The sequence below is a fragment of the Somniosus microcephalus genome, chromosome 13 (assembly GCF_052327205.1).
Source record: "Somniosus microcephalus isolate GS21.2 chromosome 13, FLI_Smic_1.0, whole genome shotgun sequence".
In the NCBI taxonomy this organism is placed as follows: Eukaryota; Metazoa; Chordata; class Chondrichthyes; order Squaliformes; family Somniosidae; genus Somniosus; species Somniosus microcephalus.
In genome coordinates, this window is record NC_140999.1 from 100,929,361 (window position 1) to 101,175,943 (window position 246,583).

The 246,583-nt window shown below is 47.7% G+C and overlaps 1 protein-coding gene across 1 annotated transcript; it reads right to left on the minus strand.

Annotated features, from left to right (window-relative positions):
* Positions 1 to 102,711: 102,711 nt before the first annotated feature.
* LOC147108498 (transcription factor AP-2-alpha-like) lies at positions 102,712 to 221,533 on the minus strand. Its single transcript, XM_086005146.1, has 7 exons — positions 221,331 to 221,533; positions 218,580 to 219,020; positions 216,753 to 216,804; positions 173,077 to 173,302; positions 122,576 to 122,694; positions 121,430 to 121,571; positions 102,712 to 106,312 (listed from the first exon to the last, which is right to left on the minus strand). Exons 1-7 carry the CDS (start codon positions 221,376 to 221,378, stop codon positions 106,021 to 106,023), a joined length of 1,320 nt encoding a protein of 439 aa, XP_085861272.1. The 5' UTR covers positions 221,379 to 221,533; the 3' UTR covers positions 102,712 to 106,020.
* Between the last annotated feature and the right edge of the window lie 25,050 nt (positions 221,534 to 246,583).

The window sequence follows — 246,583 nt, forward strand, 5'->3', positions numbered from 1 at the left end:
GCAGGTGCTATCCTCTGTTCCTGACATATAGTGCATGACTTTACCTTTGACTCAATTTCAGCATCCAAGTTAGGCCACCACGGGTAGCTCCTAGCCAGTCCTTTCATTCTAGTCATTCCTGGGTTCGATTGATGCAACTGTTCCATCAAAGTAGAGCATCCCCGCTCTGGGACTATGATGCGTGCTCCCCATAGCACACATCCATCTTGGATACTGAGCTCGTGCTGTCTCTGTCTGTACGGCGCGAACTCCCGTCCCTCACGGTGATCTGGCCAGCCTTTCAACACATACTGACGGACGCTTGACAGAACGGGGTCCTTGGCTGTCCAGACCTGGATTTGCACTGAAGTCATCAGGGGACTGATCTCCTGATCCAGCATCAGGACGTGCTCCTCAGGGGAAGTATTGCGAGGAGATTTTGAGAGGGGCAGGTGGCTGAGAGCATCCGCGTTCCCGTTTTCCTTGACGGCCCTGTACGTGATCACATATTCATAGGCTCTTAGTATTACTGCCCATCTCATTATTCTCTGTGATGCCATTTGAGGCACCGCTTTCATCTCATTCAGTAAGCTAATAAGAGGCTTGTGGTCAGTACTGATTACAAACTTCCTCCCATACATGTACTTATGGAATTTCTTTACTCCAAATATAATGGCCAACCCCTCTTTATCAAGCTGGGAATAGTTCTTTTCCGCAGCTGTGAGCATGGGTGAAACAAACCCGATGGGCCTTTCTGCTCCATCTGGCATGCGGTGGGCCTGGAGGTTCTGTGTAACCTGATCCACCAGGTGGTGCTGTGGCAATTGCTCTCCTGAATTAAGTCCTTAATGTCCTTTTTAGCCATCTCCATGGCTTGTGCTTTTTTAAATGCCGTCTCAAACGTTAATCCTTCTTCTGACAGCAAACTTTGCTGTATACTGTCATCATTAACTCTTCATACTAGTCTGTCCCTTAACATGACTGTGAGCGTATTTCCAAAATTACAGTCCTGTGCGAGCTTCCGAAGCTCCTCCACATACTCAGTAACACTTTCTTCCGGCCTCCTAATCCTCGAATTGAATTTCCATCTCTGTACTATTTCACTAGGTTTCGGATTGAAATGATTCTTTAGTAGACTCCTCAACATGTCAAAAGATTTTTCTCCTGGCTGCTCCGGGCTCAGCAGATTCCTCATCCGTGTATAGGTTTGCGCTCCCACACAACTCAGTAAAATGGCCCTTTTCCTTTCAGCCCTGTCCACCTCGATTGCCATAAAGAAATGGCCCAGTATTTCACAATACTCCTCCCAAGTCTGCGACTTGCTGTCAAAAGGTGCCACGGAGCCTACCGTTCCTGCCATCCTTGGAGTCCGGTCACTTCAGCCAAAAAATCAAACTCCATTTCGACTCCCCCGGCCTAGCCTCATGCTTTTCCGACTAGTTTGCTAACCAACCCGAGCACCTCTTCCGAATATTCCAAAACTTTTCCATCCTTTATTCTTGTCACCATATGTGGTATATTGAGCTGGCCATAGAGGGAGGCAGACACAGGTTAACTCCGTAACATGGTTTTATCAACACTTGCACATAAAAGCTTCTGCATTAGGCAGCAAAAACAAAGAGTACAAACATTACAGATCAGACTTAACTCAGGACAGCAATTGCCACAGCACCACCTGGTGGATCAGATTACACATAACCTCCCAGGTTACTACACTCAGTATGTTGGTGTTGGGTGCTTCTCAGTGTATTGGTTTTGTGTGTTTCTCAGTGTGTTGGTGTTGGGTATTTCGCGGTGTGTTGGTGTTGGCTGTTTCTCAGTGTGTTGGTGTTCGGTGTTTCTCTGTGTGTTAGTGTTGGCACTTTCTATTTATGTTGGATTTGAGTGTTTCTCAGTGTGTTGGTGTTGGGTGTTTCTCGGTATGTTAGTGCTGTGTGTCTCTCAGTGTGTTGCGGTTGGGTGTTTCGCAGTGTGTTGGTGTTGGCTGTTTCTCAGTGTGTTGGTGTTGGGTGTTTCTCGGTGTGTTGGTGTTGGCACTTTCTAATTATGTTGGAGTTGGGTGTTTCTCAGTGTGTTGATGTTGCGTGTTACTCAGAGTGTTGGTGCTGAGTGTTGCTCTGTGTGTTGCTGTTGCGTGTTTCTCGGTGTGCTGGTGTTGGATGTTTCTCAGTATGTAGGTTTTGGGTGTTTCTCTGTGTGTTGGTTTTGGGTTCTCCTCAGTATGTTGGTGTTGTGTGTTTCTCTGTATGTTGGTGTTGGTTGTTTCTCAGTGTGTTGTTGTTGGGCGTTTTTCGGTATGATGGTGTTGGGTGTTTCTCAGTGTGTTGGTGTTGGATGTTTCTCAGTTTGTTGGTTTTGAGAGTTTCTCAGTATCTTGGTGTTGGGTGTTTCTCAGTGTATTGGTTTTGTGTGTTTCTCTGTGTGTTGGTGTTGGGTGTTTTGCGGCGTGTTGCTGTTGGCTGTTTCTCAGTGTGTTGGTGTTGGGTGTTTCTCGGTGTGTTGGTGTTGGGTCTTTCTAATTATGTTGGAGTTGGGTGATTCTCAGTCAGTTGGTGCTGTGTGTTACTCAGTGTGTTGGTTTTGGGTTTTCCTCAGTATGTTGGTGTTGTGTGTTCCTCTGTATGTTGGTGTTGGCTGTTTCTCAGTGTGTTGGTGTTGGGTGTTTCTCGGTGTGTTGGTGTTGGCACTTTCTAATTATGTTGGAGTTGGGTGTTTCTCAGTGTGTTGATGTTGCCTGTTACTCAGAGTGTTGGTGCTGAGTGTTGCTCTGTGTGTTGCTGTTGCGTGTTTCTCGGTGTGCTGGGGTTGGATGTTTCTCGGTATGTTGGTTTTGGGTGATTCTCTGTGTGTTGGTTTTGGGTTTTCCTCAGTATGTTGGTGTTGGGTGTTTCTCTGTATGTTGGTGTTGGTTGTTTCTCAGTGTGTTGTTGTTGGGTGTTTTTCGGTATGATGGTGTTGGGTGTTTCTCAGTGTGTTGGTTTTGAGTGTTTCTTCGTATGTTGGTGTTGGGTGTTTCTCAGTGTGTTGGTGTTGGTTGTTTCTCGGTGTGTTGGTGTTGGGTGTTTTTCAGTATGATGGTGTTGGGTGTTTCTCAGTGTATTGGTTTTGTGTGTTTCTCAGTGTGTTAGTGTTGGGTGTTGCTCTGTGTGTTGGTGTTGGCTGTTTCTCAGTGTGTTGGTTTTGGGTGTTTCTCGGTGTGTTGTTGTTGGGTCATTCTAATTATGTTGGAGTTGGGTGTTTCTCAGTATGTTGGTGTTGTGTGTTACTCTGTGTGTTGGTTTTGGGTTTTCCTCAGTATGTTGGTGTTGGGTGTTTCTCTGTATGTTGGTGTTGGATGTTTCTCAGTATGTTGTTGTTGGGTGTTTTTCGGTATGATGGTGTTGGGTTTTTCTCAGTGTATTGGTGTTGGGTGTTTCTCATCTTGTTGGTTTTGAGTTTTTCTCAGTATGTTGGTGTTGGGTGTTTCTCAGTGTATTGGTTTTGTGTGTTTCTCAGTGTGTTGGTGTTGGGTGTTTCACTGTGTGTTGGTGTTGGCTGTTTCTCAGTGTGTTGGTGTTGGCACTTTATAATGATTTTGGAGTTGAATGTTTCTCAGTGTGTTGGTGTTGGGTGTTGCTCGGTATGTTAGTGCTATGTTTTTCTCAGAGGGTTGCTGTTGGGTGTTTCTCTGTGTGTTAGTGTTGGCACTTTCTAATTATGTTGGAGTTGAGTGTTTATTAGTGTGTTGGTGTTGCGTGTTACTCAGTGTGTTGGTGCTGAATGTTGCTCTGTGTGTTGCTGTTGTGTGTTGCTCGGTGTGCTGGTGTTGGGTGTTTCTCGGTATGTTGGTTTTGGGTGTTTCTCTGTGTGTTGGTTTTGGGTTTTCCTCATTGTGTTGGTGTTGGGTGTTTCTCTGTATGTTGGTGTTGGTTGTTTCTCAGTGTGTTGTTGTTGGGTGTTTTTCGGTGTGTTGGTGTTGGATGTTTCTCAGTTTGTTGGTTTTGAGTGTTTCTCAGTATGTTGGTGTTGGATGTTTCTCAGTTTGTTGGTTTTGAGTGTTTCTCAGTATGTTGGTGTTGGGTGTTTCTCAGTGTGGTGGTGTTGGGTGTTACTCTGTGTGTTGGTTTTGGGTTTTCCTCAGTATGCTGGTGTTGGGGGTTTCTCTGTATGTTGGTGTTGGTTGTTGGGTGTTGGTGTTGTTGTTGGGTGTTTTTCGGTATGATGGTGTTGGGTGTTTCTCAGTTTGCTGGTTTCGGGCGTTTCTCAGTGTGTTGTTGTTGGTTGTTTCTCAGAGTTTTGTGAGTTTCTCAGTTTGTTGTTGTTGGTTGTTTCTCAGTGTGTTGGTGCTGTGTGTTTCTCAGTGTGTTGCTGTTTGGTGTTTCGCGGTTTGTTGTTGTTGGGTGTGTCTCAGTTTGTTGGGACATTCTCAGTATGTTGGTGTTGGGTATTTCTCAGTGTGTTGGTGTTGGGTGTTTCTCGGTGTGTTGGTGTTGGGTCTTTCTAATTATGTTGGAGTTGGGTGTTTCTCAGTAGGTTGGTGTTGCGTGTTACTCCGTGTTTTGGTGCTGAGTGTTGCTCTGTGTGTTGCTGTTGCGTGTTGCTCGGTGTGCTGGTGTTGGGTTTTTCTCAGTATGTTGGTTATGTGTTTTACTCTGTGTGTTGGTTTTGGGTTTTCCTCAGTATGTTGGTGTGGGTTCTTCTCTGTATGTTGGTGTTGGATGTTTCTCAGAGTGTTGTTTTTGGGTGTTTTTTGGTATGATGGTGTTGGGTATTTCTCAATGTGTTGGTGTTGGGTGTTTCTCAGTTTGTTGGTTTTGAGTGTTTCTCAGTGTGGTATCTTGAGCTGGCCATAGATGGAGACAGACACAGGTTAACTCCGTAACATGGTATCATCAACACTTGCACATAAAAGCTTCTGCCATGAGGCAGCAAAAACAAAGAGTACAACCAGTACAGATCAGAATTAACTCAGGAGAGCAATTGCCACAGCACCACCTGGTGGATCAGGTTACACATAACCTCCCAGGTTACTACACTCAGTATGTTGGTGTTGGTTGTTTCTCAGTGTATTGGTTTTGTGTGTTTCTCAGTGTGTTTGTGTTGGGTGTTTCTCTGTGTGTTAGTGTTGGCACTTTCTAATTATGTTGGAGCTTAGTATTTCTCAGTGTGTTGGTGTTGGGTGTTTCTCGGTATGTTAGTGTTGTGTGTTTCTCAGTGTGTTGCGTTTGGCTGTTTCACGGTGTGTTGGTGTTGGCTGTTTCTCAGTGTGTTGGTGTTGGATGTTTCTCAGCTTGTTGCTTTTGAGTGTTTCTCAGTATGTTGGTGTTGGGTGTTTCTCAGTGCATTGGTTTTGTGTGTTTCTCTGTGTGTTGGTGTTGGGTGTTTCGTGGTGTGTTGGTGTTGGCTGTTTCTCAGTGAGTTGGTGTTGTGTTTGTCTCGGTGTGTTGGTGTTGGGTCTTTCTAATTGGTGCTGAGTTTTGATCTTGGTGTTGCTGTTGCGTGTTGCTCGGTGTGCTGGTGTTGGGTGTTTCATGGTGTGTTGGTGTTGGCTGTTTCTCAGTGTGTTGGTGTTGGCACTTTATAATGATGTTGGAGTTGAATGTTTCTCAGTGTGTTGGTGTTGGGTGTTTCATGGTGTGTTGGTGTTGGCTGTTTCTCAGTGTGTTGGTGTTGGCACTTTATAATGATGTTGGAGTTGAATGTTTCTCAGTGTGTTGGTGTTGGGTGTTGCTCGGTATGTTAGTGCTATGTTTTTCTCAGAGGGTTGCTGTTGGGTGTTTCTCTGTGTGTTAGTGTTGGCACTTTCTAATTATGTTGGAGTTGAGTGTTTCTCAGTGTGTTGGTGTTGCGTGTTACTCAGTGTGTTGGTGCTGAGTGTTGCTCTGGGTGTTGGTGTTGCGTCTTTCTAATTATGTTGGAGTTGGGTGTTTCTCAGTATGTTGGTGTTGGGTGTTACTCTGTGGTTGGTTTTGGGTTTTCCTCAGTATGTTGGTGTTGGGTGTTTCTCTGTATGTTGGTGTTGGATATTTCTCAGTGTGCTGTTGTTGGGTGTTTTTCGGTATGATATTGTTGGGTTTTTCTCAGTGTGTTGGTGATGGGTGTTTCTCATTTTGTTGGTTTTGAGTGTTTCTCAGTATGTTGGTGTTGGGTGTTTCTCAGTGTATTGGTTTTGTGTGTTTCTCAGTGTGTTGGTGTTGGGTGTTTCTCGGTGTTGGCTGTTTCTCAGTGTGTTGGTGTTGGGTGTTTCTCTGTGTGTTAGTGTTGGCACTTTCTAATTATGTTGGAGTTGAGTGTTTCTCAGTGTGTTGGTGTTGCATGTTACTCAGTGTGTTGGTGCTGAGTGTTGCTCTGTGTGTTGCTGTTGTGTGTTGCTCGGTGTGCTGGTGTTAGGTGTTTCTCGGTATGTTGGTTTTGGGTGTTTCTCTGTGTGTTGGTTTTGGGTTTTCCTCAGTATGTTGGTGTTGGGTGTTTCTCTGTATGTTGGTGTTGGTTGTTTCTCAGTGTGTTGTTGTTGGGTGTTTTTCGGTATGATGGTGTTGGGTGTTTCTCAGTGTGTTGGTGTTGGATGTTTCTCAGTTTGTTGGTTTTGAGTGTTTCTCAGTATGTTGGTGTTGGGTGTTTCTCAGTGTGTTGGTGTTGACTGTTTCTCAGTGTGCTTGTGTTGGGTGTTCCTCAGATTGTTGGTGTTGGGTGTTTCTCATTGTGTTGATGTTGGGTGTTTCTCATTGTGTTGGTGTTGAGTGTTACTCTGTGTGTTGGTTTTGGGTTTTCCTCAGTATGCTGGTGTTGGGGGTTTCTCTGTATGTTGGTGTTGGTTGTTGGGTGTTGGTATTGTTGTTGGGTGTTTTTCGGTATGATGGTGTTAGGTGTTTCTCAGTGTGTGGTTGGGTGTTTCTCAGAGTTTTGGGATTTTCTCAGTTTGTTGTTGTTGCTTCTTCCTCAGTGTGTTGGTGCTGTGTGTTTCTCAGTGTGTTGCTGTTCGGTGTTTCGCGGTGTGTTGGTTTTGGGTGTATCTCAGTTTGTTGGGAGATTCTCAGTTTGTTTGTTTTGTGTATTTATCAGTATGTTGGTGTTGGGTCTTTCTAATTATGTTGGAGTTGGATGTTTCTCAGTATGTTGGTGTTGCGTGTTACTCAGTGTTTTGGTGCTGAGTGTTGCTCTGTGTGTTGCTGTTGCATGTTCCTCGATGTTCTGGTGTTGGGTTTCTCTCAGTATGCTGGTGTTGGGTGTTTCTCAGTGTGCTGGTGTTGGGTGTTTCTCAGATTGTTAGTGTTGGGTGTTTCTCATTGTGTTGGTGTTGGGTGTTTCTCAGTGTGTTGGTGTTGCTTGTTTCTCAATGCATTTGTATTGTGTGTTTCTCAGTATGTTGCTGTTGGGTGTTTCTCAGTGTGTTAGTGCTATGTGTTTCTCAGTGTGTTGCTGTTGGGTGTTTTGTGGTGTGTTGGTGTTGGCTGTTTCATGATATGTTGGTGTTGGGTGTTACTCTGTTTGTTGGTTTTGGGTTTTCCTCAGTATGTTGGTGTTGGGGGTTTCTCTATATGTTGGTGTTGGTTGTTGGGTGTTGGTGTTGTTGTTTGGTGTTTTTCGGTATGATGCTGTTGGGTGTTTCTCAGTGTGTTGTAGTTGGGTGTTTCTCAGTTTGTTGGTTTTGGGCGTTTCTCAGTGTGTTGGTGTTGCTTCTTTCTCAATGTGTTTGTATTGTTTGTTTCTCAGTGTGTTGCTGTTGGTTGTTTCTCAGTGTGTTGTTGTTGGGTGTTTCTCAGTGTGTTGGTGCTGTGTGTTTCTCAGTGTGTTGCTGTTCAGTGTTTCGTGGTGTGTTGGTGTTGGGTGTTTCTCAGTTTGTTGGGAGATTCTCTGTTTTTTGGTGTTGGGTATTTCTCAGTGTGTTGGTGTTGGGTGTTTCTCGGTGTGTTGGTGTTGGGTCTTTCTAATTATGTAGGAGTTAAGTGTTTCTCAGTATGTTGGTGTTGCATGTTACTCAGTGTTTTGGTGCTGAGTGTTGCTCTGTGTGTTGCTGTTGCGTGTTGCTCTGTGTGCTGGTGTTGGGTTTTTCTCTGTATGTTGGTGTTGTGTGTTACTCTGTATGTTGGTGTTGGATGTTTCTCAGTGTGTTGTTGTTGGGTGTTTTTCGGTATGATGGTGTTGGGTGTTTCTCAGTGTGTTGGTGTTGGGTGTTTCTCAGTTTGTTGGTTTTGAGTGTTTCTCAGTGTGGTATCTTGAGCTGGCCATAGATGGAGACAGACACAGGTTAACTCCGTAACATGGTTTTATCAACACTTGCCCATAAAAGCTTCTGCCATGAGGCAGCAATAACAAAGAGTACAACCAGTACAGATCAGACTTAACTCAGGTGAGCAATTGCCACAGCACCACCTGGTGGATCAGGTTACACATAACCTCCCATGTTACTACACTCCTCCCCCCTTAAGATTGCCGTATGCAATTCTTAAACAATAACCCTTATTAGGTATTACTTTTTAACTAACCAGTATGCTCTAACCATGGTTGACCCCTGACTAATTTAACAGGTTTGTAAAAGTCTTTCTGGTTGCTTGCGAATCCATTGTGAACATCTTAATTCCACTTGTGGTGGATTCTCAGATTCATTCACACTTGAGGTTGGAGCAGTCTCTGATGTTGTTTTTACTCTGTCCCGCTGTGGCCTGGCAGTACCAGTGTCCACTGACACCTTATAAGCCGTGCTGGGTCCTGGAACAGCCTCCTCTACTGCCCTTTGTTCCATCTGAGGCAGTTCCCCCTGCTGCCGGCTGAAAAGCTGATCCACATGCCGATAAACCCCTCGACCATCCCCTAGTAACACGGAGTATGACACAGGTCCTGTAATGTCCTGCATTAGTCCTGGTATCCATTTAGGTCCATAACCGAAGTTCCAGATGTACACAGAGTCCCCTATGGCGAAATGGCGAGCTTTAGTATGTTTATCATGGCACACTTTTTAGTTTCTTTGTTTTGTCTCAACTTTGCTTTTGAGATCTGATGTATCAGGTCTAACGTGCACCGCAACTTTCTCCCCATCATCAACTCAGCCGGAGAAAGCCCCGTGGTAGCTTGGGGTGTTATACGATAACTAAACAAGCCTCTATTGAGCTTTGTCTCCAGGGTGTCACCTGAGCTCTTCCTCATGAGCTCCTTAAAGGCCTGCACGGCTCGCTCGGCTAATCTATTTGAGGCTGGGTGATATGGAGCCGAGGTGACATGTATGATTCCATTCCTTACAATGAATTTTTTGCTCCCTTCACTAACAAAGCACTGTGCATTGTCAGATAAAATCATTTCTGGAATACCATGCGTGCTGAAGCTGTTCCTGAGACAATTCAGTGTGGCATCAGTCGTTGCAGAGCTCACTGGATAAACGTGGATCCACTTTGAGTGAGCGTCAACCAGCACCAAAAATATTTTGCCCATAAAAGGTCCCGCATAATCTATGTGAATTCTCCTCCAGGGATTGCTGGGCCACTCCCAGGGATGGAGTGGTGCCCCGGCAGTTGCCTTCCTCTGTTCCTGACATATAGTGCATGACTTTACCTTTGACTCAGCTTCAGCATCCAAGTTAGGCCACCACAGGTAGCTCCTAGCCTGTCCTTTCATTCTAGTCATTCCTGGGTGCGATTGCTGTGACTGTTCCATCAAAGTAGAGCATCCCCGCTCTGAGACTATGATGCGTGCTCCCCATAGCTCACATCCATCTTGGACACTGAGCTCGTGCTGTCTCTGTCTGTACGGCGCGAACTCCGGTCCCTCATGGTGATCTGGCCAGCCTTTCAACACATACTCACGGACCCTTGACAGAACGGAGTCCTTGGCTGTCCAGCCCTGGATTTGCGCTGAAGTCATCAGGGGACTGATCTCCTGATCAAGCATCAGGACGTGCTCCTCAGGGGAAGTATTGCGAGGATATTTTGAGAGGGGCAGGCGGCTGAGAGCATCCGCGTTCCCGTTTTCCTTGCCGGCTCTGTACGTGATCACATATTCATAGGCTCTTAGTATTACTGCGCATCTCATTATTCTTTGTGATGCCATTTGAGGCACCGCTTTCATCTCACTCAGTAAGCTAATAAGAGGCTTGTGGTCGGTACTGATTACAAACTTCCTCCCATATATGTACTTATGGAATTTCTTTACTCCAAATATAATGGCCAACCCCTCTTTATCAAGCTGGGAATAGTCCTTTTCCGCAGCTGTGAGCGTGGGTGAAACAAACCCGATGGGCCTTTCCACTCCATCTGGCATGCGGTGGGCCTGGAGGTTATGTGTAACCTGATCCACCAGGTGGTGCTGTGGCAATTGCTCTCCTGAGTTAAGTCCTTAATGTCCTTGTTAGCCATCTCCAAGGCTTGTGCTTTTTTAAGTGCCGTCTCAAACGTTAATCCTTCTTCTGACAGCAACCTTTGCTGTATACTGTCATCGTTAACTCTGCATACTAGTCTGTCCCTTAACATGACTGTGAGCGTATTTCCAAAATTACAGTCCTGTGCGAGCTTCCGAAGCTCCTCCACATACTCAGTAATGCTTTCTTCCGGCCTCCTAATCCTCGAATTGAATTTCCATCTCTGTACTATTTCACTAGGTTTCGGATTGAAATGATTCTTTAGTAGACTCTTCAACTCGTCAAAATATTTTTCTCCTGGCCGCTCCGGGCTCAGCAGATTCCTCATCCGTGTATAGGTTTGCGCTCCCACACAACTCATTAAAATGGCCCTTTTCTTTTCAGCCCTGTCCACCTCGATTGCCATAAAGAAATGGATCAGTATTTCACAATACTCCTCCCAAGTCTGTGACTTGCTGTCAAAAGGTGCCACGGAGCCTACCGTTCCTGCCATCCTTGGAGTCCGGTCACTTCAGCTGAAAAATCAAACTCCGTTTCAGCTCCCGCGGCCTAGCCTCATGCTTTTCCGACCAGTTTGCTAACCAACCCGAGCACCTCTTCCGAATAGTCCAAAATTTTCCATCCTTTATTCTTTTCACCATATGTGGTATCTTGAGCTGGCCATAGATGGAGACAGACACAGGTTAACTCTGTAACATGGTTTTATCAACACTTGCACATAAAAGCTTTTGCACTAGGCAGCAAAAACAAAGAGTACAACCAGTACAGATCAGACTTAACTCAGGAGAGCAATTGCCACAGCACCACCTGGTGGATCAGGTTACACATAACCTCCCAGGTTACTACACTCAGTATGTTGGTGTTGGGTGTTTCTCAGTGTATTGATTTTGTGTTTTTCTCAGTGTGTTGGTGTTGGGTGTTTCTCGGTATGTTACTGCTGTGTGTTTCTCACTGTGTTGTGGTTGGGTGTTTCTCAGTGTGTTGGTGTTGCGTGTTACTCAGTGTGTTGGTGCTGAGTGTTGCTCTGTGTGGTGCTGGTGTTGGGTGTTTCTCGGTATGTTGGTTTTGGGTGTTTCTCTGTGTATTGGTTTTGGGTTTTCCTCAGTAAGTTGGTGTTGGGTGTTTCTCTGTATGTTGGCGTTGGTTGTTTCTCAGTGTGTTGTAGGGTGTTTTTTGGTATGTTGGTGTTGGCTGTCTCTCAGTGTGTTGGTGTTGGGTGTTTCTCAGTATGTTGGTGTTGGGTTTTTCTCAGTGTGTTGCTGTTGTGTGTTTCTCAGTGTGTTGGTGTTGACTGTTTCTCATTGTGTTTGAGTTGGGTGTTTCTCAGATTGTTGGTGTTATGTTTTTCTTGGTGTTTTGGTATTGGATGTTTCTCTGTGTGTCGGTGTTGTGTTTATCTCTGTGTTGATGTTGGGTGTTTCTCATTGTGTTGGCGTTGGGTGTTTCTCTGTCTGTTGGTGTTGGCTGTTTCTCTGTGTTTCTGTTGGCTCTTTCTCAGTGTGTTGATGTTGCGTGTTTCCCTGTGTGTTGGTATTGGCTGTGTCTCAGTTTGTATTCATTGTGTTTTTCTCAGTGTGTTGGTGTTGTGCATTTCTCGGTTTATTGGTGTTGGGTGTTTCTCAGTGTGTTTTTGTTGGGTGTTTCTCCGTGTTTGTGTTGGGTGTTTCTCAGTTTGTTGGTGTTGGGTGTTTCTCAGTCTGTTGGTGTTGGGTTTTCTTGCTGTGTTGGTGTTGGGTGTTTCTCAGTGTGTTGCTGTTGGGTGTTTCTCCAGTGTGTTGGTGTTGGGGGTTTCTCAGAGTTATGGGGGTTTCTCAGTTTGTTGGTGTTGGGTGTTTTGCGGTGTGTTGGTGCTGGCTGTTTCTCAGTATGTTGTTGTTGCGTGTTACTCTGTATGCTGGAGTTGTCTGTTTCTCAGTGTGTTGGTGTTGCGTGTTACTCAGTGTGTTGGTGCTGAGTGTTGCTCTGTGTGTTGCTGTTGCGTGTTGCTCGGTATGATGGTGTTGGGTGTTTCTCAGTATGTTGGTGTTGGGTGTTTCTCAGTTTGTTGGTTTTGGGCATTTCTCAGTGTGTTGATTTTGCTTGTTTCTCAATGCGTTTGTATTGTGTGTTTCTCAGTATGTTGGTGTTGGGTGATTCTCAGTGTGTTGGTGTTGAGTGTTTCTCAGTGCAATGGTATTGGCTCTTTCATTGTGTGATGCTATTGTGTGTTGCTGTTGTGTGTTTCTCAGTGTGTTGCTGTTGGTTGTTTCTCAGAGTGCTAGAGTTGGGTCTTTCTCAGTCTGTTGATGTTGCGTGATTTTCAGTGTGCTGGGAGTTTCTCAGTCTGTTGTTGGGTTATTCTAAATGTGTTGGTGTGTGCCTTTTCTCATTATTTTGGCATTGGCTGTTTCTCAGTGTGTTGGTGTTGGGTTTTTCTCTGTGTGTTGTAGTTGCATGTTTCTCTGTGTATTGGTGTTGTGTGTTTCTCGGTGTGTTGATGTTGTGTGTTTCTCGGTGCACTGGTGTTGGGTGTTTCTAATTAAGTTGATGTTGGATGTTTCTCAATGTGTTGTTGTTGGGTGTTTCTCAGTGAGTTGGTGTTGCGTGTTCCTCTGTGTGTTGGTGTTGTGTTTTCTTGGTGTTGTGGTATTGGGTGTTTATCTGTGTGTTGGTGTTGTGTGTATCTCTATGTGTTGATGTTGGGTGTTTCTAGGTATGTTGGTGTTGGTTGTTTCTCAGTGTGTTGGTGTTGACTGTTTCTCAGTGTGTTGGTGTTGGGTATTTCTCAGAATGTTGGTGTTGGGTGTTTCTCATTGTGTTGGTTTTGGGTTTTTCTCTGTCTGTTGGTGTTGGCTGTTTCTCAGTGTGTTGCTTTTGGCTTTTTCTCAGTGTGTTGTTGTTGCTTGATTCTCTGTGTGTTGGTATTGGCTGTGTCTCAGTGTGTTTTTGTTGTGTTTTTCTCAGTGTTGGTGTTGTGCGTTTCTCGGTTTGTTGATGTTGGGTGTTTCTCAATGTGTTGTTGGGTGTTTCTCCGTGTGCTGGTGTTGGGTATTTCTCAGTTTGTTGGTGTTGGGTTTTTCTCGGTGTATTGATGTTGGGTGTTTCTCTGTGTGTTGGTGTTGGGTGTTTCTCAGTAAGTTGCTGTTGGTTTTTTCTCAGTGCGTTGTTGTTGGGTGTTTCTCAGAGTTTTGGGAGGTTCTCAGTGTGTTGGTGCTGTGCGTTTTTAGGGTGTTGCTGTTCGGTGTTTCGCGGTGTGTTGGTGTTTTGTTTTTCTCAGTTTGTTGGGAGATTCTGAGTTTGTTGCTGTTGGGTGTTTCTCAGTGTGTTGGTGTTGGGTGTTTCTCGGCGTGTTGGTGTTGGGTCATTCTAATTATGTTGGACGTGGGTGTTTCTCAGTATTTTGGTGTTGCATGTTACTCAGTGTGTTGGTGCTGAGTGTTGCTCTGTGTGTTGCTGTTGCGTGTTGCTTGGTGTGCTGGTGTTGGGTTTTTCTCAGAATGTTTGTGCTGGGTGTTTCTCTGTATGTTGGTGTTGGTTGTTTCTCAGTGTGTTGTTGGGTGTTTTTCGGTATGATGTTGGGTGTTTCTCAGTTTGTTGGTTTTGAGTGTTTCTCAGTATGTTGGTGTTGGGTGTTTCTCAGTGTGTTGGTTTTGAGTGTTTCTCAGCATGCTGGTGTTGGGTGTTTCTCAGTGTATTGGTTTTGTGTGTTTCTCTGTGTTGGTGTTGGGTGTTTTGTGGTGTGTTGGTGTTGGGTGTTTCTCAGTGTGTTGGTGTTGGGTGTTTCTCAGTGTGTTAGTGCTGTGTGTATCTCAGTGTGTTGCTGTTAGGTGTTTCGCGGTGTGTTGGTGTTGGCACTTTCTAATTATGTTGGAGTTGCGTGTTTCTCAGTGTGTTGTTGTTGCATGTTACTCAGTGTGTTGGTGTTGTGCGTTACTCAGTGTGTTGGTGCTGAGTGTTGCTCTGTGTGTTGCTGTTGCATGTTGCTCGGTGTGCTGGTGTTAGGTGTTTCTCGGTATGTTGGTTTTGAGTGTTTCTCTGATTTTTGGTTGTGGGTTTTCCTCAGTATCTTGGTGTTGGATGTTTCTCAGTGTGTTGTTGGGTGTTTTTCGGTATGATGTAGTTGGGTGTTTCTCATTGTGTTGGTGTTGGGTGTTTCTCATGGTGTTGGGTGTTTCTCAGTGTGTTAGTGCTGCTTGTTTCTCAATGCTTTTGTATTGTGTGTTTCTCAGTGTGTTGCTGTTGGTTGTTTCTCAGTGTGTTGTTGGGTGTTTCTCAGAGTTTTGGGAGTTTCTCAGTTTGTTGGTGTTGGGTGTTTCTCCGTGTATTAGTGCTGTGTGTTTCTCAGTGTGTTGTTGGGTGTTTTCGGTATGTTGGTGTTGACTGTTTCTCATTGTGTTTGTGTTGGGTGTTTCTCAGATTGTTGGTGTTGTTTTTTTCTTGGTGTTTTGGTATTGGATGTTTCTCTGTGTTGGTGTTGTGTTTATCTCTGTGTTGATGTTGGTTGTTTCTCAGTATGTTGGTGTTGGTTGTTTCTCAGTGTGTTGGGTGTTTCTCATTTTGTTGGCGTTGGGTGTTTCTCTGTCTGTTGGTGTTGGCTGTTTCTCTGTGTTTCTGTTGGCTCTTTCTCAGTGTGTTGGTGTTGCGTGTTTCTCTGTGTGTTGGTATTGGCTGTGTCTCAGTGTGTATTCGTTGTGTTTTTCTCAGTGTGTTGGTGTTGTGCATTTCTCGGTATATTGGTGTTGGGTGTTTCTCAGTGTGTTGGTGTTGGGTGTTCCTCAGTGTGTTGGTGTTGGGTTTTCTCGCTGTGTTGGTGTTGGGTGTTTCTCCAGTGTGTTGGTGTTGGGGGTTTCTCAGAGTTATGTGGGTTTCTCAGTTTGTTGGTGCTGGCTGTTTCTCGGTATGTTGGTGTTCGGTGTTACTCTGTATGCTGGAGTTGTGTGTTTCTCAGTGTGTTGCGTGTTACTCAGTGTGTTGGTGCTGAGTGTTGCTCTGTGTGTTGCTGTTGCGTGTTGCTCGGTGTGCTGGTGTTGGGTGGTTCTCGGTATGTTGGTGTTGGTTGCTGGGTATTTTTTGGTATGATGGTGTTGGGTGTTTCTCAGTATGTTGGTGTTGGGTGTTTCGCAGTTTGTTGGTTTTGGCCGTTTCTCAGTGTATTGATTTTGCTTGTTTCTCAATGCATTTGTATTGTGTGTTTCTCAGTATGTTGGTGTTGGGTGATTCTCAGTGTGTTGGTGTTGAGTGTTTCTCAGTGCAATGGTATTGGCTCTTTCATTGTGTGATGCTGTTGTGTGTTACTCTGTGTGTTGCTGTTGGTTGCTGCTCAGAGTGCTAGAGTTGGGTCTTTCTCAGTCTGTTGATGTTGCGTGATTTTCAGTTTGCTGGGAGTTTCTCAGTCTGTTGTTGGGTTGTACTAAGTGTGTTGGTGTGTGGTTTTTCTCCTTATTTTGGTGTTGGTTGTTTCTCAGTGTGTTGGTGTTGGGTGTTTCTCTGTGTGTTGTAGTTGCGTGTTACTCTGTGTATTGGTGTTGTGTGTTTCTCGGTGTGTTGATGTGTGTTTCTCGATGCATTGGTGTTGGGTGCTTCTAATTAAGTTGATTTTGGATGTTTCTCAATGTGTTGCTGGGTGTTTCTCAGTGTGTTGGTGTTGAGTGTTCCTCTGTGTGTTGGTGTTGTGTTTTTCTTGGTGTTTTGGTATTGGGTGTTTATCTGTGTGTTAGTGCTGTGTGTATCTCTGTGTTGATGTTAGGTGTTTCTCGGTATGTTGGTGTTGGTTGTTTCTCAGTGTGTTGGTGTTGACTGTTTCTCAGTGTGTTTGTGTTGGGTGTTTCTCAGCTTGATGGTGTTGGGTGTTTCTCATTGTGTTGGTGTTGGGTGATTCTCTGTCTGCTGGTGTTGGCTGTTTCTCAGTGTGTTACTTTTGGCATTTTCTCAGTGTGTTGTTGCTTGTTTCTCTGTGTGTTGGTATTGGCTGTGTCTCTGTGTTTTCGTTGTGTTTTTCTCAGTGTGTTGGTGTTGTGCATTTCTCGGTTTGTTGATGTTGGGTGTTTCTCAATGTGTTGTTGGGTGTATCTCCGTGTGTTGGTGTTGGGTATTTCTCTGTTTGTTGGTGTTTGGTTTTTCTCGGTGTATTGATGTTGGGTGTTTCTCTGTGTGTTGGTGTTGGGTGTTTCTCAGTGTGATGCTGTTGGTTGTTTCTCAGTGTGATGCTGTTGGTTGTTTCTCAGTGCATTGTTGTTGGGTGTTTCTCAGAGTTTTGGGAGGTTCTCAGTGTGTTGGTGCTGTGCGTTTTTAGGGTGTTGCTGTTCGGTGTTTCGCGGTGTGTTGGTGTTTTGTTTTTCTCAGTTTGTTGGGAGATTCTGAGTTTGTTGCTGTTGGGTGTTTCTCAGTGTGTTGGTGTTGGGTGTTTCTCGGCGTGTTGGTGTTGGGTCATTCTAATTATGTTGGACGTGGGTGTTTCTCAGTATTTTGGTGTTGCATGTTACTCAGTGTGTTGGTGCTGAGTGTTGCTCTGTGTGTTGCTGTTGCGTGTTGCTTGGTGTGCTGGTGTTGGGTTTTTCTCAGAATGTTTGTGCTGGGTGTTTCTCTGTATGTTGGTGTTGGTTGTTTCTCAGTGTGTTGTTGGGTGTTTTTCGGTATGATGTTGGGTGTTTCTCAGTTTGTTGGTTTTGAGTGTTTCTCAGTATGTTGGTGTTGGGTGTTTCTCAGTGTGTTGGTTTTGAGTGTTTCTCAGCATGCTGGTGTTGGGTGTTTCTCAGTGTATTGGTTTTGTGTGTTTCTCTGTGTTGGTGTTGGGTGTTTTGTGTTGTGTTGGTGTTGGGTGTTTCTCTGTGTGTTAGTGTTGGCACTTTCTAATTATGTTGGAGTTGGGTGTTTCTCAGTGTGTTGGTGTTGGGTGTTTCTCAGTGTGTTAGTGCTGTGTGTATCTCAGTGTGTTGCTGTTAGGTGTTTCGCGGTGTGTTGGTGTTGGCACTTTCTAATTATGTTGGAGTTGCGTGTTTCTCAGTGTGTTGTTGTTGCATGTTACTCAGTGTGTTGGTGTTGTGCGTTACTCAGTGTGTTGGTGCTGAGTGTTGCTCTGTGTGTTGCTGTTGCGTGTTGCTCGGTGTGCTGGTGTTAGGTGTTTCTCGGTATGTTGGTTTTGAGTGTTTCTCTGATTTTTGGTTGTGGGTTTTCCTCAGTATCTTGGTGTTGGATGTTTCTCAGTGTGTTGTTGGGTGTTTTTCGGTATGATGTAGTTGGGTGTTTCTCATTGTGTTGGTGTTGGGTGTTTCTCATGGTGTTGGGTGTTTCTCAGTGTGTTAGTGCTGCTTGTTTCTCAATGCTTTTGTATTGTGTGTTTCTCAGTGTGTTGCTGTTGGTTGTTTCTCAGTGTGTTGTTGGGTGTTTCTCAGAGTTTTGGGAGTTTCTCAGTTTGTTGGTGTTGGGTGTTTCTCCGTGTATTAGTGCTGTGTGTTTCTCAGTGTGTTGTTGGGTGTTTTCGGTATGTTGGTGTTGACTGTTTCTCATTGTGTTTGTGTTGGGTGTTTCTCAGATTGTTGGTGTTGTTTTTTTCTTGGTGTTTTGGTATTGGATGTTTCTCTGTGTTGGTGTTGTGTTTATCTCTGTGTTGATGTTGGTTGTTTCTCAGTATGTTGGTGTTGGTTGTTTCTCAGTGTGTTGGGTGTTTCTCATTTTGTTGGCGTTGGGTGTTTCTCTGTCTGTTGGTGTTGGCTGTTTCTCTGTGTTTCTGTTGGCTCTTTCTCAGTGTGCTGGTGTTGCGTGTTTCTCTGTGTGTTGGTATTGGCTGTGTCTCAGTGTGTATTCGTTGTGTTTTTCTCAGTGTGTTGGTGTTGTGCATTTCTCGGTATATTGGTGTTGGGTGTTTCTCAGTGTGTTGGTGTTGGGTGTTCCTCAGTGTGTTGGTGTTGGGTTTTCTCGCTGTGTTGGTGTTGGGTGTTTCTCCAGTGTGTTGGTGTTGGGGGTTTCTCAGAGTTATGTGGGTTTCTCAGTTTGTTGGGTGATTCGCGGTGTGTTGGTGCTGGCTGTTTCTCGGTATGTTGGTGTTCGGTGTTACTCTGTATGCTGGAGTTGTGTGTTTCTCAGTGTGTTGCGTGTTACTCAGTGTGTTGGTGCTGAGTTTTGCTCTGTGTGTTGCTGTTGCGTGTTGCTCGGTGTGCTGGTGTTGGGTGGTTCTCGGTATGTTGGTGTTGGTTGCTGGGTATTTTTCGGTATGATGGTGTTGGGTGTTTCTCAGTATGTTGGTGTTGGGTGTTTCGCAGTTTGTTGGTTTTGGGCGTTTCTCAGTGTATTGATTTTGCTTGTTTCTCAATGCATTTGTATTGTGTGTTTCTCAGTATGTTGGTGTTGGGTGATTCTCAGTGTGTTGGTGTTGAGTGTTTCTCAGTGCAATGGTATTGGCTCTTTCATTGTGTGATGCTGTTGTGTGTTACTCTGTGTGTTGCTGTTGGTTGCTGCTCAGAGTGCTAGAGTTGGGTCTTTCTCAGTCTGTTGATGTTGCGTGATTTTCAGTGTGCTGGGAGTTTCTCAGTCTGTTGTTGGGTTGTACTAAGTGTGTTGGTGTGTGGTTTTTCTCCTTATTTTGGTGTTGGTTGTCTCTCAGTGTGTTGGTGTTGGGTGTTTCTCTGTGTGTTGTAGTTGCGTGTTACTCTGTGTATTGGTGTTGTGTGTTTCTCGATGCATTGGTGTTGGGTGCTTCTAATTAAGTTGATTTTGGATGTTTCTAATTAAGTTGCTTTTGGATGTTTCTCAATGTGTTGCTGGGTGTTTCTCAGTGTGTTGGTGTTGAGTGTTCCTCTGTGTGTTGGTGTTGTGTTTTTCTTGGTGTTTTGGTATTGGGTGTTTATCTGTGTGTTAGTGCTGTGTGTATCTCTGTGTTGATGTTAGGTGTTTCTCGGTATGTTGGTGTTGGTTGTTTCTCAGTGTGTTGGTGTTGACTGTTTCTCAGTGTGTTTGTGTTGGGTGTTTCTCAGCTTGATGGTGTTGGGTGTTTCTCATTGTGTTGGTGTTGGGTGATTCTCTGTCTGCTGGTGTTGGCTGTTTCTCAGTGTGTTACTTTTGGCATTTTCTCAGTGTGTTGTTGCTTGTTTCTCTGTGTGTTGGTATTGGCTGTGTCTCTGTGTTTTCGTTGTGTTTTTCTCAGTGTGTTGGTGTTGTGCATTTCTCGGTTTGTTGCTGTTGGGTGTTTCTCAATGTGTTGTTGGGTGTTTCTCCGTGTGTTGGTGTTGGGTATTTCTCTGTTTGTTGGTGTTTGGTTTTTCTCGGTGTATTGATGTTGGGTGTTTCTCTGTGTGTTGGTGTTGGGTGTTTCTCAGTGTGATGCTGTTGGTTGTTTCTCAGTGTGATGCTGTTGGTTGTTTCTCAGTGCATTGTTGTTGGGTGTTTCTCAGAGTTTTGGGAGGTTCTCAGTGTGTTGGTGCTATGTGTTTCTCAGTGTGTTGCTGTTCGGTGTTTCGCGGTGTGTTGGTGTTGGGTTATTCTCACTTTGTTGGGAGACTCTCAGTGTGTTGGTGTTGGGTGTTTCTCGGTGTGTTGGTGTTGGGTCATTCTAATTATGTTGGAGTTGGGTGTTTCTCAGTAAATTGGTTTTGCATGTTACTCAGAGTGTTGGTGCTGAGTGTTGCTCTGTGTGTTGCTGTTGCATGTTGCTTGGTGTGCTGGTATTGGGTTTTTCTCAATGTTGGTGCTGGGTGTTTCTCTGTATGTTGGTGTTGGATGTTTCTCAGTGTGTTGTTGGGTGTTTTTCAGTATGATGTTGGGTGTTTCTCAGTGTGTTGTTGTTGGGTGTTTTTCGGTATGATGTTGGGTGTTTTTCGGTATGATGTTGTTGGGTGTTTCTCAGTGTGTTGGTGTTGGGTGTTTCTCAGATTGTTGGTTTTGAGTGTTTCTCAGTATGCTGGTGTTGGGTGTTTCTCAGTGTATTGGTTTTGTGTGTTTCTCTGTGTGTGGGTGTTGGGTGTTTCTCGGTGTGTTGCTGTTGGGGGTTTTCGCGGTGTGTTGGTGTTGGCTGTTTCTCAGTGTGTTGGTGTTGGGTGCTTCTCGGTGTGTTGGTGTTGGCACTTTATAATTATTTTGGAGTTGCGTGTTTCTCAGTGTGTTGGTGTTGCGTGTTACTCAGTGTGTTGGTGCTGAGTGTTGCTCTGTGTGTTGCTGTTGCATGTTGCTCGGTGTGCTGGTGTTGGGTGTTTCTCTGTGTTTTGATTTTGGGTTTTCCTCAGTATCTTGGTGTTGGATGTTTCTCAGTGTGTTGTTGTTGGGTGTTTTTCGGGATGATGGTGTTGGGTGTTTCTGAGTGAGTTGGTGTTGGAAGTTTCTCAGTGTGTTGGTGTTGACTGTTTCTCAGTGTGTTGGTGTTGGGTGTTTCTCAGATTTTTGGTGTTGGGTGTTTCTCATTGTGTTGGTGTTGGGTGTTTCTCAGTGTGTTGGTGTTGCTTGTTTCTCAATGCGTTTGTATTGTGTGTTTCTCATTGTGTTGCTGTTGGTTGTTTCTCAGTGTTTTGTTGCTGGGTGTTTCTCTGTGTGTTGGTGCTGTGTGTTTCTCAGTGTGTAGCTGTTCGGTGTTTCACGGTGTGTTGGTGTTGGCTGTTTCTGAGAGTTTTGGGATTTTCTCAGTTTCTTGGTGTTGGGTGTTTCTCAGTGTGTTAGTGCTGTGTATCTCTCAGTGTGTTGCTGTTGGGTGTTTCGCGGTGTGTTGGTGTTGGCTGTTTATCGGTATGTTGGTGTTGGGGGTTACTCTGTATGCTGGAGTTGTGTGTTTCTCAGTGTGTTGGTGTTGCTTGTTACTCAGTATGTTGGTGCTGAGTGTTGCTCTGTGTGTTGCTGTTGCATGTTGCTCGGTGTGCTGGTGTTGTGTGTTTCTAGGTATGTTGGTTTTGGGTGTTTCTCTGTATGTTGGTGTTCGTTGTTGGGTGTTGCTGTTGTTTTTTTTTTGGTATGATGGTGTTGGGTGTTTCTCAGTGTGTTGATGTTGGGTGTTTCTCAGTTTGTTGGTGTTGGGTGATTCTCAGTGTGATGGTGTTGAATTTTTCTCAGTGCAATGGTATTGGCTCTTTCATTTTGTGATGCTGTTGTGTGTTGCTGTTGTGTGTTTCTCAGTATGTGTGCCTTTGGTTGTTTCTCAGTGTGCTAGAGTTGGGTCTTTCTCAGTCTGTTGTTGGGTTGTTCTAAGTGTGTTCATCTGTGATGTTTCTCTGTCTGTTGGTGTTGGCTGTTTCTCAGTGTGTTGCTTTTGGCTTTTTCTCAGTGTGCTGGTGTTGCTTGCTTGTCTGTGTGTTGGTATTGATTGTGTCTCAGTGTGTTTTCATTGTGTGTTTCGCAGTGTGTTGGTGTCGTGCGTTACTCGGTTTGTTGGTGTTGGGTGTTTCTCAGTGTGTTGTTGGGTGTTTCTCAGTTTGTTGGGAGATTCTCAGTGTGTTGGTGTTGGGTGTTTCTCGGTGTGTTGGTGTTGGGTCTTTCTAATTATAGAGTCATAGAGTCATAGAGTCATAGAGTTTTACAGCACAGAAAGAGGCCCTTCGGCCCATCGTGTCTGCACCGCCCATCCATCCCTGTCCAGTCTAATCCCATTTTCCAGCATTTGGTCCATAGCCTTGTATGCAATGGCATTTCAAGTGCTCATCCAAATGCTTCTTGAATGTTGTGAGGGTTCCTGCCTCTACCACCCTTTTAGGCATTGAGTTCCACATTCCAACCACCCTCTGGGTGAAAAAGTTCCTCCTCAAATCCCCTCTAAATCTCCTGCCCCTTACCCTGAATCTATGCCCCCTTGTTATTGACCCCCCTACTAAGGGGAAAAGTTCCTCTTTGTCTACCCTATCTATGCCCCTCATCATTTTGTACACCTCAATCAGGTCCCCCCTCAGCCTTCTTTGCTCCAAGGAAAACAACCCCAGCCTGTTTAGTCTTTCTTCATAGCTGAGGTGCTCCATCCCAGGTAACATCCTGGTGAATCTTCTCTGCACCCTCTCCAAAGCAATCACATCCTTCCTATAGTGAGGTGACCAGAACTGCACACAGTACTCCAGCTGTGGCCTCACCAGCGTTTTGTACAGTTCCATCATAACCTCCCTGCTCTTATATTCTATGCCTCAGCTAATGAAGGCAAGTATCCCATATGCCTTTTTAACCACCTTATCTACCTGTTCCGCTGCCTTCAGAGATCTATGTACATGTACACCAAGGTCCCTCTGACCCTCTGTACTTCCTAGGGTCCTACCACTCATTGTGTATTCCCTTGCCTTATTTGTCCGTCCAAAATGCATCACCTCGCACTTTTTCAGGGTTAAATTCCATTTGCCACTTTTCCGCCCAACTGACCAACCCGTCTATATCGTCCTGTAGCCTGAGGCTTTCCTCCTTGCAATTTACCACCCCACCAATTTTTGTGTCATCTGCAAACTTACTGATCATCCCTTTTACATTCTCATCCAAATCATTTATGTAGATCACAAACAACAAGGGACCCAGCACCGATCCCTGAGGTACCCCACTGGACACAGGCTTCCAGTCACAAAAGCAACCTTCGACCATCACCCTCTGCCTCCTGCCACTCAGCCAGTTTAGGATCCAACGCGCCAAGGCACCCTGGATCCCATGGGCTCTTACCTTCTTGACCAGTCTCCTATGCGGGACTTTGTCAAAAGCTTTACTGAAGTCCATGTAAACCACATCCACAGCATTTCCCTCATCCACCTCCCTAGTCACCCCCTCGAAAAATTCAATCAGATTTGTCAGACATGATTTACCCTTGACAAAGCCATGCTGACTATACCCGATTAATCCTTGCCTCTCCAAGTGGAGACTAATTTTGTCCCTCAGAATTTTTTCCAATAATTTCCCTACCACAGATGTTAGGCTCACTGGCCTGTAATTCCCTGGTTTATCCCTGCTACCCTTCTTGTATAATGGTACGACATTAGCTGTTCTCCAGTCCTCTGGTACATCCCCTGTGGCCAGAGAGGTTCTGAAAATTTGTGTCAGAGCCCCTGCAATCTCCTCCTTTGCCTCCCACAGCAGCCTGGGATACATCTCGTCCGGGCCTGGGGATTTATCCCCTTTTTGGCCTGCTGAAACTGCTAGCACCTCCTCCCTCTCGATGCTAATATGTTCAAGTATGTCACAGACCCCTTGCCCGATTTCTATGTCTGCATCGTCTTTCTCCATAGTGAACACAGATGCAAAAAATTCATTTAAAACCCCGCCTACATCATCTGGCTCTACACACAGATTGCCACTTTGGTCCCTAATGGGCCCTACCCTTTCCCTGGTTATCCTCTTGCCCTTAATATACTTATAAAACATCTTAGGATTTTCCTTTATTTTGCTCACCAGTGTTATTTCATGGCCCCTCCTCGCCCTCCTAATTTCTTTTTTAAGTATGCCCCTGCACTTTTTATACTCCTCTAGGGCTTCCTCCGTCTTTAGTCTTTTGTAACTGCCAAAAGCCCCCCTTTTATTTCTAATGCATTTTTGTATCTCCCTTGTCATCCAAGGTTCCCTTTGCTTGTTCGTCCCACCCTTGACCTTTACAGGAACATGTTGGCGCTGTACTCTCTCTATTTCCCTTCTGAAAGTCTCCCACTGTTTTGATGTGGATTTTCCTATCAGTAGCTGCTCCCAGTCCACTTTGGCCAGATCCTGCCTTATCATATTAAAATCGGCCTTCCCCCAATTTAGAACCCTTATTTCCGGGCCGTCTTTGTCTTTTTCCATGACCACCTTAAATTTCACCGAATTATGGTCACTGTCGCCAAAATGCTCTCCTACTGATACTTCCACCACTTGCCCGGCTACATTCCCCAGAATTAGGTCCAGTACCGCCCCCTCTCTTGTAGGACTTTCTACATGTTGGCTCAAAAAGCTCTCCTGGATGCACTTTAAGAATTCTGCACCCTCTAAGCCTTTCACACTCTGACTATCCCAATTTATATTGGGGAAGTTGAAATCCCCCACTATTATTACCCTATTATTTTCACACTTCTCTGAGATTTGCCTACATATCTGTTCCTCTATCTCCCCCTGACTGTTTGGGGGCCTATAGTACACTCCCAGCAAAGTGCTTGCCCCCTTTTTGTTTTTAAGTTCTACCCATATGGCCTCATTTGAGGAACCCGCTAATATATCATCCCTCCTTACAGCAGTAATTGACTCCTTAATTAATATTGCAACACCCCCTCCCCTTTTACACCCCCCTCTGTCTCGCCTGAAGATTCTATACCCTGGAATATTGAGCTGCCAGTCCTGACCCTCCCTCAACCATGTCTCCGTGATGGCAACAATATCATACTCCCATGTGTTCAACAACAACTTCAGTTCATCCACCTTATTTGCAAGACTCCTTGCATTAAAATAAATGCCTTCCAGCCCTGCCATATTCCCTTTTGCCTTCACATATTTGCTCTGCCTTCCCAGCTGACTTGTTTTTTCCTCTGTATTTGGCTGTAAATCACCCCCTACTATAGCTCCACTCTGTACCCCATCCCCCTGCCAAGTTAGTTTAAACCCCCCCCAGCAGTGCTAGCAAACATCCCCGCAAGGATATTGGTTCCCCTCTGGTTCAGGTGTAAACCGTCCGACTTGTACAAGTCCCACCTTTCCCAGAAGCAGACCCAGTGATCCAGGAAACTAAAGCCCTCCCTCCTGCACCATCCCTTTAGCCACGCATTCATCTGTTCTATCTTCCTATTTCTATACTCACTAGCACGTGGCACCGGGAGTAATCCAGAGATTACAACCTTTGAGGTCCTGCTCTTTAATCCTTCACCGAGCTCCCTAAATTCTTGCTGCAGGACCTCATCCCTCTTTTTACCTATGTCGTTGGTACCAATGTGGACCACGACCTCTGGCTGTTCACCCTCCCCCTCCAGAATGCCCTGCAGCCGCTCAGTGATATCCTTGCCCCTGGCACCAGGGAGGCAACAAACCATCCTGGATTCACGTCTACGGCCACAGAAATGCCTATCTGTTCCCCTTACTATAGAATCCCCTACCACTATTGCTCTCCCACTCTTTTTCCCCCCTTCCTGGGCAGCAGGAGCACCCCCAGTGCCAGGAAGTTGGCTGCTGCTGCCTTCCCCTGGTGAGTCATCCCCCTCAACAGTATCCAAAGCGGTATACTTGTTATGTTGGAGTTGGTTGTTTCTCAGTATGTTGGTGTTGCATGTTACACAGTGTGTTGGTGCTGAGTGTTACTCTGTGTGTTGCTGTTGCGTGTTGCTCAGTGTGCTGGTTTTGGGTTTTCCTCAGTATGTTGGTGTTGGGTGTATCTCTGTATGTTGGTGTTGTATGTTTCTCAGTTTGTTGTTGGGTGTTTTTTGGTATGATGGTGTTGGGTGTTTCTCACTGTGTTGGTGTTGTGTGTTTCTCAGTGTGTTGGGGTTGGGTGTTTCTGTGTGTATTAGTGTTGGCACTTTCTAATTATGTTGGATTTGGGTGTTTTTCAGTGTGTTGGTGTTGGGTGCTTCTCGATGGGTTAGTGATGTGTGTTTCTCAGTGTGTTGCTGTTGGGTGTTTCGTGGTGTGTTGGTGCTGGCTGTTTCTCTGTGTTGGTGTTGGGTTTTTCTCGGTGTGTTGGTGTTGGCACTTTCTAATTATGTTGGAGTTGGTTGTTTCTCAGTGTGTTGGTGTTACGTGTTACTCAGTGTGTTGGTGCTGAGAGTTGCTGTTGTGTGTTGCTCGGTGTGCGTGTGTTGCTCGGTGTGCTGGTGTTGGGTGTTTCTCGGTATGTTGGTTTTGGGTGTTTCTCTGTGTGATGGTTTTGGGTGTTTCTCAGTTTGTTGGTGTTGGGTGTTTCTAAGTGTGTTGCTGTTGTGTGTTTCTCAGTTTGTTGCTGTTGGTTGTTTCTCAGAGTGTTAGAGTTGGGTCTTTCTCAGTCTGTTGATGTTGGGTGTTTTTCAGTGTGTTGGGAGTTTCTCAGTCTGTTGTTGGGTGTTTCTCAGTGAGTTGGTGTACAGTGTTCTTCTGTGTGTTGGTGTTGTGTTTTTCTTGGTATGTTGGTGTTGGCTGTTTCTCAGTGTGCTGCTGTTGGCTTTTTCTCAGTGTGTTGGTGTTGTGTTTCTCAGTGTGTTGGTGTTGGGTACTTCTCAGTTTCTTGGTGTTGGGTTTTTCTTGGTGTGTTGTTGTTGGGTGTTTCTCAGTGTGTTGTTGTTGGGTGTTTCTCTGTGTTTTGGTGTTGTGTGTTTCTCAGTGTGTTGGTGCTGTGTGTTTCCCAGTGTGTTGCTGTTCGGTGTTTCGCGGTGTGTTGGTGTTGGGTGTTTCTCAGTTTTTTGGGAGATTCTCCGTTTTTGGTGTTGGGTGTTTCTCAGTGTGTTGGTATTGGGTGCTTTTTGGTGTGTTGGTGTTGAGTGTTTCTCTGTGTTGGTGTTTTGTGTTTCTCGTTCTGTTGGTATTTATGTTTCTCTGTATGTTTTTTTTTGTGTGTTTCTCAGGGTGTTGGTGTTGCGTGTTTCTCTGTGTGTTGGTGTAGTGTGTTTCTCAGTGTGTTGGTGTTGGGTGCTTCTCAGTGTGCTGCAGTTGTGTGTTTCTGAGTGTGTTGCTGTTGGCTGTTTCTCAGTTGTTGCTGTTGGATTCTTCTCAGTTTGTTGATGTTGGTTGTTTTTCAGTGTGTTGGTGTTGGGTGTTTCTCAGTGTGTTTTTGTTGAGTGTTTCTCAGTGTGTTGGGATTTTCTCAGTTTGTTGGTATTATGTGTTTCTCATTGTTTTGTTGTTGGGTGCTTCTCAGTGTGTTGGTGTTGGGTGATTCTAATTATGTTGGTGTCGAGTATTTCTCTGTGTGTTGGTGTTGCGTGTTTCTCGGTATGTTTGTGTTGGGTGTTTCTCAGTGTGTTCTTGCTGGGTGTTTCTTTGTATGTTGCTGCTGGGTGTTTCTCGGTATGTTGGTGTTGGGTTTTTCTCAGTGTGTTTGAGTTGGGTGTTTCTCAGTGTATTGAGTGTTTCACCATGTATAGATGTAGGCTGTTTCTCAGTGTGTTAGTGTTGGGTGTTTCTCAATGTGTTGGTGTTGGGTGTTTTTCAGTGTGTTGGTGTTGGTGTTTTTCAGTGTTTTCGTGTTGAGTATTTCTTAGTGTGTTGGTGTTGGGTGTTTCACAATGTGTCTGTATTGTATTATTCTCAGTATGTTGATTTTGGGTGTTTCTCAGTGTGTTGGTGCTGAGTGCTTCCCAGTGTTTTGGTGTTGAGTATTTCTTAGTGTGTTGGTATTGCTTGTTTCTCAGTGTAATGGTATTGGGTCTTTCTCAGTGTGTTGCTGTTGTGTTTTTCTCAGTTGGTGTTGGTTGTTTCTCAGATTGTTGCTGTTCGTTGTTTCTCAGTGTATTGCTGCTCCTTGTTTCTCAGTGTGTTGGTGTTGGGGGTTTCTAATTAAGTTGGTGTTTTGTGTTCCTCTGTGTGTTGGTGTTGGTTGTTTCTCAGTTTCTTGGTTTAGAGTGTTTCTCAGTGTTTTGTTGTTGGGTTGTTCTCAGTGTGTTGGTGCTAAATGTTTCTCTTGGTGTTGGGTTTTTCTCAGTGTGTTGGTTTTGGGTGTTTTTCAGTGTTGCTGTTGGATGTTTTGCGGTGTGTTGGTGTTGGGTGTTTCTCAGTTTATTGGGATTTTCTCAGTTTGTTGGTGTTGGGTGTTTCTCGGTGTTTTGGTGTTGGGTCTTTGTAATTATGCTGGAGTTGTGTGTTTCTCAGTGTGTTTTTTTTTGCGTGTTTCTCAGTGTGTTGGTGCTGAGTGTTGGTCTGTGTGTTGCTGTTGCGTGTTGCTCAGTGTGCTGGTGTTGGGTGTTGCTCGGTATGTTGGTGTTGGCTGTTATTCTGTGTGTTGGTTTGGGGTTTTTCTCAGTATGTTGGTGTTGTGTGTTTCTCTGTATGTTGTTGTTGGGTGTTTCTCTATGATCGTGTTGGGTGTTTCTCTGTTTGAAGGTTTTGGGTTTTTCTAAGTGTGTTGGTGTTGGGTGTTTCTCAGTGTGTTGTCTTTGGGTGGTTCTCAGTATTTTGGTGTTGCCTGTTTCTCAGTGTGTTGTTTTTGCGTGTTTCTCGGTGAGTTGGTGTTGGGTCTTTCTCAGTGTGTTCTTGTTGGGTGTTTCTCAGTTTGTTGGTGTTGAGTGTTTCTCAGCGTGTTGGTGTTGGGTGTTTCTCAGTGTGTTGGGTTTGGGTGTTTCTCGGTATGTTGGTGTTGGGTCTTTCTAATTATGTTGGAGTTGGTTGTTTCTCAGTATGTTGGTGTTGCATGTTACTCAGTGTGTTGGTGCTGAGTGTTACTCTGTGTTGCTGTTGCGTGTTGCTCAGTGTGCTGGTGTTGGGTTTTCCTCAGTATGTTGGTGTTGGGTGTTTCTCTGTATGTTGGTGTTGGTTGTTTCTCAGTGTGTTGTTGGGTGTTTTTCGGTATGATGTTGGGTGTTTCTCAGTTTGTTGGTTTTGAGTGTTTCTCAGTATGTTGGTGTTGGATGTTTCTCAGTGTGTTGGTTTTGAGTGTTTCTCAGCATGCTGGTGTTGGGTGTTTCTCAGTGTATTGGTTTTGTGTGTTTCTCTGTGTTGGTGTTGGGTGTTTTGTGTTGTGTTGGTGTTGGCTGCTTCTCAGTGTGTTGGTGTTGTGTGTTTCTCAGTTTGTTGCTGTTGGATACTTCTCAGTTTGCTGCTGTTGGATATTTCTCAGTGTTGTTGGGTGTTTCTCAGTGTTTTGGGTGTTTCTCTGTGTTGGGTGTTTCTCACTGTATTGGTGTTGTGTGTTTCTCTGTGTTGGGGTTGGGTGTTTCGCGGTGTGTTGGTGTTGGCTGTTTCTCAGTGTGTTGGTGTTGGGTGTTTCTCTGTGTGTTAGTGTTGGCACTTTCTAATTATGTTGGTGCTGTGTGTTTCTCAGTGTGTTGCTGTTCGATGTTTCGCGGTGTGCTGGTGTTGGGTGTTCCTCAGTTTTTTGGGAGATTCTCCGTTTTTGGTGTTGGGTGCTTCTCAGTGTGTTGGTATTGGGTGCTTTTCGGTGTGTTGGTGTTGGGTCTTTCTAATTATGTTGGAGTTGGGTGTTTCTCAGTGTGTTGGTGTTGCGTGTTACTGAGTGTGTTGGTGCTGAGTGTTGCTCTGTGTGTTGCTGTTGCGTGTTGCTCGGTGTGCTGGTGTTGGGTGTTTCTCTGTATGTTCGTGTTGGGTGTTTCTCTGTATGTTCAGGTTGGGTGTTTCTCTGTTTGTTGTTGGGTTTTTCTCAGTGTGTTGGTGTTGGGTGTTTCTAAGTGTGTTGGTGCTGGGTGTTTCTCTGACTGTTGGTGTTGTGTGTTTCTCAATCTGTTGGGGTTGGTCTTTCTCAGTGTGTTCTTGTTGGGTGTTTCTAAGTGTGTTGATACTGGGTGTTTCTCTGACTGTTGGTGTTGTGTGTTTCTCAGCGTGTTGGTGTTGTGTGTTTCTCAGTGTGCTGTTGTTGGGTGTTTCTCAGCGTGTTGGTACTGGGTGTTTCTCAGCGTGTTGGTGTTGGCTGTTTCTCAGCGTGTTGGTGTTGGGTGCTTCTAAGTGTGTTGTTGGGTTTCTCTCAGTGTGATGTTGGGTGTTTCTCAGTGTGTTGGTTTTGGGTGTTTCTCGGTGTGTTGGTGTTGAGTGATTCTAATTATGTTGGTGTTGTGTGTTTCTCAGTGTGTTGTTGGGTGTTTCACAGCGTGTTGGTGTTGGTTGTTTCTCAGCGTGTTGGTGTTGGCTGTTTCTCAGTGTGTTGGTGTTGGGTGTTTCTCAGTGTGTTGGTGTTGGGTGATTCTAATTATGTTGGTGTCGAGTATTTCTCTGTGTGTTGGTGTTGCGTGTTTCTCGGTATATTTGTGTTGGGTGTTTCTCAGTGTGTTCTTGCTGGGTGTTTCTCTGTATGTTGCTGTTGGGTGTTTCTCGGTATGTTGGTGTTGGGTTTTTCTCAGTGTGTTTGAGTTGGGTGTTTCTCAGTGTATTGAGTGTTTCACCGTGTATAGATGTAGGCTGTTTCTCAGTGTGTTAGTGTTAGGTGTTTCTCACTGTGTTGGTGTTGGGTTTATCTCAGTGTGTTGGTGTTGGGTGTTTTTCAGAGTGTTGCTGTTGGATGTTTTGCGGTGTGTTGGTGTTGGTTGTTTCTCAGTTTATTGGGATTTTCTCAGTTTGTTGGTGTTGGGTGTTTCTCGGTGTTTTGGTGTTGGGTCTTTGTAATTATGCTGGAGTTGTGTGTTTCTCAGAGTTTTTTTGCGTGTTTCTCAGTGTGTTGGTGCTGAGTGTTGCTCTGTGGGTTGCTGTTGCGTGTTTCTGAGTGTGTTGGTGTTGGGTGCTTCTCAGTTTGTTGCTGTTGGCTGTTTCACAGTGTGTTGGGGTAGAATGTTTTCTGAGAGTTGGTGCTGTGTGTTTCTCAGTGTGTTGTCTTTGGGTGATTCTCAGTATTTTGGTGTTGCCTGTTTCTCAGTGTGTTGTTTTTGCGTGTTTCTCGGTGAGTTGCTGTTGGGTCTTTCTCAGTGTGTTCTTGTTGGGTGTTTCTCAGTTTGTTGGTGTTGGGTGTTTCTCAGTGTGTTGTCTTTGGGTGTTTCTCAGTGTGTTGGTTTTCTGTGTTCCTCAGAGTGTTGTTGTTGTGTTTTTCTCTGTGTGTTGGTGAAGTGTGTTTCTCAGTGTGTTGGTGTTGGGTGCTTCTCAGTGTGTTGCTGTTGTGTGTTTCTGAGCGTGTTGCTGTATCTCAGTTGTTGCTGTTGGGTTTTTCTCAGTGTGTTGATGTTGGTTGATTTTCAGTGTGTTGGTGCTGGGTGTATCTCAGTGTGTTTGCTGTTGTGTGTTTCGTGGTGTGTTGGTGTTGGGTGTCTCTCAGTGTGTTGGGATTTTCTCAGTTTGTTGGTGTTGGGTTTTTCTACTGTGTTGGTGTTGGGTGTTTCCCAGACTGTTGGTTTTAGTTGTTTCTCAGTGTGTTGTTGTTGGGTGTTTCTCGGAGTGCTGTTGTTGGGTAATTCTAATTATGTTGGTGCTGAGTGTTTCTCAGTGTGTTGGTGTTGCGTGTTTCTCGGTATTTTGGTTTTGCGCGTTTCCCGGTGTGTTGGTGTTGGATACTTCTGAGTAAGTTGGTGTTTTGTTTTTCTCAGCCTGTTGGTGTTGGGTGTTTTTCAGTGTGTTGGTGCTGGGTGATTTTCAGTGTGTTGGTGTTGGGTGTTTATTAATGTGTTGGTGTTGGGTGTTTTTCAGTTTGTTGGTTTTGAGTGTTTCTCAGTATGTTGATGTTGTGTGTTTCTCAGTCTGTTTGTGTTGAGTGTTTCTCAATGTGATGGGATTGGGTCTTTCTCAGTGTGTTGCTCTTGTGTGTTTCTCAGTGTGTTGGTGTTGGGTGTTTTTCGGTATGATGGTTTTGGGTGTTTCTCAGTGTGTTGGTGTTGGGTCTTTTTCGATATGATGGTGTTGGCTGTTTCTCAGTGTGTTGGTGTTGGGTTTTTCTCAGTGTGTTGGTGTTGGGTGTTTCTCAGTGTGTTGGTGTTGGGTGTTTTTCAGTTTGTTGGTTTTGAGTGTTTCTCAGTGTGTTGGTGTTTGGTGTTTCTCAGTGTGTTGGTGCTGGGTTTTTCTCTGTATGTTCGTGTTGGGTGTTTTCTATTTGATGGTGTTGGGTTTTTCTCAGTATGTTGGTGTTGGGTGTTTCTCAGTGTGTTGTTGTTGGGTGTTTCTCAGTGTGTTGGGGTAGCATGTTTGTCTGAGTGTTGGAGTTGGTTGTTTCTCAGTAGGTTGGTGCTGCGTGTTACTCAGTGTGTTGGTGCTGAGTGTTGCTCTGTGCGTTGCTGTTGCGTATTGCTGGTGTTGGGTTTTTCTCAGTATGTTGGTGTTGTGTGTTACTCTGTTTGTTGGTTTTGGGTTTTCCTCAGTATGTTGGTGTTGGGTGTTTCTCTGTATGTTGATGTTGGATGTTTCTCAGTGTGTTGTTGTTGGGTGTTTTTCGGTATGATGGTTCTAGTGTCCGTGTGTTGATAAAGACACTGAAGACAGGAGTTGGTTCATAGGTATTTACTAAGCAAAGTCTGGGGGGGGGGGGGGGGTTCTAACGGATATGCACAATATACAGGCTTATATAGCCCGAGTGACAATTACCGGCATTACAGCACACCTGGGGCTCTTAAAGGCACATACACCACAATTCCTCCCCTTTTAGCTAACCAGTACATCGGCCTAGAAATTGAGTTGACGCCGCGCCAGGGCTTTAGCGCCGGAAATTTAGCGCTGGCGCTAATTCCCTTGCGCGCGCCAAAAATTCAGCAGCGCCGCGCCCAGATGGCTGCCGGCGCTACTGGTGGGCGTGAATGCCTCCCAATGGGCGCTGAGTGCCGCATTGCAGCGCTAATCCGGCGCTGCGGCACCCGATGCGGTGCGGCAGGCTGGGGAAGTGCAGGCCTCCTCCTCCCGTTAAGGAGGCGCTGCCTTCACCCGATCGCTGGCCGTATGATTTTTTCAAAAAGGAGCCCGGCACCTCGGACAAGTGCCGGGCTTGCAGGCCAGACGCATCTGTTCCGCGGGAGGGGGGTGTGGAGGAGTCCGGGGAGGGAGGTGCGGGCAGGCGGCCGGCGGGAAAGCGGCCGGCCGCCGCGCGACCTTAATGCGCCGGCGCTAACTTGTGTAAGACTCGGTTGCCAGAGTCTTAGTTGCGGCTGCCACGGGCGAGGCGGCCGCAACTGAATTTCGGCGTTCGGGCGCATTGCCACGGCAACCGGGACGCTGCGCACACCGATGACGTCATCGGTGCCGGCGCAGCGCAACCGGCTAACGCCGATGGCAGCGCCAAAGTGAATTTCAGAAACGGCGATCATTGCGGCGCTAGGCCCTCTAGCGCCGCAAAATGGGCGCTAACCCTACTGAATTTTCAGCCCATTATATTTTAAGTAATTATTAATTACATGTTGTAAGCAAAATAATATACATTTCTGTAGTTAATTAATTGTAAGTTATTCTCTCAGGAGGCTTCCTGATTCAGTCTGGATAATGCCTCGGGGGTGTAGTAGTTTCTGGTGGTGTAGTAGGTTCTTCTGGCAAGGCTGAATCAGCTTGAATGCCAGTGTTGAGTTCATCGGGTTCCAGTATCACCGGATCGGAGGTAGATATGGGTATCTCTACTTCATCGTTAGGTGTATAGAGTTGTGGTGTAGGTTGTCCCTTTTCAGATGACTTTATGATTTGGTCAGCATGGTGCCTTATTATGCTTTCTCCGATGTCCACGGTATACATCAGTGGTCCTAGTCGCGTGCAGATAGTTCCAGGCTGCCATTTCTCGGTATGGTAGTCCCGGGCCAAAACTTGTTGACCTATCTGGAAGGTTCTAGTTGGCCTTTCATTCATGCCTTGAAACTGCCGGTTCTCCACATCCCTTCTGATGTTGGGCTTGACCAAATCCAGCCGGCATCTTAGGTTTCTATTGAAGAACATCATGGCGGGAGTTTGGTTGGTAACCATATGTGTTGCATTCCTGTATGCGAATAAGAAGTTATCCACCTTGTGCTGAAGTTTTATGTCTTCATTACCCATGGCCTTTATGGCCTTCTTGAAGGTCTGGACAAACCTTTCAGCCAATCCATTGGTGGCGGGATGGTATGGGGCGGACGTGTAGTGCTTAACCCCATTGTTTTTTAAGAACTTTCTGAATTCTTCGGACACAAATTGCGGTCCATTATCAGAACATATCTGTTCTGGCAGCCCATTCCTGGCAAATATGGTCCTTAATACTGTGATGGTTTTTTCCGTGGTGGTGGAGGACATCTTTATTACCTCCAGCCACTTGGAGTGTGCATCAACCGCGATTAAGAACATTGAGTCCATAAATGGACCAGCAAAGTCGATGTACGCCCTTTGCCAGGGAGATGAGGGCCACTCCCATGGATGTAGAGGGGCTTGTGGTGGAGCATTTTGGACCTTCTGGCATCCTAGGCAGCTCCTAGTTTCTTCGATGTCTCCATCGATACTTGGCCACCATACAAACGCCCTAGCTAGGTTCTTCATTTTCACTCCACCCAGATGCCCCTCATGAAGCTCCTTTAGCACTTTATCCTGGAGTTTGGGTGGAATCACCACTCTGGATCCACACATCAAGGTTCCTCGGCACACTGACAGCTGTTCTCTTCTTTGCGAGAATGCTGGCAACAGTGGTTCACCATGTGCTGGCCATCCCTTCACTGTTAAATCGTAGACCCGTGAGAGAGTCGGGTCATTTCTCGTCTCCCTTTCAGTGGCAGAATTTGTCACTGGTAGACATTCCACTATGGTAGAGTGGAACATCTCTACTGGGTCTACTGTAGGTGCCTCTTCTACCATTGGCAATGGTAGGCGCAATAAACCGTCGGCATTCCCATGCTGTTTTGACCCTTTGTATTCTATGTTGTATTGGTGTGCCCCTAGAAAAAGGGACCACCTCTGTAGCCTTTGCGCTGCCATAATGGGAACACCTTTTTTAGGGTTGAATATGGAGATGAGGGGTTGTGGTTCAGTCAACAAGGTAAATTTTTGTCCGTGTAGGTAATGGTTGAATTTCTTCACTCCCCATACCAGGCTGAGTGCTTCCCTGTTGATTTGGGCATAGTTACGCTCAGCTGAGTTTAATGAGCGTGACGCAAAAGCTATCGGCCGTTCTCAGCCATCAGGGAATTTATGGGATAATACTGCTCCTATGCCGTAAGGGGCTGCATCGCACGCCAGTCTGATTGGCAGTGATGGGTTGTAATGAGCCAAAACTTCTTCGGATGTGATTAAGTCTTTGCATTTATGGAAGGCGCGTTTACAGTCTTCGTTCCATTTCCAAATCACTCCTGTTTGTAGAGGTTCATTAAGAGGGTGTAGAAGAGTTGATAAGTTCGGTAAAATTTATGATAGTAATTTATTAATCCCAGGATCAACCTTAATTGTGAAACATTTTCAGGTGCTGGGGCTTTTATAACCGCTTCAATTTTTTCAGGTGACTTATGCAACCCTTCATTATTAATTATGTGGCCACAATATGATATCTGATTTTGGAAAAATTCGCACTTGGGGCGATTCGCTCATAGGCCCCGTTCTTTCAGCCTAGTGAGCACCTGCTCCAAATTGGCAAGGTGCTCGTTGTCGTTTTCTCCCATTACAAGGATGTCGTCTAGGTAGCATTGAGTCCCCGGAATCCCTTGTCGGACTTGCTCCATAGCTCTTTGCCAGATAGCTGGAGCTGATGCTATTCCAAAAACCAGTCGATTGTACTGGTACAGGCCTTTGTGTGTGTTTATCGTGAGATACTTTTTAGAGACCTCCTCAACCTCCATCTGCAGATATGCCTGTGCCAAGTCAATTTTGGTGAAATGTTTCCCTCCGGATAGTGAGGTGAAAATATCTTCTATCCTCGGATGAGGATACTGTACTGTGTGAAGGACCGGGTTGACAGTCACCTTGAAGTCACCACAGATGCAAATTTTTCTCTGTTCTTCAGATTTATCTTTATTCAATGCTTTTTTCATGACTGGAACGATGGGTGTTGCCCATTCGCTCCAATCTATTTTGGATAATACGCCTGCTTTTTCCAAATTCTCCAGCTCTGCTTCGACTGCTGGACGTATTGTGTGTGGCACCGGTCTTGCCTTAAAAAATTTGGGAATTGCTGCATCTTCCACTTTTATTGAGGCGGTGATGCCTTTCAAGGTTCCTAGTTTCTCTTGAAACACTTCTTTGGGGTTGGCCAAGATGTCTTTTAATCATTCAGGTATGATGTCATCATTGTTTTTTTCCTTACTGGTCACCGTCAGTGCCTGAATGGAGTGCCAGTCTAAACGTATCTTCCTGATCCATTCACGTCCCAACAACGGTGGACCACCATCTTGTAGAATGTATAAATACAACTTTTGTATTTCTTTGCCATTGTATACAACAGGCACCCTTATTCTTCCTTTGGGGTATACTTTCTGCCCCGTATATGTTTTTAAGATAATGGATGTGTCTTTTAGAGGTATATGCGAAAATAGCCTCTCGTAATCCCGTCGATTTATTACGGTTAGAGCTGATCCTGTATCTAGCTCCATTTTAACTGGGGACCCTGCTATTGTGAGGGTAACCCAAATGGTTTGGTAATCATCTTTGGCAAGTACATTATGTAATTTGAGACAGCTTAGTCTCTTGTTTTCGAAGTCACTATCGCTCTTCTGGTCTTCAGAGCTACTGTCCGTCATCATTTGTACCTTCCTGTACTTTTCTTTATTGATTTTTTTTTTTCTGTCAGTGGATTTATTTTGTCCAGATCTGCATACCCGTGCAATGTGTCCAATCTTTCCGCATTGCCTGCATGCTTTGTCCTTGAACCAGCAGTCCCTCTGGTTATGGGTGGGTCTGCCGCAGCGATAACATCTTTCGAAACCCTGTGTCATTTCATGGGTGCCGAAGTCCTGTGTCTTTTGTTGTATCTCTGCAGCTCCTTTTGCTGCTGCTTCGTATGATACAGCCATACTGAAAGCTTTGTCCAATGTTAAATCTTTTTCAGAAAGCAGTCTTTTTTGTGTTCCTTCACATAAGAGACCACAAACGAATTTGTCTCGAAGATAATCTGATAGTCCTGCCCCGAATTGGCAGTACTTTGATAGCTTTCTTAATTCGGTTAGGTAATCAGCGTTACTTTCATTCTTGTGTTGATTTCTCTTGAAGAACTTGAATCGTTCCGCTATCAGCAGCGGTGTTGGGTTTAAGTGCTCCCGCAGGGTATCAACAATTTCTTTAAAATTCTTGTCCTTTGGTTTGGCTGGAGTGACAGCCCGTATGTCTTTGCGCCCATTAAGTTCAGAAGTACTGAAGCTTTTTTCTCATCTTCTATTCCATTTGCAGTGCAATATACTTCTACTCTTTCCACGTATGTGGTCCAAACCTCTATTTTGCTATCAAAAGCATCAATATTGCCAGACTTAGGCATTTCAGAAATGATATGGCACTTCCCGCGCTTTTTTTTCTTTTCTGTAGCAAAGATATGGCGCTTCCCGTGCTTTCCCACCGCTGCTGCCGATAACAACGCTGTTTACTGCGGTTTCCGTTCTCTTTTTTTTTTTTATTTACTGTTGGAGACTTGTTCCCGACGGAGGTCTAAACGCTGACCTGCTTGCCGCGCCGGCCGTCTCCCGAGTGCACCCTCCCAGTCCGTTATTGCTTGCCTCCGATTTCGCTGCCTCTCTCAGCTGTAGAACCAGCCGCTGGAGCCCCAGCCTGATGCCCTGGAAGGATTAGCACAGTACCTGCCACCAGCTTGGCCAGCTGGTGAAACCACAGCTTCTCTCACTTCCTTGAGTCTTCTGGACGCCCGAGGAATCGATGTCCTTGAGGTGCTGCCGAATTGCAGGTAAGTCCGTTTCCACTTCGTCGCCACTGTAGTGTCCGTGTGTTGATAAAGACACTGAAGACAGGAGTTGGTTCATAGGTATTTACTAAGCAACGTCTGGGGGGGGTTCTAACGGATATTCCCAATATACAGGCTTATATAGCCCGAGTGGCAATTACCGGCATTACAGCACACCTGGGGCTCTTAAAGGCACATGCACCACAATGCTGCTGGCTGTTTCTCAGCGTGTGGGTGCCGGGCGTGTGCTTCTCAGCGCGTGGGTGCCGGGCGTGTGCTTCTCAGCGCGTGGGTGCCGGGCGTGTGCTTCTCAGCGCGTGGGTGCCGGGCGTGTGCTTCTCAGCGCGTGGGTGCCGGGCGTGTGTTTCTCAGCGCGTGGGTGCCGGGCGTGTGTTTCTCAGCGCGCGGGTGCCGGGCGTGTGTTTCTCAGCGCGCGGGTGCCGGGCGTGTGTTTCTCAGCGCGCGGGTGCCGGGCGTGTGTTTCTCAGCGCGCGGGTGCCGGGCGTGTGTTTCTCAGCGCGCGGGTGCCGGGCGTGTGTTTCTCAGCGCGCGGGTGCCGGGCGTGTGTTTCTCAGCGCGCGGGTGCCGGGCGTGTGTTTCTCAGCGCGCGGGTGCCGGGCGTGTGTTTCTCAGCGCGCGGGTGCCGGGCGTGTGTTTCTCAGCGCGCGGGTGCCGGGCGTGTGTTTCTCAGCGCGCGGGTGCCGGGCGTGTGTTTCTCAGCGCGCGGGTGCCGGGCGTGTGTTTCTCAGCGCGCGGGTGCCGGGCGTGTGTTTCTCAGCGCGCGGGTGCCGGGCGTGTGTTTCTCAGCGCGCGGGTGCCGGGCGTGTGTTTCTCAGCGCGCGGGTGCCGGGCGTGTGTTTCTCAGCGCGCGGGTGCCGGGCGTGTGTTTCTCAGCGCGCGGGTGCCGGGCGTGTGTTTCTCAGCGCGCGGGTGCCGGGCGGGTGTTTCCCAGCGTGAGGGTGCGGGGTGTTTCCCAGCGTGCGGGTGCCGGGTGTTTCCCAGCGTGCGGGTGCGGGGTGCTTCCCAGCGTGCGGGTGCGGGGTGCTTCCCAGCGTGCGGGTGCGGGGTGTTTCCCAGCGTGCGGGTGCGGGGTGTTTCTCAGCGTGAGGGTGCGGGGTGTTTCTCAGCGTGCGGGTGCGGGGTGTTTCTCAGCGTGCGGGTGCGGGGTGTTTCTCAGCGTGCGGGTGCGGGGTGTTTCTCAGCGTGCGGGTGCGGGGTGTTTCTCAGCGTGCGGGTGCGGGGTGTTTCCCAGCGTGCGGGTGCGGGGTGTTTCCCAGCGTGCGGGTGCGGGGTGTTTCTCAGCGTGCGGCTGCGGGGTGCTTACCAGCCTGCGGCTGCTGGGTGCTTACCAGCCTGCGGCTGCTGGGTGCTTACCAGCCTGCGGCTGCTGGGTGCTTACCAGCCTGCGGCTGCTGGGTGCTTACCAGCCTGCGGCTGCTGGGTGCTTACCAGCCTGCGGCTGCTGGGTGCTTACCAGCCTGCGGCTGCTGGGTGCTTACCAGCCTGCGGCTGCTGGGTGCTTACCAGCATGTTGGTGTTGCTTGATTCGGTGTTGGTATTGGCTGTGTCTCTGTGTATTCATTGTGTTTTTCTCAGTGGGTTGGTGTTGTGCGTTTCTCGGTTTCTCTGTATTGTTGGGTGTTTCTCTATGTTGGTGTTGGATGTTTCTCAGTGTGTTGTTTTTTTTCGGTATGATGATTTTGGGTGTTTCTCAGTATGTTGGTGTTGGGTGTTTCTCAGTGTGTTGGTGCTGAGTGTTGCTCTGTGTTGCTGTTGCATTTTGCTCGGTGTGCTGGTGTTGGGTGTTTCTCGGTGTGTTGGTTTTGGGTGTTTGTCTGTTGGTTTTGCGTTTTCCTCAGTATGTTGGTTTTGGTTGTTTCTCAGTGTGTTGTTGGTGTTTTTTGGTATGATGGTGTTGGGTGTTTCTCAGTGTGTTGGTGTTGTGTGTTTCTCTGTGTTGGTGTTGAGTGTTTCTCAGTGTGTTGGTGTTGCTTGTTTCTCAATGCGTTTGTATTGTGTGTTTCTCAGTTTGTTGGTGTTGGGTGTTTCTCAGTGTGTTAGTGCTGTTTGTTTCTCAGAGTTGGTGTTGACTGTTTCTCAGAGAGTTGGTGTTGACTTTCTCATTGTGTTGGTGTTGGGTGTTTCTCTGTGTTGGTATTGTGTTTTTCTTGGTGTTTTGGTATTGGGTGTTTCTCAGTGTGTTGGTGTTGTGTTTATCTCTGTGTGCTGATGTTGGGTGTTTCTCGGTATGTTGCTGTTGGTTGTTTCTCAGTGTGTTGGTGTTGGGTGTTTCTCAGTGTGTTGGTGTTGTGTTTATCTCTGTGTGCTGATGTTGGGTGTTTCTCGGTATGTTGCTGTTGGTTGTTTCTCAGTGTGTTGGTGTTGGGTGTTTCTCAGTGTGTTGGTGTTGCTTGTTTCTCAATGTGTTTGTATTGTGTGTTTCTCAATTGGTTGCTGTTGGGTTTTTCTCAGTATGTTGGTGTTGTGTTACTGTGTGTTGGTTTTGGGTTTCCTCAATATGTTGGTGTTGGTTGTTTATCTGTATGTTGGTGTTGGATGTTTCTCAGTGTGCTGTTGAGTGTTTCTCAGTTTGTTGGCTTTGAGTGTTTCTCAGTATGTTGGTGTTGGGTGTTTCTCAGTGTATTGGTTTTGTGTGTTTCTCAGTGTGTTGGTGTTGGGTGTTTCGTGGTGTGTTGCTGTTGGCTGTTTCTCTGTGTTGATGTTTGGTGTTTCCCGGTGTGTTGGTGTTGGCACTTTCTAATTATGTTGGAGTTGAGTGTTTCTCAGTGTGTTGCTGTTGGGTGTTTCGCGGTGTGTTGGTGTTGGCTGTTTCTCTGTGTTGGTGTTGGGTGTTTCCCGGTGTGTTGGTGTTGGCACTTTCTAGTTATGTTGGAGTTGGGTGTTTCTCAGTGTGTTGGTGTTGCGTGTTACTCAGTGTGGTGGTGCTGAGTGTTGCTCTGTGTGTTAGTGCTGTGTGATTCTCAGTATCTTGCTGTTGCGTGTTTCTCGGTGTGCTGGTGTTGCGTGTTTCTCGGTGTGCTGGTGTTGCGTGTTGCTCGGTGTGCTGGTGTTGGATGTTTCTCGGTATGTTGGTTTTGGGAGTTTCTCTGTGTTGGTTTTGGGTTTTCCACAGTATGTTGGTGTTGGGTGTTTCTCTATGTTGGTGTTGGTTGTTTCTCAGTGTGTTGTTTGGTGTTTTTCAGTATGATGGTGTTGGGTGTTTCTCTGTGTTGGATGTTTCTCAGTTTCTTGGTTTTGAGTGTTTCTCAGTATGTTGCTGTTGTGTGTTTCTCAGAGAGTTGGTGTTGTGTGTTTCTCAGAGAGTTGGTGTTGACTTTATCATTTTGTTGGTGTTGGGTGTTTCGCTGTGTGTTGGTATTGTGTTTTTCTTGGTGTATTGATGTTGGGTGTTTCTCGGTAAGTTGCTGTTGGTTCTTTCTCTGTGTTGGTGTTGATTGTTTCTCAGTGTGTTTTTGTTGGCTCTTTCTCAGTGTGTTGGTGGTGGCTGTGTCTCTGTGTTTTCATTGTGTTTTTCTCAGTGTGATGGTGTTGTGCATTTCTCGGTTTCTTGGTGTTGGGTTTTTCTCTGTGTTTTTGTTAGGTGTTTCTCCGTGTGTTGGTGTTTTGTGTCTCTCAGTCTGTTGCTGTTGGGTGTTTCTCAGTGTGTTAGTGCTGTGTTTTACTCAGTGTGTTGCTGTTGTGTATTTTGCGGTGTGTTGGTGTTGGCTGTTTCTCGGTATGTTGGTATTGGCTGTGTCTCTGTTTTCGTTGTGTTTTTCCCTGTGTGTTGGTGTTGTGCGTTTCTCGGTTTCTTGGTGTTGGGTGTTTCTCAGTGTCTTAGTGCTGTGTGTTTCTCAGTGTGTTGGTGTTGGGTGTTTCGTGGTGTGTTGGTGTTGGGTGTTACTCTGTATGCTGGAGTTGTGTGTTTCTCAGTGTGTTGGTGCTGAGTGTTGCTGTGTGTGTTGCTGTTGCGTGTTGCTCGGTGTGCTGGTGTTGGGTATTTCTCGGTATGTTGGTATTGGTTGTTGGGTGTTGGTGTTGTTGTTGGGTGTTGGTGTTGGTGTTTGGTGTTTCTCAGTTTGTTGGTTTTGGGCGTTTCTCTGTGTTGGTTTTGCTTGTTTCTCAATGCGTTTGTATTGTGTGTTTCTCAGTATGTTGGTGTTGGTTGTTTCTCAGTATGTTGGTGTTGAGTGTTTCTCAGTGCAATGGTATTGGCCCTTTCATTGTGTGAAGCTTTTGTGTGTTGCTGTTTTGTGCTTCTCAGTGTGTTGCTGTTGGTTTTTTCTCAGTGCTAGAGTTGGGTCTTTCTCAGTCTGTTGATGTTGGGTGATTTTCAGTGTGCTGGGAGTTTCTCAGTCTGTTGGGTTGTTCTAAGCGTGTTGGTGTGTGGTGTTTCTCAGTATTTTGGCGTTGGTTGTTTCTCAGTGTGTTGGTGTTGGGTGTTTTTCTGTGTGTTGGTGTTGGGTGTTTCTCAGTGTGTTGGTGTTTTGTGTTCCTCTGTGTTGGTGTTTGTTGTTTCTCAGTTTGTTGGTTTTGAGTGTTTCTCAGTGTGTGGGTGTTGGGTGCTTCTCAGCGTGTTGTTGTTGGGTGTTTCTCAGCGTGTTGGTGCTGGGTGTTTCTCATTTTGTTGGTGTAGATTTTTTCTCTGTTGGGTGTTACTCTGTGTAGTTTTGTGTGTTTCTCAGTGTGTTGGTGTTGTGTATTTCTCAGTGTGTTGGTGTTGGTTGTTTCTCGGTGTGTTGCTGTAGGGTTGTTTCTCAGTGTGATGGTATTGGATCTTTCTCAGTGTGTTGCTATTGTGTGTTTCTCAATGTTTTGGTATTGAGTGTTTCTCTGTGTTGCTGTTGGGTGTTTCTCAGTCTGTTGGTGTTGGGTGTTTCTCTGTCTGTCGGTTTTGGCTGTTTCTCAGTGTGTTGCTGTTGGCTTTTTCTCTGTGTTGGTGTTGCTTGTTTCTCTGTGTTGGTATTGACTGTGTCTCAGTGTGGTTTCGTTGTGTTTTTCGCAGTTCTTATGTTTATTAATAAATTGACATTCTTATTATGAACACAGCTAGCTTTTGCTAGTTACTTTATTGAGCACATGTGGACTAGGTACAGTATCTGTAGAGGCTTCCATCTTGACTGCTGCCTTGTGGGTAGCCTAGTGCCTCATGGGTAATGTAGTCTTCATATATATACAGCTGGGTAGTGTAGTCTTATACATACAGCTATGTACAGCTCTACACAGCTCTACTGCTCCACCTAGTGTCCACTATATAATGACATGTTATTGATCATTACATCCCCCTTTCTTTGAGGTTTAACAAAATCAATATCAATCAACTTTCAAGAAAACAATAAAGATAATATCAGTAACACTTTTGTCAGTGCTCTATAAACATGAACATTTTCAAAACAGTCAACACATTTTCAAAGCTTTACATTGTACTCAAAGATTAAGTCTATCAGGCTTTTTTACTTCACATGTGGATCTTCTCAACACAGGTAAGTCTGATGTGTCTTCATGAGATTGTTCTGGTGGTGAATGACAAGATGCAGTTGCGGCATTTTCATCAATCTGCTCTTGTATAGATCGAGGTTTCCTAGCGATCTTTGCTTGGAGAGGGTTTCAGTGTTTCCTTCACTCTTCATGCCATAACTCTCAATGTAGTCAATGCACTCTCGAAAAACTGCTGGCAGCTGGATCCCATCATACAGCATAGTCCTCTCAGCAGCCTCGGCTAATGGAACACCAAAGGTTGGCCTGAGGGAAGAAGGAGTATCCACTGGAATTGCTTCCTGCTCTGGTGCAGGCTTCTTCTTTTTCTATTTCTCTTTCCACTGCTTAAGAACATCTGCTGCAGTTATATCTTTGGACTTTTTCTCCTTGTGTTTATCCTCTGTGCTTCTCTTCCTTTGGCTTCTCTTTGACCTTAAAGTCTTTTTCTTTCTTCTTGGAGAATCTAGGCTTTTTGAAGACATGGATACCCTTTGGCCTTTTCATCCTTGATGGGCTCTCTGCTTCATCACCTGAGTCATCTGGTCTGCTTATGGCACAGTTTATACGGTAGACTCTCTTGACCAGTTCTAAGCCTTCACAAGCTTTGTCACCTAGTATCGAATCAAGTCTTTCAGCCACAACAGAAAACATGAGATGATGCACTTTGTCTTTGACTGTCACTTTAAGTCTGCATACACCTAAGCTATCTATTTTCTGTCCATTATAGTCCTTCAGTAGTACTGACTTTTTCTGTATTTTGGGCTTTTCTTTCATATTGTTAATGTCACTCATACTGATTAAGTTTGCTTTTGCCCCAGTGTCTAGTTTCAAGGTAACTAATGCTCCATTTACCTGCAGTGGGATCATCTATTTGTCCTCTTTTACTGCATTAACTTTATGTTCAGCATTTTCCATTTCTGAGGGCTGCACATTTTCTGTATCCTTTTTGACACCATTCCTACAAAAAATGTCTCACTTAAATCAATGTCCTCAATTACATTAACTCGTTGCCCTTTTGTTGTTTTTTCTTTTGAGAAGCATTGTTTGGCAAAGTGATTCTTTCCATTACACTTCGTGCACATTTTTCCAAATGCTGGGCATTGTCTTAACTGGTGTTTGCAACCACAGCGTTTACAATTAAAAATTTCATCCTCCGATTGCTTTTCATTTCTGTTCTGCCCACGTTTCTTCCTTGTAGGACACAGCACCGACAGCAGCATTATCACTCATTACAATCACATCATTATTGATTTCACTTAAAGTCTTCACGTGCTTTCGAGCTAGCTCGCTGGCTTGGCATATTTTCACTGCATTTTCCAAATTTAGTTCGGTTTCTCTCAACAGATGTTCCCTGACTTTTTTTTATCATGAATACCAAACACAATCTGGTCACGAATCATGGATGCTTTGAGCTCAGAGAAATTACATGTCTGAGCTTTATAACTGATCTGAAACTGAAAGCAATCAAAAGTCTCATTTTGTTGCTGTGTCTGAGAACGGAAGATGTATCTTTCATACGTCTCATTCTTTTTGGGAGAGCAATGTGCATCAAATTTTTTTAGCACATCTTCTAATTTTTCTCTGTTCTCCTCTGGATTAAATACAAATGTATTAAATACCTCTATCGCCTGTGGGCCTGCAACCATAAGCAGCAACGCTATCTTTCTTGCGTCTGGCTTCGTACCGAATCCGATGGCTGCAATGTAGAGTCTGAATTGTTGTTAAAAATCTGACAATTGTAGTCGACATTTCCCTCGAGATTCAAATGCTCTGGTGGCTTCAAATTCTCCATGTCGCTTTTCACAATTTTCAGCAGATCTTCACCACCCTGGTACCATCTTATGTTCATTAATAAATAGACATTCTTATTATGAACACAGCTAGCTTTTGCTAGACACTTTTATTGTGGTACCAGGTGCATTATCTGTAGAGGCTTCCATCTTGACTGCTGCCTTGTGGGTAGCCTAGTGCCTCATGGGTAATGTAGTCTTAATATACATACAGCTGGGTAGTGTAGTATTATACATACAGCTATATACAGCTCTACACAGATCTACACAGATCTATGGCTCCACCTAGTGTCCACTATAGAATGACATGTTATTGATCATTACAGCAGTGTGTTGGTGTTGGGTGTTTCTCAGCGTGTTGGTTTTGGGTGTTTCTCAGTGTGTTGGTGTTGGGTGTTTCTCGGTGTGTTGCTGTTGGTTGTTTCTCGGTGTGTTGCTGTTGGTTGTTTCTCGGTGTGTTGTTGTTGGGTGTTTCTCAGAGTTTTGGGACTTTCTCAGTTTGTTGGTGTTGGGTGTTTCTCAGTGTTGTGGTGCTGTGTGTTTCTCAGTTTGTTGGTGTTGGGTGTTTCTCGGGGTGTTGGTGTTGGGTCTTTCTAATTATGTTGCAGTTGGTTGTTTCTCAGTATGTTGGTGATGTGTGTTTCTCAGTGTGTTGGTGTTGGTCTTTCTCTGTTCTTGTTGGGTGTTTCTTAGTGTGTTGATTCTGGATGTTTCTCTGACTGTTGGTGTTGTGTGTTTCTCTGTATGTTGCTGTTGGGTGTTTCTCGGTATGTTGATGTTGGGTTTTTCTCAGTGTTTGAGTTGGGTGTTTCTTTGTGTGTTGATGTTGTGTGTTTCTCTGTGTTTGTGCTGGGTGTTTCTCAGTGTATTGGGTGTTTCACAGAGTATAGATGTAGGCTGTTTCTCAGTGTGTTAGTGTTGGGTGTTTCTCACTGTGTTGGTGTTGGGTGTTTTTCAGTGTGTTGGTGTTGGGTGTTTCTCAGTGTGTTGGTTGTTTCTCTGTGTTGCTGTTCCTTTTTTCTCTGTGTTGGGGGTTTCTAATTATGTTGGCTTTGGGTGTTTCTCAGTGTGTTGGTGTTTTGTGTTCCTCTGTGTTGGTGTTTGTTGTTTCTCAGTTTGTTGGTTTTGAGTGTTTCTCGGTGTGTGGGTGTTGGGTGTTTCTCAGCGTGTTGTTGTTGGGTGTGTCTCAGCATGTTGGTGTCGGGTGTTTCTCTGTGTTGGTGCTGGGTGTTTCTCTATGTGTTGGTGCTGGGTGTTTCTCATTTTGTTGGTGTAGATTTTTTCTGTGTTGGTGTTGGGTGTTACTCTGTGTAGTTTTGTGTGTTTCTCAGTGTGTTGTTGTTGGTTGTTTCTCGGTGTGATGGTATTGGGTCTTTCTCTGTGTTGCTAGTGTGTGTTTCTCAATGTTTTGGTATTGGGTGTTTCTCTGTTGCTGTTGGTTGTTTCTCAGTTTGTTGCTGTTGGGTGTTTCTCAGTCTGTTGGTGTTGGGTGTTTTTCAGTGTGTTGGGTTTTTCTCAGTTTGTTGGTTTTGGGCTTTTCTCAGTGTGTTGCAGTTGGTTGATTCTCGGTGTGTTGTTGTTGGGTGTTTCTCATTGTATTGGTGTCGTGTGTTTCTCGGCGTTTTTGTGTTGGGTGTTTCTCTGTGTTCGAGTTGAGTGTTTCACAGTGGGTTGTTGGTGGTTGTTTCTCAGTGTCTGGTTGCTGGGTGTTTCTCAGTGCATTGGCATTGGGTATTTCTCGGTTAGTGTTGTGTGTTTCTCAGTGTGGTTGGTGTTTCTTGGTGTGTTGCTGTTGTTTTTTTCTCAGTGATAGTTTTGGGTTTTTCTCATTCTGCTGGGTGTTTCTCAGACTGTTGGGAGTTTCGCTGTGTGTTGTTGGGTGTTTCTCAGTCTGTTTGGTGGTTCTCGGTGTGTTGGTGTTGGGTGTTTCTCCGTGTTTTGTTTTTTCTCGGTGTTATTGTTGGGTTTTTCACAGTCTGTTTGTTGTTTCTCTGTGTGTTCGAGTTGGGTGTTTCTCTGTGTTGTTTGTCATTGTGTTGCTGTTGGGTTTTTCTCTGTTGGTGTTGTGTGATTCTCGGTGTGGTTGGTGTTTGGTGGTTCTCGGTATGTTAGTGTTAGATGTTTCACTGTGTTGGTGTTGGGTTTTTCTCTGTGTTGGTGTTGTGTGTTTCTCAGTTAGTTGGTGTTGTGTGATTCTCGGTGCGGTTGGTGTTCGGTGTTTCTCGGTATGTTGGTGTTAGGTGTTTCACTGTGTTGCTGTTGGGTTTTTCTCTGTGTTGGTGTTGCATGTTTCTCAGTGTTTTAGTGTTCGTTGTTTCTCACTGATACTGTTGGATGTTTATGTGTTTGTTGCTATTGGGTTTTTCTCAATTTGTTGGTGTTGGGTGTTTCTCTGAGTTGATGTTGGGTGTTGCTCAGTGTGTTGGGGTTGGGTTTTTCCTCTGTGTTGGTGTTGGGTGTTTCTAATTTTGTTGGTGTTGGGTGTTTCTCAGTGTGATGGTGTTGGTTGTTTCTCAGTGTGATGGGTTTGGGTCTTTCTCGGTGTGTTACTATTGTGTGTTTCTCAATGTTTTTGTATTGGGTGCTTCTCAGTTTGTTGGCATTGGGTGTTTCTCAGTGTTGCTGTTGGTTGTTTCTCAGTATGTTGCTGTTTAGTGTTTGTCAGTGTTTTGGTGTTGGCTTTTTTCTCAGTTTTTTTGGATTTGGGTGTTGCTCGGTGTGTTGTTGGGTGTTTCTCAGAGTGTTTGTGTTGGGTGTTTCTCAGTGTGTTCGAGTTGAGTGTTTCACAGTGGGTTGGTGTTGCATGTTTCTCAGTGTCTGGCTGTTGGGTGTTTCTCAGTGTGTTGCTGTTGGTTTTTACTCTGTTAGATTTGGGTTTTTCTCATTCTGTTGGGTCTTTCTCCGTGTGTTGGTTTTGGGTGTTTCCCAGACTGTTCGGTGTTTCGCGGTGTGTTGGTGTTGGGTGTTTCTCAGTGTGTTCAGTTTTTCTCGGTGTGTTGTTTTTGGGTTTTTCTCAGTCTGTTTTTTGTTTCTCGTTGTGTTCATGTTGGGTGTTTCTCAGTGTGTTGCATGTCTCTCAGTGTGTTGGTGTTGGGTGTTTCTTTGTGTTGGTGTTGCGTTTTTCTCAGTGTTTTTGATTTGGGTGTTGCTCGGTGTGTTGTTGTTGGCTGTTTCTCATTGTATTGGTGTTGTGTGTTTCTCGGTGCGTTTGTGTTGGGTGTTTCTCTGTGTACGAGTTGAGTGTTTCACAGTGGGTTGGTGTTGGGTGTTTCTCAGTGTCTGGCTGTTGGGTGTTTCTCAGTGCATTGGCTTTGGGTATTTCTCAGTGTTGGCGTTGTGTGTTTCTCTGTGTTTGATGTTTCTCGGTGTGTTGCTGTTGGTTTTTTCCTGTTAGTTTTGGGGTTTTCTCATTCTGTTGGGCCTTTCTCGGTGTGTTGGTGCTGGGTGTTTCTCAGTTTTTTTTGTTTTTTCTCGGTGTGTCATTGTTGGATTTTTCCCTGTCTGTTGTTTCTTGGTGTGTTCCTGTTGCGTGTTTCTCAGTGTGTTGTGTGTTACTCAGTGTGTTGCTGTTGGGTTTTTCTATGTGTGTTGGTGTTGCGTGTTCCTCAGTTTGTTGGTGTTGTGTGTTTCTCAGTGTGTTCGATGTTTCTCGATTTGTTGCTGTTGGTTTTTTCTCTGTGTTAGATTTGGGTTTTTCTCATTCTGTTGGGTCTTTCTCCATGTGTTGGTTTTGGGTCTTTCCCAGATTGTTGAGTGTTTCGCTGTGTGTTGGTGTTGGGTGATTCCCAGTGTTTTCAGTTTTTCTCAGTGTGTTGGTGTTGGATGTTTCTCAGTCTGTTTGGTGCTTCTCGGTGTGTTGGTGTTGGGTGTTTCTCAGATTGTTTGTTTTTTCTCGGTGTGTTGTTTTTGGTGTTTTCTCAGTCTGTTTTTTGTTACTCGGTGTTTCTCAGTGTGTTATGTGTTTCTCAGTGTGATGGTATTGGGTGTTTCTCAGTGTGATGTTATTGGCCCAGAAATTAGTGTCCCAATGCGCAAGTAAGCACCGTGTACTTACGCATGGGACCGGTGGAATTGCCGGTTTTCTGCATGCACAGCGCATGCGCGGGAAACCGGCATTTCCGATCCTCTGAACCAAGTGGTTCAGAGGTCGAATGCGTGCACACAGGAGGCTGCGTGTGCGCATTGAACATCTTTTTTTCCAGGTTTGCCTGTGGGCGTCCGGAGTTTTCATGAGTTTGACAGTTCTTACTGTCAAACTCATGAATGAATTTTTGCATTCTCCAATTGGTTGCCCAGTGCTCACGTGATCCCAGCTGACACATCGCACTAAGTATGCCACTGGGTCACGCAAGCACAGCGCACCAGGAGCTGAAACAGGCCACAGACAGGAAATCCACGCAGGCCCAGGCTTCAACTGCCGGCGGGCTAGGTAAGTGTAGGTCGGGTGCTTGCACCCGCGGGAAGGCCCCGACACGAATTTCTGGGCCATTGGATCTTTCTCAGTGAATTGCTATTGTGTATTTCTCAATGTGTTGGTATTGGGTGTTTCTCAGTGTGTTGGGTTTTTCTCAGTCTGTTGGTGTTGGGTGTATTTCAGTGTGTTGGGTGTTTCTCAGTCTGTTGTTGTGTTTTTCTCTGTGTTACTGTTGGGTGTTTCTCAGTATGTTTGTGTTGGTTGTTTCTCAGAATATTGAGTGTTTCACAGTGTGTTGTTTGTTTCACAGTGTGTTGGTGTTGGGTGTTTCTCAGTGTTTTGGTGCTGGTTGTTTCTCATTGTATTGGCGTAGGTTTTTTCTCAGTGTGTTGGTTTGGGCGTTTCTCTGTGTTGTTTCGGGTGTTTCTCAATGGGTTGGTGTTGGGTGTTTCTCAGTTGTTGGGTGTTTCTCGGTGTGTTGCTGTTGGGTGTTTCTCAGTATGATGGTGTTGGGTTATTCTCAGTGTGAAGGTATTGCATCTTTCTCAGTGTGTTGGTATTGGGTGTTTCTCGGTGTGTTGGTTTTCAGTTTTTCTCAGTTTGTTGCTGTTGGGTGTTTCTCTGTTGGTTTTTGGTGTATTTCAGTGTGTTGGGTGTTTCTCAGTCTGTTGTGTTTTTCTCAGTGTGTTGCTGCTGGGTGATTCTCTGTGTTGGTGTTGGCTGTTTCTCAGTGTTGATGTTTAGTGTTTCTCAGTTTTTTGGTGTTGGGCGCTTCTCGGTGTGTTGTTGTTTGGTGTTTCTCATTGTATTTGTGTTGGGTGTTTCTCAGTGTGTTGGTGTTGGGTGTTTCTCAGTTTTGTTGTTGGGTGTTGCTCGGTGTGTTGTTGGGTGTTTCTCATTGGTGTTTGGTGTTTCTCAATGTGTTTGTGTTGGGTGTTTCTCAGTCTGGTTGTTGGCTGTTTCTCAGTGCATTGGTGTTGGGTATTTCTCAGTATGTTGCTTTTCAGTGATTCTCAGTGTGTTGCTCTTTTGTGTTTCTCAGTTTTTTGGTGCTGGGTGTTTCTCGGTGTGTTGTTTGGTGTTTCTCATTGTATTGGTGTTGGGAGTTTCTCTGTGTTGGTGTTGGTTGTTTCTCAGATTATTGGGTGTTTCTCAGTGTGTTGTTTGTTTCACAGTGTGTAGTTGTTGGGTGTTTCTCAGTGTGCTGATGTTGGGTTTTTCTCAGTTTTTGTGCTGGGTGTTTCTCATTGTATTGGCGTAGGTCTTTTCTCAATGTGTTGGTTTTGGGCGTTTCTCTGTGTTGTTTCAGGTGTTTCTCAGTGTTTTGGTGTTCGCTGTTTCTCTGTGTTGTTGGGTGTTTCTCGGTGTGTTGCTGTTGGGTGTTTCTCTGTGATGGTGTTGGGTGTTTCTCAGTGTGTTGCTGTTGGGTGTTTCTCGGTGTGCTGGGTGTTTCTCGGTGTGCTGGGTGTTTCTCGGTGTGCTGGGTGTTTCTCGGTGTGCTGGGTGTTTCTCGGTGTGCTGGGTGTTTCTCGGTGTGCTGGGTGTTTCTCGGTGTGCTGGGTGTTTCTCGGTGTGCTGGGTGTTTCTCGGTGTGCTGGGTGTTTCTCGGTGTGCTGGGTGTTTCTCGGTGTGCTGGGTGTTTCTCGGTGTGCTGGGTGTTTCTCGGTGCGCTGGGTGTTTCTCGGTGCGCTGGGTGTTTCTCGGTGTGCTGGGTGTTTCTCGGTGTGCTGGGTGTTTCTCGGTGTGCTGGGTGTTTCTCAGTGTGCTGGGTGTTTCTCAGTGTATTGGTGGTGTGAGTTTCTCAGTGTGATGGTTTTGGGCATTTCTGTGTGTTGTTTCAGGTGTTTTTCAGTGTTTTGTTGTTCAGAGTTTCTCTGTTTTTGTTGGGTGTTTCTCGGTGTGATGGTGTTGGGTGTTTCTCAGCGTGAAGGTATTGGATCTTTCTCAGTGTGTTGCTGTTGTGTGCTTCTCATTGTGTTGGTATTGGGTGTTTCTCGGTTTATTGCTGTTGGTTGTTTCTCAGTGTGCTGATGTTGGGTGTTTCTCAGTGTGTTGGGTGTTTCTCAGTCTGTTGTTGATGTGTTTTTCTCAGTGTGTTGCTTTTGGGTGATTCTCTGTGTTGGTGTTAGCTGTTTTTCAGTGTGTTGCTCTTTAATGTTTCCATTTTATTGGTGTTGGGTATTTCTCAGTGTGTTGGTGTTGGGTGTTTCTCAGTTTTTTGTTGTTGGGTGTTGCTCTGTGTTTTACATAGAAATATAGAAGATAGGAGCAGGAGTAACCCATTGGCCCTTCGAGCCTGCTCCGCCATTCAATGAGATCATGGCAGATCATCCAAATTCAATACCCTGTCCCTGCCTTCTCCCCATATCCCTTGAGCCTTAAGAAATATATCCAACTCTTTCTTGAATATACTTAATGAACTGGCCTCCACCACCCTCTGTGGCAGAGAATTCCACAGGTTCACCACTCTCTGGGTGAAGAAATTCCTCCTCATTTCAGTCCTAAATGGCTTACCCCTTATCCTTATACTATGACCCCTGGTTCTGGACTCCCCAGCCATCAGAAACATCCTTCCTGCATCTAGTCTGTCCAGGCCTGACAGAATTTTATAGCTTTCGATGAGATCCCCTCTCAATCTTCTAAACTCCAGTGAGTATAAGCCCAATCGACACAATCTCTCCTCACACGTAATTCCTGCCATCCCAGGTATTAGCCTGGTGAATCTTCGCTGCACTCCTTCCATGGCAAGAACGTCCTTCCTCAGGTAAGGCGACCAAAACTGCACACAATACTCAAGGTGTGGTCTCACCAAGGCCCTGTACAACTGCAGCCAGACATCCTTGTTCTTGTACTCGAACCCTCTTGCTATGAAAGCCAGCATACCATTTGCCTTCTTAACCGCCTGCTGCACCTGCATGCTTACCTTCAGCGACTGGTGCACAAGAACACCCAGGTCTCATTGCACTTCCCCTTCTCCCAATCTATTGTCATTCAAATAATAATCTGCCTTCCTGTTTTTGCCACCAAAGTGGATAACCTCACATTTATCCACATTAGTGCATTTGCCATGTTTCTGCCCAATCACCCAACCTGTCCAAATCGTACTGGAGTTTCACTACATCCTCCTCACAGCATACCCTCCCACCCAACTTTGTGTCATCTGCAAATTTGGAGATATTACATCCAATTCCCTCATCCAGATCATTAATATATAGTGAATAGCTGGCGTCCTAGGACCGATCCTTGCGGTACCCCACTAGTCACTGCCTGCCACTCGGAAAACGACCCGTTTATTCCAACTCTTTGCTTTCTGTCCGCCAACCAATTCTCTATCCAAGTCAATACCTTCCTCCAGTCCCATGTGCCTTAATTTTGCACGCTAATCTCTTATGCGGGACCTTATCGAAAGCCTTCTGAAAGTCCAAATACACCACATCCACTGGTTCTCTCTTATCTATTTTACCAGTTTCATCCTCAAAAAACTCCAGATTAGTCAAGCATGATTTACCTTTTGTAAATCCATGTTGACTTTGTCTGATCCAGTCACTGCTTTCCAAGTGCTCTGCTATTACATCTTTCATAATGGACTCTAGCATTTTCCCACTACCGATGTCAAGCTTACCAGTCTATAATTCCCCGCATTTTCTCTACCACCCTTTTTGAATAGTGGGGTAACATTAGCTACCCGCCAATCCATGGGTACCGTTCCAGAGTCTATCGAGTTCTGGAAGATGACCAGCAATGCATCTACTATTTCCAGGGCCACTTCCTTAAGTGCCCTGGGATGTAGATTATCAGGCCCTGGGGATTTATCGGTCTTCAGTCCCATCAATTTTCCTAACACCATTTCCCTACAAATACTGATTTCTTTCAGTTCCACCCTTTCATCAGACCCTATGTTCCCCGGCATCTCTGGGAGGTTATTTGTGTCCTCTTTTGTGAAGACAGAACCAAAATATGTATTTAGTTGGTCGGCCAATTCTTTGTTCCCCATTATAAATTCCCCCGATTCGGACTGCAAGGGACCTACGCTTGACTTCACCAATCTTTTTCTCTTCACATATCTATAAAAGCTTTTACAGTCAGTTTTTATGTTCCCTGAAAGCTTACTCTCATATTCTATTTTCCCTTTCTTAATTAATCCCTTTGTCCTCCTTTGTTGAATCCTAAACTGCTCCCAATCCTCAGGATTATTGCTTTTGCTGGCCAATTTATATGTCGTCTCCTTGGACCTTATGCTCTCCCTAATTTCCCTTGTTAGCCACGGTTGGGTCACCTTTTTGGTTTTATTTTTATGCCAAACTGGGATGAACAAATTCTGTAGCTCATCCATTCGGTCTTCGAATGTTTGCCATTGCCTATCCACCGTCAACCCTTTGTGTGCCATTCCCCAGTTAATCCTACCCAACTTGCTCCTCAGACCATCGTAGTTTCCTTTATTTAAATTGAGGACCCTAGTCTCCGAGTCAACCAATTCATTCTCCATCTTAATGAAGAATTCGATCATATTATGATCGCTCCGACCCAAGGGGCCTCGTACAACAAGATTGCTAATTAATCCTTTCTCGTTACATAATGCCCAGTCTAAGATGGCCTGATCTCTGGTTGGTTCCTCGACATATTGGTCCAGGAAACCATCCCGTAAACACTCCAGGAATTCCTCCTCCACATTATTGTCACTAATTTGGTTGGCCCAATCAATATGTAGATTAAAGTCACCCATGATGACAGCTGTGCCCTTATTGCACGCTTCTTTAATTTCCCTTTTAATGCCATCCCCAACCTCCGCCTTACTGTTTGGAGGTCTATAAACCACTCCCACTAACATTTTTTTCCCCTTAGTATTTCTCAATTCTATCCATACAGATTCCACCTCATCAGAGCTAATATCCTTCATTACAATTGTGTTAATCCCTTCTTTAACCAGTAATGCTACCCCACCTCCCTTTCCTTTTTGCCTATCTTTCCTGAATATCGAATACCCCTGGATGTTGAGTTCCCAGTCCTGACCTTCCTTGAGCCACGTTTCCATAATCCCAACCAAATCGTATTTGTTTACTTCTATTTGTGCAGCCAATTCATCCACCTTATTACAAATGCTCCTCGCATTAAGACACAAAGCCTTCAGGCTTGTTTTTTTAATGCTCTTAGACCTATTAGAATTATTATTTACTGTGGCCATGTTTGATTTAAACTGTTGATTTCTCTGACTGCCACTTTTGTTTTTCTCCTTCCTATATTTTGCTTTTATCCTTGTTTCCCTTTCCTCTGTCTCCCTGCTCAGGTTCCCAACCCCCTGCCATTTTATTTAAACCCACCCGCACAGCACTAGCAAACACTCCCCCTAGGACATCGGTTCCAGCCCTGCCCAGGTGCAAACCGTCCAGTTTGAACTGGTGCCACCTCCCGCAGAACTGGTTCCAATGTCCCAGGAACTTGAATCCCTCCCCCTGGCACCATTCCTCTAGCCCCGTATTCAGCTGAAGTATCCTTCTATTTATACTCTGACTAGCACGTGGCACTGGTAGCAATCCTGAGATTACTACCTTTGAGGTCCTGTTTTTTAATTTATCTCCTAACTCCCTATATTCCGCTTTTAGGACCTCATCCCGCTTTTTACCTATATCGTTGGTGCCTATATGCACCACGACAACTGGCTGTTCACCCTCCCCTTCCAAGATGTTCTGTAGCCGCTCAGAGACATCCTTGACCCTTGCACCAGGGAGGCAACACACCATCCTGGAGTCTCGTTTGCGGCCGCAGAAACACCTATCTATTCCCCTTACAATTGAATCCCCTATTACTATGGCTCTACCCCTCTTTTTCCTCCCATTCTGTGCAGCAGAGCCACCCCTGGTGCCAGGAAGTTGGCTGCTGCTGCCTTCCTCTGATAAGCCATCCCCCCCAACAGTACTCAAAGTGGTGTATCTGTTGGAGAGGGGGATGGCCACAGGGGACCCCTGCACTACCTGCCTGCGCCTAGTACTCTGCCTGTTGGTCACCCGTTCCCTTTGTTCCTGTCCAACCTCTACCTGCGGTGTGTCCAACTCCGTAAATGTGCTATTCACAATGTCCTGAGCATCGTGAACACTCCAGTGTGTATCCAATCGCAGCTCCAGCGCCGCAATGCGGTCTGTCAGTAGCTGCAGCTGGATGCACTTCCTGCACATGTAGTTGTCAGGGACACAGGAAGTGTCCCTGAGTTCCCACATATCGCAGGAGGAGCAGATCACGAGGCCCGGCTGTCCTGCCATGACTTACCGTTTAATTAATTGAATTTAAATTAAATCAATCAATCCCACTAATTACACTACAGTTAACTGGTTTACCAACAGTCCCTGCTACACTAGAGAGACCTTAGAAACTATAAACCAGAGTTAAAGTTTAAAAAAAAGAAAGAAATACTCACCAACCAATCACTTACCTGCTTCCTGGTGACGTCACACTTTGATTACTTTTTACCTCTCTCCCCTGCTGTTGAATTAGTATGCTGCTCCTCACTCACTGCCGCCAATTTCAAACTGCCGCCGATGCTCAGTGTTCCCACGCTGGTCTGCTCTGGTCGGGCTGCTACTCACTCACTGCCGCTGATTTCAAACTGCCGCCGATGCTCAGTGTTCCCACGCAGGTCCGCTCTGGTCGGGCTGCTACTCACTCACTGCCGCCGATTTCAAACTGCCGCCGATGCTCAGTGTTCCCACGCAGGTCCGCTCTGGTCAGGCTGCTCCTCACTCACTGCTGCCAATTTCAAACTGCCGCCGATGCTCAGTGTTCCCACGCAGGTCCGCTCTGGTCGGGCTGCTACTCACTCACTGCCGCCGATTTCAAACTGCCGCCGATGCTCAGTGTTCCCACGCAGATCCGCTCTGGTTGTTGTTGGGTGTTTCACATTTTAATGGTGTTGGGTGTTTCGCAGTGTGTTGGTGTTCAGTATTTCTCAGTGTGTTGGTGTTGTGTGTTTCTCATTGTGTTCGGTGTGTCTCGGTGTGTTGCTGTTGTTTTTTTTTAAATGTGTGTTAGTGTTGGGTGTTTTTCAGTCTGTTGGGTGTTTCTCGTTGTTTTGGTGCTGGGTGTTTCTCAGTCTGTTTGTTTTTTCTCGTGTTGTTGGGTTTTTCTCAGTCTGTTTGTTGTTTCTCGTGTGTTCATGTTCAGTGTTTCTCAGTGTGTTGGGTGTTTCTCAGTGTGTTGGTGTTGGGTCTTTCTCAGTGTGTTGCTGTTGCATTTTTCTCCATCTGTTGGTGTTGGGTTTTTCTCAGTGTGCTGGTTTTGTATATTTCTCATTGTGTTGATTTTGGGTCTTTCTCAGTGTGTAGTTGTGTGTTTCTCAGTGTGTTGGTGTTCTGTGTTTCTCAGTGTTCTGGTGTTGACTTTTTCTCTGTTTTGCTGTAGGTTGTTTCTCGGTGTGTTGTTGTTGGATGTTTCTCAGTTTGTTGGTGTTGGGTGTTTCTCAGTGTGTTGGCTTTGGGTTTTTCTCAGTGTGTTTGTGTTGGTTTTTTCTCAGTGTGTTGGTGTTGGGTGTTTCTCAGTCTGTTGGGTGTTTCTCAGTGTCGCAGAGCTCGCATTTAAGTTGTGATCACTTGTTTATGCTGAACTGTGCCACTAGACAAGAACAGTTTCAGGAGTAATGCTGTTACAACTGAGGGAATGTATTTAAACAGAAATTCTTTAAGCTGAACATTTTAGTTTGGTGTTTCTAGATTATTATATCAGAAGCATGTATACGTATCAGAAGTGTAGTTCAACAAATGATCGCCATGTGAAACATAAGTTAGCCTTTAGAGACTGATGGAAAAACTGGGCCAGTGGTTGTGAGGCTTCACTTGCTGCAACACAGCCCTTGTTGTCTTGCAGTCTTTTAGCTCTCTGTCTGACTGACTCTCAAGTCTGTGAGGCCCGACATTGCCAGCAGCGCCTCCATTGCTCTGCCTTGATTTATTTCCAGCCTTCACGTTTTTTTTTTCCCCTACCCCCAGATTAAATTGACTCAGGTCAGGTTTGCTGCACTCTTCACATTTGCGTTACTTTATTGAGCAATATTGTAATTACAATATCGAGATGAGATTATTAATTAACAGGGAATATCACCCACACGAGGAAGGGGAGAGAGAGAGGGGGGATTGCAAAGGAGCGAATTGATTTATTTAGCGGATCCGGCTGCGAACATTCATAATGAGGAGATAATAATGCAGTCAGAGAGAGGCAGCATCTGCCTGGCACTGTCTCAGCAGGGTACCTGCCTCTGCTCTCACACCCCACACTGACATATGGGGCAGGACTGCCTCCATCGCACTGTCAACCTAAACTAGACTCAGCCTTAGGCAAAAGAACAGAGGCTATATGCAGCTAAAGGAAACAACTACAAACCTCACCTCCCCCTCCCGCCGCGGGCAGCACACATCAAACATGTCCCAAAAAGCGCGAAGCCGGTGTCAGAGAGAGGGAGCAGCGAGCGGGTTGGACAAAGAGTGGGAGGCAGAGAGCGGGTGCAGTGATCAGGGGCTGAGAGAAGGTGGCAGACAATGGGGGGGGGCAGAGATAGGGGACAGTGAGTGGGGGCAGCGATCAGCGGCTGAGAGCAGGTGGTAGAGAGTGGGGGAGCAGAGATGGGGCAGCGAGCGGGGGCAGCGAGTGGGGGCAGAGAGCGGGGGGGCAGAGAGCGGGGGGGCAGAGAGCGGGGGAGCAGAGAGCGGGGGGGCAGAGAGCGGGGGGGCAGAGAGTGGGGGGCAGAGAGCGGGGGGCAGAGAGCGGGGGGCAGAGAGCGGGGGGGCAGAGAGCGGGGGGCAGAGAGCGGGGGGCAGAGAGCGGGGGGCAGAGAGCGGGGGGCAGAGAGCGGGGGGCAGAGATTGGGGGGCAGAGAGCGGGGGGGGCAGCATGCCGATGGAACAAAGAGTGGGTGCAGAGAGGGGGGGACAGAGAGTGGGGGACAGAGAGTGGGGGGTGCAGAGAGTGGGGGCAGAGAGCAGGTAGTGGGGGCAGAGAGCAGAGAGTGGTGGCAGAGAGTGGGAATGAGGGGGGCAGAGAGTGGGGGTGCAGAGAGTGGGGGTAAAGACAGTGGGGGTAAAGAGAGTGGGGGTGCAGAGAGTGGGGACAGAGAGCAGGGGCAGAGGGCAGGGGAGCAGAGAGCAGGGCAGAGGGCAGAGGAGCAGAGAGTGGGGCAGAGAGCAGGGGCAGAGGGGTCAGAGAGTGGGGGCAGAGTGAGTGCAGGGAGCGGGGGCAGAGTGAGTGCAGGGAGCGGGGGCAGAGTGAGTGCAGGGAGCGGGGGCAGAGTGAGTGCAGGGAGCGGGGGCAGAGTGAGTGCAGGGAGCGGGGGCAGAGTGAGTGCAGGGAGCGGGGGCAGAGTGAGTGCAGGGAGCGGGGGCAGAGATGGGGCAGGGAGCGGGGGCAGAGATGGGGCAGAGAGTGGGGCAATGACTGGTGGCAGAGGGGTGCAGAGGGGGCAGAGAGTGGGGGCAGAGATGGGGCAGAGAGTGGGGCAATCAGTGGGGGCAGAGGGGGCAGAGGGTGGCAGAGATTGGGGGCAGCGGGAAGGCAGAGAGTGGGGGAGCAGAGAGTGGGGCCAGAGAGTGGGGGCAGAGAGTGGGGGCAGAGAGTGGGGGCAGAGAGTGGGGGCAGAGAGTGGGGGCAGAGAGGGTGGGAGGCAGAGTGTGCTGGCAGAGAGCAGAGGCAGAGAGAGGGGGAACAGAGAGTGGGGTAGTAGAGTATCAAAAAGACTTTGGGTGCTCAATAATGTCAGACACCCCCCACCCCCTCCTCCACCGGATTGAAATATTCTAATGATGCCCCATCCCCCCCAACCCCATTTCGGGCAGGAGTGCTGTCCGCCCATATCAAGACCCGTTCGGAAATCACATCAACCTGGTATAGGTGGCAAATAGGCCTGTAATAATTTGTTACATTTTCGACCCACTTTTGTTCACGTTGAAAAACAGGTCAGTTGCAGATGGGAATCACCCCCTATAGACAGATAATGCCACCATCCGAACTCTGTGTCCTGGATATTGTATTCAGAGTTGTAGTGTATGTACCCGTCTACCTTTAAGAGAACTATTGTATGTAACCGTTCACCTTTAAGAGAACTATTTTAGGTGTGGCACTACTTTGTTTGGCTTCTGTATACGGTAATACCGACGGTGACCACACCAGTATATAAGTGTTGTGCCAGGAGTTATTGGGCAGATTCGCCCTGACCTTCGAATAGTAAAGTCCTGTTTTAAGTTACTCTTGGAGTCTGTGTATTAATTAACTAAACAACCCACAGACTTTACAGTGGCGACGAGTCCAATCGTACCCTGCGGCAACAATAATTCCGAAGCAGTTAACGAGCGTCGAGAAGAGGCAACCGCCCTCGTCATTCTGCTGGGAGAAAATTCGAGTCTGCAGAGCTGGAAAGGAGGAAGAATTCAGAGACAAAGACTTCCATCAGCAACAGGCACTGACTGTCCCTTCTGCCACGGTGAGGAGTGAGCCGATCAGCATGAGAAGCAAGGCGGCCACGGTGACTGTGAGTAAGGGAAAAGTAAAAAGAATAACCGGAGGATAAGGGCGGTGCACTCGACCACGGTCGAGGGGGAAAGGAGCCGGACAGAAGTCGGGCCCAGAGGCGCTGAGACTGGGGCAGCGTGGAGCAAGGAAGCCGCGGTACAGACAGGCTGGGGACGCAACGGCGTCGTGAGACAGCTAGACCGCGACCGGCGAAAAAGGCAGGGCAGCGACCGAAGCCACGAAGCGCTGCGACCGGGAGTGTAGGCGCGGGAAGATATAAAAACTCAGCCGCAGCCAGGGAGGGAAGCACCGGACTGCGAGACGGCTGGGAGAGGCATTTGGGAGCCGAGCGAGCGGGAGAGGCAGAGCCGACCAAGGGAGACTGCGCGAGAGCCAGTCCAGTGGCTGAAACTGTTCTCCGTCAACGGGGTGTACCCAGCGCCGGTAGAGCCAAGGGAGCGGGAGAGGCAGAGCCGACCAAGGGAGACTGCGCGAGAGCCAGTCCAGCGGCTGAAACTGTTCTCCGTCAACGGGGTGTACCCAGCGCCGGTAGAGCTGAGAGAGCGGGAGAGAGACCGAGCCCGAGCAAGGGGAACTGAGCGAGAGCCAGCCCAGCGGCTGAATCTGTTCGCCGTCAACGGGGTGTACCCAGCACCGGTTGCCTTGCTGAGAAAAGGGAAAGCACTGAATCCGACGCGCAGGCTGTGAATCTGAAAGCCAGCGGCCGTCGCCTGTGGGGGAAAGTGTACCCCTCCCGCTGGGGAAGAAACGCGGGAAGCCGCCATTAGGCGGGGAAGAAGACAGAAGCGGGAAACCGCCATTGAAGTGGGCGGGGAGAGAAGATAAGCGCGGGAAACCGCCATTTTCGCGGGAAAACCGCCATCTTAGAAAAAAAAAAATAAGTTAAAGAAATAATTCGGGGTGTTATCAGAAAGAGAGGAAGATGCCTAAGCGTGGTAACATCAACGATTTTAATGCCGAGGTAGAAGACTGGGCCACGTACGTGGAACGCACCGAGATCTATTGTGTGGCCAATAAAATAGAAGAAGATGACAAAGCTATAACCTTGCTAAACTCGATGGGCGCGAAGACATACGGGCTCTTGAAGCATCTACTATCACCAGCTAAACTGGCGGATCAGACTTTCGATGATATTGTGGCTGTTCTGAAGGATCACTTGAACCCCACACCGTTGATGTTGGCGGAACGATTCAAATTCTATGCGAGAACGCAACGGAAAGACGAAAGCAACGCAGAATACTTGGTCGAACTGCGTAGACTAGCGAAATACTGCCAATTTGGAGGGAATCTGACAGAGGCATTGCGAGACAAGTTCGTGTGCGGGTTGGCAAAGGAAGGAACGCAAAAGCGACTACTCGAAGAGAACGACCTTACACTTGACAGGGCTGTCCTTATTGCAGCATCGCACGAAGCTGCAGTGAAGGGAACTGTGGAAATGCAGCTAAAGACAGCAGCACTAAGTGTGGATCAAATTACCTCGACAACAACAAAATGCTATCATTGTGGGAAGACAACACACGACCAGAACCAATGCTGGTTTAAGAACCAGGAATGTAGGAAATGTGGCAAACTGGGTCACATAGCTAAGGTATGCCGGTCAGGGAAGAAGACCAACAACCAAAGGACCAACAACCAAAGGAAGCCATCACAGGAAAAGTACAACAAGGTACACAAGGTGGCTGAGAAGAGTTCAGACGAACAGAATTCAGACTCAGACCCAAACGGCCAGGAGCTGGGTAGTCTGAGAATTCACAATGTGAGTAAGGAAGCTGACCTACAAACTATCTGGGTCATGCTAAAAATAGCTGGAATCCAAGTGAAAATGGAATTGGACACTGGATCAGCTCTATCAGTCATAAATCGAAGGGATTACCACCGGCTATTCTCACATATACCCTTAAGAGATACCAAGTTCGTATTGCAGACATACACGGGGCATAAACTATACCCCATGGGAAAGATAAGAGTCAAAGTGAGAGATGGGGTAAAGAACACCCAAGAATGAACTTATACGTACTACATGAGGGAGGACCACCACTTCTAGGATGGGAGTGGATCAAGAAAATAGACATGGAATGGCACTATCTAAAAGCCATAACGAGTGAGGACTCGGTGCAGACAATCAGCTCAGATTCTGAAACGGATGACGATAAGACCAACCCAAATATGAAAGACATGGCAGAACACGAAAGACAAGATGTACAAGAACTCATAAAAATATTAAAGGAAACCCAAGACAAATATGGGGCGGCAATGACCGAGATTCAACAACTTGAAGAACAGATTCAACTGGGAATCCGTTCAGTGGAAGAAAAGGGAACTGTAAGAAACACAGAGACTGTAAGAATGGCCTCTGAACATGAGCTAGAGAGCATCAAGGCGCAACTTCTCCGAGCGCTGGAAGCCAAAGTACAAGAGGAAAAGAAGGTGAAAGCATTGGAGGAAAAGGTGGATGAAATGGAGAAGACTCTGACCCACAGTGTTCCCGTGGAAGAGTTAACGGTCAGCCAACTCCTTCATATGCTGAAGGACAAGACTCTACAATGGGAACAATCTGAACACGAGCTTCAATCTTCAAAGGGAAGGAGTTCGGAGCTCTCAAAAGTTATGGAAATAGCTGAGGTTGCAACACAGATTTTACAGGGATGCCAAAAGTACGCTGAATCACGTCAATGTGAACAGCAGAATGTTGAAACAGCTGCTTCAGTAGAAGGATTGAATAGCCTGATCAATCAATCCCCGAGGGAAGGGGAAGTATTGAAATCACAAACGAGGTCATTAGTGAAGGATTTGCAGGAAACCCAGGAAGAGCGGGATGAATATGAACGCATGAAGAAGTCTCTTCAGGAAAGATGTCTAGGGAGGGAACAACAGTCGGCTAATGTCCAGTTGGGTACGGAAGAAGTAGCAGGCCCTCTCGCTAGACTAGCTCAGGACGACACCGAATATTACCATGACCTGTTGAGTGACACGGAATATTACGATGACTTGGTCTGCCCAGCTTGTGATGAAAACTCCCAAAGTGCAGAAATCAGGATGAAGCACTTAAAGTCTAAGGAGCAGAGGGAGATGGTGGTGCTACAGCTGGCAGCGGATAAGGGAGCCCCGAGAGTCTCCAAGAAGCAGAAAAGAAAAAGACGAAGCAGAAGACGATAACCATCTAAATCATTATCACTTCTATCAGATCATGCACGTGGGCCCTACGAAGGGGGCCAAATCAGTTGGAAAGTAGGAAAAATTACCAAGGCAGTCCAGCTGTTTGTAAAAGTCAGCACTGCTGGTTCAGCAGGACGGAAGTTCAAGCTGTTAAGCCAAGGGAAAGACTATTGGATGAGCCACGCTAGAAATGTGAACCGGCTACACCACAGAGATGTTGTTCGGACCGAGTCAAGACCAGAGACTGAATCTGTGAACTGTTCCCGCAGAGACTGAATCTGTGAACTGTTTCCCGCAGAGACTATATCTGTGAATTGTTTTACATGAAGTTGATTATATGTTATGTTTAATGGGGAATAAGTATGTTGTAAGCTAAAAAGGGAGGATTGTAGTGTATGTACCCGTCTACCTTTAAGAGAACTATTGTATGTAACCGTTCACCTTTAAGAGAACTATTTTAGGTGTGGCACTACTTTGTTTGGCTTCTGTATATGGTAATACCGACGGTGACCACACCAGTATATAAGTGTTGTGCTAGGAGTTATTGGGCAGATTCGCCCTGACCTTCGAATAGTAAAGTCCTGTTTTAAGTTACTCTTGGAGTCTGTGTATTAATTAACTAAACAACCCACAGACCTTACAAGAGTGGCCATCAGAGGTAAGCTTAATCCGTGAAATTAATGGAGAACTAGAATTCGCTGCAAGTTCATACGATATTTTCTGCTTTTCTAACCCATTGAATCAAAATGATTCTCATAGCCCCCAACTTTAAACGACAGCATAAACTGTGACATTCTCAACAACAAACGCTGCCTCGACTCCCAGCTCATACCAATGTTTGAAATTGATGGGCAGGGGAAGAGCATCCTGTCCATCAACCTGCCCCACACCATGATGCTTGGAGGAGCATGACCAGACACTTCCTACCCAGGAGCAAACCACCACCATCTCCCCCCACCCCATGGCCCCCTCCCACTCCACCCCATGTACCCCCCACTCCAGCCCAATGCCCCCCTACTCCACACCATGGCCCCACTCCCACACCACCCCATGGCCCCCTCCCACTCCCACTCCCACTCCACCCCATGGCCCCCCTACTCCACCCCACCCCATGGCCCCCTCCCACTCCACCCATGGCCCCCCTCCCACCCCACTGCCCCCTCCCACTCCACCCCTGGCCCCCCTCCCACCCCACGGCCCCCTCCCACTCCACCCCATGGCCCCCCTCCCACCCCACCCCATGGCCCCCCTCCCACCCCACCCCATGGCCCCCCTCCCACCCCACCCCATGGCCCCCCTCCCACCCCACCCCATGGCCCCCCTCCCACCCCACCCCATGGCCCCCCTCCCACCCCACCACATGGCCCCCCTCCCACCCCACCCCATGGCCCCCCTCCCACCCCACCCCATGGCCCCCCTCCCACCCCACCCCATGGCCCCCCTCCCACCCCACTGCCCCCTCCCACTCCACCCCTGGCCCCCCTCCCACCCCACGGCCCCCTCCCACTCCACCCCATGGCCCCCCTACTCCACCCCATGGCCCCCCTCCCACCCCACCCCATGGCCCCCCTCCCACCCCACCCCATGGCCCCCCTCCCACCCCATGGCCCCCCTACTCCACCCCATGGCCCCCTCCCACTCCACCCCATGGCCCCCCTCCCACCCCACCCCATGGCCCCCCTCCCACTCCACCCCATGGCCCCCCTCCCACCCCACCCCATGGCCCCCCTCCCACCCCACCCCATGGCCCCCCTCCCACCCCACCCCATGGCCCCCCTCCCACCCCACCCCATGGCCCCCCTCCCACCCCACCCCATGGCCCCCCTCCCACCCCACCCCATGGCCCCCCTCCCACCCCACCCCATGGCCCCCCTCCCACCCCAACCTATGGCCCCCATCCCACTCCACCCCATGGCCCCCCTACACCACCCCATGGCCCCCCCACTACATCCCATGGCCCCCCCCACTACACCCCATGGCCCCCTCCCACTCCACCCCATGGCCACCCTCCCACCACATCGCCCCCATCCCACTCCACCCCATGGCCCCCCTACTCCACCCCATGGCCCCCCTACTCCACCCCACCCCATAGCCCCTCTACTCCACCCCATGGCCCCCCTCCCACCCCATGGCCCCCCTCCCACCCCACCCCATGGCCCCCTCCCACTCCACCCATGGCCCCCCTCCCACCCCACAGCCCCCTCCCACTCCACCCCATGGCCCCCCTACTCCACCCCATGGCCCCCTCCTACCCCACCCCATGGCCCCCCTCCCACCCCACCCCATGGCCCCCCTCCCACTCCACCCCATGGCCCCCCTCCCACCACACCGCCCCCATCCCACTCCACCCCATGGCCCCCCTACTCCACCCCATGGCCCCCCTACTCCACCCCACCCCATAGCCCCTCTACTCCACCCCATGGCCCCCCTCCCACCCCACCCCATGGCCCCTCTACTCCACCCCACCCAATAGCCCCTCTACTCCACCCCATGGCCCCCCTCCCACACCACCCCATGGCCCCCCTCCCACTCCACCCCATGGCCCCCCTCCCACTCCACCCCATGGCCCCCCTCCCACTCCACCCCATGGCCCCCCTACTCCACCCCATGGCCCCCTCCCACCCCACCCCATGGCCCCCCTCCCACCCCACCCCATGGCCCCCCTCCCACCCCACCCCATGGCCCCCCTCCCACCCCACCCCATGGCCCCCCTCCCACCCCACCCCATGGCCCCCCTCCCACCCCACCCCATGGCCCCCCTCCCACCCCACCCCATGGCCCCCCTCCCACCACAGCCTATAGCCCCCATCCCACTCCACCCCATGGCCCCCCCACTACACCCCATGGCCCCCTCCCACTCCACCCCATGGCCCCCCTCCCACCCCACCCCATGGCCCCCTCCCACCCCACCCCATGGCCCCCCTCCCACCCCACCCCATGGCCCCCCTCCCACCCCACCCCATGGCCCCCCTCCCACCCCACCCCATGGCCCCCCTCCCACCCCACCCCATGGCCCCCCTCCCACCCCACCCCATGGCCCCCCTCCCACTCCACCCCATGGCCCCCCTCCCACTCCACCCCATGGCCCCCCTACTCCACCCCATGGCCCCCTCCCACCCCACCCCATGGCCCCCCTCCCACCCCACCCCATGGCCCCCCTCCCACTCCACCCCATGGCCCCCCTCCCACTCCACCCCATGGCCCCCCTCCCACCCCACCCCATGGCCCCCCTCCCACCCCACCCCATGGCCCCCCTCCCACCCCACCCCATGGCCCCCCTCCCACTCCACCCCATGGCCCCCCTCCCACCCCACCCCATGGCCCCCCTCCCACCCCACCCCATGGCACCCCTCCCACCCCACCCCATGGCCCCCCTCCCACTCCACCCCATGGCCCCCCTCCCACTCCACCCCATGGCCCCCTCCCACCCCACCCCATGGCCCCCCTCCCACTCCACCCCATGGCCCCCCTCCCACCCCACCCCATGGCCCCCCTCCCACCCCACCCCATGGCCCCCCTCCCACCCCACCCCATGGCCCCCCTCCCACTCCACCCCATGGCCCCCTCCCACTCCACCCCATGGCCCCCTCCCACCCCACCCCATGGCCCCCCTCCCACTCCACCCCATGGCCCCCCTCCCACCCCACCCCATGGCCCCCTCCCACCCCACCCCATGGCCCCCCTCCCACCCCACCCCATGGCCCCCCTCCCACCCCACCCCATGGCCCCCCTCCCACCCCACCCCATGGCCCCCCTCCCACCCCACCCCATGGCCCCCCTCCCACCCCCCCCCATGGCCCCCTCCCACTCCACCCCATGGCCCCCCTCCCACTCCACCCCATGGCCCCCCTACTCCACCCCATGGCCCCCTCCCACTCCACCCCATGGCCCCCCTCCCACCCCACCCCATGGCCCCCCTCCCACTCCACCCCATGGCCCCCCTCCCACCACACCGCCCCCATCCCACTCCACCCCATGGCCCCCCTACTCCACCCCATGGCCCCCCTCCCACCCCACCCCATGGCCCCCCTCCCACCCCACCCCATGGCCCCCCTCCCACCCCACCCCATGGCCCCCCTCCCACCCCACCCCATGGCCCCCCTCCCACCCCAACCTATAGCCCCCATCCCACTCCACCCCATGGCCCCCCCACTACACCCCATGGCCCCCCTCCCACTCCACCCCATGGCCCCCCTCCCACCACACCGCCCCCCTCCCACTCCACCCCATGGCCCCCCCACTACACCCCATGGCCCCCTCCCACTCCACCCCATGGCCCCCCTCCCACTCCACCCCATGGCCCCCCCACTACACCCCATGGCCCCCTCCCACTCCACCCCATGGCCCCCCTCCCACCACACCCCATGGCCCCCCTCCCACTCCACCCCATGGCCCCCCTCCCACCACACCGCCCCCATCCCACTCCACCCCATGGCCCCCCTCCCACCACACCGCCCCCATCCCACTCCACCCCATGGCCCCCCTCCCACCCCACCCCATGGCCCCCCTCCCACCACACCGCCCCCCCCCACTCCACCCCATGGCCCCCCTCCCACCACACCGCCCCCATCCCACTCCACAGCTAAGTAATCTTCTGGCAGAGGCAATAAAACCGAAACAAAACCCAGGGCCAAAAAGTGGGGATAGGGATATCTGTAAAATCCCCCTCAGGCGATTGAAACCAGTCCAGGAGATCACATGGATCCTGTGCTATCTACATAGACACCTTTTATATGATGCGATCTCTGCCGCAGTCAGGAAGCGATCCAGCTCCCTCTAGAAGGCAATGCAAAGAATCAGCACCCACCACACCAGCCAGCAACGCATTCCAGAGCCTCCCTGCTCTCTGGGAAAAGAAGGTCTGCCTAATATCCAGATCAACAGTGCTGAATGCTTCTTAATCCCTGACAGAATCACCATGACATCAACTGCACAAATAATCCCCTTTCTGGGCTCACTTGTAGTTGCGTTGCTTGTGAATACCACCCCCATGTGACAGAGGATTCCATTCTACACATTAACTCAGGGCTTGAGCCTTTGACTCAGTGACATCATTCCCACCATGGAGTGAGAAGGTGCCGGGTTTGAAGCCCACTCCAGACAGTCCCGACGAGTGGAGACTGGAGCTCCAGATCTCAATTGTGGGTTGACATCCAGTGGGATCCTTGTGTCCGGTGGGTGTGGGTGGTGCCCCCCAGACCCCGTCCTCATCGTATGGGTTGTGGGAGGCCATAAAACCCTCCCACTGCCCATGACTAACCACTCTATCGACTGGTATAAAGATGGTTACGACCATGGAAGGAGTGTTCGCAACACGGCTTGTCAGTTAATCAGCCTCTGAATCCTCCCACTACCTCACACTGTTCTCCAAGGGATGAACATGAAGATACAACCACAAAGATCCTGTAATCAGCATTTCAGTAGAACAAGGATTGTCAGAAAGACAGATGTTAGTTAAAGATAAAGCTGACACTGAGAGCTTGGCCCAGGGTTTGTTTAAATCTGATTTACATTTGAGTGTTACACATGCACGCCGATACCTATGTACAGAAACAACAACAACTTACATTTATATAGTGCTTTTAGCACAGTAAAACATCCCAAGGAACATTATCAGACAAAATTTGACATGAGCCACATAAGGAGATATTAGGAAAGTTGCCCAAAAGCTTGGTCAAAGAGGTAGATATTAAAGAGCAGACAGAGGTGGAGAGGTTTAGGGAGGGAATTCCATGGCGGCTTGAAGGAAGTGAGGAATGAACAAGAGGCCAGTGTTAGAAGAAGGTAGATGTCTCAGAGGTTGTAGGGTTGGAGGAGGTTACAGAGATAGGGAGGGGTGAGGCCATGGAGCGATTTGAAAACAAGAATGAGAAATTTATAATGGAGGTGTCGCTGGACCGAGAGACAATGTAGGTCAGCGAGCACAGGGGTTCTGGGTGACTGGGACTTGGTGTGAGTTAAGATACGGGCAGCAGAGCTTTGGATGAGGTGAAGTTTACGAAGGGTGTAAGGTGGGAGGCTGACCAGGAGAGCATTGGAATAGTCGAGTCTGGTGATGACAAAGGCAAGGATGAGAGTTCCAGCAGCAGATGAGCTGAGGCAGGGGTGGTGACGAGAAATTACTCAGGTGGAAGGAAGTCATCCTTTTGATGGAGAGGATATGGGAGCAGAAGCTCATCTCAGCTCAGGGTCAAATAGGAGGCCGAGGTTGAAAACAGTCTGGTTCAGCCGGAGATAGTGGCCATGCACATATCTATATACACACACACCCAACTGTAAAGAAATGCACGCACAAATTTGTACATATAGATGCAGAGAGAAACACGTCCAAACACTGACACACAATACCAGACATAGTACAACATATAAATTGCACTTAAATATTCAAAGACTCTCTCACACACACATACTGTTACAGATGCAGACACACACACACATATATACAAAGACTCGCACATATTCTGTCTTTGTGAAAGAATGACCAAATTATTCTTTGTTTCCCTCCAACAGTTTCCCAGCCGTTACACATCTTTTGTTCAAAGTCTGGTTATAAACCCTTATTCCGGACAGTGTGCGGTAGATTTTGACTTTGTACGATAGGGTAAAGCGAATCGCCAGCCCGCTTTACATCTCTCCACATTTTTATTTTGATTAACTGCAAGAATGTGGAGATGTAAAACAGGCTGCCGATTCACTTTACAACCATTTTACAGTATCGCACAAAGTCAAAATAACCACCCACCCCACCCTCGAGTTTAAATCGTGTGTATGGTTCTCTCCCTCACCCACCCACCTTTCCGCTTCTGTCCCTTACTCAGCGAGCTCCTGATGTCGCATGCATGTGCACTATTATTGCCAACAGACAGCTGCTGAAGGTTCTGGGGAATGCAGCATATGTTGTGCCTGAGGCAAATGGAGCTGCTTGTTTCACACTGCCAACAGGACAGAGCAGCTACTGATCCAGCCTCCACTTTCAAACAATCAGGACTTGGCACTTGGACGTCCATGCACTCAGTATCACTGTCTGCAGTTGGACAGCATATTTCTCACAATCTTTGAGTGAGTATAATTTGCTCAGGTGTTAGCAGTGGCTCAGTGAGTAGCACTCGAGTCCGAGTCAGAAGGTTTTTGGGGTCAAATCCCGCTCCAGACATGAGCAGAAATTCCTGGCGGACACTCCGATCCAGCGCAGTAAGAATGAAGACATTCTTGACCTCAGGACACCTCAAAACGCTTTACAGCCAATGAAGTTCTTTTGAAGTGGAGTCACTGCTGTAATGTGGGAAACGTGGCCGCCAATGTGAGGAAAGCAAGCTCCCACAAACAGCAATGAGATAATGACCAGATAATTTGCTTTAGTGATGTTGATTGAGGGGTAAATATTGGCCAGGACCCTGGAGAGAACTCCTCTGCTCCCTCCAATACTGGCCATCTGAGAGACAGACAGGCCCTTGAGCTATTCACACTCATTCGAGAGATGAAAGACATGTGAAGTGTGTAAGCTGTCCTGTGTAATGACACTCGTTACAGGGCCCACTGCAAACTGCTTACCTGTAAATGTGAAGTAACATAATACATAGAAATAAACAAGTGTAGCGATTCGTGTGCATCACCACTAAATAATCGAGTTCGACGAACTATAAATAAGTTGTTGATTTACAGGAACAGGTTAAATACAACAGGTAAGGTAGCAGGTAAGATGTCTGACTGTAGGAGCACCATGGTTTAGGTCTTTCCCCAGCGGGGACGCCACGAGGACTGACTAGAAGTTTCCGAGCTCAACTGCTAGCAGGCTCCGAGCTCAACTGCCAGCAGGTTCGGAGCTCAACTGCCAGCAGGTTCGGAGCTCAACTGTTGGAAGGTTCCAAGCTCTGATGTCATCACACAGAGTATAGGAGAGAAGCCTGAGTATAGTAATAGATACATACAGTAAGGTAAGTTAAAGGGAATTATGTATCTCAATGTAAGGGACAACCGGTGGTACCGCCACATAGGCCCCCCCAGAATTCGCTTTAACGAAAGTCCAAGGGTGAGATGGCCTGACGAGCTGGTGGTCACGGCGGTCATGCTGTCTCGACTTGGTAGGCGAGGTCTGAAGATGCTGCTCGTGAGCGGATCCTTACGCGCGTCATGGCGAATAAAACGTATCTGTCAGGCGAAGGAACATGGAAATGTGCGAAACAGCAGGCCTCGTCAGAGTGACGGGCAGGTCGGGCGGACGCGGGCGATGACTCTGTTGATGTTGGAACAAGTCCTTGTTCTGACGAAATCTGCAGGAACGCTGATGGGCGATCCAGAAGGACTTGACTGGCGAGGTCGGTGAACTCGCCGACAGGAGAGCGAAACTTTCAGGAGGCTGGAACACGCGGAACGGTGCGTGCCATAGTGCTACGACATTAACACAACAGAGGGTGAAGAGTTGCTGCATTGATCAGTGATCGGTGAGGCCAGCAACTTTCACGTGGCTGATCGCGGCTGCAGGATGCCCGTTGGACCCATCCTCGATGTGTGCAGCGACAGTGGAGGTTTGCGTTTGTTAAAGGGAAAACTGGAGAAAGGGCAGCAACGGTCCGGGTTGTTGTTGCTTTCAGGAGGGGTCAACTGTGGAAATATGATTTTGCCCTTACTAGTGCATGATGGGATACTTGTCATCTAAGGTATTTTTGTACCATTGCCTGTGGACTAAAACCAAGTCAGCAGCAACTAACGTAATCTTCTGACCTATTGCAATTAAGTTAATCACAACCTGCCAGAACAATACATTGCAGAACTATTGGGTAACCGCACTGCTAATGACATCTGGCCAAAGAATGAAAACAATTCTGTTAAAGGTCAATCTCGTTTCTCTTTATACATGATCATATTGAACTTGTGTTCTTCACTGTATAAATATGATAATCAGACATGAGTGAGCAAATCATTTTTTGGTAACAAGATTCAAACAAAACCTCCTGACAGAATATAATTAACTAACTTTGTCTGAAGACATTTCTGTCCTGCTGACCTTTTGATTGTCCTTGTTTAAACATCTTAATGTGTTTAAGATGATACAATACCATTACACGTGATCTATGGAACGCTTGCTTGTTTGAGTGTATAAATATGCTGCATTTGCTGATGTCCTTTAGAGATGTTGGCCTAGCCTTTGTCCAGGCAGCTCTCTCCTTGTATACACTTGTATGCAAGTAAAATAAAGCTTTGCTTATCTGACGGTACAGTTTGTTTCAGAGTCTTACTCGGAGTCGAGACTTCGACACAACTCTGCCTAGAGGGCGGCAACACTTGTAATTGTTGTAGATTTAGGAGAACACAGTCGGGAGGGCAGCACGCTTTTTGTTCACGCCGAATCGTGTAGTAGGTAACACAACCAGCAGGCTGAAGGGCTGGTGCGTCATTGGCAGAGAAGGAGTCGTCACTTTTCATGAGGGATAGGTCTTCATGGTTCGCGAGGAATGGGTCCTCGTGCGCGAGGAGTGCGTCCTTGTGTTTCATGGGGGTGAGTCCTCGTGGTATCCCCGCAGGGTGCGCTCTGATTTTGTGGGCCCGAACATGCTGTACCCCGCACTTGGAGAGATGTATACTTGCTGTTGCTTTGGACGTAGAGGCGAACGATCCGTGTGGCGGTAGGAAAGATGAGTAAGGGGACCGTAAGCAAGTGCGTGGTCGGTGCCGCATCGATGTTCTCGTCGAACGGGGCTTCTACCTTTATAAAGCACGAGGGAGACTGTGGCTCCCTGGATTGCGGTAGTGACAGCAAAATGGCTGGTGCTTCCATGGCGTGCTTCTTTTGTGAAAATTGCTCACAAAAAAACAGGGTCCGATTGAGTTTTGTCAGTGTCAAATGGGATCTGCTCCAGACTGCGCTTACCTTGCGAATACGTTCACAAAGACGGGGTCACCTTTGGTGGAATTGGTGTTAGGCGGTTGCTGTTCCATGGTTGTTCACCGGTCGTCTTGTGGGAAAACAAGGTTCAGGCGCTTTGCTACCGTGAAAATCGTTCACGGATACGGGTTCACCAATTGTAGTGTTGGAATTGATGAGCTCCTGTACTCACGTCGTTGGGTCACCAATGTAGTGATTCGTGTGCATCGCCACTAAATAATCGAGTTCGATTTCGACGAACTATAAATAAGTTGTTTATTTACAAGAACAGGTTAAATACAACAGGTAAGGTAGCAGGTAAGATGGCTGACTGTAGGAGCACCATGGTGTAGGTCTTTCCCCAGCGGGGACGCCATGAGGACTGACTAGAAGTTTCCAAGCTCAACTGCTAGCAGGTTCCGAGCTCAACTGCCAGCAGGTTTGGAGCTCGACTGCCAGCAGGTTCCGAGCCCTACTGTTGGAAGGTTCCAAGCTCTGACGTCATCACACAGAGTATAGCAGAGAAGCCCGAGTATAGTAATAGATACATACATAATTCCCTTTAACTTACCTTACTGTATCTCAAAGTAAGGGACAACTGGTGGTACCGCCACACAAGCATGAAAAGGCCATGCAACCCATCCAGTCCAGGTTGGTATTTAGCTTCCACATGAGTGAGTAGTGCTGATCACATTGAGACTATGGGACGAAATTTGATTTGTGGACGACCGGGGAGGGTGTAAGATTGGCGATGGGGGGAGTGCGTCGATGGGGGGAGTGCGTCGATGGGGGGAGTGCGTCGATGGGGGGAGTGCGTCGATGGGGGGAGTGCGTCGATGGGGGGCGTGCGTCGATGGGGGGCGAGCGCCGATGGGGGGAGTATCCGGTATGACCGTCAATCACTTCTGGACATAAGATCGTCTGGGGATATAGCACCTACCCCCGATTTTTCGAACTGGGATTCTGCTGCTACTACCATCTACCCTCCCACCAGCTTACCTGACTTCATTCCTGTGATCAGGAAGCGACGACAGCACAAGCGGAGCAGACGAGCAGGTGCATTAGTGAAGCTGAGGTGACGTGAACACCGCCTCCCCCCTTCCGAGTATTCTCCTGGCGAATGTGCAGTCACTGGACAATAAGCTGGATGAACTCAGGGGGAGGCTCAACGTCCAGCCAGACATAAGAACTGCAACGTCTTGATTTTCACTGAGACTTGGCTTGATCCATCAATACCGGCTTCGGCCATTCAACCAGAGGGATTCAACATTCACCGGCTAGACCGAACAAAGGACTCGGGGAAGAATCGAGGGGGTGCAGTACTTTTCATGATCAACAAGTCCTGGTGTTCCGATGTGGAACTACTTACATCTTCTTGTTCACCCGACCTCGAACACCTGATGATCAAATGCCGACCCTTCTACCTCCTGAGAGAGTTCTCATCCGTGATCATTACAGCGGTGTATATTCCACCACAGGCCGATGCAAATAGGGCACTAAACGAGCTGTATGGGACCATTAGCAGGCTTGAAACTTCCCATCCAGAGGCTGCATTCATCGTGGCTGGCGATTTCAACAAAGCCAATCTGAAGAAAGTACTGCCTAAGTACCATCAGCATATCACCTGCCCAAAGCGAGCCAAGAACACACTAGATCACGTTTACACTCCGTTCCAGGATGGATACAAGGCCCTCCTCCGCCCTCCCTTCGGCAAATCAGATCATGACTCCATCCTGCTGCTACCCACCTATAGGCAAAAACTGAAACAGGAAAAGCCTGTGATGAGATCTCTACAACGCTGGTCGGATCAATCAGACGCTATGTTACAAAACTGTTTTGATTCCACTGACTGGGATATGTTCCGGAATGCCTCGGACAATGACATCAACACATATACAGATTCAGTCATTAGTTTCATAAACAAGTGCGTAGGCGACGTTGTTCCGAGGATTGCTGTACGAACATTTCCCAACCAGAAACCATGGATAAATGGCGATATCCGTGCTATGTTAAAAGCACAGTCCATCGCATTCAATTCTGGGGACATGGATGAGTACAAAAATCAAGGTACGACCTCAGAAAAACCATCAAAAATGCAAAAAGACAATATACGGACAAAGTGGAGTCATACTATCATAGCTCAGATTTGCGAAAGATGTGGAGCAGATTACAATCTATTACGGACTACAAAGGGAAACCCAGCTGTGTCATGCCCAGTAATGCCTCTCTCCCGGGCGAGCTCAACACTTTTGACGCTCAGTTTGAGGCTAACAACAACTGGCCTGTTACAAGGGCGCATGCGGCTCAGGACGACTGGGTCTTCTCAATCTCCGTGGTTGACGTGAGTAAGACTTTTAAGAGAGTGAACACCCACAAAGCACCCGCTCCAGGTGGAATCCCTGGGCGTGTCCTTAGAGCATGCGCTGACCAGCCGTGTTTACGGATATATTCAACTATTCACTGTACCAGTCTGTAGTCCCCACCCGCTTCAAGATGACATTGTTTATTCCAATCCCCCAAAAAACAAAGTAACCTGTTTAAACGACTACCGCCGCATAGCACTCACTTCTGTCATCATGAAGTGCTTTGAGAGGCTGGTCAAAACCTATATCAATTCCTTACTACCTGACACACTGGACACACTCCAATTTGCCTACCGCCCAAACGGATCTAGGAATGATGCCATTGCCACTGTATTGCATACTGCCTCATCACACCTGGGTAAGAGGAACACCTATGTGAGAATGTTGTTCTTTGATTATAGTTCAGCATTCATTACCATTATCCCCGCCAAGCTTGTCAATAAGCTCAGTGAGCTAGGACTTAACAACTCCCTATGCAACTGGACCCTGAACTTCCTGACGGGCAGACCCCAGCTGGTGAAAATAGGCAGTAATACCTCCTCCACACTGGTCCTGAACACAGGAGCTCCGCAGGGTTGTGTGCTCAGCACCCTTCTGTACTCCCTGTTTACTCACGATTGCGTGGCCACGCACGACTCCAACTCCATCATCAAGTTTGCTGATGACACTACCGTTGTAGGCCTGATCACAGATGGCGATGAGACAGGCTACAGGGAGGAGGTAAGAGCCCTAGCAGAATGGTGCAAGTACAACAACCTCTCCCTTAACATCAGCAAAACAAAGGAGATGATCGTGGATTACAGGAAGCAGCAGGGGGTGGGATACAGCGAAGGGGCTGAGGTGGAGAGGGTTAGCAGCTTCAAATTCCTGGGTGTATTCATTACGGAGGACTTAACGCGGTCCAATCATATCGACGTCGTAATCAAGAAGGCATGCCAATGCCTGTTCTTCCTCAGGAGACTGAAGAAATTTGGAATGGCCCCTGAGATTCTCATCAACTTCTACCGGTGCACCATCGAGAGTATCCTGTCTGACTGTATCACTACCTGGTATGGCAACTGCACCGCCATAGACTGCAAGGCTCTACAGATGGTGGTGAAAGTTGCACAGCATACTATAGGAATTAAACTACCTGCTGTGCAGGATATCTACCCCGAGAGGTGCCGGGGGAAGGCCCTGAGAATCATCAAAGACGTGAGCCAACCCAGCCACAACCTCTTCACCCTGCTCCCATCCGGTAAGAGATATCGAAGCATACGGTCTCGTACCAGCAGGTTTTGAAACAGCTTCTACCCCCAGGCCATAAGACTCATGAACGAATAATTTATTATTACTTATTACTGTTGTTTTATTTATTATTACTGTATTTCTATTAGTTTTTTTTATCATTGCTATGCCATATTTATTCCAATGTTGGGAGGACTCGTAAAAACCAACAGTTCATTGTGCCGTACACACGTTTGCTGCATATATGACAAATAAAATTGAATTGAATGGAGTGTGTCGATGGACAGAGTTTCGATGGGGGGGGGAGCATGTCGATGGGGGGGAGGGGAGGGAGAAAGAGTGCCGGCAGGGGGGGGGGGGGGAGGGGGAGAGTGGATGCAGAGAATGTCGATGTGGTGAGGGTGCCGATGGGGTAGAGGGTTGATGCAGAGCGGGTCGAGGCAGAGCGGGTCGAGGCAGAGAGTGTCGAGGCAGAGAGTGTCGAGGCAGAGAGTGTCGAGGCAGAGTGTGTCGAGGCAGAGTGTGTCGAGGCAGAGAGTGTCGAGGCAGAGAGTGTCGAGGGGGCAGTGTGCCGATGGGGAGAGGGTTGATGGGGGAATGCAGATGGAGAGTGTCAGGGCGTGGCTGGTTCTGGACCCAAGTGCAGACAGACGAGGTGAGAAGCAGGTATGCAGTCTTAAATAAAAGTACTTTACTAGAATCACACAGGTAAACAGTTACAAACATAGGAGCTCAAGACAAGCTACCACTAGGCAAACGGCTTGTCAAGACTGAACAGAGGGAAGAAACCACAGAACTTAAATACAAGCAAAAACAGGTGAAACCAATAAACATGATAAAAGGCAGTTAAGTAATATACACAAGAGAAACTAGTAACAATTAGCAAAGGGAGAAAAACCAAGTGAAGGTGCCATCTAGGGGTTACTGAGGGAACTAACCGGCACCCTCACAGGACGCCCTCCCCTAGGAACGGCTCCTGACATTCCTCCTGGATGATCAGGGTGGCAACGGCAAAAATCCCTGATGAATTCAGGATCCAAAATGTCCCGAGCCGGAACCCAGGAACGCTCTTCAGGACCATAACCCTCCCAGTCGACCAGGTATTGAATGCTCCTCCTAACCCGGCGATTATCAAGGAGATGACGGACAGTGTAGGCTTGCTGACTGTCAATCATGCGGGGTGGGGGGGGGTGGAGGTCTGGAAGCAGGAACCAAGGGAATGGTAAGTACCGGCTTGAGGTGAGGGACGTGCAACGTGGGATGTATCTTCATCGACCGAGGAAGGAGGAGCCGGTAGGCCACAGGGTTTACTTTTTCCAAAATCCTAAAAGGTCCAATGAACCGGGGAGCCAACTTGCGGGACTCCACATGGAGCAGAAGATTCCGGGTAGACAGCCAGACCTTCTGTCCGGTCCGGAACCGAGGAGCTGGGCGGCGGTGTTGGTCAGCCTGCACTTTCTGCCGAGAAGAAGCGAGCTGCAAGGCTGATCGGACCCTCCTCCAGGTACGGCAGCAGTGTTGGATGAACCCCTGGGCAGCCGGGACTCCAACCTCCCTCTCCTGTTCAGGGAAGAGTGGCAGTTGGAAGCCATATTGACATTCGAAAGGTGAGAGGCCAGTGGAGGAGCTCTGAAGGGTATTGTGCGCGTACTCCGCCCAGACCAGATACTTGCTCCAGGTGGAAGGGTTGGAGGACACAAAGCTTCTTAGCACCCTCTCCAGATCTTGGTTGGTTCTCTCAGTCTGGCCGTTTGACTGAAGCGCCGAGGAGGGAACAAAAAGCATTCCAGAACCTGGATGAGAACTGGGGACCACGGTCAGAGACGACATCCAGGGGCAAGCCATGGGGGTGGAAGACATGCTGGACAACCAGCTGGGCAGTCTCTCTGGCAGAGGGAAGCTTAACAAGAGGGACAAAGTGAGCAGCCTTGTAAAAGCAATCGACCACAGCTAGGATGGTAGTGAATCCCTCAGATGGAGGTTGCCCGGTGATGAAATCCAGGGTGATTTGAGACCAGGGACGGCTGGGGATAGGCAAGGGATGCAGGAGACCAAGCGGATATTGTTTGGATGCCTTGTTGTAGGCACAGACGGGACAAGTGGAGACAAAGGCCCGGGTGTCGGCTTCAATAGAGGGCCACCAGAACCTCCTCTTAAGGAACTCGAGAGTCCGACGGATCCCAGGATGACCAGTCAATCGAGAAGAGTGCCCCCATTGAAGGAGCTGGGCGCGCACCTGACTGGGAACATAAAAGGCTATGAGGAGGGCCTCTCCAGAGTCAGCCTCCTGACATTGGGCCCCTCGCACCACAGTCTCAATCTCCCATGCGACAGGAGAAACGATGCAGGAACTGGGGATGATAGGTTCCGGGGTCCGGTCCTTTTCCGAGGGGTCAAACTGGTGAGAAAGGGCATCCAGTTTGAGGTTCTTAGACCCTGGGCGGTAAGACAGGAGAAAGTTGAACCGGTTAAAGAAGAGAGCCCACCTGGCCTGCAGAGGGTTGAGGTGCTTGGCGTCCTGGATATATGTCAGATTTTTATGGTCGGTCCAGATGACAAAAGGATGCTCTGCTCCCTCAACCAGTGTCTCCACTCCTCCAAGGCCAACTTAACTGCCAAGATCTCCCTGTTGCCGACATCGTAGTTACTCTCTGCTGGCTTCAGGCGATGGAAAAAGAAGGCACAGGGATGTAGCTTTTGGTCCTTAGGGGAGCGCTGTGACAGGACAGCCCCGACTCCAATATCCGAGGCATCCACCTCTACGATAAAGGGTAGGGTGGGGTCAGGGTGTACCAGAATGGGAGCAGAGGTGAAGCATTGTTTGAGCTCCTGGAAGGCCCATTCCGCTTCAGAAGACCAACTGAACCGTAAAGACGAGCCCTTGGTCAATGCGGAGAGGGAGGCGGCAAGGGAGCTGAAGTTGCGGATGAAGCGTCTGTAAAAGTTGGCGAATCCCAGGAACCGCTGAACCGACGTGGGGCGTGGCCAGTTCAAGACGGCTTGAACCTTGCTAGGATCCATCTGGATGCTTCCACAGGAGATGACATAGCCCAGGAAGGTGACCTTAGAGACATGGAATTCACATTTCTCGGATTTGACAAAGAGACAGTTCTCCAAGAGCCTCTGCAGCACCCGTCTGACATGTTGGAAATGTTGCTGGGGGGACTTTGAGAAGATGAGAATGTCATCCAAATAAACAAACACGAACTGATTCAGCAGATCCCAGAGCACGTCATTGACCAGAGCTTGGAAGACAGCAGGAGCGTTAGTGAGACCAAAGGGCATGATGAGGTATTCCCAGTGACCGCTAGGGGTGATAAAGGCAGTCTTCCATTCAGCCCCCTCCCTAATGCGGACCAGGTTGTATGCGTTGCGGAGGTCAAGTTTGGAGAAGATGGTAGCTCCCTGCAGCTGCTCAAACGCTGAAGACATCAAAGGGAGAGGATAGCGGTTCTTAATGGTAATTTTGTTAAGCTCCTGATAGTCTATGCAAGGCCTGAGACCACCATCCTCCTTCTTTACAAAAAAGAAGCCAGCACCTGCTGGGGAGGTGGAAGGGCGAATGAAACCTGTAGCGAGGGCTTCCTTGATGTATTCTTCCATGGAAACATTCTCAGGGCCATAGAGAGAGTAGAGCCGACCCCGAGGGGGGCTAGTGCCAGGCAGGAGATCAATGGCACAGTCGTAGGACCGGTGTGAGGGGAGTGTAGTGGACCGCCTCTTAATAAATACAGCATGGAGGTCCGAATATTCAGCGGGCACATGAGCAAGGTCCAGCTGATCAGCTGGCTTGGGAGAGGAAGGATGGGGCAGACTAGGGAAGACCTTAAGACAGTTGGCTAGACATGAAGGACCCCACTCTAGCATAGTCCCGGTAGTCCAGTCAATGTGAGGGTTGTGAAGAGAGAGCCACGGATGTCCAAGAGCGAGAGGGAGCTCAGGTGAATCGATAAGGTGAAACTGCAGCAACTCTTGATGTCTCTCCCCTACTTGGACATGTAATACTCTGGTGATATGATGAATACGCCCAGAACCAAGGGGCCTGCCGTTGAGGGCGGTGACTTGTAAAGGCTTGTCAAGGCAGGAGAAAGGAATTTTCAGGCGGTGCACAAGGGTGGCATCGATAAAGCAGCCAGTGGCTCCGGAGTCAACAAACGCCTGGAGGTTGTACTGTTGACCCTCCCAAAAGAGACAAGCGGGATGCAGGGTTTGGAAGACAGAAGTGGTAGGAGAAGGGATTTGATCTTTCAGTATTTTCCCAATCCTCCTGGCTTTTTCCTGAAGCTCAGGGCATGTGGCTCTGAGATGGCCAGACAGGCCACAGTAAAGGCAACGCCCCTCTCTCAATCTCCTCTGTCTCTCAAACTGGGAGAGCCGAGTTCTGCCGAGTTGCATAGGTTCCTCTTCAGTGCTAACAGGTGGACTCGGGGGTACTTGGAAACTCTTGGTCAGATTCGAAACACCGGAAGATCTCACCTCTGAGGAAGTAGTGAATCTCCTCTCTCTACCATGCTACCGGAGGCGGTTATCCACTCTGATGGCAAGGGAGATGAGCGTGTCAAGGTCCTCCGGAACCTCTCTGGATGCCAGTTCATCTTTGATAGATTCGGAAAGGCCATGAAGAAATGTGGAGAGAAGGGCCTCGGTGTTCCAGCGGCTTTCCGCAGTGAGTGTGCGGAACTCAATGGCGAAGTCGGCTACACTGCAGTTGCCCTGGCGGAGAGTCAAATGTCTCTTAGCTGGTTCCCGTCCACTCACAGGATGGTCAAAGACTTTGCTCATCTCTTCGGCGAAAAGGAGAATGTCTGAGCAGACAAAAGATTGTGCTCCCAGATAGCGGTAGCCCAGGCGAGAGCTTTTCCTGAGAGTAGTGATATGATGAACGCTACCTTAGAGTGGGGTGATAGGAACATGGAGGGTTGGAGTTCAAAAACTAGGGAGCACTGGGTCAAAAAGCCGCGACACTTGCCCGGATGACCGTCATAGCGCTCTGGCATGGGTAGGCGAGGCTCTCGGTGAGTCCGGAGGTCGGCAACCAGTGGGGTAGTACCCAAAGGAACTGACTGAGGAGGAACATCCTGAGCAGAAGCCACAGCAGCTGGGTGTTGAATGGTCTGAGTCCACGTATTTACCTTGTTTGAAATGCTTTGGAGAAGTTCCTCAAGGCGGGTAAGGAAAGCACCTTGATGGGAGAGAATAGAACGAAATTCCTCCATCACTGCTGGGTCCATACTGGCTCAGTCTTGCTGTCCGGGTGAGACTGGTTCTGGACCCAAGTGCAGACAGACGAGGCGAGAAGCAGGTATGCAGTCTTAAATAAAAGTACTTTACTAGAATCACACAGGTAAACAGTTACAACCATAGGAGCTCAAGACAAGCTACCACTAGGCAAACGGCTTGTCAAGACTGAGCACAGAGGGAAGAAGCCACAGAACTTAAATACAAGCAAAAACAGATGAAAACAATAATCCTGATAAAAGGCAGTTAAGTAATAAACACAGGAGAAATTAATAACAATTAGCAAAGGGGAAAAAAACAAGTGAAGGTGCCATCTAGGGGTAACTGAGGGAACTAACCAGTACCCCCACAGGGGAGTGTGTCGATGGGGTGTGTGTCGATGGGGAAAGTGCCAAAGTGGAGAGTGCAGATGGGGAGCGTGTTGATGGAGAAAGTGTCGATGGAAAGTGTGCCGATGGGGAGAGCGTCGATGGGGAGAGCGTCCATGGGGAGTGAGTTGAAGGGGAGAGTGTCGATAGGAAGTCTGCCGATGGGGGAGAGCGTCGACGGGGGAGAGAGTGGATGGGGAGAGGGGAGAGCATCGACGGGGGAGAGCGCTGACGGGGGAGAGCGCCGACGGGGGAGAGCGCCGACGGGGGAGAGTGTTGAAGGGCAGATTGCCGATGGGGAGAATGTCGATGGGGAGAATGTCGATGGGGGAGAGTTGAGGTGAAGATTTTCGATGGGGGGGTGGGGGGGGGGGGGAGTGCCGATTTGGGGGGGGTGGAGGGGAGTGCCGGGAGAGTGCCGATGGGGGGGGGGAAAGAGTGCCGATGGGGGGGGAAGAGTGCCGATGGGGGGGGGGGGAAGAGTGCCGATGGGGGGGGGGGAAAAAGTGCCGATGGGGGGGGAGAGTGCCGATTGAGGGGGGGGGAAAGAGTGCCGATGGGGGGGGTGGGGAGAGCGCCGATGGGGGGGGGGAGTCGACGTGGAGAGTGTCAACAGGGAGAGTGTCGACGGAGAGAGGGTCGACGGGGAGAGAGTCGACGGGGAGGGTGGTGTATGTGCCTTTAAGAGCCCCTGTGTACTGTAATGCCGGTAATGGCCACTCGGGCTATATAAGCCTGTATATTGTCTTGTAGCTGTTAGTTCACCTCCAGACTTTGTTCAGTAAACACCTGTAAACCAACTCCTGCATTCCGTGTCTTCATTAACACACGGATACAACAGTGGCGACGAATTGGAAACGGATTTACCTGCAATTCGGCAGCACCTCCAGGAGTTCGATTCCTCAGACGAAAGTCGAAAAAAAAAGCAAGAAAGGAAGAAAAAAACTGTGGTTTCACCAGCTAGCCGAGCTAGTGGCAGATACTGCAATAATCCTTCCTTGGCGGCGGGCTGGGGCTCCATCGGCTGGCTCTGCAGCGGGGCCGAGCAGCGAAGGCGGAGGCAAACAGAGACAGAGGGGGGGAGCACTCGGGAGACGGCCGGCGCTGCAAAGCAGGTCGGCGTTCGGACCAAGCAGAGGGAGGGGAAAGTCCCAGAGAGTCCGGCGGGAACGAGTCTCCACCTATTAAAATACCTGTGTAAAAAAAAACGCAGAGAACAGCGTTGTCAGCAGCGGCAGCGGCGGGAAAGTGCGGGAGGCACCATTTTTTTCTGCGGGGAAGAAAGGAAAGCACAGGAGGCGCCATTTTTTTTTCAGGATGCCTAAGACTGGCAATATTACTGCTTTCGATAGTAATGTGGAGAATTGGACCACATATGTGGAAAGAGTGGAGAAATATTGCACAGCGAATGAAATAAATGATAAAAAGGCATCGGTACTTCTAAATCTAAGGGGCGCAAGGACATACGGGCTGTTACGAAACTTAATCACTCCAGCCAAACCGATGGACAAGAATTTTAAGGAGATTGTTGATACCCTACACTGCCAATTCGGGACAGGACTGGCAGATTCTCTGCGAGACAAATTCGTCTGCGGTCTCCTAAGTGAAGGAACACAAAAAAAGCTACTTTCTGAGAAAGATTTGACACTGGACAAGGCTTTCAGTGTGGCTGTATCATACAAAGCAGCAGCAAGAGGAGCTGCAGAGATACAGCAAAAGCCACAGGACATCGGCACCCATGAAATGACACGGGGTTTCGAGAGATGTTATCGCTGCGGCAGATCCACCCATGACCAGAGGGACTGCTGGTTCAAGGACAAAGCATGCAGGCAATGCGGAAAGATGGGACACATTACACGTGTATGCCGATCTGGAAAAAAAAAATCCACTGACAGAAAAGAAAACAATAAGGAAAAGTACAGAAAGGTACAAATGATGACGGACAGTAGCTCCAAAGACCAGAAGAGCAATAGCGACTCCGGAAACAAGAGACTAAGCTCTCTCAAATTACATAATGTAATTGCCAAAGAAGTTTACCAGACCATTTGGGTTACCCTCACGATAGCGGGGTCCCCAGTTAAAATGGAGCTAGATACAGGATCAGCCCTAACCGTCATAAGTCGACGGGATTACTAGCGGCTATTTCCGCATATACCTTTGAAAGACACATCCATTATCTTGAAAACATATACGGGGCAGAAAGTATACCCAAAAGGGAAAATAAAGGTGCCTGTTGTATACAACGGCAAGGAAATACAGAAGTTGTATTTATACATTCTGTAAGATGGTGGTCCACCGTTGTTGGGACGTGAATGGATCAGGAAGATACATTTAGACTGGCACTCCATTCAGGCACTGACGGTGACCAGTAAGAAAAAAAATGATGATGATGTCATACCTGAACGATTAAAAGACATCTTGGCTAACGCCAAAGAAGTGTTTCAACAGGAACTAGGAACCTTGAAAGGCGTCACCGCCTCAATAAAAGTGGAAGATGCAGCAATTCCCAAGTTTTTTAAAGCAAGGCCGGTGCCATACGCAATTCGTCCAGCAGTCGAGGCAGAGCTGGAGAATTTGGAAAAAGCAGGCATGTTATCCAAGGAAGATTGGTGTGAGTGGGCAACACCCATCGTCCCGGTCATGAAGAAAACGTTGAATAATGATAAATCTGAAGAACAGAGAAAAATTTGCATCTGTGGGGACTTCAAGGTGACTGTAAACCCGGTCCTTCACACGGTACAGTATCTTCTTCCGAGGATAGAAAATATTTTTGCCTCACTATCCGGAGGGAAACGTTTCACCAAAATTGACTTGGCACAGGCATATCTACAGATGGAAGTTGAAGAGGCCTCTAAAAAGTATCTCACGATAAACACACACAAAGGCCTGTACCAGTACAATCGACTGGTTTTCGGAGTAGCATCAGCTCCAGCTATCTGGCAAAGAGCTATGGAGCAAATCCTCCAAGGGATTCCGGGGACTCAATGCTACCAAGACGACATCCTTGTAACAGGACAAAACGACAACGAGCACCTTGCCAATTTGGAGCAGGTGCTCACTAGGCTGAGAGAACGGGACCTACGAGCAAATCACCCGAAGTGCGAATTTTTCCAGAAACAAATATCATATTGTGGCCATATAATTAACGAGGAAGGGTTGCATAAGTCACCTGAAAAAATTGAGGCGGTCATAAAAGCCCCAGCACCTGAAACTGTCTCACAATTAAGGTCGTTCCTGGGATTGATAAATTACTATCATAAATTTTTAACGAACTTGTCAACTGTTCTGCACCCTCTTAACGAACTGTTACAAACGGGAGTAATTTGGAAATGGAGCGAAGACTGTAAACGTGCCTTCCATAAATGCAAAAGCTTGATCACGTCCAAGGAAGTTTTTGCTCATTACAACCCATCACTGCCAATCAGACTGGCGTGCGATGCATCCTCTTACGGCGTAGGAGCGGTATTCTTGCATAGATTCCCTGATGGCGCGGAGTGGCCAATAGCTTTTGCGTCACGCTCATTGAACTCAGCTGAGCGTAACTATGCCCAGATCGACAGGGAAGCACTCAACCTGGTATGGGGAGTGAAGAAATTCAACCATTACCTACACGGACAAAAATTTACCTTATTGACTGACCATCAACCCCTCGTCTCCATATTCAACCCGAAAAAGGGTGTTCCCATTATGACAGCGCAAAGGCTACAGAGGTGGTCCCTTTTCCTAGGGGCACACCAATATGACAGAATACAAAGGATCAAAACAGCATGGGAATGCCGATGGGTTATCGCGTCTACCGTTGCCAATGGTAGAAGAGGCGCCTACAGTGGACCCAGTGGAGATGTTCCATTCAACCATAGTGGAATGTCTACCAGTAACAAATTCTGCCATTGAAAAGGAAACGAGAAATGACCCGACTCTCTCACGAGTCTACGATTTAACGGTGAAGGGATGGCCAGCACATGGCGAACCACTGTTGCCAGCATTCTCGCAAAGAAGAGAACAGCTGTCAGTGTGCCGAGGAACCTTGATGTGTGGATCCAGAGTGGTGATTCCACCCAAACTCCAGGATAAAGTGCTAAAGGAGCTTCACGAGGGGCATCTGGGTGGAGTGAAAATGAAGAACCTAGCCAGAGCGTTTGTGTGGTGGCCAGATATCGATGGAGACATCGAAGAAATGACCAAGAGCTGCCTAGGATGCCAGAAGGTCCAAAACGCCCCACCACAAGCCCCTCTACATCCATGGGAGTGGCCCTCATCTCCATGGCAAAGGGTACACATTGACTTTGCTGGTCCATTTATGGACTCAATGTTCTTAATCGCGTTTGATGCACACTCCAAGTGGCCGGAGGTAATAAAGATGTCCTCCACCACCACGGAAAAAACCATCACAGTATTAAGGACCATATTTGCCAGGAATGGGCTGCCAGAACAGATATGTTCTGATAATGGACCGCAATTTGTGTCCGAAGAATTCAGAAAGTTCTTAAAAAACAATGGGGTTAAGCACTACACGTCCGCCCCATACCATCCCGCCACCAATGGATTGGCTGAAAGGTTTGTCCAGACCTTCAAGAAGGCCATAAAGGCCATGGGTAATGAAGACATAAAACTTCAGCACAAGGTGGATAACTTCTTATTCGCATACAGGAATGCAACACATATGGTTACCAACCAAACTCCCGCCATGATGTTCTTCAATAGAAACCTAAGATGCCGGCTGGATTTGGTCAAGCCCAACATCAGAAGGGACGTGGAGAACCGGCAATTTCAAGGCATGAATGAAAGGCCAACTAGAAACTTCCAGATAGGTCAACAAGTTTTGGCCCGGGACTACCGTACCGAGAAATGGCAGCCTGGAACTATTTGCAAATGACTAGGACCGCTGATGTATACCGTGGACATTGGAGAAAGCATAATAAGGCGCCATGCTGACCAGATCATAGAGTCATCCGAAAAGGGACAACCTACACCACAACTCTATATGCCTAATGATGAAGTAGAGATACCCATAGTATCTACCTCCGATCCGGTGATACTGGAACCAGATGAACCCGACACTGGCATTCAAGCCGAATCAGCCTTGCCAAAAGAACCTACTACACCACCATGGTGTTATCCGGACCGAGTCAGGAAGCCTCCAGAAAGACTGACTTATAATTGATTAACTGTAGCAAATGTGTAGATTATTGTTCTTGTAACATGTTAATTAATGATTACTTAAAATATTATGTACTGGTTGTCTAAAAAGGGAGGGATTGTGGTGTATGTGCCTTTAAGAGCCCCTGTGTACTGTAAAGCCGGTAATGCCCACTCGGGCTATATAAGCCTCTATATTGTCTTGTATCTGTTAGTTCACCTCCAGACTTTGTTCAGTAAACACCTGCAAACCAACTCCTGTATTCCATGTCTTCATTACCACACGGATACAACAGGGAGGGCGTCGACGGGGGAGGGCGTTGACAGGGGAGGGCGTCGACGGGGACATAGATAGGACAAGGAAGGAGGTTCTGCTGAGGGAGTTTGAGCAGCTAGGGGCCAAATTAAAAAGCAGAAACACAAGGGTAATAATCTCTGGATTATTACCTGAGCCACGAGCGAATTTGGCTAGGACAAGTAAAATTAGAGAGTTAAAGGCGTGGCTCAAAGACTGGTGTGGGAGAAATGGGTTTTGCTTCCTGGGACACTGGCACCAGTATTGGGGCAGGAGGGAGCTGTTCCGTTGGGACGGGCTTCACTTGGCCAGTGCTGGGACTAGAGCCCTGGTGGATCATATAACTAGGGCTGTAGAGACGGCTTTAAACTAACTAGTGGCGGGGGGAGGTTCCTAGAGAGCAAATAATAAAAATGACAACAGAGGTGGTCATAGACTTAGGTAGCAGTGGGGAAATTAAAAACCAGAGCGTGTCAGGAAGGGGCAGAAGGTATGGAGTAAAAGGTAAAGTAATAAAAAGGGCAAAAGCAGGAACTAAGTGTCACAAAACATATTTGAAAGTTCTCTATCTGAATGCACATAGCATTCGTAACAAAATAGACGAGTTAAATGGCACAAATAATTACATATGGGTATGATCTTGTGGCCATTACAGAAACATGGCTGCAGGGTGACAATGCCTGGGAATTAAACATACCAGGTTATTTAACGATCAGGAAAGACAGGCAGGAAGGAAGGGGAGGTGGGGTGGCTATGTTAATAAAGGAAGGAATCACTAATAGAGAGAAATGATATTGGGTCAAAAGATCAGGATAATGAAACAGTTTGGGTGGAGATAAGGAATAATAAGGGGAAAAAAACACTAGTGGGCATAGTCTATAGGCCTCCGAACAGTTGCAACTCTGTTGGACGGAGTATCAATCAGGAAATAGTTGAGGCTCGTAATAAGGGAACATCTATAATTATGGGGGATTTTAACTATCATATTAATTGGACAAATCAAATTAGGCAGGGCTGCCTTGAGGATGAGTTCATTGAATGTATTAGGGATGGGTTGCTTGAGCAGTATGTAACTGAACTGACCAGGGGGCAAGCAACCTTAGATCTGGTCCTGTGTAACGAGACAGGATTAATTAAAAATGTCCTAGTAAAGGATCCCCTTGGAATGAGTGACCATAACATGGTTGAATTCCATATTCAATTAGAGGGTGAGAAGGTTGGATCTCAAACAAGCGTGCTAAGCTTGAATAAAGGAGACTATGAAGGGATGAGAGCGGAACTGAGTAAAGTGGATTGGGAAAATAGATTAAAGGGTAAGACGATACATGATCAGTGGTGTACATTTAAAGGAGTTATTTTACAACTTCCAAAAAATATATATTCCACGGAGAAGAAAAGGGTGCAAAAGAAAAGACAGCCATCCATGGCTAAGTAAAGAAATTAAGGATAGTATTCAAATAAAAACAAGGGCATATAAGGTAGCCAAATCTAGTGGGAGGATTGGGAAAACTTTAAAAGACAGCAAAAAATAACAAAAAGATTAAGAAAGGGAAGATAGATTATGAAAGTAAATTAGCAAAAAATATAAAAAGAGATAATAAGAGTTTTTATAGTTATATAAAAAGAAAAAGGGTGGCTAAAGTAAATGTTGGTCCCTTAGAGGATGAGACCAGGAAATTAATGGTGGGAAATATGGAGATGGCAAAAACACTGAATGAATATTTTATATCAGTCTTTACAGTAGAAGGCACTAAGAATATCCCAACACTGGACAAACAGGGGGCTATAGGGGGGGGGGGAGGAGCTAAACACGATCAAAATCACTAAGGAAGTGGTACTCGGTAAAATAATGGGACTCAAGGCGAATAAATCACCTGGACCTGATGGCTTACATCCTACGGTCTTGAGGGAAATGGCGGTAGGGATTGTGGATGTGTGGTAAACCACTGTTTGTATTCCAATGTGTACATGCCTGGACATGCCTCGGCTGACTCCTCCCACAAGTCCTAGTATAAAGGTGACTGCTCCCCAGCCCTTTGTATTTCTGGACCGGTCGACCACTCGAGGCAGACCTTCATTCTTTTGTTAATAAAAGCCTTTAGTTACTCTCTTAACTCTCAGTCTTTTATGAGTAATTGATAGCACATCAATTTTATTAACAAAATTTTTTATAATGGAGAAGATCCTCACACCAGCATGCCTGGACTTAGATCATCGGGAGGCGGACTCATCCACCAAGTTTGCTCACTGGCTTAAGTGTTTCGAATAATTCCTGACCGCCTCCGCAGCAATCAAATCGGACGAGGACAAACTGGATGTCCTGACCTCCAAAGTGAACCACCGAGTGTACTCGGTCATCCAAGACGCGACCTCGTACGCGGACGCTATCAAGCTCCTAAAGGACCAGTACACGCGCCCAGTGAACGAAGTGTACGCCAGGCACCTTCTGGGGAGTCGTAAACAACAACCTGGGGAATCGACCGTGGAATACCTTCAGGCACTGTCTGTGCTTGGCCGGGCCTGTGGTTGTAAGGATGTAAAGGCCGCCGTGTACACAGAGGAACTTATCCGGGATGCTTTTGTAGCGGGCCACAGATCCAATTACACCCGACAGCGACTGTTGGAGCAGAGTGACCTCGACCTCAACAAGGCCTCTGAACTCGCACTGTTATTGGATGCAGCCTACCGGGGCATGGATGCCTACTCCTCTGCACCGTGGACGCCGCAGGGAATGACAGCCTGGGGCACGGTAGGACCGCCTCATAGCGCCGTGCCACCCCAGCCACGGCCCAACTACCGCTGCAGTGTCCCAAGGCCAGACAGCAGTGCCCCAAGGCCAGAAATGCTACTTCTGTGGCCAGGCAAAACACCCCAGAGCGCGCTGCACGGCGAAAAACGCGATCTGCTCGGGCTGCGGGAAGAAGGGACACTACGCTAACATCTGCAGGGCCAAAGCCACACCGAACCCCAGCAGCGCCGCGTGTGGGCCATGCGGGCCGCCATCTTGGGTCTCCCCGGCCATGTGCGAACCACCGGTACAGCAGCCATTTTGGACACCTCCAGCCACATGGGGATCATGGACGCCGCCATCTTGGACGACAGCCAGAACGCAGCAGGCCCCCAACACCACCTCATCTGATACCCGCAGCGACACACCGACCCCTACGCTGGCATCCGTTACACTGGACCAAGCGAGACCGCACCAGCTGGCCAGTTCCACAATGGACATTAAGGTAAATGGCCACGATACAATCTGCCTTTTTGACTCTGGGAGCACGGAGAGCTTCATCCACCTCGACACGGTGCGGCGTTGCTCTCTCCCAGTCCTGCCTGCGCACCAGCGGATTTCGATGGCCTCCGAGTCCCAGTCGGCGGACATCGGCGGCTACTGCATAGTGACACTCGTAGTAGACGGGACCGTGTACGATCATTTTAAACTTCTGGTCCTGCCTGACCTCTGCGCTGCCGTCCTGCTGGGGTTAGATTTTCAGTGCCACCTTAAAAGTGTTACGATGGCGTACAGTGGACCTCTACCCCCACTCACAGTCCGCAGCCAGCAGCTTCCAAATTGCCCGCCGCGCACCAGGTGCAACCTCTCCAGACTCAGAGTCACCCCCCCCCCACTGTTTGCTAACCTCACCCCCGACTGTAAGCCCATCGCCACAAAGAGCAGGCGATACAGTGCCGGGGACAGGGTTTTCATTAAAACTGAAGTGGAGCGGCTCCTGAAGGAAGGGATTATTGAGGGCAGCACCAGCCCCTGGCGAGCCCAGGTTATGGTCGTTAAGACCGGCGAGAAGCAGCGCCTGGTCATCGACTACAGCCAGACAATAAATCGCTACACCCTGCTGGACGCCTACCCACTCCCCCGCATAGCTGATATGGTCAACCAGATCGCGCAGTACCGCGTCTTCTTGACCATTGACCTGAAATCAGCGTACCACCAGCTCCTTATCTGCCCTGAGGACCACCAGTATACCGCCTTTGAGGCAAACGGCCGCCTCTATCACTTCCTTAGGGTTCCCTTTGGCTTCACCAACGGGGTCTCTGTCTTCCAAAGGGAGATGGACCGGATGGTAGATCAAAATGCGTTGCAGGCCACTTTCCCATATCTGGACAATGTGACCATCTGCGGCCGTGACCTGCAGGACCATGACGCAAACCTCGAAAAATTCCTCCGCACCGCCCAGCTCCTGAACCTGACATATAACAAGGAGAAGTGCATATTCCGCACAAACCGCCTCGCCATCCTTGGCTGTGTTGTGGAACACGGAGTCATCGGCTCCGACCCCGACCGGATGCGTCCCCTTATGGAACTCCCACTGCCTCAAGGCCCTGAAGAGGTGCCTAGGGTTTTTCTCCTATTATGCCCAGTGGGTCCCCTACTATGCGGACAAGGCCCATCCGCTGATCAAGTCCACCTCTTTTCCCTTGACGGCAGAGGCCCGCTTAGCCTTCCACCGTATCAAGGAAGACATTGCCAAAGCCACCATGCACGCAGTGGACGAATCCATCCCCTTCCAGGTGGAAAGCGACGCGTCCGACTTTGCCCTGGCCGCTACCCTCAATCAGGCGGGGAGACCCGTGGCCTTCTTTTCACGAACCCTCCAAGGCCCGGAGACCAGACACTCCGCTGTTGAGAAGGAGGCCCAGGCGATTGTGGAGGCTGTGCGTCATTGGAGGCACTACCTGGCCGGAAAACGATTTACCCTGCTCACTGACCAACGTTCAGTTGCTTTCATGTTTAACAACAAGCAGAGGGGCAAAATCAAAAATGACAAGATCTTGAGGTGGAGAATCGAACTTTCCACCTACAATTACGAGATCTTGTACCGGCCCGGGAAGCTCAATGAACCCCCGGATGCGCTATCGCGTGGCACCTGCGCCAGCGCGCAGATCGATAGACTGCGGGCCCTCCACAATGACCTATGCCACCCGGGGGTCACCAGGTTCTTCCACTTCATCAAGGCCCGCAACCTGCCTTACTCTATTGAGGAGGTCAGGACCATGACCAGGAACTGCCAAGTCTGCGCTGAGTGCAAACCGCACTTTTATAGACCAGACAGGGCCCACCTGATAAAAGCCACTCGCCCCTTCGAGCGCCTGAGCGTTGATTTTAAAGGGCCTCTCCCCTCCTCCGACCGCAATGTGTACTTCCTCAATATTATTGATGAGTACTCCCGTTTCCCGTTCGCCATCCCCTGCCCGGACATGACCAGTGCCACGGTCATTAAATGTCTGAACGACCTCTTCACCCTGTTCGGTTTCCCCAGCTATATCCATAGCGACCGGGGCTCATCGTTTATGAGCGACGAACTCCGTCAGTACCTGCTAACTAGGGGTATTGCCACAAGCAGGACCACCAGTTACAACCCCCGGGGGAACGGACAGGTGGAAAGAGAAAATGCGACAGTTTGGAAGGCCGCCCTACTAGCCTTAAAGTCTAGGGGCCTTCCAACCTCCCGCTGGCAGGATGTGCTCCCCGATGCGCTCCACTCTATTCGGTCACTGCTCTGCACTGCCACTAATGCCAACCCTCATGAGAAAATGTTTGTCTTCCCAAGGAAGTCCACATCGGGGACATCGCTACCGCCATGGCTGACGTCCCCAGGGCCGGTCCTACTGAGAAGGCACGTGAGGACCCATAAAACGGACCCCCTGGTCGAGAGGGTCGACCTCCTCCACGCCAACCCCCAGTATGCTTACATTGCATACCCGGACGGGCGGGAGGACACAGTCTCCATAAGAGACCTTGCACCCTCGGGGGCCGCAGTAACCCACTACTCACTACGACCCCCCCCCCACGATCCGATATCCAGCCCCAGCAGACGGCAGGCCTGGGCCCCGCGACCCGCTCGACATCTACGAGGACGACACGCCTGTGCCACAGCCCACGCAGGACTCGACGCCGGAAGCTCCACTACCCCTGCCGTCGCCACGCCGATCACAGCGGCAGACAAGACCTCCGGAGAGACTCCAATACATTAAACTTTAATATACTTCACCCCGCCGGACTCAATTTTAAACAAGGGGTGAATGTGGTAAACCACTGTTTGTATTCCAATGTGTACATGCCTGGACATGCCTCGGCTGACTCCTCCCACAAGTCCTAGTATAAAGGTGACTGCTCCCCAGCCCTTTGTATTTCTGGACCGGTCGACCACTCGAGGCAGACTTTCATTCTTTTGTTAATAAAAGCCTTTAGTTACTCTCTTAACTCTCAGTCTTTTATGAGTAATTGATAGCGCATCAGGATGCATTGGTAATAATTTTCCAAAACTCCCTGGACTCGGCAAAGGTCCCGGCAGACTGGAAAACTGCTAATGTAACACCCTTATTTAAAAAGAGCAGTAGACAGAAGACTGGAAACTATGGACCGGTTAGCCTAACATCTGTGGTAGGTAAAATTTTGGAGTCCATTATTAAGGAGACAGTAACAGGACATTTGGATAATCATAATTTAATAGGACAAAGTCAGCATGGTTTTATGAAGGGGAAGTCATGTTTGACAAATTTGCTGGAGTTCTTTGAGGAAGTAACATATAGGGTGGATAAAGGGGAACCAGTGGACGTAGTGTATTTAGACTTCCAAAAGGCATTTGACAAGGTGCCACACAAAAGATTATTGCTTAAGATAGAAAATCATGGGATTGGGGGTAATATTCTGGCACGGATAGAGGATTGGCTATCTAACAGAAGGCAGAGAGTTGGGATAAATGGTTCATTCTCAGATTGGCAATCAGTAACAAGTGGTGTTCCGTAGGGGTCAGTGCTGGGTCCCCAACTCTTTACAATCTATATTAATGATTTGTAGGAGGGGATCGAGTGTAACATATCAAAGTTTGCAGATGATACTAAGATGGGAGGGAAAGTAGTGAGTGAGGAGGACATAAAAAACCTGCAAGGGGACATAGACAGGCTAAGTAAGTGGGCAGAGATTTGGCAGATGGAAAACAATACTGGAAAGTGTGAGGTTATGCATTTTGGCAGGAAAAATCGTAGAGCAAGTTATTATCTTAATGGCAAGAAACTGGAAAGTACTGAAGTACAAAGCGATCTGGGGTGCCTGGTGCACGAAACTCAAAATGTTAGTATGCAGGTGCAGCATGTGATTAAGAAGGCCAATGGAATGTTGGCTTTCATTGCTAGGGGGATAGAATATAAAAATAGGGAGGTATTGCTTCAGTTGTACAAGGTATTGGTGAGACCGCACCTGGAATACTGCGTACAGTTTGTGTCCATACTTAAGGACGTACTTGCTCTCGAGTCAGTACAAAGATGGTTCACTCGGTTAATCCCGGGGATGAGGGGATGGACATATGAGGAGAGGTTGAGTAGATTGGGACTCTACTCATTGGAGTTCAGAAGAATGAGAGGCGATATTATTGAAACATATAAGATTGTGAAGGGGGTGGATGCGGGGAGGATTTTCCCGATGATGGGTGAGACTAGAAATAAGGGGCATAGTCTTAGAATAAGGTGCTGCTCTTTCAAAACTGAGATGAGGAGGAACTACTTCACTCAGAGGGTGGTAGGTCCATGGAATATGCTGCCCCAAAAAGCTGTAGAAGCTACATCATTACATAAATTTAAAACAGAAAAAGACAGTTTCCGAGAAGTAAAGGGAATTAAGAGTTACGGGGAGCGGGCAGGAATTAGGACATGAGCCTAGGTTTGGATCGGTCATGGCCCTGTGGGTAGCGGAGTGGGCCCAGGGGCCGTGTAGCCTGATCCTGCTCCTATTTTGTGTGTCAAATTCTGTTAGATTCAGGAGATGGCCCTGTGATAGTAGATTGGCGGTTAGGATCAGATCAGCCATGATCTTATTGAATGGCGGAGCAGGCTCGAGGGGTCGATTGGCCTGCTCCTGCTCCTATTTCTTATGTTCTTATGTAATGGGGAGGGTGCTGACGGGGGAGGGTGCCGACGGGGGAGACTGCCGACGGGGAGGGTGTCAATGGGGAGAGTGTCGATGGGGATAGAGATGCACTTACTCACAGCTTGTGGAAAATATCAGGGCATAAGGGAGAATTTCTACCCAAAATTCACAAAAATATGCCCTGAATTCAGAAATTTGAATGACAACCAAATACTCCCATACCTACTTGGGGAACAGAGAAATTGTGTAACCTTAGCGGCACACTATGTTACAGCTTGCCATAAACAGAGGGACAACCTTTAAATCTAAGAAACGAATATATACAAATTATATGAATGTATATTTATACACTCAGGGATATATCTGTTTATACACTGTATGGATAAATCTGCGTTTGTGTGTTCAACCATGAATGTTTTTTGATGCTTTGGCAACATAAGATGTACCTTGTCATGCCAATAAAGCGATTTGAATTGAATTGAATTGAAATTGAGTCGATGGGGAGAGGGTCGACGGGGAGAGGGGAGGGTTGACGGGGGGGGGAGGGTCGACGGGGGGGGGGGGAGGCGGGTCGACGGGGGGGCGGGTCGACGGGGGGGCGGGTCAACAGGGGGGGGGAGGGTCGACGGGGGGGGAGTCGACGGGGCGGGGGAGGGTCGAGCCAATGGGGGGAGAGTTCGGATGGGCGAGTGCAGATGGGCGGTTTTGCCGATGAAGGGAGAATGCCGATGCAGGGAATGTGCTGACGGGTTCAGAGTGTTGATGGCAGGTGTGGGGGCGGGTGGAGTGACGATCTGGGTGCTAGAACCTCCAATCTGCATATTAAAATGAGCAGTGATTGCAGGTTCATGAACGGAAGTGTAGTCGGAGTATTGTGTAGTGAGGCCGGAGGTGGTAAGCAGAGAGTAAGAGAGCAGAAATCTTACCTTGGCAATTCTGGTGAGGTCATTGGACTTTTTGGGACATTGCAGCCATGGCCTGGGAGCTAATCTGCTGGCATTGTCCTCCTCTGTGAACTTCTCCCATTGGTGACACAGTTGATTCTGGGGGGAGATAAAAGAGGATTTTCCTTTTCCTGTCCACCACCTGGAACAGGGCCTCCAACACAGCATCAGAGAACCTGGGAGCTCGATCTGAAGGTCTAGCAGCAGTTTCTTCACAAGTGTTTCCTTCAGTGTTACCTTTATATTTTAAGGTCACAGTTCAAGCAGCGCATGTCAAATTCATTGCCTTGTTAAAGGAATATACCAATACATGGTCACTGAGACTGTCAACGTGAAATGCTGATGGTCCGCATGTATGGGAACTTCTGCTTCACAAAAAGGGTCATCAATTTGCATTTATATAGCAACTTTAAGGTAATAAAGCATCCCAAGGCAATTCACACCAGTGTAACCAGACAAAAATTGACACCGAGCCCAAGAAAGAGACATTAGGATGGGTGACAAAAAGTTTGGTTTTAAAGGAGAGAGAGGTAGAGAGGTGGAGAGCTTTAGGGAGGGAATTCTGGAGCTTAGGTTCTAGACAGCTGAAGGCATGGTTGCCAATGGTAGGGCAAAGGAAGTGAGGGATGCACATGGGGGCAGAATTGGATGACCGCAGAGATCTTGGAGGGTTGTAGGGCTGGAGGAAGTTACAGAAGTAGGGAGGGGTGAAGCCATGGAGAGACTTGAATAAAAGGATGAGAACTTTAAAGAGGCTTTTAAAATTTTAAAAGCTCCCGCTTCTGTGCGCCAACAAGGTGATGAGCCCAGCCTCAGAGGGGCCTGTAACAGTGTGGCATTTCACCATTTGCCACAACAGCCTTCCTGTAACCTCTGAGTGAGATTGCCATTTTAGTGCTGATCTGGCACAGCCTTTTACTCTATGAAGTGCAACAGCCAGTAAAGGCTGGATTAAGATTGCTCAATAGACCTTGACTATATAGAGCACACCTCACCCTGAGAAAGTGGGCCTTCTAATTTTCTATTAATCTAGAGATTGTACTGAAATCCAATTTTTAAAAATGTCACTTCAATATTGTTCACAGAGTGGGTGTAAGACTTGGAAAGGGACCACGACACAATTACATAGAAGTACATAGAATGTACAGCACAGGAACAGGCCAGTCGGCCCAATTGGACTATGCCAGTGTTTATGCACCACACAAGCCTCCTCCTCCCACTCTATCAACATATCCTTCTATTACTTTCTGCCTCATGTTTATCTAGCTTCCTATTAAATGCATCTATACTATTTGCTTCAACTGCTCCCTGTGGTAACGAGTTCCACATTCCCACCACTCTCTGGGTAAAGAGGTTTCTCCTGAATTCACTATTGGATTTATTAATGCCTATCTTACATTTATGGCCCCTAGTTTGTCTCCCCCAAAATATCTTCTCTACGTCTACCCTATCAATCCATTTCATAAAGACCTCTATCAGGTCACCCCTCCGCCTTTACTTTTCTAGAGAAAAGAGCCCCAGTCTGTTCAGCCTTTTAGTGAGTGATGTCATTTCCACACAGGAGGTCATTCCCAGACCACCAGCCCAGGCTTCCTTCTGATCTGGTTGTGGGTTTGCCTCCCACCAAGTTTTGCAAATTAATTACATCCGAAGAGTTAAGTAGCTCCCATACCATCTGGCCACCTTATGAGGGGGGTTGGGGATGCGGAGGAGGGAACTCTGCACTAGTTCAGTGAATGTAAACAGGGCCACTGGTTCACAGGGACTTGAAACGCCAAATCCTATTTTTATTTACAGGGGATTCGGAACCTTACCAGCTCAGAAGGTCCTATTTTCCAGCCATGGTCTGGGTTGAGCCAGCTGGTCTCAGGCAGAACAGCAGCAGCAGACCATAACTAGCCTCCATGCCCCTTGGGTTAAGGAGAGAAAAGTTGGACAGCATTCCTACTCCTGATCTTTATCCAGAAACTCCTGCCGGAAAACGGGTGCGGATGTCGAGTGATGACCGGATCAGCCTTCCACAGTCAAATTGACATGCTGTCTTAGGTTGACACATGATCAACTGAAGTACTGGAGACACAGATACAACTGGTGGGGGGAAATGAGAGGGTTATAATCCTCCATTTTGTTGACATTAGGTTACATCCCCCTATGCCCTCAGTTTCTAATCCTTTGTGACAGAGGGCAGTTGGGACTCATGGAACTGAAGCCCCAGCACCCCCCAGAGTCAGCAGCTTCAGGAGTGGAGAGGAGGGGCTGGGAAGATTATTTCAACCCCCCAAACCAAATAGACTGGCCTCAATTATCATGTTTCTAGTGTGGTAGAGCAGTGTTTGGTAGTGGTAGTCAATGAGTATTATGCTTCAGCCCATCAGGTTCAAGTATTTCAGATCCTGATACACTGTTTTAATTCTTCCCCCACTGCCCCCACCCCCAATTTTCTCCCCTTCTGCCCTGAAGCTCATCCCCTGCCTGGTTAGAGCTCCACCTTACCCAACTGGCCATTATTAAGATGGAAATCCGAGGAAGTCCCAATCAAACTGTACAGAGCTCTGCTGAGACTGCACCTCAAATATTGGGTTCAGTTCTGGTCACCGAGGCACAAGGGAGACATGCAAGTGCTGGAGACAAAGCAGAGAGGAGCCGTGAAGCTGATCGTCAAGAGTTATGAGGAAAGATGGGAGACTTGGGCTTTTGAGCCTGGAAAGGAGACGTCTGAGGGGTAATCTAGAGATGTAGGAGATAGTGAACGGAATGGAAAAAGTTAATCCAGACTAGTACTTTAAATTAAGTTGCAAGAGTACATAAGAACAAGAGAAAAGGAGGAGACCAGTCAACGCTTGGAGCCTGTTCTGCCATTCCATAGGATCATGGCTGATCTGTACCTCAACTCCATTTACTTTGCTCTATATTTCTTTACACCCTTACCCAACAAAAATCTATCTCAGTCTTGAAAATTTCACTTGACCCAGCATCCATAACCTTTTGGGAGTTTCAGATTTCCACTACCCTTTGTGAAAAAATGCTTCCTGATTTCACCCCTGAATGGCCTAGCTGTAATTCTAAGATTATGTCCTTGTTCTTGATTCCCCCACTAGAGGAAATAGTTTCTCTGCATCTACCCAATCAAATCCTTTAATCATCTTAAGACCTCGATCAGATCACCCCTCAATCTCCTATACTCAAGGGAATACAAGCCAAGTTTTTGCAATGTGTCCTCATAATGTAAGCCTTTAAATCCCAGTATCAGAGACACAGCTTCAAACTAATAAAGGTAAATTTCGGGGTTTTAACCAGCAATTCTTCACACAAAGAGAGCAACACTTGCAATGGACTCGTGGATGGAGAAGGGGAGGCACATTCTCTGGAAGCATTTTAGAAACAATTGGATGTTTGCAGTGGGCTGACTGTATGGTCTTGCTGGATGGATCAATTAAGTTGGGCTTAATGGCCTTCCTCATCATGTGAGACTAGAAAGTGTGCGTCAGCAGGCTCCTCACTCATACGAGGCCAAAGCCAATCCTGTTCTCATCTTGGGGGTGGGGGTCATTTTAACTCTCCCTGCTGGGTGGGAACCGGAGGGCTGGGCAGTTAGCATTGCCCGGGGTTAATTACCCGCCAGAAACTCATTGTTACGAATTTGAATCTGCTCTTCTGAGCAGACGGCAAGGACGTCCAGGGCTAAAGAGGCCAAAGGATTAACTTTCCTTGGGGGCCAGGTGGAGCACTGAGGATAGCTTAGAGCTGCCTTGCTGCAGACCAACAACTAAATATTGCTTAGACCGAAGCCATTGTCTTCAGTCCCCACCACAAACTCCATTCCCTAGCCACTGACTCCATCCCGCTCCCTGGCAACTGACTGAGGCTGAACCACACTGTTCACAACATTGGTGTCATATTTGACCCCAAGGTGAGCTTCCGACCACATATCCATGCCATCACCAAGACCGCCTATTTCCACCTCTGGAACGTCGCCATCTTCTGCTGTCTCAGCTCATCTGCTGCGGAGACCCTCATCCATGCCTGTTACCTCTAGACTTGACTATTCCAACACACTCCTGGCTGGCCTCCCACATTCTACCCTACATAAACTTGAGGTGATCCAAAACTCTGCGGCCCGTGTCCTAACTCGCACCAAGTCCCATTCACCCCTCACCCCTGTGCTTGCTGACCTACATTGGCTCCCGGTTAAGCAATGTCTCAATTTTAAAATTCTCATCCTTGTTTTCAAATCCCACCATGGCCTCGCCCCTTCCTATCTCTAATCTCCTCCAGCCCCACCACACCCCCCCCCCTCCCGAGATACCTGCACTCCTCTAAATCTGACCTCTCGAACATCCCCAATTTTATTCGCTCCACCATTGGTGGCCATGCCTTCAGCTGCCTAGGCCCAAAGCTCTGGAATTCCCTCCCTAAACCTCTCCGCCTCCCTTTCCTCCTTCAAAACGCTCATTAAAACCTACCTCTGACCAAGCATTTGGTCACTTGCCCTAATATCTCCTTATGGAGCTCAGTGTCAAATTCTGTTTTATAACGCTCCCGTGATGGGGCATGTTACTACGTTAGACGCTTTATAAATACAAGTTGTTGTTGACCGCACCCCCCCACCCACCCCACCTCCCCGAAGGCAAGACCCTCAGGAGTCCTCGTGTCAGCGGGGCCGCGCGATTTTTCAGCGTCAAGTTGGCTGGCGAGAGGCCCGGGAGTTAAGATAGCCTGGGCCTCAATTCTCGGTCAGCAGCTTAAGGCCGAGATTTTCCTTACCTCGGCGGGTCCAGGGTGGACGATGTCAGTGGCAGGTCCCGACCCGCTACTGGCTCCATCGCACTCTGGAAAATGATTTTCCATTGATAGAGCTTGTTAAGCCTGCCCAGCACGTTTCCCAGTCCAATTAGAGGAAGCGGGTCTGGTGACATCATTTGTGATGCGTCATCAGCCAGTTTCCTTAAAGGGACCATGGCCAACTTTATTTTGACATTTGTGCTGTCAGTGTTCTACAGCATAGAATTGCTGCAAACATTAACAATCACTGCTCAGAGGTGCAGGGTTGCACCCAGGCTCTCCCATGACTCCTCTATATGCTTATGCAGGGAGGTCCTCTTCTCTTCCGATGACCGGAAGAGACCTCCCAAACAGACCAACGCAGCCTGGTTGCACATTGCAGAGGAAGCCACAAACGGATGTGGTCAGGAGGATTTGGGCACAGACCTTTCAATGATCTCATTAGATCACGAAACATTAGTACAAATCCACACTCACTCATCCTGCTGTGCCTCTCATCACATCCCCATCAATCTGCCTTCCCTACCCTACTTGTGCACATCCTTACTCACACCAACCAACTTACCTTGCACGTCCACCCATCCCCCTCTATCTATCTATATTATCACATCCCCATCTCACTAGCCAGCCGTCACACTCACCCTCATCCTAGTGCAATCATACCAACTAAACACAAAAGGGTAGCCACTTGGCTCTTTTATCCAAAGTTCATGTAAAGTTTCTGTTAATGTGCTGTCAAACATTGAAACGTTTACTTTCAATGCTTTCTGTCCTTGGACAGATTTGTGTGCCCCTTTGAAAGTGGCTTAGTGAGTTGCAGTGAATGGTAACTGTACCCCAGCAATGGTGGTGAGTGTGAAAGGAATGACTTGGTCATTGTAGGGATGCTTTATGATGTTGGTGTGGGGTGGTGCCAACCTGGCGCATCATGTGGAAGCCAAGGTGTACAGCGTCAAGTGAAGTAAATCTGGCCATGGTGAGGCCATCCCTGGCCTCCCGGGCAGCAATGTGGTCGGATGCTAATGCCCTGTGTCCTGTGCAGCATCAGGTGATTGTGGAGAAGGTTGGTGTTGTTGTTGGTGCTGCTGGTGTTGGGGCTCATCGTGGTCGGATTCTGAGGACCAAGGTGAGACAGTATAAAGGGCACCCATGTTGATGAAATAGATGACAGAAGCATTCTGCCAATGGTGAGAGTGCTTTTTCCAATGAGTGGATGGAAAGTGGGAAGTGGAAAGCCTGCAGAATCTGTGCTGGAAATGAACTGAGAAACAGCTTGTGGCTGAGAAAAGTGATGATCTGTCAGGTGGGAAATTTTACAGTACATTTGAAGCTGTCAAGTAATCAGCTAGAGCAATGGCCATTCAACTCCTGCCTCAGGTTGACAGCCGTGGTTTAATTGGGTTGCCTGCCGGTCAGGTCTGCTCAGCGCTGACAGGCCCGACATTGGGAAAGGCGCGCTGCGATGGGTTGACAGCGGGGTCCCAACTCGCTGACAAAAAAAAAATCCGATTTCCCACCCGACCCGCCATCAATCCTGCCCGCTGACCCCCAGAAAATTCTGGGCCTTAGTATCCATCTCGCCTCACTACCCACCTAAACAAACAGAGATCAGCTAACTCAACACAGGCCCAGTGATCCAACCTGGGCCCCCATGGTCTGGACGGCTGAACTGCTCAATCCTTAAATCAACCCAATTCCCAGCTTCACTTTATTCCTAAAGGACAAACCAGACAGGATTAAATTCAGAATATCTTTTTTATTTTTTCTCAACTGACATTATATTACAGGACAGAAAGACACTGAATCCAAATCGTTTCAGGAACTGCACCTAAACATCCGTTCGCTTAAAATTCACAGACGGAAGAGATTTTTTTTTTTTAAAAACTCTCTCGCTTCATTTACAAAAAGAAAATACCGTATGACTCACACCGAGAATAATTAATTATTGCTTTTTCCAGAGAGTTGGGTGAGTGTTGAAGAAGAACACAGTTTTCAACTCACTGCCAGGCACTCTGCACCTCCGACACATTTAAATACCCTGTTTTACATTTCTTGTCATTATAATTGTGCAGGAATGAATAAGGAATTATATCCTAGCTTACCCATTACCAGGAAAATACTTCTCTAAAAAAAAAATCAGAAAACGGGAAGACTAAACCCTATTTACAAGAGGTAAACAAATTTTTAAAAAAGGTTTTCAGGTTGCACCATATTTACATTACCCATTAAATTACACATAAATAAATATGTACATGCAGAACACTGATTCCCTTATTACCCTATTTACCCTGTGGAGGAAACTTTCCCGCAGTTTGGAGAGGAACAAGTCGTTGGTTGCCTGTAGACCACGCACACCACTTTTCAAGTAGATTTGTAACTGGCCAAAGCCTCCGAACCGTGACAGGTTAACCGGCAGGGTCAAGGCGAGAGGGAAAGGCCGAGTTGTGACATGCAGCCTTTCAGTGAAAAGGTCACAGGTCAGTCGCTGTCATGTTCAGTGCCGGTGCGACAGCGGCTGACCTGCGACCCCCGGTCGCAGGCCACGATCGCGGGTGCTCTTCCGCCCTAGGGTCGGTCTGACCAGTTGATCAGTCTTAAAAGAAAAATTATAGTCACCGTGTCCCTGAAATTTGGCCGAAGAAGGAGACTTTCCATGTGGAGGTTTAAGGTGCTCATCTGACATTCCTCTCTCTGCTGTCCCGGCCCAGAGGTGTTAGTCCTTTTAGAGTAAGCTACAATAACCGAGAGGAATTTCAGACAAACACATTAAGCATCAATCCAGTACCAGCCCCAATTCAAGGCCTCTCTCTCTTTTTCTCTTTGCACCCTCTGTGAATTGAAGCCCAGAGACACAAGGAGCAGCAGAGGGGAACAAGTGAGTGGGCAATTGACCACGGCCCCCTCTCCACCTCCCCCCGAGCTGTGTATTAGGGGCACTCTGAGCCGCAACATCTCATCTGCCTCTGTGCTGTTGATTTTTTTTAAGATCATTTTGGATCCATAGGATTAATAGTTCAATTTAAGATTGAAGCAGCAGGTTAATTTGAGGACTCAATGAAAATCAGTGAAACACTCTATAAAATGGCAGGAAAGCCTAGAAACTCCTGTTACCATTAGCAGACAAACACTTAATAAATATGTTTGTGTAACATTCCTCAGTCGACAACCAGCTGTTGACCAGTTTTTTTTTGGTTTTTTTTAAAAACATGTTAATGCCTCGTATGAACCTGTCAAGTACGGGTCTTGCCTGCCAATATTTTCATCAGTAATTTCTAGGCTCAAATATGTTGGAGTATTTTTCTTTACATTTCCTAGCCTGCACTCACTTGTGGAATAAGTGTGAATTAAAAAGATCAAACCCACTTTATGATCCGAGCGGCAGAGCCCAGTGATGTGGGTTCGAATGAACCATCGTCACTCCAATACTCGACACTCTATCCTGGCCGCAGACTTGAGCATTTCACACACCTGGCACAGATGGAACTTTCTAATCAAACAGAACTTTGCTAAATGTTTTTCAAATATTCAATTGAGTTGGCTTGTTTCAAACAGGGCCTTCTCCCTAGCCAGCCAAAAATGTCTCTAAAATGGGAATGAACCGAAGAGAATTAACATTTGTTTGTACAGACGCCTGTTTGGAATCCCAGTTTGATAATAACGAGAGTCTGGAATATGCTCAGAGTTGATGGAACCTCATCACGTCCACACTCCAACTCCTCGTGATGGGTTGTATGTGCAGTTAAGATGTAAAATAAACAATGTTTTGAGTCCCTGAATAAAGCACAGCAGTAGGTTCTCCACAGGGATTGTTCAAGTCCAGTGGCCTTTGCATTGTGCAGTGAGCAGAAGATCTGAGGAAGCACTGAAGACTAAAACTCTCCTTTTGTACCTGCATGGATCAGAGCAGTTCGATCCTGGCCCCTGTCAAAAATACACAAGTCTGACCTGCTCAATCTGCATCATCTACTTCCAAGCTCACAGATGATCACTAGGTCATTCGAGGTTAAGCATTGGTAATCGAGAGCATGAAACACACAGCCTCCTTTCCAGCACGTTTTTATGTACTAGCTTCGGCCTAACTGTAAAGTATTGCTAGGTAACACTTACATTGTGTTAGCATCTAAAACTGGATCCCATCTCAGATGGTGGTGACTCAACAAAATGTAGGTGTCGGTGCACTGGTTTCCAAGCTGGACCAGCAATGCCAGCAGGCCAAGGACAGGGGAGTCTCCAATCATTGGTACTCACTGTAAGGCCTGGGAACCATTTGCAGTCTTTCAACCAGTGGCCCCCGGGCAGGCTCGTCTTTCCATCTTCCTTGAGGTCTCCATCATGTTGTCCCAGCCGTGGGATCTTGGAAGAGCTGGGAATCCCTCTGCTACTCTTGTTAACCAGTGAGAGACAGCAAGGAGGTGCTGCTGGGAGCCAGCTATCCCAGCATTCACAGTACAAGTGAAAGGGCCCTGTAGTTTCATGAAGCTACTGGTGCTGTAGTGTTTGTTTTTCTTCTATTCCTTTAAAGAAGCACACTCAGGCCCCACTCACCAACTCGGGATGGCACGTTTGACACCAGGAGCTCACCAGCAGTTGTAGGCATGGACCCTGGTGCCATCACTCTGTGGGTCAGGGAGTGGGCCTGGAATATAGGATGCAGCACGGGGTTGTAGCCTTTGATGAGCTGGTAAATAGTGATATTCTAGATACCACCAACACTGCAAAGGAGGCTGCACTGTTTCAGCAATTCTCACACCAGAAAAAGTGACCACCAGCCCAGAGTCTCACTCGGAAACCTGATGGCAAAGAGTTTACACTTTGAAGGAGCCGGTTGCGTTTGATATTTGGTATATATGAATAAATCGGTTGCTCAGAGAGGAGTAGTGCAGATCTGTAGTCTTGCAATTCACGATACGCGAGAGGTATGAGCCAGCACCTTGCCGTCGGGTGTCATTTTGTTTTTTTCGTTGTTGGGAGTTGACGATGTTCGGGTTGTCTCAGATGCAAAAGGGGGGGGGGGGGGAGGGGTAAAGTCCACGAGGTCACGGCCGGTGGCTCATTTTCTGTGTTTCTCGTCTTTGTCTGCGGTTTTGTTGGGGTTGTCCTGCGGGCTCTGGCCACTGCCGGTGGTCATGTACATTTTGTCCAGGGTCTTCACTGCTTCGTTCAGGTAATTCTGCAGTGAGGTCATGGCGGCGCAGATGGCTGGGCTTCCAAAGCCATGTGTGATGAGGCTGAAGTGGGTCAGGCAGCCCTGAATGCCGGGCTCCAAGATTGGACCAGGGCGGGTATTGCCCAAGGGAGATCGGTCCTGGGTCAGCATGTCAGTGAATTCCTTGAAGATTTGCCTGGAAACAGAACAGAAAAATGATGTTCAGTCACGCATGATTAAGCAGCGGGAACAGGTTTCCCACAATAATTGCATTATATAGAACTTACAGCATAGAAACAGGCCATTCAGCCCAACAGGTCTATGCCAGTGTTTATGCTCGACACGAGCCTCCAACCACCTTATCAACATATCTTTTCTCCCTCATCTAGCTCCACCATCATTCGCCTCAACTATTCCTTGTGATAATTAGAGATGAGGGTGGCCATTTTGCCCATCTTAGTTAAACCACCCAGAGACAGCCTAAAGTTGCCCCGCCCCATTGCAGCATCCAATTGTTCCTTAAATGATTCCACGGTTTTCACCTCCGCTACTCTATCTGGGAGTCCATTCGACGAATTGATTTCGATGCGTGAAGAACATCCAAATACCAATCCTAAATTTACTGTTGGCCAGTTTAAACCACTCTCCCCCGCCCAACTCTTGCAGTTTAAAGTAATATTCCAGCTTAACCGCTTACCATCTCAATCTTTCTACAAGATCATCTCTCTGATACTGAAAATTCTCAGTGCCGCACGAACTAGACCAGGGATTCACACGAATCTAAAGGGCAGCCAGCATTAAAACAAACTCCACTATACAACTCACTTACATTTTCCTATAAAGTATTGTAACTTTAGGAGGGCGCACATCATCAGGAAACAAATACGCATGATGCAGCTGATAAATTGTGAACTTTTTCTTCCTATTTGTCCTCACTCCGCTCCCAAAGACGCTGCCTCTCGCTGGAATACGCGCCATGGGTGCCTGCACTGCCTCGCCCAAGTGGCCATGAACCTAGAGAGTGAAAGTCAGTGGGCTGTTCCACCATAGAAGGTGTCACAACCGAGCCCGAAGCCCAATGTCCACACACTGGATAGTGGGCAAGAGTAGAGACCCTGGCTGGCTTTTCTCTTTCCTAATTTGCTGTGCCTCCTAGTTCAAGGGTTGATTTTCGCCTTTGACTCCTGGGCGATGATCTGGCAGTGCTGATCTCTCGCCCATTGTGGAACTCACCCAGTTTTTAATCCCATTGGGCAGATGCTCAGTCCTGTTAGAACCCAGGAGGTGAACGTGAAAATTACCACCTTAATATTGTCTGCAAACTTGGACACTATTCCCTCTGGGTCTATATCCAAATCATTAACAAACAGCAAATGGTCACAGATCACAACACTGTGGGACACCACTACCCACTTCCGACCACTCAAAAAAAACCTTCCCTTAACTCCTAATCTGTTTCTTCCATTCTAACCAGTTTTCAGTCCAACCCCAATCTCCCATTTCCTTACCCCATAATCTTCTCCAATAGTCTCCTGTGTGGTACCTTGTCAAAGGATTTCTGAAAGTCCATGTACACCACATCCACCATATCTGGCACCTCCTCAAAGAGCTCCAACAGTAAGCTAGCAGCCTGGAACCAGGCTTGTTACAGCAGTGATTTGAAGTGTCAGTGTTTCAAAGTCAAGTGCACCTCTTACCGAGATGGCAAACTCAACACAGGCCCCTTCTTCTAAAACTCATGTTCGTGAAAACACACTCACAGCCAACAAGGGAGGAAATGTACTTCAGTGAGGAAATGACCACTCCTGCCCATTCCTCTCCTCCCCTCCCCTCCCCTCTCCTCTCCTCTCCCGATAGCAGAATGGAGAAATGCACAATCAGGTTTGCTATGGAGTTCTACTGACCAGGAAGATCACATGTTCAGTCAGTGTGCTGTGCTTAGTTAATGGATTACAGCAGAGATGGTGATGGGGTTGAAACAACACAGCCAGTGGTATAACTGCAGTCTTTCAGCCCAGTGTCATTCTATATAGGTACCAGTCTGTGACCCGGTGCCTGTACCCTAACTCAAGGACATAAAGAACCATTGACAATCTCAGTGGTTTTTTGAACAGATGTTTGAAATAATGAACCAAGCACCGATTAGTTGAAAGTCTAGAAAATGATCCTGAGTCATTACACACCCTATAATTTCCAAACCACAGTGATGCCAGCCAGGGTTAAAGGCCACATGGATAGCACAGGATATCCTGGTTTAAACAATGAAACCCACAGCTCTAAACTCCAGCCTGCCACCAGGCCATCCAGCTGATGCAGTCAACTGTCAGTAAAAATGTATATAAATTGGGAGTGGGGGGAAGCATTCATTTTTTTTGTAAACCATGTGGGTTAAGTTCAACTTTGCAATTCTTAAGTTAAACCTATCCTAACAATGGTCTCGTCAGCCCAGCCCTTCTTCATGATTACGAACCCAAACACTAACACAGGCGTAAATTTTCACCTTTACTGACTGGCTGATAACCTGGTGGAGCCCATCGCCTCCCTTTATAGAACCCGTCTAATTTCCGCTCCATTCATTTCTATAAAGAGGCAAGCGATGCCTCCTGGCAGGTTACTGGCCAGGTGGTGAAGATTAAAAGCTGCCCTGTAGCATTTTGAGTGTCAGCTTGGCTCAGTTGGTAGCACTCTCAGAAGGCCATGGGTTCAAACCTCACTAAGACTTGAGCACCAGGGCTCACACTCCCAGTGCCAGTGCTGAGGGAGTGCCGCACTGTTGGAGGTGCTGTCTTTCGAGTGAGAAGTTAAACCAAGTCCCCGTCTGCCCTCTCAGATGGACAGAAACGATCCCATGGCACTATTTCGAAGAGGAGCAGGGGAGTTATCCCCGGTGTCCTGGTCAATATTTATCCCTCAACCAACATCACTAAAACAGATTATCTGGTCATTATCACATTGCTGTTTCTGGAACCTTGCTGTGCGCAAATTGGCTGCCACATTTCCCACATTACATAGCGACTACACGTCAAATGTAATGAATTGACTGTAAAGCGCTTTGGGAAGTCCAGAGGTCGTGAAAGGCACAAAGGTGCTTTATAAATGCAATTTTATAAATGGAAGTCTTTCTTTCATCAAACCAAGGCCTCAGACCAACAAACCAGGGGCCCCACCCACAGCAATAACTATATAGTGTTTTTAATGCTGTAAAACACTCCAAGGTGCTTCAGAGATGCAAGCGGAAAAAAATATGCCGAGTCAAAGAAGAAGAGATTAGGAGGGGCAACGAAAACCCAAACCGGGGTTCCAGACCATCAGAATCAGGAGGACACACTGTCCAGAAAAGCCTGTCACAATAAATGATCAAACATGGGCTGAGATCGTGCTGCATGATAACGGGTGTACCAGCACAATTTCAATTCCTCGGCCCACTCTTTTAACGAGGATGGGTAGGAGCTTTGTTAAATGTTAAATTAGCAGAAGTAGGTCATATGAACAGCTTAGTGCGCTCATTATTAATATCAATAACAGCACAACTCCATCCCATAACCTCCATTAACACTTATATACAAAAAGAGTTGACTGGTGCTGTTCTCACAGTTTAACACATTCCTCTCAGTGTCATTTTAACACAGGCATTAACCTGTTGAATGCCAACATTAAGACAACGCAGAGGGGGAGTGGGTGCATGTTGGTAGGAGAGCAGCATCGATCGGAATGTCGAGCCAGTGGAGTTACCAGACTTTTGTGCTCATTAGAAACATACAAGATAGGAGCAGGAGTAGGCCATTCGGCCCCTCGAGCCTGCTCCACCATTCAATGAGATCATGGCTGATCATCCAAATTCAGTACCCTGTCCCGGCTTTCTCCCCATATCCCTTGATCCCTTTAGTCTTAAGAAATATATCCAACTCCTTCTTGAATATATTTAATGAATTGGCCTCTACTGCCTTCTGTGGTAGAGAATTCCACAGGTTCACCACTCTCTGGGTGAAGAAATTCCTCCTCATCTCTGTCCTAAATGGCTTACCCCTTATCCTTAGACTGTGACCCCTGGTTCTGGACTCCCTGGCCATCGGGAACATCCTTCCTGCATCTCGTCTGTCCAGTCCTGTCAGAATTTTATAAGTTTCAATGAGATCCCCTCTCATTCTTCTAAACGCCAACGAGTATAAGCCCAATCGACCCAATCTCTCCTCATACGTCATTCCCGCCATCCCAGATATCAGCCTGGTGAATCTTCGCTGCACTCCTTCCATGGCAAGAACATCCTTCCTCAGATAAAGCGACCAAAACTGCACACAATAGTCAAGGTGTGGTCTCACCAAGGCCCTGTACAACTGCAGCAAGACATCCTTGTTCCTGTACTCAAACACTCTCGCGACGAAGGCCAACATACCATTTGCCTTCTTAACCGGCTGCTGCACCTGCATGCTTACCTTCAGCGACTGGTGCACAAGGACACCCAGGTCTCGTTGCACTTCCCCTTCTCCCAATCTATTGCCATTCAGATAATAATCTGCCTTCCTGTTTTTGACACCAAAGTGGATAACCTTGCATTTATCCACATCATATTGCATCTGCCATGCTTCTGCCCAATCACCCAACCTGTCCAAATCATACTGGAGTTTCTCGGCATCCTCCTCACAGCACACACGCCCACCCAGCTTTGTGTCATCTGCAAACTTGGAGATATTACATCTAGTTCCCTCGTTTAGATCATTAATATATATTGTGAATAGCTGGGGTCCAAGGACCGATCCCTGCAGTACCCCACTAGTCACTGCCTGCCACTTGGAAAGTGACTCGTTCATTCCAACTCTTTGCTTTCTGTCTGCCAACCAGTTCTCTATCCAAATCAATACCTTGCCCCCAATCCCATGTGCCTTAACTTTACATGCTAATCTCTTATGCGGGACCTTATCGAAAGCCTTTTGAAAGTCTAAATACACCACATCCACAAGTTCTCCCTTATCTATTTTACCAGTTACATCCTCAAAAAATTCCACTGGATTAGTCAAGCACAATTTACCTTTTGTAAATCCATGTTGACTTTGTCCGATCCCGTCACTGTTTTCCAAGTGCTCTGCTATTACATCTTTTATAATGGACTCTAGCATTTTCCCCACTACCGATGTCAGTCATTCCCCGTTTTCTCTCTACCACCTTTTTTGAATAAGAACATAAGAAATAGGAGCAGGAGTAGGCCAATCGGCCCCTCGAGCCTGCTCCGCCATTCAATATGATCATGGCTGATCTGATCCTAACCACCAATCTACTATCACAGAACCATCTCCTGAATCTAACAGAATTAGACACACGAAATAGGAGCAGGATCAGGCTACACGGCCTCTGGGCCCGCTCCGCTACCCACAGGGCCATGTCTGATCCGAACCTAGACTCATGTCCAAATTCCTGCCCGCACCCCGTAACCCTTAATTCCCTTTACTTCTAGGAAACTGTCTATTTCTGTTTTAAATTTATGTAATGATGTAGCTTCTACAGCTTTTTGGGGCAGCATATTCCATGGACCTACCACCCTCTGAGTGAAGTAGTTCCTCCTCATCTCAGTTTTGAAAGAGCAGCCCCTTATTCTAAGACTATGCCCCCTAGTTCTAGTTTCACCCATCATCAGGAACATCCTCCCCGCATCCACCCGATCCAACCCCTTCACAATCTTATATGTTTCAACAATATCGCCTCTCATTCTTCTGAACTCCAATGAGCAGAGTCCCAATCTACTCAACCTCTCATATGTCCATCCCCTCATCCCCGGGATTAACCGAGTGAATCTTCTTTGCACTGACTCGAGAGCAATATGTATTTTCTTAAGTATGGACACCAAAACTGTATGCAGTATTCCAGGTGCGGTCTCACCAATACCTTGTACAACTGAAGCAATACCTCCCTATTTTTATATTCTATCCCCCTAGCAATGAAAGCCAACATTCCATTGGCCTTCTTAATCACTTGCTGCACCTGCATACTAACATTTTGAGTTTCGTGCACCAGGACCCCCAGATCCCTTTGTACTTCAGTACTTTCCAGTTTCTTGCCATTAAGATAATAACTTGCTCTACGACTTTTCCTCCCAAAGTGCTTAACCTCACACTTTCCAGTATTGTATTCCATCTGCCAAATCTCTGCCCACTTACTTAGCCTGTCTATGTCCCCTTGCAGGTTTTTTATGTCCTCCTCACTCACTACTTTCCCTCCCATCTTAGTATCATCTGCAAACTTTGATATGTTACACTCGGTCCCCTCCTCCAAATCGTTAATATAGATTGTAAAGAGTTGGGGACACAGCACTGACCCCTGCGGAACACCACTAGTTACTGATTGCCAGTCTGAGAATGTACCATTTATCCCAACTCTCTGCCTTCTGTTAGATAGCCAATCCTCTATCCATGCCACAATATTACACCCAATCCCGTGATTTTTTATCTTAAGCAATAATCTTGTGTGGCACCTTGTCAAATACCTTTTGGAAGTCTAAATACACTACATCCACTGGTTCCCCTTTATCCACCCTATATGTTACTTCCTCAAAGAACTCCAACAAATTTGGCAAAAACGACTTCCCCTTCATAAAACCACGCTGACTTTGTCCTATTAAATTATGATTATCCAAATGTCCTGTTACTGTCTCCTTAATAATGGACTCCAAAATTTTACCTACCACAGATGTTAGGCTAACCGGTCTATAGTTTCCAGCCTTCTGTCTACTGCCCTTTTTAAATAAGGGTGTTACATTAGCAGTTTTCCAGTCTGCCGGGACATTTGCCGAGTGCAGGGAGTTTTGGAAAATTATTACCAATGCATCCACATTCCCTACCGCCACTTCCCTCAAGACCCTAGGATGTAAGCCATCAGGTCCAGGTGATTTATCCGCCTTGAGTCCCATTACTTTACCGAGTACCACTTCCTTAGTGATTTTGATCGTGTTTAGCTCCTCCCCCCCTATAGCCCCCTGTTTGTCCAGTGTTGGGATATTCTTAGTGCCCTCTACTGTAAAGACTGATACAAAATATTCAGTGTTTTTGCCATCTCCATATTTCCCACCATTAATTTCCCGGTCTCATCCTCTAAGGGACCAACATTTACTTTAGCCACCCTTTTTCTTTTTATATAACTATAAAAACTCTTACTATCTGTTTTTATATTTTTTGCTAATTTACTTTCATAATCTATCTTCCCTTTCTTAAGCTTTTTGTTATTTTTTGCTGTCTTTTAAAGTTTTCCCAATCCTCTATCCTCCCACTAGATTTGGCTACCTTATATGCCCTTGTTTTTAGTCGAATACTATCCTTAATTTCTTTACTTAGCCACGGGTGGCTGTCTTTTCTTTTACACCCTTTTCTTCTCAGTGGAATATATTTTTTTTGAAAGTTGTAAAATAACTCCTTAAATGTACACCACTGATCATGTATCGTCTTACCCTTTAATCTATTTTCCCAATCCACTCTACTCAATTCCGCTCTCATCCCTTCATAGTCTCCTTTATTCAAGCTTAGCACGCTTGTTTGAGATCCAACCTTCTCACGCTCTAATTGAATATGGAATTCAACCATGTTATGGTCACTCTTTCCAAAGGGATCCTTTACTAGGACATTTTTAATTAATCCTGTCTCGTTACACAGGACCAGATCTAAGGTTGCTTGCCCCCTGGTCGGTTCAGTTACATACTGCTCAAGAAACCCATCCCTAATACATTCAATGAACTCATCCTCAAGGCAGCCCTGCCCAATTTGATTTGTCCAATTAATATGATAGTTAAAACCCCCCATAATTATAGATGTTCCCTTATTACAAGCCTCAACTATTTCCTGATTGATACTCCGTCCAACAGAGTTTCAACTGTTCGGAGGCCTATAGACTATGGCCACTAGTGTTTTTTTCCCCTTATTATTCCTTACCTCCACCCAAACTGTTTCATTATCCTGATCTTTTGACCCAATATCATTTCTCTGTATTACAGTGATTCCTTCCTTTATTAACATAGCCACCCCACCTCCCCTTCCTTCCTGCCTGTCTTTCCTGATCGTTAAATAACCTGGTATGTTTAATTCCCAGGCATTGTCACCCTGCAGCCATGTTTCTGTAATGGCCACAAGATCATACCCATATGTAGTTATTTGTGCCATTAACTCGTCTATTTTGTTACGAATGCTACGTGCATTCAGATAGAGAACTTTCAAATATGTTTTGTGACAATTAGTTCCTGCTTTTGCCCTTTTTATTAATTTACCTTTTACTCCATACCTTCTGCCCCTTCCTGACATGCTCTGGTTATTAATTTCCCCACTGCTACCTAAGTCTATGACCTTCTCTGTTGTCATTTTTATTATTTGCTCTCTAGGAACCTCCCCCCCACTAGTTAGTTTAAAGCCCTCTCTACAGCCCTAGTTATATGATCCGCCAGGACTCTAGTCCCAGCACTGGCCAAGTGAAGCCCGTCCCAACGGAACAGCTCCCTCCTGCCCCAGTACTGGTGCCAGTGTCCCAGGAAGCAAAACCCATTTCTCCCACACTAGTCATTGAGCCACGCATTTAACTCTCTAATTTTATTTATCCCAGCCAAATTCACTCGTGGCTCAGGTAATAATCCAGAGATTATTACCCTTGAGGTTCTATTTTTTAATTTGACCCCTAGCTGCTCATACTCCTTTAACAGAACCGGCTTCCTAGTCCTATCTACGTCGTTTGTACCAACAAGAACCACGACAACTGGATCCACCCCCTCCCACTGCAAGTTTCTTTCCAGCCCAGAGGAGCTGTCCTTAACCCTGGCACCGGGTAGGCAACACAGCCTTCGGGACTCTCGCTCTCGGCTGCAGAGAACTCTATCTATCCCCCTAATAATACTATCCCCTACCACTACAACATTTCTATTTACTCCCCCCTCTTGAATGGCCCCCCGTTCCATGGTGCTGTGGCCAGGTTGCTCAACCTTCCTGCAGTCCCTGCTCCTGTCCCCACAGGGAGTAAGAACCTCGAACCTGTTGGACAAGAGCAAGGGCCGCGACTTCTCCAGCTCTACCTCCTGGATCCCTGTACCTGCCTCACTCATAGTCACACCGTCCTGTCCCTGACCATGGGCTACATCTGAATTAATTAACTTCATAGTTGTGACCACCTCCTGATACAGAGTCCAGGTACTTCTCCCCCTCCCTGATGTGTCGCAGTGTCGGAGACTGCAGCTCATCAACACGGAGCTGGAGTTCCTGTAGCAGCAGACATTTGTCAGAGACGTAATCACCGTGAGCCTCAATGGGGTTCACCGGCTCCCACATCTCGCAACAGTAACACATCACCTGCTCCATTCTATGTAATTAATTAAATTTTTTATTGTTAGTTATGGACACCCTCTGCCCGATTTTAGATGCTAGCATCCCCGTTAATTAATTGGATTTAAATTAAATCAATCCCTCTAGTTACACCAGTTAAATGGTTTACCAACAGTCACTGCACCAGAAAGGCCTTATTAACTACAACCCACAGAGTTAAAGTTTGAAAAGAGCACCTAACACCCCACTTACCCTAACTCACACTTACCCAAACTCACAGCACTCTTTGATGATTCACACTCACTGCTTGCTCGCACTAGGACTGGTCTTTTTATGCTGTTTGTTTGTTTACAGCCAAATGAGTCACCCCTGCTGATTGGTTAGAAAACTGGTTTCCACTGCCTGCTGTGCCAATTTACTCCTACTGCAGTGTAACCTTGTTTTACTCTTCTTAAACCAACAGAATCCCAAATATTTAACTTTTCCCCTTTACTTAAACTGCTTAAGTACTCTTATCAAGAATGATTTAAAGAGAAATAACAATTAAAGAACTCTCACACTTACCCAAACTCTCAGCACTCTTTGATGACTCACACTCAGTGGGGTAACATTAGCCACCCTCCAATCCATGGGTACTGTTCCAGATTCTATCGAATGTTGGAAGATGATCAGCAATGCATCTACTATTTCTAAGGCCACTTCCTTAAGTACCCTAGGATGTAGATTATCAGGCCCTGGGGATGTATCGGCCTTCAATCCCGTCAATTTCCCTAACACCATTTCCCTACAAATACTGATTTCTTTCAGTTCCTCCCTTTCATCAGACCCTATGTTCCCCGACATCTCTGGGAGGTTATTTGTGTCCTCCTTTGTGAAAACAGAGCCAAAATATGTATTAAATTGGTCTGCCATTTCTTTGTTCCCCATTATAAGTTCCCCTGATTCTGACTGCAAGGGACCTACGCTTGACTTCACCAATCTTTTTCTCTTCACATATCTATAAAAGCTTTTACAGTCAGTTTTTATGTTCCCTGCAAGCTTACTCTCATACTCTATTTTCCGCTTCTTAATTAAACCCTTTGTCCTCCTTTGTTGAATCCTAAACTGCTCCCAATCCTCAGGTTTACTGCTTTTTCTGGCCAATTTATATGTCCTCTCCTTGGATCCTATGCTATCCCTAATTTCCCTTGTTAGCCACGGTTGAGTCACCTTTTTTGTTTTATTTTTATGCCAGACTGGGATGAACAAATTCTGTAGTTCATCCATGCGGTCTTTGAATGTTTGCCATTGCCTATCCACCGTCAACCCTTTGAGTGATGTTCCCCAATCAATCCTACCCAAGTCGCGCCTCATACCATCATAGTTTCCTTTATTAATATTCAGGACCCTAGTCTCAGTCAACTACTTCACTCTCCATCTTGATGAAGAATTCGATCATATTATGATCGCTCCGACCTAAGGGGCCTCACACAAGATTGCTAATTAATCCTTTCTCATTACATAATACCCAGTCTAAGTTGGCCTGATCTCTAGTTGGTTCCTTGACATATTGGTCCAGGAAACCATCCTGTATACACTCCAGGAATTCCTCCTCCACAGTATTGTTACTAATTTGGTTAGCCCAATCTATATGTAGATTAAAGTCACCCATGATAACTGCTGTGCCCTTATTGCACGCTTCTCTAATTTCCCTTTTAATGCCATCCCCAACCACCGCATTACTGTTTGGAGGTCTATATACCACTCCCACTAACGTTTTCTGCCCCTTGGTATTTCTCAGTTCTATCCATACAGATTCCACATCAGAGCTAATATCCTTCCTTACAATTGTGTTAATCCCCTCTTTAACCAGCAATGCTACCCCACCTCCTTTTCCTTTTTGCCTATCTTTCCTGAATATTGAATACCCCTGGATGTTGAATTCCCAGCCTTGGCCACCCTGGAGCCATGTTTCCGTAATCCCAATCAAATCATCTTCATTTACCTCTATTTGCGCAGCTAATTCATCCACCTCATTACGAATGCTCCTCGCATTAAGACACAAAGCCTTCAGGCTTGTTTTTTTTAACGCTTAGACCTTTTAGAACTATTATTTACTGTGGCCATGTTTGATTTAAACCGTTGATTTCTCTGACTGCCACTTTTGTTTTTCTCCTTCTTATCTTTTGCTTTTATTCTTGTTTCCCTTTCCTCTGTCTCCCTGCTCAGGTTCCCAACCCCCTGCCATTTTAGTTCAAACCCTCCCCCAGAGCACTAGCAAACACTCCCCCTAGGACATCGGTCCTGGCCCTGCCCAGGTGCAAACCGTCCGGTTTGTACTGGTCCCACCTCCCCCAGACACTGCCCATTGCCTCTGGAACTGCTCGAAACGAGTCTAATGAAACATCGACTGATAAAAAGAGCCCGTCGCCCAGGCTGATTCATCTCTGCTCATTCACACCAGCCCTGCCCCGCATGGTTTGGAGGAACAAAATGTTCTTTTGGATCAAATGAATGTCCTTGCACAAGTCGGAGAATGAGGGAAGCTTTGGTTGTTAATATCACTGAGCAGATCGCGGGCATTGTAAGCAGGATCCAACATACAAAACCAATTACAGCAGGTTTGATGGGAACATAGAGTGAGCTAGCAAACAAGGGTTAATGTGCCACAGGTACACAGCATCAGGCTGAACCAACTCTCTACGGGAGCTGTGCAGGGCCAGTACTGTGCTGGGATTTGGTGGGGGCGAGTTTGAAGTGGCCTGGCGAGGCTCTCATTTTAATGCTGCTCCACTTGTGAGGAAGAATCCTTTCCTATTCCCACCTATTCCTGGTACTCTGACATCCTCACTCTCACTCTCCCCATGCTTTCTTTCCTGCTTGGTGAATCCAGCCAGTGTGCCCATTTAAAAATCAAATCCAGCCACCGTCTATTTCTATGAGAACTTCCCCAGCTGGAGACAGATTTCAGTAAAAGGGACCACGTTTCCGCTTCCGATTTTTGTAGCCATCTGTCAGAAACAAGCTGACAGCACTTCCCCCACAACAAGTCAGCCCCAGGATCTCCCCGCACCTCGTTACTTACTGCTCGATTTATCAGTGCACCGGGGTCATTGTGACTTTGTGCGATCGTGTGGAATGGGTGACTGCAAATCGGCAGCCTGTTCTACATCTCTTCCCATTTTCCACTGAAGTCAATCAAAACAAAAATGGGGAGAGATGCAAAACGGTCTACCGTTTCGCTATCCCCCGTTTCACAATAATCGCAAAGTCAAGGTTAGCCCACCTAATCCAAGCCACGGTCCTCACGGGTATAGTCTTTGATAGAATTCTTACTAAATCAGATCCTTTGCTCTCCAGCACAAACACATACAAACAGGAGCACACACACACACGAGCGCGCACAAACACGTATAAGCGTGAACACACAAACACACAAGCGAGTACACGCATGCAACCATAGGCAACACAGACACACTTAAGGCTATGCGATAGGTCATGACCAAGAAGAGGGTTGTACATAATTGAATTACTAAACCAGATTAAGAGACAGGAATAATTTTAATTTGTTAAAGATGTTGCCAGCAATGTCGCTGTAATCAGGTCTGTGCACGCACACCATTAAACTGCAAAACTGCACAGGCAGCCGGAGTGAGGAAAAAAAAAATAGTTCAACTCACTTGTCATAGAACTAAGTGAAAGGCGCCCATTAGGATGAACTCATGTCCACTTTATAGAGAAAAGATCTTCTGCTATTTAACCCATACAATTTGGAATGTGCTTCACACATCAATGGAAGTTAATGCCTCCAGGCAATCAGCTTTTAATCTCTTGTCTGCACAATGACCGATTCTCTAACATTCATTTGGGTCCAACTGCAGGGAGCAGGCTCGGGGGGGGAAGGAGAGATTTCAGACAGAGCATGTAAGAAGGCTAACTCAGTCCAATAAATAACTTGCTTTTACGACCTCAGGATGTTGCAAAGTGCTTCACAGCCAATGAAGTACTTCTGGAGTGTAGTCACTGTTGTGATGTAGGAAACGCGGCAGCCAAATTACACACAGCAAGCTCCACAAACAGCAACCAGATAAATTACCAGATAATCTGTCTCCAGGTGTTGGTTGAGCATTAAATTGTGGCCAGGACACCAGGAGAACTCCGCTGCTTTTCTTTGAATAGTGCCATGGGATCTTTTCATCCACCTGAGGGAGCAGGCAGGGCGTTGGTTTAACGTCTCATCTGAAAGCATTCCTTCAGTACTGCACTGGGAGTGCAAGCGCTCTACTCGGATCTCCGGCTTGGCAAGAGAGCCCCAGGTGGGCAGAGGAAATGCTTCAAGGACACCCTCAAAGCCTCCTTGAAAAAGTGTAACAGCCCCACTGACACCTGGGAATCCCTGGCCCAAGACCGCACAAAGTGGAGGAGAAGCATCCAGGAAGGCGCCGAACATCTTGAGTCTCTTCACCAGGAGCAAGCGCAGGCAGCGCAAGGTATGCACATCAAGCCAAGCACCCCACACACCCGCCCCTTCAACCACCATCTGCCCCATCTGTGACAGAGACTGTATGTCCCGCATTGGACTTATCAGTCACCTGCAAACTCATTTTTAACGTGGAAGCAAGTCATCCTCGGTTCCCGAGGGGCTGCCTAAGAAGAAGAGGAGAAGGGAGTGTCAGCTTGGATTATGTGCTCAAGTCTCTGGAGTGGGGCTTGAACCCACAACCTTCTGACTGAGCCAAGGGAGACAGCGAGTGTTCAACATAATCGCACCAACTGCCCATCTCATCACATGTAAAATCCCAGCACAATGGGTCACGACTCCTTATACACCACCAGCACCAAGACAAAGGCGCTTTGTGGCTCTGATGCTTTTTACATTTTGCCATTTGGGGGAAATGGTCACCTGGGCCACTCCCCTGCTCTTTCCCCATGGCTCTGCAAATGTTCCTTTTTCAAGTATATATCTTATTCCCTTTTGAAAGTTATTACTGAATCTGCCTCCACCATCCTTTCAGGCAGTGCATTCCAGATCATAACAACTAATCACATAGTAACATTTAAAAATTCTCAAGTCCGCCTCTGGCTCTTTTGCCAATTATCTTAAATCTGTGTCATTTGTTTACTGACTGGAAACAGTTTCTCCTTATTTACTGTGGAAATGGAAGCTATGTAAGAAAACTGAAATAAAGTGAAGGAATCACCATGTGTAAGGGATAATGGAAAAATAATGCAGAGGTTCAGGAATGTTCTAAACAGAGGACTCATAGGTAACCTCGTCAGACACGAGTGAGGTCACTACAGACGCCAGTTAAATGAAGTAAGACGTAAACTAATCAAGGAGATGAGACAGGATGTGGAATAGGGTAAACTAATCATCAGGATGCAGGGACAGTAACAAATGTGTAACCAAAGAGATGGGACAGATTATAGGATAGTATAAGTCAGGAGGAAAAACCCCAGATAGGAAGCGAGGACCTAGGAGCAACACTCGACAGCAGGGACCTGGGGACAGAAACCCTATGTAGAGGTTTGGACAGAGATTGAGCACCTCGGACCAAATCAGGGTAATATCAATATAAGTTGTGAGTCTTATATTTTGGAACTGTACTTAATGAACGGTGTTTGTTAAGCATTTATTAAAGATAAATCTTTGTACACGAAATCTGTTGCCTGTGTCTTTGTTCAGAACAACACTTACATTTGAACCCTAAAAGGAAAATTGCGAACCAATTTGTTCGATCTTTCGAACATCTAGCGAAATCTGAGCAACATTTACTCCATCAAAATCATTCATAACCAGCGATTTATAAATGTTCAGCATAACTTCCTTGCTTTTGTACTCTATGCGTCTGTTTATAAAGCCTACAGCTCGGCCAAAACAAAAAGTTAATGGTGTAGTAGCCGAGGGATGCTCGATATCAGTGGCGAGGACAATCTCCGTTCTCTCATTTCTCTCCCCTCCCCCTCCATGCCCCAATTCTTCCCACCAACACTGCCTTGCACAAGACCCTAGCTGTGCATCAGGATCCATCCCAACAGGAGGTGAAACTTACTTTGCCGCAAGCAGCATGTTCTTCCGGCTGCCGATCTCACTGCGGTCTATATGTTGTCGGGTCAGGTACTCTGCAGCTGCTTTAGCGGGGAATTCCGTCTCACACACGTAACCGAAGTCGCGGGCCAGGTGCACAGCTTCACCTAAAGGTAAGGCATCGCATGGATTTAGCAACTCAAAGCTGGCAGTGTCCGCACCCACCCGATGGGCCATAATGGATGGTGGGGGTGTGGCAAACAGAAGAGCTTCTGCAGGCCTCAAACATGATTCACATCCCATTCTGGTGCTGGAGCGAGCCTTTGGCCGAGTGGCAGTATCCCCGTCTCAGAGTCAGGGTTCGAACCCCACTCCAGACACAGTGAGTTCTGGCTCGCAATTCTGGGTTGATATCCAGCGGGACACTCGTGTCCGGTGGGTGTGGGTATCGTGTGTGGGAACCCATAAAACCCTCCCGGTGTACAGGACTAACCACCTTATCGGCTGGGGTAAAGCCTGTGAATCCTCCCACTGCCTCACACTGTACTCCAGGGAAGAGTGTGAGGATACAAAATAACATCCCCCACAAGGTGAAGTCTTATGTTAGGGGGCATGTGTGGGAGGAGATTATAAATGGGTGGGGTAGAATCTATGTTAGGGGGCATGTGTGTGGGAGGAGATTATAAATGGGTGGGGTAGCGTCTATGATGGGGTACAAGGAGCAAGCTTCATGTCCTTTTCTCATTCTATATTTTCTTAAAATGTTGATCATGTCACAATCAGACTGATGAGTACAAAACTTTCCATTTTTGGTGACATCTCCCATTGATTTATAACATTAGAGTGTTAGCAAATGTGCTTGAATCTTCACTGAGGATTTCTTGGGTTGGAAATGGAACCTGTCTGGGGACAGTAAGTGGTACAGGTTCACTGTCACTGTATTTGTTCTAAATCAGAATGCCCGTTCAGTGTTCTAAGCAACACGGGAATTTTCCTCGATGCACCCTGTGTAACACAATCAGAAGCCGCTTCATAACCAATCGCCGGGACTTTGCTTGGCATAGTTCTCCTCATGCCCGAGGAAAGCCCCGGTGAATGTGCTTACCACACGGCACAGAGATTACCCCAGGTGTTTCCAGTCCAATTAGGGTGAAATGGAAAACTGACGTACCTTCAACTAGAGAAGTCAGCAGGGTCACGTTGGCAGCTTTCCGTCTTCCGGCAGGAAGGTTTAACCCTATTTTGTCGAGCCGCTCCCGTAATGATCTTCCTCCATTTTTTGACTTCGCCCTGCAGGTAAAACAATTTGTAAGTTTACTTTTAAAGCACAAAAATGAGCGGCGCATCACAACAACAACTTGTATTTATATAGCACCTTTAACATAGTAAAACGTCCCAAGGCGCTGCACAGGAGTAGTTTAAGACAAAAAAATTGACACCAAGCCACATAAGGAGAAATTAGGGCAGATGACCAAAAGCTTGGGTCAAAGAGGTAGGTTTTAAGGAGTGTCTTAAAGGAGGAAAGAGAGGTAGCGAGGCGGAGAGGTTTAGGCAGGGAATTCCAGAGCTTAGGGCCCAGGCAACAGGAGGCATGGCCACCAATGGTTGAGCGATTATAATCAGGGATGCTCAAGAGGGCAGAATTAGAGGAGCGCAGATATCTCGGGGTGGGGGGGGTGGTTGTGGGGCTGGAGGAGGTTAGAGAGACAGGAAGGCACGAGGCCGTGGAGGGATTTGAAAACAAGGACGAGAATTTTGAAATCGAGGCGCTGCTTAACTGGGAGCCAATGTAGGTCAGCGAGCACAGGGGTGATGGGCGAACGGGTTTTGTTGCGAGTTAGGACACGGGCATCCGAGTTTTGGATGACCTCAAGTTTGCGTAGGATAGAATGTGGGAGGCCAGCCAGGAGTGCGTTGGAATAGTCAAGTCTAGAGGTAACAAAGGCATGGATGAAGGTTTCAGCAGTGGATGAGCTGAGACAAGGGTGGAGACGGGCGATGTTACGGAGGTGGAAGTAGGCGGTCTTTGTTATGCCTCAGATATGTGGTCATTTCAGGGTCAAATATGACACCAAGGTTGCGAACAAGAGAAAGGCAGTTGAGAGATGTGCTTAGATTCCTCCACCCCACTACTATTCCGATGTGTGTGTGCCAGGGTGGGGCTTCCACCTGCCTGACTGCCCCACCACCAACCCAGACTGGCTCATTTAACAGGAGCCCATGGAAATGGCTGCAGGAGCCGAACTTCTGCAGCGGTTTAAGGGGAAGGCAGATTTATCGCACGTAAAGGGCCAAACTATAGCCCCTTATTCGATTGATGTTATTTTTATTACTTCGCTCTCTTCCCTTGGAGAACAGTGTGAGATAGTGGAAGGATTCACAGGCTGATTAACTGACAGGTCGTGACATGAACGCTCCTTCCATGACCATAACCATCTTTAAAGCGGCCGATAAGGTGATTAGTCCTAGATGACGGGAGGGTTTTATGGGCTCCCGCAACTCATACAATGAGGGATGGGTAGGGCTGTAGTGTATGTAACCTGTTCCACCTTAAGAGAACTGAAGCCTGTTCCACCTTAAGAGATGTACTACTTTCTCTGGCTGCTGTATACGTAATACTGGTGGTGACCACCGGTATATAAGCACTGTGTAGTAAGATTGTATTTCATATAGTCCTGACCTCCAACCAGTAAAGACCTGTTGAACTTTAATCTTGTAGTCTGTGTGTTATTAATTACAACTAGAACACACAGATTTTACAGTGGCGACGAGTCAGATTCTTACCCTGCGGCAGTTATATCCACGGCGGCTTCGTCCACAGAACGGACGTCGAAGAGAGGCTTCCACCCTCATCACCCTGCTGGAAGATATGTCGCGCGGCAGACATCGAGAAACCAGAGTGCAGAAGACATCCTGAACTCGAAGCCTCCATCAGCGGCTGTCAGCTATCTTCTTTCTACCTCGGTAGTGGGTAAGCCGGGCAGCGACGCGACCAGAAAGTCGGCCACGTTGGCTGTACAGACGGGGAGGGAAGACGGAGGAATAAGGGCGGTGAGATCGATCGCGACCGGAGATAAGGGCCGGGCCGCATTCGGGCCGAAAGGCGCAGCGCGGGGACATCGATCGCGGCTGGTGATAAGGGCCGGGCCGCATTCGGGCTAAAAAGGTGCAGCGTCTGGCGGCAACTGAAGGCGCGAGAGCCGCGGTGAAGCGGAGACAGCGTCGGGGGAAGGGTGAAGACCGCCAAGCGCGGGAAAACCGCCATTTTGTAGGCGGAGGACAAAGACAAGAGCGCGGAAGCCGCCATCTTGGATAAAAATAAAAATAAATTAAATTACAACGATGCCTAAACATGGGAACATTAATACCTTTGATAGCGACATCGAAGATTGGGCTATGTATGTAGAACGCATACAAAATTATTGTAAAGCAAATAAAATCCCAGATGAAGAGAAAGCACTAACATTATTAAACTTAATGGGTGCGAAGACATACGGGCAATTGAAACACCTTGCATCACCAGATGAACCGGCGGATAAGACGTTCGAGGAGATTGTTACTGTCCTGAAAAATCACCTAAACCCCACGCCACTGATGCTAGCGGAACGATTTAAATTTTACAGCAGAAGGCAGCTGAAGGATGAAAGCAATGCTGAATATTTAATGGAATTGCGTAAGCTAGCAAAGTACTGTCAATTCGGAACGAGACTGACAGAGGCGCTACGAGATAAATTTGTGTGTGGTTTATTAAAAGATACACAAAAGCGATTGCTCGAGGAGAATGAGCTGACGCTTGAGAAAGCGGTCACTATGGCAGCAGCACACGAAGCTGCAGTGAGAGGCACGGCAGTAATGCGGTTACGGTCACCGGAACTCAGTACAAATAAATTGGGTTTGAGTACTGTAAAATGTTATCGTTGCGGAAAGACAACGCACGATCAGAACCAGTGTTGGTTTAAAAACCAAGAATGCAGAACGTGTGGCAGGCTTGGCCACATAGCTAAAGTATGCCGGTCAGGAAAGAAGACCAGCAGCAAAAAGTCACCGCAAGGAAAATACATAAAGGTACACAAGGTGACAAAGAACAGTTCGACTGAACAGAAGTCAGATTCAGATGCTAGCAGTAATGAACTGGGTAGCTTAAGAGTACACAACGTTGGTAAGGATGCAGATCTCCAGACAATTTGGGTCACCCTTCAGATAGCAGGAGTCCAAGTAAAGATGGAATTGGACACTGGATCGGCATTGACGGTCATGAATAAGAAAGATTACAAAAGGTTTTTCCAACATATTCCCCTACGGGATACGGAGATTATATTGAAAACATACACGGGGCAAAGAGTGTACCCCATCGGAAAGATAGAGGTAAAAGTGGTCCACAAGGGCGAAGAAAGCCAAGTAATGGACTTATATGTGCTACCTGAAGGAGGTCCACCACTACTGGGATGGGAGTGGATTAGGAAAATGAATATGGACTGGCACTCCTTGAAGACACTAACGGTAGGTTCCGGGGAAACAGATGTCAAACCTAAACGATTGTCCAGAATATTGGATGATGCTGAAGAGGTGTTCCAGCAGGGACTGGGAACACAGAGGAATTACGGCAAACATCAAGATTGATGAACATGCACACCCAAAATTTTTTAAAGCCAGACCGGTACCCTATGCAATACGACCTACTGCAGAAGCGGAACTGGAAGCGCTAGGACGTTCAGGTGTACTGTCTAAGGCAGATTGGAGTGAGTGGGCTACGCCCATTGTTCCCATTATGAAACGTCCTTCGAGCAACAAGCCAGGAGAACCAGGGAAGGTTCGCATCTGTGGATTTTAAAATCACCGTTAATCCGGTGCTTCACACGGTGCAGTATCCGCTTCCGCGGATTGAGGATATTTTTGCTTTGTTGTCTGGCGGGAAACACTTCACCAAGATAGACCTGGCGCAGGCGTACTTGCAGATGGAGGTTGAAGAAGAGTCACGCCAATACCTCACGATCAACACGCATCGAGGGTTGTACCGGTACAATAGGCTGGTTTTTGGAGTGGCATCGGCTCCAGCAATTTGGCAGAGGGCCATGGAGCAGGTATTACAGGGAATTCCAGGCACACAATGTTACCTGGATGATATTCTGATTACAGGTGATGGTGATGAAGAACACCTCGCAAACTTGGAACTGGTGCTCAACAGACTGAAAGAGTATGAACTTAGAGTTAATCGGCAGAAATGTGAGTTCTTCCAGAAGCGGATCTCATACTGTGATCATGTCATTGACCGGGAGGGGCTTCATAAGTCTCCTGACAAGATAGAGGCAGTTGTAAAGGCTCCCGCTCCGGATAATGTCTCTCAGTTGAGGTCGTTTCTAGGATTGATTAACTATTACCATAAATTTCTACCAAATCTATCCACGGTACTGCACCCGCTAAACGCTCTTTTACAGAAGGGGGTACCATGGGAATGGAGCGAAAACTGTAAGAAGGCATTTCGCAAAAGCAAAGAATTGATCACCTCAGAGGAAGTGTTGGCTCACTTCAACCCGACACTGCCTATTCGGTTGGCTTGTGATGCTTCTCCATATGGTATTGGGGCAGTACTCTCACACAAGTTGCCAAATGGCACGGAAAGGCCAGTCGTGTTTGCATCCAGATCAAATGACCTCCGCTGAGCGCAACTATGCGCAGATCGATAGGGAGGCTCTCAGCCTTGTATGGGGAGTGAAGAAGTTTAATCATTACCTGCAGGGCCAAAAATTCACACTTCTGACAGACCATCAGCCGTTGGTATCCATTTTTAACCCTAAGAAGGGTGTTTCAGTGATGACAGCACAGCGTCTCCAGAGATGGTCCCTTTTCCTAGGGGCACATCAATATCAAATAGAATTCAAAAGGTACGAAGCAGCATGGCAATGCTGATGGGCTGTCGCGCCTGCCACTACCTGAAGAAGAAGAAACGACGAAAATTGACCCTGTTGAGTTATTTCATTTGACCATCATCGAGTGTTTACCAGTCACCAATGCAAGTATTGAAAGAGAAACCAGGAACGACCCGACACTGTCCAGAGTCTACGAGGTGACAGTGAAAGGATGGCCAACACGTGGTGATCCTCTGTTACCGGCATTCTCGGCAAGGCGAGACCAGCTGTCCGTCTGCCATGGTACTTTGATGTACGGGACAAGAGTGATTATTCCTCCCAAGTTAAGGGAAAGAGTTCTAAAAGAACTGCATGAAGGTCAGCTGGGGGGAGTTAAGATGAAAAGTCTTGCTAGGGCTTGTGTATGGTGGCCGGGTATTGACCAACAGATAGAGGAGTTGACGAAAAGCTGCGCTGGGTGCCAAAAAGTGCAAAATGCACCTCCGATCACACCACTACACCCATGGGAATGGCCTTCAGCCCCATGGCAACGCGTACATATTGACTTTGCTGGTCCATTCATGGACTCCATGTTCCTAATTGCGGTGGACGCACATTCCAAATGGCCAGAAGTGATCAAGATGAATACCACTACTTCAGAAAAGACAATTGCGGTGTTAAGAACAATATTCGCATGGAACGGATTGCCAGAACAGATCTGTTCGGACAACGGACCACAGTTCGTGTCGGAAGAATTCCAAAAAGTCTTAAAGAAGAATGGGGTGAAACATTATACCTCTGCCCCATATCATCCGGCGACAAACGGGTTGGCCGAGAGATTTGTCCAAACATTCAAAAAGGCAATAAAGGCCATGAACGATGATCAGATTCCGCTACAGCACAAGGTGGACAATTTCCTAATGGCGTATCGAAACGCCGCTCATGCAGTGACTAACCAAAGTCCTGCCATGATGTTTTATAACAGGAGGTTGCGGTCCAGGTTGGACTTGTTAAAACCAAATGTGCGGAGGGAAGTGGAAAACAAACAGTTCCGGCATATTAATAACAAGTCCACTCGAAGTTTCGAAGTAGGACAACCAGTGTTGGCAAAGGGCTACGGAAACGAAAAATGGCAGTCCGGAACAATTCGGGCCAGACAAGGACCTCTGATGTACACAGTAGATATTGGTAACAATGTGATAAGGCGTCATGCGGATCAACTGGTAGAATCAAGAGCAAGGGTCGAACCCATGGTTGCGACAGAGACAACTGTGGAAGACGTTAATGAACCTGAAGCATCTACCTCGGCAGGGACTGTACCTGATGATGACGTCCAATACATAGGAAACCAACAAGAAGAGTCACCTCAGCAACAAGAATCAGAGACCACTGAAAGGCGTTATCCAGACCGAATCAGAAGGCCTCCTGAGAGACTGAACCTTTGAACTGTTTATACCTGAAGTTATATATGTATATATGTTATGATGTTATGTTAAATGGGGATATGACTATTAAGCTAAAAAGGGAGGATTGTGGTGTATGTAACCTGTTCCACCTTAAGAGAACTTAAGCCTGTTCCACCTTAAGAGATGTACTACTTTCTCTGGCTGCTGTATACGTAATACTGGTGGTGACCACCGGTATATAAGCACTGTGCAGTAAGATTGTATTTCATATAGTCCTGACCTCCAACCAGTAAAGACCTGTTGAACTTTAATCTTGTAGTCTGTGTGTTATTAATTACAACTAGAACACACAGACTTTACAAGGGCCACCCACACTCACGAGTCTCCTGCTGGTCGTCAACCCAGAATTCAGAGCTGGAGCACTCAATACAAGGCACAGCAGCACAATCACCCCGTCAAAGGGTTCAATGTTTCAACTAACAATCTGAGAACACAAATTTCATCATGGACACTAGATTGGCAGAGATTGGTCCAAAAAGGAAAAGGTGTCACATGATGTAGTGCTTCGCTACACAGGACTAGGAAGGTACTCTTTCACTGATTGGTTGATCTCCATTAAGAATGCTAAAATTAATCTCAGGGTCTCTGTACTATGGAGAGGAAAATCAGCCCAGGTCGGGCTCCTATTCCTAGAATTTTACAGCACAGAAACAGGCCATTTGGTACAACAGGACAATGCTCCACATGAGCCTCCTCCCACCTTAATTCATCTCACCCTATCAGCACATCCTACTCCTTTCTTACATAGAAAATAGGAGCAGGAGTAGGCCATTCGGCCCCTCGAGCCTGCTCCGCCATTCAATGCGATCATGGCTGATCATCCAAATTCAGTACCCGGTCCCTGCTTTCTCCCCATACCCCTTGATCCCTTTAGCCTTAAGAAATATATCCAACTCCTTCTTGAATATATTTAATGAATTGGCCTCTACTGCCTTCTGTGGTAGAGAATTCCACAGGTTCACCACTCTCTGGGTGAAGAAATTCTTCCTCATTTCTGTCCTAAATGGCTTACCCCTTATCCTTAGACTGTGACCCCTGGTTCTGGACTCCCCGACCATCGGGAACATCCTTCCTGCATCTAGTCTGTCCAGTCCTGTCAGAATTTTATAAGTTTCAATGAGATCCCCTCTCATTCTTCTAAACTCCAGCGAGTACAAGCCCAATCGTCCCAATCTCTCCTCAAACGTCATTCCTGCCATCCCAGGTATCAGCCTGGTGAATCTTTGCTGAACTCCCTCCATGGCAAGAACATCCTTCCTCAGAAAAGGCGACCAAAACGGCACATAATACTCAAGATGCGGTCTCGCCAAGGCCCTGTACAACTGCAGCAAGACATTCATGCTCCTGTACTCAAACCCTCTCGCTACGAAGGCCAACATACCATTTGCCCTCCTAACTGCATGCTTACCTTCAGCGACTGGTGCACAAGGACACCCAGGTCTCGTTGCACTTCCCCTTCTCCCAATCTATTGCCATTCAGATAATAATCTGCCTTCCTGTTTTTGCCACCAAAGTGGATAACCTCACATTTATCCACGTTATATTGCATCTGCCATGCTTTTGCCCAATCACCCAACCTGTCCAAATCATCCTGGAATTTCTCGGCATCCTCCTCACAGCACACACGCCACCCAGCTTTGTGTCATCTGCAAATTTGGAGATATTACATCTAGTTCCCTTGTCTAGATCATTAATATATATTGTGAATAGCTGGGGTCCAAGGACCGATCCCTGCGTTACCCCACTAGTCACTGCCTGCCACTCGGAAAATGACCCGTTTATTCCAACTCTTTGCTTTCTGTCTGCCAACCAGTTCTCTATCCAAGTCAATACCTTGCCCCCCATCCCATGTGCCTTAACTTTACACGCTAATCTCTTATGCGGGACCTTATCAAAAGCCTTCTGAAAGGCCAAACACACCACATTCACTGGTTCTCCCGTATCTATTTTACCAGTTACATCCTCAAAAAATTCCAGTAGATTAGTCAAGCACGATTTACCTTTTGTAAATCCATGTTGACTTTGTCCGATCCTGTCACTGTTTTCCAAGTGCTCTGCTATTACATCTTTTATAATGGACTCTAGCATTTTCCCCACTACCGATGTCAGGCTTACCAGTCTGCATAAGAACATAAGAAATAGGAGCAGGAGTAGGCCAATCGGCCCCTCGAGCCTGCTCCGCCATTCAATAAGATCATGGCTGATCTGATCCTAACCGCCAATCTACTATCACAGAACTATCTCCTGAATCTAACAGAATTAGACACATGAAATAGGAGCAGGATCAGGCTACACGGCCCCTGGGCCCGCTCCGCTACCCACAGGGCCATGACCGATCCGAACCTAGACTTATGTCCAAATTCCTGCCCGCTCCCCGTAACCCTTAATTCCCTTTACTTCTAGGAAACTGTCTGATGCGCCATCAATTACTCAAAAGACTGAGGTTGAGCGAGCAACAATCAGGCTTTTATTAACTAAAGAATGAAGGTCTTGTCTCGAGTGGTCGACCCGTCCAGAATACTAAGGGACTGTGAGGTAGTCACTTATATACCTGGAATAGTGGGAGGAGTCAGCCGAGGCATGTCCAGACCTGTACCTAGTGGAATACACATACAGACAGACAGGTATGACAGTGGTTTACCACACTGTCTATTTCTGTTGTAAATTTATGTAATGATGTAGCTTCTACAGCTTTTTGGGGCAGCATATTCCATGGACCTACCACCCTCTGAGTGAAGTAGTTCCTCCTCATCTCAGTTTTGAAAGAGCAGCCCCTTATTCTAAGACTATGCCACCTAGTTCTAGTTTCACCCATCATCGGGAACATCCTCCCCGCATCCACCCTATCCAACCCCTTCACAATCTTGTATGTTTCAATAATATTGCCTCTCATTCTTCTGAACTCCAATGAGTAGAGTCCCAATCTACTCAACCTCTCCTCATATGTCCATCCCCTCATCCCCGGGATTAACCGAGTGAATCTTCTTTGTACTGACTCGAGAGCAAGTATGTCTTTTCTTAAGTATAGACTTAATTCCCCATTTTCTCTCTGTGGTAAACCACTTTTACCGTTCACTATCGTTACACTATAGTTATCACTGTTAGATCGTTTCCCTATAGTTATCACTGTTCACATTGTTGTATCACTGTACGAGGTCGCCTCTTGTCACGCTGCCATACCTGGGCTTGTTGTGTATGTAATATGTGTGCTACTTTGAACCTATGGACAGGACTGCACTACTTGTAGGGCGTAGTGATACGCAGTACCACTCCTGGCCATAGGGGTATAAATAGTACTGTGGGTACTGATCTCCCCTCAGTTCCCGCCTGTGGGCATGAAGTAAAGACCTACGTATAGTCCCTACCTCCAACCAGTAAAGACCTGTTTGAGTTATACGTTTAAGTCTTTGTGTTAATTGTTCAATACAATACACATACTTAACACTGGCGATGAGGATGGGATTGTTACTGTCCTGAAAGATCATCTAAACCCCACGCTGCTGATGCTAGCGGAACGATTTAAATTTTACGACAGAAGGCAGCTACAGCATGAAAGCAATGCTGAATATTTGCTGGAATTGCGTAAATTAGCGAAATATTGCCAGTTTGGAACGGGACTGACAGATGCACTACGAGACAAATTTGTGTGTGGTTTATTTAAACAGGATACACAAAAGCGACTGCTCGAGGAGAATGAGCTGACGCTTGAGAAGGCGGTCACTATGGCTGCAGCACACGAAGCCGCAGCGAGAGGCACGGCAGTAATGCAGCTACGGTCACCGGAGCTCAGTGCACACAAATTGGGTGTGAGTTCTGGCAAATGTTATCGTTGTGGAAAGACAACGCATGATCAGAACCAGTGTTGGTTTAAAAACCAAGAATGTAGAACTTGTGGTAGGCTTGGACATATAGCTAGAGTATGCAGGTCAGGGAAGAAGACCAGCAACAAGAAGTCACCGCAAGGAAAATACGCAAAGGTACACAAGGTGACCGCACAGGAGTCCGATTCAGACGCTAGCAGTAATGAACTGGCTAGCTTAAGCTGTAATGAACTGGCTAGCTTAAGAGTACTCAACGCTGGTAAGGGTGCAGACCTCCAGACAATTTGGGTCACTCTTCAGATAGAAGGAGTCCAAGTAAAACTGGAATTGGACACTGGATCGGCATTGACGGTCATAAATAAGAAAGATTACGGAAAGTTATTCCAACATATTCCCCTACAGGATATGGGGATTATATTGAAAACATACACGGGGCAAAGAGTGTACCCCATCGGGAAAATAGAGGTTGCAGTGGTCCACAAGGGCGAAGACAGTCAAATAATGGACTTATATGTGATATCTGAAGGAGGTCCTCCACTACTAGGACGGGAGTGGATTAGGAAAATGAATATGGACTGGCATTTCCTACAAACAATAACGAGTGAGAACTCGGTGAAGATAGTCGGCCCAGACTCTGGAACGGATGATGGTAAGCCCAACTCAGGTGCAAAAGACAAAGTTTCAGCACAGAATTCCACTGAGCAACAACAACATAGTTTAACTGTGGATTCTGAGTCTGGCAAGTCTACTGATGTGCCCATTTCTGAGGGACACCGGGCTCGAACTCAACTCCATTTCAAACTACAACAGCAATTAGAACAAATGCTTCGCCGTTTTGAGCAAGAGTTGAATGCAACGAAAGAGTTCTTTGATATAGAGTTGGAGAATCTGGAAAGACAACAGAAGCAGCTGATGGAGAAAATGGAGCAGGAGCACACAAAACGTCTGATGTCAGAGGAGTTAACGGTCAGCCAACTCCTGCATATGCTGAAGGACAGGACTCTGAAATGGGAAAAACTTGAACACGAACTTCAATATTCAAACGAACGGGGTTCGGAGCTCTCAAAGGTTATTGGAAGAGCTGAGGTGGCAACACAGACTGAGATGACTGCAACAGAGCAGCCCTTGGATGCCAAAAGTACGCTGACTCACGTCAACGTAGAACAACAGACCGCTGAAACAGCTGCTCCGGTAGAGGGATTGAATAGTCCGATCAATCAATCTCCAAAAGAAGTTGAAGTAGTAAAATCTCAAATGAGGTCATTAGTAAACGACTTGCTGAAAGCCCAGAAAAAGCTGGATGAAGAGGTACGCATGAAGAAGTCTCTTCAGGAAAGATGTCTGGACTTGGAACAAAAGCTGGCTAACGCCCAGCTGGGTATGGAGGAAATAGAAGACCCTCTCGCTGGCCTAGATCAGGACGACACCGAATATTACTATGTCCTGTCCTGCCCAACTTGTAACTTCGACTCCCACCATACAGAAATCATGGAGGAGCACCGAAAGTCTACGGAACATCGGGAGAAGGTGGCTCTACTACGGAAAAAGGAGGAAGAGAAGGAGGAACTGCGCATGCAGCTGGCAGCTGACAGTGGAGCCCAGAGAGTCTCCAAGAAGCAGAAAAGGAAAAGTCGAAACAGAAGATGACCCATCTGAACCATTATTACCTCTACCAGATCACACACGTGGTCCCTCCGAACGGAGCCAATTCAGTTCGGAAGTTCAAACTGTTAAATCCATGGAAGGACTATTGAATGAGTCACTCCAGCAACGTGAACCGACTACACCACAGAGATTGAATCTGTGAACTGTTTTCCGCAGAGACTGAATCTGTGATCTGTTTTGACATGAAGTTATCTATGTATCTATGTTATTCTGTTATGTAAACCTGAAGTTATATATGTATATATGTTATTACGTTATGTTAAATGGGGAGATGACTGTAAAGCTAGGAAGGGAGGAATGTTGTGTATGTAATATGTGTGCTACTTTGAACCTATGGACAGGACTGCACTACTTGTAGGGCGTAGTGATACGCAGTACCACTCCTGGCCATAGGGGTATAAATAGTACTGTGGGTACTGATCTCCCCTCAGTTCCCGCCTGTGGGCATGAAGTAAAGACCTACGTATAGTCCCTACCTCCAACCAGTAAAGACCTGTTTGAGTTATACGTTTAAGTCTTTGTGTTAATTGTTCAATACAATACACATACTTAACAGGGCTGACCACTGCCGACTCCGCCCATGGCTCCACCTACCTGCCCAGGTATAAAGGTGGTCGACTGGCTGGTATTCCTCCTTCTTGGATCCAATCACCCACGAGGGTGGGCTCTGTTATTTAGTCAATAAAAAACCTATAGTTACTTTCTTAACTCGTCGCTTTTCATTGGACGAATTGATAGGTATATCAATTTTATTGACTAAATTTTAAAATGTCGTCACTTGAGCAGCCAAACAACCAGTCAACGGAGCAGCCAAACGACCAGCCAGACGCCCAGCTACAACAGCCACAGCAGCCGGCTTGGCTGCGAGCCCTCAAACCACCGTACCTGGATCTAAACCCACAAGCAACAAACGCAGCCCTCGACTTCAAACACTGGCTGTGCTGCTTCGAATCCTACCTGGAAGAATCCGGCGTCCCTCCGAGATCCAAACTAAGAGTTCTGACCGCCCAAGCGAGCCCTAAAGTATACGCACTCATCCAGGACATTACTACTTACGAGGCCGCTATCAACCTACTGAAACAGCAGTACCGGAGCCCGGTAAATTCCATGTATGCCAGACACCTCCTAAGATCCCGCCTGCAACAGCCAGGAGAGTCTGTAGCTGAATTTTTACGGGCGCTACGAACACTCGGCAGGGACTGTGACTTTAAAGCAGTATCAGCTGCAGAAAACACTGAAGATAACATCCGCGATGCCTTCGTGAAAGGCCTTCGGTCCGACTACTCACGGCAGAGACTGCTGGAATCAAAGGACCTCGACCTGAACACAGCTGCAGCCTTGGCCTACTCCCTAGAAGTGACCCAGTGGGACCTCGAGGTGTATTCCAGGTACAGTTCGCGACTCTGGGACTCGGGCCCGACCCCGACCGCAATACCCCTCGTAGCGCCGCCCCCGGGACCTACCTCAGCGTCGGCGTCCCGGACCCGATCGGGACCGCCACCCCCGGTACCGGCTGCGACATCGGAGCCCCGCGACCGGGCCGCCGGCTGCTTCTTCTGTGGGCAGGCAAAACACCCGAGGTCGCGCTGCCCAGCCAAAAACGCGACGTGCTCCAGCTGCCTGAAGAAAGGCCACTTCGCGAAGGCCTGCAGAGGGAGAGCAGCAGAGGCCAGCAGTGCCTCATGCGAACTGTGGGGGCGGCCATCTTTTATCAAGGCCACAGATGAGCAATGGGGCGGCCATCTTTGACCCAGGCAACCGACGCCAGCAGTGCCTCATGTGGGTTGTGGGGGCAGCCATCTTCTCTGCCATTTTGCCCCACCTCGTGGGCGCCTCCATTTTACCCACCACGCTCGACCGCCACCTTACCTCCAGACCTGACAACCGCTTCACCTACAGACTACAGCGACCCGCTCAGCCACACACTAGCCTCCGTCACGCTAGACCAAGCTCGCCCGCATCAGCTGTCCAAGTCAATGATGGACATCAAAGTAGACGGCCACGCCACGACCTGCCTGTTCGACAGCGGAAGCACGGAGAGCTTCATACATCCAGACACGGTGAGCCACTACTCCCTCACTGTCCAGCCAACGCGCAACCGGATCTCGATGGCATCGAGGTCCCATGCCACAGACATCAGCGGCTACTGTGTTGTGACCCTGTCGGTTAAGGGCACGGAGTATAAAAACTTTAAACTCCTCGTCCTGCCCCAGCTATGCGCTGCCGTCCTACTAGGGCTGGATTTTCAATCCCACCTCCAAAGCGTCACTCTAGCATACGGTGGACCCCTCCCCCCGCTCACAGTCGACAACCAGCAGCCTTTAAATCGCCCACCGCGTAACACCTGCGGCCTATCCACCCTCAAGGTCCCGCCACCTTCCCTGTTCGCTAACCTCACCCCCGACTGCAAACCCGTCGCTACCAAGAGCAGGCGGTACAGCGCCGGGGACAGAGCTTTCATTAGCTCTGAGGTGCAGCGTCTCCTGAAGGAGGGCATCATCGAGGGGAGCAGCAGCCCCTGGCGTGCCCAGGTTGTAGCCGTTAAGACCGGCAATAAAAACCGCCTGGTCATCGACTACAGCCAAACCATAAACCGGTACACCCAGCTGGACGCATACCCCCTTCCCCGCATATCTGATATGGTCAATCAGATTGCTCAATACCGGGTATTCTCTACCATCGACCTTAAGTCGGCCTACCACCAACTCCCTATCCGCCCCGAGGACCGCCAGTATGCCGCCTTCGAGGCGAATGGCCGCCTCTACCACTTCCTTAGGGTCCCCTTCGGCGTCACCAACGGGGTTTCGGTCTTCCAAAGGGAGATGGACCGGATGGTTGACCAGAATGGGCTGCAAGCCACGTTCCCCTATCTAGATAACGTCACCATCTGCGGCCGCGACCGGCAAGACCATGACGCTAATCTGGAAAGATTCCTCCGTACGGCCCAACGGCTGAGCCTCACCTACAATAAGGAGAAATGTGTGTTTAACACCTCGCACCTTGCCATCCTCGGCTGCGTAGTAGAGAACGGAATCATCGGCCCCGATCCCGAAAGAATGCGTCCCCTCATGGAGCTACCCCTTCCCCACTGTCCAAAGGCGCTGAAGAGAACCCTGGGGCTCTTCGCCTACTGTGCCCAATGGGTGCCGAATTATGCGGACAAAGCCAGACCCCTCATGAAGTCCACCTCCTTCCCCCTTACGGAAGAAGCGCGCGCGGCCTTCTCCCTCATCAGGGGAGACATTGCTAAGGCCACTATGCACGCAGTGGATGAGTCCATCCCCTTCCAAGTGGAGAGCGATGCATCCGACTTCGCCCTAGCTGCTACCCTCAGCCAGGAGGGGAGACCGGTGGCCTTCTTCTCAAGGACCCTCCAGGGCCCTGAGATCCGACACTCTTCGGTCGAGAAGGAGGCCCAGGCGATTGTGGAGGCGGTACGCCGCTGGAGGCATTACCTCGCAGGCAAGCGATTTACCCTCCTCACCGACCAACGTTCGGTCGCTTTGATGTTTAATAACAAGCTGAGGGGTAAAATCAAGAACGACAAGATCTTGAGGTGGAGAATCGAGCTATCCACCTACGATTATGATATCTTGTACCGGCCTGGTAAGCTGAACGAACCCCCTGATGCTCTATCGCGAATTACATGCGCCAACGCGCAAATTGATAGACTTCAGACCCTCCACAACGACCTCTGCCACCCCGGGGTCACCAGGCTTCACCACTTCATTAAGGCCCGCAACCTGACCTACTCCATCGAGGAGGTCAGGACCATGACCAGGAACTGCCAGACCTGTGCCGAGTGCAAACCGCACTTCTTTAGGCTGGACAGAGCAAGCCTGATCAAGGCCACCCGCCCCTTCGAGCGCTCGAGCATCGATTTTAAGGGGCCCCTCCCGTCCTCTGACCGTAATGTGTACTTCCTCAACATTGTTGATGAGTACTCCCGTTTCCCCTTTGCCTTCCCCTGCCCAGACATGACCAGCACCACGGTCGTTAAATGCCTGAACGACCTCTTTGCCTTGTTCGGGTTCCCAAACTATATACATAGTGACCGGGGCGCCTCCTTCATGAGCGAGGAACTCCGTCAGTTCCTACTAGCGAGAGGCATCGCCACTAGCAGGACCACCAGCTACAACCCCCGAGGGAACGGCCAGGTGGAAAGAGAGAACGCGACGGTATGGAAGGCCGTCCTCTTAGCCTTAAAGTCTAAGGGCCTCCCAACCTCTCGCTGGCAGGAGGTCCTCCCGGCGGCGCTGCATTCCACCCGGTCACTACTTTGCACTGCCATTAACGCCACCCCCCATGAACGAATGTTTGTTTTCCCCAGGAAGTCGACTACGGGAACCACGCTACCAACCTGGCTGACCTCTCCAGGGCCTGTCTTGCTGCGAAAGCGCGTGAGGGCCCATAAAACGGACCCCCTGGTCGAGAGGGTGAACCTCCTGCACGCCAACCCCCAGTACGCCTACGTGGCATACCCAGACGGGCGGGAGGACACAGTCTCCTTACGAGACCTCGCACCCTCGGGCACTCCGGAGACACCACCGCTACCCCCCCCACCACTCCCCCAATTCCAGCCCAGGTAGACGGTACGCCGGAACCCCAAGAGCCTTCGCCTACCTCGCAGACGCCAGCATTAACACCGGAGAACGCAACACCGCCGCTGCGACGATCAGACAGGCTTACGAGGCCTCCGGACAGACTGACATACCAGAACTGGTAGTACACTTCACCCTGCCGGACTCAAATCTAAACAAGGGGTGAATGTGGTAAACCACTTTTACCGTTCACTATCGTTACACTATAGTTATCACTGTTCACATTGTTGTATCACTGCACGAGGTCGCCTCTTGTCACGCTGCTATACCTGGGCTGACCACTGCCGACTCCGCCCATGGCTCCACCTACCTGCCCAGGTATAAAGGTGGTCGACTGGCTGGTATTCCTCCTTCTTGGATCCGATCACCCACGAGGGTGGGCTCTGTTATTTAGTCAATAAAAAACCTATAGTTACTTTCTTAACTCGTCGCTTTTCATTGGACGAATTGATAGGTATATCACTCTCTACCACCTTTTTTGAATCGTGGGGTAACATTCGTTACACTCCAATCCATGGGTACTGTTCCAGATTCCATCGAATGTTAGAAGATGATCAGCAATGCATCGACTATTTCTAGGGCCATTTCCTTAAGTACACTAGGATGTAGATTATCAGGCCCTGGGGATTTATCGGCCTTCAATTCCATCAATTTCCCTAACACCATTTCCCTACAAATACTGATTTCTTTCAGTTCCTCCCTTTCATCAGACCCGATGTTCCCCGACATCTCTGGGAGGTAATTTGTGTCCTCCTTTGTGAAGACAGAACCAAAATATGTATTTAATTGGTCTGCCATTTCTTTGTTCCCCATTATAAATTCCCCTGATTCTGACTGCAAGGGACCCACGCTTGACTTCAGCAATCTATTTCACTTCACATATCTATAAAACTTTTAGTCAGTTTTTATGTTCCCTGCAAGCTTACTCTCATATTCAATTTTCCCCTTCTTAATTAATCCCTTTCTCCTCCTTTGTTGAATCCTAAACTGCTCCCAATCCTCAGGTTTACTGCTTTTCTGGCCAATTTATATGTCCTCTCTTTGGATCGTATGCTATCCCTAATTTCCCTTGTTAGCCACGGTTGAGTCACCTTTTTTGCTTTATTTTTATGCCAAACAGGGATGAACAAATTCTGTAGTTCACCCATGTGGTCTTTGAATGTTTGCCATTGCCTATCCACCATCAACCCTTTGAGTGACATTCCCCAATTAATCCTACCCAACTCGCGCCTCAGACCATCATAGTTTCCTTTATTTAAATTCAGGACCCTAGTCTCTGAGTCAACTGCTTCATTCTCCATCTTAAATGAAGAATTCGATCACATTATGATCGCTCCGACCCAAGGGGCCTCGTACAACAAGATTGCTAATTAATCCTCTCTCGTTACATAATACCCAGTCTAAGATGGCCTGATCTCTGGTTGGTTCCTCAACATATTGGTCTAGGAAACCATCCCGTAAATACTCCAGGAATTCCCCCTCCACAGTATGGTTACTAATTTGGTTAGCCCAATCTATAGTAGATTAAAGTCACCCACGATGACTGCTGTGCCCTTATTGCACGCATCTCTAATTTCCCTTTTAATGCCATCCCCAACCTCCGCATTACTGTTTGGAGGTCTATATACCACTCCCACTAACGTTTTCTGCCCCTTGGTATTTCTCAGTTCTACCCATACAGATTCCACATCAGCAGTGCCAATATCCTTCCTTATAATTGTGTTAATCCCTTCTTTAACCAGCAATGTTACCCCACCTCCCTTTCCTTTTTGCCTATCTTTGCTGAATATTGAATACCCCTGGATGTTGAATTCCCAGCCTTGGCCACCCTGGAGCCATGTTTCCGTAATCCCAATCAAATCATATTCATTTACCTCTATTTGCACAGCTAATTCATCCACCTTATTATGAATGCTCCTCGCATTAAGACACAAAGCCTTCAGGCTTGTTTTTTTAACACTCTTAGACCTATTAGAATTATTATTTACTGTGGTCATGTTTGATTTAAACCGTTGATTTCTCTGACTGCCACTTTTGTTTTTCTCCTTCCTATCTTATGCTTTTATCCTAGTTTCCCTTTCCTCTGTCTCCCTGCTCAGGTTCCCAACCCCCTGCCATTTTAGTTTAAACCCTCCCCCAGAGCACTAGCAAACACTCCCCCTAGGACATCGGTCCCGGCCCTGCCCAGGTGCAAACCATCCGGTTTGAACTGGTCCCACCTCCCCCAGAACCGGTTCCAATGTCCCAGGAATTTGAATCCCTCCCTCTTGCACCATTCCTCTAGCCACGTATTCATCTGAAATATCCTTCTATTTCTACTGACTATCACGTGGCACTGGTAGCAATCCTGTTATTACTACCTTTGAGGCCAATTTTAAAATTTACCTCCTAACTCCCTATATTCAGCTTTTAGGACCGCATCCCGTTTTTTACCTATATCGTTTGGTACCTATATGCACCACGACAACTAGCTGTTCACCCTCCCCTTCCAAAATGTTCTGCAGCCGCTCAGATATCCTTGACCCTTGCACCAGGGAGGCAACACACCATCCTGGAGTCTCGTTTGCGGCCGCAGAAACGCCTACCTATTCCTCTTACAATAGAATCCCCTATTACTATAGCTCTACACCTCTTTTTTATCCCGTCCTGTGCAGCAGAACCACCCCTGGTGCCCAGAAGTTGGCTGCTGCTGCCTTCCTCTGATAAGCCATCCCCCCCAACAGTATCCAAAGCAGTATATCTGTTTGAGAGGGGACCCCTGCACTACCTGCCTGCACCTATTACTCTGCCTGGCGGTCACCCATTCCCTTTCTGCCTTTGCAACCTTTACCTGCGGTGTAACCAACTGGTTAAACATGCTATCCACAACGTCCTCAGCCTCGCAAATGGCCCAGTATGCATCCATCCGCAGCTCCAGCACCGCAATGCAGTCTGCCAGTAGCTGCAGCTGGATACATTTCCCGCACACACAGTTGTCAGGGACACAAGAAGTGTCAGAGTTCCCACATAGTGCAGGAGGTGCATACCATGGGGCTGGGCTGTCCTGACATGACTTACCCTTAAATTAGTTCAATTTAAATTAATTCAAATCAATGCCACCAATTAAGTGATATGCTCAATGGCCCTCATTTACCAACTGTCCCCGCTACACCACAGAGACCCTAGAAACTATAAAACACAAAATTTAAGCTTGTAAAAAAGAGAGAAATACTCACCAACCAATCACTTACCTGCTTTCTGGTGATGTCACAGTTCTTTTACTTTTTACTTCTCTCCCCCGCTCTCGCAGCTCTGAGATTGGACATTAGTAAGCCTACCTGCTCCGCCGCCTTGGGGTCACTTTTAAATACTGCCGCGGCTTCCCACACAGGTCCGCACTGCTGCCAGTCTGGGGCCTAGCTGCTCCGCCGCCTCGGGGTCGCTTTTAAATACTGCCGCCGCTTCCCACACAGGTCCGCACTGCTGCCACTCCGGGGCCTACCTGCTCCGCCGCCTCGGGGTCGCTTTTAAATACTGCCGCCGCCGCTTCCCACACAGGTCCGCACTGCTGCCGCTCCGGGGCCTACTTGCTGCTCCGCCGCCTCGGGTCGCTTTTAAATACTGCCGCCGCAGCCGCCGCTTCCCACACAGGTCCGCACTGCTGCCATTCCGGGGCCTACCTCTTCCTCATGCACTTATCCAGCTTCCCCTTAAATGCATCTATGATATTCGCCTCAACTACTCCTTGTGGGAGCGAGTTGCACATTCTAACCACTCTCTGGTTTCTCCTGAATTCCTTATTGGGTTTGTTAGTGACTATCTTATATTTAAGGTCTCCTAAATTTGATGATATTTTAAAAGAGAAAAGCTCAGAAGTACAAGTCTTTAGTTTGAAACCAGTACTCTTGAAGTTTGCCTATTTAGAAAGTACTGCACCTCAAAGTAATGCATTGTGTGAAGCTCATTGAGAAGTTTCTGAGGAACTTCCTATACACTCAAAGTATCTGAAAAAAAATGTATCCCACTCACCAGTCCATTCCTGCAGAGTGATGGTCCCTGACCTTATTCATTGTGTGAAATGCTTTTGACATATTTCAATGTGAAAGGTACAGTGATTATGGCCTAGAAATTCATTGACGCCACTTTTGGGGCGCTAAAGTGGGGCGTCCGCTAAAGTTTGCGGCCGCCGCCAAATCTAGGCCACTTCTCCGATATTCATTAGCTTCGCCCTACTAGTTCGGGCGAGCGCTAAAACTGCTGTTGGACGCCTCTCTTTGGGCGCTAAGCCGGAGGTGGTGATCGATAGCGCCGAGGCCGGGCGCAGCGCAGGTGCGGCCATCTCGTGACTGACAGCAGACACCCTGGCGCCGGCCAGCTCTTAAGGGGGAAGGGTCGACTGTGTCTGCTGCCACGCCCTGGATAGTGGAGCCCTCCAGCTAGGCCTGAACACTGCTGCTGGACCCAAATAGCGCCTGAAGACATGGAGAAGGCCCGTGAACGTGCGCAGCGCTTCTCAGAGCGTGATCTGAGTGTGCTGCTTGCTGCTGTGGAGAAGAGGCGCCATGTTTTGTACCCGGACAATGGCAAGAAGGCGACGGTCCGCGTCTACAGGAGAGCCTGGAGGCATGTCGCCAGCAAGCTGTCAGCCAACAGCGACGTCCCCAGGAGCGGTGCCCAATGCCGCAAAAAGTTAAATGACCTCACACGCATTGTCAGGGTGAGTACCCTTTCCAATGACCGCCTCATCCTTGCATGTGCACCTCACATTATGGGCAAAGGGACCTGAAAGCTCTAATGGCCAGCCTTCATCCAGCAGCTCTGGCACAGGCATGAGCATCAATTGCACATTCTGCACTGAACACACTGGCCAAGCTATTCCACCATGGGAGGCAGTGCACACCAGATCACGGCGACACACTGTACTTAGGCCGTCCTTTCTCTTGCAGGCCAAGCTGGCGAATAATCGCAAGAGCCGGACTGCGACCGGGGGAGGACGACCCCATATCCAGCCACTCACCGGCCTGCAACATCGCGTGGAGCGCCTCATGGGTCGCCGGGTGATTGGGCCCGTTGCATGTGGAGATGCCGACCCTGTTCTGGGAAGCAATGGTAAGGACATCAACTTTTGCACCTCTCTCGTCCCAGTTGCGCATCAGATCTACATCCTTTGCCACTGTCCGACCAATGCGCTGAATGCCACCACTCATGCATCCCGCACTGACGCCCTCTCCTCACTCTAAAGCTACTCTTGTGCCTTCCTGCTTTCAGATGGTCAAGAGGAGGTCCCTCAACTTGCCAGTGACAGACTGTGGTAAACCACGTTCACTATCGTATCACTGTTAGTAGTTAGCACTGTTCACCACTGTTCGTTATAACTGTATCACTGACCACTATTGTATCACGGTACGAGGTCGCCTCTTGCCACACTGCTATACCTGGGATGACCACTGCCGACTCCGCCTTGGCTCCACCCACCAGGCCAGGTATAAAGGTGAGCGACTGGCTGGTATTCCTCCTGCTTGGATCGGATCACCCACAAGAGTGGGCTCTGTTATTTAGTCAATAAAAACCTTTAGTCACCTTCGTAACTCTTCGCCTTTTATTGGAGGAATTGATAGGTATATCAATTTTATTGACTAAATTTAATGATGTCCGACAACGAGTCACAACCGGCGGAGGAGCCACCAGCGCAGCTCCCAGGAGCACAGCCACACCAGCCAGCTTGGCTGCGAGCCCTCAGACCGCCGTACCTGGACCTGAACCCACGAGCAGCAAACTCAGCCGCAGACTTTAAACACTGGCTGGTCTGCTTCGAATCATACCTGAGAGAATCCAGCGTCCCTCAGGCATCCAAACTAAGTGTCCTGCAGGCACAACTGAGCCCGAGAGTATACACTCTCATCGAGGACATGACTACCTACGAGACCGCCATCAACCTGCTGAAACAGAAGTACCGGACCCCGGTAAACTACATGTACGCTAGGCACCTCCTAAGATCACGGCCGCAACAGCCAGGAGAATCAGTAGCCGAATTCTCACAGGCGCTATATGCACTCGCCAGGAACTGTGACTTTAAATCGGTGTCGGCAGCCAAAAATACTGAAGATAATATCCGCGACGCATTCCTGAAAGGCCTACGGTCCGAGTACTCACGGCAAAGACTGCTGGAAGCTAAAGACCTCAGCATGGAAAAAGCTGAAGCCCTCGCTATCTCCCTGGAAGTGGCCCACCAAGATCAGGAAGCATTCACCAGGTACTGCTCGCGACCCTGGGACTCGGGCCCGACCCCTACCACAGCACCCTTCCCAGCGCCGCCCCCGGGACCTACCTCTGCGTCGGCGTCCCGGACCCGACCGGCCCCGCCACCCCCGGCACCGGCCCCGACATCGGGCATCCGCGATCGGGCCGCCGGCTGTTTTTTTTGTGGCCAGGAGAAGCACCCGAGGTCGCGCTGCCCAGCCAAGAACTCCATATGCAAAACCTGCCTGAAGAAAGGCCACTTCTCCAAGGCCTGCAGGAGCGGATCCTCAGAGGCCAGCAGTGCCGCATGCGAACTATGGGGGCGGCCATCTTCGTTTAGGGCAACTGAGGCCAGCATCCCCACATATGAGTCATGGGGGCGGCCATCTTTGATTAAGGCAACCGACCCCAATAGTGCCTCATGTGAGCTACGGGGGCAGCCATCTTCTCCGTCATTTTGCCCTACCTCGTGGGAGACGCCATTTTACTCACCACGCCCGACCGCCTCGCCCGCAGATGACAACGACTCGCTCAGCTACACACTAGCTTCCGTCACCCTGGACCAAGCCCGCCCGCACCATCTGTCCAAGTCAATGATGGACATCAAAGTGAACGGCCACGCCACGACCTGCCTGTTCGACAGCGGAAGCACGGAGAGCTTCATCCACCCAGACACGGTGAGCCACTACTCCCTCTCTGTCCTACCAACGCGCAGCCGAATCTCGATGGCATCGAGGTCCCACGCCACGGACATCAGCGGCTACTGTGTCGTGACCCTGTCGGTTAAGGGCACGGAGTATAAAAACTTTAAACTCCTCGTCCTCCCCCATCTCTGCGCTGCCGTCCTACTAGGGCTGGACTTCCAATCCCACCTCCAAAGCGTAACCCTAGCATACGGTGGACCCCTCCCCCCACTCACAGTCAACAACCAGCAAACGTTAAACCGCCCACCGCGTAACACCTGCAGCCTCTCCACCCTCAAGGTCCCGCCACCCTCTCTGTTTGCTAACCTTACCCCTGACTGCAAACCCGTCGCTACCAAGAGCAGGCGGTATAGCGCCGGGGACAGAGCCTTCATTAGCTCTGAGGTGCGGCGCCTCCTGAAAGAGGGCATTATCGAGGGGAGCAGCAGCCCCTGGCGTGCCCAGGTCGTAGTCGTAAAGACCGGCGATAAAAACCGCCTGGTCATCGACTACAGCCAGACCATAAACAGATATACCCAGCTGGACGCATACCCCCTCCCCCGCATATCTGACATGGTCAATCAGATTGCACAGTATAAAGTATTCTCGACCATCGACCTGAAGTCGGCCTACCACCAACTCCCTATCCACCCTGAGGACCACCAGTATACCGCCTTCGAGGCGAATGGGCGCCTATACCACTTCCTTAGGGTCCCCTTCGGTGTCACTAATGGGGTCTCGGTCTTCCAAAGGGAGATGGACCAGATGGTTGACCAGAACGAACTGCAGGCTACATTCCCCTACCTAGATAACGTCACTATCTGCGGCCGCGACCGGCAGGAACATGACGCGAATCTGGAGAAATTCCTCCGTACGGCCCAACGGCTGAACCTCACCTACAATAAGGAGAAATGCGTGTTTAACACCACGCGCCTTGCCATCCTCGGCTGCGTAGTGGAGAACGGAATCATCGGCCCCGACCCAGAAAGAATGCGCCCCCTCATGGAGCTACCCCTCCCCCACTGCCCTAAAGCACTTAGGAGAACCCTGGGGCTTTTCGCCTACTATGCCCAATGGGTACCCAATTACGCGGACAAAGCCAGACCCCTCCTGAAAGCCACTTCCTTCCCCCTCACGGAGGAGCCGTGCGCGGCCTTCTCCCTCATTAAGGGAGACATAGCCAAGGCCACGATGCACGCAGTGGACGAGTCCATCCCCTTCCAGGTGGAGAGCGACGCATCCGACTTCGCCTTAGCCGCCACCCTAAACCAGGAGGGGAGGCCAGTGGCCTTCTTCTCAAGGACCCTACAGGGCCCCGAGATCCGACATTCGTCGGTCGTGAAAAAGGCCCAGGCGATCGTGGAGGCAGTACGGCGCTGGAGGCACTAACTGGCAGGCAAACGATTTACCCTCCTCACCGACCAGCGTTCGGTGGCTTTCATGTTTAATAACAAGCTGAAGGGCAAAATCAAGAATGACAAGATTTTGAGATGGAGAATCGAGCTCTCCACCTACGATTATGAGATCTTGTACCGGCCAGGCAAGCTGAACGAATCCCCTGATGCCCTTTCACGAATGACATGCGCCAGCGCGCATATCGATAGGCTTCAGACCCTCCACGACCAGCTCTGCCACCCCGGAGTCACCAGACTCTACCATTTCATTAAGGCCCGCAACCTGACCTACTCCATCGAGGAGGTCAGGACCATGACCAGGAACTGCCAGACCTGTGCGGAGTGCAAACCGCACTTCTATAGGCCGGACCGAGCAAGCCTGATCAAGGCCACCCGCCCCTTCGAGCGCCTGAGCATCGACTTTAAGGGGCCCCTCCCGTCCTCTGACCGTAATGTGTACTTCCTCAACATGGTTGATGAGTACTCCCGTTTCCCCTTTGCCTTCCCCTGCCCCGACATGACCAGTAGCACGGTCATTAAGTGCCTGAATGCCCTCTTCGCCTTGTTCGGGTTCCCGAACTATATACACAGCGACCGGGGCTCCTCCTTCATGAGCGAGGAACTCCGGCAATTCCTCCTAGAGGTATTGCAGCAAGCAGGACCACCAGCTACAACCCCAGAGGTAACGGTCAGGTGGAAAGAGAGAACGCGACGGTATGGAAGGCCGTCCTCTTAGCCTTAAAGTCTAAGGGCCTCCCAACCTCCCGCTGGCAAGAAGTCCTCCCGACAGCGCTGCACTCCATCCGGTCATTACTTTGCACGGCCACTAACACCACCCCCCATGAACGAATGTTCGTTTTCCCCAGGAAGTCGACTACGGGAACCACTCTACCAACCTGGCTGACCGCCCCGGGGCCGGTCTGGCTGCGGAAACACGTGAGGGCCCATAAAACGGACCCCCTGGTCGAGAGGGTGAACCTCCTGCACGCCAACCCCCAGTACGCCTACATGGCGTACCCAGACGGGCGGGAGGACACTGTCTCCCTACGAGACCTCGCACCCTCAGCCGATCCGGAAACACCGCCACCACCACCCCCAACCCCAGCCCAGGTAGACGGCATGCCGGAACCCCACGAGCCCTCGCCGACCACGCAAACACCAGCATCAACACCGGATAAGGCACCAGCACCGGATAAGGCAACACCACCGCTGCGGCGATCGGAGAGGCTTACGAAGCCTCCGGACAGACTGACCTACCAGAATTGGTAGTACACTTCACCCCGCCGGACTTAATTCTAAACAAGGGGTGAATGTGGTAAACCACGTTCACTATCGTATCACTGTTAGTAGTTAGCACTGTTCACCACTGTTCGTTATAACTGTATCACTGACCACTATTGTATCACGGTACGAGGTCGCCTCTTGCCACACTGCTATACCTGGGATGACCACTGCCGACTCCGCCTTGGCTCCACCCACCAGGCCAGGTATAAAGGTGAGCGACTGGCTGGTATTCCTCCTGCTTGGATCGGATCACCCATGAGAGTGGGCTCTGTTATTTAGTCAATAAAAACCTTTAGTCACCTTCGTAACTCTTCGCCTTTTATTGGAGGAATTGATAGGTATATCACAGACCCTCCAAGGAGGAGCAGGAGGAGGAGCAAGAGGAAGGCGGCCCATCAGGGGAACCCTCAGCCGCGGCCACCCAGGCCAGTGTAGGGGACACGTCTTCCCTGGAGGGCAGCCTGGCGGAAGTGTCGAAGGGGAGGGGAGCTCCTGGGACCTGCGTGCTGCAGAAAGGTGGGAGGGGGGTGGAAGCTCGGCGGCCTTCTCCCCAGAGGGGGGATGCGTCGGAGGGGAGTCCAATTGCTGGGCCCAGCGGCCTCCAGCAACGCAGGAAGGGTCGGCCAGCTCGGCGGCCTTCTCCCCAGAGGGAGAGTCCGGCCTCCAGTCAGGAGATGCTCTTCGCTGAGGAGATGGAACGCCTCGAAGACTTGTCCGCGGACTCGGAGCGCCGGCACACGGAGCTCATGGCAGCAGTGGCACGGTTGCCTGAGTCCATCGATTCCCCCTCTCGGAGTGTGGCCGAGTTCGGGCCCTTAGAGGCCACCAGTCGGGCGGAATACCGGGCAGATCTTTCAGCGACTGGCCAGGTGATTAGTGGTGCCGTCCAGTCACTGGCTGCTCTGCTGCAGTCAGTGAACAGGTCAACACGGGCACTCACTGCTGCCACACTCGCTGTGTCAGCCAGGCATCGCCAGGGCACCCGGCGCGCTGCAGCAGCACATCGGTCTGTCCCTCGGCAGATTGGTGCGCATGCTGCAGTGCTGGCCCAGGCGAGTGCCAGTGTCTCAGGCGACCAGCGAGCGCCTGCCATCCGCCAGCTTGCCGCCATTCCTCCCGCCGCCACTGCCACTCCCCCAGTGGAGCTGCCAGGAGCTGCTGCAGTGACTGATGCTGGCCAGCCACAGCAATCAACAGCCGGCCGCTCGACGCCCAGACCTCGACTAGGCCGACCCCCAAGGGCATCTGCCGTCATGACATGTGCCCCTCAGGAGCCTGCCCCCAGCCTTGCAGCAGCCACTGGCCTTACTTTGAGGCGGAGCAGCAGGGCGGGCAGGGGCCACCCAAAGATGGCCAAGGCATCGCCCTAGCGGGCCAAATAGTCGAATGTGTGGCCATTTGTGTTTGTTTCTTGAGGCCGAGAATTGGATGTTTGTTTTTTGAAGGCCGATGATGTGATGTTTGTTTTGGACGGAGGCCGAGAATGACGGCCATTTTAGTTGCCCTATTTTGTTAATCCTCCCCAGGTTGTGGGAGCGAGTAATGTGTTTGAGTGTTTTTTGGGGGTTTCCTCTGTTTTTGGTTTTCATGTGGGAAGGGCCCAGAGTTTGTACAATAAAGCATTTTATTTATTCACATTGTCCATGTTTGATCTTTGAAGTGTTTGTTGCCTTAACCGGCTGAGGGCTTGCGGAGCGGCTGCAATCATGTTCTATCATTGGCACAAGCCATTCCCTGACAGGGGGCCTAAAAGTGACGTTCAATAAGCCGACGACGGGCGGCCCTTGGACCTTGTGCGTCCCTCCTGGGCTGGTACTCCTCGTCCTAGTCGTCCTCCTGCTCCTCCTCCTGAGGTGGTGGTCCAACGTGAGGTGGCAGTGCCTGAGTCCTGCGGATAGCCAGGTTGTGCAGCATGCAGCAAACGACGATGAATTGGGAGACTCGATCCTGCGAATACTGGAGGGCTCCCCCGGAGCGGTCGAGACAGCGGAACCGTTGCTTGAGCACGCCGATTGTTTGTTCTATGAGGTTCCTCGTCGCTTGATGGCTCTCGTTGTATGCCTCTTCAGCAGGGGTCGTGGGCGCGCGGAGCGGGGTCATGAGCCAGGTACACAAAGGATAGCCTTTGTCCCCGAGAAGCCATCCTCTTGGGGGAGGCTGTGCCTGGAACATGTCAGCCACAGTTGTCTGTCGCAGGATAAAGGCATCGTGGCTGCTGCCTGGAAAGCGGGCATTGACAGCTAGGATGCGCTGCCTGTGGTCACACACCAGCTGTACATTGAGGGAATGTTAGCCCTTCCAGTTGCGGTAATCCTCGGCATGCTCAAGAGGTGCCCGCAAAGCCACATGCGTGCAGTCAATGGCGCCCTGCATCATGGGGAAGCCCGCTATTCTTGCAAACCCCACTGCACGCTGCTGCTGCTTGTCCAGGGTCATGGGGAAGGAGATGAATTGATGTCTCCTTCTGAAAAGGGCTTCGGTCACCTGGCGGATGCAGCAATGCACGGCGAACTGGGAGATGTTAGCGATGTCCCCAGAAGCGGATTGGAAGGAGCCAGAGGCATAGAAGTTGAGAGCCACCGTCACCTTCACTGCCACCGACAGAGACGTCCTGCGCATCAGCTGTGGCTGCAGATCTCTCTGAAGCAGCCGGCAGATGTCTGTAACCACCTCCCTTCGGAATCGCAGCCTCCTAACACACATCGCGGCAGACATGGTCAGATAGGAGATCTGCTGGCGGTATACCCTGCGTGGGTAAGGCCTCAGTTGGCGACGCCTGTTGCCCCCTCTGCGTCTAGCCAGGGCTGCCACTCTCTCACGGCGTCTGTAAGCCCTTCTGGCATAAGGCTGAAATTCAGCGTTGCCACCCAATGCAGCCCCCATTATATGCTGGCAAACACTGAGCTCTGAATGAAGGCTAAGATAATTGGTAAGCTCTGGCCTGAGCCAAAAATACCTGTCCAAGTGTTGGTCCAAACCAGTAAACTCTCCTCCTTGGTCTCTGTCCAAAAAACCGTTGCACAAGAGTGAATGCTGCAAAATGGCTGGCCTTTATACTGCTGGGTAAGTGCCCTTTAATTAGCGCTCCCCCCGGCCCGGCTGGCCTGTGTACCGTTCCACTTCACAGTCGCTCGGGACGCCTGGCGCACAATGGGCCGGCGCGAGTGAAGTTCCGGTTTGGGGCGCACAAAGGGCGTTGCACTATTATATGACGTCATGATCTGCGCGCGCTAAGACTTTGCGCCGGCGCTAAATGTGTCCTGAAGTTGGGGAGAGGCGCAGATCGCGCTGCGCCCGGGCGATAAGCGCCTAGCGCTCGAGATCTACTCCCCCTAAGGCGCTAACGGCTGGCGCGCCCAACTGAATTTCTAGGCCTATGACTTTACATACATTGAAAGAGCAAGAGTTCAATTGATTAAAGAGACCTGATCAATAGAGTGAACAAATCAAGGTCTCATTTAAAAAATTGCATTAGTGGTCTCAAATTATCAATAAGGAGAGTAAGTTTTGGACAGAGATCCTGTTTTCATAGAATCATAGAATAATACAGCATAGAAGGAGGCCATTCGGCCCATCGAGTCTGCGCAGGCTCGTTCGAAGAGCAATCCAGTTAATCCCACTCCCTCGCTCTTACCCCATTTCCCTGAAATTTTTTCTCCTTTCAAGTATTTATCCAATTCCCTTTTAAAGGTTATTATTGAATCTGTATCCACCACCTTATCAGGCAGTGCATTCCAAATCCTAACCACTAGCTGTGTAAAATTATTTTTCCTCAGGTCGCTTCCGGTTCTTTTGCCAATCACATTAAATCTGTGCCCTCTCAATATTGACCCTTCAGCCATTGGAAACAGTTTCTCTTTATTTACTCTATCTAAAACATTCATGATTTTAAACACCTCTATCAAATCTCCTCTTAGCTTGCTCTGTTCCAAGGAGAACAAACCCAGCTTCTCCAGTCTATCCATGTAACTGTAATCCCTCATTCCTGGAATCATTCTTGTAAATCTCTTCTGTACCCTCTGCAAAGCCTTCATGTCCTTCCTGAAGTGTGGTGCCCGAAATTGGACACGTACTGTAGCTGGGGCCGAACTAGTACCTCATCAAATGGTATGCTGGCCTTCATTACAAGAGGATTTGAGTACAGGAGTAAATAAGTCTTACTCCAATTATATAGGGCCTTGGTGAGACCACACCTGGAGTACTGTGTACAATTTTGGTCTTCTTACCTAAGGAAGGATATACTTGCCATAGAGGGAGTGCAACAAAGGTTAACGAGATTGATTCCTGGGATGACGGAACTGTCATGTGAGAAGAGATTGAGTAAACTCGGCCTGTATTCTCTTGAATTCAGAAGAATGAGAGGGTATCTCACTGAAGCATACATAATTATTACAGGGCTTGATAGGGTGGATGCTGGGAGAATGTTTCCCTTGGCTGGGAAGTCTAGAACCAGGGGCCACAGCCTCAGGATAAAGGGTAGGCCATTCAGGACTGAGATGAGAAGAAATTTCTTCACACAGGGTGGTGAATCTTTGGAATTCTCTACCCCAGAGGGCAGTGGAGGCTCAGTCATTGGGTATATTCAAAACAGAAGTCGATAGATTTCAGACTAGTAAGGGCATCAAGGGATATGGTGAATGGAATTGAAGCAGATCAGCCATGATCTCATTGAATGGCGGAGCAGGCTCGAAGGGCCGAATGGCCTACTCCTGCTCCTATTTCTTATGTTCTTATTTTTATCTCATCCAGTATCCCAGCATCTTCCTCGTTTACCATAGCTTTGTCAAAGTCCTCTTCCTTGGTAAACACCAATGCAAAGTACTCATTTAGTACCTCAGCCATGACTTCTGCCTGCACCAATAGATCTCCATTTTCTGAAATTTTTATGCAAAACTGATGAGAAGAACCCCCACACAATCCCAGACACCAGCCAGGGTCTAACCTAATCCTGCCCTGTATCCGGTTTCTCCACAGTGCAGTGTGTTACCTGCCCTATTGTCTCAGATCCTTCCTCGTGACGTTCTCGATCAGCCAAGAAGTTTTTTTTGGCTCAGGATTCTTTGAACTTCAAACAGTAAATTCCCCCAAAAAGTCAAGAGATTAACCGGTAATTCAATTTACGCTTTCTGCTTGCCCTATCAATTTTGTAAATACCACAAGCTTCATAAGAAAAATACTCCCTTTAAACAAACGTCCCCCACCGGCAGTGAATAAGAACATAGGAATTCGAACAACAGGACAAGGCTCATCCCTTTAACATACCTCAACCCCGCCTACCTTATACTGTGTGGTTCAACAATCTTACCTGCTAACTTATTTCACAACTCTAGAGATAATTCCCTCTCCCGACCTTTTCATGCTTATCTTGTGTCCCCTGGGATTTGAACCCAGGACTACAGTGAATAATTTGCCCAGATCTGTTTTTTTGATTGCACTCTTGCGTTTTTCAGCATCTATATAGCATCTGCACATGGCGCTGAGGGACGGCTGCAGTGTGGTCTCCAAGGCCTGGTGATCCACCCCTCTTAGTCCAACCAATTCAGCCCTAATCAACCGCTCCAATGTCTCTAATTTGTCACACATGCTTGTCCGATCTCCAGTACTGGACGAGCAGAAATTTCCTCCAACTAAATATTGGGGAGACCGAAGCCATTGTCTTCAGTCCCCGCCACAAACTCCATCCCCAAGCCACCAACTCCATCCCGCTCCCTGGCAACTGTGAGGCTGAACCAGACTGTTCAAAACTTTGGTGTCGTATTTGACCCAGAGATGAGCTTCCGACCACATTTCCGTGCCATCACTAAAACCGCCTGCTTCCACCTCTGTACCATTGCTCAACTCCACCTCTGCTAATCTGATGCTGAAACCCGGATCCATTTCTTTGTTACCTCTAAACTAACTATTCCAACTCACTCCTGGTCAGACTCATGTTCTACACTCCATAAACTTAAGTTTACCCAAAACTCTGCTGCCCGTGTCCTAACTCGCACCAAGTCCTGTTCACCCATCACCTCTGTGCTTGCTGACCGACATTGGCTCCTGGTTGAGCAATGCCTCAATTTTAAAATTCTCATCCTTGTTCTGAAATCCCTCCATGGCCTCGTCCCTCCTTATCTCTGTCACCTCCTCCAGCCCCACAAATCTCCGAGTTATTTGTTCCTCTAATTCTGACCTCTTGCGCATCCCCGGTTTTAATTGCTCCACCACTGGTGGCTGTGCCTTCAGCTACTGAGGACCTATGGTCGGGAATTCCCTTCCTAAACCTCTCCGCCTCTCTTTCCTCCTTTAAGACTCTGCTGAAAATCTACCTCTGACCAATCTTTTGGTCATTTGCCCTAATATCTCTGTGGCTCGGAGTCAAATTTTGTTCGATAAAGCTCCTGTGAAGTGCCATGGGACATTAAAGACGCTATATAAATGCAAGTTGTTATATTTCCTGATTAGTCCTGTTTGGAGTGTTGTTGCCCTGATCATTTTGTAGTGCTATTGCTTCAACGATGGATCAGCCACAACACAGATGTGTTAAAGGAAAGTGTTTGAATTATATAGTGCCTTTCATGACACCAGAATGTCTCAAAGTGCTTTACAACCAATGAAGTACTTTGGAAGTGTAGTCACTGTAGTAATATAGGAAACACGCCAGCTATTTTACACACAGTAAAGTGCCACATTTGCAGGAGGGAAACTGGCAGACCTTGTCCCAGCCCCTACTCGGTACAAGCGCATGTTGCTGCCTTCAGGGGAGAACATCAATACTAGAACAGTATCAGGTCCACTACTACAGTAGGCAGTCTCACGCTCCCGTTTAGTTCTTTTTAAAACTGTTTTGCAAGATGGAGGACAACCAAATCAAAGTCCGAGGCCTCAAATGAGAACCTACATCAAGAGTTTATTTGAAGCTGTTCAGTTACAAACAGGGGGGGGGGGGCGGCAGGGCGGGGGGGGTGAAATTGGTCTGCACCAGTAACACGAATAGTGAATCAGCAGCTCAAGAGCAAATTTACACGGTGGCTTATTTTCTATTCCACAATAGAAAACAGATTTACAGCCTGTGTAAAACTGGCTGCTGAATCACTGTGAGCTCAATTGGCACAGATTAATTTCACCTCCATAATATCCAATGTGACTATGTGAGTTAATGTGAGAATTTAAAGACAGAGATAAAAGATTACGGGCTAGAAATTTGTCTTGGGCGGTGGCGCAAAACGGTCGGTATTGGATCGGCCACCCGTTATACACAGCGCCTGATGTTCAGTTCCACTGACTGCAATTAAACTGAACATCAGGGGCTGCGCGTATCACGGGCAGTGTGCCGATACCGCTCGCCTTGCGCCACTGCCCGACATCAATATCTAGCCCTTACATTTCACTCCCAGGAAAATTAAACCAGCTTATCCACTTACACGGTATTTGCATTTCAAATTCAAGCTTAGTTGGATTAAAGCCCACGTACTGTTGGTCAAAAACATAGGCTCGTGAAAATTCTGCAATCTAGAGTCTTCTCTCCACTCGGCTATTGCACAGAAAACCGAAGGCTCCATGACACACACCACACAGGTCCAGGGTAGCTCTCCGGGCAAAGGCAAAGTGGTTTTTCACACTTTCTACTGTGCTAGGCACTGCCACAATGTGATTCACAGGCCTCAGGCCTACTGCAGTGTTCACAGGCATCACACGAGCAGGTGCAGAGTTCCCAAACTTTACTTATTGAGTATCCCCTTCCAGATCTACCAGATACAAAAAGTAAATCATGCTTGACTAATCTACTGGAATTTTTTGAGGATGTAACTGGTAGAATAGATAAGGGAGAACCAGTGGATGTGGTGTACTTGGACTTTCAGAAGGCTTTCAATAAGAGATTAGTGTGCAAAGTTAAAGCACATGGGATTGGGGGTAAGGTACTGACTTGGATAGAGAACTGGTTGGCAGACAGGAAGCAAAGAGTTAGAATAAACGGGTCTTTTTCCGAGTGGCAGGCAGTGACTAGTGGGGTACCGCAGGGATCAGTGCTAGGACACCAGCTATTCACAATATATATTAATGGTCTAGACGAGAGAACTAGATGTAATATCTCCAAGTTTGCAGACGACACAAAGCTGGGTGGGCGTGTGTGCTGTGTGGAGGATGAGAAACACCAGTATGATTTGGACAGGTTGGGTGATTATACTGCATCTGCCCAATGTGGATAAACGCATGGTTATCCACTTTGGTGGCAAAAACAGGAAGGCAGATTATTAACTGAACGGCAATAGATTGGGAGAAAGGGAAGTGCAACGAGACCTGGGTGTCCTTGTGCACCAGTCGCTGAAGGTAACCCTGCAGGCGCAGCAGGTGGTTAAGATGGCAAATGGTATGTTGGCCTTCATAGCGAGAGGATTCGAGTACAGGAGCAAAGATGTCTTGCTGCAGTTGTACAGGGCCTTGGTGAGACCACACCTTGAGTATTGTGTGCAATTTTGGTCACCTTATCTGAGGAAGGATGTTCTTGCCATGGAGGGAGTTCAGCAACGATTCACCAGGCTGATACCTGGGATGGCAGGAATGACGTATGAGGAGAGATTGGGATGATTGGGCTTATACTCGTTGCACTTTAGAAGAATGAGAGGGGATCTCATTGAAACTTATAAAATTCTGACAGGACTGGACAGACGAGGTGCAGGAAGGATGTTCCCGATGGCCAGGGAGTCCAGAACCAGGGGTCACAGTCTAAGGATAAGGGGTAAGCCATTTAGGACAGAGATGGAGGAATTTCTTCACCCAGAGAGTGGTGAACCTGTGGAATTCTCTACCACAGAAGGCAGTAGAGGCCAATTCATTAAATATATTCAAGAAGGAGTTGGATATATTTCTTAAGGCTAAAGGGATCAAGGGGTATGGGGAGAAAGCAGGGACCGGGTACTGAATTTGGATGATCAGCCATGATCTCATTAAATGGCAGAGCAGGCTCAAGGGGCCGAATGGCCTACTCCTGCTCCTATCTTCTATGTTTCTATGTTTCTGCCCTCGTACCCCTACCAGCATGCAGGTTTTAGACTGGACAGTTGTTGGTCAACAGAAACCACACTGTAATGTATGGTGATTGGAGGCAAGGGCTCTGTACATCAGCATCTCTCTGCATCTGTGTTCTCATTGATACATCTTGAAGCAAATTAACTACTTTATATAAGAAACTCCCACAGAGTTTTAAAGCTTCATCTGAGTAGCCTATTATAAAAATGCAATAACTAAGTAAGTAAAATAATTGATAAATAAAAATTTACCATTGGACAATTTTTGACGCGCACCCCCCAGAGATGTCTCGCGCACTCCCAGGGGTACGCATACCAGAGTTTTGGAATCCTGATCTAGTGTCAACAGTACCCAGAATCAGAACTGGCTCTGGGGAGCTATCTGGGCATTTACAACTTTAATGAAGCAAAATTTAGAAACTCCAATGTGAAATTTGCATTCTTCAAATCTATGAATGCATTGACAGAAATGTACAGAATGCTGGATGTAGACAGTTAGTGACATGTTCCTGCACAGATTCCTGGCAAAACCACACCATGCAACCAGAGAGCAACTTCCAAACCCGCGACCTCTACTACCTAGGACAAGGGAAGCAAGTGCATGGGAACACCGTCATAAATCGCAACTTCTACAAGAAGTAACTCAGGAAGTACTACTGGACGGCCAGCTGAAGACGCCATCCGAGGAGTATAAATACTCGGGCGTGGGCCCAAATTGGCCAGAAACAATCTGGAAACAGGAAGCTAGTGACTACTAACTAGGCCTCCATGTTTTGTTACAAGTCGATTAAAGCCTTGCTTTATGTACAACCAAGTGCGTAGTGAGTCTTTATTACATCAAACACCATCACATCCAATTTCCCCTCCCAGTCACACACCATCCTGACGGAAAAATATCAGTCGTTCCTTCATTGTCGCTGGGTCAAAATCCTGGAACTCCCTCCCTAACAGCACTGTGGGAGCACCTTCACCACACGGGATGCAGTGGTTCCAGAAGGCGGCTCACCACCACCTTCTCAAGGGCAATTAGGGATGGGCAATAACGCCCACATCCCATGATTGTGCCTTCAGCTGCTTTTTTCAAATTCAGTCTCCTACTTGATTCCTGGGCCCCGCTCACCACCTCTCCTGAAGGTGCTATCTCTTGCTTGTCAGAGATTAAAAGTGACGTCGGAAAAGGGAAGGAGCCGATTGGTAAGTAGGACCTGGTGAATATTTCTACAGTCCAGTCGTTAAAGTAAAAGTAAGGTCTCTAGTTTAGAGTAAGTAGTGTTAAGTGAAGGTCCCTAGTTTATTTAATATTCTTTAATTTAAAGAAAGTAAAGGGAGTAAATTAAGGGTAGGACAAGGCAGGGCATCTCGGCAGCGTGGTGTGCTCCTACTGTGCTATGTGGGAAGTCAGGGACACTTTCAGTGTCCAGGGCGAACACATGTGCAGGAAGCGTCTCCAGCTGCAGCTACTAAAAATCCACGTTTCGGAACTGGAGCTGCGGCTGGAGTCACTGTGGAGCATCCGCGAGGCTGAGATCTTCGTGGATAGCAGGTTTAACAAGGTGGTCACACCGCAGGTAAAGAGTGCACAGGCAGACAGGGAATGAATGATGCTAGACAGAGTAACAGAACTAGGAAGGTAGTACAGGAGTCCCCTGGGTCCATCTCCCTCTCCAACAGATTTTCCATTTTAGATACTGCTGGGGGAGATGGTTTCTCAGGGGAATGCAGCAAGAGTCAAGTCCGTGGCACTACAAGTGGCTCAGCTGCACAGGAGGGGAGGAAAGAGAGTGGGAGAGCAATAGTGATAGGGGATTCTATCATAAGGGGAACAGATAGATGTTGCTGTGGCCACAGATGTGACTCCACGATGGTATGTTGCCTCCCTGGTGCCAGGGTCAAGGATGTCACTGAGCGGCTGCAGGACATTCTGAAGGGGGAGGGTGAACAGCCAGAGGTCGTGGTCCATATCGGTACCAACGACATAGGTAGAAAAAGGGACAAGGTCCTGCAGGCAGAATATAGGGAGCTAGGAAATAAATTAAAAAGCAAGACCTCAAAAGGTAGTAATCTCAGGATTACTCCCAGTGCCACGTGTTAGCGAGAGCAGAAATAGGAGAATTGACCAAATGAATGCATGGCTGGAGAGGAGGGAGGGATTTAAATTCCTGAGGCATTGGGACCGATCCTGGGGAAGGTAGAACCTGTACAAGCTGGATGGGTTACACCTCAGCAGAAACAGGACCAACATCCTTGCAGGGGGGTTTGCTAGTGCTGTTGGGAAGGATTTAAACTAGTTTGTCAGGAGGCTGGGAACCTGTGGTAAACCACTGTTTGTATTCCACTGTGTACATGCCTGGACATGCCTCGGCTGACTCCTCCCACAAGTCCTAGTATAAAGGTGACTGCTCCCCAGCCCTTTGTATTTCTGGACCGGTCGACCACTCGAGGCAGACCTTCATTCTTTTGTTAATAAAAGCCTTTAGTTACTCTCAACTCTCAGTCTTTTATGAGTAATTGATAGCGCATCAATTTTATTAACAAAATTTTTATAATGGAGAAGATCCTCACACCAGCATGCCTGGACTTAGATCATCGGGAGGCGGACTCATCCACCAAGTTTACTCACTGGCTTAAGTGTTTCGAAAAATTCCTGACCGCCTCCGCAGCAATCAAATCGGACGAGGACAAACTGGATGTCCTGACCTCCAAAGTGAACCACCGAGTGTACTCGGTCATCCAAGACGCGACCTCGTACGCGGACGCTATCAAGCTCCTCAAGGACTAGTACACGCGCCCAGTGAACGAAGTGTACGCCAGGCACCTTCTGGGGAGTCGTAAACAACAACCTGGGGAATCGACCGTGGAATACCTTCAGGCACTGTCTGTGCTTGGCCGGGCCTGTGGTTGTAAGGATGTAAAGGCCGCTGTGTACACAGAGGAACTTATCCGGGATGCTTTTGTAGCGGGCCACAGATCCAATTACACCCGACAGCGACTGTTGGAGCAGAGTGACCTCGACCTCAACAAGGCCTCTGAACTCGCACTATCATTGGATGCAGCCTACCGGGGCATGGATGCCTACTCCTCTGCACCGTGGACGCCGCGGGGAATGACAGCCTGGGACACGGTAGGACCGCCTCAGCGCCGTGCCACCCCAGCCACACCCCAGCAATGGCCCAACTACCGCAGCAGTGTCCCAAGGCCAGACAGCAGTGCCCCAAGGCCAGAAATGCTACTTCTGTGGCTAGGCAAAACACCCCAGAGCGCGCTGCCCGGCGAAAAATGCGATCTGCTCGGGCTGCGGGAAGAAGGGACACTACGCTAGCGTCTGCAGGGCCAAAGCCACCCCGAACCCCAGCAGCGCCGCGTGTGGGCCATGCGGGCTGCCATCTTGGGCCTCCCCGGCCATGTGCGAACCACCGGTACAGCAGCCATTTTGGACGCCTCCAGCCACATGGGGATCATGGACGCCGCCATCTTGGACGACAGCCGGAACGCAGCAGGCCCCCAACACCGCCTCATCTGATACCCGCAGCGACACACCGACCCCTACGCTGGCATCCGTTACACTGGACCAAGCGAGACCGCACCAGCTGGCCAGTTCCACAATGGACATTAAGGTAAATGGTCACGATACAATCTGCCTTTTTGACTCTGGGAGCACGGAGAGCTTCATCCACCCCGACACGGTGCGGCGTTGCTCTCTCCCAGTCCTGCCTGCGCACCAGCGGATTTCTATGGCCTCCGAGTCCCAGTCGGCGGACATCGGCGGCTACTGCGTGGTGACACTCGTAGTAGACGGAACTGTGTACGATCATTTTAAACTTCTGGTCCTGCCCGACCTCTGCGCTGCCGTCCTGCTGGGGTTAGATTTTCAGTGCCACCTTAAAAGTGTTACGATGGCGTACGGTGGACCCCTACCCCCACTCACAGTCCGCAGCCAGCAGCTTCCAAATTGCCCGCCGCGCACCAGGTGCAACCTCTCCACACTCAGAGTCACCCCCCCCCCCCCACTGTTTGCTAACCTCACCCCCGACTGTAAGCCCATCGCCACAAAGAGCAGGCGATACAGTGCCGGGGACAGGGTTTTCATTAAAACCGAAGTGGAGCGGCTCCTGAAGGAAGGGATTATTGAGGGTAGCACCAGCCCCTGGCGAGCCCAGGTTGTGGTCGTTAAGACCGGCGAGAAGCAGCGCCTGGTCATCGACTACAGCCAGAGACAATAAATCGCTACACCCTGCTGGACGCCTACCCACTCCCCCGCATAGCTGATATGGTCAACCAGATCGCGCAGTACCGCGTCTTCTCGACCATTGACCTGAAATCAGCGTACCACCAGCTCCCTATCCGCCCTGAGGACCGCCAGTATACCGCCTTTGAGGCAAACGGCCGCCTCTATCACTTCCTTAGGGTTCCCTTTGGCGTCACCAACGGGGTCTCCGTCTTCCAAAGGGAGATGGACTGGATGGTAGATCAAAATGCGTTGCAGGCCACTTTCCCATATCTGGACAATGTGACCATCTGCGGCCGTGACCTGCAGGGCCATGGCGCAAACCTCGAAAAATTCCTCCGCACCGCCCAACTCCTGAACCTGACATATAACAAGGAGAAGTGCATATTCCGCACAAACCGCCTCGCCAACCTTGGCTGTGTTGTGGAACACGGAGTCATCGGCCCCGACCCCGACTGGATGCGTCCCCTTATGGAACTCCCACTGCCCCACGGCCCTGTAGAGGTGCCTAGGGTTTTTCTCCTATTACGCCCAGTGGGTCCCCTACTATGCGGACAAGGCCCGTCCGCTGATCAAGTCCACCTCTTTTCCCTTGACGGCAGAGGCCCGCTTAGCCTTCCACCGTATCAAGGAGGACATTGCCAAAGCCACCATGCACGCAGTGGACGAATCCATCCCCTTCCAGGTGGAAAGCGACGCGCCCGACTTTGCCCTGGCCACTACCCTCAATCAGGCGGGGAGACCCGTGGCCTTCTTTTCATGAACCCTCCAAGGCCCGGAGACCAGACACTCCGCTGTTGAGAAGGAGGCCCAGGCGATTGTGGAGGCTGTGCGTCATTGGAGGCACTACCTGGCCGGAAAACGATTTACCCTGCTCACTGACCAGCGTTCAGTTGCTTTCATGTTTAACAACAAGCAGAGGGGCAAAATCAAAAATGACAAGATCTTGAGGTGGAGAATCGAACTTTCCACCTACAATTACGAGATCTTGTATCAGCCCGGGAAGCTCAATGAACCCCCGGATGCGCTATCGCGTGGCACCTGCGCCAGCGCGCAGATCGATAGACTGCGGGCCCTCCACAATGACCTCTGCCACCCGGGGGTCACCAGGTTCTTCCACTTCATCAAGGCCCGCAACCTGCCTTACTCTATTGAGGAGGTCAGGACCATGACCAGGAACTGCCAAGTCTGCGCTGAGTGCAAACCGCACTTTTATAGACCAGACAGGGCCCACCTGATAAAAGCCACTCGCCCCTTCGAGCGCCTGAGCGTTGATTTTAAAGGGCCTCTCCCCTCCTCCGACCGCAATGTGTACTTCCTCAATATTATTGATGAGTACTCCCGTTTCCCGTTCGCCATCCCCTGCCCGGACAGGACCAGTGCCACGGTCATTAAATGTCTGAACGACCTCTTCACCCTGTTCGGTTTCCCCAGCTATATCCATAGCGACCGGGGCTCATCGTTTATGAGCGACGAATTCCGTCAGTACCTGCTAACTAGGGGTATTGCCACAAGCAGGACCACCAGTTACAACCCCCGGGGGAACGGACAGGTGGAAAGAGAAAATGCGACAGTTTGGAAGGCCGCCCTGCTAGCCTTAAAGTCTAGGGGCCTTCCAACCTCCCGCTGGCAGGATGTGCTCCCCGATGTGCTCCACTCTATTCGGTCACTGCTCTGCACTGCCACTAACGCCACCCCTCATGAGAAAATGCTTGTCTTCCCAAGGAAGTCCACATCGGGGACATCGCTACCGCCATGGCTGACGTCCCCAGGGCCGGTCCTACTGAGAAGACACGTGAGGACCCATAAAACGGACCCCCTGGTCGAGAGGGTCGACCTCCTCCACGCCAACCCCCAGTATGCTTACATTGCATACCCGGACGGGCGGGAGGACACAGTCTCCATAAGAGACCTTGCACCCTCGGGGGCCGCAGTAACCCACTACTCACTACCACCGCCCCCCCACGATCCGATATCCAGCCCCAGCAGACGGCAGGCCTGGGCCCCGCGACCCGCTCGACATCTACGAGGACAACACGCCTGTGCCACAGCCTACGCAGGACTCGACGCCGGAAGCTCCACTACCCCTGCCGTCGCCACGCCGATCACAGCGGCAGACAAGACCTCCGGAGAGACTCCAATACACTAACTTTTAATACACTTCACCCCGCCGGACTCAATTTTAAACAAGGGGTGAATGTGGTAAACCACTGTTTGTATTCCACTGTGTACATGCCTGGACATGCCTCGGCTGACTCCTCCCACAAGTCCTAGTATAAAGGTGACTGCTCCCCAGCCCTTTGTTTTTCTGGACCGGTCGACCACTCGAGGCAGACCTTCATTCTTTTGTTAATAAAAGCCTTTACTTACTCTCTTAACTCTCAGTCTTTTATGAGTAATTGATAGCGCATCAGAACCTAAGTGTGGGCCCAGAATGGAGAGAAACAAAGCTGGAAGTGCAAGTTAGAAAAGTAGTCAGCAAAACTAGTAGGGAGCAGAAACAAAGGCCAACAGTAAAGAGGGTCAAAGTGCAGAAAAATATTAAACAGGCAAAGTTGAAGGCACTTTATCTAAATGCACATAGCATTCGCTACAAGGTGGATAAATTAATGGCACTAATACAAGTAAATGGGTCTGATGTAATTGCCATTACAGAGACATGGTTGCAGGGTACCAAAGCTGGGAACTGAACATTTAGGAAGGACAGACAAAAAGCAAAAGGAGGTGCCATAGCGCTGTTAATAAGGGATGAGATTGGTATGGTAGAGATAAAAGATCTTGGCTTGGCAGATCGTGATGTAGAACTGGAATCAGTTTGGGTGCAGCTAAGAAACCGCAAAATGCAGAAAACATTGGTGGGAGTTGTGTATAGGCCATCAAACAGTAATGGTAATGTAGGGCACAGTATCAATCAAGAGATTAGAAGTGCATGTAACAAGGACAATATGGTAATCATGGGGAACTTTAATCTACATATTGACTGGGCAAATCAAATGACCACAAATGCTGTGGAGGACGAATTCTTGGAATGCATGCGAGATGGTTTCCTGGTTCAGTATGTGGGGGAACCAACCAGGGAACAGGCTATTCTGGATCTGGTACTGTGTAATGAGAAAGGGCTAATCAATAATCTTGTGGCAAAGAGGCCTTTCGGGACAAGTGACCATAATAAGATTGAATTTTACATTAAGTTTGAGAGTAATGTAGTCCAATCTGAAACCAAGGTCTTCAATCTAAACAGAGGAAAATACAAGGGTATGAGGGACAAGTTGCCCATGGTAGATTGAGAGACTACACTGAAAAGGTATGAAGGTGGACATACAATGGCTAACATTCAAGGAAATAATGCATAATTTGCAATAAACATATATTCCTCTAGGGCATAAAAACCCAAAAGGAAAAAAGTGATCCAACCATGGCTAACAAAAGAAATGAAAGCTAGTATTAAGTCAAAGGAGGAAGCTTATAAAGTTGCCAGAAAAAGCAGTCAGCCTGAGGATTGGGATCTTTTTAGAAATCAGCAAAGGGGGACCAAGAAATTGATAAAGAAAGGGAAAATGGAATATGAGCACAAACTAGCAAAAAATATAAAAACAGATTGTAAAATCTTCTATAGGTATGTGAAAAGGAAAAGACTGGCGAAGGTAAACGTAGGTCCTTTACAGTCAGAGACGGGAGAATTTATAATGAGAAATGAGGAAATGACAGAGAAATTAAACAAATACTTTGTTTCTGTCTTCACAGAGGAAGACACAAAAAACCTCCCAGAATTATGAGAAAACCAAGGGTGTGATGAGAATGAGCAACTTAAAAGAAATTAATAGTAAAAAAACAGTACAAGCAAAATTAATGGGACTAAAAGTCGATAAATCCCAAGGACCAGATGGCCTACATCCTAGGGTTTAGAAAAAGGTGGCCACTGGAAGTGAACGCATTAGTTATCAGCTTCCAAAATTCTATAGATTCTGGAACAGTTCCTGCAGATTGGAGGATAGCAAATGTAGCCCCGCTATTGAAGATAGGAGAGAGAGAGAATACGTGTAATGTATATACCTTTAAGGGGGGAACTATCTTTTACAGCTCATGTATACTGCAGTACCGGCAGTGACCACACCTGTATATAGCCCTGAGTAATAATCTATACAGATCAGTTCCAATGTGAGCCACGTTGAGTAAACACCTGTTGTACCGTTCTCCTGCAGTCAGTGTCTTATTATACACAGACACAACATTGGCGACAAGGCAAGTTCGAACCTACCTGCAACTCTGCATCACCTCCCGGGGATTCGTTCCTGGAGATCAGTGGATTGGAGGGCAAGGCCAGAGACTCGGGCGTCGACCACAGGCAACCGCCCAGTCATCCAGCAGAGACTCGAGAATTGCGGGGAAGGCTGTCGATAGCCAGGCTTGGCTTGCCAGTCGAGGTGGTCCAGCGAAACAGGCTGGCAACAGGTAGTGCGCAGACCCTTCCCGGACAGCGGCGGGCTAGAGCCCGACCGAGCGGCACAGCAAAAGGCCGAGCAGCGTCGACGGGGAGGGGGAGGAGAGAGAGAGAGAGAGAGAGCACGGTGTTCAGGGGCCGAGCAGCGAAGAGAGAGAGAGACGCGCAGAAACCAGTGAGGCGTTGCCATTGCCACGAGAACCACCGGGAGCAGTGTTGGCAGCAGCGGGGGAGGAAGGAAAGCGCGGGAGACGCCATTTTAAACCACACCCAAAATGCCGAAGAGTGGCAATATCACCGCATTTGACAATGAAGTCGAAGATTGGACTACATATGTCGAACGAATGGAGGTATACTGCAAGGCAAATGAGGTGTCAGATGACAAGAAAGCGTCGGTATTGTTAAATTTAATGGGTGCAAAGACATATGGTTTATTACGAAATCTAGTAACCCCAACGAAGCCAATGGAAAAGAGTTTTGAAGACATAGTAACAATACTACAGGAACATTTAAACCCCACACCGCTGCTGATAGCAGAAAGATTCAAGTTTCACAAACGGAACCAGCATAAGGATGAAAGCAATGCTGATTATTTAACAGAACTGCGCAAACTATCGAAACACTGCCAGTTTGGAGCGGGACTGGCAGATACCTTAAGGGACAAGTTTGTGTGTGGGCTTCAAAGTGAAGGAACCCAGAAACTGCTTTTATCTGAAAAGGACCTTACGCTGGAAAAGGCTTTCAGCATTGCAGTATCATATGAAGCAGCAGCACGGGGCACTGCAGAGACCGCAAGAATATGGCACAAACAAAATGTCATATGGAACAGAGAAGTGCTATCGCTGCGGCAGAACAACACATGACCAGAATCATTGCTGGTTCAAAGACAAAGTGTGCAGACAGTGTGGAAAGGCAGGACACATAGCAGGAGTCTGCAGGTCGGGAAAGAAAACCAGCAATAAGAAACCTACAAAAGAAAAGTACAAGAAGGTACAAAAGATGACGGAGAATAGTTCAGACGAACAAAAGAGTGATAACGACTCCGAAAACAGGGAACGGAGTTGTCTGAAACTACATAATGTGATCACAACGGAGGATCACCGAACCATTTGGGTCATTCTCAAGATAGCAGGAGTCCAGGTAAAGATGGAATTGGACACAGGATCAGCCCTAACAGTCATAAACCGACTGGACTACAAGCGGCTATTCTCACACATACCCTTGAGACCCAAAAATTATTTTGAAGACGTACACGGGGCAAAAAGTCTACCCCAAAGGAAAAATAAGGGTGACCGTTATATAGAACGGTAAGGAAACACCAAAACTAGACCTGTATGTATTACAAGATGGAGGACCACCATTACTGGGACGTGAATGGATCCGGAAAAGACAACTGGATTGGCATTCCATACAGGCACTGACTGTGGCTGACAAAAAGGATGACGACGTCACACCTGGGCGACTGTCAAAGATCCTAACTGACGTGAAAGCAGTGTTTCAGCAAGGACTCGGAACACTAAAATGCATGACAGCGACGATTAAAATTGAAGAAAACGCAAGCCCAAAATTTTTTTAAGGCCAGACCGGTACCTTATGCGATCCGCCCAGCCGTCGAAGCAGAGCTGGAGAGTCTGGCACGTTCAGGTGTACTGTCCAAGGTAGACTGGAGCGAGTGGGCTACACCCATCGTCCCTGTGATGAAAAAGTCGTTGAGCAGCACGCCTGGGGAACCAAGGAAGGTCTGCATCGGTGGGGACTTTAAGGTAACAGTGAACCCGGTCCTTCACACCGTACAATATCCACTTCCACAGATTGAAGATATTTTCGCCTCGCTATCTGGAGGGAAACGCTTCACTAAGATTGATCTGGCCCAGGCGTATCTGCAAATGGAGGTAGACGAAGCATCAAAAAATACCTCACAATCAACACCCATAAAGGTCGCTACCAATACAACCGGCTGGTATTCGGGGTAGCATCAGCTCCGGCTATTTGGCAGAGGGCAATGGAACAAGTCCTGCAAGGGATCCCAGGGACCCAGTGTTATTTGGACGACATCCTGGTCACAGGCGAAAATGACAGTGATCACCTTGCCAACCTGGAGCAGGTGCTCACTAGAATGCAGGAATATGGGCTCCGAGCTAACCGCCCCAAATGCAAGTTTTTTAGAAAACAGATCTCGTATTGTGGCCACGTTATCGATAAAGAGAGGTTACATAAGTCCCCAGAGAAGATTGAGGCAGTAGTCAAGGCTCCAGCACCGGAAAATGTGTCACAACTGAGGTCGTTCCTCGGGCTGGTAAACTACTACCATAAGTTCTTGCCAAATTTGTCTACAATACTACACCCACTGAACACCCTACTGCAAACTGGGGTGCCATGGAAGTGGAGTGACGAATGTAGCTGAGCTTTCCAGAAGAGCAAAACACTAATCACATCGAAAGAGGTATTGGCCTATTACAACCCAGCATTACCAATTCGGTTGGCATGTGATGCGTCACCCTACGGCATTGGAGCGGTGCTGTCGCACAAATTCTCGGATGGCTCAGAGAGGCCAATAGCCTTTGCATCACGATCACTAACCTCAGCCGGGCGTAACTACGCCCAGATTGACAGGGAGGCCCTCAGCCTAGTGTGGGGAGTGAAAAAGTTCACTCACTATCTGCACGGGCAGAAATTCACCTTGCTGACGGATCACCAGCCTCTTGTCTCCATTTTTAATCTGAAGAAGGGCGTCCCGGTGATGACTGCGCAACGACTACAAAGATGGTCACTTTTTCTAGGGGCGCACCACTATGAGATTGAATATAAGGGCACGAAACAGCATGGAAATGCTGATGGGCTATCACGCCTGCCACTGCCTACTGCGGAGGAAGCACCAGCAGTGGATCCTGTCGAAATATTCCATTCGACTATAGTTGAATACCTACCGGTAACTAACGCTTGTATCGAAAAGGAAACCAGAAATGACCCGACACTGTCTCGGGTATATGATTTGACGGTGATGGGATGGCCAGCACATGGCGACTCACTGTTGCCCGCATTCTCGACAAGGAGAGAACAGCTGTCAGTGTGCCGGGGGACCTTGATGTGTGGATCCCGAGTGGTAATTCCACCCAAGTTAAGGGATAGAGTGCTCAATGAGCTTCACGAGGGTCATCTGGGAGGGGTAAAAATGAAAAGCCTAGCCAGGGCTTGTGTGGTGGCCGGGAATCGATAAACAAATCGAGCTGCTCAGGATGCCAGAAAGTCCAAAATGCACCATCCAAGGCCCCTCTACACCCATGGGAGTGGCCCTCATCTCCATGGCAACAGGTGCATATTGATTTTGCTGGTCCATTCATGGACTCAATGTTTTTAATAGCTGTGGATGCACACTCGAAATGGCCTGAGGTCATCAAAATGCCCTCCACCACCACGGAGAAAACTATTGCAGTCCTATGGACCATTTTTGCCAGGAATGGCTTGCCAGAACAGATTTGCTCCGACAACGGACCACAGTTCGTGTCCGAAGACTTCCGGAGGTACTTGAAAAAGAATGGGGTAAGGCATTACACATCCGCCCCGTATCATCCAGCCACAAATGGATTGGCTGAGAGGTTCGTACAAACCTTTAAGAAGGCAATAAAGGCTATGTACATGACAACATTCCGCTGCAGCACAAGGTGGACAATTTCCTGTTCGCCTATCGGAATGCGACACATGCAGTCACCAACCAGGCCCCAGCCATGATGTTCTTTAACCAAAGTTTAAGATCTCGCCTGGGTTTGCTCAGACCAAACGTACGAAGAGATGTTGAGAGTAAGCAATTCCAGCACATCCATGAGAAGCCAACAAGGAGCTTCAATGTAGGGCAACCAGTCTTGGCCCGCAACTACCGAACAGAAAAATGGCAGCCAGGAACGATATGCACACGGCAGGGCCCACTAATGTACACAGTGGATGTTGGGGAGAGCATCGTGAGACGCCATGCTGACCAGATCCTAGAGTCACAGGAACAAGTCAACCCCATGCCTCGCCCATACGTACCTGGTGATGAACCCGACGTACAGGTCGCATCTACCCCAGAAGCAGTAGCATCGGAAGCTGATGAACCAACCGACGACAGGGGGCCAGAATCACCTCCACACCAAGAGCAAGACACTCGGGAAAGGCGCTATCCAGGAAGGATCAGGAAGCCTCCCCAAAGACTGAATATATAAATAGACTATTTTCAGCTAATGTTGCATGTTAAAAGTGTTAATTATAATTAGTTTGATATTTAATTGTTAAATGAGTGTTATGGTACTGTTAATCTAAAAGGGGAGGAATTGTAATGTATATACCTTTAAGGGGGGAACTATCTTTTACAGCTCATGTATACTGCAGTACCGGCAGTGACCACACCTGTATATAGCTCTGAGTAGTAATCTGTACAGATCAGTTCCAGTGTGAGCCACATTGAGTAAACACCTGTTGTACCGTTCTCCTGCAGTCGGTGTCTTATTATACACAGACACAACAATACGGGGAACTACAGACCTGTCAGCCTCACATCAGTAGTTAGGAAAATGCTGGAATCTATTATAAAGGATGCAGTAACTGGGCACTTAGAAACTAATAGTAAGATTGGGCAGAGTCAACATGGATTTATGAAAGGGAAATCCTGTTTGACAAACCTATTGGAGTTCTTTGAGGAAGTAACTAGGGGAGTAGACAAAGGGGAACTGGTAGATATAGTGTATCTGGATTTTCAGAAGGCCTTCGATAAGGTCCCACACAAGAGGCTGGTGAACAAAATTGGGGGTAATATACTAGCATGGATTGAGAATTGGTTAACAGACAGAAAACAAAGAGCAGGGATAAACGGGTCTTTTTCAGGATGGCAGGCTGTGACTAGTGGGGTACCGCAAGGACCGGTGCTTGGGCCCCAGCTATTCACAATCTATATCAATGATTTGGATGAGGGGACTAAATGTAACATTTCCAAATTTGCTGATGATACAAAGCTAGGTGGTAGTGTCAGTTGCAAAGAGGATGTGAAGAGGCTTCAAGGGGATATCGACAGGCTCAGTGAGTGGGCGAGGACATAGCAGATGGAATATAATGTGGATAAATGTGAAGTTACCCACTTTGGTAGAAAAAACAAAGGCAGAGTATTTCCTAAATGGTGAAAGATTGGGGAATGCAGATGCTCAAAGGGACCTGGGTGTCCTTGTACATGAGTCACTGAAAGTGAATGTGCAGGTGCAGCAAGCCATTAGGAAGGCAAATGGTATGCTGGCCTTCATTACAAGAGGATTTGAGTACAGGAGCAAAGAATTCTTACTGCAATTATATAGGACCTTGGTAAGGCCACACCTGGAGTACTGTGTACAATTTTGGTCACCTTACCTAAGGAAAGATAATACTTGCCATAGAGGGAGTGCAACGAAGGTTCACGAGATTGATTCCTGGGATGGCGGGACTGTCGTATGAGAAGAGATTGAGTAAACTAGGCCTGTATTCTCTTGAATTCAGAAGAATGAGAGGGGATCTCGTTGAAGCATACAAAATTATTACAGGGCTTGATAGGATGGATGCTGGGAGAATGTTTCCCTTGGCTGGGGAGTCTAGAACCAGGGGCCACAGCCTCAGGATAAAGGGTAGGCCATTCAAGACTGAGATAAGAAGAAATTTCTTCAGAGGGTGGTGAATCTTTGGAATTCTCTACCCCAGAGGGCTGTGGAGGCTCAGTCATTGGGTACATTCAAAACAGAAGTCGATAGATTTCTGACTAGTAAGTACACCAAGGGATATGGTGATAAGGCCAGTGAATGGAATTGAGGCAGAAGATCAGCCATGATCTCACTGAATGGCAGAGCAGGCTCGAAGGGCCAAATGGCCTACTCCTGCTCCTATTTCTTATGTTCTTATGCTCGGGTACAGTTCCATAGGCATCAAGAACTGCACATGGGAACACCATCACCTCCAAGTCACACAACATACTGACTTGGAAATATATCGCCGTTCCTTCATAGTCGCTGGGTCAAAATCCAGTAGCTCACACACATGATATGTGGCTTGCTCTAGAGTGTATTAGCTTGGCTCAGTTGATAGAAATCTTGCTCTGGGTCAGTGCAACTCAATAGCTATCAAAGTACTGAGGGAGTGCTGCAATGTTACAGGTACTGCCCTTTGGACAAGATGCTCAATTGAGGCCCCTGGCACTATTCAAAGAAGAGTAGAAATCTCCTGGTCAATAGCCTTCCCTCAACAAAAATAAGTTCTCATTTATGGTTCTGAGTTATTGCTGACACAGAATGGCTACAATGTTTAATTATATTAAGGTGTCGGCCGTGGCTCAGTGGTTGTACTCTTAAAAGGTAAAGGTTCTTGGTTCAAGCCCCACTTTAGACTTGAGCCCAAAATCCAGGCTGACACTTCAGTGCAGTACTGACTGAGCGCTGCACTCTCGGAGTTGCCATCTTTTGGATGACCTAAAAGATCCCGTGTCACTATTCTAAGAGCAGAGGAGTTCTGGCTAACATTGATCCCTCAACCAGCATCACAAACAGATTATCTTTTCATTTATCTCATTGCTTTTGCCGATGTTTGTGGGACCTTGCTGTGCACAAATTGTCTGCATGTTTCCCTACACTGCAACAGTGACGACACTTCAAAAATACTTCATTGGCTGTAAAGCGCTTTGGGATGTCCTGAGGTCATAAAGGGTGCTATATAAATGCAAGCTCTTTCTTTCAACAGTTACTACATTCCAACCAAAGCAACTCACTGAATGAGTTCCAAAAATAATTTACGTACAGATGTTGCAGTACTATGCACAGGCATTTATTTTACTAGTTTGTATTATTGCAGGCCCCCAGTCTTAAAGTACTTTATTATAAAGCACCCCTAAACACCCCCCGCCGTCGTCGTACGTGTCTTCACACTGTTCCCTTTGGGTAACTGTATGAACTGGTGGAAGGATTTCTGGCCGCGAAACATCCCCCCAAAATGGAAATAATTAACAGCCAGCTTCCTCCTGCAGTTCGTCCACTCACCTCCGCAGGACTCCCCCTAGAAGGGATGCGTTCAGACACTCAGGCGGGGACAAGCGTCTCTGGACTTCTGCCACCGTCACCTTGTACTTGGATGTAGAACTCAGGAGAGAGAGTCGACCAGGAACAGAGCAAAATACTTCGTTGGGATTGGCAATTCCCCCAATCGAACCATCCTTCTGGTAGGACAGTGCAGACAATGCTGTGCTTTTGGACATTGTCATTGGCCCTTGGAAAAGAAAAACAAAATGTAGGTTAGTTGGCACAATAACTAAAAGGACACAAATAATGTTAAGTCTGGCTGGACTTGGTCCTGTGCTAGCCAGAGACAATAGGCAGCTTTATGGCCTTGTGCCTCATATTGACAACAGATGGGAGCTGGGTATTTTTACACTCCAGCAATGGGTTATGCAATTCTGGCGAGTTGCCAAATGTGTTGGCTGACGAGGAAATGAGAGTGCACATCCTTTAAGTGAGATAGGGAAGGAGTTTGAATTAAGCATTTGAGACATACCAATTCAAAAACGTTGAGATATTGGGAAACACTGAAAGGATTGGATTACACCAGTGCAAACTCAACTACAGAAAGACTCCAGCATAAGCAGGCTGATTGAAGCACAAGAGCTAAGCCAAAAACTATAGCTCACATTATGGTTCTTTTATACAATTGTATGTGCATGCTTCTAAACCTGTAACCCATCACTAGCATCCAAACAAGTAGAGCAAATTCCACAAGTTAGCACCTGCCACTAAGTTACTGCTAGAACAATGTCACCTTTTGCCTATCCTTCCATCCACAACTTCAAATGGACCATTGCATGGAATCATAGAGATGAACAATAAGAACAACTTGTATTTATATAGCGTCTTTATTGTAGTAAAACATCCCAAGGTGCTTCACAGGAGCGATTATCAAACAAAATTTGACACCGAGCCACATAAGGAGAAATTAGGGCAGGTGACCAAAAGCTTGGTCAAAGAGGTAGGTTTTAAGGAGCGTCTTAAAAGGAGGACAGAGAGGTAGAGAGGTGGAGAGGTTTAGGCAGGGAATTCCAGAGCTTAGGGCCTCGGCAGTTGAAAGTACGGCCGCCAATGGTGGAACGATTAAAATGGAGGATGCTCAAGAGGCCAGAATTGGAGAAGCATAGATACCTCGGAGGGTTGTAGAGGTTACAGAGATAGAGAGGGGTGAGGCCATAGAGGGATTTTAACACGAGGATGAGAATTTTAAAATCAAGGCATTGTTAACTGGGTGACAATGTAGGTCAGCGAGCGCAGAGGTGATGGGTGAATGGGACTTGATGTGAGGTTGGATACGGGCAGCAGAGTTTTGGATGTGCTTAAGTTTATGGGTGGGGGGGTGGGTGCGGTGAGAGAAGATGGGAGGCCGGCCAGGAGAGCGTTGGAATAGTCAAATCCAGAGGTTACAAAGGCATGGATGAGGGTTTCAGCAATCACAGATAGACAAATGTTAACCTTAAGCCTATCCACGTTGATAAAAATCTGAATGTTCTTATCGAGCAGGAGATAATATGTTATGAGGTAAATCACAAGGGGTGAAATCAATCATGGACATTGTGGGCCTAATGGATATTTTCTGCTCCCAGGAAGTCTTGTAGTCTTTTACTAGTCTGATGCAGAGGAACCGAATCGAGTATGTGCACGGTTAAAGCAGAAGTTTTAAAAACCTCACGATTGAAGTGTATCCACCATCCCTCCTGTAAAGTCCGCGCCTCAATAATACACGGACTTCGGGAGAACAGTTTAACAGGTACTTTACTGAACAAGAGGCAGCTTGAAACTGAAACTACAGTAGCCTGCTAGGGCCTTTTATACAGGGGTGGTCACTGCCGGTACAGTCCAAGACCAGTTATTCCCTTAAAAAGGTACATACACAACAATTCCTCCCCTTTTAGATAAACAGTACATAACATTCATTTAACAACTAAATAATAACTAATTACAATTACAATTGTCTCAGTAATATATACATCAACTGAAAGTGTCATTTATAAGTTCAGTCTTTGAGGAGGCTTCCTGATCCGGACTGGATAGCGCCTTTCTCGAGTATCCTGTTCTGGCGGTGGAGTCAATTCTGGCTCATTGTCATTGGTTGGTTCGTCAGCTTCCAATACCCCTGCTTCTGAGGTAGACGCAATCTGTACTTCGGGCTCATTGCCAGGTGCACATGCTTGTGGTACAGGTTTGGCTTGTTCCTGTGACTCTAGAATCTGGTCAGCATGGCGTCTCACGATGCTCTCTCCAACGTCCACTGTGTACATTAGTGGTCCCTGCTGTGTGCATATCGTGCCTGGCTGCCATTTTTCTGTTCGGTAATCGCGGGCCAAGACTGGTTGCCCTATCTTGAAGCTCCTGGTTGGCTTCTCATTTATGTGCTGGAACCGCTTATCCGCAACATCTCGTCTTATGTTTGGTTTGAGCAAATCCAAGCGACATCTTAGTCTCCGGTTGAAAAACAGTACGGCTGGAGTTTGGTTGGTTACTGCATGTGTCGCATTCCGGTAAGCAAACAGGAAGTTATCCACCTTGTGTTGCAGTGGTATGTCGTCATTATACATTGCCTTTATGGCCTTAAAGGTCTGAACAAACCTCTCAGCCAATCCATTTGTGGCTGGATGATATGGGGCAGATGTGTAATGTTTCACCCCATTATTCTTCAGGAACCTCCGGAAATCCTCAGACACAAACTGTAGGCCATTGTCGGAACAGATCTGTTCTGGCAACCCATTCCTGGTGAAAATGGTCCTTAGGACTGCAATAGTTTTCTCCGTGGTGGTGGAGGACATTTTAATGACCTCTGGCCATTTCGAATGGGCATCCACAGCGATTAGAAACATTTAGTCCATAAATGGACCAGCAAAATCAATGTGTACCCGTTGCCATGGAGATGAGGGCCACTCCCATGGATGTAGCGGGGCCTGTGGTGGAGCGTTTTGGACCTTCTGGCATCCTGTGCATCTCTTGGTCATATCCTCGATTTCTTTATTGATTCCCGGCCACCACACAAAGGCCCTGGCTAGGCTCTTCATTTTTACCCTTCCCAGAGGACCCTTGTGAAGCTCATTGAGCACTATCTCTCAACTTGGGTGGAATTACCACTCGGGATCCACACATCAAGGTTCCCCGGCACACTGACAGCTGTTCCCTCCTTGGCGAGAATGCCGGCAACAGTGAGTCGCCATATGCTGGCCATCTCTTCACCGTCAAATCATAGACCCGAGTGTGTGTCGGGTCATTTCGGGTTTCCTTCTCAATACTTGCGTTTGTAACAGGCAAACATTCGACTATGGTCGCATGGAATATCTCCACCGGGTCCACTGCAGGTGCTTCTTCCGCCGTAGGCAACGGTAGGCGCGACAGCCCATCAGCATTTCCATGTTGTTTCGTACCTTTGTACTCTGTCATACTGATGTGCCCCTAGAAAAAGTGACCATCTTTGCAGCCGTTGCGCCGTCATCATCGGAACACCCTTCTTTGGGTTAAAAATTGAGACCAGGGGTTGATGGTCAGTCAGTAGGGTGAATTTCTGCCCGTGCAGATAGTGATTGAACTTCACCCCCCACACCAGGCCGAGGGCTTCCCTGTCAATCTGGGCATAGTTACGCTCGGCTGAGGTTAGCGAGCACGATACAAAGGCTATTGGCCACTCTGAACCGTCACGGAATTTGTGTGACAGCACCGCTCCAATGCCGTAAGGTGACGCATCACATGCCAACCGAATCGGTAGTGTTGGGTTGTAGTGGGCCAATACTTCTTTTGAAGTGATTTGGCATTTACATTCCTGAAAGGCACGCTTACACTCATCACTCCATTTCCATGTTACACCAGTTTGAAGGAGGGCATTCAGTGGGTGCAGAATTGTAGATAAATTCGGCAAGAACTTATGGTAGTAGTTCACCAACCCGAGGAACGACCTCAGTTGCGACACATTTTCTGGTGCTGGAGCCTTGACTACAGCCTCAATCTTGTCCGGCGACTTATGCAACCCTTTCTCATCAATCATGTGGCCACAATACGAGATTTGTCTCCTGAAGAACTCGCATTTGGGACGGTTGGCTCATAGCCCATATTCCTGCAATCTCGTGAGCACCTGTTCCAGGTTGGCAAGGTGTACATTGTAATTTTCGCCCGTAACCAGGATTTCGTCCAAATAACACTGGGTCCCCGGGATCCCTTGCAGGACTTGTTCCATTGCCCTCTGCCACATAGCCGGGGCCGATGCTACCCCAAATACCAGTCGATTGTACTGGTAAAGGCCTTTGAGAGTGTTTATCGTGAGGTATTTCCTAGATGCTTCTTCCACCTCCATTTGTAGATACGCTTGAGCCAGGTCAATCTTTGTAAAACGTTTCCCTCCAGATAGTGAGGCGAAAATATCTTCTATCCGCGGAAGCGGATACTGTACTGTGTGCAGGACTGGGTTCACAGTCACCTTGAAGTCCCCACAGATGCGAACCTTCCTTGGCTCCCCAGGCGTGCTGCTCAATGCTTTCTTCATTACAGAAACGATGGGTGTGGCCCACTCGCTCCAGTCCACCTTAGACAGCACCCCCGAACGCTCCAGACTCTCCAGTTCAGCTTCCACAGCTGGGCATTATCCTCAATCTTTATGGTTGCCTTTACTCCTTTTAGAGTCCCAAGTCCTTGTTGGAACACCTCTTCCGCGTCAGATACAATTTGTGACAGACATCCAGGTGCGACGTCATCATCTTTTTTGTCAGTCACAGTTAGTGCCAGAATGGAATGCCAATCCAATTGTAGTCTTCAGATCCATTCACGTCCCAATAATGGTGGTCCTCCATCTCGTAGTATATACACATGTATAGTTTCTGTGTTTCCTTTCCGTTATATTCAACTGGCACCCTTATTTTTCCTCTGGGGTAGACCTTTTGCCCCGTGTGTGTCTTCAATACAATGGACGTGTCCTTCAAGGGTATGTGTGAGAATAGCCGCTCATAGTCTCGTCGATTCATGACAGTTAGGGCTGATCCTGTGTCCAATTCCATCTTTACTGGGGACCCTGCTATCATGAGGGTGACCCAAATGGTTCAGTGATCTTCTTTTGCGATCACGTTGTGTAACTTTAAACAACTTAGTCGCCTGCTCCCGGAGTCCTGATCACTCTCCTGATCTTCTGAACTACTATCTGTCAGTTTCTTTACTTTCCTGTACTGTTCCTTAGTAGTACTTGTCGTGTTGGTCTTCTTTCCCGACCTGCAGACTCTTGCTATATGTCCCATTTTCCCGCATTGCCTGCATATTTTGTCTTTAAACCAGCAGTCCTTCTGCTCATGGGTTGTTCTGCCACAACGATAGCACTTTTCGGCTCAATACGCCATCTCGTTAGCGCTGTATTCTTGTGGTTTCTGTTGTATTTCCACAGCTCCCCGTGCTGCTGCTTCGTAGGATACTGCCACACTGAAAGCCTGTTCTAGCGTCAGGTCCTTTTTTGAAAGTAGTCGTTTCTGGGTTCCTTCACTCTGGAGCCCGCAGACAAACTTATCCCGTAAGGTGTCTGCCAGTCCTGCTCCAAACTGGCAGTGCTTCGATAACTTGCGTAGTTCCGTAAGATAGTCAGCATTGCTCTCATCTTCGTGCTGGTTTCTTTTATGGAACTTGAATCTTTCTGCTATCAGCAGTGGTGTAGGGCTTAGATGTTCCTGTAAGATATGAACAATCTCCTCAAAACTTTTCTCCGTTGGTTTAGCTGGGGTAATTAAATTCCGCAATAGGCCGTACGTACTCGCACCCATCAGATTTAATAATACCGACGCCCTCTTTCCATCAGCCACCTCATTTGCCTTGCAGTACACTTCAATTCTTTCCACATACGTGGTCCAGTCTTCTACCTCGTTGTCGAAAGCAGTGATACTGCCACTTTTCAGCATCTTGGGCAATTTAAAATGGCGCCGCCCGCGCTTTTGCTTCTTCCCCAACGGGATAAAATGGCGCCTCCCGCGCTTTTGCTTCTGCCCCTTACTGCCACGCTGCTCCTAGCGTTCTACGGGGTAATGACGGCGACCCGCAGCTTCGGCGCGTCTCGCTTTCCTTCCCCCCCCCCCGTTTAGTTTCTCTCTGCTGTCCTGTTCTCGAGCACCGACCGCGCCCTATGCGCTCCACCCTCTCTCTCGTTTTCTTTTCCCGGCGACGCTGCGCAGCCCGATTTGTAGAGCCGCTCGATCGAGCCCGCCGCGGTCCGGAAGGGTTGGCGTGCTACCTGCTACCAGCACGATTCGCTGGAACCACAGTCTCTCCCGCAATTCTCCAAACACCGATGGATTCTTTGGGCGGTTGCCCTCGGTCGACGCCCGTTGCTCAGACCAGGACCTTCCTTTCAGGCGAGATCCCCGTGAGATGATGCCACACTGCAGGTGAGTTCGAACTTACTCGTCGCCACTGTAAAGTCCGTGCCTCAATAATACACGGACTTCGGGAGAACAGTTTAACAGGTACTTTACTGAACAAGAGGCAGCTTGAAACTGAAACTACAGAAGCCTGCTAGGGTCTTTTATACAGGGGTGGTCACTGCTGGTACTGCAGTCTAAGACCAGTTATTCCCTTAAAGGTACATACACAACACCTCCCACACTGTTCTGGTTGAGGGATGAATGTCGGCCAGGTCACCAGGAAAGCTTCCTGCTCTTCTTCAAACAGTGCTAGATCTTTAACATCCACCAGAATAGGCAGACGGGAACACAGCCTAATGTCTCATCTGAAAGGCAGCACCTCTGACAATGCAGTGCTCCCTCAGTACTGCACTGGAGTGCCACCCTGGAGAATAGAACTAATGTACCAAATGCAATGCCTTGGCCACCAGGAATGCATCATGGGCGTGCTTTCCCCATCGCACGCTTTCCCAATTATACAAGGACCATGCATCATTTGGAAGATTGCCCTGTATGTGCTCAAAATAAAAGACCCACAAGTTTCTAACTTAGAGGGGGAAGAGCTACCATCCAAGCCAAGCTTACACACAACACAAGCCGGAAAGGCATGCTATTCAGACTAATGAGGGAAGTAGCAGTGTGTGTCAGTGTGATTCACACCATCACATTTCTTGTCTATGAATAGGAAATGCTTGTCTAATTATTTTTGATGAAGATTGTGCCCCTTTAAAAACTCCCAACAGTATTATGCAGTCTATTAAAGGCAATATCATGATATCCACTAAAAAGAGATATGACCCACTCTGTTCCTGTGAACCTTGGTTAGAACACACTTGAAGTGCTGTGTGTAGTTCTGGTTTCCATACTACAAAAACGATACTGAAGCACTGGAGAAAGTTCAGAAAAGATTGACAAGGATGTTACTAGAAATGAGATGGTTCAACATTGAGGAAAGATTGCGCAGACTGGGTTCTTTTCTCTGGAAAAGAGAAAATGAAGGAGACTCGATAGGTCTTTAAAATTATGAAGGGGTTCGATAGGGTGGATGCGAGAAACTGTTTCCGCTTGTGGGTGAGTCCAGAACAAGTCGGCAAGAATATAAGATAGCTACCAACAGATCAAATAAAAAATTATTGAGGAGGAATATCTTTGCACAGGGTGGTGAGAATGTGGAACTCGCTGCCACATTGGGTGGTTGAAGCAGAGAGCAATGGTGCATTTAAGGGGAGGATTGATGCGAACATGAGGGAGAAAGGAAGAGGGATATGAGGGCAAGGTGGGAAGAGGTATTTAGAGTGAGAGGAGGCTCGTGTGGAGCATAAACACTGGCATAGACCAGTTGTCCAAAAAGCCTGTTTCCGTGCGGTAGATTCTATGTGATTCTATGTAGTTTAACAAATACAGAAGCACACAAATAATCCACAGTTATGGGTTTGCTAAATCTAAGGCATGGGGTGGGGGGTGGGGGGGGGAATTCTAGCTATAGTGTCTTTTAAAAGAGGCCTTTCAGGCCCTCCTTGCCCCTAATGTGATCAGGTACTCGACTTCCAATCAAAAGGACCAAAGATCGAATCCCAGCTTGGCTGCCAGTCGAACTTGGCCATTCTCATTGGGCAATTTATGCCTATTCGCAACCAGATTATTTTTTTGTTTAGGTGAGCTACACACAGGGAAAAACTCAGATTCAATCTCCAGTCAGTGCGGAGTTCTCTGTGGCTCAGAAGGCATGGGATCAAGACATGTGCATCAGAGCTCAGCCCACCAACCTCCCAGCATTGTTGAAACTTCTAGGAGGGAGCTGATGGAATTGCCAGCTCTTTCCTATGATTTAATAATGGTTTCTCAGTAAAGCATCCTAAGTTCTTTTAACCTTGTCTCTCACTGCCTGCTTGTATACCTCACTCTCTTGTCAGTGCAGCACTCCCTCAGTACTATGCTGCAGTGTCAGTCTAGATTACGGGCCCAAGTCTCTGGAGTGGGACTTGAACCCACGACCTTCTGACGTGAGAGTGCTACCCACTGAGCCAATGCTGAACATGAAGGTGTCAGGTTGTCTTAAAAACCCAACTGATTCACTGATGCCCCTGAAGGAAACCTGCTGTCCTTTCCCGATCTGGCCTGTAAGTGACTCCAATCCCACACCAAGGTGGTTGAATCTTAACTGCCTGTTGAAGTGGCATAGCAAGCCACTCAGTTCCGGGCAACTAGGAATGGGCAATAAATGTCTACCTTGCCAGTGACTCTCACATCCTGAGAATGAATAAATAGAAAATAGTTTCTGGAACAAAACCAGACCAAGAGACAACTAAGGTAACAAAATTCAATATCAATAAGATTCTATGGCTTCAAACAACACATTCCTGGTACACAGAGTAATACATCAAACAGTTTCAGTATTTCTTACATACTCAATGCATTGAACCACACTAGTATTAGAACATTATCCTTTCTCGTAAATGGTAAACCCTTCAGAGAATTCCTCATACCCACACGCAAGGCTCCTCAGGAGAAGTGGTGACCTATTGCCACTACAGCAGCTCCGACCTTCTAGACCATCAACTGGCCACGTCATAGTTGGGTGCTTCTCAGAATGATACCAGGGCTAAAAGGGTTAAATTATAAAGACTGGTGCATAGACAGGGTTTGTATTCCCTCGAGTACAGAAGATGAAGGGGTGATCTAATTGAGGTGTCTAAGATAATTAAAGGTGTTGATAGGGTAGATAGAGAGAAACTATTTCCTCTGGTGAGTGAGTCCAGAACAAGGGGGCATAACCTTAAACTTAGAGCCTGGCCATTCAGGGGTGATGTCAAGAAGCACTTTTTCACTCAAAGGGTAGTGGAAATCTGGAACTCTCCCCCAAAAAGCTGTTGAGGCTGGGGGTCAACTGAAAACTTCAACACTGAAATTGATAGATTTTTGATAGACAAGGGTATTAAGGATTACAAAACAAAGGCAGGTAGATGGAGTTAAGATAAAGATCAGCCATGATCTAATTGAATGGCGGAACAGGCTCGAGGGGCTGAATGGCCTCCTCCTGTTCCTATGTTCCCAATCACTTTCGAATAGGTACACTGCACCTGAAATCTTCACTTATGGGGCATTCATGATGACAACAAATGTCCTTGTGGATAAATGCAAACCATGCCCCGCATCGTTGAATTTGGCCCAATCACCAAACTTTATTTTGTGTGTCTGAAAGAGATTGTGACGATGGCTGAGGAGCAGAACCCAGCACCCAAGATGGGCGCCAAGAATAAAGTCACAGCAAAGGACAGCAAGAAGCGGAGACGGTCGAGGAAGGAGAGTTCCTCCTCCTACATCTACAAGGCAATGAAGCAGGTTCACCAGCACCTCCAAGGCCACGAGCATCATGAACTCCTTTGTGAACAAGTGCATAGTGGGCGAGGCTTCCCGCCTGGCCCCATTCCAACCACCAGCTCCCAGAAGAACCACACTGCTGTCCAAGCAAAACTCCGCAATGCTTGCTGTAACAACAATGCTCTAAGACGGCTGGAATTAGACGCTGGGACTGCAGACTCCAAATAAATAACTACAGCAGCTGCAATACTCGCAAAACAAAGCGTTTTCAATTGAAAACTCACCATGTGCACGTGCACCCAGTGTAGCACTGAGCCCTACAGATTGGGAGAGTCCTGGGTTTGTCTCCCAGCTGGGTGGGCCGACCTCAGCCAAGGCAGCTGCTGTGATTGATCTCGGTGCTCTTCTGGCCCACAGAAGGGAGAAAGAAATTCATCCAGGCCTCCCACCCCCCGATTACCATCCAGCAACCCACCTGTTGCCTGGGGTGAGTGTATGGAGGTGCAGCGAGGACAGAACCAGGCTTGGCTGTAAATGATGGAATTGCCAACTGGCATTCACGGTGCTGTTTCACACGTGGTGGGTAAGGAAGAAAGCCACGGAACCGAGCCCAGCTCGAGTCAGGGGAATAGGGGAGAAAAATCGAGACCTGTTCGCAGAGGTCGTTCCCAACATGCGGCCTCTTTATTTTAACCAGAGAAATATATCCCCCAGGGAATTCAGTGCTAACAGTGAATACCAACATAAGTGAATCCCCACTATTGAACATTCATCGCCTGAATACAGGAAGTCTTTTATTGGAGCTCACCATGGTAACCAAGATAGGCTCTTTATTCAACCGTTCCCACTAGCAAAGAAATTAGGAATTGCTAGACAAGAAAAGACCGAGGTTCAGCTAGTTCGCCTTCTACCATCCTGGTGGTCTCATGATACAATGATAATGGAGTTGTTGACTAATCAAAGCAAGCAATCTCTAGAATCATAGAAAGTTACAGCACGGAAGGAGGCCATTTCGGCCCATTGTGTCCGCGCCGGCCAACAAAGAGCTATCCAGCCTAATCCCACTTCCCAGCTCTTGGTCCGTAGCCCTGCAGGTTAGAGCATCCCAAGTGCACATCCAAGTACTTTTTAAACGTGGTTAGGGTTCCTGCCTCTACCACCCTTTCAGGCAGTGAGTTCCAGACCCCCACAACCCTCTGGGTGAAGAAATTTCCCCTCAAATTCCCTCTAAACCTTCTCCCAATTACTTTAAATCTGTGCCCCCTGGCTTTTGACCCCTCTGCTAAAGGAAATAGGTCCTTTCTATCCACTCTATCTAGGCCCCTCATAATTTTATACACCTCAATAAGGTCTCCCCTCATCCTCCTCTGTTCCAAGGAAAACAGACCCAGCCTATCCAGTCTTTCCTCATAGCTAAGATTCTCTACTCTCGGCAACATCCTTGTAAATCTCCTCTGTACCCTCTCTAGTGTAATCACATCTTTCCTGTAATGTGGTGACCAGAACTGCACGCAGTATTCTAGCTGAGGCCTAACTAGTGTTTTATACAGTTGAAGCATAACCCCCCTGCTCTTGTATTCTATGTCAATTCGTCTACAACAGACCCAGACATGAGGTGAGGAAAATTCCCAGTGGTGGAGAGCTTTGAGAACCATAGGCCCAAAGCCACCTGTTCCTCCCGAGCATGCTACACTCACCACATGTCACGTCTCAAATTACTCGTATACAGTCACCGCTGTTTAGTGAGTGTGTAGACATTAAGTCGATTTTTCCGCCATAAGCAGTGGACGATTTAACTGGTATTTCTAAAATTAAAGGAGAAGCATATGCCAAGGGGATAAAGACCCGCCTGCTCATCATAAACATGGGTGGTATAAATGGTGGGGACTGTACTGCAATGTTCCCTTTAAGCTGCATGGCCACTCGGCACTCCAGGGATCCCGTGCAACCGGTTTGTCGCCTTTTCAATGCAAAAACCGCACATGCGCAGTATTTTAAAGGGGTTGGATGACGTCAAGGAACATTGCTATACTGTACCCCAAAATGTTATATTCTGAAAGAAATCTACCTCATTTGCATTTGAATGAATCAATATTAACTGCTTCCACCGTCTCCCTAGGGAGCCTATTCCAGAGACTGACTACTCGCTAACTAAAATATGGGCCCAGAAATTCAGGTCGGGCTTCCCGCGGGTGCAAGCCCCCGACCTACATTTACCTAGCGCACTGGCCGTTGTGCTGTGGGCCCGCGTGGGATTCCGATCCTAGGCTGCCTCCAACTGCCGGCGCGCACGGCTTGCTTATCCCAGGGGCATCCCCTGGGATCACGTGGGCCATGGAAAGCCAATGGTAGCAGGGAATGCTTCATTCATAAGTTTGACAGGAAGAGCTGTCAAACCTATAAATACTATAAGCCCCAAAACATCACTAAAACTTCAAATAAATTTTTAACAAAACATCACATTTTTAAAATAACTAAATTACATGAAATAACTATTTTAAACAATAATTTAAATTTTTGAAAAAATTAATTACATTTTCTAACGGGGCTAAAAATAAACTTACCTTTCTTTAAAGTATTTCAAAATAATAAACCTGTGGAAAAAATGTTTTAATTTTTAATTAATTCACCACTTACCTTGTTAAAAGCAGGCCTTGTGCCTGCTTTTTTAAAGTGTAACTGCTGGAGACTTACCCTCCCGGAAAAACCTGGGGAAAAAACGTAAGTTCGATGCGCACGCGCTGCCTCTCCGGTGCACGCGTTCCACCTCTCAACCCCTTCTTTCAGGGGAACGGAAGTTCCGGTTTCCCGCGCATGTGCAGTGCATGCACGAAACCGGCACTTTCGTTGGGCCTACGCGCGAGTACCCCATGCGTACTCACGCGTTGGGACCCGAATTTCTGGGCCATTGTTTCCGCAATTAGTTTTCAATTTACCCTCCTTCTAGTTCAGGCCATGCCCTCTGGCTCTACTGTTCTGGACATGGTGAAATAGCTTGTCAGTCAACATTATCTAGTTATATCAAAGTATATGATGTGATTACTACCTGTCTGCTTAAAATAGTGGGATTGGCCAACAACCTAGTTTATATTACAGTGGCTGTGTCCCTGACTATTGAATAGTCCACCTCCTGTTAGTGGGCATGCCCCTCACTATACAATAGTCCACCTCCTGTTAGTGGGCATGCCCCTCACTATACAATAGTCCACCTCCTGTTAGTGGGCATGCCCCTCACTATACAATAGTCCACCTCCTGTTAGTGGGCATGCCCCTCACTATACAATAGTCCACCTCCTGTTAGTGGGTGTGTCCCTCACGATCCAATAGCCCACCTACTGTTTACAGTGGGCGTGTCCCTCACTATCCAATAGCCCACCTTCTGTTAAAGGGTTTGTCCCTCACTATCCAATAGTTCCCAGCCTATGCAGCTTTGTATGTAAAACAAACAGTGCCTCAGCCCTAAGATCAGAAGAGCAGCTCATTCTGTACCAGTGTGATACTTTGCCATTTCCCACACCAGCCATCCTGCTGCCTGTTGAAGTGAAGCTGAGAGTTCAATCCAATTAATGTGGAATTAGGGACAGGTTTGTATTGTGGCTTCGTGGCCACTAGGGCCTGGATTGACACTATCCTTCCGGTTCCATAAGCCTCGATAACGCATCAAGCAGTATGTGTGTACCCCCACTAATGGCTGGGGAGTTGGCAGTAATTTATCTTTTTCTTTCTTTCAGGTTTTCTCCCTCCCTGTCCTCTACTGAAGGTGTTGATTCCCTTGCTGGGGCACAGCTCAGTGGATAGCGGCCAATCTCTAACTCCTGAGTGGCCATTCTTCAGGGTTAAAGGGCTAACAGAATGAGACCAGGACTTAAAGGTTTAAATTATGAGGCCAGGTTGCATAAACTTGGCTTGTTTTCCCTCGAGTATAGAAGGCTGAGGGTTATTTAATGGAGACGTTAAAGGGAATTGATATAGTAGATACAAATGAATTATTTCCTCTGGGTGGTGGAAATTTGGAAATTTGGAACTCTCTCCTCAGAGGCTGTGGATGCTGGGGGTCAATTGGAGCTTTCAAGATGGAGATAGATAGATTTTTGTTGGTACAGCATTAAGGGATATGGAACAAAGGTGGGTGAATGGATGAGGTACAGATCGCCCATGATCTCATTTAATGGCAGAACAGGCTCGAGGGGCTGAATGGCCTCCTCCTGTTCCTACATGTGACCCTTGACACTGAAAGCTGACAGCCTATTAAACTTTCGGCAGCAATGTTATAGCCAAGCCTGGTCCTTTCTTCACCTGACATGGCTGTTCAGAGAGGGTATGGACTGCAATCCGGAGCACAAATCCGGCCTCATTTATTCCCTCCTTAACCCAACAGTGCTGAAGCTGGGGTTTGCATCCTTTATGTTAGCCTGGCTGAGATTAACTAGCTCAGCACAGATTTGGGTCCTTCGTCTGTATGGCTGAGTTACTCACTGGACAAAACTCATTGCCTCGTGGTCAGTGAGGGACACTCCTATTATAAATGGGAGGTGGGCTGTCGACTCCCACTATAATGGGAGGTGGGCTATCGACTCCCACTATAATGGGAGGTGGGCTATCGACTCCCACTATAATGGGAGGTGGGCTATCGACTCCCACTATAATGGGAGGTGGGCTATCGACTCCCACTATAATGGGAGGTGGGCTATCGACTCCCACTATAATGGGAGGTGGGCTATCGACTCCCACTATAATGGGAGGTGGGCTATCGACTCCCACTATAATGGGAGGTGGGCTATCGACTCCCACTATAATGGGAGGTGGGCTATCGACTCCCACTATAATGGGAGGTGGGCTATCGACTCCCACTATAATGGGAGGTGGGCTATCGACTCCCGCTATAATGGGAGGTGGGCTATTGTTCTGTGACGGACACTCCCACTATAAAGCAGCACTGTGCCAGAATGAACCAACATTGTCCCAGGATAAATTAACTGCACTGGGATAAACCAGTACTGTACCAGGATAAACCCAACCACAGTAGCTAGAGAAACACATTCTACTCATCCTGGGTGTTCATGACCAAAATACAAAACCATGTAGAGGAAGTGGGACAAACAAATCGAGATGCACAGCTCCACAGCTCCACATTGGGTCAAATCTTCAAAAAGCAGCTCCACCCTCCTTCCCGCTTCCCCACCCCCTGCCACCAATCACAAGAAGAAACGGTAACAGGAAATACACTGAAAGGATGCCACATGCTCAAGAGTTTTAATACAAGTCTGGAATGTGGAGTGTACAGGAATTAGAATCGAAAGTGTTACTGTAAATAAGACATTCACTTGAAAAATCAGAAGGACAGCGGAACAATGTCACCATATGTTGGTTCTTGTGTTTTTAATAAGTGACAAATAGGTCTGTTGCAAATTAACCCTGCTTTAACAAGAAGGAATTGAGGCTGTGCCTAATTTAAACTGAGGCAGACACACAAAACTAGGTCACTTTGGTTTTGAGTTGCGTTCACACGGCAGCACTGCCACCAAGCCAAAGCCAGGCTGACGACATCTCGGCAATGGATCAGAGAGTACATCCAGTGAGGAGCTGAGCCTTGAGAGGCCAGCGAGGTCCCAGCTCTAGTCCCCAGTTTGTGTTCAGTTAGTCAATATCATCTAGGAGAGTGGTAGGACTGCTACAACTGGCCACTGGGTGAGAGGCAGGGGTCACACCCCCAGTATTCCACTGCTGGAAAGCGCTAGGGTAAGGACAGGATAAAGCTCAGTTGCAATACTCCATTGAAACTTATTAAGGCTCGTGGTGAATAATGGCTAGGTTGGTAATGTACCCGAGTGCTCCCAGCCCCCATGGCACTGTGTCTTGTACAAGGAGTCAATGCCTTCAGGAGAGAGGAGCAAGAAAACCGGCAACAAAGAGAGCAATCGATAATGGGGTGTGCTGCTCCTTTGTCAGGGGTCACTCGGATTGTGACCCCATTAAATGGTGTACTCCCAGAGTGAAACTGACTGTTTAGATTTGTGTGTGCTGACTTCAGTTCACCGAGGGTGACCATGTGTCCGGGATTCAACTAGGTAGTGATGGTCACCATTTTAAACATTACTTGAAAGTCAGTTCAAGGAAGGACTAAATCACGCCAAACACTCAAGAGCCTGGCATAGAGCATGGGCCTGGCCATCTGTAGATAGAGAGCATCAGCCTGGCCATCTATAGATAAAGAGCATGAGCCTGGCCATCTATAGATACAGAGCATGAGCCTGGCCATCTATAGATACAGGGCTGAAAATTCAGTAGGGTTAGCGCCCATTTTGCAGCGCTAGAGGGCCTAGCGCCGCAATGATAGCCGTTTCTGAAATTCACTTCGGCGCTGCCATCGGTGTTAGCCGGTTGCGCTGCGCCGGCACCGATGACGTCATCGGTGTGCGCAGCGTCCCGGTTGCCGTGGCAATGCGCCCGAACGCCGAAATTCAGTTGCGGCCGCCTCGCCCGTGGCAGCCGCAACTAAGACTCTGGCAACCGAGTCTTACACAAGTTAGCGCCGGCGCATTAAGGTCGCGCGGCGGCCGGCCGCTTTCCCGCCGGCCCGCACCTCCCTCCCCGGACTCCTCCACCCCCCCCCCCCGCGGAACAGATGCGTCTGGCCTGCAAGCCCGGCACTTGTCAGAGGTGCCGGGCTCATTTTTGAAAAAATCAAACGGCCAGCGATCGGGTGAAGGCAGCGCCTCCTTAACGGGAGGAGGAGGCCTGCACTTCCCCAGCCTGCCGCACCGCATCGGGTGCCGCAGCGCCGGATTAGCGCCGCAATGCGGCACTCAGCGCCCATTGGGAGGCACTCACGCCCGCCAGTAGCGCCGGCAGCCGTCTGGGCGCGGCGCTACTGAATTTTTGGCGCGCGCAAGGGAATTAGCGCCGGCGCTAAATTTCCGGCGCTAAAGCCCTGGCGCGGCGTCAACTCAATTTCTAGGCCACAGAGCATGAGCCTGGCCATCTATAGGCACAGAGCATGTGCCTGGCCATCTATAGATACAGAGCATGGGTCTGGCCATCAATAGATAGAGAGCATGGGCCTGGCCATCAATAGATAGAGAGCAGGGCCTAGCCATCTATCAATAAACAGAGCATGGGCCTGGCCATCTATAGATAGCGAGCATGGGCCTGGCCATCTATCAATAAGCAGAGCATACAAGTTCTGCAGAGGGAACATCTGCGACTACACCATTCTTTTCAGAAGCAGGTGAATGGAACAGTACGGAATGGTACAGATATATAATTAGGAGTTTCACTTGGTAGAATAGCAGCAAGAGTGAAGCTATTGATAAGATAAAGTAGGAAAGTATGATTCTTAAGATGTAATATCTTAAAATGGCTAGAAGTCACAGACACAGAACAGGCAGAAATCTCTTTGTTCATTCGTTGGAGGGAAGACTTTGAAGATAAGCACTTGTCTGAGAAGGGCCATAAATCAAGGATCACAATTTGTGTTGGACATGAAGATGCAATTAAATGGGTTGGAGCCCTCTTTGTTGAGGAGTCTAAGACCCAAAGGGCCCTGATGATGCAAGGGTTGTACATAACCTGTGAAGTCTTGGTGAAGCAGTTAGAACAGTGCTCAACACTAATACATTCATTTAGTGAGAATGTATGGGAGGAATGTAAGCATAGTTTAAAGGAATCCAAAATGGTAGTTGTTGGGTTGAGACCAGCAGCAAGGAAGGCGGTTGTAAATCAAGAAAGGGACCGAGACTCGCAATTGGTTCCCCAATGATCCCATGCTGTGTCATTTCACCCCTCCCTGTGTCCAAAATTAGGAAGAAGCGGTTAAAAGCCCACAGCAAACATCAGAAATTAAAATTGTTCAGAGAAACAAAACAAAAAATGCTAAATGTTAAAGGATGCAGGACTTCTTTTGTGTTCTGTGGTTTTAAAAATATCTGAAATTGTTTGGAGCTGCAGCTGGCTCCGCCCTCTTCCAGCCAGCAGTGTTAACCCTTTTATGTACGTCTTTGTTCAGTTAACATTAAGAATGTTATAAAGATTTTAATCTCTTTTTCCTGCAAAAGCTAACTTTTTCTTTAGTTATATTCAGCATTCTTAGTTGTTCAAAACAAAGAAAGATAGACTTGCTTTTAAATAACGCTTTTCACGGCCTCAGGACGTCCCAAAGCACTTTAGCCACTGAAGTACTTTTGAAGTGTAGTCACTGTTGTAATCTAGGAAGAAAGGCATGCTGAAGAACAAGAGGAAGGTGACTTATAATTTACTGGGTATTTGAAAGCGTGTGCTGATATATATGTGCATGTTGTTCTGAAATATTGAGTTCCTCTGTTCCTGGGTCTGAACTGGATTGGAGTAAGAGACTAACTAACTTGAGTTTACAGATAGAGTGCCTGATCAAATTATTAAATTATGAAAACTAGTCTTTTATTGTGGCCACTTTAAAAGACTGGTTATTGTAAATTATGTGAACAGTCTCTAGTTTGTGGCATGAGATTGCTAAATAGCAATTGGCACTTGAGTTCATCACCCAAACCAGGGATTCAATGATTTAAGGTGGATAAGGAGTTAATGTTGAATGTAAATTAAAATAACTGGAGTTATGTTAAATATTGGAGAACTTGAATACTGCGGATATAAGAAAATTTCAATTACTAAGAAATCACTTCTATGATGAGAGGATATAACGAGAAGTAAGCAGGCAGTGGAGACTTTATGGGTAGAATTAAGACATAGTTGTGTATAGGCCCCCTGGTAGCGGCTGTGAAGTGGTAGAATGTATTAATGCAGAGATTAAACAAGCGTGTAGTAAAGGCAGAATGGTTTTAACGGAGGATTTTAACCTTCATATAGATTGGGATAAGCAGACTAGCTCATGTCAGAAAGGTAGTGAGTTTCTCCAGTGTGTTCAGGATAGTTTTCTGCAACAATATGTCCTAGAACCAACAAGGGGGCATGCCACATTAGAGTTAATAATGAGTAAGAGCCAGATTTAGTTAACAGCCTAACTATGCGTGAACATTTATCCAATAGCGATCATAACGTGATCGAGTTCAATGTAGCATTTAAAAAGGAGAAACATGAAACAGCTATTAAGGTTCTAGATTTAGGTAAGGCTGACTTCAATGCGATGAGACAGAGGCTGTCTACAGTCAACTGGATAAATCTGTTAATGGTTAAAACGTCAGAAGATAGTGGAAGGTGTTCAGAAAAGAATTTAAGGTGGTACAGAACCACTTTATACCCCTAAGGGGCAAGAGCTTTACTTGCCAAAAAAAAGTCATGGACGACTAAAGAGGTAAAGGGAAACATAAAACTAAGAAAAAGCATACAAAAATGCAAAACTAGCATAGATCCTGGCGAATGGGAGAGATACAAAGAACAAAAGGTGACTAAACAGATAGTACGAGCTACAAAAAGGGAGTATGAAAAGAACTTGCAAGGGATATCAAAATCAACGCAAAACTTTTTTACAATTATATTAGGAAAAAGAGGGTGGTCCGGAGCAATGTTGAAAACAAATAACAGTAATACAGATTGAGTGTCCCGAATCCGGCAACCTCAGGACCGAAGCTGAGCCGGTTTTCCCGGACTTCTGATGCCCGAAGTCCGGAAACGCCCGAGCCCAGGTTGCGATATTTCAGGACTTCGGACATCAGAAATACATGCCGAGTCCAGAAATGCCTGGGCCCAGGTTGTGTTATTTCCAGTTTTTGGTAAGCCTCGCTCAGGGTGTCTGGATTCTGGAACATTTTACAGATTCCGGACCCCTGCCACCAATCATCCGAGTCCGGATTGCGGAACATTTCAGATTCTGGAACTCCGGATTTGGGACACTCAACCTGTATTGTAAATGAAAATAAAGGAAATGCTGGGCATGTTGTATAATTACTTTGCATCAGTATTTACAGTAGAGGAGGATAGCATGCCAGAAATCCCAAAGAAACTAATACCGAATCAGGGATGGGGACTCACTCAAAATTAACATGAGCAAAACAACAATAATGAAGAAAATAATGGCACTAAAGAGTGGCAAATCCCCAGGACCAGATGGTTTCCATCCCAAGGTTTTAAAAGAAGTAGGTGAGCACATTGCAGATGCCCTAACTATAACCTTCCTAATTTCTTTAGATTCAGGAACCGATCCTTTAGATTGGAAGAATGGCGAGAGGGAAACCAGGGAATGATAGACCAGTTAACCTAACATCTGTTGTCAGGAAATTACTAGAGTCTATAATTAAGGATAGAGTGCCTGAACAACTTGATAATTTTCAGCTGATCAGAGAGAGCCAGCATGGATTTGTGAAAGGTAGGTCATGCCTGACAAACCTGATTGAATTTTTTGAAGAGGTGACTAAAGTAGTGGATGGAGGAATGTCTATGGATGTTATTTATATGGACTTCCAGAAGGCATTTGATAAAGTCTCTCATAAAGGACTGTTAGCTAAAGCTGAAGCTCATGGAATTGAAGGCAGAATATTAACCTGGTTAGGAAATCGGCTGAGCAGCAGGAGACAGAGTAGGGACAATGGGCAGGTGCTCTAATTGGCAGGATGTGACTAACAGTGTCCTGCAAGGATCTGTGATGGGGCCTCAACTATTCACTATACTTATAATGACTTAGATGATAGGACAGAAAGTCACATATTCAAGTTTGCCAATGACACAAAGATAGGTGGCATTGTAAGCAGTGTAGATGGAATTACAAAAAGATATTAATAGATTAAGTGAATGGGCAAAATTGTGGCAAATGTGAGGTCATCCACTTTGGACCTAAAAAGTTTCTAAATGGTGAAAAGCTAGAAACAGTGGAGGTCCAAATAGACTTGGGGGTCTGTGTACATAGATCACTAAAATGTCATGGGCAGGTACAGAAAATAATCAAGGCGGCTAATGGAAGCTAAAGGACTAGAATACAAGGAGACAGAAGTTATACTACAGCTATCCAAAGCCCTGGTTAGGCCATACTACTCTGAGCAGTTCTGGGCACCACACCTTAGGAAGGATATATTGGCCTTGGAGTGAGTGCAACATAGATTTACCAGAATGGTACCAGGACTCCAAGGGTTAAGTTACGAGGAGAGATTACACAAACTAGGGTTGTATTCCCTGGAATTTAGACGGTTAAGGGGAGATTTGATTGAACTTTAAGATATTAAGGGGAACTGATAGGGTAGATAGAAAAAAAAACTATTTTTGCTGGTTGAGGAGTCTATGACTTGGGGGCATAGTCTAAAAATTAGAGCCAGGCCTTTCAGGAGTGAAGTTAGGAAACACTTCTTGGTTGAAGTTTGGAACTCTCTTCTGCAAATGGCAATTGATGCTAAGTCAATTGCTAATTTTAAATCTGAGATTGATAGATTTTTGTAAACCAAAGGTAGTAAGGGATATGGGGCAAAGGCAGGTATATAGAATTAGGTCACAGTTCAGCCATGATCTCATTGAATAGTGGAGCAGGCTCGGGGGGCTAAATGGTCTACTCCTGTTCCAATGTTCCTATAAAATTAATTCAGCGCAAGACATTAGCGCTGAATGTCTTGTGCCCCCAGATTTTTGGGAGATTTAAGATGGATATGCTATGGTCTACGGTTAAAGAAATAAAGAAATTCTCAGGGTAGTGTCCGTGGCCCAACCATCTTCAGCTGCTTCGTCAATGACCTTCCCTCCATCATGAGATCAGAAGTGGGGAAGTCACCACTGTGCTCGCTGACCTACATTTGCTCTCAGTCCAGCGATGGCTCAATTTTAAAATTCTCATCCTTGTTTTCAAATCCCCCATGACCTCACCCCTCCGTATCTCTGCAACCTCCTCAAGCCCTACAACCCTCCGCGTTCTCAGCGCTCCTCCAATTATGGCCTCTAGTACATCTCCGCTTTTAATTTTTCATCGGTGGGCGTGCCTTCAGCTGCCGAGGCCCTAAGCTCTGGAATTCCCTCCCGAAACCTCACCGCCTCTAGACATCTCTGTCTCCTCCATTAAGACGCTCCTTAAAACCTACCTCTTTGACCAAGCTTTTGGTCACCTGTCCCAGTATCTCCTTGTGGCTCGGTGTCAAATTTTGTTTGATAGTCGCTCTTGTGAAGTGCCTTGGGAAATTTGCCATGTTAAAAACACTATATAAATGCAAGTTGTTGTTGCCTGTAGAGCGTTCAGTTCCATTCGCAACTCCTCAGATAATGAAGCAGCCCGTGCCCACATGTAGCAAGACCTGGACAACATCCAGGGTTGGAATGATAAGTGGCAAGATTCATGCCACCTAAGTGCCAGGCAATGACTATCTCCAACAAGGGAGAGTCTAAGCACCACCCCTTGACATTCAATGACATTACCATGGCGAATCCCCCACCATCAACATCCTGGGGTCACCATTGACCAGAAACTTAACTGGACCAGCCACATAAATACTGTGGCAACAAGAGCAGGTCAGAGACTGGGCATTCTGTGGCTCACCACATGTTTCCCCAAAGCCTTTCCACCATCTATAAAGGCACAAGTCAAGAGTGTGATGGAATACGCTCCACTTGCCTGGATGAGTGCATCTCCAGCAACACTCAAGAAGATTGACACCATCCAGAACAAAGCAGCCTGCTTGATTGACACCCCATCCACCACCTTAAACATTCACTCCCTCCACTACCGGCGCAACGTGGCTGCAGTGTGTACCATCTACAAGATACACTGCAGTAACTTGCCAAGGCTTCTTCAGCATCACCTCCCAAACCTGCGACCTCTACCACCTGGAAGAACAAGGGCAGCAGGAGCATCGGAACACCACCACCTCCAAGTCACACAACATCCTGACTTGGAAATATATGTCCGCTCCTTCATCATCGCTGGGTCAAAATCTTGGAACTCCCTCCCTTCACCACACGGACTGCAGCGGTTCAAGGCGGCAGCTCATCACCACCTTCTCAAGGGCAATTAGGGATGGGCAATAAATGCTGGCCTTGCCAGCGGCATCCACATCCCATGAATGAATTTTAAAAAAGTAAAAAATTACAACAGTTCATTCAGCCCAGGTGTACTAGTTTAAGTTTGGTATTGAATAGTTGTCAGGAAGCGGACAGCATTGTTTTAGATCTTGACATTGACAAAATTCAAAGGCTCAAAGTCCAGTTAAGTGCTGAAGTGCCATCTTCTATCTCTATGGTAACAACTGAAGACATTTTGTGATTGGACTGTACTGACTAATAAAGTGCTAAAAAAATAAGGGGTATTGAACACCTCAACTATAAAAAGAAGATAACTGATTTAACAAAAATTGGGCTTTAATCTGAAACATGTGTCCGTATGTCAGGGGGCGGGGGGACGGGCAGGGGAGTTGAGATATGGGTGTTACCTCTAAAGTAACATCATTTGTTTAAAAAAAACAGAATCTATTGATACGAGTTGCTGTTCAAACACTGAAGAGTAAATATTGAACTGAATAGTTTCTATTTACGAACAGTGAATAATATTTTTTTTATATAAAAAAAAAGAGTCCAGTCTAGGTGGTTCTTGCACAATGCTGTGTTGTGTATAAGGTAAGATTGCAAGAGTGGAAAAAAGTTTTATTTTTCTATGTCAGTCAGCTGAAAATGAGGAGAAAAAGTTTGGTAATAAAATTGCTGATAGGAGAGGGATTAATTGTCTACAAATTCTGACCACTCTGGAACCATTCGGGTGTCAGAATCCAGGGCCCAGTACTCAGGAATCCAGAGACAAGATTATTAATCATGGACAAGTCCTACCAGTCCAGTCTGAACCTATGCTTGGTCTCCAGGGGGGGCATTCTGGCAAAATGTAGCGGGATAATTAAAGCAAAACGTCCAAAGGGTTTAAGTTAAATAAATAAAAATGTGAATGATAAGTGGGACCAAGCTGTCAGGGTTGTATTGGATGGTAAAGTTCCTCTCGGGCTCATGAATGAGATGGCAAGGAGGTTGTATTGTGGGACGTGTAAATTAGAGGAAGTGACTAAGGCTATAAAAAAGGTAGAAACAGGAAAATTATACCACCAAATGAGGTCTATGGTCATCGTCCGAGGTGATCATGGGTGAATTTCAGGAACTAGAACAGAAGGGGTTAGGGAAGAGATGTGCAAGTGCACCCATGGGTAACATAAATGACCTGCACACAATTCATCAAAAGATATCAATCTGGTATCAATACCAAACTCAGGAAAGTGTAGTTCAGAATAGTTATTGATAGTTTTCTTGGAGATGGTTGTGACCTTGCTTATACTGAACAATGAGAACTTGATACCTAGCCACGACCATGCAGGAGATAAGTAAAGACTTCCAAACACCCCTCCAATCTTCTGACAAGATAGCCTGAAAGCACAAGAATGGCTTGTATTTGATATCATGTGTGGCATGATCTTCGGATACCATTGTGTGTGCAAGTGTTATGTTGCATGTGAAGCAACTAATTTGCAAAGTCCATACTAGTCTATCTAGAGCATGGAGCTGGCCATCTATCCATACAGAGCACAGGCCTGGTCATTTATCAATTGAAGCCCGTGGGATTAAAGGGACAGTGGCAGTGTGGATACAAAATTGGCTAAGGGACAGAAAGCAGAGCATAGTGGTGAATGGTTGTTTTTCAGACTGAGGGAAATATACACAGTGATGTCCTCCAGTGGTCAGTATTAGAAGCACTGCTCTTTGAGCTGGACTTGGGTATACAGGGCATCATTTCAAAGTTTGCAGATGACATGAAACTCTGAAATCTAGTAAACAATGAGGAGCTGCAAGGAGGATAGTGGCAATCTTCAGGAGGACATGGACAGACTGGTGAAATAGGCAGACACATGGCAGATCAAATTTAATGCAGAGAAGTGTGAAGTGATGCATTTTCGAAGGAAGAATGAGAAGAGGCAATATAAACTAAATGGTTCAATTTTAAAGGGGGTGCAGGAACGCAGAGGCCTGGCGGTTCACATACACAAATCTTTAAAGGTAGCAGGAGAAGTTCAGATGTCTGTTAAAAAAAAGCATACAGGATCCTTGGCTTTATAAATAAAACGCAGAGTTCAAAAGTAAGGAAGTTATGGTAAACGTTTATAAAGCACTGGTTAGGCCTCAGCTGGAGTATTGTATCCAACACTTTAGGAAGGATGTGAAGGCCTTGGAGAGGCTGCAGAAGAGATTTACTAGAATGGTTCCAGGGATGAGGGACTTCAGTTACCTGGAGAGACCAGAGATGCTGGGGTTGTTCTCCTTAAAGTAGAGAAATTATGAGGGCTTTAATAAATGAAATAGGGTGAAACTGTTTCCAGTTGCAGAAGAGTCAGTAACCAGAGATTTGGCAAAAGAACCAGAGGGGAGTTGTTATGATCTGGAATGCGCTGCCTGAAAGGGTGGTGGAGTCAGATTCAATAGTGACTTTCAAAAGGAAATTGGATAAAAACTTGAAAGGAGAAAGAATTGCAGGGCTATGGGAAGAGAGCATATTTGGACTGAGTGGAAGCCAAGAGTTGTTTTCCCTAGTCACAAACTATTGGTTTCTAATCGCTGCTGACCAATGGCCTCCAATCTTCTTCAAATGTAACATAGTTAATTTAAAATTGCACCTTTTTATGACCAAGTTCTGCACCCAGTTAAGCTGGTTAGATATTTGACCAGTGTGTTTCTCAGCTGTATCCTTCATTATGTCGCCGGTTTTAGGCCCGTGTTTCTGCGAAGACTGCTCTAAGCCAGTCAGTCGGTACAATTGGACTCGGCTCCCAAAGCCGAGGGAGGGGGAAATCAGCCAGAGTTCCTGCACCTGCTCATCATGTGGATGTTGTGTAGTGCCCACCATGGTTGAACAGCCAGCTGACACTCACCATTGACGTGCACACATAAGCAATCGCCACTTACACAAGATCTTGGGGAGGTTTGGGGGGGGAAATGTTGAGAGACTTACGAGCGAAAAGTATGAGACAGGTCACAGGGAGCTGGAGGTATTGTTTAAGAATGAGACACACCAAAACAAAAGATTGTGAATTGACACAGCTGCCTTCAGGAGAAGGGGCTGGCAAAATGGGAGAGGGAGCTTCTGACCACATTCACAAGTCATCCCCTTACATCACTTTCCTGGTCTTTGACATTGTTGTCAAACAATTTTAGTACTAGATTTTGATCTAAATCACACTATCAGGCCTAGTCCTGTAATCCAGGATCAGGGCATGGGATTAGTACAAGTGATTAGTAGGATCAGCGCAGGGGACTGAGTGAAGGTGTCTCAGTTATCCGGAGCCGTGATCCGGGATCAGTGAAGGAGGCTGATCCGGGATCAGTGAAGGCGTCTCGGTTATCCGGAGCTGTGATCCGGGATCAGTGAAGGCGTCTCGGTTATCTGGAGCGGTGATCCGGGATCAGTGAAGGCGTCTCGGTTATCCGGAGCGGTGATCCGGGATCAGTGAAGGCGTCTCGGTTATCCGGAGCGGTGATCCGGGATCAGTGAAGGCGTCTCGGTTATCCGGAGCGGTGATCCGGGATCAGTGAAGGAGGCTGAGTGGAGGTGCCCAAGATATACACAATGGTCTCAGTGGGGCACCTCACTGAACTCCTACCAGTAACTCACACTGTCTGCACAAACAAACCAGCATTCCTCTGTGAAATAGGGCAGGACAACTCCGGAGAGTGAGCAGAACGAGGGTGACTGGAGAATGAGGACAGAGGACTGAACAACTGCGTATTAACTCAAGAGCATTGTACTATAAACGGGATTTCAATGTACAGCAACCAAAACCTTTTTATTTTACTCATTATATCGAGGACATTTTCTGCAAGAGATCTCAAGTAGGTTGCTATTGCCATACTCCTGCTAGTGCCATACGCAGACATACCATATTTCTTGCCCTGGCCAACAATTTGTCCACAATCAATACCGCCAAAAAATATTACCTGGTCATTTACCGCTGTTTGTGGGATCTTGCTGTGCACACATTTGCCACCAAAACATCACTGGCTGCACTTCAAAAGTAACTCTTTGGTTGCAAAGAGCTTTAAGGCATCCGGAGGATGTGAATATGCACAATATAAATAGAACCTCTCCTAGATGTGGGATTGGACTTCACCCAAACCCATCGATCATCGGTCTATATAAGACAGGCCATACAATACTTTCATTTCAACAGTTTCACACCCTTTTACCATCTCTTACAAAGCTACTGTTCAAAATGGCTACATTTATACATAGAAATACTTACATGTTCCAACACGGCAACATGCCATTCAGCCCAACCAGTCCCTGTCAGCAAAAGAATGAGCAAGCAAAAGAACGAGCGAGCAAAAGACTTGTATTTCTATAGCACCTTTCACAACCTCACGACATCCCAAAGCGTTTTACAGCCAATGAAGTACTTTTAAAGTGTAGTCACTGTTGTAATGTAGGAAAATGCAGCAGCCAATTGTACACAAGATCCCAAAAACTGTAATGCAATAAATGACCATATCACCTGTTTTAGCGATTGAAGCCTGGGCCTTGGTTTAATGTTTCATCCGAAAGTGACAGTGCAGCACTCCCTCAGTCAGAGTCTCCGAGTAGTGCCAGGACACACCATTCACACAGGTTTCCATTTTACTTCACAGCCCAAGAACCTTTCGTGGAGCAAAACATCCCAGAGCGCTTTGCTTTCTGGGGGAAAGGGGATAATGGACGTCGAGCAGGAAGTAGGAGGCTCTGGATAATGACCAAAAGCATGGTCAAGGCAGTAGGTTAAGACATTGAAAGCCGACATGAATGTAGCATGGTGACAAGGCTTAGGCTGAGAATTCCAGCGAACAGCGGGTAGGATGCTACACTGCGCCCCGGTGTCGCAGAGGAAACGTTGACCAGAGAGGGAGTCGGTGATAAAAAGGAGCTTTCCAGCATTTCCGATTGCCATTGCAGCCGCGGGGCACCCGTTAGAGCCGGTCCTCTTTTGCCAGAGTTGATGTTTTTTTTTGGGCCCAAAAAAAAATCATCAACTCTGGCAAAAGAGGACTGGCTCTAACGGGTGCCCCGCGGCTGCGATGGCAATCGGAAATGCTGGAAAGCTCCTTTTTATCACCGACTCCCTCTCTGGTCAACGTTTCCTCTGCGACACCGGGGCGCAGTGTAGCATCCTACCCGCGTCAAATCTTGATATACAGGCTGGGAGGCACGGCCTCTCCCTCGAGGCGGCTAATGGCGGGGCTATTCGGACCTTTGGCAGACGGCGGGTCCAGGTGTGTTTCGGCGGCCAGCGGTTTTGTTGGGAATTCATCACGGCCAAGGTCTCGCAAGCCATCCTCGGTGCAGATTTCTTGTGCGCCAACAGCTTCCTGGTTGATGCAAGGCACCGCCGTTTAATCAATGCGGCCACATTCCACTCCATCCCTTGCCACCGAAGTAACGCCATGTCGCACACCGTCTCCTGTGCGTTCCCGCCTCCGATGAGTTCGCTCGCCTGCTAGGAGATTTCCCAGACCTGACCAGACCCACCTTCTCCTCCACGGCCACGAAACATGGTGTCGAACATCACATCACCACTACTGGCTCCCCGGTCTACGCACGGGCCCGGCGCCTCGAACCTGGCAAGCTCGCGGCTGCGAAAGCGGAGGTTGCCACGATGGAACGGTTAGGGATTATTCGCCGGTCAAATAGTCCCTGGTCTTCGCCTCTACACACTGTCCCGAAACCTGGCAGCGGATGGCGGCCACGCGGCGACTACCGACGCCTAAACGACACCACTACTCCTGATCAGTACCCGATCCCTCATATCCAAGATTTCTCTGCCCATTTGTCAGGAAATACCATTTTTTCCAAAGTCGACCTTGTCCGTGGCTACCACCAGGTCCCCGTGCACCCGGAAGACGTCCCGAAAACTGCAGTCATCACCCCATTCGGCCTTTTCGAATTTCTGTGGATGCCGTTTGGACTGAAGAACACTGCACAGGCTTTCCAGCGCTTGATGGACTCTGTACTTCGGGACCTCAAGTTTATTTTTGCCTACCTCGACGACATCCTCATCGCCAGTTCCAAAGAGGAGAACATCTGCCATTTACGCACCCTCTTTAGACGCCTCAGCCGACACGGCCTGATCATCAACCCAGCCAAGTGCCAGTTCGGCCTGCAACAGATTGATTTCTTGGGCCATCGCATCACATCGGACGGCGCAATTCCTTTGCAAATGAAGGTGGAGGCAGTAACATCTTTTCCACGCCCGCAGGCCATCAGGGCCCTGCAGGAGTTCCTCGGTTTTACCACCGCTTCGTGCCTAAGGCAGCTCTTCTCATGCAGCCCCTGTACGAGGCCCTCAAGGGCAAGTCTGGCAAGGATCCGGTAAGCTGGACGGTCGACATGGACCGGGCGTTCATTGACACAAAAAGCACCCTCGCCAATGCGACCATGCTGGCGCACCTGCTGCCAGGTGCCACCATCGCCCTCACCACCGACGCGTCAGACCACACCACCGGCGCAGTGCAGGAACAGTGCGTAAATGGAATGTGGCAACCGCTGGCGTTCTTCAGCCGTCCTTCAGCCGTCAACTACGACGAAACGAGCGGAAGTACAGCACTTTCGACCGGGAGTTGGTTGCTCTTTTTCTGGCCATCCGCCATTTCCGGTTCTTGCTGGAGGGACGTCCTTTCACTGCTTTTGTAGACCATAAGCCACTAACGTTCATTATGGCCAAGACTGCCAAACCGTGGTCAACCCAACAACAACGTCAGTTGACGTTTATCTGAGTTCACAACTGATATTCAGCACGTGGCCGGTAAAGACAACCTGGTGGCGGATTGCCTCTCCCGCACAACCGTTAAGGAAGTCCAGCTCGGCATCGACTATGCTCTCATGGCTGCGGATCAAGCCTCGGATCCAGCCCCTCTAGCCTCCAAGCGGCTGACGTCAAATTCCACGCCGCAGGCACCACGCTACTTTGTGACTTCTCCATAGGAGATCCTCACCCTATCGTGCCGGTCGCCTGGCACCGGAAAGTGTTTGACGCCATACACGGGTTGTCACATCCGGGCATGAAGGCCTCGCAAAGGCTGATGTCGTCCAAGTTCATTTGGCGGGGCATGCATATGGATGTCCGCGACTGGGCCAACACCTGCGTGGTCTGCCAAAAGGCCACGGTGCAGCGTCACGTCAAAGCTCCATTGGCCACCTTCACTGTTCCGGAGCGACGGTTTGATCATGTGAATGTGGACCTGGTGGGGCCACTTCCACCATCTCATGGGTTTACACACATCCTTACGATGGTAGACCGCACCACTAGATGGCCAGAGGCAGTTCCCTTGTCATCCACCACTTCGGCAGACGTAGCCAGGGCATTCAACTCCTCTTGGGTCGCCCATTTCGGGGTAACGGTGGACATCGCTTCTGATCGTGCACCGCAATTTTCCTCTGAGCTCTGGAACGCTGTGGCTCAGGGGATCGGCATCAAGCTCCATCGCACCACAGCCTACCATCCACAGGCGAACGGCCTGTGCGAACGGTTTCACAGGTCGCTCAAAGCCGCACTGAGGGCCAGCCTCCAAGGTGCTAGGTGGGTGGACAGGCTACCATGGGTCCTGTTGGGTCTTTGCACGGCACCCAAGGAAGATCTTCGCTCATCTTCGGCAGAGCTCGTCTATGGCCAGCCGCTACGCGTACCAGGGGATTTCCTTCCGACTCCAACAGAGCCATGGTCCGCATCCAATCAACTCATCAGCCACCAGGAGGCAGCCAAGTGTTTTGCACCAGTACCAATGTCACATCACGGCTTCCAGAACTCCCACATCCCAGCAGAGCTGAAGAACGCTGAATGTGTTCATCCGCCACTACGCTCATCGGGATCCGCTCAAGGCCCCTTACACTGGTCCTTTCCACGTGCTAGAGCCGGGAGACAAAACTTTCTCGGTGGATATCGGAGGTAAACCGGACCACATTTCGGTTGACCGGTTGAAGCCGGCACACTTGGACCTTGACCGCCCGGTCGAGACCGCACAGCCGCCAAAACGTGGCCGACCGCCCAGTCGCCGTGCCTTTTCAAGCGCCACCACCCGCCGTCCAGCAGCTTCCACTCCAACTGTACAGAAGTCGCTCTGACAGGTTTGTCAGGCTTCCTCGCCGTTTCACTTTTTCTGTTAAAGACAATTCTGGGGGGAGGGGGGGGGCGCATGTGACAGAGCCACTAAGGGACACCGTTCAAATGTATATAATTCCCTTTAACAATATGTTAACTACAGCCTGAGTCTGTATCTTTGTATATACTGTTTGCATGTACAGAGCGCGGTCCCTTTAAGAGCGCGGGCAAACGCGATGACGTCACGCCGTTTATCACGTGATCCCCCATTGGCGGGAAAAACGTGATGACATCATGATGCCAGCCACGGGACCACCCAAGCAGTCCTCGTGGAGCCTCCGAACTGACTAGACCTGTTTTCGTAGTTCTCGTGCATTGGTTTGTTAAACTCAGTTTGTTTTATATTAAACATCGTTTGTTGATCTCCTGCATCGACCTCAGTCTCTTGGTAGGAACTAGACATTCCTACATAGTAAGACGAAGGGTGGGGCTGATTAGGGACCAAAATGGAGACCTACACATGGCAGAGGGCATGGCTGAGGTACTAAATGCATCTGTCTTTACCAAGGAAGAAGATGCTGCCAAAGTCATAGTGAAAGGAGGTAGTTGAGATACTAGATGGGATAAAAATTGATAAAGAGGAGGTACTAGAAAGGCTGGCTGTACTTAAAGCAGATAAATCACCAGGACTGGATGAGATGCATCCTAGGATGCTGAGGGAAGTAAAGGTGGAGATTGCGGAGATACTGGCCATAATCTTCCAAGCCTCCTTGGATACGGGGGTGGTGCCAGAGGAGTGGAAAATTGCAAATGCTACACCCTTGGTCAAAAATGGTTGTACAGATAAACCCAGCAACTACAGGCCACTCCATTTAACCTCAATAGTGTGGAAGCTTTTAGAAACAATAATCCACAACAAAATTAATAGTCACTTGGACAAGTGTGAATTAATTAAGGAAAGCCAGCATGGATTTGTTAAAGGTAAATCATGTTTAACTAATTTGGTTGAGTTTTTTGATGAGATAACAGAGAGGGTTGGAGGGCAATGCGGTTGATGTGGTGTACATGGACTTCCAAAAGGCGTTTGATAAAGTGCCACATTTGCTTGCCAGCAAATTTGAAGCCCATGGAATTAAAAGGACAGTGGCAGCATGAATATGAAATTGGCTAAGTGACAGGAAACAGAGTAGTGGTGAATGGTTGTTTATCGGACTGGAGGAAGGTACATAGTGGGGTTCCGCAGGGGTCGATACTAGGACCACTGATTTTCTTGATATATATTAATTAGACTTGGGTGTACAGGGCAAAATTTCTAAATTTGCAGATGACATAAAAGTTGGAAGTATAGTGAACAATGGTGGAATGGGCGGACACGTGATCGATGAAATATAATGCAGAAAAGTACAAAGTGATACATTTTGGTAGGAAGAACGAGGAGAGGCAATATAAACTAAAGGATACAATTCTAAAGGGGGTGCATGAACAGAGAGACCTAGGGGTATAGGTGCACGGTTAAAAAAGCATACAGGATCCTGGGCTTCATAAATAGAGGCATAGAGTACAAAAGCAAGGAAGTTATGATGAACCTTTAAAAGACACTGGTTCGGCCTCAACTGGAGTATTGTGTCCAATTCTGGGCACCGCACTTTGGGAAGGATGTGAAGGCCTTAGAGAGGGTGCAGAAAAGATTTACAAGAATGGTTCCAGGATTGAGGGACTTCAGTTATGTGGATAGACTGGAGACGCTGGGGTTGTTCTCCTTAGAGCAGAGAAGGTTGAGGAGATTTGATAGAGGTGTTCAAAATCATGAGGGGTCTAGACAGAGTAGATAGAGAGAACCGTTCCCATTGGCAGAAAGGTCGAGAACCAAAGGAGTGAACCAGAGGACACAGATTTAAGGTGATTGACAGAAGAACCAAAGGCAACATGAGGAAAAACTTTTTTACGCAGCGAGTGGTTAGGATCTGGAATGCACTGCCTGAAAGGGTGGTGGAGGCAGATTCAATCACGGCTTTCAAAAGTGAATTGGATAAGTACTTGAAGGGAAAATATTTGCAGGGCTATGGAGATCGAGCGGGGGAGTGGGACTAGCTGAAGTGCTCTTGCAGAGAGCCGGCATGGGCTCGACGGGCCAAATGGTCTCCTTCTGCGCTGTAACCATTCTATGATTCTATTGGAGCCTGCACCCTTCTGGGATAAAGACTCAGGTATGGTGGAGCAAAGAGTGCCCTTGTAACTGCTTGAAAGCTCTAATCACTTCCATTTTCAACAGCAGATTAACATTGGGTGACAAGAGGGTGTGAAGCTAGCTCCTTGAAACTAAAAGCACAGCATTACATGACAATAGCCAGAGATTAGGGCAGATCAAACCAATTGTGCAAATATAGTGGAGAGAGATCGAATTCCAACAGACAAGGATTTTTTTTCTGGGACAATTTTCAGTGACATTTACTGGCTCACGGTTTGTGTGTTACTTTTCTAGGAAACCACATAAGTAAAGTTAACTGTTACCAAATAGCGTACTAGCATTTAATTGGCTTCACAGAAAGCAAAACCCGAGTGCAACATACCAACCTGCGCCTTTAACGTAGCAAAAACGCCCCAAGACGCTTCACAGGAGCGTAATCAGACAAATGGTGTTGACTCATAGCTTTGTTTCAATTTTTAATCTGCCAAATGAGCCACCCTGGCAGTTCCACCAGCAAAGAGCTTTAGGGACATAAGAACAGGAGTAGACCATTCAGCCCCTTGAGCCTGTTCCGTTATTCAATGAGAGCATAGCTTAACTCCATCTACCCGCCTTAATTCTGTAATCCTTAATACCTTTACATAACAATCTATCAATCCAAGTTTTGACATTTTTAATTGGCAACCCCCACCCCCCTCAACATCTTATTGGGATAGAGTGTTTCACATTTCCACTTGCCTCAATCATCCAACCCATCACCAGCCAGATTGATCCCATAAACCTTAAACTTCAAGGTCGCCAGCCCTTCAGGAAATAAAGATTAATCTCCTGGACACTATTGCGAGCAGCCCCGGGAGAAATCAGAGGAGCATTAACAAAAAGTGTTTTTTCTTTTTGTTTGAACACATTTGTTTATTAGTTGGAGATGGGAAACAAGGCTGTTTGACTGCGTCGGGCGGTTACAGGTCATGTGATGAACCACCCAGTTAGCAACACTAGCAAACTTTCAATTACCATATATGGGAAAGAGTCACATGGAGGTGAGCAGAGAAATAAAATAGTAAATTAAAATTAACCTATACTGATCCCACACAGTAAGCATCTACATCAGGGACAATGATGGGAAAGGCTGGGACAGCACCCTGGTTTAAGACTAATCTGTGGAACACAGGAAGAAATTAACTTGGGAAATCTGTGGGGAGAAAACATGAAAATAATAGGGTCTGCGCACTAGTGAAAACAGTTGAAAGGAAGGAGGGAAAGACGTAGGAAGGAAAGGAAGGGAGTGTGGAAAAGTAGAAAGGAAGGCAGAAAGGGAGAAAAGGGGAAGGAGGGAAGGAAAAGAGGGAGGGGTGGAGGGGGAAGAGGAAGAAACATTTATATAATGTTACATTGTGTCACTTACAAAGAGTTGAGCGGAATGATTTACACCCTCAATATTCCTTCTTTTTACTGATAGTAGCGTGCTGTGTATTGTAGAATTTTGTGTTTATTTCAGTGTTTGAAGTCTTTTCCCTATTGTGTCTAACTGAGCTGCCGTCTAGTCTCCCTCCTCACATTGCTGTGGTACGTTGGGGCTCCTTGTGTTTGGAACCTGACTCAGACACATTTCATAGCATCCCCAACAACACATTCCCACACCATGTTATTGAAGAGTAGCAGTCACAGCCTTCACCTTCCAGCTGGCTGAGGAAGTTCCATTCGACCCATCAGGGTGGAATCTACCCCATCTGGCCCTTGCAGGGGAGCCCTGCTTATGTTTGCTGCCACTGTACCAACGGCAAAAAATTGTCTCCCGAGGATGAGATGGTGGGGGGAGGCTCTGTTCTGTTCCTCCAGCAAAGGCACCACAAAATGTTGTATTTATATAGTGCCTTTAACTTAGTATAACATCCCAAGGTGCTTCACAGGAGCGTAATCAAACAAAAATTAACACCGAGCCACATAAGGAGATATCAGCACAGATGGCCAAAAGCTTGGTTAAAGAGGTAGGTTTTAAAGAGCAACTTAAAAGGAGGAGAGTGGTAGAGAGGTGGAGAGGTTCAGAGGGAATTCCAGAGCATGGGGCTGAGGCATCAACCCTCATCTACGTTATAGCACTGCACCCAAATCTGCATTGGACTCGCTGGTAGATGTGTGAAATCCTCCCCACACAAGAAATAGGAGCAGGAGTCGACCATTCGGCCCTTCGAGCCTGCTCCGCCATTCAATGAGATCATGGCTGATCTTCTGCCTCAACTCCATTCACCTGCCTTATCGCCATATCCCTTGATGCCCTTACTAGTCAGAAATCTATCGACTTCTGTTTTGAATATACTCAATGACTGAGCCTCCACAGCCCTCTGGGGTAGAGAATTCCAAAGATTCACCACCCTTGAGTGAAGAACTTTCTTCTCATCTCAGTCCTGAATGGCCTACCCTTTATCCTGAGGCTGTGGCCCCTGGTTCTAGACTCCCCAGCCAATGGAAACATTCTCCAAGCATCCACCCTATCAAGCCCTGTAATAATTTTGTAAGCTTCAATGAGATCCCCTCTCATTCTTCTGAATTCAAGAGCATACAGGCCTATTTTACTCAATCTCTTCTTATACGACAGTCCCGCCATCCCAGGAATCAATCTCATGAACCTTCGTTGCACTCCCTCTATGGCAAGTATATCCTTCCTTAGGTAAGGAGACCAAAATTGTACACATGGGGAACTGATGAACCAAGGAACCCTCTAATGCATTACTGCTGTTTCAATTCTGAACCCAGGAGACTGCCATTCCTGAGCCAGCCCCTAACATTTACATCACTAAATCTACCTGACACACACACAGCTATGGAAATTTGCTGTTATTGATCCCAGGACAGGGAGTTTTCCCGGTGTCCTGGCCAACATTCCTCCCTCAACTAATGCCACGAAAAACAGATTAACCTGTCTTTCACCTCATTGCTGGATGCAAAATGCAATCACTTAGAGCATGGCTCTACTCAAAAAGTTGTTCATTGGATGTGCAGCATTTTGGGTTGTTTGAGAGATGTAACAAGACGTTATGATTGCAAGGCTTCCCATCTTTTGAATGGATTTTGCTGGTGCTGCTTTTAATCAGCTACAGATATCAACAGGTTCACAGCTGCGAACATACACACACTGTCTCATGTTAAAGCAGTAACTTCTTCCTGCTCTGTCTGGGTCTCCATCTCTTGGAAGATGTAGGCCTAGAAATTCAGTGGGCTGCGCCACTCGTTAGCGCCTTAAGAGGGCACTTAGTGGGTTGGACGCCACTGCCCACGCCTCCCGCTAAATGACGTCATCGATGTGCGCAGCGTCCCGCTAACACCCCGATCGCGAAATGTAATAGCGCCCCCTGCTTTAACGCCGGTCGCTATTTGCGACCGGTTCAGGGGGGCCTACCTGCAGCTGTAGAGGTGCTGAGGTGCGGGGTGGCCATTTGTTTTTGCTGGCCGCCTGCCAGCACCTCTCCGCGCCGCCATCCCCAGCCTCCTGAGCCCCCCCCACACCGCGCGGAGTGCCGGCTGTGTTCCAAGAGCCAGGCACTTCTCCTCGGTGCCGGGCTCTTTTGCCGGCACTCACGATCTTTGATCGTGCTGCAGCAGGCCCCTGCCCTTTAAGAAGGGGAGGAAGGCCTGCAGTACCGCAGCATGCCATGCCGCAGTGTGTGGCGCTGCGGCACGTTGTGCTGCGATATTGAGTTGCAGCGCCCCCAAGAGGAATGCGGGGCGCCTCGAGTAGTGCCACGCTTCCCTCTGGGGCGCACAAAGTCAATTTCCAGCGGGCGGCCATGACTACTGCCGGGGCGCTACTTTTAACGCCCTGGCGAGGCTGGCGCCCCATTTGGCCATAGACTCTTGTAGGTGTATGGGGCATGGTGCTTTGGCCAAATGGCCATTCTTCGTGTGTAAGACTCAACACTGTGCACACGTGGACTATTCAACTGCAGTAAGCATCGCAGGGGACTACCTGTCCCATGTCCATGTGACGGCCGCGCACAGCACACTTCCCAGCAGGGGTCACCAGGTAGTGATCAGGGACAGGAATGCTGGCTGATTTGCCCAGGCGGGTTAGCTGAAATGATTTGGCCTGGGCATGTGGTGTGAAGGAGAAGGAAACGGGTTTGCACAGAACCACTTTTAACTGAGTCTTTGATCAGGACTCTTGGAGAAAAAATACATGGAAATTCTCCAATTTTTTTCTGAAGCTACCACAAGCATCAAAGGGTGAAAAGTAAAATGCTGAACATTCTGCTGCATGGGACGAGGTTTTACAATTCTAATCTGCTGGAAAACTGCACACGAGAAAGAAGGTAAAAAAAAGAAAGAGCAAAAGAAATAGAAAGCATAATTGAATGCAAGAAAAAAAAATTGCATTGCTTTAGTGTCTTTCGCAACCACCGGACATCCCGAAGTGATTCACAGCCAATTAAGTACTTTTTTTGGTGCAGTCATTGTTATAATGTGGAAACGCGACAGGCAATTTGTGCACAGCAAGCTCCCACAAACAGCAATGAGATAAATGACCAGATAATCTGTTTTTAGTGTTGTTTGAGGGTTAAATATTGACCAGGACACCGGGAGAACTCCCCTGCTCTTCTGCAAGTAGTGCCATGGAATATTTTACACCCATCTGAGAGGGTAGAGTGGACCTCAGTTTAATGTCTCATCTGAAAGGCGGCACCTCCGACAGTGCAGCACTCCCTCAGCCTTGCACCGAGGTGTCAGTGTAGATTATATGTGCAATTCTCTGGAGGAGGAGGTGGATCTATCCCAGCATCTTGGCAGCAAGTGAGAGGGGCTACCTCAGGAGTCACGTGGTGCTGCCTTTAGGATTTGGAATCCACCATGGACAGGGTCACGGAGGCAATCACAAACCTCATCAGTACAACAAGGCCCTGCAGGGAGTCACCCGCGGGATCATGGCCTTTCACAAAACGTTAGCAAGGACGGGCATTTAGGAACACTCAGCCATTCGAGCCTGTTCCTCCATTCAATTTGATCATAAGGAAAAGAAAGACTTACATTTCGATAGCGCCTTTCACGACCACCAGATGTCCCAAAGAACTTTACAGCCAATTAATTACTTTTGGAGTGTAGTCACTGTTGTAATGTGGGTAATCTGTATCTTAGCTCCATTTAATTGCCATTGATCCATATCCCTTGCTACTTTTACCTAACAAAAATCTATTAATCTTAGTCTTGAAAACCCGGATTGCTTTTGCTCATCTCCTAATTGCTCCACCGTGGCCAAGTGCCTATTCCTTGAGCACAAAAATCAACATAACAAAACAAATAGATTATCTGGTTGTTATCACATTACTGTTTGTGGGAGCTTGCTGTGCATAAATTGGCTGCCGCGTTTCCTACATTACAACAGTGACTACACTTCAAAAAGTACTTAATTGGCTGTAAAACGCTTTGGGGCTTCCGGTGGTCATGAAAGGTGCTAGAGAAATCCAAGTCTTTCTTTCTAAACTTTGTTTTTTCTTCCCCCTCTGTAAATTGCCTTGGGATGTTTCTACATTTAAAGTGTTCTCTAAATGTTGTTGAACTCAATTTACACCTCGCTAGCCTTTGGAGCTTCCACCAACATTGGGCCACATACACACACACACTTACACAGTCACTTCACCACAGGGGTTTTCAACCAGCATGCCCTGATTCCTGACAATCAGGCCCTTAAAGGTCAGGTAACAGACAGTCCATTTTTGTGCTTGGATTTCTTATTCACTGGTTTGTCCTGTTCTGAAATTCATGAGTCTGGAGATTTGGAAAGGGCTGTTCTTAGTGCTGTTGACTCATTTGTGGGTAATTCCTAAATAGAGCAACTTGAGATATGTGCAAACTAATTGGAGCAGAGATGTTATCTGCAGTCCCAGGGGCTCCACGGTACACACCTATATGATCCAGAAAGACAAAGGCTTGGATAGCCCTGCTCTCGGGTGCAGCAACCTACAAACTGCTCCATACACCAGCACTAGCTTTGTGATGTTAATCTGGAGCCCAGGCCTGATCTGAAATCAGAGTGATGACCTGGAGGGTGTAGACTCAGTGCATCCCCGTGATATCTGATCAGACTATAAATATAATGTGGTCTCCAACCAGGTATAAAAACTGCCTGGGGCTCCCTTGCCTGCAGTTAGTCAAAATGTTCAGAGAGCACGGGCCACTGCTGTCTACACTGGCTGAATTCAATTGCTGGGAGAGATACTCGGTCGGTGCATGCAAAGCGACATCTGGGTGAAACCCAAATTATAGCTCCCAGTCTCAGATTGCAGCATTGGGTGTCATAAAGTCAACCCCACAATAAACACAAGAAGACTGAGAGTGGGCAGTGTAAAACCAGGAGCATGATATAAATCATTGCTGATCAGCTAGTGGTGATCCTCGGTTAAAGGGACAAGAGTTAAAGATCCCCATCCATCCACCCCACCCCCACCCCCACCCCCACACAGTTGCCACTATTGTGTTGCGGGTAGTATTACTGTGAGGGGGGTATGTAGGTATTTGCATCAAGGTGCATGCAAGAGACTAAAGACAGATTGTTATCACTGTGACGGGGAGGCTGCAGGAACTGCAGAGGTTCAAGAAGGTGGCCCACCACCACCTTCTCAAGAGCAATTAGGGTTCAGCAATAAATGCCAGCCTTGCCAGCGTCACCCATATTCAGAAAATTTTTTAAAAGGTGCATTGCGGGGCAGAACAGAACATTTTTGGAAAGTAGTAAGAAATTCCATTCTGCACAACTGGAGAAAATGGATTAGCAAATATAGGCACTTCAAACTCTAAGTAGCAGTGAGACCAGTTTTGCTTTCCATAACTCTGAACACTTTTGTTTAGCTAATCCTTCCTCGTTTACTTACCAATCTCATCACACAGAATAAGAAAACACAAATACATAACTCACATAGGAGTACACAGGATATACGGCACAGAAACAGGCCATCCAGCCCAACCAGTCCATGCCGGCGTTTACGCTCCACTTGAGCCTCCTCCCGTCTTTCTTCATCTAAATCTATCAACATAACCCTCTATTCCCTTCTCCCTCATCTGTTTATCTAACTGCCCCTTAAATGCATCTATACTATTCGCTTCAACCACTCCCTGTGGTAGCAAGTTCTACACTCTCACCACTCTCTGGGTAAAGAAGTTTCTTCTGAGTTCCCTATTGGATTTCTTGCTGACTATCTTGTATTGATGGCCTCTAGTTTTGCTCTTCCCCACAAGTGGAAACACTCTCTCTGTATCTACTCTGTCAAAACCTTTCATAATTTTAAAGGCCTCTATTAGGTCACCCCTCAGCCTTCTCTTTTCAAGAGAAAAGAGACCCAGCCTGTTCATCCTTTCCTGATATGTATACCCTCACCTTTCTGGTATCATCCTTGTAAATCTTTTTTCACCTTCTCCAGTGCCTCTATATCCTTTTTATAATATGATGATGGAAATTGTACACAGTACTCCAAGTGTGGTCTAACCAAGGTTCGATACAAGTTTAGCATAACTTCACTACTTTTCAATTCAATTCCTCTAGAAATACACCCTAGTGTTTGGTTTGCTTTTTTATGGCCTTGTTAACCTGTGTCGCTAATTTCAGCTACTCACTGCTCAACTCTGCTCCCTCCCAGCAATCTAACTTTGTTCACTCATGTCGGCACCCTGCCCAGGTGGAAGGCCGCTCCCACAGCCAAAAGCTGTGAACTGTTTCTCTTACAGAAACTTGTTAACTCATTCTTTCTGTGAGCTTAAACGCTCACGCGTGGACGGGCTATTCGACTAGGGGAAGGCATCACACCAAAAATCCACCTCCTAGCGGGAGTCGCTGAATGGCAACTGACAGTGGGACCCCTCCATAATGTGGGGTTCTGAGATCACTGGTAGGGCCTAGATTATGGCTGCGATTAACTGGGAACAGTCCCACCTTTCATGCAAATGTTAACACTTAAATGCGACGCATTTTTGTGGAAAATACTCGTTTTAAATATTTTCTGCTTCCATCTGTACACGATGCTCTAACGGTAGAGTGCACGTTAGTAAATATTGTGCAGGTGGGCCATCCCAGACATTCCTGCTCCATTCTCCCTCCTTCAGATGGTGACCAACCTGCTGCACGCTGACTGTACATCACTTGTTCCTAATCTGAGGCCAGGCACAGAGCTTGACCCCACCCCACGCTGCAGCCCCACCTGGGGAGCCCTAGCTGCAATGTCAACACAGGGTGATTCCTCTTTCGTACAACTATAACATCACAGTATTTGGATATCACAGGCTGGGAGAGAGGAAAACAGGGTGCTGGGATGCACCGGTGTAAATCAGCTCTCCAAACCCACAGGCAACAACGGAGAAAGGCCCGATAGATATGCAAATCTTTCTAAGTTCACTGCAGCCAGTGTTAAAATCCTTAATTGTACCTAAAATTTAGGTCAAGCAGAATCCTATTCCCATCTCTGCATCAACACTAGACTGGCGTGTAAATGTACCCGAATCACTCCCTGGTTTTACAGCTGAGAGCAGGCGTTGGTTAGCGGCAGGTTGGAGCACATTGCCAATTATATCTTGCAATGAGTCTCTGGGAGAAGTAGAGAGTGTTACGGTGACAGCACACGGACCATTTCATTCACTCCACAGGCTCTAAAGATGAGTATCAGGTCATGCCAGTGAAACAAAGCCACCATCCCACAACAAGCCTATCCCTCCATGTTGAGGAGAGGTCAGTGGCAAAATGCAACTTGGGTTGTTAACTCTAGTTGGCCATATTCCTGGAGGGTTTATCACATGACCTACCGCCGCCAACTGCCCCGCCCCCAAGCTCCCGCCATTGGTCACCCCACACGTCCATCCTCAGGGCGACACCTTCCTACACCAATGGCAAAGCAAATAGACTCATTACCTGATTAGATGATTCTTCACTGTCAGTCAAACACTTTTTTTCCTCCTTTCTGACATTTTTATAACTTTAAAACAATCACTATTTTTAACGCCCCATGACCTTTTTCCTGGGTTTGCTCGCAACAGTCTCCTGGACATTAATCTTTAATTCCAGGAGACTCCAGGGTAAACCGGAAATGTTGGCATTCCCACTCCGTGTGCAAGTGTGCAGGAGGGCAACTGACGCCATGCAGTTATTGGGGCGGTGACAGTTGGCTCCACACCACCCACCCCCCCCACCCCCCCCCCCCCCGAGCCCAGGCTCCACTCCCCCCCCCAGCCCAGACGCCACTCCCCCCCCAGCCCAGACGCCACTCCCCCACCCCAGCCCAGACTCCCTCCACCCCAGCCCCCCACCCCAGACTCCCTCCCCCCCACCCCAGCCCAGACTCCCTCCCCCCCACCCCAGCCTCCCTCCCCCCCACCCCAGCCCAGACTCCCTCCCCCCCACCCCAGCCCAGACTCCCTCCCCCCCACCCCAGACTCCCTCCACCCCACCCCAGCCCAGCCTCCCTCCACCCCAGCCCAGCCTCCCTCCACCCCCCCAGCCCAGACTCCACCCCCCCAGCCCAGACTCCACCCCCCCCAGCCCAGACTCCACCCCCCCACCCCAGCCCAGACTCCCTCCCCCCCACCCCAGCCCAGACTCCCTCCCCCCCACCCCAGACTCCCTCCACCCCACCCCAGCCCAGCCTCCCTCCACCCCAGCCCAGCCTCCCTCCACCCCCCCAGCCCAGACTCCACCCCCCCAGCCCAGACTCCACCCCCCCCCAGCCCAGACTCCACCCCCCCAGCCCAGACTCCACCCCCCCCCAGCCCAGACTAACAGGACCACCCCGCCCCTCATTTAAAACAGCGGCGCGATGAATAAAGCCATTCCACCCATCTTAGTCCATCCCTCAGGAAGCACCTGACAGCTCTGCAGACATCACTTGAAAAGAGCAACATCCTATCAATAACAATCCTTTACAGCAATAAGAAGCAACGGTTTGAAGGATGGGGAACAGTGCTGGGACAATGACCCTGGCAGTTAATTGTTCAGCGATTGCAGCCCTTCTCTGGGTTAGCATCCAATGCTCTCCTTCCTCCAACAAGCAGGCCTCTATCTCCACCCTGCGGGGTTTCATGTTAAAAGGTTTCCGCTGGAATCAGCAGCTGGCCATCATTAGGGTTCGGAAAGATTCTGTGCTCGGAGCGCTCCAGGGGCCCTCGAACGGGCTTGGGAGGGTTTCTACAAACACTGGCAGAAGAAGCAGAGCCTCCTAAACATTACAACAGACACTCCAAAAGTACTTCATTGGCTGTAAAGCGCTTTCAGACGGCCGGTGGTGGTGAAAGGCGCTATATAAATCAAAGTCTTTCTTTTTTCTTCCCTAAACAGGCCCTCATCGGGACAGGCTCGCATGGGCTGGAGTCAGAGTGAAACACACACACACACAAAACATGCCAATGATGTCCGCTCCACTTCCTAGAGCCAGGGGCCGCGAAACCCTCCTCCCAGTGAGTGGACACGATAAGCCGAGTCTGGCAGGTGGTGTCAGTTCCATGATCTATTTCCATCAGTTTTATGGGAAGGAGAGCAATCTAAATTAAATATGATCTGTGCCCCTTAGAAAAACTCACCGGGGCTCGGAAATCCCCAGGGCAGAGACACAAGTTGTTGTAAAATCCCGCGGGGATTAAACCCAAACCCAACATTCGTTCTCATTAACAGCGCTCGGTAGGTGTAAACCCTCAAGAGATGACAGGACCAAACCCTGCCTTGTGCAGACGCGGTCAGTCCCGCCTGTGTCTGGGATCAGGGGTGTTTGTAATGATTTAGGCAGAGGGTCGGGGCTGAGGGCCCCTCCTTACCTTTCCTTATAACTCCGTGGTCCTGTATGAGCAGGCTCGGGTCCTCCGTGTGCTGTAACCAAAAAGAAATCCTGGTTTAAGGGATGACTCCACGCTCTGAACCCCCAAGTGGGTGGCAGTGCCCGAAATCCGAGCGGCCGCCTTTCATTTAAGATGAGCTGGCACTACAGCGATATCCTTTACCCCTCTACACTGAGAACCTCGAGCACTGACTATTACAACCACATCAAAGGGCGAGATTCGAGGAAAGCTTATAACAGAATCAGACTGCACAGAAGGAGACCATTCAGCCAATCCTGCCTGCGAACATAAACCGATTAAAAACACTCCTGAAAAAGCATTCACTGAATGAAGCTGTTAAAGATCATTTGAAACATATCAAAGTGATGCAACCATTAAATATATTAAAACTAAATATTTGAATGAAATACTTCATGAAAACGAAAGTGCCAGTGAAATACTTAGCCGGGTTTTTCGTGCTTTTTCATAAGGAAGAGAGGAATGAAACAGGCAGTTTGGAGTAAATAATGTTTAGAATTAGCATTCAAAAACAATGAATAAATAAAATGCTAAATGAATGAATTATTCTCCGCGGGGGTTCCCATGGGTGATGTCGCTGCGTTTTCGAATTCTCCCTGGCAGTGAATGGGATTCATTTCGCGGTTCCAGCAAACCCCGACACGTGTGCCGCGGTAAAGATGTTTCAGAGAATGTGATGGGAGCCTTCCGGCCCGGACCCCCTCCCCCGCCCCGGGCCCCCTCCCACATTCATTAAAAGAACAGGCCCTTTGTTCAGAGCTCGCCTCCTTTAATAAGAGCCACCGTCCGCCGCTGGCCCGCGTTTCACTGCTTCCTCCCCTCACAGCTCATGTTAAAATCCTCTGATACATCCCGTCTAGAATTACCGAGCAGCCCAGCACTTACACCCGCGAAAAGAATTCTTCATTCAAGAATTAGAATCTTAAAACCAAATGCATTTCAAACATTATTTAAAGGGAGAGATCTGCGTTCGTTTAAAACATTTATTTAATGGTAAATCTATTCTTATTTTGAAGTATTTTAAGCCAGTCATTACAAACATGGAAACGGTAACTGTTACCGGGCGCTGGGAAGTAAGAGGGAAATATCCGTCCGAGACAATTGATTAATAAACATTAACATTTAATTAAAATTTCCAGTATTCGATTTGCAGACATTGTCTGGTTAAAAAGAAGGTACTTTACATTCAAGTCACACTTGTTATCGATTTGTCCATGAGGTTTTTTTAAATACTTGCTGTGAAGGTCTCTGTCTGAGTGCTTGGTATCTGAAGGTATTAGAGGATTTGAATAGCTTTGAATTGGACAGGAGGACACCAGGTTCTGTAATCTAACGCGAAGGCGAACAACTTGCACTAACGGATGGGTTGACTTGACACGATTAAATCTACCCCTGTGATATCTGAGTATGTTAACAGATTAATCTAAAAATAGTTACCCACCCCGGTTTTTTATATACACAAAATTAGTTCATAGATCCAACATTGAATCAAGACTCCGCTTATTTCTGCTCTTGGAGGGGTGGGTGGGGGGCGGTGGTCTCAGCCCTTGTACACTTCCCCCTCTTATCTCGCTCTAAATCTACAGGCTATCTATAGCCCGAGATCCCAGGGTCTTCTCAAAGCCCGATGCCGCCGAGTCTTGTATTCGTTCCGATATTACAAAATTAAACAATTAAATGCTAACTTTGAAGTGATTTATTTGGGGAATAATTAGACAAGCATTATTTAGTTGCTCTTTTCGGGTGCTTAAAACGTCATAAGCAAAACATGTCGAGAACTCGGCGTACCTGCACCTCGTCCATGGTGTTGACCACATCGTGCATGTTGAGGTTTTCAGCCAAGGCCGTGTCCATGTGGTGAGTCCCGGGGATGAGGATCTCTGGGCGGCGGATCTCCCTCCTGGGCTCGAGTGCTGAGAGCTGTGTGGCCAGGCCGATCCGTTGGTGGTGAGAAAGTCCAGGCTCATGGTTCTGGCGGCCCGGCCACCCCGAGTGCTGTTGCTGCTGCTGTTGATGCAGGACGTTGAGAGAATAAGGGTCGCTCAAGTGGGAATAGTGGTCCGAGGATTGGGTGTAGGCGAGGGGCTGGTACGGAGGGGGGAAGTAGGGCGGCTGGAAGTCGGAACTTGGGGTATGAGACAGCGGAGGAGCTGCGGAATACAAGTGCTGGGTAACTGCCCCGAGTTGGGGCAATCTCGGAGTCCCATTGCTAGTCCCATCGTGTCGATCCTGGGGAGACATGGAAAGGTTTTCATTCAGATTAGCGACGGTCTGAATTCTGAACATGTAAAAACAGTCAGTAATCATTGCCTCTGCAGGGCTTGCGGGATCTTTAAGACTTAAAACGCTGAATCAATATCCTTAAAAAATAGCTCTCAAGCCAGTCTGCCTTTTAATCACGGCTTTCCTCGTGAAATATATATTTTTTAAGTTGATATCTTATCTTTACTTCATCGGGGTCCCTGACCGATCGGATATTGACGAAATATAATGCTGAGGCGTCAGAGAAAGGGAATTGGTGTCTCAATACTAGAAGGTGGGGAGCATCGCATCAGTGGGGAAGATTGTGACACCTCCCAGAAATGAGCTTTCAGTTACTAATACTGAACGCACAAAATAAACTATTTCTCCCCAAAAAATCCCGCCAGACAATCCCCAATCTAAAAGAAATTCACCTCCAATCCGCACTCAGATAACTGATCAGATTTTAATAAATCTCCTGACATTTTATTTAAATGAATAATCCAGCCACAGTCCTCCCATTGTCTGCATGCCAATTGAATCGCATGTTTTTTAAAGAAATTCACAAGAGTGGACAATCTTATTTGTCCAAAATTATTTCGGAGCTGTTTTGTTTTTTCCTGTTGTTTTCACAAGTACAACATCGGATATTCTTAAACCGCAGTTTTGGATCTCAAATTAAAAGGAATTATTGACCTGAGGCATTTAATTATTTTATACACATATGAAGACTAAATTTATGCCAAAATAAAATTGCCACGGTATTTCCCGAGAGCAATTTACAGCCCAAATACCGTATCCCAACAGGTTTGTATTTGCATTTAAGAAGATTTAAAAAAATAAAGTTATAATTTTTCCCAAAGTTTGGAAACGAAAGCGCAGCGGCCGATAAAGGAACTTTTACATATTTTTAATCTGATGTCGATCAGATTTAACCATTGAGAGCCCACTTTCCATTACAAGAACACAGACAAAATGGAGCTAAAACTGCATGGCTCAAACTAGATAAGATAGAAAACTAGTTTCCTCTCCCCGCAAAGCCCCGAATTATTCATGATTCGAAGGGGTACGAGAGTTAGCAAGACGGTGAACAGATAACGTTGCGAAGAGTCAATTGTTCAGATTGCTGGTGGAATGTTGTTAATTCAGTCATTAATGTTATAGCGACAGTTAATGAGCGGAAGAAAGCTAGCAATCGAGCGTAAAGCCAGCTACTGTCTGCTCTGTGTTCTAAATGATATGCATTGACCGACAGAAAGAGCTGTAGCGATCAGCGAGAAACAAGGCAGCGCTAGGTTAGCGACCGTGGGCAGTGAATGGGTCGCTGGACTCTGAAAAGCTAAACGAAGGGTGGGAAAAGAATTAGGGGAAGGAGGCACCTCGGGGCCCTGTTCAAACACAACGGCACTCTGTCATATGGAGGAGAGGTGAGCTAGGGTCAGGAGGGTTCAATACAGCGGCAGGAGGCTGTCTGGCCCCTGAGTCCGAGTTTCATTGAGGTAGCTATCATCCCTGAAAGGAGGGAGGTTATCGATCGCTGAACACCTCCCCTTCCTGCCCCGCTCCTGCTTTCCCGGTGTCACTCCAGCGCTCTCTTGCTGTGAAGTTCCCCGAATTGTTCTCCCACAAACCAGTTAAACTGGATCGTCAAGTCGCAGCCCCTCGCTTCTTGTTTCATTGGGGAACGCACTGTCACTGGGCGGCTCTCTGCAACGCTTTGGACCTTAGCTGCTCCCGACCGACCGGAGCCCCGCCAACCCGCGCCTTTAAAAACCAACTGCACCTGTCTGACCATTATCTACTTCTTAAAAAGTCCTTGAAAAAACGCTCTCAAGTATTTTGTTGAAATTGCGCAATCTGTTCGTATAAAAGTTCTAGCTAAAGAATATTGGGCTCCGGGTGCGCACATTAACTGGGTGACCCTCAGAGGTTTAAGTTCATGGATATTAGTTAACACAAGAGGATGAATGGGATATGAACGATGAGGGAGAGGATTATAAAAAGCTGTAAGTAATTAAGCTGCCAAAAGCGGCACTGGAGTTTAATGAGACACAACTTCTCTATTAATACATTACTAACATTGTTCACTGAGGATTACTGAGGAGCAACTTCATTCAACGCTGAGTTTTTCCAGCATTTTCTGTTGTTATTTCATTCAACTCTACTTGTTAAAGTTAGTAAAAGGGAAGGTGTCTGAGATCTTCCCAAGTTAAAACACGATTTAACCTCCCTCCCCCCACCCCGGCCCCCTTGCAGCAAGTCACCAGTTTTGAACATCCATCTCTCGCTCGTTCTCACCTCGCAATCGTCTTCGTACTTGACATTGTCAGCTAGTTTCCACAACATGTTCAGTCCCCGCGGTGAAATAAACTCAAGAGCAGCCCAGCCTCGCAATCCAACTGTTCGGTGATATGAAACCTGCTGTCTCTCTCTGCCGATGTCTGATCTCCCTCTAATGGCCAATGGCTCTTGGCTGTGCCTCCAATGAGTATGTAGTTCTGCGGGCGGAAACCGGCAGGCTCCTCCACCCCGGGGGCGGGGCTTCAGTGCCCGACGTCATGTGAACGTCCAGTGACGCAATCGACTCCCGGTCGAATCACAAGCCACCCGGCGATGCGGGAGCGTATCAGGTTTCAGGGGCACGCTATTGGCCGCTCCGAGCCCTGCTCCAGATGCCTCTTTCTGGGGGTAGCAGAGCCTCCACATCTTTCATAGAAAGCATATCACCCGCCCGCTCCCTCACTCCATTCAGCATTGACCAGCGCTTTCAATTCAGTATTAACATGGGCTTTGCAGCGTTAAACTTCTAAACTCTCCGATGTTAGAAATTATTTTTATCCTGCTCCACCCCCTCCACGCATCATTTCTGAATCAACTATATCATTGCAATATCTCCCTCTTTACACAAAAGGAGCGCTTTCACGGAACCATGGTCAGTTACCCTCTCAGGAGGATCTATTCGGTCCGAAAGATGATCCTAGTTGAAATGTGATTGTGTTGACGGGGGTCTCCCGGTGGCTTTTGGCGCGATTGCTCGAGTTATAGCGAGTGCTTCAGGCTGGGTGTTGAGTGGAGAGTGCGGCCGCGCTCCCTGCCAATCCTGCCACACTCCCAGTCACAAATCGCCACCGTTCACCCAAGTACAGTCCCTCGCTGAGACTCGCTTCTGCGCCTCCGTGCAAACGTCTAATTCTTTCATTCTGTTTTTCTTACAACTAATTTTTAAAAAAATAAACCGAAATGTTTACTCCGGAAATCTCTGAGCTAACAGCGATTCTCTGCTCCTGACAGCTGGGGATTCAGTTGGTGTGCGTTGAGTTATGGGATTTGGTGCAGTCATCTCTGCTACTGGATAAACTGTGAGAATCAGTTCTAAATGAAGTAACCCGGGAATGAGTAAAATCTGCACTAACACTTCAAAGAAAGTCACTTTAAAAGACACCTGGAGAGGCGGTGAGACATCAGGGCGAGCCTTTCCCCGGTCCCACTGACTGACACGCTTTGCCTGAAGATTCAGTGCCTTTTCTCACATTTCTTCAGGAAATGTCTTTTTTAAACTGAGGGTGGATATCGGGATATTTTGACGGGCTCCTTCTCGGTAGGAATCAGATTACACAGTCCAGTTCCCAGATCTCCTATGCAAATGGAGCTGACTGTAGCAAGCGAGTCCTGAGAGCGACCGATTCCCCTCCACACAGAGACTCCAATGGAGCAAATCCCTCTACTCCCCTTTATCCAGATCGTGTGTAGTCAGGTTTTCATTTAAATAGGGGTTGAGTCCGAGTGCACACGCGATGTGAGATATCCGCACACTGCCCATTCCCCAGTCTCTGTGTAATATACACAAGAATTATTCTGGGAAGATATGTTGTGAATCCTCAGGAGAGTTTCCTTCCCTCTCTTGCTGGATTTCCCCCCACTTTCCATATTCCCTTCAATGCACAGTGACTGACAGCGTTAGCTTTGAGTCAGGAATGCTGTCAAAGGTTAGCGTTAACGAGGCCGATTGTTTGCATAGATTCAACTATCCCGTTTCTCAATCCGTCCGTCTTGCAGAGTACACGGTTGGTAACATACTGAAAGGAAACGGATTTACCGCTGTAAATGTGCAGTACCTATGCTTTGAATTGACTGCATTCGTTTTTAATGATAGGATCACAGATGGTTATAATTATTGTTAAAAGATTCCCAGTCTAGTAAACAACACGCTGTTTGCTGTCGGTGACATGTTTTAATGTCTCGGGGGTTGTAAGTGATTTTGTTGACATTATCTTATCCTGCTCCATTATCACAGTCTGAGAAATAGCAGCGACTGGCGGCCCCTCGGCCCCTCACGCCTATGTCGCTGCTAGCGTTACAACTGGACACTCCTAACCATGTTTCCCAGCCTTTTCCCATCTTTTTAGTCTTCCTTTCCAAATATTTATATTCAAGTAATTTTAAATTACATTCTAGCCGCCTGCCTGAACGGTTACTTGGAAAGCCCCGCATGTTTTAACAGCCTTCTGTGTGAAACAAATATTCTGTATTCTCCCTTCGTTCTTCAGGTCACAACCCTCGGCCTGTGCCCCATGTGACCGAGTCACCGACCGGTCGAAACTTACCCTCTCAATTTTTAAAACCCCGATTAGATCGCTCCTTAACCTCCTCTGTTCCAGTGAGAAAAGCCCCAGTGTTTTAAACCCTTTCCCTGATTGAATAACTAAACCCGAATTACTATACAGCCTGGTACAATACCCGGGAATCCTCGCTGCATCGTTTCCACGGTTCATACATCGGCCTGTAATGGAGTGCTCAGACCCGCGTTGCAACACTCCAATCGCTACGTTGCATTATACACACACACATATATTGTTATATTGTGTTATATTATTATAATATACTATATTAATGCATATTATGCTGGACGATATTACATAATTAATGTTGATTATGATTAATTATATTATACGGGTTTATATTGTAATAAAGAAATACTTGTATTTATACAAGGCCTTTCACGACCACCGGACGTCCCAAAGCGCTTCACAGCCAATGAAGTACTTCTTTTGAAGTGTAGTCACTGTTGTAATGTAGGGTTTACATTGTACACGTATATTGTACTGTATTCAATTTTATATTGTATTATATTAAATTATACTGTACAGTATTATACCTTGCACTGTATTATATTTTGTAGTGTGTTATATGGTATTCAACTGTATTGTATTTACTGTCCTGTATATTTTGTTAAATTGTACAGTATTTTATTGTATTGCATTAGGTTGTATTGTACTATTTTATATCATACTATATTTTATTTTACCATAGGAACAGGAGTAGGCCATTGAGCCCCTCAAGCATGTTCCGCCATTCAATGAGATCGTGGTTGATCTGTGACCTAGTTTAAAAAAATCTACCAATTCAGATTTAAAATTAACAATAGGCCCAGCATCAACTGCCGTTTGCGGAAGAGTTCCAAAATTCTACCGCCCTTTGTGTGTAGATGTGTTTCCTAATTTCACTCCTGAAAGGTCTGGCTCTAATTTTCAGACTATGCCGCTAGTCCCAGAATCCCCAACCAGCGGAAATAGTTTCTATCTACCTTATCTGTCCCCTTTAATATCTTGAAAACTTCGATCAGATCACCTTCCAAATTCTAGGGAATACAACCCTAATTTGTGTAATCTCTCCTCGTATATTGCATTATATTGTGGTGTTTTGTACTATATTATATTTTGGTATATTGTACAGGATGGTCTAATTGTGTATTATTTTATTGTATTGTACTGTCACATCGCATTATAGCGTATTATTCTATATTAGGCTGCTATTCTGTATTATACATGACCGGCGTTACACCGAGATCTCACTGCGGTGATGTGCTGCAGAAGCCTTGCCTCTGCAGTTATTAATACTGGCTCTGTACTACTGTCCTTTTTGCACATTAAAAAAGGTGATTGGTGAGGCAGAGGCAAAATAACAGCGGTGCTTTCATAACATGGGTGCTGTATATAGCTATAATAACAGATCGTTAGGGCCCCGTCACCATTAGCGACAAGAGTGTTCGGGATTTCGGCGAAAAATAATCACTGGAACTCAATATTTAAAGCACAGCCAAACGGCCGATAAATGCTCTCTGAGCACTCGAGAACTGACTGCTGGCGCTGTCTCCATGGAGGTGAGAATCCAGCCCCCGTACCTGCTAATAGCCAGCGACTCTCCTTCCTCGACAATAGCCTCATTACCATTTTTGGTGGGGTCCCCTATGAAGGGAGCTGTTAACAAGCGGCATTGTCCTCTCTGGGAATGTCATTTGAAATGCAAGACAACAGTTTCAAAGACGCTTAGGCAGTTATTTAGGGATTGGACTCAGCGAACACATCCACCCTTTTGATAAGACTCGATTCCCCAGCGCAGCTTAAAGTTTGGAAACCGTGTAATTACAGAGTGTAAAATTCCTGTCCGCGCAGTTTGTATAAGGAATGTCAGCATGACATCCCAACACACACAGTCACTAATTCTAGTCCATGAATTCCACCGGTCGCTATGAAGAAAGAGAGGGAGAGATGGAGGGCATTTAGGGATTCCCTTGAAATCCTGAACAGTGGATCTCACCAACACAAACCAGAGCAACTAACACCCTGCGTTTGTACTGATCCATGGGAAAAGCCCGTGTCCAGTTAAATACGGTCACAAGGGTTCCCAAATGTACCAATTAAAATATATTAGGGAATATCTGTGTCCATGTTCCTAGATCTGAACAAGGGGGAATTAACTGCAATTCCTGGGCAGTTCTTCCCATTCTCACCCGATTAAAAAAAAGTATTTAAAACGGCGTTCCCTTTAACAAACACAGCACATCCCGATAGTTAAAAAAAACCTTTAAAAGAGCAACGTGTATTGTGTCCGGTTTATTATTAGGCGGGGACTCAACTTTCGTTGCTAGCGAGGGTTTCGTTCAATGTGAATGTAAACAGTTCGCAGTCCTTCAATGTACAGAGGGGGTCAGTCCTGTTTTCATCATGTGGAGTTCTCCTGCACTAGGGCCTTTGTTTTTAAATATACGCGTGTGCCGATGTGTATATGTATCTACATGACTATGTATGTTCACCTCTACAGGGAGGTTTGCCTCTATACAGAAATCACTAAAACCTAGTGGACAGGCACAAAAAGTAATTAAAAAGGCTAATGGGATTTATCTTAAGGGGGCTGGAATACAAGGGGGGGGGGGGATTATGTTTCAGATATATAAAGTTTTGGTCAGACCCCATCTGGAGCACTGCGTTCAGTTCTGGGCACCGCCCCTCAGGAAGGATGTATTGGCCTTGGAGGGGGAGCAGCGCAGATTCACCAGAATAATACCGGGGCTAAAAGGGTTAAATTATGAGGACAGGTTGCCTAGACTAGGCGTGTACTCCCCCCAGTATAGAATATTAAGGGGTGATCTAATCGAGGTGTTTAAAATGATTAAAGGATTCGATAGGGTAGATAGAGAGAAACTATTTCCTCTGGTGAGTGAGTCCAGAACAAGGGGGCATAATCTTAAACTTAGAGCCTGGCCGTTCAGGGGTGATGTCAGGAAACACTGCTTCACACAAAGGGCGGTGGAAATCTGCAACTCCCTTCCCAAAAAGCTGTTGAAGCTGGGCGTCAATTGAATATTTGTAAAACTGAGATTAATAGACATTTGATAGGCGATGGTATTAAAGATTACCGAACCAAGGCGGGTAGATGGAGTTAAGATACAGATCAGCCATGATCTAAGTGAATGGGGGGACAGGCTGGAACGTTGAATGGCCTCCTCCTGTTGCGATATTCCTCTGTGTCAGTATTTCCGTATCCATTTCATAGAATGATACAGCACAGAAGGAGGCCATGGTGCCTGTGGCGTCTCTGTGAAGAGCTACCAATGAGTCCCTGCTCTAATCCCACAGCCCGGCGCATTTTTTTCCCCTTTTCAAGTATTTATCCAATTCCCTTTTTAATGCTACGATTGAATCTGCTGCCTCCAACGGCCTGTCAGGCAGTGAATTCCAAGTCATGACAACAACAGTTTCCAGAGTATAAACAGGCACAACTAATCCTCTGACCAAATATCTTGCAACAAACTATCAGGAGTAGCACAGAGCGGTGCGAGATATAATTATCCCCACACTGCTCTTTGTAGGGGTATTAACTTGTCAGCGGCGTACGAAAAAAAACGAGTTTTCCTAATCTCGCCTATATTTTTGCGGCCGTATGCTGGCATTCTTTGCGTGCAACGATTACATTTTTGTGAGGTTATGTGTCCCCCAAGGGGTTAGATGCACTTAACTAAAATGAGAGGATCTGTGAATGGGAGTACTCTGTCACACCGTCAGTATCTGCCCAGAAACAGAGAGAAGGCTTTATTTATCGACTATTTCAAATGGAAATATGGTCGGTGTTCGGAGCCGTGTGTAGAGAATTATTCACCCGTTTCCAGCCCGGTCTTTCCAAGTTCCATTGCAGGCGGCGATGAGTAGAAAACCAAACTCGAGATAGCGCTGTAAAACCCTTAAACCTCCGCCCCCCTTTTAAATATATCTATTTTCACTGCACCCACATCATGGGGCTCCCAACCACTCACTGAATTCCCCTCATTATTTTTTAACGAAATAGGTCGGACAGTTAAAACCTCGAGTGTAAGTGGAGCCTCGTTGAGAAGGTTTAGATGTTGTAAACCCTGTCACTCGGGGCTTGTTTAATTACAATACAACCCAGGCCATCTTTATCCCAGGCTGTCCTTTGAACGAATAATCCCTAGCCGGTCACACCTTCACCTCCTACCATGCTCAGTGTGTTGGACTAAAGCGATAGATTTCACCGTCTCAGAAAAACACTGCGCCAAACGAATTTAAACAACCCCAACCGATCATCCCGGCTTTGACCAATGGAGATTGCAAATGTTGTTACTTGACAATTGTGCCCTTATTTTCGCGTAACTCTCCACCGAAAAGATGTCTGTTTGATCGCCTTTGGAGGTCCCCCCGCCTAAATTGTCCTAAGGTGCATTTTTCTCAGTCCCAGGATATGGTGTGGCTGCTGGCGGAGGGGAGCAGACGGTGTACCGAGGTTGTATCGTGCAGTAATGCACAGGCTCGGCGTTTTTAACCTGTCCTTTTTCGTACAGTCGTATGTCTGCATATTGATTTCATAACATCCTAGCTAGCTCTGAAATGGAACTGTAAGATGATGATTAGTGAATCTCAGGGCCCCGTCACAAATTAAAGGAGATTTATAACTCTGTGAAGCTTTCAACCCCGGCCTGTCCCAATATCACTGGGCTTGTTAAACACAGCCGCGGCCTGTCCACACACACTGTCCCGATATCACAGCAAGTGTGAAAACTCAAGAGCCCGCTTTATACCAGTGGGTCACTCCTGTTGCACGAATACCTCGGCTTTGCATATGAAAGATTCTCTAAACTGTTAAATGGACATCGATGCACTTTCTACCCAGCTTCAGTCACAAGCAGTGTTCGGATGGTTAATCTCTAACTGAATCTTTAGATAGACAGCTAACACCGTGAAACCCGGCCCACCTTGCAATTAATTTGATGTAATCTAACCGTGTATGTTAAGTAATAAATCATCGTTTCATTTACACCTAATTAGTTTACATAACCTATCGGTTGGTTGCTGGTATTAAAAGTGAGCTCCTTTGCCAAGTGCTTCCTCTAAAATCTGTGATTTATAATAAGTACAGGAACCTCCGCCATCCCAACGAATCCAGGTATCGTGTTAATAATAATTAGAAAACTGCTAAATAACAGACGGCAGCTGATCGCGGGCGGAGGGTACACTGCTGCTCACCCCACACACCCTGACTGCTTCTGTTGTTTGTTCATTTTACTCTTTCAAAGTTTTTATATATATATATATTGTGCGTTTTGGCAGCTCGGGGACTACACTGGGCCTTTTATATAATCGGATTGTCGCTGGAGGAGAGGAGAAACTTTATTCTCCCAGTTCCTAACGAGCTGCCAGCTTTATTTTGAAGTTGGAAGTTGCTGCAGGATTCTCTGGTTAGGATCGGCCCGGGGAATTGGCAATCACTGACTGTGAGTCAACAACTGCCAGGGACCCGTTCTTTCAACGCAAACCCAGCAGCGGCTGTCCGAGGGGAGGATTCGGTGTTGGGTTGGGTGGGGGGGATATAATGCACCGTTTACCGGTCTAACCACAAGCACCGGTGAACGGGCGCCGGGGGGGAAGTTCTTGTTGCTGCTGTTGGGAGCCGGGATCAGGCCGAACCGCACCGTGCACACAACAGGCTCGCTTCGGGGCAGGATTAGCGGGTCATTTTGTTGCATCCCAGGCTCCTTGGGGCGCGGGATGGCGCATGGCACCGAGCCGAGCCGAGCGGAGCGTCAACCGCTCATTCCGCACATGCCTGGGCTACAGCCAGCGCCATTGCTCACTCCGTATACTAGCACATGCGCTATTCGAGTATAGAAAGCTCCACTTCCAACATTGGACCCTGCATGAATATAAAATGGGAGAGGTAAAGGTATAAATGGATCCCTCCTCTCCCTGTGTCCACTGACTCTGCGCTATCCTTGTACAATCCCAGCCCCGCTATTTAAAGACAAACCCTTGCTCCCCTCACAGCAGTGAATTGGGGGTGGGGGAGGGGGGGTTGGAGTTCACATACCTGCCAGACGCCTATTTTCCCCAGTAACGACATGCTCGGTGCTTGGCCGACGCTGCAACGTGGAAGAGCCAGTGAATGCGGGAGGTATTTTACTCCTTCTCACCCTGCAGTACTGTACCTGGCCGAGAGTCCTGAGCCACCTGCGCCTGCGCATCTCAACCAGAGCCACCTCGCAATCATTTACCTGAGAAAGAGCGGGCAGCCTCCCGTCCCACAGACACGGCTCCTCTCCCCTGCTGATCGCCCTTTTGTTTCTGCCCCTTGTCATTCAATTCCATAGATAGCCCCGTTAAAGAGGCGATCGTCTCCTTTTGTAAGTCACAGGCTGCTCGCATTCCTCCTGAAATTCACACTAGTTCTGCTCAATAGGAGCTGACTGTAAACAGTGAAGGATAATTCCCCAGCAGAGAAAGCCGCACCGAGAGTCCGGCCTGGAAATACAGAGAAAAAGCAAATACCAAAGTCATTAGGGCAAGCATTTATTCAGAGGCACAAGCGATTCATAGCGTCAATTTGTGCTAGAAAATCAATCTCTTTCACTCGCTCTGTTTCCCACTGTATCTCCTTCCTCGCTCTGCCTCTCTGACTCTCGCTCATTATCGCCATCTCTCAATCTGTGTTTCTCTCACAATTTTCTGTTACTCACTATCATTTAGTTTATCTCACTCTATTTCACGAGTACTCACTATCATTTAGTTTCTCTCTCTATTTCACGATTACTCACTATCATTTCGTTTCCCTCTCTATTTCACGATTACTCACTATCATTTACTTTCTCTATTTCACGATTACTCACTATCATTTAGTTTCTCTGTCTCTATTTCACGATTACTCACTATCATTTAGTTTCTCTCTCTATTTCACGATTACTCACTATCATTTAGTTTCTCTGTCTCTATTTCACGATTACTCACTATCATTTAGTTTCTCTATTTCACGATTACTCACTATCATTTAGTTTCTCTATTTCACGATTACTCACTATCATTTAGTTTCTCTGGCTCTATTTCACAATTACTCACTATCATTTAGTTTCTCTCTCTATTTCACGATTACTCACTATCATTTACTTTCTCTCTTTCACGATTACTCACTATCACTTACTTTCTCACTCTATTTCACGATTACTCACTATCATTTACTTTCTCTCACTGTATTTCACGATTACTCACTATCATTTACTTTATGTCACTCTGTTTCTCTGTAAGCCATCAATCCCTTGCTTCCTTTCTCTTTCTCAGCACCGAGAGCTGCTCAGCTGCGTCTCCCTTGCTGTGAGGCTGGCTTGATGCCGGGGACGGTGAAGAGCTGCCGTCTTGATGGGAAGATAACCGGTCAGTGGTCCAAGTGTTTCCAGCTCAGCAGTTGGAAAGCAGACGAAAGCCGTTCCACGATTGGATGGCGAGCGACCCGAAGCCCAGGCCCGTGCCGTGTCCTTGTGAACCTCAGGAAGGAAGCAGAGAGTACAGCTGAACCACAATAAAAACCCGCGGCCAGCCATATTCCTGCTTCCCAGGAGGAGCAATGGGCAGTCAGAAAACTGCTCTGTGAGGCCACGGAGAGAGGTGCTTACAGTCTCCAGGGCCCGTGCAATCTGCAGCTTCTGAGAAAGGCGCTCAGATCCCACGAGTCAAGGCCTGGGTCCCTTAAAAGAGTCTCATTGTCCAGGCAATGTTACCCAACACATCCCGGTCCCACTGCTCAATGCTCAGAGTCACGCCCCATTTGTACCGGGATCCACAGGCTCTTCAACTATTTGATAACCATGGCAATGGTCACTGACCATCCCACACATCTTTGGAAAGGACACCAGTGTGTTCCTGGAAAGCACAGGTCTGAATTCGGGCAGCAACAGAGTGGCCAGGCTTTTGAGCGGGTCCTCTCGCTGCTGCGATGGAGGTTGAGTGTGTTAACCCCCCGCCCCTCCCCAATACGGTGCCCAGACACATCCACCCACACCTGTTCTGATGGCTCAGCGCCTGAAGTCATTGAGCGCTCAGTTTGCAGCAGCTCAGGAAGGGTTCCACCTGGATTGTGAGCCTGCCCGATCTCTCCACAGATACAGACTGAACCGCGGTTTATATCCAGCAATCTGTGTGTGTGTGTGTGTTTGGTTTCTGATCTTCACAGAGCCCAGACCGACAGGACTCGGAGCGGTGGCGGAGCGTGTTGGTCCTTTTCTAGGCCGGAGATTTAAGTACCGAGAGTTTTCAGTCGGTGATTTCTGCTTACCTCCCGCAGGCGCCCCGAGTAAAGTGGGAGGCGGTGAAGTTTCCAAAGTTTCCCCGCTGACTTAATCCTGTGACCGGTGCAGTTGGAAGGTTATTGTGGAATTCGAGCGCTAATAACATTTGTGGGCAAATAGAAAATATTGCAACTTATTTTAGTAAACTGCATGGAGAATTAATCACACTCAAATATATATAAATTAGTTTACACACATAATTATGAGTTTACACGCACACAGATATTGTTTAATTATACACCCAGTATATTTTAATCCAGAACCCGGCTGCTGACTGGGCTGTGTGAACATTCTAGGAGAGTGAAAGCCTCAAATTTAATGAAATGATTTACCGTAACTAACACTGGGCTCGAAGAAAGACGGAGAGATTCCGACTCCAGCCCTAAACTGTTCCGGCATCTCATCTCTACCTAGAACACGGTGTGTCTGGGCAGACCGGGACACAGAGACAAGTGTTACAACTCGGCTCAGTCACACAGCCCGTGCACTCGTGAGCTTTACAATACGTTTTGTTAATTCAATATAAAAAATATTTGGTGAAAGGCACATTTCAATGTGAGTTATCGAGTAATTTGTTAGTGAAACGAGTTAATGAAATTCATTGCATTTTGAGTTAAAATGAAATTCATTGCATTTTGATCGCTGTAATAAATAGATGTGTTAATAAATATAGCAGATAGGGTAATAATTAATAAATATAGTAAATAGGGTGATATTAATAAATATAGTAAATAGGGTGATAATTAATAAATATAATGTATAGGGTGGTAATTAATAAATATAATAGATAGGGTAATAATTAAATTTATAGGATGATCATTACTAAATCTAATTGGGTGATATTTAATAACTATATTGGACGGGGTGATTGCTGGGGAGATATCTGGGACCAATATTTTAATAGTTTAAGTAGAGGACTGAGATTTGAGCTGAACTTGTAACGCCGGTGCACAGCCGGGAGGAGTCGGTGAGGGTTGCACACTGGGCCGTTCACCATTAAACGCTCTGTGGCCATGGCACCGGGCGAACCCCACGGCTGGCGGCGGGACAGAGCAGAGCGGCCGCTCGGGCCGGGAGGTATTAGTTGGGTTTGTTTGAACCTTGTCTAACCTCGGGCTACAGGGCTAGGAGATGGAGACGATCCCGTGGAATTTGAGCGGGGCTACAGATTAAGACTTGTGAAGAGCAATGGTCCCATTCGGGGCCGGCACACTATCTGAGCTAAAGCAATACTGAGGCTATAAACGAATGAATCCAACCAACTAAAGAACAAATCGACTTTACAAATCCACAAATAATTAAATACAAATCAGGACCAAGGACGGATTAAAAGCACCGCATTTAGAACTTTACTATCAGTAACCTTTACCATCACGGCCTGGAAAATCTACAGTGGTAGTAATAATTAAATGAAAACTGTAAAAGAAATTATAATTGCATTGTTATATTTGCATGAAGTAATTTAATACAGTATAATAAATTATATTTCAATATAGTCGTATTAGCAGTGTCAGCGGTGGCTCAGTTGGTAGCACACTCGCCTCTCAGTCATGAAGGTTGTGGGTTCAAGTCCCACTCCAAAGACTTGTAGAACAAAATCTAGGCTGACACTCCAGTGCAGTGCTAAGGGAGAGCTGCACTGTTGGAGGTGCCCTCTTTCGGATGAGATGATAAACCAAGTCTGCTCTCTCAAGTGAGCTTAAAAGATCCCATGGCACTATTCAAAGAAGAGCAGGGAGTTTTCCCGATGTCCTGGCCAAAATTTATCTGCTCAGCATCACATTGCTGTTTGTGGGATCTTGCTGTGCGAAAATTGGCTGCCGTGTTTCCTGCACTTCAAAAGTACTTCATTGGCTGTAAAGTGCTTTGGGGCATCCTGCGGTGGGGAAAGGCACTATATAAATGCAACTCTTTGTATATATTATATTTGTAATACATTAAGTGTATACTATATATTTATAATATATGTTGGCATTATACAATATTATATTTGTATTATTAAACGAATGCTGTATACTGAATCGAATTTAAAGATATTAGAATTATATATTTTGTGATCATTAATCGAAATCTGTATAATATACTATAACTATAACACACATTAGTGTTCTATAATGTATTACATTTGTATTGATTAAATTAATACAACATAAATTATATTTATAACATATAAGCATTATATATTATATTTGTAGTAATTAAGTGAATACGGTATATTATATTCAAATATATTAATATTATATTCTTGTAATAATTGAATGAATCTATTTCATGTTGTATTTATATTTTGAGTGTATATTAATATATAATAATTGCATTCATAATTAAATTTATATAATATTTGCATTGATTATACCAATATTATATTCCATATTATATTTGCATTGATTAAATTAAATCCGTATTATAATACAGAAACATAGAAGATAGGAGCAGGAGTAGGCCATTTGGCCCCTCGAGCCTGTTCCGCCATTTAATGAGATCATGGCTGATCATCCAAATTCAGTACCCTGTCCCTGCTTTCTCCCCATATCCCTTGATCCCTTTAGCCTTAAGAAATATATCTAACTCCTTCTTGAATAGATTTAATGAATTGGCCTCAACTGCCTTGTGTGGTTGAGAATTCCACAGGTTCACCACTCTCTGGGTGAAGAAATTCCTTCTCATCTCAGTCCTAAATGGCCTACCCTTTATCCTTAGACTGTGACCCCTGGTTCTGGACTCCCCGGCCATCGGGAACATCCTTCCTGCCTATTCCTATTAGAATTTTATAAGTTTCAATGAGATCCCCTCTCATTCTTCTAAACTCTAGCGAATATAAGCCTAATCGACCCAATCTCTCCTCAAGCGTCATTCCTGCCATCCCAGGTATGAGTCTGGTGAATCTTCGCTGCACTCTCTCCATGGCAAATGCTGCATTTGTATTAAAGTATAATATAAGTATTTCTACTTCTATTTTCTGACTGTTTTATTGCAGTTCCATAACTCTGGTTGATTTATGGCCTTGCTTAAAGAGTGACAAAATGGAAAGTTAATTATTCATTTGGCCCTGATTACAAGATGTACACTTAACATCTGAAAGTGTTTCTTGGGGTGAAACGTTGCCAGGCTCGTGTCTATAAATTCTTGGTGGGCCGTTCTCATAGTGGAGGTTCTGACAAGTGGAGTGTTGACTGGCTCCAGGCTTTAAATAAGCCGCAATCTCCGGGCTGTCCTCAGCTCCAGGAGAGCTGGGACCCCGCAGACTGCAGCCTGCCTGTTCCGGGAGGGAATGTCCCCAGCACGCCCCAGTCTAACCTTCCAGTCACACTTCACCCCGGGCAGTAAATCAGGGGACACAGGCCCATAACCATTCGTGACATTCCCCTGGAATCGCTGCTTCTTCAATGTTACACAGAAATGTATTTAGAATATCTAAAAATATATAAAAGGAAATAATTTAGATTTAAATATATATATTTATTTGTATATATTTTTATATTCCAAATACTTTTCTATGTAACATTGCACATGCAGCGAGTTCACGGGAATACATCCTGAATATTTATCGAGATATTATGATTAAATTTGTGCATAAAACATATAATTTACATACTTTCATTAATTTTACATAGAAAGCTGTATACGATACATATTTATAGTATATAATCCTGATATGATTAGTGAACTATTTCTATCTCCACACTTTGTTTATCATACATGTATTGATTTAGAGGTTTAACTCCAGATCACATTGAATAATCTGCAGAGCTGTTTATTTTTCCTGTTCCGAGCCCTTCCTCAGATTAGAAGTCGAGGTAAATTGCCCTGTTGTGAGGAGGGGGTCCCTGAACCCATCAAATGATTGAGTCCCCGAGAACATCCCTTGTATTGATTCTCTGCCGAACCCGAATCCCTGACATGCTGGGCAGGAGAAGTTACACTTGGCAATGTGAACGGAGCGCGGGCGGGGAGAGGGCTGCTCCCAGGCCCAGGCTGAAGGGCTGTACACGCGAATTTCCTGCAATTAAAGAAAGACTTGCATTTATATAGCGCTGTTCATGACCACCGGACGTCTGAAAGTGCTTTACAGCCTATGAAGTATTTTTGAAATGTAGTATGTCTTCTCTCAGAGGGTCTTAAATCTGGGGAATTCTCTGCCCCAGAGAGCCCTGGAGGCTGGGCCATTAAATACATTTAAGGTGGAAAGATGTGCGGGTTAGGTTGATTGGCCATGATAAAAATTAGCCCTTAGTGTTAGGGGGGATTAAATACGTGGGGTTACGGGGTTACGGGGATAGGGCTTGGGTGGGATGGCTGTCGGTGTAGGGACCAGGTGCTAAGGGTTTGGATGATCAGCCATGATCTCGTTGAATGGTGGAGCAGGCTCGAAGGGCCGAATGGCCTACTCCTGCTCCTAGTTTCTATGTTTCTATGTTTCTAAATAGGCAGATTTTTGCAAGATAAGGGAGTGAAGGTTTATGGGGAGCGGGCAGGGAAGTGGCTTTGAGCCCAAGATCAGCCATGATCTTATTGAATGGCGGAGCAGGCTCGAGAGGCTAATGCCTATTCCTGCTCTTATTTCTTATGTTCACTATTGTATTGTGCCAACTTGCACACAACAAGCAACAATGCGATAACAACCAGATAATCTGTTTTTGTTATGTTGGGTGAGGGATAAATATTGGCCTGGACACCAGGGATAACTCCCCTGCTCTTCTTCAAAATAGTGCAATGGATCATTTTAATGTCTCATCCGAAAGACTGCACCTCCAACAACGCAGCATTCCCTCAGCACTGCACTGAGGTGTCAGCCTGGATTTTTGTGCTCAAGTTCCTGGAGTGGGACTTGAACCCACAACCTTCTGATTCAGAGGCGAGGGTGCTGCCCACTTTTTTTTTAATACTTTATTGAACATTAAGAACATTTACAACATCGTGATCATTACATTGTATGATACAAATCAATTCCACCGCTCTGCACAGCCATTCCACCACCACATTTTAACATCAAAACCTGAAGTTTAATTTGTCACCTGTAACATATATTAATTGATTGTACTTTAAAAATTGGTTGTAAAATACTATCCTTAAATTCCTTTCTGTATAAAACAACCACAGAGCCTTATAATGATCCTTCAACTTATATTTAAAATACTCCTTTAGATTGATTCTCCTCCCCTTAAAAAACAGTGCATTCCTTCTTTGCACAATCACGAATCTAGCCAAACTGAACATTAAATTAATTGCCACTCCGTTAGACTCGGGCAGACTCTCCTGCAAACCCCATCTCAGAATTGAGTCCCACGGGATTCCCATTCTCGCTCTTCGGTCCCCACCCAGCAAAAAAACTCCACACAACTGTCGAACATAGTAGGCAGCGCGGTGGCATAGTGGTTAGCACTGTTGCCTCACAGCGCCAGGGACCCGGGTTCGAATCCGGCCTCGGGTGACTGTCTGTGTGGAGTTTGCACATTCTCCCCGTGTTTGCGTGGGTGCTCCGGTTTCCTCCCACAGTCCAAAGATGTGCGGGTTAGGTTGATTGGCTATGATAAATTGACCCTTAGTGTTAGGGGGATTAAATACGTGGGGTTACGGGGATAGGGTGGGATATGTGTTGGTGTAGGGGTTACGGGGATCGGGTGGGATATGTGTCGGTGCAGGCTCGATGGGCCGAAATGGCCTCTATCTGCACTGTGAGGTTTCTGTGATTTCTGTGATTTCTGTGATAGTACTTAAAATCATTTAACTGCGGACATAACACCAGTAAATGGGACAGAGTCTCATCCCGTATCCCACACACTGGGCAAGTTGCCGCCTCCACTCGTCCAATCTTGCACAAGACCGTCATGGTAAAAATCTGGTTATGAGCCAATTTGAAATCCAGTTCAATCCATTCAGGACATTTAAAACTCGCCCACACTCCCTTCCAAATCCTGCTGAAGTCCAGCTGTGGGTATATACTCTGCCAAAACTCCTGACCAGCAGGTGTCTTGAATCTCCATTCTCTAAATACCTCATAGAAATCTCGGGTATTATAGTTGTCAAATTGGACCAACTCTCCCCCTTTCTCCAGTACAAAGCTTGGAAAAGCAGGACGCATTTTACTTCCTTTGGAGATTTCTGCATTTATTTCTCCCATCCAATCCTGTGGCATTGCCCTCACAATCTTCTCATACATGATACCTATTGCTTTCTCCTCTACCTCCTGATCCTCCTCCCACACCATGTCCCTCACTATCGCTTCCGGCAACCAACCTGGAATTACCTCGTATAATACATCTTTCACAGCTATAATCCCAGCTTTTATAAATGCTTGATTAAATAAAACCTCTCCTTCGATGTTGACCCACCTGTTCAAAAATAAGGGATGTTCTAGAAATTCCTCAGCCCCCTTGGGCATAAACTGCACACTTTTAAAAAATTGGGCCCAAGTCGCTACAACCCCCTTATAAAACTTAGGGAGAAGTTTAATCGATTTCAAAAACATATTTTGTATTCAATATACAATATCCCCTGCCCTCCCATCCCACTTCATTTAAAAAAATGCTCAAAACAACTCTTCCAAAAACTTGTATTTGACTTCTGAAGAAATCTCTTCACCCATTTGATTCTAAAGGATTTTTTCTTCAAATCAATATCTGGGAAATTGAGTCCTCCCTGATTCCTCCGTCCAATGATGGTATTGTAAGCCACCAAGGCTGGTTTCCCTTCAATACAAATCGCTTTATTGGCATGATAAGGTACATCTTATGTTGCCAAAGCATCAAAATACATTTATGGTTGAACACATAAACGCGGTTCCATTCATACAGTGTATAAACAGGTATATCCCTGAGTTTATAAATATATTTTCGCCTTGTTTATATATACTCTTGTCTTAGTTTACTGGTTGTCCCTCTGTTCATGGCAAGCTGTAACATAGTGTGCCGCCAGTGTTACACAGCTTCTCTCCTCCCCCAGTAGGAATGGGAGTTTTTGGTTGTCAGTCAGATTTCTGAATTCAGGGCATATTTGTGAGAATTTTTGATTTCCCATAAAAACCTCACACAAGCCTCTCGAATGGACTTTTCCGCCCACTCGGGAATATCCTCCACCATCAATAAGTACCATAGCTTAGATAACAGGAGAGCAGACACCACTTTCGCTCTTCCTTGCACTTTCAACCACCTTCTTTCCCATCTTCCCAAAATCTTTTTAATTTTCATAACCTTTGGTTCCCAATTTAATCGATCCACTTCATTCCTGTCTTTCTTGCACCCCATATGCACCCCCAGAACATCCAAAACCTCCACCACATTAAAGGGACATTACCCCAACCCTTCCTCCCTACCCCTCCCAGCAACCAGGCATTGGGACTTACTATAATTCACTCTGGCTCCTGAAGCTCTACAATATTCCTCCACTACATCCATAGATTTCCTCACTGACTCCCTATTTCTCAATGTTAAGGTTGTGTCATCTACATATTGGTGTATCACCGACACCAGCCCAGAACTGGGGACCACAATCCCCACTACACCTTGTTTCTTTCGCATCATGTAACTTAATGGTTCTGCAACCAATGTGTACAACAATGGAGACAGGGGACAGCCCTGTCTCACTGATCTCTGTACCAGAAAATACTTGGATAAAAAACCATTACATTTAACACAGCTAAATATGTTTGAATAAAAAATCCTTATCCACTGAATGAAATTTTCCCTGAAACCAAATGCTTCCAAAACCTTCAATAAAAACTCATGAGCGACCCTATCAAAGGCTTTCTCTTGATCTATCTTTAATACATAAGCCTCCCTCCCACTCTCTTCCATGAGCTCTATCTCATCTCGGATTGAGACCACAGAGTCTGCGATGTCCCAGCCTATGACTCCATAGGACTGAGAGGGCAAAACTATCTGCGGTAACACCTCCTTCAAACGATTTGCCATAACCCTCGCCAAGATCTTATAATCCACATTTAATAATGTGATAGGCCTCCAATTCTTCAGATCCCATCTATCCCCTTTATTTTTATATAAGCTAAGCTTATAATACCTCTCCTCATAGATGGGGCCAGGCTTCCCTCAATTTTAATTTCCTTAAAAACTCCTAAGAGCAATGGACTTAAAATCTCGAAAAATTCTTTATAAAATTCTGCACTTAGTCCATCGGACCCTGGGCTTTTCCCCCCCTTCATTCCACTTATTGCTACTTTTATTTCCGCTAATCCTACTTCTTTGTCACACATGCTTCTCTCACCCTCCTTTAAACCTTCTTCAATAAAAGCAGTAACCTCCTCCATCGCCAAATTGGAAATGTCTTCTTTTGTATATAACTCTTGATAAAAGCTGCTAGCCGCCTCTAAAATCTCCCCACATTCATGAATAATCTTCTCCCCGACCTTCAACTCTTCAATTAAAGATAATCTCTGTCGCAGCTTCTCTTGCTCTAGAAAATATCTAGTGCATCTTTCGCCCTCCAACGTATCTCTAGCCTTTGCACAGAGAATGACCCCCTTGCATTTTTCAGCTTGCAATAATTCCCACTCTTCCTTTAGCACCCGGAACTTAGTCTCCGCTCCCTTATCCCCTCCGTCAACTGCTTTACAGACATCCGTAAACCTTTGTTTATGTTCTCTTCTCGACACCGGTTAGCTGCCGCCCTCTTTTTCCCATAACGTACCGAAAAAACTTTTACCTCATATTTGAAATTGTCCCACCAAACTATTCTTTCTTTCAAGAACAAAGGTTCCTTCCACGCATTCTTTTTTATATTTATAATCCCTTCTTTATAAGCCATTTCTTTCAGGTATTGATTGTTTAAAATCCATACCCCTGAACCAATCTTAACTCTGCTGTTCCTAATTCTCAGAACCAAAGCTGAGTGATCACTAAAAAATACTTTTTTATAATAAATCTCTATCACCTCAGAACTTAACCCTTCCCGCATTAACACAAACTCTATTCAGCTCTGTTTTAAAACATCACCCGCCCAACCTGATCTGGAGAACTCCCCTTTTTATAGGGTTCCGGTCCCTCCATAATTCTCTCAAATTTAAAGTTGCCATCATTTTTACAATCATCCCTCTGGAGTTACCATCCTTAAAGGTCATCTGGGCTGAAATATCCATCCGAGATAAAAATACATTGAAATCCCCCACTATACAAGGATTTTCCACCTCTGCCACTTCAGTGAATAACCCCCGAAAAAACTTGTGACGCTTGCAATGGTCGTTCGGTGCATAGATATTAAAGAGATCGCAATTAAATCCCTCCATTTTTACCCTTAGCTGTAAAAATCTCCCCTCAGTGTCCTTGTCCACCAAGGCAACGTTCTCGTCTATGGACGGACTCACCAAAACAGCCACGCCTCTACGGTTATTGTTTGCACAACTTGCAAACACCTCTCCCTTCCAAACCTTCTGAACTCTTTCTAGGATATCCTCATCCCAAAAGGTTTCTTGCAGACACAACAAGTCTGTACCTTTAAAACCCTGCAGCAACTGCTGCAATTTCCTCTCACCCCTCAGTCCGTTCACATTAATCGAGACCAATGTAATCATGGCTCCAAAGAAGGGAAGTATGCCTGATAATCTCCCCATCATTTAATCTCTGGCCCTTCCCTCCTCACATGCTCCTTCCCAACTTTTCGGGCAGCTGTTGCTTTTTCCTGCAGCCTCCGACTCTTTTTCACCTCCTGTTTAAACTTTCCCTGCTGTTTCAGCCTCTTCCTTGCATTAAGTTTGGTCCCAGGAGCTGCCCTTCCTCCCTCCTTCTGCCCCTCACTAACCTTTCCCTTTCCACATGATGCCACCCCACCCCCGACTTCCATGTCTCTTTCCCCCTCTAATTCCTCACACTCAAGCTCTTCTGCAACCCCCTGTGCCTGCTCCCCATCAGATACATAATCCTGCTCCCCGTCAGATACTTCATCTCCCATAGAGAGTCTTCCTGCTATCGCAGTTTCTCCCACTGTGCCGCTCCCTTCGACCACATCTCCACCTCTGACCCTTTCACCCTGTTCCCTCTCTCCACGGGACAATGGCGCACCTAAATTGTTCCCTTCTGACGTCTCTATCTCGCCGATCACATCCTGCTGTCCCTTTCAGGCTCCTGCCTCTTGCACCCTCTCCCCGTCCTGCCCCCTCCCGCTCACCAAGATATCCGACTCCCCGCCTCTCCCCAGAGCACCCACATCCACCACACACCCCGCTCCCGCCTCCTCTCCCCCCGCAGACACCAGACTCACCAGGGGGAGCTGAACCGCACTAAGGCTCGAGTCTGCACTCGACCCTCGCTGCCTGCTGCTGTCTTTGTTCCCCTCCATAGCACTCGGCGTGTTTTCCGCCATCTCCATCCCGTTCTCCGCTCCGCCATCCTTTGCCTCTTCCTGTGCTCCTTTCTCCTTCATTTTACCGGCTGTGTCCTCCGACTGCACTGCTCCTCCGGCTGTTCCACTCTCATCTCCTGCTCCTTCTCCCATCTCCTCATCACTCATATCGCTCCCTTCTGCCACACACTCACAGCGGGTGGGGCCTTTGTGACACATCCCACAGCTCTCCGCCTTGCAGCTCCGAGCGATGTGTCCCGACTCACCGCAATTGTAACAATACAGGTCTGGACAGTTTCTTACGAGATGGTCATGTCCAAGACAATAATAGCACACCTTTACTTGGTTATCATGCAGCACACAAAAGTACTGCACTCCTTCCAGTGTCTCGAACTTCATACTGTACGGCAATGACCTCACCCCCTCTGGGAACCGCACCTTTACATACCGGGTTCCGTCTGCTACCCATGTACCCGGATAGTACCTCCTCTTTATTGCAGAACAGATTTTAATGTCCCACAACTCCAACTTTTTGCTTAGCACTTCGTCCTCAATGTAAACTGGCAAGTTTAAAAATGAAACCACCACCTCCTCTGAATATAGCAGAGTCACCTCCAAGAATTTCTCACCAACTTTCAGACTGAGTAACAGTCTTTCTACCTCCTCACAGCCACTGACCGTCACCTCGAATCCCACATTCGGCTTTTGTCGGCAGGCAAAGCAACTTCCCTCGCCACAGACCTCATGAACCGCCACCGTGTTTTCTTTATCAAATCTCCTGGGGTCCCGGCCCAAATCTTTGGGCCTTTTTTTTTCCTTTACCACCACAGTTTCTTCCCTAATTAAATTATAAATTAAAAGTGGAATGTGTCAACCCAAATATAAGCAGCCATGTTCAAAATTGCACGGTAATAGCAAAGTGACATCAGGCGCTACTTTTCCCACCACAGCAATGTCACGGTGGGTGGGAGGGGATTCAAATTTTAAAGCTCCCCAGAAAGGACAACAATTGATCACAGGTTTAAACTCTCCAGCCCCATGAAATATCGCTTCTTTTAATTCTTCAATCTCTGCAAAATATGCTTCACATTAAATGCCTTTGGATGTCACTCATCCAGATTTCAAACCTATTCATTCAACAAGACGGTTTCATTTAAATAAATCAATAAATAATTAACAGATGAGATCAGAGAAAGTGGAACATTTCCAAGTTTTTCTGTTTGTTTTGAGGGCAGTGAAGATATTATTCTCTCTCTCTCTCTCGCTCTCTCTCTAACTCTCCATGCCGGTCTCTCTCTCTCTCTGTACCCGTCGCTCTCTCTCTCACTCTCCGTACTGGTCTCTCTCTCTCTCTCACCGTACCGGTCTCTCTATCTCTCTCTCTCTCTGTACCGGTCTTTCTCTCACTCTCTCTCTCCGTACTGGTCTCTCTCTCTCTCTCTCTCTCTCCATACCGGTCTCTCTCTCACTCAATCTCTCCTTACCAGTCTATCGCTCTCTCTCTCTCTCTCTCTCTGTCTCTCTCTCTCTCTCTCTCTTTCCCTCTGTTGTACCAGTCTCTCTCTCTTTCTCTTTCTCTCTCTCTCTCTCTCTCTCTGTAGCATTCTCTCTATCTCTCTCTATCTCCATACGGGTTTCTCTCTCTCTCCCCCTCTCTCTCTCGCTCTGTCTCTCTCTCTCTCTCTCTCTTTCTCTCTCCATACCAGTCTCTCTCTGTTTCTCTTTCTCTCTCTCTCTCTCTCTCTGTAGCGTTCTCTCTCTCTCTCTCTCTCTCTCCATACCGGTTTCTCTCTCTCTCCCTCTCTCTCTCTCCCCCCCGTACTGGTCTCTCTCTCTCCGTACCGGTCTCTCTCTCTCTCTCTCTCTCTCCGTACCGGTCTCTCTCTCACTCTCTCTCTCTGTACTGGTCTCTCTCTCTCTCTCTCACCGTACCGGTCTCTCTCTCTCTCTGTAGCGTTCTCTCCATCTCTCTCTATCTCCATACGGGTTTCTCTCTCTCTCCCTCTCTCACTCTCTCTCTGTCTCTCTCTCTCTCTCTCTTTCTCTCTCCATACCGGTCTCTCTCTCTTTCTCTCTCTCTCACAGTACCTCTCTCTCTCTCTCTCTGTCTCTCTCTCTCTCTCTCTCCGTACCGGTCTCTCTCTCACTAAATCTCTCCTTACCAGTCTCTCCCTCTCTCTCTCTCTCTCTCTCTCTGTCTCTCTCTTTCTCTCTGTTGTACCGGTCTCTCTCTCTCTCTCTCTTTATCTCTCCATACCAGTCTCTCTCTCTTTCTCTTTCTCTCTCTCTCTCTCTCTGTCTGTCTCTCTCTCTCTCTCTCTCTGTAGCGTTCTCTCTCTCTCTCTCTCTCTCTCTCCATACCGGTCTCTCTCTCTCTCCCTCTATCTCTCTCTCTCCCCCCGTACCGGTCTCTCTCTCCAATTCCAATTCCAATTCAAATGCTTTATTGGCATGAAAGTTTACAGAGAACCATATTGCCAAAGCTTACATAGGAAAAAGGTACAGTTTTCCAACATTCTGTAGGTGTCAATCGATTTGACATTTGTTGGGTACATACAATATTACTTTTAAACAATATTAATTTTAAACAGTCTTTCTACTTCATTTGGTACGTTCAATATTAATTTTAAACAGTCTTAATTTTAAACAGTCCTCAGGTTGTGACATGTTGTTACATATTTGGCCCCAAGGTATGGTCTGTCTCCTTCTCCTAGGACTAATCTCAATTTTGACAGGTCATCCAATTCCTTGAAATCTGGGGTTGTTTGGCTTAGCTTGTTGAATAATATGTTTCTTGATGTGTTGAATTTTTCGCATTTTAGGAGGAAATGCATCTCTGTTTCAACCTCGCCGGCCAGACATTGATCGCATATTCTATTCTCTCTAGGCTGCCAGGATTTCTTGTATCTGCCTTTTTCAATTTCCAGTTGGTGGTCGCTTAGTCTGTACCTGGTGAGGGTCTGTCTCTGTTTTGTGTCTCTGATGGTCGTGAGGTAGTCTGCCAGTTTATATTCTCTTTTTAGGGCCCGGTAACATTCTAATCTGCTTTGGCTTTCGGTTATTTTGTTCCAATGTTCCAGGTAGGTTTCTTTGCATTTTTTAATGATTTGGTTCACTCGGATTGGTGTTTGGACGGCTGTGTTGGTCTGTGGCTGATCAGGGTCCGGCTGGGTACTTAGTTTCAGTAGCAGCTGACTCAGGGGACTCTTTTCTGGGTTTAGCTCTTGGGTCTGAAAGGCTTTGAAATGAAGGGTGTCTGGGGAGCTAGATTTGAGGTGATTTAGGAAGTTTAGTGCTCGTTTTTGGATGTTTATTATCAGTGGGTATCTGCCTAGTTCGGCTCTGCATGCATTTGTTGCCGTTTTTCTTTGGGTGCGAAGGATGCTTCAGCAGAATTCTGCATCTAGGGCTTCTATTGTGTGTTTTTCCCATTTAGTGTAGCTTTGGTGATTTAGCGGGCCCCATACTTCACTACCGTACAGTGCAATGGGCAGGATTATGCTGTCAAATATTTTGAGCCAGATTTTGATTGGGATTTGGATGTTGTAGAATTTTCTTTTTATTGCATATAGGGCTCTTCGGGCTTTTTCTTTTAGTGCATTCACTGCTATGCTGAAGCTCCCTGATGCTGTAATAGTTAGACCAAGGTAGGTGTAGCTCATAGTGTGTCCTATAGTGGTATCACTGAGGGTAAACTGGTATTTGTTTTCCTGACATCTGGGCCTTTTTTGAAAAATCATGATGTTGGTTTTCTTTAGATTTACTGTTAGAGCCCAATTTTGGCATTATTTGTCGAGTAGGTCTAGTTGTTGCTGTAATCCCTGTTCTGTGGGAGACAGCAGAACCAGGTCGTCCGCATAGAACAGGGATTTCACTTCTCCATCCAGGAGACGGAGACCTGGTGACTCGCTTTGCTCCAGCATGTCTGCTAATTCATTTATGTATATGTTGAACAGGGTTGGGCTCAAATTGCAGCCCTGCCGGACGCCTCTTCTCTGGGTGAAGAAATCGGTGCGTTTGTCTCCAATTTTGACCCCGCATTTGTTTTTCAGATACATTGATTTAATAAGGTCATAGACTTTGCCCCCTATTCCACACTGAAGAAGTTTATAATAGAGCCCTTCGTGCCATATAGAGTCAAAGGCTTTCTTGAAGTCGATGAAACAGGCGAATATTTTCCCATTTTTTGTTTGGTGTATATGTTTTTCAATGAGGGTGTGAAGGGTATAGATATGGTCGGCGGTGCGGTGTTTTGGAAGGAAGCCTATTTGTTTTTTTTTGAGGATATTATGTTAGTTAAGAAAATCAAGTAATCTACAATTTAGAATACTGCAGAATAACTTCCCTAGACAACTGTTGA

What these genes read in the sequence shown, in the direction of transcription:
- LOC147108498 (XM_086005146.1), bottom strand. Translation starts at nt 221,378, where the DNA reads ATGTTGTGGAAACTAGCTGACAATGTCAAGTACGAAGACGATTGCGAG. An exon ending in ACACCATGGACGAGGTGCAG is followed by an intron (nt 216,805 to 218,579) that starts GTACGCCGAGTT and finishes TTTTGGTTACAG; the next exon opens with CACACGGAGGACCCGAGCCT. An exon ending in GCTGACTTCTCTAGTTGAAG is followed by an intron (nt 121,572 to 122,575) that starts GTACGTCAGTTT and finishes CCTTACCTTTAG; the next exon opens with GTGAAGCTGTGCACCTGGCC.